Source organism: Oncorhynchus gorbuscha, linkage group LG19 (assembly GCF_021184085.1).
Source record: "Oncorhynchus gorbuscha isolate QuinsamMale2020 ecotype Even-year linkage group LG19, OgorEven_v1.0, whole genome shotgun sequence".
NCBI lineage: Eukaryota > Metazoa > Chordata > Actinopteri > Salmoniformes > Salmonidae > Oncorhynchus > Oncorhynchus gorbuscha.
In genome coordinates, this window is record NC_060191.1 from 55,025,973 (window position 1) to 55,314,330 (window position 288,358).

Below are 288,358 nucleotides of genomic sequence, written 5' to 3' on the forward strand. Positions count from 1 at the left end.
CAGGGTTTCTGAAAGAAAGGCTGCGTAGTATGCGACCAATCGTCTGATTGGCCCTCTCTGCTTGACCGTTAGACTGGGGATGAAACCCGGAAGAGAGACTGACGGACGCACCAATCAAACGACAGAACTCCCTCCAAAACTGTGACGTGAATTGCGGACCTCTGTCTGAAACGGCGTCTAACGGGAGGCCATGAATTCTGAATACATTCTCGATAATGATTTGTGCCGTCTCCTTAGCGGAAGGAAGTTTAGCGAGGGGAATGAAATGTGCCGCCTTAGAGAACCTATCGACAACCGTAAGAATCACAGTCTTCCCCGCAGACAAAGGCAGACCGGTAATGAAGTCTAGGGCGATGTGAGACCATGGTCGAGAAGGAATGGGGAGCGGTCTGAGACGACCGGCAGGAGGAGAGTTACCCGACTTAGTCTGCGCGCAGTCCGAACAAGCAGCCACGAAACGGCGCGTGTCACGCTCCTGAGTCGGCCACCAAAAGCGCTGGCGAATAGACGCAAGAGTGCCTCGAACACCGGGATGACCAGCTAACTTGGCAGAGTGAGCCCACTGAAGAACAGCCAGACGAGTGGAAACAGGAACGAAAAGGAGGTTACTAGGACAAGCGCGCGGCGACGCAGTGTGCGTGAGTGCTTGCTTAACCTGTCTTTCAATTCCCCAGACTGTTAACCCGACAACACGCCCATAAGGAAGAATCCCTCGGGATCAGTAGAAGCCACAGAAGAACTAAACAGACGGGATAAGGCATCAGGCTTGGTGTTCTTGCTACCCGGACGGTAAGAAATCACAAACTCGAAACGAGCGAAAAACAACGCCCAACGAGCTTGACGGGCATTAAGTCGTTTGGCAGAACGGATGTACTCAAGGTTCTTATGGTCTGTCCAAACGACAAAAGGAACGGTCGCCCCCTCCAACCACTGTCGCCATTCGCCTAGGGCTAAGCGGATGGCGAGCAGTTCACGGTTACCCACATCATAGTTGCGCTCAGATGGCGACAGGCGATGAGAAAAATAAGCGCAAGGATGAACCTTATCGTCAGACTGGAAGCGCTGGGATAGAATGGCTCCCACGCCTACCTCTGAAGCGTCAACCTCGACAATGAATTGTCTAGTGACGTCAGGAGTAACGAGGATAGGAGCGGACGTAAAACGTTCTTTTAGAAGATCAAAAGCTCCCTGGGCGGAACCGGACCACTTAAAACACGTCTTGACAGAAGTAAGAGCTGTGAGAGGGGCAGCAACTTGACCGAAATTACGAATGAAACGCCGATAGAAATTAGCGAAACCTAAAAAGCGCTGCAACTCGACACGTGACCTTGGAACGGGCCAATCACTGACAGCTTGGACCTTAGCGGAATCCATCTGAATGCCTTCAGCGGAAATAACGGAACCGAGAAAAGTAACGGAGGAGACATGAAAAGAGCACTTCTCAGCCTTTACGTAGAGACAATTCTCTAAAAGGCGCTGTAGAACACGTCGAACGTGCTGAACATGAATCTCGAGTGACGGAGAAAAAATCAGGATATCGTCAAGATAGACAAAAACAAAGATGTTCAGCATGTCTCTCAGAACATCATTAAATAATGCCTGAAAAACAGCTGGCGCATTGGCGAGACCAAACGGCAGAACCCGGTACTCAAAATGCCCTAACGGAGTGTTAAACGCCGTTTTCCACTCGTCCCCCTCTCTGATGCGCACGAGATGGTAAGCGTTACGAAGGTCCAACTTAGTAAAGCACCTGGCTCCCTGCAGAATCTCGAAGGCTGATGACATAAGGGGAAGCGGATAACGATTCTTAACCGTTATGTCATTCAGCCCTCGATAATCCACGCAGGGGCGCAGAGTACCGTCCTTCTTCTTAACAAAAAGAACCCCGCCCCGGCCGGAGAGGAAGAAGGCACTATGGTACCGGCGTCAAGAGACACAGACAAATAATCCTCGAGAGCCTTACGTTCGGGAGCCGACAGAGAGTATAGTCTACCCCGAGGAGGAGTGGTCCCCGGGAGGAGATCAATACTACAATCATACGACCGGTGAGGAGGAAGGGAGTTGGCTCGGGACCGACTGAAGACCGTGCGCAGATCATGATATTCCTCCGGCACTCCTGTCAAATCGTCAGGTTCCTCCTGAGAAGTAGGGACAGAAGAAACGGGAGGGATGGCAGACATTAAACACTTCACATGACAAGAAACGTTCCAGGATAGGATAGAATTACTAGACCAATTAATAGAAGGATTATGACATACTAGCCAGGGATGACCCAAAACAACAGGTGTAAACGGTGAACGAAAAATCAAAAAAGAAATAGTCTCACTGTGGTTACCAGATACTGTGAGGGTTAAAGGTAGTGTCTCAAATCTGATACTGGGAAGATGACTACCATCTAAGGCGAACATGGGCGTAGGCTTCTCTAACTCTCTGAAAGGAATGTCATGTTTCCGAACCCATGCTTCGTCCATGAAACAACCCTCAGCCCCAGAGTCTATCAAGGCACTACATGTAGCACCCGAACCGGTCCAGCGTAGATGGACCGACAAAGTAGTACAGGATTTTGATGGAGAGACTTGAGTAGTTGCGCTCACCTGTAGCCCTCCGCTTACAGATGAGCTCTGGCTTTTACTGGACATGAATTAACAAAATGTCCAACAACTCCGCAATAGAGGCACAGGCGGTTGGTGATCCTCCGTTCCCTCTCCTTAGTCGAGATGCGAATCCCTCCCAGCTGCATGGGCTCAGTCTCTGAGCCAGAGGAGGGAGATGGTTGCGATGCGGAGCAGGGAAACACCGTTGATGCGAGCTCTCTTCCACGAACCCGGTGACGAAGATCTACCCGTCGTTCTATGCGGATGGCGAGAGCAATCAAAGAGTCCACATCTGAAGGAACCTCCCGGGAGAGAATCTCATCCTTAACCACTGCGTGGAGTCCCTCCAGAAAACGAGCGAGCAGCGCCGGCTCGTTCCACTCACTAGAGGCAGCAAGAGTGCGAAACTCAATAGAATAATCCGTTATGGACCGTTCACCTTGGCATAGGGAAGCCAGGGCCCTAGAAGCCTCCCTACCAAAAACTGAACGGTCAAAAACCCGAATCATCTCCTCTTTAAAGTTCTGGTACTTGTTAGAGCAATCAGCCCTTGCCTCCCAGATAGCTGTGCCCCATTCTCGAGCCCGGCCAGTAAGGAGTGAAATGACGTAAGCAACCCGAGCTCTCTCTCTAGAGTATGTGTTGGGTTGGAGAGAGAACACAATCTCACACTGCGTGAGAAAGGAGCGGCACTCAGTGGGCTGCCCGGAGTAGCAAGGTGGGTTATTAACCCTAGGTTCTGGAGGCTCGGCAGGCCAGGAAGTAACAGGTGGCACGAGACGAAGACTCTGGAACTGTCCAGAGAGGTCGGAAACCTGAGCGGCCAGGTTCTCCACGGCATGGCGAGCAGCAGACAATTCCTGCTCGTGTCTGCCGAGCATGGCTCCTTGGATCTCGACGGCAGTGTAACGAGCGTCTGAAGTCGCTGGGTCCATTCCTTGGTCGGTTCCTTCTGTCATGCAGGTGAAAGAGGACCCAAAAGCGACTTGGCGAAAACAGAGTCTTTAATCCAGTAAAGTAAATACAATCAAAAAACACAACTTTCACTCGAAACGACGAGGACAAACTGGAGACTCGATCTTGAACAGCAGGTGAACAGCAGGTTGCCTCGGGAAGGCACTTGAACCAGACAGACTCAGACACCTGCTCACCACGCAGCATCTGAGGAAAACACGACACGACAGGGCGATACACAAACACAGCACGGTGAATTCTAGACAAGGAACCGACAGGGCAGAAACGAATAACAAGGAGAGAAATAGGGACTCTAATCAGGGAAAAGGATCGGGAACAGGTGTGGGAAGACTAAATGATGATTAGGGGAATAGGAACAGCTGGGAGCAGGAACGGAACGATAGAGAGAAGAGAGAGCGAGAGAGTGAGAGAGGGAGGGGGAGAGAGAGGGATAGAAAGAGGGAAAGAACCTAATAAGACCAGCAGAGGGAAACGAATAGAATGGGAAGCACAGGGACAAGACAAGATAATAAATGACAAAACATGACATTTTCAGCGTCCATATAGCCAGGCATTGATTTTTTAAATGGTTGAGGGCAATTCCACAGTAACGGAATTATGCTAAGACTCCAGATTTTTCACTTTAAAATGTATGTAAATTCAACATTGAAAAGTTAAACAAACCATACAACTCTTTGCACAAGGACCTCTAACCATTTCTAGTGAAGATTTTACAAAACACATCTACTTGAAGAACCGTGCAGATGCAAAATTTGGTAACAAAATAACAGCTTGATCCAAGATCCATATGCTGTCAATATGAACACCCCCACCTATACCTTCCTTTGCATTGTGATGAATATTATTTGCACAGAACCTCGCATGCAACCTAATTAATCTATATGCTCTCCTCACGGCAAGACAAACACATTTGCAAGGATGCCAGGCATGATGAATAAGCAGTGACTCAAATTATAGATGCCATTAAATTATTAGATGTGACCAGTGATGTAGCGACAGAGATATTCTGGTGGAGATATAGAGGAGAGAAGGGAGGTGAGAGTGGGGTTGAGCCCTCCTGACTTTACAGACAAGCTAAGAGTGAGAGAGCCTTAACTTTGATTACACATCTAACCACATGAGATATTTGAATGACTGCTCACCCACTCATGCATAAAGAAAAACACTGTTTGGAAATAAAAATGGGCATGGACAGACAAAAGCAATTGTCGATTTGCAGAAGAATTTGTATTATTCTGACCTCTGATTTCTGTTTAAGCTATAACAGACAGAGTTTGCCTTTATTGTGCATAGGATGCAAATAAGCTATACATATTCATATCAGTGTTAAAGCCGAAGATATGCATTACATTTCTCCTGACCGATTCCATGCCAGAATGGCCCGAAAATATTTTTTATATCACATATTTTTCTGGCAATTCTCACATAAAAACTTAATTCGGAGTTATGGTCCTAAAAATTATTTTTATATTTATATCACAAATACTTTTTTTTTTTAAATTGGACCATTTTAGGCCCTTTTTAGACCTATACATGCCTCCTGTAAGACTCTATGATCCGTGAAGTGTACATGGTATAGACAACATTTTGGTGTTATTGTATCAAATCAAATTTTTTGTCACATCCGCAAAAAACTAAATATGTAGACCTTACAGTGAAATGCTTACTTACATGCCCTTAATGAGCAATGCAGTTTTAGAAAAAATACCCCCCCCAAAAATAAATAAAAGCAACAAATAATTAAAGCTCAGCAGTAAAATAACAATAGCGAGGCTATATACAGGGGGTACCGTTACAGAGTCAGACTTGAGTTTCCCTTTAAGAAAGCAAACTGTCTCTAATTAATATCCTACATCTGTAGCTAATGCTGGTGATACTGTAGCTCAGTGGTTTCACTATCAGACATTACCACTTTGCATTGTGCTGATATTTCTATGGCATTGCGTTGGAATCCAACTCTGTTATGGGCAACCCCATTTTTACAGCAGATGATGTGGTGTCCTTGTTAATAAATGCGTTGTGCCTATAATGGCAAATCTGTTTTGGAGATTTATAGATACGATTGCCTGCTCAAACGTTTTTCTTCAGACTTTAACTGACATTCTACAAATGTCTGTCATTACCTTTTATTGCTTGTGTTGTTATTTTACACAGTTACCTCTATTTCTTTCTGCTTCTGCTGCAATGTGTCAAAACTACCTGAACAAATACGCTTGTAACCTTTTTAAGTGGCTTTGGACAGATCACCGATCCAGTCAAAATAACTGGACCGCTGGATTTTGATATGCTATCCCCCTAGGAGGCTCAGCATAACATGCAGATACTGGAGTTCAGGCAGACAGGCACTATGGCTAGTGAGCAATAACTTTCCAAACAACAGGCAGGAAAAAAATAGAAAAACAAGCACTGAATGAATACTCTTAGCATGTGAGACTGTTGCTGCTTTCGTGGTATTGAGCCAACCAATCCCTAATTGAAGTTCCAGGGGAAACCGGGTGCCGTTGATTTTCTTCCCTGTTTCATTACAGCCGATCCCTTTCAATAAACAATGGTGGAGGGGGCCATGGGTTCAATAGACCATGCACTCCTAATGCCGCCCGTTACAGATAAATCAACTTAAGTCAAAGCCAGACTGAGGATTTTGGCCTCTGTTGTGCAAATGATGGCTGGTCTCCTGTATAAGATTTTTTTGAAATATTACTGCCACTATTTCTGCTTTGATAAATCGAGTGACACAATGGGGGGCCTTCGAGAGTTGGATACATCTGACTGTGAATACTAACAGTAAAAATGAGGAAGGTCTTTGATAAGTGAACACAGACAGTCAGTCATATTTTATAGCTGTATCTGTCCGCAGATGTTGGTATTAATTATCATAATCCATGATGCAACATTTTCCTTCAGGTGTTCATTATTGTTATGGTATAACTGCAGTGTTCACAGAGCCTTTGAATGTCTGAACATGAGACCAAATAATGAATTTGTGATTGGATGTAATTTAGTTGGGATGATAGAAGAGGAGATTGCTTTGGCCATGTCTTTGATGTTACCCAGCTATGCATGACCAATGTGCCTGGCTGGTGCTCCAGTCAGGATAGGCCAAGGAGAGAAGATCCTGTTATAGGAGCCAAGCAGGTATTACCCCCTGATAGATGTGGGATAAGTGTCAGGTGCCTGCTATGCCAAAGTGCTAGATTGGTGGAGGAAGGAAATTACTTTCCTTTCTGGCCTGAGTCTCCCTTTGTACCTTGGTCCCAAGGGCAAGTGGTGACAGGAATGTGAAATGGAGAAAGTCAACTCCAGCTCAATGGCACCACCTTCCCTACCTCCATCTATTCCTCCCTCTGTCCCAGACTCCACTCCTCTGATTACCTCGAGGGCCATTTGATCACATCATCTCCCTCCGTCTGTACTATCTCCAAGTTTTTCTCTTTCCCTGTATTGAGCCTGTCCCTCAATGTCTCCATACCTGTCTTCACCCCAAGACAACCGTGTTTGTGTGGACACACGTGTGCATTTGTTTGTTTGTCTGTGGGTGTCCAAGGATGTGTCTCATTGTGAACACTCTTATAGTGCAATACCAGTACCCTCATCGCTCATTGTGAACACTCCAGTACCCTTATCACATCTGTAGAAGGTCATAGACAGAAATCAAAAAACACAATGGTTCCAGAGACTCTGCTTATTGGTATGCAACACTAAAACTGTCAAGTTGTGTTCACTCAAACCGTTCACTCTGTTATCAGCAGTCACTCAATGGTGGCACTACTGTCACATTTTGGGAGCTGCAAAATCACTGGAAGTCGACAACACAAAAAGCTTCAGTGTTTATTCATTGTGATTTTTTTCTCCTTCTCCGTCCATTCAAAACAGAAGTGTTTGCCTCAAAGGCATCAGCATTGAGAAGTCTCATGTTCCTGCTGTCCCTCACTCCCTTTTTGTACTTTGCATTCACAGACAGACTGAGGAAGTGGAGTCTGTTATACCCTGCACAAATATTGAAAAGTGTTATTGTAGATTTTTAAATGTAATGATTTGCATACCCTTGGTTGGATATATGACAGCGCCCTCCTGAATTATTGGCACCCTAGGTAAATACGTGACTGACCGGCTTGATTAGGTCTTTTGCAGCAAAATTTGAAATTGTGTTGTTTACTTTAGATAAAAGTAGACTCAGAGCTAGAAAATGGTATAGCATGTAATACATTGGAGGAACCATGGGAAAGTTGTTCTGCTTAGAAAGTTGATACTTTTGAGAAAATGGCCCTTGAATGTTTTGGTAAATCTACTGGAGAGCTATTCTTTGTCTACGCCCATTCAGCATTGTTCACACCCTCTTAAGCCTTAGCTCCACTCATCTCTTTAAGGATTCACATGTGAGGCCAGTGCGAACCAGAGCGAGCACTGTAGTGTACTGAACAACCAAAGATTTCAGGACAAAAGCCTGGTTTATACTACGTGACATCATGAACATTCTATTGTCATCCAACATCAAACTTGTCATTCTCGTTATGAAAAAACATCAACAAAAAAATGACAGGCTGCGTGACATCAGCAGCCCGGTGGTCCAAAATAGCATAACTAGTGTATTTTTACACCAATACATCCATCCGTTTAAAAAGGGATTTAGCCTATGTCAATCTAGAAAATCAGGCAACTAAATGCAAGTTTCTAAACAATATTTCTAGAAAGCTGACGTTTAATTTAGCTGATTAGCCAGTTCAAATGATGACCATATCATATAGCTGACAATGTCTTAAATTTAGCTAATTTGTATTCATTATTACAGGAAAATAATCTCACAACAAGACCATTATTTATAAATTCATTGTGAGCTAATTACAGAAAATAGGTTACGGTTGTGTGTGTGACGAAATAAAAACAAGGCATCCTACCAGAAGAATTTTAGAACTTGGACACTGTCTCATTGGCCTAACGTTATATTCTAATTTGACTTTGGTGCAGATCATGTTGTTCTTCACATTACCATGTCTGGTAAACACACACTGTATCAAATAAAATCAACGTTTATTTGTTACATGCACAGGAAACAGAAGGTGTAAACAATACAATGAAATTGTTAATTGCATAGTGGAGTCTTTAGTTTAGACATCTAGCTAGCTAAACAATGAACCATAATCCAAACTCATATTGTTAATACACTGCATTAAGCTGCTGGTAGCTAAAACTAAACGACTATGTTCAATGTTAGCTAGCTAGCTAGCTCTGCGATACAAATAATATTATGTGTCATGATGTTGCCCTCTTTGGGTACAGCAAGCCCCACCCCCTCTCCCTGTCTCCTACACACAGGCTGCTGTGGTCAGAGAGAGGTCGTAATTTACTGGCCACAGTATAGAGAGAGGGAATTTTCATAGAGATCAAAATAATTTATTTCCACTTCACAGAACTTGAGGTCCGAACAACATGTTCTGGAGAAGGTATAAAATATCGGTGAAGAATCCAGCTATGGACTGGTCCATTTGTTACAATTTGATGAAACTCATGGGAGACAAATAAGGCCACATTACCATAACGCTGTTTATATAATAGCCTCAGATATGAGGTTTACAAGTAATTATTGTATAAGAGGAATGAGTGAGGATGATACTGTTTGTAAAATTGTGTAATGTGATTTTGGACTGTTTAATGAAGGAGACTTCAATTCCTTTTTGAGTTTAACTAAATCAGAGGACCGCCCATGAGCCCAATTAGGGTCGGGCATCCTGGTACAGGCCCTTTTCTGAAACTCCCGAATAAAACCCACACTTTGAGAATTTCTCAACAGACCATGTTTCTTACCATTACGAGTGGAAAAAGGTTGCAGACAAGCTTACCTCGATAACGAGAGGGTCAAGGTATGAGACCAGAATACTGAATCTTTTAACCATCCCACGTGGTTAAACTCTTAGACTATCAATACCAACATAATAAGAACAAGTCTTTGATATTAATTACTAGTCTGCAGCTAGGAATTCGGTATCATTGAACCGGAAGACCGACAACCGCCGAAACATCTATCCATAACGACATGAATGAATGTCACTCTGAACTATCCATTCTAACCATGACAGAGAGAGAGAGAGGACTGGCACTCTCCAACAGAAACAAACTTTTCAACAGACTCCAACGACACACTGAGCATAAATACACTGCTCAAAAAAATAAAGGGAACACTTAAACAACACAATGTAACTCCAAGTCAGTCACACGTCTGTGAAATCAAACTGTCCACTTAGGGAGCAACACTGATTGACAATAAATTTCACATGCTGTTGTGCAAATGGAATAGAAAACAGGTGGAAATTATTGTCAATTATGTGGTGACCACAGACCACTTCCAAGTCCCTATGCTTCCTGGCTGATGTTTTGGTCACTTTTGAATGCTGGCGGTGCTTTCAACCTTGTGGTAGCATGAGACTGAGTCTACAAACCACTCAGGTAGTGCAGCTCATCCAGGATGGCACATCAATGCGAGCTGTGGCAAGAAGGTTTGCTGTGTCTGTCAGCGTAGTGTCCATAGCATGGAGGCGCTACCAGGAGACAGGCCAGTACATCAGGAGATGTGGAGGAGGCCATAGGAGGGCAACAACCCAGCAGCAGGACCGCTACCACATTTGTGCAAGGAGGAGCAGGAGGAGCACTGCCAGAGCCCTGCAAAATGACCTCCAGCAGGCCACAAATGTGCATGTGTCTGCTCAAACGGTCAGAAACAGACTTCATGAGTGTGGTATGAGGGCCCGATGTCCACAGGTGGGGGTTGTGCTTACAGAAAATTCGCCACTGGCGCCCTGTGCTCTTCTCAGATGAAAGCAGGTTCACACGGAGTACATGTGACAGACGTGACAGAGTCTGGAGACGCCGTGGAGAATGTTCTGCTGCCTGCAACATCCTCCAGGCATTTCTTTGGGGGGCCGCACAGCCCTCCATGTGCTTGCCAGAGGTAGCCTGACTGCCATTAGGTACCAAGATGAGATCCTCAGACCCCTTGTGAGACCATATGCTGTTGCGGTTGGCCCTGGGTTCCTCCTAATGCAAGACAATTCTAGACCTCATGTGGCTGGAGTGTGTCAGCAGTTCCTGCAAGAGGAAGGCATTGATGCTATGGACTGGCCCACCCGTTCCCCAGACCAGAATCTAGTAGAGCACAATCTGGGACATCATGTCTTGCTCCATCAACCAACTTTAGTCCAGGTCTGGGAGGAGATCCCTCAGGAGACCATCCGCCACCTCATCAGGAGCATGCCCAGGCATTGTAGGGAGGTCATACAGGCACGTGGAGGCCACACACACTACTGAGCCTCATTTTAACTTGTTTTAAGGACATTACATCAAAGTTGGATCAGCCTGTAGTGTGGTTTTCCACTTTAATTTTGACTCCAAATCCAGACTTCCAGATTGATCCATTTCCATTGATCATTTTTGTTTGATTTTGTTGTCAGCACATTCAACTATGTAAAGAAAAAAGTATTTAATAAGAATATTTCATTCATTCAGATCTAGGATGTGTTATTTTAGTGTTTCCTTTATTTTTTTGAGCAGTGTACATTTCATTTTGTTAAGTATTTCTAAGGGTGTCAATAATTTCTTAATCACATTTTTTTAACCATTTTTACTCAATTAAAATATTACATTCATATTATATGTTCAGGGTAAGATCAAGCTGATAAACAAGAATTACAATTTTTTTCAAAGCCTATTTTGTTCATACTTACCTAGGGTGCCAATCATTCAGTAGGGCACTTACAAACAGAGCATAGAGGCATGCGGGCCTGGATCCACTAGGGGGAAAAGAGGACTTGAGTTTAAACTTATGCCCCCTCAGTTTTAGTTTTATGATCCTACATAGAAATAGCAAAAAAGTTCAAATGATTGAGTGATAGTTTGGTGCAACATCTGTATCTCTGGTAAGCTGTGTCAGTATAATGGACAGAGCTCACCATGGTATGTGTTGGGGAGCTATGGAAAGCTCCTGGGGTGGTTAGGTATTACCCCTTTGGGTTTCCATAAAAGGTGGGGAAAAATGCTTCTCATCTGTGGTTGGATAAGTGAATATGATAATTCTAATATTTGATGTAGATTTATAATGGTGGGGCCAAGTTAACAGATAAAGCTGCTTCACTAAAATCTGCCTCACACCCCACCACTACAGAGTTTAGTTGGCTTCTTAGCTAACTGTAAAAATAGTTTGTGTTATTAGCCTTAGCCTATTTAGAGAGCTTCAACAAAGTACCCAAACAAAGCGAAAAGGAGGAGAGTAATTAGCAGCAGCATCATCCAACATGGCCGCCTCCAAGCCCAGCAGTGATGATGCTCCAGCTAGCAGTTTCAGGATAATAGCTCCACAGCCCCCTCCACCTCCGACTGTTCCTGATGATCTTGGAACAGAGGAGCCAGCCCAGGTTGGCCTAGAATCCTACCCTACCCTAGTTTTTTTCCCAACAAACATTAATTTAATAGCAACTGTTTCATAGGAAGAGAGTGAATTCAATGTAATTCCAATGCAAGAACCGAAATGATGCCCCTGGATATAGCTACATACAGTGCATTCGGAAAGACTCCTTGACTTTTTCCACATTTTGTTACATTACAGCCTTATTCTAAAATCAATCTACCACAAAATACCATCATGACAAAGAGAAAACAGGTTTTTAGAAATGTTATCAAATGTATTACAAATAAAAAAAACAGATACCTTATTTACACAGGTTTTCAGACCCTTTGCTATGACTCAAAATTGAGCTCCGGTGGATCCTGTTTCCATTGATTATCCTTGATATATTTCTACAACTTGATTGGAGTGCACCTGTGGTAAATTTGATTTATTGGACACGTGTCTATATAAGGTCCCACAGTTGACAGTGCATGTCAGAGCAAAATCCAAGCCATGAGGTCGACGGAATTCTCCGTAGAGCTCTGAGACTGGATTATGTTGAGGTACAGATCTGGGGAAGGGTACCATTTCTGCAGCATTGAAGATCCCGAAGAACACAGTGGCCTCCATCATTCTTAAACAGAAGGAGTTTTGAACCACCAAGACTCTTCCTAGAGCTGGCCGCCCAGACAAACTGAGCAGTTGGGGGAGAATGGCCTCGGTTAGAGAGGTGACCAATAACCCGACCGTTCCTCTGTGAAGATGGAAGAACCTTCTAGAAGGACAACCATCTCCACAGCTCTCCACCAATCAGGCCTTTATGATAGAGTGGCCAGACAGAAGTCACTCCTCACTAAAAGACACATGACAGCCCGCTTGGAGTTTTCAAAAAGGCACCTTTAGACTCTCAGACCACAAGAAACAAGATTCCTGGCACCATACCTATGGTGGAGTATGGTGGTGGCAGCATAATGTTGTGGGAATGTTATCCAGCTACAGGGAGGGGAGACTAGTCAGGATCGAGGCAAAGATGAATGGAGAAAAGTACAGAGAGATCCTTGATGAAAACCTGCTCCAGAGTACTCAGGACCTCAGACTGGGGCGAAGGTTCACATGAGTGACCCAGCCAGAACCCAGACTTGAACCCGATCGAACATCTCTGGAGAGACCTAAAAGAAGCTGTGCAGCGATGCTCCCCATCCAACCTGACAGAGCTTGAGAGGATCTGCAGATAAGAATGGAAGAAACTACCCAAGTACAGGTGTGCCAAGCTTGTAATGACATACCCAAGAGGACACAAGGCTGTATTCTCTGCTAAAGGTGCTTCAACAAAGTACTGAGTAAAGGGTCTGAATACTTATGTAAATGTGACATAAGTATACAGTATATATACAGACGTACTCAAATTTGTTGGTACCCTTACAGCTCATTGAAATAATGCTTCATTCCTCCTGAAAAGGGAAACAACTAAACACTTTTTTATCATGTATACTTGCATGCCTTTGGTATGTCATAGAATGAAACAAAGAAGCTGTGAAAAGAGATACATTTTTGCGTATTCTACAAAGATATTCTGAAATGGCCTGGACACATTATTTGGTACCTCTTAGAAAATATAATACATATTTGGATTATAGTGATATTTCAAACTATTTAGTTTCTGTAATTAGTATCACACGTCTTCAATCTTGTAATCAGTCAACTAGCCTATATAAATGGAGAAAAGTAGTCACTGCAGTGTTTGGTATCATTGTGTGCACCACCCTGAACATGGACCAAAGAAAGCAAAGAAGAGACTTGTCTGAGGAGATCAGAAAGAAAATAATATGCAAGCATGGTAAAGATAAAGGCTACAAAAACTTCTCCTAGCAGCTTGATTTTCCTGTGATAACAGTTGCAAATGTTATTAAGAAGTTTAAGGTCCATGGAACTGTAGCCAACCTCCCTGGGCGCTGCCACAAGACGAACATCGACCCCAGATTGGTAGAAAAAGAACTAAGGATAACTGCCAAAGAGATACAAGCTGAACTCCACGGTGAAGGTACGTCAGTTTCTGATCACACCATCCATCGCTTTTTGAGTGAAAGTGGGCTCCATGGAAGAAGACCCAGGAGGACTCACTTTTTAATTATTATTTGAAAAAAATGTTTTACCCCCTTTTCTCCCCAATTGTTAGTAGTTCCTATCTTGTCTCATCGTTACAACTCCCGTACAGAGAGTTGGAGAGACGAAGGTCGAAAGCCATGCATCCTCCGAAACCACAACCCAACCAGGCTGCACTGCTTCTTAACACTGCGCGCATCCAACCTGGAAGCCAGCCGCACTAATGTGTCGGAGGAAACACTGTGCACCTGGCAACCTGGTTAGCCTGCACTGCGCCCAGCCCGCCACAGGAGTCGCTACAAGGATATCCCTACCGGCCAAACCCTCCCTAACCCGGACGACACTAGGCCAATTGTGCGTCGCCCCACGGACCTCCCGGTCACGGCCGGCTGCGACAGAGACTGGGCGTGAACCCAGAGTCTCTGGTGGCAGTGCTCTAGACCACTGCACCACCCGGGAGTCCAGGACTCCACTTTTGGAAGAAAAACATAAAAAAGACAGATGGAATTTGCTAAAATGCCTATTGACAAGTCACAATCCTTCTGGGAGAATGTCTTTCAGACAGATTAGTTAAAACTGGAGCTTTTTGGCAAGTCACATCAGCTCAATGTCCGGAGACAAAAACATGAAGCTTTCAAAGAAAATAACACCATACCTACAATGAAAGATGGAGGAAGCTCGGTTATGTTTTGGAGCTGCTTTGCAGTGCTCGGCACAGGGTGCCTTGAGTCTGTGCAGGGCAAAATGAAATCTCAAGACTATCCTGGCATTCTGGAGCGAAACGTACTGCCCAGTGTCAGAAAGCTCTGTCTCAGTCGCAGGTCATGGGTACTCCAACAGGATAATGACCCAAAACACACAGCTAAAAGCACCCAAGAATGGATAAGAACAAAACATTGGACTATTCTGAAGTGGCCTTCTATGAGTCCTGATCTGAATCCTATCAAGCATCTATTGAAAGAGCTGAAACTTGCAGTCTGGAGAAGACACCCATCAAACATGAGACAGCTGGAGCAGTTTTCTCAGGAAGAGTATGCCAAACTACCTGTTAACAGATGCAGAAGTCCCATTGAGAGCTACAGAAAACATTTGATTGCAGTGATTGCCTCTAACCGTTGTGCAACAAAATATTATGTTAAGGGTACCATCATTTTTGTCCATTTCATTTGCATTTGTTTTATTATTTACAAGAGTATGTTGAATAAAAAAATCTAAGCAAAGTCTATTAAATATGATAAAAACAATGGTGGATGCCAATTACTTTTGTCAGTTTCAAGTTATTTCAGAGAAAATTGTGCATTCTTCATTTTTTGTGTGAGTGGTACCAACAAATGTGTGCCCACCTGCATATTTATATTTATACGTGTCAGTATGGGGTATTGTTGTCACGCCCTGACCATAGAGAGCCCTTGGTTCTCTATGTTGTTAAGGTCAGAGCGTGACTAGGGGGGGTATTCTAGTTTTCATATTTCTAGGTTGGTGTGCTTGGTATGGTTCCCAATTAGAGGCAGCTGGTTATCATTGTCTCTATTTGGGGATCATATTTAGGTAGCCTTTTTTCCACCTGTGTTTTGTGTGATATTGTGTGAGTTAGTGCATGTTGCACCTCTGTACTCACGGTTCGTTGTTTGTTTCGTTCATTCTTTATTGTTTTGTTGCGTGGGTCACTTACTTTAAATACATAAGATGTGGAACCCAGATCACACTGCACGTTGGTCTGAGTATGCTTCCAACGAACGTGACAATTGTGTGTAGATTGATGAGGGAAAAAGCTATTTAATCAATTTTAGAATAAGGCTGTAATGTAACAATGTGGAAAATATCAAGGGGTCTGAATACTTCCTGAATGCACTGTATCGGTATGTTTCATCATAGAAGTAGATACAGGTACGTTCTATTCTGTTTTTCTTGGTAGGCTATTGGTTTTCATGGTTGTAGATGGAACTGTACGTATTTGAAACATGTTCATGGTATTCTGCTTAATTGATTGTGTGGGTAGAATTTTTGTTCAGTATTTTAGTTTTTTTCTATGAATATCTCGGCTACTACTTTCATTAGGTTTAAATTATTTTGGTAAGCCAGCTGTGTGTACGGTTTCGTCGGCTGTTTGTAATAGGAGAATTACCCAACCTATTTTATAGCCTATATGCATTAACAAAACCGCCCCGCTTTAGTGTGTAGGGCGCTGTCTATTGTGCTGGTACAGCGCCGGTTTCATGCCAACCTGTCACTTCAAAAGCACTCAATCAATGGTGTCAGCATTTTAACTTTATGTTTATTGTGGAATGTCGTATATTGAGATATTAGCAGAATTCAATATAATTCAAATGCAAGAACCTCCCAAAATTGTATCCCCCCACTGTTGGCAACTGCCCCTTTAGTCACTTTATCCTCTCGTCGGGTCTGGAGGTATGTGGATCCTTGTGGAATTCATTTAAGGGAGGATGTTAAAGAAACTCATGTCTCTGAGAGTAGCTGGAAGGCTTCTTTATGTAGAAGCAAGTGCTCAATTACTTTTTACGTTAATCATTCTGACTGAATAAAACAGAATTTTGGATAACAGTAAAATGAGTAGAATATTGAAGCTCCATTTCTCTCTTATTCAGGTAACAATTTGTTTTCCATTCTCCAGTGGTTTGCCACAAGAACACCAACATATCAGAGCTATCACATAAAGTCATCCACCACCACCAGCCTTCTATTTCAAAACCACTCAGAAGCGAGCTGGTTTGTGCAGCAGCACTTTGCAGGGTTTTGTTTCTACATTACTGGCCATTAGAAACGCTGTGTCAGACTAAAGCTTCAGCTGTCCCTGTCACTATCACTGGCTCCAAGGTGAGGGTGACACTTGCTTGCATGCTGCCCGCCTTGTCGTACTACTGCATCCCCACTCTCTCGTGAGGCGTGACGATACTGTACTGTAGCAGGTCTCCCTCGCATCTTCAAAGGAGCTCACTAAGTCAACATCCTTTGCTTTTTCCTTCCATTTTCCATTAGTCCACCCCCTTCTCCACTCCTCCCTTGACATCCACATCCCCTTTATCCTCTACATCCCCTATTCACTGTGCCTGTCTCCTTCTCTCCTCCTCCTGGGTCTAAATAGAAAGTGACAACTCTTCCAGTTTACGTAAAAAATGTATGATTAATGTTTCATTAATCATGGATTTTTAAAACATTCAAGTCCGCTGGGCTTTCTTTCTATCCTTAAATAAAATAACACATGAGCCAAGTGCTCCAGAGCATGGAGACACATTGCTTTTTCCATGCCAGTCTTTCTTACCAGTCAAATAATGGTCATTGTTTATGGCACCCCTGCACTCAAAGCCACTTTCCCTTTAAGACTAAGGAAATCCAATGACCCCCAGTGTTTCATGTGTTATCTAAATGTCATATCTTGTCTTGCCAAGAACTACAGGGATTAAGCAATACACAGCTTGGGTCTTGTAAGTATTTGAAGGACTAGAGACACTATTCAATCAAATAGGTATTACAGGATTGACTGACTCAGTAACAACGGCTATGTTAAGGTTATAGCAATATTATAACAAGGTTTTCCCATTACTTATATCAAAATATATATATGATTGTTATGTGCTTGAATTTACGTAGTATAGCACCATAACCAAGTGCTGTATATGAAAACATACATCTGTGTAAACCCAAGCAACCAAATAACTACAGTAGGCAATACTGTTCCAGAATATGGGACATAGTACAGAGAGGGAAGTACATTTTAAACCCAGTATCTCATCACAGGCCAAATGTCTGCTCATCATTCTATCGATACATCATCCCAGGGCATTGTGCTGCAAGAAAATGACTTTCACACTCTCTGCAAGGAATAGCCTTTATAACTGATGGCCTGCCTCAAAGTGGAGGATCAAAAGATCATTGCCTCACATCTTATTTTCAGTAAACAAGCAAGTATGACCTTTCGGTTAACAATGCTCTCACAACATCTAGGGGGAAAACTTTGATACATTTCTGTGGTACAAGTAGTATCGGATTGAAAATGTTCCTCCGTATTTTCATCTGCTGGAAAAAGATGTGTTTCCTATAATGCATTGAAATGATCTCATCGAGGTAACATATACATTTATGGCTGTATATGGGAGATGGCACTAAAAATGAGGATCAAGTACATTGGCTCAACTGTCTGAAGTCAATGACCTGTGCCCTGATTTTGAGAATTATAGGCCCCAACAGAGTATGCCAACTCCATAATTAACTGTCCAGAACAGGGTGACTTTAAAGGTTATATTTAAAATGTACGCACTGAATGTGATTAATGCATAGTCCTTTGGTCTACAAAGTGTCTGCAATCTTTTTATTCTGTGTAAAAATATTAAAGAGGTCATAAAACCTCATAGCCTACCCTAATAAATTAGGAAACTGTCTCCCAATCTGATATATTAATAGCAAACCTTTACATAATTTGGGTACATTTAATTACATGTAATCAGATGAAATACATACTCACAGTATATAATATAAATATGAGGTAAAGAGTGATGGGTGTTCAGAAGGTATTTTGTAGAGATACACCTCGCTGCCTCACACAGTATCTTGGCAACGCGATGCACTTGTTCTGCTGTTTCACAAATCTTGTTTCCAGGTTAGACCTCAGTAGACATTTCTATTCATAATTTTCCAAGGACTTCCCAAATGACAGCCAATCCGAGGAGGCATTGGATGGAGAGAGCTATAAAACCAGTGTGTGGCAGGCAGGCAGCACCGACATGCGATCCGATGCAGAACAGGACCATTCATTTATTTCTCTCTTACTTGGGATCGATACAATTTGCAGAGGGAGTCAATCTTTTAGAATCGAGCGCCATTGATTACGACTTCTGTATCAGCAGCCTATTGCTGTAATGAGAACATTCCCCTTGTACTGTATGTTGCAGCAGGGGATTCTCCATGCACTAGCCCTGCAATAAAGACACCCATAGGGTGGGAAGAGAATCCATAAGCACGCTCTGATAAGACAATATGGCCATGATAATTATTGATTTTTTTCTCCCGCTCTCTGCATTCTAGCAGGTATATGTGGATGATGGCTCTTATTAGCTTTAATTTGAAGTTGTGAAAATCTATTTTTATTCAGTGTACTGTAGGCTCATATATAAGAACAAAACAACCTCTGGCACAGATCAACCAAAAGTTTGATAAAAAAAAGTAATTCCGGTACTTGTATCTTATACTCTCTTCAGCTGAGTTTGTGGGGCCCAATATAAACGTATGAACATGAAAAATAATAGGGGGCAGAAAAAGAGGCTAAACTCTGGCGCCCAAACACTGTGCATCCCCTGGAGCTGTTGTCAGTGGACAGACTAGGGTCCCCCAGCTACATCATAATTCACACGGACACAAATGACCTGAGGGCCCAACGGGAAAGGGTGCCAAAAAAAAGCTTCTTACACATTCCCCAACTCACAATCTCCACCCTGTTACCACAAAAATACTTTCACCCTGCTCCCATAGAGCGGGTGAAAACAAGCCTCAAAACTTATTGTCTACTGTTCCTGGCCCACCACTCCACCCTGGACTTGCACAGCCTTTACGACCAGGTCCACCTCTACAAGGCAGAAATCACAACTTTTGCCAGGACACCACCAACCGTAGCCCCAGCACCACACACTGGAGCAACAGAGCAATGGACACCACGACTAGACCACCGAAACACCCTCCCATACTTGCAAGACCCCCTCCAGAAGGACCTGCACCGAGAGAACCCATGCCAAGAGGACCCCCGGACCACAGCATCACTAGCCACACCCCAACCAGCTAAGACCACCCCAAGCAAACCCTGGCCACACCCTATAGAGGCCCCCCCATATCAGACCTATGCCCCTTCTTCCCACCCAATGCCCTCCGCCCTGCGGCAAGGACCTCAGAATGACAACTGGACATATGCCCAGACCGTGAACAGAGTGACAGGCCCAACCACTACTATTACACCTGCCCATCCTGCGACATAAGAGGTATGTATCACATACTCAACACTTGTATAATTTATTTTTTATTTAACCTTTATTTAACTAGGCTAGTCAGTAAAGAACAAATTCTTATTTACAATGACGGCCTACCCCGACCAAACCCTAACCCGGACGACGCTGGGTAAATTGTGCAGTGTCCTATGCTGTGCTCACACCTACTGTGTTGGTCCAGTCCTAAACCACACAAAAACAACACTAGACACAATGGAACACAAAGCTTTTATTATCATCCTGGAATATACAAGGTCTGAGGTCATCTGCCTTTGGCATAAAGAGCAGGAACCCAGACTTCATCAAAGAAAATGGAAAACAGACATTGTCATTCTGCAAGAAACATGGTATAAATCAGACGGACCCACTGGTTGCCCTCTAGGCTACAGAGAGCTGGTAGTCCCATCCACCAAACTACCAGGTGTGAAACAGGGACTCAGAGGGTATGCTAATTTGATATAGAGCAGAACTAACCCACTCTATTAAATTAGTCAAAACAGGAACATGTTACATCTGGCTAGAAATGAATAAGGAAATTATCTCAACCAAAAAAAATATCTTCATGTGTACTACCTATATACCCCCAATAGAATCCTCATACTTTAACGATGACAGCTTCTCCATCCTAGAGGGGAAGAACAACAATTTCCAGGCTCAGTGTCATGTTTTGTCTTATATTGTCTTGTCATTTTGCTTTTCCCTCTGTTCGTTTTCCCCCTGCTGGTCTTTTTAGGTTCGTTCCCCTTTTTCTCTCTCCCTTCCTCTCTCTCTTCTCTCTATCGTTCCGTTCCTGCTCCCAGCTGTTCCTATTCCCCTAATCAATCATTTAGTCTTCCCACACCTGTTCCCTATCTTTTTCCCTGATTAGAGTCCCTATTTCTCCCCTTGTTTTCCGTTTCTGCCCTGTCGGATCCTTGTCTTTTGTTCACCGTGCTGTGTCTGTGTATCGCCCTGTCGTGTCGTGTTTCCCTCAGATGCTGCGTGGTGAGCAGGTGTCTGAGTCTGCTACGTTCAAGTGCCTTCCCGAGGCAACCTGCAGTTCATGATCGAGTCTCCAGTCTGTTCTCGTCATTACGAGTGGAATTGTGCTTTATGATTGTATATTTACTTTACTGGATTAAAGACTCTGTTTTCGCCAAGTCGCTTTTGGGTCCTCATTCACCTGCATAACAGAAGGATCCGACCAAAGAATGGACCCAGCGACTACAGACGCTCGTAACACTGCCGTCGAGATCCAAGGAGCCATGCTCGGCAGACACGAGCAGGAATTGTCTGCTGCTCGCCATGCCGTGGAGAACCTGGCCGCTCAGGTTTCCGACCTCTCTGGACAGTTCCAGAGTCTTCGTCTCGTGCCACCTGTTACTTCCTGGCCTGCCGAGCCTCCGGAACCTAGGGTTAATAACCCACCTTGCTACTCCGGGCAGCCCACGGAGTGCCGCTCCTTTCTCACCCAGTGTGATATTGTGTTCTCTCTCCAACCCAACACATACTCTAGAGAGAGCTCGGGTTGCTTACGTCATTTCACTCCTTACTGGCCGGGCTCGAGAGTGGGGCACAGCTATCTGGGAGGCAAGGGCTGATTGCTCTAACAATTACCAGAACTTTAAAGAGGAGATGATTCGGGTTTTTGACCGTTCAGTTTTTGGTAGGGAGGCTTCTAGGGCCCTGGCTTCCCTATGCCAAGGTGATCGATCCATAACGGATTACTCTATTGAGTTTCGCACTCTTGCTGCCTCTAGTGAGTGGAACGAGCCGGCGCTGCTCGCTCGTTTTCTGGAGGGACTCCACGCAGTGTTTAAAGATGAGATTCTCTCCCGGGAGGTTCCTTTAAGTGTGGACTCTTTGATTGCTCTCGCCATCCGCATAGAACGACGGGTAGATCTTCGTCACCAGGCTCGTGGTAGAGAGCTCGCGTCAACGGTGTTTCCCTGCTCCGCATCGCAACCATCTCCCTCCTCTGGCTCAGAGACTGAGCCCATGCAGCTGGGAGGTATTCGCATCTCGACTAAGGAGAAGGAACGGAGGATCACCAACCGCCTGTGCCTCTATTGCGGACTTGCTGGACATTTTGCTAATTCATGTCCAGTAAAAGCCAGAGCTCATCAGTAAGCGGAGGGCTACTGGTGAGCGCTACTACTCAGGTCTCTCCATCTAGATCCTGTACTACTTTGTCGGTCCATCTACGCTGGACCGGTTCGGGTGCTACATGCAGTGCCTTGATAGACTCTGGGGCTGAGGGTTGTTTCATGGACGAAGCATGGGCTCGGAAACATGACATTCCTTTCAGAGAGTTAGACAAGCCTACGCCCATGTTCGCCTTAGATGGTAGTCATCTTCCCAGTATCAGATTTGAGACACTACCTTTAACCCTCACAGTATCTGGTAACCACAGTGAGACTATTTCTTTTTTGATTTTTTGTTCACCTTTTACACCTGTTGTTTTGGGTCATCCCTGGCTAGTATGTCATAATCCTTCTATTAATTGGTCTAGTAATTCTATCCTATCCTGGAACGTTTCTTGTCATGTGAAGTGTTTAATGTCTGCCATCCCTCCCGTTTCTTCTGTCCCCACTTCTCAGGAGGAACCTGGCGATTTGACAGGAGTGCCGGAGGAATATCATGATCTGTGCACGGTCTTCAGTCGGTCCCGAGCCAACTCCCTTCCTCCTCACCGGTCGTATGATTGTAGTATTGATCTCCTTCCGGGGACCACTCCTCCTCGGGGTAGACTATACTCTCTGTCGGCTCCCGAACGTAAGGCTCTCAAGGATTATTTGTCTGTGTCTCTTGACGCCGGTACCATAGTGCCTTCTTCCTCTCCGGCCGGGGCGGGGTTTTTTTTTGTTAAGAAGAAGGACGGTACTCTGCGCCCCTGCGTGGATTATCGAGGGCTGAATGACATAACGGTTAAGAATCGTTATCCGCTTCCCCTTATGTCATCAGCCTTCGAGATTCTGCAGGGAGCCAGGTGCTTTACTAAGTTGGACCTTCGTAACGCTTACCATCTCGTGCGCATCAGAGAGGGGACGAGTGGAAAACGGCGTTTAACACTCCGTTAGGGCATTTTGAGTACCGGGTTCTGCCGTTTGGTCTCGCCAATGCGCCAGCTGTTTTTCAGGCATTAGTTAATGATGTTCTGAGAGACATGCTGAACATCTTTGTTTTTGTCTATCTTGACGATATCCTGATTTTTTCACCGTCACTCGAGATTCATGTTCAGCACGTTCGACGTGTTCTACAGCGCCTTTTAGAGAATTGTCTCTACGTAAAGGCTGAGAAGTGCTCTTTTCATGTCTCCTCCGTTACTTTTCTCGGTTCCGTTATTTCCGCTGAAGGCATTCAGATGGATTCCGCTAAGGTCCAAGCTGTCAGTGATTGGCCCGTTCCAAGGTCACGTGTCGAGTTGCAGCGCTTTCTAGGTTTCGCTAATTTCTATCGGCGTTTCATTCGTAATTTCGGTCAAGTTGCTGCCCCTCTCACAGCTCTTCTGTCAAGACGTGTTTTAAGTGGTCCGGTTCCGCCCAGGGAGCTTTTGATCTTCTAAAAGAACGTTTTACGTCCGCTCCTATCCTCGTTACTCCTGACGTCACTAGACAATTCATTGTCGAGGTTGACGCTTCAGAGGTAGGCGTGGGAGCCATTCTATCCCAGCGCTTCCAGTCTGACGATAAGGTTCATCCTTGCGCTTATTTTTCTCATCGCCTGTCGCCATCTGAACGCAACTATGATGTGGGTAACCGCGAACTGCTCGCCATCCGCTTAGCCCTAGGCGAATGGCGACAGTGGTTGGAGGGGGCGACCGTTCCTTTTGTCGTTTGGACAGACCATAAGAACCTTGAGTACATCCGTTCTGCCAAACGACTTAATGCTCGTCAAGCTCGTTGGGCGTTGTTTTTCGCTCGTTTCGAGTTTGATTTCTTACCGTCCGGGTAGCAAGAACACCAAGCCTGATGCCTTATCCCGTCTTTTTAGTTCTTCTGTGGCTTCTACTGATCCCGAGGGGATTCTTCCTTATGGGCGTGTTGTCGGGTTGACAGTCTGGGGAATTGAAAGACAGGTTAAGCAAGCACTCACGCACACTGCGTCGCCGCGCGCTTGTCCTAGTAACCTTCTTTTCGTTCCTGTTTCCACTCGTTTGGCTGTTCTTCAGTGGGCTCACTCTGCCAAGTTAGCTGGTCATCCCGGTGTTCGAGGCACTCTTGCGTCTATTCGCCAGCGTTTTTGGTGGCCGACTCAGGAGCGTGACACGCGCCGTTTCGTGGCTGCTTGTTCGGACTGCGCGCAGACTAAGTCAGGTAACTCTCCTCCTGCCGGTCGTCTCAGACCGCTCCCCATTCCTTCTCGACCATGGTCTCACATCGCCCTAGACTTCATTACCGGTCTGCCTTTGTCTGCGGGGAAGACTGTGATTCTTACGGTTGTCGATAGGTTCTCTAAGGCGGCACATTTCATTCCCCTCGCTAAACTTCCTTCCGCTAAGGAGACGGCACAAATCATCATCGAGAATGTGGTCAGAATTCATGGCCTCCCGTTAGACGCCGTTTCAGACAGAGGTCCGCAATTCACGTCACAGTTTTGGAGGGAGTTCTGTCGTTTGATTGGTGCGTCCGTCAGTCTCTCTTCCGGGTTTCATCCCCAGTCTAACGGTCAAGCAGAGAGGGCCAATCAGACGATTGGTCGCATACTATGCAGCCTTTCTTTCAGAAACCCTGCGTCTTGGGCAGAACAGCTCCCCTGGGCAGAATACGCTCACAACTCGCTTCCTTCGTCTGCTACCGGGTTATATCCGTTTCAGAGTAGTCTGGGTTACCAGCCTCCTCTGTTCTCATCCCAGCTTGCCGAGTCCAGCGTTCCCTCCGCTCAAGCGTTTGTCCAACGTTGTGAGCGCACCTGGAGGAGGGTGAGGTCTGCACTTTGCCGTTACAAGGCACAGACTGTGAGAGCCGCCAATAAACGTAGGATTAAGAGTCCAAGGTATTGTTGCGGCCAGAGAGTGTGGCTTTCCACTCGCAACCTTCCTCTTACGACAGCTTCTCGTAAGTTGACTCCGCGGTTCATTGGTCCGTTCAGTGTCTCCCAGGTCGTCAATCCTGTCGCTGTGCGACTGCTTCTTCCGCGACATCTTCGTCGCGTCCATCCTGTCTTCCATGTCTCCTGTGTCAAGCCCTTTCTTCGCACCCCCGTTCGTCTTCCCTCCCCCCCTCCCGTCCTTGTCGAGAGCACACCTATTTACAAGGTACGTAGGATCATGGACATGCGTTCTCGGGGACGGGGTCACCAATACTTAGTGGATTGGGAGGGTTACGGTCCTGAGGAGAGGAGTTGGGTTCCGTCTCGGGACGTGCTGGACCGTTCACTTATTGATGATTTCCTCCGTTGCCGCCAGGATTCCTCCTCGAGTGCGCCAGGAGGCGCTCGGTGAGTGGGGGGGTACTGTCATGTTTTGTCTTATATTGTCTTGTCATTTTGCTTTTCCCTCTGTTCGTTTTCCCCCTGCTGGTCTTTTTAGGTTCGTTCCCCTTTTTCTCTCTCCCTTCCTCTCTCTCTTCTCTCTATCGTTCCGTTCCTGCTCCCAGCTGTTCCTATTCCCCTAATCAATCATTTAGTCTTCCCACACCTGTTCCCTATTTCTCCCCTTGTTTTCCGTTTCTGCCCTGTCAGATCCTTGTCTTTTGTTCACCGTGCTGTGTCTGTGTATCGCCCTGTCGTGTCGTGTTTCCCTCAGATGCTGCGTGGTGAGCAGGTGTCTGAGTCTGCTACGTTCAAGTGCCTTCCCGAGGCAACCTGCAGTTCATGATCGAGTCTCCAGTCTGTTCTCGTCATTACGAGTGGAATTGTGCTTTATGATTGTATATTTACTTTACTGGATTAAAGACTCTGTTTTCGCCAAGTCGCTTTTGGGTCCTCATTCACCTGCATAACACTCAGTTGCGTGTACTAGTCTGTGGCGACCTAAATGCCAGAACTGGACAAGAACCCGACACCCTCAGCACACAGGGGGACTAAGACCTACCTGGAGGTGACAGCATCCCCCCCATAAGCCTCCCTAGACACAAATATGACAACATAACCAACAAAAACAGGTCACTATTCATGCAGCTCTGTCGGACGCTGGGAATGTAGATAGTCAATGGTAGGCTTCAAGGGGACTCCTATGGTAGGTATACCTATAGCTCGTCTCTTGCCAGTAGTACTATAGACTACTTTATCAATGACCTCTACCCACAGTCCCTTAGAGTGTCCACTGACACCCCACAGATCACAGCAAAATCACACTACTTGAACAGAGCTATGTTCAATCAGGTAGCATCAAAGCCAAAGGAACATAATACTCTTAAGATTTGCTATAGATGGGAAAGAAAATAGTGTGGATATCTACCAATGAACAATTAGGAAACAACAAATTAATTCATTTCCTGGACATAAGGTTTCACTGTAATAGTGAAGGTGTACACTTGGCAGTAGAAAACCTAAACAGTATATTTGACCTCTCAGCTTCCCTATAAAATCAAACCATGTCAAGCAGACAACCTAAAATTAACAACAATGACAAATGGTTTGATGAAGAATGCAAAAACCTAAGAAAGAAATTGAGAAACATATCCAACCAAAAACATAGAGACCCAGAAACCTGAGCATGCACTATGGTGAATCACTAAAACAGAACAGAAATACACTATGGAAAAAGAAGGAACAGCTCAATGTAATTGAAGAATCCATGGAATCTAACCACTTTTGGGAAAATTGGAAAACTCTAAACAAACAACAACACGAAGAGTTATCTATCAAAAACGGAGATGTATGGATAAACCAATTACCCAATCTTTTTGTCTCTATAACAAAGAACAAGCAGCAAACAAAAATACATGATCAAATACAAAGATCAACTATTAAATGCAAGCACAAACCACTGGATTCTCCAATTACACTGAATGAACTACAGAACAAAACACAAACCCTCCAACCCAAAAAGGCATATGTGATTGATTGTATCCTAAATTAAATGAGAAATATACAGACCACAAATTCCAATTTGCTATACTTAAACACTTTAACATCATCCTCAGCTCTGCCATCTTCCCAAGTATTTGGCACCAAGGACTGATCACCCCATCCACAAAACTGGAGACAAATTTGACTCCAATAACTACCAGGGGATATGCATCAACAGCAACCTTGGGGAAATCCTCTGCATTATCATTAACAGCAGATTCGTGCATTTCCTCAGCGAAAACAATGTAATGAGTAAATATCAAATTGGCTTTATACCAAACTACCGTACGACAGACCATGTATTCACCTTGCACTCCCCAATTGACAAACAAACAAACCAAAACAAAGAAAAAGTCTTCTCATGCTTTGTTGATTTTTAAAAAGCTTCAATTTGGCAGGAGAGTCGGCCATGCAAATTCATGGAAAGTGGTGTTGGGGGTAAAAACATACAACATAATAAAATCCATGTACACAAACAACAAGTGTGTGGTTAAAATTGGCAAAAAACAAGCACATTTCTTTCCACATGGCCGGGGGTGAGACAGGGATGCAGCTTAAGCCCCACCCTCTTCAACGTACAGTGGGGAGAACAAGTATTTGATACACTGCTGATTTTGCAGGTTTTCCTACTTACAAAGCATGTAGAGGTCTGTCATTTTTATAATAGGTACACTTCAACTGTGAGAGATGGAATCTAAAACAAAAATCTAGAAAATCACATTGTATGATTTCTAAGTAATGATTTTGCATTTTATTGCATGACATAAGTATTTGAAACATCAGAAAAGCAGACCTTAATATTTGGTACAGGAACCTTTGTTTGCAATTACAGAGAGCATATGTTTCCTATAGTTCTTGACCAGGTTTGCACACACTGCAGCAGGGATTTTGGCCCACTCCTCCAAACAGACCTCCTACAGATCCTTCAGGTTTCGGGGCTATTGCTGGGCAATACAGACTTTCATCTCCCTCCATAGATTTTCTATTGGGTTCAGGTCTGGAGACTGGCTATGACAATCCAGGACATTGAATTGCTTCTTACAGAGCCACTCCTTAGTTGCCCTGGCTGTGTATTTTGTTTCGTTGTCATGCTGGAAGACCCAGCCACGACCCATTTTCAATGCTCTTGCTGAGGGAAGGAGGTTGTTGGGCAAGATGTCATGATACATGGCCACATCCATCCTCCCCTCAATACGGTGCAGTCGTCCTGTCCCCTTTGCAGAAAAGCATCCCCAAAGAATGATGTTTCCACCTCCATGCTTCACGGTAGGGATGGTGTTCTTCCTTCTTCTTCCTCCAAACATGGCGAGGGGAGATCAGACCACATCAGACCACATGACCTTCTCCCATTCCTCCTCTGGATCATCCAGATGGCCATTGGCAAACTTCAGATGGACCTGGACATGCGCTGGCTTGAGCAGGGGGACCTTACGTGTGCTGCAGGATTTGAATCCATGACTGCGTAGTGTGTTACTAATGGTTTTCTTTGAGACTGTGGTCCCAGCTCTCTTCAGGTCATTGACCAGGTCCTGCAGTGTAGTTCTGGGCTGATCCCTCACCTTCCTCATGATCATTGATGCCCCACAAGGTGAGATCTTGCATGGAGCCCCAGACCGAGGGTGATTGACTGTCATCTTGAACTTCCTCCATTTTCTAATAATTGCGCCAACAGTTGTTGCCTTCTCACCAAACTGCTTGCCTATTGTCCTGTAGCCCATCCCAGTGTTGTGCAGGTCTACAATTCTATCCCTGATGTCCTTACACAGCTCTCTGGTCTTGACCATTGTGGAGAGGTTGGAGTCTGTTTGATTGAGTGTGTGGACAGGTGTCTTTTATACAGGTAACAAGTTCAAACAGATGCTGTTAAGAAGTTAATACAGGTAATGAGTGGGGAAGAGGAGGGCTTCTTAAAGAAAAACTAACAGGTCTGTGAGAGCCGGAATTCTTACTGGTTGGTAGGTGATCAAATACTTATGTCATGCAATAAAATGCAAATTAATTACTTAAAAATCATACAATGTGATTCTATGGATTTTTTTTAGATTCTGTCTTTCACAGTTGAAGTGTACCTATGATAAAAATGACAGACCTCTACATGCTTTGTAAGTAGGAAACTCTGCAAAATCGGCAGTGTATCAAATACTTGTTCTCTCCACTGTATATACCAACAAATTGGCAAGGGCACTAGAACAGTCTGCAGCACCTGGCCTCACTCTACTAGAATCTGACGTAAAATGTCTACTGTTTGCTGATGATCTGGTGCTTCTGTCTCCAACCAAGGAGGGCCTGCTGCAGCACCTACATCTTCTGCACAGATTAAGTCAGACCTGGGTCCTGACAGTAAATCTCAGTAAGACAAAAATAATGGTGTTCCAAAAAGGTCCATTTGCCAGGACCATGAATGCAAATTCTATCTAGACACCTTTGCCTTAAACACAAAAATGATTCTTACCTTGGCCTAAATATCAGCGCCACAGGTAACTTCAACAAAGCTGTGAACGATCTGAGAGACAAGTCAACATGCTATCAAAAGGAACATAAAATTTGACATACCAATTAGGATCTGGCTAAAAATACTTGAATCAGTTATAGAACCCGCTGCCCTTTATGTTTGTGCGGTCTGGGGTCCACTCACCAACAAAGAATTCACACAATGGGACAAACAACAAATTGAGACTGCAAGAAGAGTTCTGCTAAAATATCTTCAGTGTAAAACGTAGAACACCAAATAATGCATAAAGAGCAGAAAACGTAGAACACAAACAGACCCCACAGAGCCCCAGGACAGAAACACAATTAGATCCAACCAAATCATGAGAAAACAACAAGATAATTACGTGACACATTGGAAAGAATTGACTAGAATGCTATTTGGCCCAAAAAGAGAGTACACAGTGGCAGAATACATGACCACTGTGACTGAACCAAAATTAAGGAAATGTTTTACTATGTACAGACTCAGTGAGCATAACTTTGGTATTGAGGAAGGTCAGCTGAAGGCAGACTTGGCTCTCAAGAGAAGACAGGCTATGGGCACACTGCCCACAAAATGAGGTGGAAACTGAGATGCACTTCCTAACCTCCTGCCAAATGTATGACCGTATTAGAGTCACATATTTACCTCAGATTACACAGACCCACAAATAATTTGAAAACAAATCCAGTTTTGAAAAACTCATATCTATTGGGTGAAAAACCAGTGTGCAATCACAGCAGCAAGATTTGTGACTTGTTGCCACAAGAAAAGGGCAACCAGTGGAGAACAAACACCATTGTAAATACCAACTATATTTAAGTTTATTTATTTGTTCTTTTATATATAGACATGATATTACACTTGAAATGTCTTTATTATTTTGGAACTTTTGTGAGTGTGTTAATTTTTGGTTGTTCATTTCACTTTTGTTTATGATGTATTTCACTTTCTTTTGCAATGTTTCCGATGCCAATACAGCACTTTCACTTTCTTTTGCAATGTTTCCGATGCCAATACAGCCCTTTCACTTTCTTTTGCAATGTTTCCGATGCCAATACAGCCCTTTCACTTTCTTTTGCAATGTTTCCGATGCCAATACAGCCCTTTCACTTTCTTTTGCAATGTTTCCGATGCCAATACAACCCTTTCACTTTCTTTTGCAATGTTTCCGATGCCAATACAGCCCTTTCACTTTCTTTTGCAATGTTTCCGATGCCAATACAGCCCTTTCACTTTCTTTTGCAATGTTTCCGATGCCAATACAGCCCTTTCACTTTCTTTTGCAATGTTTCCGATGCCAATACAGCCCTTTCACTTTCTTTCGCAATGTTTCCGATGCCAATACAGCCCTTTCACTTTCTTTCGCAATGTTTCCGATGCCAATACAGCCCTTTCACTTTCTTTCGCAATGTTTCCGATGCCAATACAGCCCTTTCACTTTCTTTCGCAATGTTTCCGATGCCAATACAGCCCTTTCACTTTCTTTCGCAATGTTTCCGATGCCAATACAGCCCTTTCACTTTCTTTCGCAATGTTTCATGCCAATACAGCCCTTTCACTTTCTTTTGCAATGTTTCCGATGCCAATACAGCCCTTTCACTTTCTTTTGCAATGTTTCCGATGCCAATACAGCCCTTTCACTTTCTTTTGCAATGTTTCCGATGCCAATACAGCCCTTTCACTTTCTTTTGCAATGTTTCCGATGCCAATACAGCCCTTTCACTTTCTTTTGCAATGTTTCCGATGCCAATACAGCCCTTTCACTTTCTTTTGCAATGTTTCCGATGCCAATACAGCCCTTTCACTTTCTTTTGCAATGTTTCCGATGCCAATACAGCCCTTTCACTTTCTTTCGCAATGTTTCCGATGCCAATACAGCCCTTTCACTTTCTTTCGCAATGTTTCCGATGCCAATACAGCCCTTTCACTTTCTTTCGCAATGTTTCCGATGCCAATACAGCCCTTTCACTTTCTTTCGCAATGTTTCCGATGCCAATACAGCCCTTTCACTTTCTTTTGCAATGTTTCCGATGCCAATACAGCCCTTTCACTTTCTTTTGCAATGTTTCCGATGCCAATACAGCCCTTTCACTTTCTTTTGCAATGTTTCCGATGCCAATACAGCCCTTTCACTTTCTTTTGCAATGTTTCCGATGCCAATACAGCCCTTTCACTTTCTTTTGCAATGTTTCCAATGCCAATACAGCCCCTTAAATTGAAATAGAGAGAGAAGAGAGAGTGAGAATGGGACACTAACACCTTTTGATGAATTTGGCTCTGCATTTTCCCCTTCGCTCTGCTCTCTGATAGATTTCCCCCCTGTGGCTTCTGAGATCCATCCCCTCATAATGAGAAGCAGATAGAGCATCGCATTTGGTGCACATTATCGTTATGCATATTGGCATTCGAAAAAGCAGCCTCATCAATTGCTTACAAAGCAGCAAACTGTTGGTTGGGGACAAACTGAGTCGTGGATTGTGCATGGAAATGCATGGTTGATTTAAAGTAATTCACTGTGTATTGAAATGACTCTGCTTCACAGATCCCAGCAGTCTGTCCATATAACATCAACAGCTATTATTAGCTAGACAGCTGTAATGATTGCCAATGTTACCAAGCACCAATGCAATTGGGAATCAATAACTGGTTCAAAAGCCCTACTCTAACAAATATATATCTGCTTCCGAATAACTTAATATGGTTTGAGAAGTTCTCTCCCAGAAACATACTGGTTTACCCAATGTATTTGAAGGGAATCTGTGAAGCATTTGTAAGTGTTTTAAGCAGATGTCATTTGGTTGGAGAATAGGCCTCTAAGCACTCATATCAAACTGGGATACAAGAGAGAGCAGCAACAAACAGTCTGGGCTAGGCTGATGGGACCATGTACAGCTGTTAACTGGAGTTTAATGATGAAAGTATTTCCTGTAAGAGAGCAGCATTTTATGTACCACGGCTGCATCCACACATACTATAGGTGTTCGAATGAGGAACAAAATAACAATAGGTCAGAACAGTAGAACACGTACATTGAGTTCTCGCTCAGTACATAGTTTAATGACTGACTGAGTTGAGTGTTTTTACATTAAGTTTCAGCTACAAACAGAACATGCAGCTGTTTTATGTATGCTAAAGAAGTGATTTGCAACGACTCTTTGCAGGTATATTGATTCATAAAGAAGAGCCTGTAAGATAGAATGTTCAGAAGCCTTTAGTCCTCTGATCATGACATGATCTACTGAATAACTTCAACTGATCTGGAAATCTGAGCAGTTATGATTTGATTCAGCACAGTACAATGATAAGGATTCATTAGTCTTTCTGTACTGCAAGAATTACTGTATAAATTACTATATAAATATATTTGAATATCACTCCTAATGGCATGGCAATGTTTCTTCCCATCTGAATGGCACTTAATTATATTTTTTGTGTAAATGTTTTCCTCTTTCCTGTTTTCCTCACTCTCGCTTACTCATAATTCCTTAGTGTCTCTCTGATAATTGGAAAAGCAAGGGCATGTCAGCTTGTGAGCATTCAAGGAGGACGTCAGAAGACCAAATTATGACAAAGTTGCCTCAACAAATGAAATTCTACCGCTCTCTTCCACAGTGAAGCTTTCTAATTTTCCCATAATCACGAGTGCATTACTACAATGCAAACGTGATTTATACACTAATCAAAAATAGAAAAAGTGTTGGTACTATTGTAAAGTTTTGGCCCCATGTCTCATGGCTCAAATAAAAGATCCCAGAAATGTTCCAGATGCACAGAAAGCATATTTCTCTCAGATTCTGTCCACACATTTGTTTACATCCCTGATTGTGTAAAGTTTAGCCTTTGTCAAGATAATCCATCCACCTCAAGTGTTGAGGGAGTGTGCAATTGACTGCAGGAATGCCCACCAGAGATGTTGCCTGAGAATTCAATGCTCATTTATCTACCATAAGCCACCTCCAACGTCATTTTAGAGAATTTGGCATTACGCCCAACCAGCCTCACAACCGCAAACCATGTGTAAACACTCCAGCCCAGGTTCTTCACATCCAACTTTTTCACCTGTGCGATCGTCTGAGGTGAGTGGGCACGGGATGTGGAGGAGTATTTCAGTCTACAATAAAGCCCTTGTGTGGGGAAACACTCATTCTGATTGGCTGGGCCTGTCTCCCAAGTGGGTGGGCCTATGCCCTCCCAGGCCCACATACGGCTGCGCCCCTTCCCAGTCGTGAATTTTTAACCTAATGAATTTATTTAAATTGACTGATTTCCTTATATGAACTGCAACCGAGCAATATTCTTTGAAATTGTTGCATGCTGTATTTATATTTTTGTTCAGTATATATTGTGACTGACCGAATCACCTAGGTAAAAAATGAAAGGTTTTGCCCTGGTCACCACCGCAGAAAATACATGGAATTCATTAAGTGCTAGTGAATTAACTATGAAAATCATCCCAGAAACAATATTTAAACATCATCACCACTACAGAGTAGATAGAAATGTATACAGTGCAGTGAGGCACACATTCAAAATGGAGTATGCATATTGATAACCTCTTCTCAAGATTGTCCTGCATAAATTATCCAGTAAATGATCCCTCTTTTGTTTTCCAGAAGACGCATAGCAATTCTGTTGATTTGTTTGGATCAATCTCATCTCCATCCATAGGCCATCCAAATCACCATAACTGGGGTTCCAGACCTACATTCATGATTTCAAGTCTTCTATAGAGTAGGACTTAAAAGAATAGCGTCTTGTTTACCAAGCCTTCAAGTTGAATCAATGGTAATACACTCAGTGGACAAACAAACCAGCAACTTGTACAACTACTGTATTCATCAAGAAAACAAGCAAACGAACAAACAAACACACAAAAAAAAAACTTATAGATGTACTGGCCCAATATGTAATGCTCCTGACCGTCTCTGAGGTAAACGGGAAAAAAGAACATGTTGTTTTGTCTCTAGGGATGATATAGTGTCCTAGGCTAAAAATAGTGAGGCTTTGTTGACATTGACCTGTCGTATTAATGATGGATGTTTTGTTGACAGGTCAATACCATTAGGCCTCTTGAGTTTATATAGTGCTCCCCCTCTCTGTCAAACCAACTCACAGGTGATGCATCCGTCTAACATCTTATTTGATGGAACGGAATCCCTTTACTTCAAGTTATTTTCTTTTACAATGAGAAAATGGGGGCCTACAGGAGAAAGGTTGGACATTGGAACTGAAAATGATGTCTCACTCTATAGTGCCATTACCTCCTTTTCTCTATTTGATGTACATACTGTACAGCACTGTAAGTCCCAGACCATGTCATCCTATGCCCTGAAGTAAGTCCTCTTCTAATGAATACCTTCTTGCTTTATAACTCATTAACAAGGACCCCTGTCCCAACTGGCTCTTGGTCAAATTAGTCACCTTCTCATTTTGTGAGATGATGTCAATGCTATTAATAAGGGATCCCGAGTGGCACAGTGGTCTAAGGCACTACATCTCAGTTCTAAAGGTGTCAATACAGACCCTGGTTCAATTCCAGGCTGCATCACAACGGGCTGTGATTGGGAGTCCCATAGTGAGGCTGTCACGATCATCGTAAGGAGTGGACCAAAATGCAGCATGGTATGGTTCTATCCTTTTAATTAGGAAGAGAAAACTCAAATCACAAAAACAATAAAGCAAATAAACGAAACGTGAAGCAACATGCAGTGCAGAAAGCAACTACATACAAATATAGTCAAGATCCATCAAATCACCAGATAACCCACCCTAAATCACACCCCGACCCAACCAACATAGAGAATAAACAGCTCTTTATGGTCAGGGCGTGACAGCTGCTCACAATTGGCCCAGAGTCATCCGGGTTAGGGTTTAGCCAGGGTAGGCCGTTACTGACTTGCCCAGTTAAATAAAATTAAATAACAAAGTTATTTATGAGTGGACAGATTTAAATTGTACCCTGTATCAATTCAATTCAGAGAGAGACACATTTGCCACCATTCTAGTGCAGGATGGATACTGATGAGGAAGGTACAGTACATTAATTAAGTTAATGGTTTCAAAGGAACTTTTTCAATTATCTTGAAAGTATTCATTCTGTCTTTCTTCCTCACTAAATGTCAAAGTAAAGCCATTAAAAGTCAGATATGACCATTCTACTCAGGTAAGGATACTAAGATAGGGTACATTTAAATATAGCCCATGTTTCAATTTGTGGTCTACAAATGGAAAGGCAGGTTGACCTCTGGGCATATTCACTGAGTATACTAAACATTATGAACACCTACCTAATATTGAGTTGCCCCCCCTCCCCATAGTAGCCTGGAACCTTCTACGATACCCTGTTCAAAGGCATTTAAATATGATTTATTTCTCATTCACCCTCTGACAGGCACACATACACAATCTATGTCTCAATTGTACCTTAGCTTAAAGAATGATTTTTAAGTCGTCTCCCTTTCATCTACTTGAAGCAAATTTAAGTGACATAAATAAGGATCATAGCTTTCACCTGGATTCACCTGGTCAGTCTATGTCATGGAAAGAGAATGTGTTCTTAATGCTTTGTACAGTCAGTGTAGAAGGAGCACTGAGTCAGACATATTTGCCTTCCTAGGACACAATTCAAACATATTGTACAACCTACAACCAGATGTTGGTAACATTTCTCTGTCCTGCAGAATAATCAGAAATGAAAAAATATGCAGACCATTTGTATCCTGTATTTGACTGTATGCGATACTGATTGACCAATTATACAAGAATGTAATGACTGATGAAATAAACAAAACAAACATCATCAGTCGTCAGTCATATCAGACATTATTGCACATGCTCCTGTAGAAACCGCCACAGTCATGCACTGGTAGTGTGTCTAATGTACAAGTTCATTCCAGTGATTTAAATGACTCACAGAAAGGGAAGGGGAGGGATATCAAAACAACTAATCCTGGACTTATATCCAAAGTATAGTGACCCGCGAAACCTGCGGCGTTGACATATTGACTGATGCATGAGTCAGAATCCGATAATAACTCTCCCTCCCTATTCACCCCCCTCAGCCCCTCATTCTGTGAAGTGAGAGAGGAAGGCCACCGCTGCATCTCCATACCAGGAGAGGACTTAGCTGTAGTACTTTTCTTGTTCTTATATTGTTCTGTTTTTTTAATGAAAACAAAATGTGGTGAAAAGTATAACATGGTTAGAAAGTTATAATATGTTTAATTTATGTGTATATGTGTTTATTCGATAAGGTACTGTATAAGATTACTACAGTTATCGTCATAGTTTCTTCCAAAGTTTATATTTCTGATCATGTAAAAATGGCACCAATATAAACTGTTATGTACTATAAAGTGACAATAATATTGCCTATATTCTCAGATTTACAAAATGTAACTAAGAAATGTAAATACTTTGAATCCTCATGTGGCCAGTTTAAGTATATGGTGAAGATTGGGCTGCTTGTTTTAAGCATAAAATGCACAAATGCATTTTCAGCCATATCTGTACATGGAGCCTGATTTGTCTTTTAAATGTAAAATGGATGTAATGATCCCAGGTTGCACATTTGGTGGATAATGCTATGCAGCATATTTTTACATATCCTCTATAACAGATTTATGTCTGTATTCAACACCTTTACAGTCCCTCTTATTATATTATAGGCAATTTTCACCATACAGCTCCATACAAAATGATTAGAGCTGCACATTTGTTTTATTGCATAGTAAAAACCACTTGTTTCTACTGTAGGAGAATGAGACTCACGTTGCTATGTCATTTGAATCAGATCTCATTGCTCATGAATCCATATTTATTTTGACATTTCCAGTGCAGTAGGGAAGTTATACAAAATATATGGTTGTTCTTATTATCAAATCATTGTACCTAAAATGTATAGTGTATATTGTTAGGGAAATTATACCTTGGGTTTAACACTAGTATGTCTGCTTCCCTGCTTTTTCTGTGTATCACATGCAATAATACGGTGTGGGAATCTATACATTCAGGGTGCCAATTAAAACGCAAAGGAATGCCAATAGGATTCTTTGTTTGACACATTGCTCCACACGGTGATTGAAAGGATAGAAAGTCTGCCTCCAAGACATGGGAAAATGTTTTTTTTTTTGGGTCCAGCCAACAGAATGACAACCAGCCCAGGACCCAGGCCCTGACAATGGATGCATTGTGCTCTGTCTGGCTTCCAGCATTGGACTGTAGGCTCTGCCAATTTGGTCAGGACTGATAGAAAGTTGCTTTGTCTATCAGGATTAGCTAGCCAGGCTAGTCAAGCAAGCCGCCAATGGCTGGACCAAACAACAGAGACCTCTTGTGTAGCTGCAGTCATGCACTTTCATTCATTTTTCAGGCCTCATCTATTCTTTGTCTGCCCGTCTCTGTCTGCTAGTTAGGCTACTTAGAATGTAGCAGTGCCAGAACTGCTGTAAGGTGTTGAGTTCGGTTGGACAATCTAGCTAATCAAAGGCTACAATCACAAAGATCAAGTCAGGATCTATTCATCCTAATCAGACAGGTTTTTTGCATGGATGATACATTGGAGATAATATAAGACAAGTACTGGAAACAATAGAACACTCTGGAATATCTGGGAAACCAGGCCTGGTATTCATAGCTAACTTTGAAAAAGCCTTTGATAAAGTATGACTGGAGTTTATATATAAATGCCTGGAATATTCACGTTTTTATTTTGAACAATCTCTTGTAAAAATGGTATAGTAAGCCTAGGAGTAAATAGTAAATAATGGCTACTTTTCAGAAAGAGTAAAACAAGGTTGTCCGCTATAGGCATATCTATGTATTATTGTAATCGAAATATGAGCTGTTAAAAAATCTGATTCAATAATAATATTAATGCATTCAAAATCCAGGGCTTAAAAACAAAGGTTTCATTGTATGCTGATGATTCATGTTTTCTATTAAATCCACAATTAGAACCCCTCCACAGCCTCATAGAGTATCTAGGTACTTGTTTTTAACCTCTCAGGATTAAAACCAAATTATGATGTGTACTATATTACGTATTGGAACAGTGACATTTTTACTTTTACATTACTGTGCAGTTTACCAATAAAATGGTCTGATGGGGATGTGGACATACTTGGTATACATATCCCTAAAGAAAGAAATGATCTCACTCCCATACATTTTAATTAAAAGTTAGCAAAAATAGATAAGATCTTGCTACCATGGAAAGGAAAATACCAGTCAATTTGTGAAAAAAATCACCCTGATTAACTCTTTAGTCATATCACAGTTGACCTACTTGATATTGGTCTTGCCTACACCTAGCAACCTGTATTTGTCTATTATTTCAGCAAAAAAAATATTTAATTTGATTTGGAATGGCAAGCCAGACAAAATTTAAAGGACCTATTTATATCATGAATATGTGATAACATGCGTCTTGGTGAGAGGTGTAGGAGAGCAGGGATGTCTGAGAAGCGTGTTTAATAATATAGTCCACCAATACGAAACGGCACAGACAAAAATCCCAAAATTACGCTCTCGAATACTCAGAAACTCGTGCAAACACACGGAGGAACAAACACAGTTCCGACACTTTACATACACGTGCGTAATAGCGAAAAAACAACAAACATCAAATACTATCGAGCGCAATACACACAAGTCTTATCCTGCACGAATTACGGCAGGTAACAGGTGCCCTATATACACACAGAAATCAAAGCAATTGAAAACCAGGTGTGAAAAGGAACACAGACAAAACAACCAGAAAAAGAAAAAGGGATCGGTAGCGACAAGTAGACCGGCGACGCCGAACGCCGAGCGCCGCCCGAACAGGGGGAGGAGTCGGTAGAGGTCGTGACAGAATATGATTTCGGAAGAGGTAAGTAGTAGGAGGAAAAAGTAAGGAACTTGTCAGCCCTGCATTAAAGACCAAAATTGTTTAAAAAGAATTGTGATAAAAAAAAATATATACCATTTTAATATATGGACAAAAAAATTGACAGCTATGACATAAAGATTGCAAAATAGTTGTGAAGATATTTCCCAGTGGGTCAGAAGTTTACATACAATAAATTGACTGTGCCTTCAAACAGCTTGGAAAATTCCAGAAAATGATGTCATGGCTTCAGAAGCTTCCGATAAGTTAATTGACATAATTTGAGTCAATTGGAGGTGTACCTGTGGATGTATTTTAAGGCCTACCTTCAAACTCAGTGCCTCGTTGCTTGACATCATGGGAAATTCAAACGAAATCAGCCTTCAGAAAAAAAATGTAGACCTCCACAAATCTGGTTAATCCTTGGGAGCATTTTCCAAAAGCCTGAAGGTACCATGTTCATCTCTACAAACAATAGTACGTAAGCATAAACACCATGGGACCACACAGCCATTATACCTCTCAGGAAGGACACGCGTTCTGTCTCCTAGAGATGAATGTCATTTGGTGCGAAAAGTGCAAAACAATCCCAGAACAACAGTAAAAGGACCTTGTGAAGATGCTGGAGGAAACAAGTACAAAAGTATCTAAATCCACAGTAAAACAGTCAAATGAGTCCTATATCGACGTAACCTGAAAGGCCGCTCAGCAAGGAGAAGCCACTGCTCCAAAACCACCATAAAAAAGTCAGACTACGGTTTGCAACTGCAAATGGGGACAAAGATTGTACTTTTTGGTGAAGTGTCCTCTGGTCTGATGAAACAAAAATAGAACTGTTTGGCCATAATGACCATCGTTATGTTTGGAGGAAAAAGGGGGAGGCTTGCAAGCCGAAGAACACCATCCCAACCGTGAAGCACAGGGGTGGCAGTATCATGTTGTGGGGATGCTTTGCTGCAGGAGAGACTGGTGCACTTCACAAAATAGATGGCATCATGAGGCAGGAAAATTATGTGGATATATTGAAGCAACATCAGTCAGGAAGTTAAAGCTTGGTCGCAAATGGGCCTTCCAAATGGGCAAAGATCCCAAGCGTACTTCCAAAGTTGTGGCAAAATAGCTTAAGGACAACAAAGTCAAGGTATTGGAGTGGCCATCACAAAGCCCCAACCTCAATCCTATAGACAATGTGTGTGCAGAACTGAAAAAGTGTGTGCGAGCAAGGAGGCCTACAAACTACAGACTCAGTTACACCAGCTCTGTCAGGAAGAATGGGCCAAAATTCACCCAACTTATTGTGGGAAGCTTGTGGAAGGCTATCTGAAACTTTTGACCCAAGTTAAACAATTTAAAGGCAATGCTACCAAATACTAATTGAGTGTATGTTAACTTCTGACCCACTGGGAATGTGTTGAAATAAATTAAAGCTGAAATAAATCTATGCTCTCTACTATTATTCTGACATTTCACATTCTTAAAATAAAGTGGTGATCCTAAATGACCGTGGAGTATTAGGTGCTAAATCTGAAAATGACAACACTATTTCAATCCAGTCCATTTCAATTCAGCCAAATAAATTGTGGCACCTGATATTGTACTGCATTAAATCCTTAGGAAATGATGCTTCCTCAAAATTCTTCCTGGAACTAATCAGTTCTAATCACTATGATTGCACTCAGCAGAAAATTAATCTAACTCTCATTTAAAGCAGCTGCCAGTTATTTAAGGAGTGACTTCCTAGCTCTCTCTAGGCGATGGTTAATTAAAATGGAAAGGGAAGGGGGTGTATAAGGATATGCAGTCGGTAATTCAGATCAACTTAATATACCACATTTTCTTTATCGTAGATTTTGAAAGTATATTAATAACCTTATCAAATAACTGTACTGATATGAGTGATTAGTAAAGGTGCTTGGATAAATTTACAGCATCACAACCTTCAATTCAGTTCCTGGGTCACAGAGTGGATAGTGCAAGTTACCATTTATACTGTATTTTAAATGAAAGACATACTCTAGCTTAAGTACTGGAAGTGCAACAATGGCCTTCCTGACTTGATCTTAATATATATATATATATATATATATTTTTTTTTTTTTTTGGGGGGGTAGATTAGCTTTAATATTTGGGATACATTGAAGCTTCCATCAATGTAATTGTTTGCATACTTTCCAAGCCCCCATATAATTTTGGGGGTAAATATACATACATACATACATACATACATACATACATACATACATACATACATACATACATACATACATACATACATACATACATACATACATACATACATACATACATACATACATACATACATACATACATACATACATACATACATACATACATACATACATACATACATACATACACACATAAAGGAAGTTTACTTACACCTAAATCAAACAAATTTAATCTCAGTTTTTCACAATTCCTGAATTTAATCCTAGTAAAACATCCCTGTTTTAGGTCAGAATACCCCTAATGGTATTTTATCAACTTTTTTTTTTGTCCACAGTTTTGCTATGGTCAGCGAAGGAAAACCAGCTGTCCAGATCAAATATACTCGACTATCAGGTGCATGTATTTAATTGAGAATTATTTTAGTGTAAAGGAGTTAAAGTGAACTGCACTGTGGGGAATTTCTCCAAAGTTATTAGACCGCAGACAGTACACATCCTCTGATAATGAACTTGGTGAATCATGTGGTTGGTTGCGTGGGGCATCTCATTTTAAGTATTTTAGATTTTAGTAATTTAGATCGACTTACAGGAGCAATTAGGGTTAAGCACCTTGCTCAAGGGCACATTGGCAGACTTTTCACCTAGACAGCTCAGGGATTCGAACCAGCGACCTTTCGGTTACTGGCCCATCGCCTGCCTCCCTGCATGCATCTGTCTTATCATAGGTATCAGAGGAAGAAAACAAAACCAATAATCAAATCCACATCCTACAGTCAGTGGCGACCCGTCATTCAGGGCAGGTGGGGCAGAGCCCTACCGGTTTTGAGCCCCACAGTTTTGGGGGGAGGGGGGGATTTCCTGTTTTGCATGTTATTTTGGCATTAATACATGCCACATATCAGTTTGCAAACAATGTAAAAAAAACTGAGCTGCATGTCACTGAGCCGCATACAAACATTTTTTATTTAAAAAAAAGAGATTTCACCTTTATTTAACCAGGTAGGTCATTTGAGAACAAATTTACAACTGCGACCGGGCCAAGATAAAGCAAAGCAGTGCGACACAAACAACAACAAAGAGTTACACATGGAATAAACAAACATACAGTCAATAACACAATATAAAGTCTATATACAGTGTGTGCAAATGAGGTAAGATAAGGGAGGTAAGGCAACATATAGGCCATAGTGGAAAAAATTATTTGCAATTTAGCAATTAAACATTGTGTGACAGATGTGCAGAAGATGAATGCTTAAAGTAGAGATACTGGGGTGCAAAGGAGCAAAAAAATACATAACAGTATGGGGATGAGGTAGTTGAATGGGCTATTTACAGATGGGCTATGTACTGGTGCAATGATCTGTGAGCTGCTCTGACAGCTGGTGCTTGGTGATGAATATGAAGCAAGGGCCAGCCAACGAGAGCATGCAGGTTGCAGTGGTGGGTAGCATATGGGGCTTTGGTGACAAAACAGATGGCACTGTGATAGACTGCATCCAATTTGCTGAGTCGACTGTTGGAGGCAATTTTGTAAATGACATCACCAAAGTCAAGGATCGGTAGGATAGTTAGATTTACAAGGGTATGTTTGGCAGAATGAGTGAAGGATGCTTTGTTGCAAAATAGGAAGCCAAATCTAGATTTAATTTTGGATTGGAGATGCTTAATCTGAGTCTGGAAGGAGAGTTTACAATCTAACCAGACACCTAGGTATTTGTAGTTGTCCACACATTCTAAGTCAGAACCGTCCAAAGTAGTGATGCTGGAAGGGCTGGCAGGTGCGGGCAACAATCGGTTGAAGAGCATGTATTTAGTTTTACTTGGAGGCCAAGGAAGGAGAGTTGTAATGGCATTGAAGCTCATCTGGAGGTTAGTTTAACACAGTGTCCAAAGACGGGCCAGAAGAATACAGAATGGTGTCGTCTGCATAGAGATGGATCAGAGAATCACCAGCAGCAAGAGCGACATCATGGATGTACACGGAGAAAAAAGTCGGCCAGAGAATTGAACCCTGTGGCACCCCCATAGAGACTGCCAGAGGTCCGGACAACAGGCCAGCCGATTTGACACAATGACCTCTGTCTGAGAAGTAGTTGGTGAACCAGGCGAGGCAGTCATTTGAGAAAACAAGGCTGTTGAATCTGCTGATAAGATTGTAGTGATTGACAGAGTCGAAAGCCTTGGCCAGGTCGATGAATACAGCTGCACAGTATTGTCTCTTATCGATGGTGATATCGTTTAGGACCTTGAACGTGGCTGAGGTGCACTCATGACCAGCTCGGAAACCAGATTGCATAGTGGAGAATGTATGGTGGGATTCCAAATGGTCGGTGATCTGTTTGTTTACTTGGCTTTCGAAGACCTTAGAAAGGCAGGGTAGGATAGATATCGCTCTGTAACAGTTTGGGTCTAGAGTGTCTCCCCTTTGAAGAGGTTGATGACTGTGGCAGCTTTCCAATCTTTGGGGATCTCAGGCGATACGAAATTGAGTTTGAACATTCTAGTAATAGGCGTTGATACAATTGCAGTGGATAATTATAGAAAGAGAGGGTCCAGATTGTCTAGCCCGGCTGATTTGTAGGGGTCCAGATTTTGCAGCTCTTTCAGAACATTGGCTATCTGGATTTGGGTGAAGGAGAAATGGGGGAGGTTTGGGCAAGTAGCTGAGGGGAGTGCAGGCCTGTTGACCCGGGTAGGGTTGGCCGGGTGGAAAGCATGGCCAGCCGTGGAAAAATGCTTGTTGAAATTCTAAATTATCGGGGATATATTGATGGTGACAGTGTTTCCAAGGTTCAGTGCAGTGGGCAGCTGGGAGGAGAGGCTCTTATTCTCCATGGACTTTACAGTGTCCCAGCACTTTTTGCAGTTTGTGCTAAAGGATGCAAATTTCTGTTTGTGTATATTGGTTCCTAACTTCCCTGAAAAGTTGCATATCGTGGGGGCTATTCGATGCTAATGCAGTATGCCACAAGATGTTTTTGTGCTGGCCAGGGGCAGTCAGTTCTGGGGTGAACCAAGGGCCATATCTGTTCCTGGTTCTACATTTTTTGAATGGGGCAGGCTTATTTAAGATGGTGAGGAAAGCACTATTAAAGAATAACCAGCCATCCTCTACTGACGGAATAAGGTCAGTATCCTTCCAGGATAACCGCTCGCTGAAGTGTTTTAGGGAGAGTTTGACAGTGATGAGGGCTGGTCGTTTGACCGCAGACCCATTAGGGACACAGGCAATGAGGCAGTGATCACTGAGATCCTGGTTGAAGACAACAGTGGTGTACTTGGAGGACACGTTGGTTAGGATAATATCTATGAGGGTGCCCATGGTTATTCGCATTCACAGGTAGTATCACATTTTCACTTCATTTCATTACAGTACAACGGCTTGATTTGTTTGATCGTAGCTAGCTACATAGCTAGCTACATAGCCGTCTTTGTATCAAAGATAATTGTGTAGTCTAGAGCGATTTTCTAGGTTAGCTAGCCAGCCATTGTCGTTCTTTTAACGCAACGTAACGTAAACAACACTGCTAGCTAGCCAGCTAGCCCCCGAATAGCAACACTGCAGAAACTATTACACTCAACGGAACGACTTGATTAGTGTAGTGTCAACAATGCACCCACTGCCAGCTAGCCTACTTCAGCAGTACTGTATCATTTTAATCATTTTAGTCAATAAGATTCTTGCTACGTAGCTTAACTTTCTGAACATTCGAGACGTGTAGTCCACTTGTCATTCCAATCTCCTTTGCATTAGCGTAGCCTCTTCTGTAGCCTGTCAACTATGTGTCTGTTTATCCCTGTTCTCTCCTCTCTGCACAGACCATACAAACGCTCCACACCGCGTGGCCGCGGCCACCCTACTCTGGTGGTCCCAGCGCGCACGACCCACGTGGAGTTCCAGGTCTCCGGTAGCCTCTGGAACTGCCAATCTGCGGTCAACAAGGCAGAGTTCATCTCAGCCTATGCCTCCCTCCAGTCCCTCGACTTCTTGGCACTGACAGAAACATGGATCACCACAGACAACACTGCTACTCCTACTGCTCTCTCTTCGTCCGCCCATGTGTTCTCGCACACCCCGAGAGCTTCTGGTCAGCGGGGTGGTGGCACCGGGATCCTCATCTCTCCCAAGTGGTCATTCTCTCTTTCTCCCCTTACCCATCTGTCTATCGCCTCCTTTGAATTCCATGCTGTCACAGTTACCAGCCCTTTCAAGCTTAACATCCTTATCATTTATCGCCCTCCAGGTTCCCTCGGAGAGTTCATCGATGAGCTTGATGCCTTGATAAGCTCCTTTCCTGAGGACGGCTCACCTCTCACAGTTCTGGGCGACTTTAACCTCCCCACGTCTACCTTTGACTCTTTCCTCTCTGCCTCCTTCTTTCCACTCCTCTCCTCTTTTGACCTCACCCTCTCACCTTCCCCCCCTACTCACAAGGCAGGCAATACGCTCGACCTCATCTTTACTAGATGCTGTTCTTCCACTAACCTCATTGCAACTCCCCTCCAAGTCTCCGACCACTACCTTGTATCCTTTTCCCTCTCACTCTCATCCAACACCTCCCACACTGCCCCTACTCGGATGGTATCGCGCCGTCCCAACCTTCGCTCTCTCTCCCCCGCTACTCTCTCCTCTTCCATCCTATCATCTCCTCCCTCCACTCAAACCTTCTCCAACCTATCTCCTGATTCTGCCTCCTCAACCCTCCTCTCCTCCCTCTCTGCATCCTTTGACTCTCTATGTCCCCTATCCTCCAGGCCGGCTCGGTCCTCCCCTCCCGCTCCGTGGCTCGATGACTCATTGCGAGCTCACAGAACAGGGCTCCGGGCAGCCGAGCGGAAATGGAGGAAAACTCGCCTCCCTGCGGACCTGGCATCCTTTCACTCCCTCCTCTCTACATTTTCCTCCTCTGTCTCTGCTGCTAAAGCCACTTTCTACCACGCTAAATTCCAAGCATCTGCCTCTAACCCTAGGAAGCTCTTTGCCACCTTCTCCTCCCTCCTGAATCCTCCTCCCCCTCCGCCCCCTCCTCCCTCTCTGCAGATGACTTCGTCAACCATTTTGAAAAGAAGGTCGATGACATCCGATCCTCGTTTGCTAAGTCAAACGACACCGCTGGTTTTGCTCACACTGCCCTACCCTGTGCTCTGACCTCTTTCTCCCCTCTCTCTCCAGATGAAATCTCGCGTCTTGTGACGGCCGGCCGCCCAACAACCTGCCCGCTTGACCCTATCCCCTCCTCTCTTCTCCAGACCATTTCCGGAGACCTTCTCCCTTACCTCACCTCGCTCATCAACTCATCCCTGACCGCTGGCTACGTCCCTTCCGTCTTCAAGAGAGCGAGAGTTGCACCCCTTCTGAAAAAACCTACACTCGATCCCTCCGATGTCAACAATTACAGACCAGTATCCCTTCTTTCTTTTCTCTCCAAAACTCTTGAACGTGCCGTCCTTGGCCAGCTCTCCCGCTATCTCTCTCTGAATGACCTACTTGATCCAAATCAGTCAGGTTTCAAGACTAGTCATTCAACTGAGACTGCTCTCCTCTGTATCACGGAGGCGCTCCGCACTGCTAAAGCTAATTCTCTCTCCTCTGCTCTCATCCTTCTAGATCTATCGGCTGCCTTCGATACTGTGAACCATCAGATCCTCCTCTCCACCCTCTCCGACTTGGGCATTTCCGGCGCGGCCCACGCTTGGATTGCGTCCTACCTGACAGGCCGCTCCTACCAGGTGGCGTGGCGAGAATCTGTCTCCTCACCACGCGCTCTCACCACTGGTGTCCCCCAGGGCTCTGTTCTTGGCCCTCTCCTATTCTCGCTATACACCAAGTCACTTGGCTCTGTCATAACCTCACATGGTCTCTCCTATCATTGCTATGCAGACGACACACAATTAATCTTCTCCTTTCCCCCTTCTGACGACCAGGTGGCGAATCGCATCTCTGCATGTCTGGCAGACATATCAGTGTGGATGACGGATCACCACCTCAAGCTGAACCTCGGCAAGACGGAGCTGCTCTTCCTCCCGGGGAAGGACTGCCCGTTCCATGATCTCGCCATCACGGTTGACAACTCCATTGTGTCCTCCTCCCAGAGCGCCAAGAACCTTGGCGTGATCCTGGACAACACCCTGTCGTTCTCAACCAACATCAAGGCGGTGGCCCGTTCCTGTAGGTTCATGCTCTACAACATCCGCAGAGTACGACCCTGCCTCACACAGGAAGCGGCGCAGGTCCTAATCCAGGCACTTGTCATCTCCCGTCTGGATTACTGCAACTCGCTGTTGGCTGGGCTCCCTGCCTGTGCCATTAAACCCCTTCAACTCATCCAGAACGCCGCAGCCCGTCTGGTGTTCAACCTTCCCAAGTTCTCTCACGTCACCCCGCTCCTCCGTTCTCTCCACTGGCTTCCAGTTGAAGCTCGCATCCGCTACAAGACCATGGTGCTTGCCTACGGAGCTGTGAGGGGAACGGCACCTCAGTACCTCCAGGCTCTGATCAGGCCCTACACCCAAACAAGGGCACTGCGTTCATCCACCTCTGGCCTGCTCGCCTCCCTACCACTGAGGAAGTACAGCTCCCGCTCAGCCCAGTCAAAACTGTTCGCTGCGCTGGCCCCCCAACGGTGGAACAAACTCCCTCACGACGCCAGGACAGCGGAGTCAATCACCACCTTCCGGAGACACCTGAAACCCCACCTCTTTAAAGAATACCTAGGATAGGATAAGTAATCCCTCTCACCCCCCCCTTTAAGATTTAGATGCACTATTGTAAAGTGACTGTTCCACTGGATGTCATAAGGTGAATGCACCAATTTGTAAGTCGCTCTGGATAAGAGCGTCTGCTAAATGACTTAAATGTAAATGTTACGGATTTGGGGTTGTACCTGGTAAATTCATTGGTAATTTGTGTGAAATTGAGGGCATCTAGCTTGGATTATAGGATGGCTGGGGTATTAAGCATGTCCAAGTTTAGGTAGTTTAGGTAGTTAGTTTAGTCACCTAATAGTACGAGCTCTGACGATAGATGGGGGGAAATCAATTCGCATATGGTGTCCAGGACACAGCCGGGTGCAGAAGGTGTCCTATAGCAAGCGGCAACGGTGAGAGACTTGTTTCTGGAAAGGTGAATTAAAAAAAAAGTAGAAACTCAAATTGTTTGTGTACATACCTGGTTAGAATGACAGAACTCTGCAGTAGATTGCAACTCCACCCCCTTTGGCAGTTCTATCATGTTGGAAAATGTTATAGTTAGGGATGGAAATTTCAGGGGTTTTGGTGGCCTTCCTAAGCCAGGATTAATTTACATTACATTTAAGTCATTTAGCAGACGCTCTTAGAAAATAACAGATCCATACCACATTGGGTGAGACGGGTTTCAGGAGAGGATGTTGGAGTTGAGGTTTAAAAGATATTTAAAAAATATATACAAAATTTACTCGTAAAAAAAGATATATACACGGGACACGACAAGATGAAGACATAGATGCCTGACTGCTACGCCATCTTAGATCTAGTAAGTTGTTTTCTTGAGTAAGACGGTTCCAAAATGCATGTGTTTCAGCCTAGCTCAGTGCTTTCTGTGGTGGTGGGGCAGAGCAAGAAAATTCAAGCCCCTTGAATGCTGCCATAGAGTTACATAATTGGCCACAGAAAAAAATGACATCAAATCACATTATATATACAGTGGCTTTGTTTGGACTGATCATGTCAACATCATAGCTAGCATTATTCATCATGAATCAAGTCAGCAATCTACTGGAAAATCCTTTTTAATCCTTGTCATATGAAGATAAATGATAGAATAAGCATATTGGTGGTCATCGGACATTGGACATAAACATTACACAACCAGTTGGAAATCGCAAATTCAACAATAAATGGTTTGGAAGGAATCAATGTCACTAACTGCAAGCATTGCCAAGCAATCATTAGCCTGCTATTCACTGGATTGGCTATGTGGTCCCAAGTCTAAGATTAAGTGTCTATTTTCCTAGTTTAAAATGAAACCCTTTACATGGGTCATGCTGTCAATAAAGAATGATTTTTGCCACGCTCAAACCAACTGTTAACTCGGACCTGAAAAATCTGACAATAGTGAGTTCAAGACAACAAGGGAACACAACGGAAAAATTAGCTACGACTGGGAAAGTACGTTTTGAACTTTCATCCAACTCGTAAATTTGGAGCTTGGGACTCATTTTAGAGCTATGACCTGAAGATTACTGACGTCAACATGATTCAACCTTTTTTCTTTCTTTGAGTTCCCAGTTGTCTTAAAAGCACAATAAATCTAGAGAATGCCAGACTTTGATGACAAATTTTGCCCACGTAGGACCGTGGCACCACCTTCCTGTTCAAGTGTGCACAGCACAACAAGGTGAGTCCAAAAATGTCTTGTATGCTGCTGTATAAATGATGTAATACGCCAGGGAGATATGTATACTGTAGCTAAGAAAGTCATACCATTCATCAAATTTTGTAAGAGCTATCATGTCTGCTCAAATGCCCCCTTAATATATCCTACGGTTCTGACTTGCTGTACAGGGAAAACATTGTAAGAACGGCCCATGTTCTGAATTCTGTTGCTGTACATTTCAAAAGTAATAAACAAATAGTTAAATTGACTACCTCTGTCCGAGCTCGCTCATTAATGTGTTACTTGAAATTACGGATTGCCTCTTATCCACTTGTGCTATAGTTTGTACATCGCAATTTTCAGTAGAAACCACATTTATTTAAGCAAGTGAGCCATATTAGCTATGCTATCAGCTTTTTTAAAAGGCAGTGAATGAGGCTGAATGAACTGTTTCACTGCCAGACAAGGCACCGCTGATAGCCAGGTGTAGCATTGGTAAGGTGTTGGTGTTATGCTGGTGAATGAGGACCCAAAAGCGACTTAACAGAAACAGAGTCTTTATTCCAGTCTATAACAAAAACGATATTCCTGGATATAATCTCAGGTAAAGTCAAACAGGAAAACTGAAATCCTCTAGGCAGTAGAGGGGAACAACTGGATACGCGACCACAGACTGCAGGTCGCTTCGGGAAGGCGCAGGCCGTAGCTGATATAGATACCTGCTCACACGCAGCATCTGAAGAAGGCAGAAACACGACAGGGCGGAACAAGGACACAGAACAGCAAACATCAAACAAGGATCCGACAAGGACAGAAGCGGAAAACAGAGGGAGAAATAGGGACTCTAATCAGAGGGCAAAATAGGGGACAGGTGTGAAAGAGTAAATGAGGTAGTTAGGAGAATGAGGAACAGCTGGGAGCAGGAACGGAACGATAGAGAGAGAGAGCGAGAGAGGGAGAGAGGGAGGGGGAGAGAGAGGGATAGAAAGAGGGAAAGAACCTAATAAGACCAGCAGAGGGAAACGAATAGAAGGGGAAGCACAGGGACAATACATGATAATCAATGACAAAACATGACAGTACCCCCCCACTCACCGAGCGCCTCCTGGTGCACTCGAGGAGGAACCCTGGCGGCAACGGAGGAAATCATCAATCAACGAACGGTCCAGCACGTCCCGAGATGGAACCCAACTCCTCTCCTCAGGACCGTAACCCTCCCAATCCACTAAGTACTGGTGACCACGTCCCCGAGAACGCATGTCCATGATCTTCCGTACCTTGTGAATAGGTGCGCCCTCGACAAGGACGGGGGGGGAGGGAAGACGAACGGGGGCGCGAAGAAAAGGCTTGACACAGGAGACATGGAAGACAGGGTGGACGCGACGAAGATGTCGCGGAAGAAGCAGTCGCACAGCGACAGAATTGACGACCTGAGAGACACGGAACGGACCAATGAACCGCGGAGTCAACTTGCGAGAAGCTGTCGTAAGGGGAAGGTTACGAGTGGAAAGCCACACTCTCTGACCGCGACAATACCTAGGACTCTTAATCCTACGTTTATTGGCGGCTCTCACAGTCTGCGCCCTGTAATGGCAAAGTGCAGACCTGACCCTCCTCCAGGTGCGCTCACAACGTTGGACAAAAGCCTGAGCGGAGGGAACGCTGGACTCGGCGAGCTGGGACGAGAACAGAGGAGGCTGGTACCCAAGACTACTCTGAAACGGAGATAGCCCGGTAGCAGACGAAGGAAGCGAGTTGTGAGCGTATTCTGCCCAGGGGAGCTGTTCTGCCCAAGACGCAGGGTTTCGAAAAGAAAGGCTGCGTAATATGTGACCAATCGTCTGATTGGCCCTTTCTGCTTGACCGTTAGACTGGGGATGAAAACCGGAAGAGAGACTGACAGAAGCACCAATCAAACGACAGAACTCCCTCCAAAACTGTGACGTGAATTGCGGGCCTCTGTCTGAAACGGCGTGTAACGGAAGGCCATGAATTCTGAACACATTCTCAATGATGATTTGTGCCGTCTCCTTAGCGGAAGGAAGCTTAGCGAGGGGAATGAAATGTGCCGCCTTAGAGAACCTATCGACAACCGTAAGAATCACAGTCTTCCCCGCAGACGAAGGCAGACCGGTAATAAAGTCTAAGGCGATGTGAGACCATGGTCGAGAAGGAATGGGAAGCGGTCTGAGACGACCGGCAGGAGGAGAGTTACCTGACTTAGTCTGCGCGCAGTCCGAACAAGCAGCCACGAAACGGCGCGTGTCACGCTCCTGAGTAGGCCACCAAAACCGCTGGCGAATAGAAGCAAGTGTACCCCGAACGCCGGGGTGGCCAGCTAACTTGGCAGAGTGAGCCCACTGAAGAACAGTCAGACGAGTAGAGACAGGAACGAAAAGAAGGTTACTAGGACAAGCGCGCGGCGACGCAGTGTGAGTGAGTGCTTGCTTTACCTGTCTCTCAATTCCCCAGACAGTCAACCCGACAACACGCCCTTCAGGGAGAATCCCCTCGGGGTCGGTAGAAGCCACAGAAGAACTAAAGAGACGGGATAAGGCATCAGGCTTGGTGTTCTTATTTCCCGGGCAATAAGAAATCACGAACTCGAAACGAGCGAAAAACAACGCCCAACGAGCTTGACGTGCATTGAGTCGTTTGGCAGAACGGATGTACTCAAGGTTCTTATGGTCAGTCCAAACAACAAAAGGAACGGTCGCCCCCTCCAACCACTGTCGCCATTCGCCTAGGGCTAAGCGGATGGCGAGCAGTTCGCGGTTACCCACATCATAGTTGCGTTCCGATGGCGACAGGCGATGAGAAAAATAAGCGCAAGGATGGACCTTATCGTCAGAATGGAAGCGCTGGGACAGAATGGCTCCCACGCCCACCTCTGAAGCGTCAACCTCGACAATGAATTGTTTAGTGACGTCAGGAGTAACAAGGATAGGAGCGGATGTAAAACACTTCTTGAGGAGATCAAAAGCTCCCTGGGCGGAACCGGACCACTTAAAGCACGTCTTGACAGAAGTAAGAGCTGTGAGAGGGGCAGCCACTTGACCGAAATTACGAATGAAACGCCGATAGAAATTAGCGAAACCGAGAAAGCGCTGCAACTCGACACGTGACTTAGGAACGGGCCAATCGCTGACAGCCTGGACCTTAGCGGGATCCATCTGAATGCCTTCAGCGGAAATAACAGAACCGAGAAATGTGACAGAGGAGACATGAAAGGCGCACTTCTCAGCCTTCACGTAGAGACAATTCTCTAAAAGGCGCTGGAGTACACGTCGAACGTGCTGAACATGAATCTCGAGTGACGGTGAAAAAATCAGGATATCGTCAAGGTAAACGAAAACAAAGATGTTCAGCATGTCTCTCAGTACATCATTAACTAATGCCTGAAAGACAGCTGGAGCATTAGCGAGACCGAACGGCAGAACCCGGTATTCAAAATGCCCTAACGGAGTGTTAAACGCCGTTTTCCACTCGTCCCCCTCTCTGATGCGCACGAGATGGTAAGCGTTACGAAGGTCCAACTTAGTAAAGAACCTGGCTCCCTGCAGAATCTCGAAGGCTGATGACATAAGGGGAAGCGGATAACGATTCTTAACCGTTATGTCATTCAGCCCTCGAAAATCCACGCAGGGGCGCAGAGTACCGTCCTTCTTCTTAACAAAAAAAAACCCCGCTCCGGCGGGAGAGGAAGAAGGCACCACGGTACCGGCGTCGAGAGAAACAGACAGATAATCCTCGAGAGCCTTACGTTCGGGAGCCGACAGAGAGTATAGTCTACCCCGAGGGGGAGTGGTCCCCGGAAGGAGATCAATACAACAATCATACGACCGGTGAGGAGGAAGGGAGTTGGCTCTGGACCGACTGAAGACCGTGCGCATATCATGATATTCCTCCGGCACTCCTGTCAAATCACCAGGTTCCTCCTGAGAAGAGGGGACAGAAGAAACAGGAGGGATAGCAGACATTAAACACTTCACATGACAAGAAACATTCCAAGATAGGATAGAATTACTAGACCAATTAATAGAAGGATTATGACATACTAGCCAGGGATGACCCAAAACAACAGGTGTAAAAGGTGAACGAAAAATCAAAAAGGAAATGGTCTCACTGTGGTTACCAGATACTGTGAGGGTTAAAGGTAGTGTCTCACATCTGATACTGGGGAGAAGACTACCATCTAAGGCGAACATGGGCGTGGGCTCCCCTAACTGTCTGAGAGGAATGTCATGTTTCCGAGCCCATGCTTCGTCCATAAAACAACCCTCAGCCCCAGAGTCTATCAAGGCACTGCAGGAAGCAGCCGAACCGGTCCAGCGTAGATGGACCGACAAGGTAGTACAGGATCTTGATGGAGAGACCTGAGTAGTAGCGCTCACCAGTAGCCCTCCGCTTACTGATGAGCTCTGGCTTTTACTGGACATGAAATGGCAAAATGTCCTGCAGAACCGCAATAGAGGCAAAGGCGGTTGGTGATTCTCCGTTCCCTCTCCTTAGTCGAGATGCGAATACCTCCCAGCTGCATGGGCTCAGTCTTTGAGCCGGTGGGAGGAGATGGTTGAGATGCGGAGAGGGGGAACACCGTTAACGCGAGCTCTCTTCCACGAGCTCGGTGACGAAGATCTACCCGTCGTTCTATGCGGATGGCGAGTGCAATCAAAGAGTCCACGCTGGAAGGAACCTCCCGGGAGAGAATCTCATCTTTAACCTCAGCGTGGAGTCCCTCCAGAAAACGAGCGAGCAACGCCGGCTCGTTCCAGTCACTGGAGGCAGCAAGAGTGCGAAACTCTATAGAGTAATCCGTTATGGATCGATCACCTTGACATAGGGAAGCCAGGGCCCTGGAAGCCTCCTTCCCAAAAACTGAACGATCAAAAACCCGTATCATCTCCTCTTTAAAGTTCTGATAAACGTTAGTACACTCAGCCCTTGCCTCCCAGATAGCTGTGCCCCACTCCCGAGCCCGACCAGTAAGGAGTGATATGACGTAGGCGATCCGAGCTCTCTCTCTTGAGTATGTGTTGGGCTGGAGAGAGAACACAATATCACACTGGGTGAGAAAGGAGCGGCACTCAGTGGGCTGCCCAGAGTAACATGGTGGGTTATTAACCCTAGGTTCCGGAGACTCGGAAGACCAGGAAGTAGCTGGTGGCACGAGACAAAGACTCTGAAACTGTCCTGAGAGGTCGGAGACCTGAGCGGCCAGGGTCTCAACGGCATGACGAGCAGCAGACAATTCCTGCTCGTGTCTGCCGAGCATTGCTCCCTGGATCTCGACGGCAGTGTTGCGAGAATCCGTAGTCGCTGGGTCCATTCTTGGTCGGATCCTTCTGTTATGCTGGTGAATGAGGACCCAAAAGCGACTTAACAGAAACAGAGTCTTTATTCCAGTCTATAACAAAAACGATATTCCTGGATATAATCTCAGGTAAAGTCAATCAGGAAAACTGAAATCCTCTAGGCAGTAGAGGGGAACAACTGGATACGCGACCACAGACTGCAGGTCGCTTCGGGAAGGCGCAGGCCGTAGCTGATATAGATACCTGCTCACACGCAGCATCTGAAGAAGGCAGAAACACGACAGGGCGGAACAAGGACACAGAACAGCAAACATCAAACAAGGATCCGACAAGGACAGAAGCGGAAAACAGAGGGAGAAATAGGGACTCTAATCAGAGGGCAAAATAGGGGACAGGTGTGAAAGAGTAAATGAGGTAGTTAGGAGAATGAGGAACAGCTGGGAGCAGGAACGGAACGATAGAGAGAGAGAGAGCGAGAGAGGGAGAGAGGGAGGGGGAGAGAGAGGGATAGAAAGAGGGAAAGAACCTAATAAGACCAGCAGAGGGAAACGAATAGAAGGGGAAGCACAGGGACAAGACATGATAATCAATGACAAAACATGACAGTTGGGACTGCTGTTGGGACTTTATGTAGGTCCTAACACGGAACCCAAACTGGCTGCGCGCGTGCGGCATCGTGCATACATTTATTTTGTCCCCCTACACAATACGCAATCACGACACACAGGTTAAAATATCAAAACAAACTCTGAACCAATTACATTAATTTGGGGACAGGTTGAAAAGTATTTAACATGCATGGCAATTTAGCTAGTTAGCTTGCAGTTGCTAGCTAATTTGTCCTATTTAGCTATCTTTCTGTTACTAGCTAATTTGTCCTGGGATATAAACATTGAGTTGTTATTTTACCTGAAATGCACAATGTCCTCTACTCCGACAACTAATCCACACATAAAACGGTCAACCGAATCATTTCTTGTCATCTCTCCTCCTTCCAGGCCTTTTCATCTTTGAACTTATATGGTGATTGGCATCTACATTTTTACCACGACAACGGGCAAAACATTTTGTCTTTCAGTCACCCACGTGGGTATAACCAATGAGGAGATGGCACGTGGGTACCTGCTTCTATAAACCAATGAGGAGAATGGAGAGGCAGGACTTGCAGCACGATCTGCGTCAGAAATAGAAAGGAGTTCTATTTTAGCCCTCGCAGACACTCATTGGCGCCCTCGAGCAGTGTGTGTGCAATAATTGAATAACATGGATTTCTACATTCATTTTGCGACGCTCACACACGCGACGTGGCCTGTCTGGTCAGCATGTACTGTAACTGTTTGTGGGCACCGTTTTTTGTCACCATTTTTGAGCAATTAATGTTTTGTTTAGTATTTTGTTGTGTAGTGGCATTTTTTCCCCCACAAAGATGTAAACTCAGCAAAAAAGAAACGTCCTCTCACTGTCAACTGGGTTTATTTTCAGCAAATTTAACATGTGTAAATATTTGTATGACCATAGCAAGATTCAACAACTGAGACATAAACTGAATGGCCCTAGCCCTCACCCTCCGATCCAACGTGCTTAATGGGATTGAGATTCGGGCTCTTCGCTGGCCATGGCAGAACACTGACATTCTAGTCTTGCAGGAAATCATGCACAGAATGAGCATTATGACTGGTGACATTGTCATGCTAGAGGCTCATGTCAAGGAAGGGTATCACATGAGGGAGGAGGATGTCTTGCCTGTAACGCACAGCGTTGAGATTGCCTGCAAAGACAACAAGCTCAGTCCAATGATGCTGTGACTCACCGCCCCAGACCATGACGGACCCTCCACCTCCGAATTGATCCCATTCCAGAGTACAGGCCTCGGTGAAAAGCCCATTCCTTCGATGGTAAATGCAAATCCGACCATCCCCCCTGGTGAGACATCTCCCCGATTCGTCAGGGAAGTACACTTTTTGCCAGTCCTGTCTGGGCTAACAATGGTGGGTTTGTGCCCATAGGCGACGTTTTTGCCAGTGAAGTCTGGTGAGGACCTACCTTACAACAGGCCTACAAGCCCTCAGTCCAGCATCTTTCAGCCTATTGTGGATCGTCTGAGCACTGATGGAGGGATTGTGCGTTCCTGGTGTAATTCAGGCCGTTGTTGTTGCCATCCTGTACCTGTCCCACAGGTGTGATGTTTGGATGTACCAATCCTGTGCAGGTGTTGTTACAAGTGGTCTGCCACTGCGAGGACGATCAGCTGTCTGTCCTGTCTGACTGTAGCGCGGTCTTAGGCGTCTCACAGTACTGACATTGCAATTTATTGCCCTGGCCACATCTGCCGTCCTCATGCCTCCTTACAGTATGCCTAAGGCATGTTCACACAGATGAGCAGGCACCATGGCCATCTTTCTTTTGGTGTTTTTCAGAGTCAGTAGAAAGGCCTCTTTAGTGTCCTAAGTTTTCATAACTGTGACCTTAATTGCCTACCATCTGTAAGCTGTTAATGTCTTAACAACCAGGTTCATGTTCACTAATTGTTTACGGTTCATTGAACAAGTGTGGGAAATAGTGTTTAAACCCTTTACAATGAAGATCTGTGAAGTTATTTGGATGTTTACGAATTATCTTTGAAAGACAGGGTCCTGAGAAAGGGGCGTTTCTTTTTTGCTGAGTTTACATACTAAAATCGCCACTGCATACAGTCATGCTTCAAATTACATTTAGCAAGTCAATATGAAAATTAGGAAGTTGAATATTGAACATTGCATGCATACCATTTTCTTGAATCTTAATCAGAAGGACAAATAAACAAGACATGCATTACATGATTTAGAAATCAAAGATTACAACTATAAATATGGTTCCTGCACCAAGGCTTTTTTAGAGGACAACATCCACATAGTCAGTGCATATTTCCAGTTTCAACCGAACAATAATTAGCTGGGAGGAATGTATCTCTTGTATCAGAGGCCCTATAGATACAGTGAGGGAAAAAAGTATTTGATCCCCTGCTGATTTTGTACGTTTGCCCACTGACAAAGAAATGATCAGTCTATAATTTTAATGGTAGGTTTATTTGAACAGTGAGAGACAGAATAACAACAACAAAAATCCAGAAAAATTAATGTCAAATAAGTTATAAATTGATTTGCATTTTAATGAGAGAAATAAGTATTTGACCCTTCTGCAAAACATGACTTAGTACTTGGTGGCAAAACCCTTGTTGGCAATCACAGGGGTCAGACGTTTCTTGTAGTTGGCCACCAGGTTTGCACACATCTCAGGAGGGACTTTGTCCCACTCCTCTTTGCAGATCTTCTTTCGAGGCTGACGTTTGGCAACTCGAACCTTCAGCTCCCTCCACAGATTTTCTATGGGATTAAGGTCTGGAGACTGGCTAGGCCACTCCAGGACCTTAATGTGATTCTTCTTGAGCCACTCCTTTGTTGCCTTGGTCGTGTGTTTTGGGTCATTGTCATGCTGGAATACCCATTCCACAACACATTTTCAATGCCCTGGCTGAGGAAAAGGAGGTTCTCGCCCAAGATTTGGTGGTGGCCCCGTCTATCATCCCTTTGATGCAGTGAAGTTGTCCTGTACCCTTAGCAGAAAAACACCCCCAAAGCATAATGTGTCCACCTCCATGTTTGACGGTGTGATGGTGTTCTTGGGGTCATAGGCAGCATTCCTCCTTTTCCAAACACGGCAAGTTGAGTTGATGCCAAAGAGCTCCATTTTGATCTCATCTGACCACAACACTTTCACCCAGTTGTCCACTGAATCATTCAGATGTTCATTGGCAAACTTCAGACAGGCATGTATATGTGCTTTCTTGAGCAGGGGGATGTTGTTTGCACTGCAGGATTTCAGTCCTTCACGGCGTAGTGTGTTACCAATTGTTTTCTTGGTGACTATGGTCCCAGCTGCCTTGAGATCATTGACAAGACTCTCCCGTGTAGTTCTGGGCTGATTCCTCACCGTTCTCATGATCATTGCAACTCCACGAGGTGAGATCTTGCATGGAGCCCCAGGCCGAGGGAGATTGACAGTTCTTTTGTGTTTCTTCCATTTGCGAATAATTGCACCAACTGTTGTCACCTTCTCACCAAGCTGCTTGGCAATGGTCTTGTAGCCCATTCCAGCCTTGTGTAGGTCTAAAATCTTGTCCCGGACTTCCTTGGAGAGCTCTTTGGTCTTGGCCATGGTGGAGAGTTAGGAATCTGATTGATTGATTGCTTCTGTGGACAGGTGTCTTTTATACAGGTAACAAACTGAGATTAGGAGCACTCCCTTTAAGTGTGTGCTCCGAATCTCAGCTCGTTACCTGTATAAAAGACACCTGGGAGCCAGAAATGTTTCTGATTGAGAGGGGGTCAAATACTTATTTCTCTCATTAAAATGCAAATCAATTTATAACATTTTTGACATGCGTTTATCTGGATTTTTGTTGTTGTTATTCTGTCACTCACTATTCAAATAAACCTACAATTAATATTATAGACGGATCATTTCTTTGTCAGTGGGCAAATGTACAAAATCAACAGGGGATCAAATACTTTTTTCTCTCACTGTATTACTTTGATCTGCTGTGTATTGAGTGATTACATTCAGAAAATCGTATGCACACAGAAATGCCACTGAGGAGAAAGAGGACGAAGGAATGAAATTAAATGGAGATAATTATGCATATTTTCTGAGGCTGCTTGTGCATTTATACAGTTGATACTGAAAACACTTATGAATCATGGCGAATTAAACACTCCGGGTCACTGAGGAGCAAGTGCATTCCGAACCGAGTAAAATCTGTCCCAGGCAACAACCTCTAAGAAAGAGCCAATGATCCAAGTGCTGAATAAAGCTGAAAGTTAAGAGGGAAAACACATTTAGTTATTTAAGGATTGTTTTGTCTTCAGGCACTCTGAAACAAAACAGTGGGAAATGTTAGCTAAAATGCATAAAATTGTCATTAATAATTAAAGGAACAGTCCACCCAAAAACTATCTTTGGTATTTGTTTCATTAGTCCATTGTTGACTTAGTTCCAAAATGTTTTGCTTGTTAGCAATCAGGTTTTCAAGACAGCAGCATCATATGATGATTTCTGTATTTTGAAAAAGATGATTACTGAGAAGCAAAACATTTTGGGACAATGCTAACAATGGACTAAAAGGCTAACTTTATAGGCCTACTAATGACCTTGATACACATAAGGCAAGGGAACCAGTACACTAGTTGCCTGCTCTTGCATTTTCATAGGTGTCTTTGTATCATCCCACTGGGAACACACTGGTTGAATCAACATTGATTCCATGTCATTTCAAAGAAATTACCTTGAACCAACGTTGAATAGACATTAAATTGACGTCTGTGCCAAGTGGGATATTTCTTGCTTTTTTTCTTGCGTGTTTAAAAATATGACCAATGGAAATGTTTCTCTTCTGAATACAATTATTTATTGGGGATTAATTGTCTTTGTTTTGCTGCAGTGTGTATCCAGCAGAGCATTTGGGGATGAGTGCATGCCTTGTGGTGCCTCAATAAATGAGTAACAAGAAGACAAATCAAATCAAATCAAATTTGATTTGTCACAAATGTTATTTGCCAAATTCAACAGGTATAGATAGACCTTACTATGAAATGCTTACTTACAAGCCCTTAACCAACAAAGCAGTTAAAAAAAATAGAGTTAAGAAAATATTTACTAAATAAGCAAAAGTAAAAATGCAAATGGAAAAATAAATAACACAATAAAATAACAATATTGAGGCTATGTACAGGGGGTACTGGTATCGAGTCAATGTGCGGGGGTACAGGTTAGTCAAGGTATACTCCATACTGTAACCAACTGGGGGCCATGCCTCAGAATATATGTAATAAACCATACATTCATGTTCCATTTATGACATCATATATACTGCCTTTTCATTTCGCTCCAAATGTCTTATAACTTGGGCACCAATGGACGGGACCATTTAGTTGTTATTTAGGTCACACGTTCCATTGGTCACAAAGCATATGATTTAGGGGAGTGCAGAATAAGAGCAGCTAGGATGCGTGTCACTGTGACTCTTTATCAAACAGGACTCAATAGTCTGGGGAGAAAGATTTGTACTCATGAATTCTACACTATTGATTTTTGCTAATACTATAGTTGGCTATTGATATTCTCACCGGTGGAACATATAGGACACCCTGCATTGGGTCAAGTGAAGGCATATCGGCCTGAGTGGAAACCTGAACACTGTAGTATTGAGTTTGGTCTCTGAGGGTTATGACCGTGTGTGTGTGTGTGTGTGTGTGTGTGTGTGTGTGTGTGTGTGTGTGTGTGTGTGTGTGTGTGTGTGTGTGTGTGTGTGTGTGTGTGTGTGTGTGTGTGTGTGTGTGTGTGTGTGTGTGTGTGTGTGTGTGTGTGTGTGTGTGTGTGTGTGTGTGTGTGTGTGTGTGTGTGTGTGTGTGTCTGTGTGTGTGTGTGTGTGAAAACAAAGCTGTGGGTGTGTGTGTGTTTGCTCCTCCATACGCATGCATTCATGTGTGAAGAGGCTTGAGAGATTAATGGATTATTGGTATTAGTTAGGAGGCTTTGATTGAAGATGGATCCTCAATAACGAAGAAAAGTGTTTATGAACAAATACAGGAGGCTGAGGTAACTACTCAGACCTTATTTCATTATCTATTTTTTGTTGTTACCTTTGGTCAGATTTAGTGTGCACAGCAATTTAGGTCCAAGTTGACCCTCTAATTTCTCGTGCCCTTGTTAGTTACCAATCTGTCTCAGCAGCTCGTCCAGTGAAGGTGTGCCATTAGCACATTCTCCCAGAGGTGGCAGTGTGAAATCAGCCGGAACATTCACCTGTGAAGCTGTGAAAACAATAGACGGGTGCCTGGCTCGGCAGTTTGTGTTGAGAAACGGGGGTACAAACAACAAACTTTCAAAGACAAATGTGAGAGGCTGTGTTAAATTTAATTGAACATCACTCTCTGTTTTCTCAGTCTGGGTATTCTGGGTAACCTGGTCATCCTCAAAATAATACTAGAATCTCCCTCCATCCACTATGGATATTCCATCCATTCTAGTATTCCATGCTGTTCGGCATATTTCTTGTGGCGTGGGATATTGATAATAGAATGCATGCATGCAGGGGTCATAAGGGCATTATTTGGGGAACTTGTTCAGTGCAACAATAGTGTATTGATAGAAAAATCATAGGTTCAACAAAATAATGATTCAATACACAACATATGAACCGTCCAAAGAGCAAATCTAAAAAGTAATTGAAGACATCATTCTTACAAGAACGTCTGGATGAGTATTTGAGTAGGAATTCCAAGCAAAAATCCAACGAAATCAATATGATCCATTGATTAGACACAACATAACTATTTTAACTATTATTTGTGTAATATGGATCGGAGTAAAGAGGCCTGAAATCCATCTTTTTAGCAAACAATGCTAGGCACCTATAAGTTGGAATGGACACCCCTCCATCCACATACTGTACATACTGCAGACACCTACTGTACAGTACCTGCAGCCTTAAAGACCTACTGCATAATAGTTTCATTTCATTTGTACTTTTATGCTTTATGGTAACGCATGTTACAGTATGCTGGCCTCAGATGGCGCACTTGTGTCTGATAAAGAAATTTGCACAGAATCCAAATGTATTTCACAGAATCCAAATGTATTTCACAGAATCCAAATGTATTTCACAGAATCCAAATGTATTTCACAGAATCCACATGTATTTCACAGAATCCAAATGTATTTCACAGAATCCACATGTATTTCACAGAATCCAAATGTATTTCACAGAATCCACATGTATTTCTCGTCAAGGAGTTTGCACCAAGTGCTAATAATTTGTTAGTTAGCTACAGTATCTCTGGCAAATATAATAGGATATTGGCTCTACTGGATTTCTGTCTTTGCTGCTCCTTTTCTTCTGAAAGTTAGTGAGCAAGATGTATTGTGCCCTCTTAACATCTCTCTCCATCCCTCTCTCCTACCATTCCTCTCTCCTACCAGATGTATTGTGCCCTCTTAACATCTCTCTCCATCCCTCTCTCCTACCATTCCTCTCTCCTACCATCCCATTCTCCTACCCATCTCTCTCCTACCAGATGTATTGTGCCCTCTTAACATCTCTCTCCATCCCTCTCTCCTACCATTCCTCTCTCCTACCGTCCCTCTCTCCTACCAGATGTATTGTGCCCTCTTAACATCTCTCTCCATTCCTCTCTCCTACCATTCCTCTCTCCTACCATCCCATTCTCCTACCCATCTCTCTCCTACCATCCTTCTCTCCTAGCGTCCCTCTCTCCTACCAGATGTATTGTGCCCTCTTAACATCTCTCTCCATCCCTCTCTCCTACCATTCCTCTCTCCTACCATCCCATTCTCCTACCCATCTCTCTCCTACCATCCTTCTCTCCTACCGTCCCTCTCTCCTACCAGATGTATTGTGCCCTCTTAACATCTCTCTCCATTCCTCTCTCCTACCATTCCTCTCTCCTACCATCCCATTCTCCTATCCATCTCTCTCCTACCATCCTTCTCTCCTACCGTCCCTCTCTCCTAACAGATGTATTGTGCTCTCTTAACATCTCTCTCTCCATCCTTATCTCCTACCATTCCTCTCTCCTACCATCCCATTCTCCTATCCATCTCTCTCCTACCATCCTTCTCTCCTACCGTCCCTCTCTCCTACCAGATGTATTGTGCCCTCTTAACATCTCTCTCCATCCCTCTCTCCTACCATTCCTCTCTCCTACCATCCCATTCTCCTACCCATCTCTCTCCTACCATCCTTCTCTCCTACCGTCCCTCTCTCCTAACAGATGTATTGTGCTCTCTTAACATCTCTCTCTCCATCCTTATCTCCTACCATCCCTCACTCCTACCCATCTCTCCCTCCCACCGTCCCTCTCTCCTACCATCCCTCTCTCATACCCATCCCTCTCTCCTACCTCTCTCCTACCATCCTTCTCTCCTCCCCATCCCTCTCTCCTACCATCCTTCTCTATTACACATCTCTCTCCTATCATCCTTCTCCCTACCCATCACTCTCTCCTACCATCCTTCTCTATTACACATCTCTCTCCTATCATCCTTCTCCCTACCCATTCCTCTCTCCTACCATTCCTCTCTCCTACCATCCCATTCTCCTACCCATCTCTCTCCTACCATCCTTCTCTCCTACCGTCCCTCTCTCCTACCAGATGTATTGTGCCCTCTTAACATCTCTCTCCATTCCTCTCTCCTACCATTCCTCTCTCCTACCATCCCATTCTCCTATCCATCTCTCTCCTACCATCCTTCTCTCCTACCGTCCCTCTCTCCTAACAGATGTATTGTGCTCTCTTAACATCTCTCTCTCCATCCTTATCTCCTACCATTCCTCTCTCCTACCATCCCATTCTCCTATCCATCTCTCTCCTACCATCCTTCTCTCCTACCGTCCCTCTCTCCTACCAGATGTATTGTGCCCTCTTAACATCTCTCTCCATCCCTCTCTCCTACCATTCCTCTCTCCTACCATCCCATTCTCCTACCCATCTCTCTCCTACCATCCTTCTCTCCCTACCGTCCCTCTCTCCTAACAGATGTATTGTGCTCTCTTAACATCTCTCTCTCCATCCTTATCTCCTACCATCCCTCACTCCTACCCATCTCTCCCTCCCACCGTCCCTCTCTCCTACCATCCCTCTCTCATACCCATCCCTCTCTCCTACCTCTCTCCTACCATCCTTCTCTCCTCCCCATCCCTCTCTCCTACCATCCTTCTCTATTACACATCTCTCTCCTATCATCCTTCTCCCTACCCATCACTCTCTCCTACCATCCTTCTCTCCTACCATCCCTCTCTCCTACCCATCCCTCTCTCCAACCATCCTTCTCTCCTTCCATCCTTCTCTCTCTCCTACCATCCTTCTCTCCTACCCATCACTCTCTCCTACCATCTCTCTCTCATACCCATTACTCCTCCTACTCATTTCTCCCTCTCCCAGTTTCAGTGACATGCCTTGTTACTTGAACAGACTACCAGTGTGCTCTGTGTCAATTGGGCCAGCTCTGGGGACGCGGTGAGCAACCCTTAATCTCCAAGAAACAGAAGTGTCCCATCGCCTCCTCGGGGGGCTTTTGTGGGAACAGAGGGAGGGTGTAAACCAGGAGGGGGCCAGCAGGTTCTCTTCTATTACAAACCAAGAATCGGACAAAAAAAAAAAACTGCACACACACACAAACATGAACGCAGAAAAATGCAGGAAGGCGCGCACACACACAAACACGTGCAGGATTACACAAAGGCACATACACACTCACATGCGCAAACAAACTCACACCCACACACACAGTCACAGTCACACACCCCCAACACACACACACACACACACACACACACACACACACACACACACACACACACACACACACACACACACACACACACACACACACACACACACACACACACACACACACACACACACACACACACACACACACACACACACACACACACACACACACACACACACACACACACAGTCAGCCATTCTGGGTTCCCAGTGCTGAGGATGGTGGCGATTTATGATTTCTGTATTAATTAACATACCTGTCCCGCTCCCTCAGGGCAGATTTCCCCTTCCCTTAAAGTTAAATATCTTTTTTCCCTTTTCAGATCGCTCTCTCTCCTCAGTTAAAAGCAGAACACAGGCCTGAGCTGGACCTACATAATGTCCTTTCAAAAATAAACACTCTCTCTTTGTTTCCTAATCTCTCCTCTCACTGCCGTCATGTCTTTCATCTGCCAGGAATACGCTCCTCATTTCACAGGGATGATAGAAATGTATCAGCGGAGCTGAGCAGGTGACTGAGTGTACTTGACCTGCTGCAGCCTAGCTGCATGGGCTCTATTCTGTTGGCGTTGTTCCACTTGGAGAGCTCCAATTGAGCTGGCAACTATCTGTAGTGAGTTCCTTAAAGGTATGAATTACCCACAACTTTTGAATTAAAACCTGACTGCAGGTCATCTAAGGTATAATATCCACTCCAGCCTGTCAGTGTGCCCACTCATGGACTTGTTGTGGCACTTGATACACAAGTCTGCTTGATCAGGACCAGGTCTTTTATTACCCAGCGTATACCTCCCCTTCTCCCGGGCGCCATCTGGCAGCGGTGGCTCTGCTTACACCATCACTTTCTCCGGTTAAATGTTTTTAATGGGATTCTGGGACCTGGGTGACATGGTCGCCACAAAGCCCCACCAACATCAGTGCTTCGCAGAGCCAGTAACATAATGAATATATCAAACATGTCTGCCAAGCTCCAACGGGAGACGGTGACAGCACTCTCAGGAACCCTCTATTTAGAGGGCCCACAAAACCCTCCACAAATAGCAGTGACTTTCAATGGGAAGGTGAAAATATGGAGGGAATTGAGCCTTTCTATGGTCGGTGTGTGCAGAGAGGTGATACAAGAATAATGGCTGAAAAATAAAGTTAATGGTATTCCTGCAGGTTTGTAGTCCAGGGGGACAATAATGAATATTAAACGTCTACTCTCCCTATTCTTTTTATGAGCACATTCTTTATGAATTATTAGGGCCATGCAGTAATTTGGCAGACCATTCACTCTGCAGAGCACTCCCTGCATGGCCCTGTAAATCCATTCTATTTTTACCCTGACCTCTCCCTCCTCCCCCTTGCCCAACACACATTTGCGCCAACCCTAACTTTGTAGTGGATGTGGGAATTTTCATTAGTGCTCGTTCTGACCTCTCTTTCATCTACTGTTTTTCTATTAGGCATCAAAAAAGTTCTGGATGAATCAGTCCGTTGCTTTATCTGTAGGATTTTTTTTCGTCTTTTCTGAGCGGTTTGATCCTCTCTGTGACAGGTGGACCAGGCAGGGTGGACTAGGCAGGGTGGACCAGGCAGAGTGGACCAGGCAGGGTAGACCAGGCAGGGTGGACCAGGCAGGGTGGACCAGGCAGGGTGGACCAGGCAGGGTGGACCAGGCAGAGTGGACCAGGCAGGGTAGATCAGGCAGGGTAGACCAGGCAGGGTGGACCAGGCAGGGTGGACCAGGCAGGGTGGACCAGGCAGGGTAGACCAGGCAGGGTAGACCAGGCAGGGTGGACTAGGCAGGGTGGACCAGGCAGAGTGGACCAGGCAGGGTAGACCAGGCAGGGTAGACCAGGCAGGGTGGACCAGGCAGGGTGGACCAGGCAGGGTGGACCAGGCAGGGTAGACCAGGCAGAGTGGACCAGGCAGGGTAGATCAGGCAGGGTAGACCAGGCAGGGTGGACCAGGCAGGGTGGACCAGGCAGGGTGGACCAGGCAGGGTAGACCAGGCAGGGTAGACCAGGCAGGGTGGACTAGGCAGGGTGGACCAGGCAGAGTGGACCAGGCAGGGTAGACCAGGCAGGGTAGACCAGGCAGGGTGGACCAGGCAGGGTGGACCAGGCAGGGTGGACCAGGCAGGGTAGACCAGGCAGGGTAGACCAGGCAGGGTGGACCAGGCAGGGTGGACCAGGCAGGGTAGACCAGGCAGGGTAGACCAGGCAGGGTGGACCAGGCAGGGTAGACCAGGCAGGGTGGACCAGGCAGGGTGGACCAGGCAGGGTGGACCAGGCAGGGTAGACCAGGCAGGGTAGACCAGGCACTCACTGGGTGGAAAAGTTTTCTTTGTGTGATTTTAACACCCGGGTTATAGCCCAGTCTTAGGCCAGTTCAGCTCTATTTCTGTAGAGGTGCACCTCGAAAGGCATAGGTTGCCCTATTTCTCACTCTATTTGGAAGGTTCTTGTACTGTCACCGGAAGCATGACACAAATGTAGACTTCATACTTTTGTTCGATGTGGAGGATATTGTCTCGATTCAGTTGCCTCTATTTTTATTTCCATGCCATGCGCCATCATTTTGGAAATAGCAACACATGTCAACATACAAACCTGCACTCTTAGAACAGATGTGTTAAAACCAACACGTTGTGTTGCACATCCATGTGTCTAGTTAGACACATGTTGTGTTACTTTTAACACAATCACCCTGTTGGCTCATTTAACAGATGATTTGTGTTAATTTTCCAACACATTATGTAAAAGTAACACAACAAGACTTCTTCCCCTGGCCCCACTGTTGTAACACAGGACACAGACAGACTATGTACAGGGAACACAACTAATCATCTTTTTTCAACATACACATAAATGGTCTAGATTAAGCACAAAATGTCCATGGGATTAGAAACAAACAAACGTTAAAGAAAGTTTCATATTTCACCGGATGGAGACACAAATTGTAAGCAGTTCAGTTCAGACAAACTAACATTTATTTTCCACACACTTCTTTCCCCCTTTTCTTGCTTCCCCACACAACATATTTCCACAAACATTCTGAAGTTAGGTCATCCATTGGAAATGACAGGCGTCCGTAATGATATGCACGCCTCCTAGTCCAGTGGGATCTATCCCAGATATGCTGGCCATGGCTGCAGTGAGGAGGGAGTGTTCTGTTTGTCCATATTAACTTCTCAGGACCAGAGGATGGGGCCGGCATCATCAGCATTCCTCCTCTGATCCAGGCTACTGCATTAGCTTAGAAACATCAGTTGGGGGAAAGAGAGGGAGAAAATGCTGTGATCTGCATAAAACCACAAACAAGCAGCCTGCTCACACACTTCCCTCAATTACTGCAGCTCTTGGAACACAAGCAGTTTATTCAAATGGCTGAACCATCAGAAACCTCAAAGAAGAACAATTTCAGGATGGTCTCCAGAGTTTACAGATTAGGTAGAATGTTGTTATTATGTTGTATTTGTTATAGAGTCCTCAGTGTATCAGAGAGAGGCTAAATAAATAAGTGCATGTATAACTCTTTGATAGTTTAATACAATATGTTGGTCTATTTTCCAAACGCTCATAGATTTATAGTTTACTTGCTGAAATTGAAACTTTATGGATATATGTTTTTTTATGGAAGTTATCCATTGACACATGGACCAACTCTTGGGCTTTTCAAGGTCATATCGAGCATTCCAAGAATCTGATTATGAAGTATTAGCTTTCTCACCCTTATATTCAAGTTAGCATAATAGAAGTGAGAGCTTTTCTCAAAAGTAATGCCGTGGGCAAACACTCACCCAGAGACAAAGTCAGAGCAGGGAAATTAAGGTGAGGTGCTTCATTGAAATTATAATATTATTCATGCAAATAAATGACTGAACCTCCAAACCCGCCCTTGTTGACATGAGTGGATATGCGGCGATGTAGGTAAAAAGAGAGTTTTAGAAAGAGGGCAGTGAATTAGTATGAGTGTACTGAAATGTACCAACTGTTTGACTACTGCTGTTGCAGTAGTACATGTACTTCATCATACGAAATAAAACCTAGACTGATCAAAAATATATTTTACTGAGTTCCAGTTTATATAAATAAATTAGCCAATTGAATTCAATTCATTAGGTCCTAATCTATGGACTTCACATGATTGGGCATACAGATTTGGTCATAGATACCTTAAAAAAACATTGAGATGTTGTAACGTGTGTCGTCCTCATCTGAGGAGTATGAAGGATCGGAGGACTAATGCGCCACGTGGTACGTGTTCATGATGATATTTATTAAACTCAGAACACTAAAACAAAAAAAACAAAGAGAATTACACGAAATGAAACAGTCCTGTCTGGTGAAGACACAAAACAGAAAACAATCACCCACACCACACCGGAGGGAAAAGGCTACCTAAGTATGATTCTCAATCAGAGACAACGAACGACACCTGCCTCTGATTGTGAACCATACCAGGCCAAACACGAAACCACAACATAGAAAAACGAACATAGACTACCTACCCAACTCACACCCTGACCATACTAAAACAAAGACATAACAAAAAAACTAAGGTCAGAACGTGACAGTACCCCCACCACAAAGGTGCGGACTCCGGCTGCAAAACCTGAACCTATAGGGGAGGGTCTGGGTGGGCGTCTGTCCACGGTGGCGGCTCTTGCGCGGGACGTGGACCCCACTCCACCGTAGTCTTTGCCCGCTTCTTTCCCCGCCTCAGTGGCGCCTTTAGAGCGGCGACCCTCGCCGCCGACCTCGGACCCTAGCAGCGGTTCCCAAATGGATGGGAGATTCCGGCAGCACCGGACAGGCGGGAGACTCCGGTAGCGCCGGCATTAAGGGCGACTCCGACAGCTCCTGACTGACAGACGGCTCTGGCAGCTACATACTAAAACAAAGACATAACAAAAAAAATAAGGACAGAACGTGACAGATGTGGATCAGAAAATAAGTGGGTATCTTTTGTGACCACCATTTGCCTCAAGCAGATTATCTCCTTCATAAAGAATTGATCAGGCTGTTGGTTGTGGCCTGTGGAATGCTCTCCCACTCCTCCTTAATAGCTGGATAGGATAGGAACTGGCAGGAACTGAAACACGCTGTCGTACACATCGATCCAGAGCCTCCCAAACATGCTCAATGTCTGACATGTCTGGTGTTTCGGCAAGCCATGGAAGAACTGGCACATTTTCAGCTTCCAGGAGTTGTGTACAGATCCTTGCAACATGGGGCTGTGCATTATCACGCTGAAACATGCAGATGAATGGCACGACAATGGGCCTCAGGAATTTATCTCTGTGCATTCAAATTGCCATCGATAAAATGCAATTGTGTTCATTGTCCGTAGGTTATGCCTGCCCATATCATAACCCCTCTGCCGCCATGGGGCACTCTTTTCACATTGTTGACGTCAGCAAACCACTCGTCCACATGACGCCATCTGCCTGGTACAGTTGCCATTAGCCATTGCGCTTATATTTTTTGTTCAGTGTAGATATTCCAATATCAAATATTATTTGATTCTAAAAGTGAAGCTATCTCTGGACACTGTCAACAGCTTAACAATGGCCATGTGACATGAACAGCAGTCCAATGCTCAAGGCCTATGATGTCAGAAGTGACCTTGCAGTCTGATGTGTCTGTCTGAAATGGATAGTCACCGCAAGCTGCTGCATAAATATAACACTTTTTTAATGACGGTTTTCAAAAACATTATTTTCAGCTAATGATCTATTTACTTTCTCTATAGCCTGTGTTTCTTTCATGTTTAATGATGAAGTCTTTGGTATGTCGGCACCGACACAAGATAATTAGTAAATTCCTGTACTTTTGTACAGTTGTAAAATCTTAATTTGAGCCAGTTTGCTACAGCAGGAAAATAGTCCTGCATCAACAGGAAATTATTATATTTATTTAAACTAATGAACATTTTTATAGGGATTGATAAATGTTTGCAATGGAAAGTTCTCCTGCAACAGGGTGATCAAATTAAGACCCTACATCTGTATGGGGAGATTCATTCATTTGGAAAGAAATTCATTGCACAACAGATTCAAAAAGTGTAATCAAAAGGAAAATGGTCTATTAAATTCCTTAGCTTTCTCAGGTCCTTGAATATGTCAACTATGGCACTTTTTCCAATTACGCTATGATGTTTTTTTGTGCTATTGATTTTCAAACACACCTTACATTAAAACATACAATGCCAATGTCATGGGTAACAATGGGCCGATTCAGACTTGTATGTCTCTCCTACACATGCCTTTCCAACACAGTTCTCAGTTGTTGGCATTTAGACTTAAAATATGCAGGTCTGTAATGGGCTTGGCAGGCGTGGTTCCATTGTTCGTACTGAATACATTTAAGCCACTGAAAACCCTCCCACTTGCTTGCCAACAGATCTTCTCATGGAGTTTTCAGTACATCTAAAGCCAACCCTTTAAATTTGGTGTACCTTTAGACATTTCTCGACAGACTCACTACAATATATGATGAGAACAGTTCAGAATATTAGCGATCAATTAAAGAAAGCCACGTAAATGCATGCATATTCGTCTACTTTTCATAACCAATTGGTAGATTTAAAAATACTCAGACCTTGAATATTATTTAGGGTTAGGAACGTATTTATTAATAATATAAAAACAGTTTGCAAAGCCTTTGCAACCTAAATATATTGGTGAATAAAAAATACAGGGGTATAAAGAAGCCATATTCAATTGTTCAATCCATGAAATATTGGAAGGTGAGAAAAGTACAATAGGGGTTGAACAGTAGTTTTATAAATCTACCCTAATAAGCCTCACTAATCTTGGAACTGTGATGACAACGGTGCAGTCGTCGTGAACCGTGTGCCAGGCTCCAGGTTTAAACTGTTATGTATGGCCTGCTTTCCATAATGATTCAAATAGGCTACACGTCCCAAATTATTGCACAACTTGCAATACATTAGCCTAATATGATCCACCATTGCTAGCAATCCTCCGGGTCAAAAACAGAGGAAAGAAAGGTCAGCTATCGATGTAATGGAACGTGCAAAATGTAACAAAACTAACACTAGTGACAATTATAAATGTATGTGGGTATAACTGACAGTTGCTACCAGTAATGGCTAATATTTTACACAATACACATTTTTTAAATACAATGAAAAGTCTGGGCATACAGTAAAATTAAAACATTCTACAATTCATAAATCAACTCGGTAGGTTTGGCATTATACTGTCATGGCTAAAGTGTATAGCTTGGGTCTCCAAATTTCATCCCTGCAAGGATGTAAGGCCAGCATTTCATAAATGTCACTGTGGAAAATGGGATATGTTGGCATGCTTCAGTTTGCTGCTATATGACTGGTTTCACATTTGTCTCCAGCGATCATAAGGTAAAATAGATCAAACACAATTGTAATTTATATTTACAATCACCTTATCCAAATGGCTTACTCATTTGCCTAGCTCTTATCAATAGCTCTTATCAGTTTATAAATTACAGCGCATGGAGACTCTTTCGGGAAAAATTAATTACATGTTATTCCACTTGGAAACGACAGCTTGCACAACTTTATTCATTGTTTCATTCAAGGTCAGAAATCAAATCCAATTTTATTGGTCACATACATACACACGGTTAGCAGATGTTAATGCGAGTGTAGCGAGTGCTTATGCTTCTAGTTCCAACTATGCAGTAATATCTAACAAGTAATCTAACAAATTCACAAGTACTTTATTATACACACAAATACCTACAAACGTAAAGGGATGAATAAGAATATGTACATATAAATATATGGATGTGCGAATGCGTGCAGCATAGGCAAGATGCAATAGATGGTGTAGAATACAGTATGTACATATGAGATGAGTAATGTAGGATATGTAAACATTATTAAAGTGACGTTATTTAAAGTGACTAGTGATAACTTTACTTTATTTAAGTGAGATTTGAGATTTGAGTCTGTATGGTGGCAGCAGCCTCTCTATGTAAGTGATAGCTGTTTAACAGTCTGATGGTCTTGAGATAGAAGCTGCTTTTCAGTTTCTCGGTCCCAGCTTTGATGCACCTGTACTGACCTCGCCTTCTGGATGATAGCGGGGTGAACAGGCAGTGGCTCGGGTGGTTGTTGTCCTTGATGATCATTTTGGGCTTCCTCTGACATTGGGTGCCGTAGGTGTCCTGGAGGGCAGGTAGTTTGCGTCCGGTGATGTGTTGTGCAGACCGCACTGCCCTCTGGAGGCGCTGTTGCGCCTTCTTCAACACGCTGTCTGTGTGGGTGGACCATTTCAGTTTGTCCGTGATGTGTACACTGAGGAACTTAAAATGTTCCACTACTGTCCCGTCGATGTGGATGGTCATTGGTGAACAGGAAGTACATGAGAGGACTGAGAACACACCCTTGTGGGGCTCAACTGTTGAGGATCAGCAGGGTGGAGATGTTGTTTCCTACCTTCACCACATGGGGGTGCCCCATCAGAACTTCCACGACCCAGTTGCACAGGGCGGGGTCGAGACCCAGGGTCTCAAACTTAATTTTATTTGACCTTCATTTAACTAGGCAAGTCAATTAGGCAAACAAATTCTTATTTTCAATAACAGCCTAGGAACAGTGGGTTAACTGCCTTGTTCAGGGGCAGAATGACAGATTTTTACCTTGTCAGCTCAGGGACTCGACATTGCAACCTTTCGGTTATTAGTCCAACGCTCTAACCACTAGGCTACCTGCCACCCCAATGATGAGTTTGGAGGGTACTATGGTGTTAAATGCTGAGCTGTAGTCAATGAACAGCAATCTTGCATAGGTATTCCTCTTGTCCAGATGGGATAGGGCAGTGTGCAGTGTGATAGCGATTGCATCGTCAGTGGACCTATTGAGACGGTAAGCAAATTGGAGTGGGTTTAGGATATTAGGTATGGTGGAAGTGATATGGTCCTTGACTAGTCTCTCAAAGCACTTCATGATGACAGAAGTGAGTGCAATGGGGCGAAAGTCATTTAGTTAAGTTACCTTTCTCGGGAACAGGAACAATGGTGGCCATCTTGAAGCATGTGGGGGCAACAGATTGGGATAGGGATTGGTTGAATATTCTTATTGGCTCGGCCTGTCACCCCGGTGAATGGGCCTGGCTCCCAAGTGGGTGGGCCAATGGCTGCGCCCCTGCACAGTCATGTGAAATCCGTAGGGAAGGGCCTAATGAATTTATTTCATTTGACTGATTTCATTATATGAACTTTAACTCAGTACAATCTTTACATTGTGGTATGTTGCATGTATATGTTTATTCAGTTTCAAAAGATAGCCATAAAAACATATGTACAGTGGGAAGTTTACATAAACTCAGGTTGGAGTCATGAAAACTTGTTTTTCAACTACTCCACACATTTCTTGTTAACAAACTATAGTTTTGGCAAGTCAGTAATCTACTTTGTGCATCACACAACAATTGTTTACAGACAGTTATTTCACTTATAATTCACTGTATCACAATTCTAGTGGATCAGAAGTTTACATACATTAAGTTGTCTGTGCCTTTAAACAGCTTGGAAAATTCCAGAAAATGATGTTATGCCTTTAGCAGCTTCTGATAGGCTAACTGACATCATTTAAATCATTTGGAGGTGTACCTTTGGATGTATTTCAAGGCCTACCTTCAGAATCAGTGCCTCTTTGCTTGACATCATGGGAAAATCAAAAGAAATCAGCCAAGACCTCAGAAAAAAAAGTCTGCTTCATCCTTGGGAGAAATTTCCAATCGCCTGAAGGTACCCCGTTCATCTGTACAAACAATAGTATGCAAGTATTAACACCTTGGGACCACACTGCCGTCATACCGCTCAGGAAAAAGCCTAGAGATTAATGTAGCTTGGTGGTAAAAGTGAAAATCAATCCCAGAACAACAGCAAAGGACCTTGTGAAGATGCTGGAGGAAATATGTACAAAAGTATCTATATCCACAGTAAAACAAGTCCTATATCGACATAACCTGAAAGGCCGCTAAGCAAGAAGCCACTGCTCCAAAACCACCATAAAAAAAGCCAGACTACGGTTTGCAACTGCACATGGGGACAAAGATGGTACTTTTTGTAGAAATGTCCTCTGGTGTGATGAAACAAATATAGAACTGCTTGGAGGAAAAAGGGGGAGGCTTGCAAGCCAAAGAGCACATCCCAACCTTGAAGCACGGGGGTGGCAGCATCAGGTTGTGGGGGTGCTTTTCTTCAGGAGGGACTGGTGCACTTCACAAAATAGATGGCACCATGAGAAGGAAAATTATGTGTATTTACTGATGCAACATCTCAAGACATCAGTCAGGAAGTTAAAGCTTGTTTGCAGATGGGTCTTCCAAATGGACAATGACCCCAAGCATACTTCCAAAGTTGTGGCAAAATGGCTTAAGGATAACAAAGTCAAGGTATTGGAGTGGCCATCACAAATCCCTGACCTCAATCCTATAGAAAATGTCTGCGTGGAACTGACAAAGCGTGTGCGAGCAAGGAGGCCTACAAACTACAGACTCAGTTACACCAGCTCTGTCAGGAGGAAGCTTGTGGAAGGCTACCCGAAACGTTTAACCCAAGTTAAACAATTTAAAGGCAATGCTATCAAATACTAATTGAGTGTATGTCAACTTCTGACCCACTGGGAATGTGATGAAAGAAATAAAAGCTCAAATAAATCATTCTCTCTACTATTATTCTGACATTTCACATTCTTAAAAGAAAGTGGTGATCCTAACTGACCTAAGACAGATAATTTTTACTCGGATTAAATGTCAGGATTTGTGAAAAACTGAGTTTAAATGTATTTGGCTAAGGTGTATGTAAACTTCCAACTTCAACTGTATTTGTATTTGTCTCCGTTTCAGAACCCATGGATGGATTTAAAAACACTCCCATTTTACACTTAATTTTTCATGGAATAATCATGAATCCTAATTCATTGAAAAATAGGGTTGGAGAGTGTTTACAAACAAACAAGAAAAGGTGGTTTGATTAATTCTGTTCATTAATGGTAATGTTGGAAGTAGTGTATACTATACATTATAATATGGAGAATAGTATACAACACTATAATATAATAAATATACTCTTATTGCCTGCACTGATCATGGAACTGTGCGATGACAAGTGCAGAGTCTAACTTCAAACTATCGATTTGCGTTCCATAATTATTTAATCAGCCAACATGTTTCGATACATTTTTACTACAATTTATATTTGGCCTTCATTAAATAGTACCCATTATTAATTGACCCTCAACCAAAAGGAAGTGACATAAAACCAAGTCACTGTGTGGGCATTCCACAGTGTGGAAAGGACAAAGTGGCCTAAAAAAGAGATCGTTCTATTTCCATGGCGCTCTGAGCTGTAACGATTGTTTGAGTGTCTTTTTGAAGATACCGTCTTTGCTGATAGGTGCTGACATACTCAAAATATAAATAGTTAAGTGCACATTAATATGGACAGTTGAATTACTATGGTAGTCTAAAGCTTTAACAATTATGGAGAAATTAGCATCAGAACAGAAATTGGGATAATATACCCCCCCTGCACTACGAGTCAAGAATAGTTTGGGGCAAAATCTCAATCTTTGCGAAAAGAAGATTCTTACACAGTGCTCACATATGAAGAGAAGGAATACGGATGAACAATTTCAATGGAACATATGCGTGCATACACTGAACGTTAAATGGTAATCACAACACATTTTGTTATTTAGAGACACACTTCATTTTGTGCCTTTTCAATACTGCTTTTTATTTTAAAAAGTCAGTTCAGTGCTTTACCACGGATCACTACCGTTCCACTCTGTCCAGTTATTCAAATGTCAAAGAACTGCAATACACTGTACACGAATGTGGGGCAGCCTTAACTGATTGTAATGAAATTGAAGCCCCCATGAAGAATGTAGTAGCGCGGAGTAAAAGGACATTTATGCAATATGAGTGTAATTAAGCTGTGAGTGCCATATGTCCAGAGTCTCTTCATGGCCTAAGTGGGACAGCCATGTCCTCCACTGTCTTGTCTGTTAAACAGACAGTAATCGACCCTATCACAACCATCTATCCCTAACCATCCAACCCCGCATCATACAACACATACTGTGCAAGTCGTACAGCTCCATTTCAAACTGCAAACTAGTTAATCAGTGCTGATCTCTTGAAAGAGTTCTACTCTTCTACTAGGTGGAATGCTATTGGATATGGAAGGTAATGTGGAAAGCTGTCTGCTGCCATTGCAGGGCTAGTGCTGCTGACTATGAGATAGGGCCCAAAGGAGTGTGCGGGGAGGTAGATGGGATGGGGAGCACCACAGAAGGCTTATTGATAGATGGGTGGAGGAGTGCCAGGAGACGATGGGTTGGTAATTACCTGTGTGCCTCTGATTCAGGGGCATTAGAGCTGATGAGGATTATGAAGAGGGGGGTGGCTCTGCAGGAGATGAGTAGTGTGGAGACACCGTTCAGGCAGTCAATCTCATGATGTGAGAGATACAGTATATGAGAGCGGAACCAACTGCTTGATATAGTCAGAGAGGGAAGGATGAGATGGCGGAGGACCTATGTGACACTGTCAGAGAGCCCAGGGAGATGAGGAGATTGAGTCAGTCAGGGAAAGAAGCAGGTAGAGAAGATGAGAGAGAGAGAGAGAGAGAGAGAGAGAGAGAGAGAGAGAGAGAGAGAGAGAGAGAGAGAGAGAGAGAGAGAGAGAGAGAGAGAGAGAGAGAGAGAGAGAGAGAGAGAGAGAGAGAGAGAGAGAAAGGGATAGAGAGAGAGAAAGGAGAATGGTGTGCATTTCATGTGTTAATAATAATATAAATCAAACTCCTAACACATTATTCATATCCAATCTGATATTAAACAACGATATTGTTTAACATACTTTATCACCTTCTGTTGTCTATGTTGGAGTTGATTTTCATATACAATCACAATTGTGATTGGTTTCATGTTCAATCACAGGTATGGGATTGGTTTTCATGCCTCACTGTTTTTGTTTGTTATGCTTTTTCTTTGCTTCTCAGCATGAAACAAGCCTATTTCACCACTCTCCCTCTCCCTTTTAACAAGCCTATTTCACCACTCTTTCCCCCCTCCCTTTTAACAAGCCTATTTCACCACTCTTTCCCCCCTCCCTTTTAACAAGCCTATTTCACCACTCTTTCCCCCCTCCCTTTTAACAAGCCTATTTCCCCACTCTCCCTCTCCCTTTTAACAAGCCTATTTCACCACTCTTTCCCCCTCCCTTTTAACAAGCCTATTTCACCACTCTTTCCCCCTCCCTTTTAACAAGCCTATTTCACCACTCTTTCCCCCTCCCTTTTAACAAGCCTATTTCCCCACTCTTTCCCCCTCCCTTTTAACAAGCCTATTTCACCACTCTTTCCCCCTCCCTTTTAACAAGCCTATTTCACCACTCTTTCCCCCTCCCTTTTAACAAACCTATTTCACCACTCTTTCCCCCTCCATTTTAACAAGCCTATTTCACCACACTCTTTCCCCCTCCCTTTTAACAAGCCTATTTCCCCACTCTTTCCCCCTCCCTTTTAACAAGCCTATTTCACCACTCTTTCCCCCTCCCTTTTAACAAGCCTATTTCCCCACTCTTTCCCCCTCCCTTTTAACAAGCCTATTTCACCACTCTTTCCCCCTCCCTGTTAACAAGCCTATTTCCCCACTCTTTCCCCCTCCCTTTTAACAAGCCTATTTCACCACTCCCCCCTTTTAACAAGCCCCCCTTTATGTTGTTTCATTAAATTCCATATCAGGCACAGACATCTGGAAGCTACAATTCCAGTGTGGAATCGTCATTCTCCTATATTCAGTCAACAACCCATCATCTGAATGGTGTGTGTTATCTATGATGTGTATAGTCCTGCATAGATGAAATCGCTTAAAGGCTTTCTGACTCATTTGCCTGTAACAGATGGGCTGGTGGCTGCTTGGGTCAAGCTCACTGCCTAAAATATGAACCCTAGGAAAGACTCAGATTCACTCTGAAACCATCTGGGGGGGGGGGGGTAAATGCAATGGCTCCCATAAGATTCTAGGAAGCTATTACCCTCTCAGCATTCTGTGTCGACGCTGCACTATTTAAATGCCTTAGAGTCTAGCAATGATAGCGGTTTGCAAGGTCTTTCAGGTTTTTATGGCATATAGATGCACTCTTTTGGCCATTGATTTCAGATCTTGGATTCCTTCCGGTTGAAGATTATGTTATAAATCCCTTGGTACTTTAAGTGTTTGGCTCAAGGTGTCCCAACAGTGTCAACGTAAAGGACTTAGGGGGAGCATCACAACTCACTGTTACAATCTGTCTCAACTGGCACTTAACTGTTGATGTGTTGATTGTACAGGTAGAAAATAAGATTCCATTTTTATTGAGTCAGATGTTTTCGTAACAGCAAGCTCTTCCTTGGTTGATGATATGTCTCTGGTTACCAGTGTCTGATGCAAAATCCATTCCGTTTAGGTCAAACTCATCAAGTCCCCCTGAGCCAGTAATGGGTTAAAGATTGATGTGATGGCAAGTTTAGAGGGAATGTAAGCACAGTTAATAATTAATGCTGGTGCACTCTGTCAAATATGCCCTGGTGCAGGCCAAAGGGCCTGCTATAGTACAGTACATAAGAGGTTAGAGCACACTACATTCCGAGATGAGGCATCCTAAATCAGAATCAGAATCATAAAACACGGGACGAGATGTTAAAAACTGTCCATTGTGCCAATAGATGGAATGCACTCAGATGAGATTTGCCGTGATGTTGACAGAGTGGCATGGGAGGTTTATTTCTTAGACTGGGTTAAGATGTCAATTTTGGGGCACATCCTCAGTAGTGTGCCTTCGAATCAGTGGGTGTTTTGGCCTTTCATCACTAAACACCCTCATCAAAGGTGGCCAGCTAAAGGGTGATCAAGCCTTAGCTTGTGTCCCATGCCCAATTAAGATTTCCCATGGGACTATGCAAGGCAGGGGCATACTCTTCCCAAAGCCAGCCCTACAGCTGACCGCATACCTCATATGCCCTCCTCAAGATGGAGGGTTCTTAATTGGGTTCTCAGGTGTGGGTGGGGGTTCATGAAGTTATAGCCCAGCAAGGGTCCTTCCGTTTGATCCAGATCCACTGGCTGCCTCTTTCAGCTGCTTGAGAAACTGCTCTGACAACCTGATGGTGGAAGAAGCCACGAATCCTCTGCATCCCACTTCAACTGGCCAGACTTTTGCATTCCAGCCACGCTGAGTTGCGTCTGCTGCCAACTCTGTGTAGCGCAGTTTCGTACGCTCGTAGTCCTCTTCAACAGAGTTTTCCCACATGACTGTGAGCTCCATGATGTACACAGCCGTTCGTGGTAGAAGCAATCTCAGGTGGAAAAATTAGTTGCTGGCCAATATCGACAAGCATCTTCCAGTCCAGGGCCATGGATAGGTGTCCAGTTTCTGGCTTCGTAGGAAGATGCTTGGGCCTTTTCTGTCCCTCCCGGATGAATGTTGTTGTTTTGATGGGATTGCTTGTTTTTGGAGGTAATGAATTGGTTGCACTCCTCTTGTTCTCAAATGCTGCAGCCAGACTCTTGAGGACCTGATTGTGCCTCCAGGTGTAGAGGCCTTGTGAGAGGCTGGTCTTGCAACCTGTCACTATATGCCTGAGAGTCGATGGAGCTGAGCGGAGGGGGCAGGTTGGGTCCTCACCATACTGCTGATGTAGGTTTTTTTGGTGATGGAAGCACATCATAAACAGCTCTTATGATGAAGCTGATGTTGCTTGCCTCCATTGGCAAAAGCTCACTCCAGTTGATCTTTCTCCTCTCCAGGCCTTCCCACCGCACCAATTGCCCTTGTTTAGCAAGAGAGACAGCCTTTGCACTTCTTGCAGTCTCCTCCTGTCTGCGCACCTCCTCGACCACCTGCGTTCAGATGTTGTTGCCTTATGGAACGTTGGTTTGCTTGCTGCCAGGCCAAAGCCTCCTCTTCGATGGTGGATATTCCCCACAATGTCTTGGTGTCTCAGGGCTGATGTTGCTTACTGCACAGCCTTGGATGATGTCCATTTCCGTACAGTTTGTAGGGGAGCCTTGCTAATGGTCTGGTCTTTGGAGTCCTTTAATGTCATTTGAAGTCTTACTTTAGAGCACTTGTACTCCTCCGTTAGACTTGTAAGAGGCAGTTCAAGAGGTAGTTCAGCCATTTCTTCACGTATGAGGTAATGGTTCGCTCCATCTTCTCCACTGTTGTTATTGGGACCTCATAGACTGTGATTGGCCACATTATCCGGGGGAGAAGTCCAAACTGTAGGCATCAAAGCTTGAGCTTCCCAGGCAGTAGGGCCTTGTTGATGTTCTCAAGACCATCGGTGATATCCTGCCTTACTTGTTGCACTTGATCTTTATCCCGGAGGCTTTCATTGTACCATCTACCCAGGCTCTTGACGGGTTGCTCAGACACCGTTGGTATCGGGTCATCTCCAATGCAGAACCTCACATCTTTAAGCTGTCCCTTGACTATGGAGATGCTTTGAGATTTGCTTGTCTTGATATTCATCCGGGCCCACTTGATAGTATCCTGCAGTTTTGCAAGTAGCCGCATGGTGCATACTGCAGTGGTGGTCAGTGCAGTCATGTCATCCATGTATGCTCGGATAGGTGGGAGACGGAGCCCTTCCTTATTTCTCTCACCGCCGACCACCCATCTCAATGCCCTGATGATGACTTCCATGGTCATAGTGAAGGCCAGAGGTGAAATTGTACAGCCTGGCATTATGCCTACTTCAAAGCGTTGCCATGTTGTTGTGAAGTGAGGTGTTGTGAAACATAATTGCAGGTCTTGGAAATAGGCCTTTACCAGTGTAGTGATGGGTTCTGGTACGTGGAAAATGTTGAAGGATTCCCATAGGAGTTCATGGGGAACTGAGCCAAAGGCATTGGCCAGGTCGAGGAAGATGACATAGAGATCTCTCTTGTCCTTCTTAGCTGTTTGGATCTGGTGCCAAATCATACTAGTATGTTCCAGGCAACCAGAGAAACCAGGGATTCCTGCTTTCTATACAGATGTATCAATGTACATTTTACTTTCCAGGTAAGTGGACAGCCTCTGTGCTATTATACTGAAAAAGATCTTCCCTTCGACGTTGAGAAGTCGGAATTGACTGATGTCTGTCGCATCCTTCTCTTTCGGGATTAGCACACCACAAGCCCTTTGCCATGCCTTTGGTATTATTTCCTTTTGCCACACTATCCTCATGAGCCTCCAAAGAAAGCGTAGAACATCCAGGGCGTTCTTGTAGAGCTTGTATGGTACTCCATTAGGCCCAGGAGCTGAGGCCGCTCTTGCTCGTCGGACAATGCTCTCTACTTCTTTCTATTTTGGAGGGTCAGTGTCCAGATTGAATTCTGGTGGTTGAATAGGTGGGATGTCATGTGGGATGATTATCTGCTCATGCCTTTTTGTGTCCTGGTGAACCTTTTCCAGACGTTCTTCCAGTTCTGGCTTTGGAGTTTTTAGGATTACGCACTTTTCCTTTGCGAAGTGGTCTTTGACAAACTTAAAGTTTTTTTAATTATAAAACTGTGTTCTTGAGAGTTCCTTCTTCCTACGAAGTTTCCTTAAGTTTTCCACTCTTCGCAAGGTTGCCAGCCGACATTTGATGTCTGCTTGGAGTAGCATGAGACCTTCTCTCTCTGCATCAGAGGCCTTCTTCCACTGCTTTCTTAGCTGCCTTCTCTCTCTGACAAGTAGCTCAATCTCTTGCTGCCTCCTAGATTTGGCTGGCGCTGGTGGTTTCTTGCCACTTCTCCTTTTGTTTACTCCAAAGCACTCTTCTCCGTAGTGGTAGATAATGTCTCCCATCCTTTCAAGCTTTTTCTCTGCTGTTCCAAAATTTTTGTCAAGTCGTTGTTGATTGTTTCCCACTCTCTCTTTTCAACAGCTTTGGGCCACTTCACACTCGGTCTGTGCCCTTTGATCTTTTCCTCTTTTAGAGGTCTCTGTGGTTGGGTTAGTTTATCCACCGGCATTTCTGTGCTGATGCTCTGCGAACTTTGGTTTGCGTCCTGTCGCTGTGCTTCATTCGACTGGCTGCTTCGTAAGAAGTACTGGTCATTGCGAGGTCCCTGTCTCTGCTCTCCCAAGCACCTTTTACTCCCTTGATGGATCTTTAACCCCCTTGCCGATGTTACTCTCTCCCAACCACAGCTGCACAGCTGAAGTGTGAGTCCTGCTGCTGTTATGGTTGTCTCATGTGCTGTGTTCCTACTTGTAGTTGTTTCCGTTCCTGGGTCCGTAGCCGTGTGATCAGTCGTTGAGCCATCTTGCACCCCAGCTCTCGCAGGCTCTAGGGGTATGTTCCTTTGTTGACTTTCAGTAGCACTTACCGTGTGTCTGCAACATACTGAAGCAGCGTCGGAGACTGCTAACATGGGTAGCTAGCCCATGACAGCCCCAGTGGGGTCTATTCCCTCCGGTCAGCTGTCTCTCCAAGCTGTCACACAGACCTTCCTATGTTGTCAGCTGTCCTTTCACAGCAGTCACTGGACTGGTCCAGATAATCAGAATCATAAAACACGGGACGGTAAGCACTCATATGAGATTTGCCGTGACGTTGACAGAGTGGCATGGGAGGTTTATTTTTTAGACTGGGTTAAGATGTCAATTTTGGGACACATCCTCTGTAGTGTGCCTTCAAATCAGTGAGTGTTTCGGCCTTTAAAGCCTCTTTGGGATAGGCGGGACGCAAATGTCTCAACTGGCCAATTGCCAGGGAAAATGCAGAGTGCCAGATTCAAATAAAATACTATAAAATTCAAACTTTCATTAAATCACACATGTAAGATACTCAATAACAGCTATACTCATTGTGAATCCAGCCAACATGTCAGATTTTAAAAATGCTTTTCGGCGAAAGCATAAGAAGCTATTATCTGACAATAGCTACAGCTGACCGCATACCTCACTGTTACGATCATACATCCCTTTGTTTCACAAGCTTGACTAATGACATTGACGTAACACCCGACCACTGGCATGATGCTTACCTCACTCTCAAGTGTTCACATATCTTGCTGCAAGCCGCTGGTTTGAGTCTGTCAGAGGGAGTTTTCAGTAGAACCAAATCCAAGAGCACAACATCAACACATTCTCTCGGTCTGCACTGTGATACGAACCACCTTGACAACTGAACCTGCCAATAAAAGTAAATTACTTAGTTATATGAACTGCCCTTCATTTAAAAAATTATGTTAAACTTTTTCAAAAAACTAGAGATTGCTTCAGCTACCGCTTTCTATATCACATCTGTATTCAAAACTCTCCAATCCATAAGATTGCAATTCACTGACTCATGTACAGTATATTTTATTTCAAAACTCCAATCAATTTACTTGATGGTAGAAATGGACAGTTAAATGAAAGCATACCTTTTTCACCAAAAGAATGTCTCAACTCATTCATTAGAATAATAAGCTACAGCAAAGGTGCTGTAAGGTACGTCGAACTCCCTCTGAATTTGATAACAGCAAATTCTATGTTATTGCAATTATCCATCTCCCAAGGACCCTGTAGTATACTATTTTCATCTGACTGAAACGTGTATGTCCATGAACACAATGCAAATACATTTGAACCCAATCTAATCAAATGCATCACAATAATACCTCTTTTTACTTTCAGCGCTATCTTGCTTATTTTAGTTCCCTTTAAGCTCTCATATTATTTGTCAAAAGCTCCAGTTGCTTTAATTGGCTTTGCTGCCCTGCATCTCGATGACTTATCGATTCATGCCTGGAGCTTCCACTCGAGCTAATCATTTAGCAATTCAAATTTGAGGCAGAAGGCAGCATCTTAAGAGGGTGCTGCGTTTCTGAGCACGTCTCCCGGCGCTGCAGGCACAGGAGCCTGGAGGTTTGAAGTACCTTCAGCTGGTGGGAAGTGTTGTCTTAGCACCGGGTCCCAGGAACGAGCACAGAGAAAATAACCATCGGAGACCTCCGATTCCCACAAGTTGGAACTCATTGCCCCCAACACCCTCGAAGGTGAGCTCTCAGGGAGCAGGCCTTGTCTCAGGCCAACCCCACAGAGTACTCTATTTCCAGATCTACTGGCCCATATGATGGGTTTTTCCACATCAGTGGGCACAGTCACAAATATAGCAATGAGAAAGGTGGGGGCAGCAGTATTGGTGGGTGGAGGAGATATGATGCGGTCGGTGGTGGTAGAGTATCGTGGAAGAGTGAGTCACCCTCTTGGCAAAGACTCTCCATCTGGTCAGATAGTTGAGTTGCACACTACACGGAAACCCTTCACATAGGATAAATCTCAATGCTGTACAGCAACAAAGAGTAGACCAGAAAAATAACTTTTTCAGCCATGCTTGTTGTCTCACCAGCGGTATGGGGAAGACCATATAAAGGAACCATTTGAACACCCATTCACACCTACCCTGAGTTATCCATTTCATCCAGGTGAAAATGTAAGCTCTGTGTGACTAGAGGGGTGTCCCTGTTTTCCCAGAAGACAGCAGGAGAATAAAGCCTCACAACTACAGCAGACATCATGCCTTTGGTGTGAAACTACTGTCCTTCGGCACTATTTTTGTTCAATTGGGGCTACATTTCTCCACAGACCTTTGGCTAAATAGGACATTTTGTGTTGAGTGAAGTCTTATTTGAGGTCATAAGGGTGTGCTGTCCCGCCATTGGAGAAGAATAGAATGACATGACCCCAATTTTGTCCAAATAAATTAAAAAGATCCATGGTATTATTAGGAGGTGGATTCAGAGAAGAAATAGGCTTGGTATTTCCGGAACATCAGGCTGTATCACAACCGGCCGTGATTGGGAGTCCCATAGGGCGGCGCACAATTGGCGCAGAGTCGTTTGGGTTTGGCCGGTGTAGGCCGTCATTGTAAATAAGAATTTGTTCTAAACTGACTTGCCTAGTTAAATAAAGGTAAAATAACAAACACAAAACAATGGTTACATGGAGTGGAATCCAGTACCTAGTCAGTAAGTGATGTATATGTTATCTACAGAACAAGTGGACAGTAGCTTCTGTGCTAATATACTGTATGTTATCAACAGTCAAATTAGTTGACAGTAAAGAATGCTGAATCCTGATATACAACCACTATTTGTTCAAAACAGTCAATGTAGACTCAGGAGTCATTTACTTTTCACTTACAGTGGTTGGTAGTTAAAATACTATGTCGAAACACTGGTCTCGGTTGAACAAATGAGTTTCATTGCTGCAACACCCTTCAACACTGCCTCTCAGAGCCAGAATAACTTTGTTACTGAGAACAGGGGCCTCTCCTCTCCCCCTGACTCTGTCTCTGTTGACAAACCCAGGTAATTAAACAAGTGAATATTTTTGACTTGACTCACTAGTTCTCCAGCTCTTTCTTTACTGTCCAAATGTTGACAATATTCCTTCCAAATAACGATGAAAACATGGATTTTCGAGAAGGTTTATGTGAGACTTGCAAGAGACTATGAATTCACTCAGTTTTGTTACCCATTGCTCATTTATTTCAACACACTGTCATTTTCAGTTCCGATCTACCCGGTTAAATCAGAGATGTATTGCTGTATGTGGGCAGAAAGTTAGATGCCATCCTTCATGTTCTTGTCCTTAATGTTTCTAGCCATCCCCACCACAGATTTCACTTTATTACTTCAATCCATAGTTCCATAGATCCTCCTGATATTCCTCAAAATCCATCAGACACAGTGGGAAATGAACACACTGATTATAGCCGTCTAGCTATTTTGGGCGTAATGATTTATCTGATAAACATCAAATTAATTGGTTTGAAATATTCCAGGGACATGAATCGAAGGCTGAAGTGGAGTGAAAGTAAATTAAAATCACTTGACTGGAATAAATGTTAAATTAGCTTGAAACATATTGTTTTAGCACATCCAACCTTTATGCCCTTTAGCTATGGTGAGAAGGGATTTACATTTCCTCCAAATAGAACAGGATTGTAACCACTTTTGAGGGAAAGTAAACTATGGGGGTTTGTTTCACAGTCATGTTACGATTGTTCCTGCCTCTGCTATTTTTAGCTCAACAATTCCGGTCAAAGATGTAAAATCACTTTTGGGGGATATTGCTCAAAGGAATGTTTTAACATAGTATGACATGCAAGATAAAACACATCCTGTACTACCTACAATTGTATTTAAAGAAAAACAGCTAGCGTTTAAACACCGGAAGGAAATCTGGAATAATTGAACGCTCAAATTAATTCTCTCAACCCAATTTGTCTACAGGGAAGATTTGATGTAGGTAATTACAGCAGATCAGAGTGGTTGGTTAATAGTGATTCTAAAAGCACCGACATTTCCCACAGAGAAGGAAACATTCCCACTTAATTGAAATCCTGGACATAATTATTTACTGGCTGCTGAGAAGAGAATCATTCTAGCACTTTTCTGATCAGAGATCAGTGGGCTCTAAGTACACAGCTAACGACACACTGTGATTGGGTCGTCTGGCTGGGTACATACTCATTACTGGGAACACAGCCAGGGGCAATGTCACAGGAGCTGGAGCTGTATCTGTGTGTGTGGGTGAGTGTCCGTCTGCATGCATGACCAACACATGCGAATACACAGACCCATCCCAGGTGTTCCTTCAGCAGGTTATCATGTATGAGAATGCTAATGTGGGTGGGAATATTAACGTAGCTATATAACCTCCTTGACTCTCTGCAGCTGCACCCACCATGGGATGACGTCTGAAACTATTTTACACATGTTGCAGCATACACACACCTTTACATGTTTTGAACATAGGAGATTTGAATCTAACTATTTCAGATTTGCCACTCCAGAGTAACTAAAATTGGTGCTACTTAATTACTGTAACTGTACATGCAATAGTTATTGTTCACTGGATTGCAAGTGAGGAACAAAGGGAACTACACCACCAAGACACACATATTATATCCCACATGCTAATGTCCTCTATCCTCTGCTCTCAAATTATGTAGATTATAAAGGCTGATCTCCTTGTCAAATATTTCAATATGCTTGGCTCTACACAACTCCTCTCCTTTCCCTATGCCACTAATGAATTTGCTTGTTATCACTCTACTAAGACATTGTGTTACACAAAGACATTGATATTGAATGTGACACAGAGAACATGGGGAGAACACATCTTAACTCCTAAAACCTGAACACTGATATGTTTGATATGGCTTTGGGAAATTCTGGTAGTAGTTTCTTAATTTCCGTTGATCTGAAATGACCTCTAGCGAGTGATTGATTCCAGGAGCGCTATGGTTTGCCATGCATAACTAATCTAGGAATTAGAGATGATGTGTTGCTCTTTCAAAGTCTGAGGTTATGTCAAAGAGGTAATGAGATCTTGTCAATTAATAACAAAATTACTATCAGAAGAAAATTACAGTGACACTCTTTAAATTATTTATTCAAACATTGATAGAGATTATGACTAGAAAATCATTTTGCAACTGTCTGCTCTAGGGGAGTTGTTTGTAATGCCATAGTTAACTTGTTTTACATGTTGTGGGTGTCTAGGTGTGTGTCATTGTGAAGTCTGCTGATTACTTACTTAATCCTCTTCATGTCTTGAGGCACATAAGGCATCCATAGGAGAACTCCCAGTCTGCTGCCATCTTGGTGAGGGTTCCTCAGGTCAGGCCACACTCCTTCAACTCCTTTTCTAACATTCTTCTCCATGTTACTTTTTGGGAGTCCTGGCTTTCTCTTTCCATCCAGTTTCCAGCGTAGGGCAGTCACAGAGTGTGCATCAGATGGTAGTCTGCATATAGTCTGGTGATAAGGATCCAAATCAACACTGAGACCCTACCTCTGTCCTCAATGTCCTCTAGAAATTATGCCCCACACACTCAATATAGAAACAAATGGAGTTGGGATTTAGAACATTGATGTCACGCCCTGACCTTAGAGAGCCTTTTTGTTTCTCTATTTGGTTAGGTCGGGGTGTGATTTGGGTGGGCATTCTAGTTTTTCTATTTCTTTGTTGGGTCGGGTGTGGTTCCCAATCAGAGGCAGCCGTCTATCCTCTAAAGCGGTCACTCGCTTTAAGGAGCGTGTGACCGCTCAGGCACCATGTTATGAGGTGATACGCACTGTGTCTCCAGTGCGCATTCACAGCCCGGGGCCAGCTCCTCTCACTTGCCTTGCGAAAGTGAGCATACAGCCAGGATGGGTTGTGCCGGCTCAGCGCTCCTGGTCTCCAGTACGCCTCCTCGGTCCAGGATATGCTGAGCTGGCTCTACGCACTGTGTCGCCAGTGCGCCCTCACAGCCCAGTGCTTCCTGTGCCAGCGCCCCGCACTTGCCGGGCTAAAGTGAGCATCCAGCCAGGACGCGCTGTGCCAGCTCTATGCTCCAGACTTCCAGTGTGCCTCCTCCGTCCAGGATATCCTATGCCGCCTCTACGCACTGTGTCGTGAGTGTGCCTTTACAGGCCAGTGTGTCCTGTGCCAGCGCCCCGCACTTGTCGGGCTAAAGTGAGCATCCAGCCAGGATGCGTTGTATCAGCTCTACGCTCCAGACCTCCAGTGCGCCTCCACGGTCCAGTATATCCTGTGCCAGCTCCATGCACCCGGCCTCCAGTGTGTGTCTCCAGTGATGATCCATGGCCCGAAGCCTCTAGTGATGATCCATGGCCCGGAGCTTCCAGTGACGATCCATGGCCAGGAGCCTCTGCGGTCCAGAGCCTTCAGCGACAGTCTGCAGCCTAGAGCCTCCAGCGGGGGTTCCCAGTTCGGAGCCTCCTGCGAGGGTTCCCAGTCCGGAGGCTACTGCGAGGGTTCCCAGTCTGGAGCCTCCGGCGACGATCTACGGTCTGGTTTCCCAGACTACGATCTACGGTCCGGAGTCCCCAGCGACGATTCACAGTCCGGAGCATCCGGCGACAATCCATGGTCCGGATCCTCCGGCGACAATCCACAGTCCTGTTCCACGGAAGCGGAGGGATCAGCGAGCGGAGCGGTGTCTATGTCCCAAACCGAAGCCGCCACCGAGGCTAGATGCCCACCCGGACCCTCCCCCATGGAGTCAGGTTTTGCGGCCAAAGTCCGCACCTTTGGGGGGGTACTATCATGCCCTGACCTTAGAGAGCCTTTTTATTTCTCTATTTGGTTAGGTGGGGGTGTGATTTGGGAGGGCATTCTAGTTTTTCTATTTCTTTGTTGGCCGGGCATGATTTCCAATCAGAGGCAGGTGTCTATCGTTGTCTCTGATTGGGGATCATACTTAGGCAGCCTTTTTTCCATCTTTAGTTTGTGGGACCTTGTATGTGTGTCACGCCTTGGTCATAGTATTTTGTGTTTTCGTTATATATTTGGTCAGGCCAAGGTGTGACATGGGTTTATTGTGTTGTATTTTGTTTTGGGGTTTTGTAGGCATTGGGATTGCGGCTGAGTAGGGGTGTAGCATAGGTTTGGCTGCCTGAGGCGGTTCTCAATCAGAGTCAGGTGATTCTCGTTGTCTCTGATTGGGAACCATATTTAGGTAGCCGGGGTTTCACTGTGTATTTCGTGGGTGATTGTTCCTGTCTCTGTGTTTGTATTCACAAGATAGGCTGTGTTGGTTTTCACGTTCCGTTTGTTGTTTTGTATTTATTTAGTTATTTCATGTATCGCTATTTTTTCATTAAAGTACATGAGTAACCACCACGCTGCATTTTGGATCCGACTCTCTTTCGACAAACGAACGCCGTTATAATGTGTGTAGTTGCTTTCTGCACTGCATGTAGCTTTACGTTCGTTTTTTGTATTTTGTTGTTTTTTCGGTGTCATTTAATAAAAGTAAAATATACGCCTACCATGCTGCACCTTTGTCCAATCCATCTCTAAACGATTGTGACAATTGAATGCAGTTTATATCTTTATATCATTCCAGCAGCAAGGCTGATGGGAGTGCATGAGCAACAGTAAACCATTCACTAACAACAACAAACGCCAACCGATTCTAGGAAAAAAAGACTCTAGACTTGTTTATTACTGACGTTTCAAGTCAAAGTCCATGCTTTCTATTGTTGTCCTTCTGTAAATTAGCAATGACTTGGGAGAGGTGTCTCTAATCAAAGGCAGATGTAAAATGGCTCTGGTTCCTCCCCAGGAGGGAAAGATAGCAGGGAGCGGCGTAGAGTGGTGAATCATCTTGCCAAACTGCAAAGAGAGAACTTTAAAAGGAAAAAATGACACCACATGAATCAGATGAAGGAGGGAGAAAGCTGTTGGATTGGATGGTGTTTCTCTTTGCTTAGACCAAGCTTTGATTCCCAGCGTTTTTTCCAACCTCATCTTTCCTATAGCTCCTTTGTATTCCAGCAGCAGGCTTATTTGTTACCATCCCCCAAAACAAAGCTGGCACTCGCCTCATCAATGCTGCACACAGTTTATAGGGAGAGGGAGGCCAGAGCAAGAAACCGGGGGAGAACCAAAGTGAGAGAGACAGAGAGATCAGCACAAAAGGAAAAATAACTCCAAAACCAACACCTCAAGGTTCTTCCAATCAAAGGCAGAGATTTTCAGGCGCTGCAGACAACAGATTCACAAACAATGCTCAGGTCGGAATGGTGTCACCCCTGATTGATTCTCCCAGCCTGACTGATAGGTTTGCTGTGGTAGGCATTCGCAGAGAAAATAACATGTTGAGGTGAAGGCAAAATAATGTTGGAACTTTGCATCACAGCAACACTGGTTCTGGGGCAGTGCCATTGGAGAGGAAAGCAGCGGGCACAGATATGATTTGTCAGGACATAGAATCACATGGTAACATGTGAATGTTATATCTACGATGTATTACATTTCTACTACATTTAAATTCTCCAAATGTACAATTGTCATGAACACAACTTACCATGTCATGGTAAGACCATGTGTTGAGAAATCATGATTACTAAATATTCCCCTTGAATAGTTTTCTGTGTAGACCTTTGACATCTGACATCACATACATGTAATGCATTTAGTGGCCAGAGTTAGCTGCCCCTGGTGGTGTCTTACTTAACACCTGGGGAAACAACCATGCTAAAATGGTTGATCACTCAAAAGCCTTCTGTTAGAGAAGCTTTTGTTAAGCGCATGGCCAGAGGGGAGCTGGGTAGTACAGTCAGACATCCGTTCTCTCCTGTTCTTCTCAACTCTCTTGCAAGCTGCCTATCTTCTCAAATACAGATTCCCACCCCCACATACTACATGAAAACCAAATGAAGACAGGACTAATAGGCTGTCTGGGAGCAACACTCATTTTATTTGTTCTCCTTCAAGCACTGAGTGCACCTTGTGAGAGAAGAAAACGGTCTAGCAGCTTCCCGTCAGTCTTCTATCGACACAGAGACTCAGGAACTGCTCCAGGCGCCAGCGACACATCCGGAGATTTGTATGCTACAGCCATAAGAAAGGCAGACGCCGTGGCAGACAAACATACACAATTAGGAGACAGCGGATGGTGTGGATGGCACGGATGGGGAACAGGGAACGGTAGATCTCTGGGAGGAGATGTGAGGTGTTGTCGGGGCTCATTACAGGATAGGGTGACAACGCTGGACAGTCAGGAGGGGGGTGAGGGGATTGGGGAGGAGCTGTGGGGTGGGGGCGGTGGTTGTTGGTGATGTATTCAGAGTCTCATTAGGAGAGACAGACCGGGGCACAGGGGAGCAGGGAGCACACAGTCACCAGGCCTCATTACAGACTGGCAGGGGAGAGGACCGGGCCAAGCCATGGAGTCTGCCAGGGTTACATTACTGCCAATACTCAGAAAGAACCAGGTGGAGCTAGCGTCTATGTGGTGGGACCAGAACAGCTCTCTGTACTCTGACTGGCATTCAGTGGCACTCTATGTGATCTTCCTATGTAAACATCACACAGGATGAGCTTAAACACACCACATAGTGGGGATTTCACAGCTGTTGGCATGCGGTCCTGGTTTGAAATGGGTATTGGTTGGGTGTTAGTGGGTGTCGTCGGCACATTGGCAGGAATATAGCTCCAACTCAGGATGCTGTTTGAGAAACGGCCCATCCGCCTTTATCCTGAAATTAATTTGGGTGTGATCGGTGTGTCCATGGTGACACACTGTGTACCCATACAATGGGATTGGCTGGGTGGCTAAAAGGGAGCCAATTAGGATGGGGCATCTCGACGATGGGAAGCGGGCCAATTGAGCTGGTGGAGCTGAAAATCCTGGGCAGGGAGGGAAGCTGGCAGGGTGTGGGAGCCGCAGGAGCCACAGGGAGCAAAGCGAGGCTCACGCTCGCTTTAGCCCACTCACCAACCGCACTCGGGTGTGAAGTGACACCACGCAGCTCCAGAAGAGGCCCCCTTTTGAGGACGGAAAACAATAGCCAAGTGTAAATGTGCTTTATATGTGCCTTTTACTCCATTTTCCTCACTTTCTGTTGGTTGTCTTCTGAAATATATGTAAGAGCAGCCAGGATCCGTTAATTAGTTGGAAAAGCAGTCCTGTAAAACAAAAGCACCTTGTCTCTTCCCCTCGTCTCTCCAGCAGAACCCTTGTGTGATGTTGCCTTGGATGTCTCACCTTCAGATGTATTATTCATTAGGCTTTTTCTAAGGACATGATAAGGGTCCCCGAAATAGGAAAATGCTCATTAAACTGTCATTGAGAAAGCCAGGCAGCAAATAGAAGCAAAAAAGTCAAAGAGAGCAACATTGTAACATAGAGTGAGTGAGTGAGTGAGTGAGTGAGTGAGTGAGTGAGTGAGTGAGTGAGTGAGTGAGTGAGTGAGTGAGTGAGTGAGTGAGTGAGTGAGTGAGTGAGTGAGTGAGTGAGTGAGTGAGTGAGTGAGTGAGTGAGTGAGTGAGTGAGTGAGTGAGTGAGTGAGTGAGTGAGTGATGGGGAGGAAGTATAGAGATCTATAGAGAGAAAGCAGGAGAGGAATATGCTGGCAAAGGGAGGCTTATCAACCTCTGACTCAACCTCTGCATATAAAACACTAAAGTGAAATTAAAGGAACAATTTCAGAAAACAGATCTAGAGATTAGAACCCCTTTTCTACTATGTAGAGTATTCTTTAATTAATAGAACGCAGCCCCAATGTGGGAAAAGTCTGAGCAGAGGATTAACAAAGAGACACATCTGACTGGGCATGGCTCTCCCCTTCCCTCCTCTTGGCTCTGCACCCTCCTTTAATCCATCCCTGTCTTTGGAATTCCACAATTATTCTAAATCGCCACTTTAATTAAACAGGCAGATTTATTTATTTATTTAGCTTCTTCCCTCTTTCTGCCCTCAGTGAACTAGATTCTATCAATCCCATGTGCAAAAATCACATGTGGAGGCATCAAGGTTAAGTCTATATCTTTTCACAAATCTCCAAACACAAATTGATTATGCATGTCTACCTTCTCTGCCTTCTTTGTCTCCTATGATTAATTGGAATTGGGTTATGTATGAAATGCTGTATATATAATGCGTATTACTATGTTGAAGTTGACGTGAATAGCCTTGGCGCCATACTGTATTCTGTTTTCTTTCTCCTCTCTAATAAAAATAAACATGTCTACCAAGTAGGCTACGCAGCGCAAGGTCAGTCAAAATCGCTGACTGGTGACTTAAATTAACGACAACTAATTTGCAGAGTCAGATATCGTTAGATCTCTTGGAAGGATAAGTTTAGCAGGAGGTGTGAGAAAAGGTTGACTATTGCTTTATATCCAAGTTCATGGGGTGAAGGTAAAAAGCAGATTGGACTTTGCTTCTCTCTCTCACAGGTAAAGGATTTCAAATAAAAAACGTATGGGAAGCACATGCTCAGGGTTGCTTAAAATTGATGATTGTGCTATTTTAGTGACTCATTTGTACGGTTAAACCCCAGCTTTCAACTGGATTTAGTTTTTGTTTAGTGTTCTTGAACAAACTTTTTGCACTAGTTCTTAGGCAATGCAGTATATTCTATTTAAGTGTTTCCTAGAGATGTTGCCTCATGGAATGTTTAATCAGGGTGATGAAGATAATCTCTTTTTCACATTTATGGTAACAGTGCAAAACCACATAAAATGTGACTGACCGACTCAATTCGGACTAATGTAGCAAAATTTGTGTTTTTTACATTGGATTAAAGTAGAGACTCCGAGCTAGACAATGGAATATCATACACTATAATTGAGGAATAATGGGACAGTAATTATGCTTGAAAGATGATAAACTTGTAACTTTTGGGAAAAGGCCCTTCAATGTTTTGGTACACCTACTGGAGAGCCCTTCCTTGTCTAAATGGGTGAATGGGTTTTCAGCATCGTTCACACCCTCTTAGCCTTAGCCCCCTAGCTAGCTAACATTAAGTTATCTGGCTAGCCTATTAAAATAATGACCATGTTGTATACAGTACATTCGGAAAGTATTCAGACCCCTTGACTTTTTCCACATTTTGTTTTTAGGTTTTTAGAAAATTTGGCAAATGTATTAAAAATAATTTTACATACGTTTTTAAACTGTACCATTTACACCTTCTGTACCCTGTGCATGTGACAAATAAACTTTGATTTAATTTGAAATAGTGTGTGTTTAAAAGAGACGGTAATGTGAAGAACAATGAGTACAAAGAGACCAGAATGAGACCAGAACTTGAGCTCAGGTGCATCCTTTTTCCATTGATCATCCTTGAGATGTATCTACAACTTGATTGGAGTCTAAATGTGGTAAATTTAAATTGATTGGACATGATTTGGAAAGGCACACATTGCATGTCAGAGCATAAAATAAGCCATGAGGTTGAGGGAATTGTCTGTAGAGCTCAGAGACAGGATTGTGTTGAGGCACAGATCTGAGGAAGGGAACCTTCCAGAAGGACAACCATCTCTGCAGCACAACACCAATCAGGCCTTTATGGTAGAGTGGCTAGATGGAAGACACTCCTTTGTAGAAGGCACATGACAGCCCGCTTGGAGGCACCGAAAGACTCTAAGAGCATGAGAAACAATATTTTATGTTCTGATGAAACCAAGATTGAACTATTTGGCCTTAATGCCAAGTGTCATGTCTGGAGGAAACCTGGTACCATCCCTATGGTGAAGCATAGTGATGGCAGCATCATGCTGTGGGATGTTTTTCAGCATCAGGGATTGGAAGACTAGTCAGGATTGAGGGAAAGATGAACGGAGCAAAGTACAGAGAGATCCTAGAATTAAACCTTCTCCAGAGCACTCAGGACCTCAGATCGGGCAAAGGTGAATCTTCTAACAGGACAGCAACCCTATGCACACAGCCAAGACCATGCAGAAGTTGCTTCGGGACAAGTCTTTGAATGTCCATGAGTGGCCCAGCCAGAGCCCGGACTTCAACCTTATTGAACATCTCTGGAAAGACCTGAAAATAGCTGTGCAGTGACTCTCCCAATTCAACCTAACTGAGCTTGAGCCGATCTGCAGAGAAGAATGGGAGAAACTATTTCCGTTTTTTATTTGTAATAAATTTGCCAACATTTCCAAAAACCTGTGGGGTATTGTGCATAGATTGAGTATGTCATTTCAGGTGAAAATACTATTTAACACATTTTAGAATAAGGCTGTAACGTAACAAAAATTCAAAGGGTCTGAATACTTTCTGAATGCACTGTATCTGTATCATCTTAACTTCAGCTAATGTGTATTGACTATTACTGGAAAACAAACTTACAACATAATCTTATTTACAAGTTAATTGGTGAGCTAATTACAGAAAGTAGCTTGTGTTACGAAATAAAAGCAGGGCATTCTACCGGAGGATTTTAGAATTGGACACTGTCTCATTGGCCTAACATTGTATCCTAATTTAATTTTGGCTGCAGTTCAAATTGTTCTTCACATTACCGTATCTTTTAAACACACACTACATAAAATTAAATCAATGTTTATTTGTCACATGCACAGGGTCCAGAAGGTATAAACAGGACAGTGCAATGGTTACTTGCATAGTGGTCTTTTGTTTCAGCATGTAGCTGGCTAGCTAGCTAATCATTCAACCATAATCCCAACTCATAATATTTCTACCATGCATGAATCTGCTGGTAGCTAAAACTAACCAACTAGGTCCAATATTAGCTAGCTAGCTAACATTAGGCTATAACTAGCATTGCAAATGGCTCTGAGATACAAATAATATTACCACACATATAAGACACGTAACATTAGCTATATATGTAGTGTTATTTGAATGGTTCCAAGCTCAAATATGCCAAATGTATGATTAAACTCACTGTCATTTGTGAAGTACAGCCTTTTCTGTATCGTACTATATTTAGTCTGTGGACATATCAAGTTACTGTTTTTTACACATTTCATGAATCAGGGGGTGTCCATTTTAAATAGGAGGGAATTACAGGCACTGTGGGGACTCAGATAAGCTCCCCAGAGCTGTCCCTCCTGGTGGTGATTGAGATGCAGGGGGAGTTGAAGTGGGGTCAGCCAGGAATGGAGAGCTTGGTAGAGTTTTATCAGAAAATGGAAAGGTTGATTCCAGCCCCTGAATTATACATCTCTCCCCATCAGAATCCATGTTGAGTCAAGTGCTGTGTTTCTCTGTGGGACGCTTGGGGGCTCAGGGGCTCAAGGTTGCTCTCTAAACCCAGGTGGAAGGGACTCTGGAGGCTGAGGAGAACCATTCAGATTGGTGATGATTTGATGATTGGAAGAAATGGAGCTGGGTCAGTCCAGAGAGCATTAGCTGTGCTAGACGCCTCAGGTCATGAGCTACTGTACATGTCCAAATGTAGATAATCATTTAACCTGAAGAATATCCTGAAGGGTTTAAATGGAATGGACTAGGATTCTAGAGTCCATTTACCAGTAACCTTTTCCTAGTTTCATCAGACATTTCCAATTTCACATTTTAAAGGTCTGGACTTTACCCCTATAAATTGTCATTTTAAAATGTTCACTTTGACATTACTCGAGAATGTACCTTGTATGTTTACATAAAACCTGTACCATATCTTTCTAAGATGCTTGGAAGATGGTGGCAGGTAGCCTAGCGGTTAAAAGCGTTTGGCCAGTTTTTTTTTCTTCAGTAACTGAAACGTTGCTGGTTTGAACACCTGTGTAGACTATGTGAAAAGTATACGCCCTTGAACAAGGCACTTAACCCTAATTGCTCTTGTAAGTTGCTCTGCTAAATGACTAAAATGTCCTGATATTTCATAATATGCAAACATCTTCATGCCTCAGGTCGATCTTACCAAACAACACACATTTACAGTGCGATATTGCCTCACTGACTGTATGATGACACCGTGACCCCTTTGATTCTCACAATAAACTAATGTACTGACCCTTTAGTCTGACATGCTTGGGAGAAAACACATCTGTGCATCTACAGAAAGTTAGTAATTTCTCACAAAACATTACTGCAATTGTTGTTGATAAAAGTAATTATTTTCTCCTCTCAATTTTTGCTAATAAACTGTGTATGGGCCCAATGTGATCAATCTGCACCCCACTGGGACCCCTAGCCATGGGACAACCAGCCAATTGTATTCACATGGTAGCCCACGCTGGAGTAATTGGTAAGAGTACAATTTAAAATAAATGAATCTCAATTACTCAAAATACTAACTTAAGGATCCACCCATTTCTTAAAAATTTTCACCTGAAATGACATACTCAAATCTAACTGCCTGTAGCTCAGGTCCTGAAGCAAGGATATGCATATTCTTGGTACCATTTGAATGGAAACAAGTTTGTTGAAATGTGAAAGGAATGTAGGACAATATAACACAATAGATCTGGTAAAATATATATTTTTTTGTACCATCATCTTTGAAACACAGGAGAAAGGCCATAATGTATTATTCCAGCCCAGGTGCAAAATACATTTTGGCCACTATATGGCAGCAGTGTATGTGCAAAATGAAATGCAATGAACCATTGCATTTCTGTTCAGAATTTTGTATCAAGACTGCCCAGATATGCATTTTTTTTTTAATTAATAACATTTTATGTTCAAAATTGTGCACTCTCCTCAAACATTAGCATGGTATTATTTCACTGCAATAGCTACTGTAAATTGGACAGTGCAGTTAGAATAACAAGAATTTAAGCTTTCTGCCAATATCAGATATGTCTATGTCCTGGGAAATGTTCTTATTACTTACAACCTCATGCTAGTCGCATTAGCCTACATTAGCTCAACCGTCTTGTTGAAGGGACACCAATCCTGAAGACCAATTGCCCAAAGTGAGCAACATCCACAACTTGGTTATGTTACATCTCTACTTATAGAACAGGAATAGAAAGATAGTAAAACTAAAAGGTTCAGGATGAGAGGGGATAACAATGAAAAATAGGAGAAAATAAGATTAACAAGGTTAACAAAAATTACATCCAATAGACATTCACCCTGACATTCAAAGCTGTGTAATATGGTACAGGGGAGAGAGGCACATTTAAAATATTCTCTGAATTGCAGCAGGGCGAGCCAAGATAAAATAGACGGCTAATTCAGACCTATTTTAATGCACATTCGTCACATTATCCCTCCGTTTTACTGTCAAGTAAATTAAGTTAACGAGAGTCTTTAGTTTGCATTGCAATCCTGTCTGGCATCCATCGCACTGACTAATCCACACCTCAGTAACCAGCAGACAGTGTGATTCTGGGTGTTAATTCTCTGCTCTAATTAAAAGATAATGGTTAGCATCCAGTGGTGTCAATGAGCGCATGCAAGTGCACACCTTAATCAGGAGATAATGACTGTGATTCACTGGGAGACATTAACAGAGCTACTTAAAGCCCACTCTCTATACTGGGAGCTAACTGTTCATTCGTGAGCTAAACATGTGCGTGTTCTGAAGTCTCATATGCATCTGCATGTAAACTCACAACAACACACAAATATAGCGAAATACAAATCACTAACATCTACACTCTTGCTTTTTCATATACCACAGTTGCACTGTTTTATATTTCTTCTGAATTCAAATAGGTGAACAGACAAAAAGCTCGTACTTTGAACCAAATGCTCCCTTCATATGTGCAGCATTCATTTTTTATTTCAGGAGCTGTTCGTTCTGCTATCCCAGTGTGCAAAAGTTTGAGCTGTATTTGTTTGTTTTGAAAGTGCTTTCCAAATGACTGTGCAGCAGGCCTACACCCACATGCTTGTCCAGATTCACTCAGCTGCCAGTCATAGTAACCTGTTCACCAGTTCATACCAGCAGCACTGTCTGGTGGACTTCACTCCCCAACCAATTTCAATTAGGTTAAATATACACCTGTTACTTTTCAATTTTCAACCTCAATTTCAATAAAATGTGCAAATCAATAAACAACCCGCCCTCCGGGAAATAGGAAACAATTGTATTTAATACAATGCCCCACTGGACACACACTGGTTGAAACAACGTTATTTCCACGTAATTTCAATAAAATTATGTTGAACCAATGTGGAATAGACATTGAATTGATGTCTGTGCCCAGTGGGGCTTTACTGCAACCCACTTCCTACAGTAGAAGGGGGGAATGTTTCAGCTAAGGACTGAGCTACTTTTCTCTCAAATGTTGGTAGAAGACATTATTTCCATGGCCAGGAGGGGAGGCCATTATCCGAAGGCTGCCTTTCCGTTTTTTACATTGTCACTTGAACTTTGCCGGTGAATAGGAAATTGCTTGAAAATGTCACCTGTTTTTCAGGTTTGTGTCTCGAATCAAAACGTGGACATTGGCCTGGCGCTATTTCCAACCCGTCACGGACATCAAGGCTCGCCAAAGCATTCAATAAGTCATCACACCATTTCTCCCAGCGGCTGCTTTGCTATTTTCTGTTTCTTTGATAACTCTGTCAGACAGTAAGACATACAGTGCGTTTGGGAAGTATTCAGACCCCTGTCATGAAGTTGCCTTGTTGGGTGAGGTTCATGATCCCCCCCCCCATAAATACCTTTCCCCCTTTTCTCTCCACTCTACAGTATGGACTCTTGGAATGCCCTTTGTTAACAAAGTATGGAACAATAAAAAAAGGTTGGGGAATGGAACAATATTTCCCTTTCTCAACCAGTCGAAAGTGTCCCTTAGTACGTAAAGAATATGATGTCAGATCAGTTGATGTCTGGGACATTATACAGTGCCTTGCGAAAGTATTCGGCCCCCTTGAACTTTGCGACCTTTTGCCACATTTCAGGCTTCAAACAAAGATATAAAACTGTGAAAAAAAGCTGTGATCGCAGCAAAAGGTGGCGCGACAAAGTATTAACTTAAGGGGGCTGAAGAATTTTGCACGCCCAATTTTTCAGTTTTTGATTTGTTAAAAAAGTTTGAAATATCCAATAAATGTCGTTCCACTACATGATTGTGTCCCACTTGTTGTTGATTCTTCACAAAAAAATACAGTTTTATATCTTTATGTTTGAAGCCTGAAATGTGGCAAAAGGTCGCAAAGTTCAAGGGGGCCGAATACTTTCGCAAGGCACTGTATCTGACGATAGGATGGCATAAATTGAATCTTGGAAAGTCTACACATTCTAGTAATCAGATTCACATGGAATTGCAATTTAAATATTTAAATATTAAACTATTTGTGAAAAGAAGAAATGTAATTTTAGCATCTAAATGAGAGAAATGTTTTAATAAGTAAGCTAATGCTCACTCAGTGTCCATGCCCAAGTGAACAGACATTGGTTGAGAACTATGAAACACGCCTTCTCTCCCACAAAAGACCGTTGACGGAAGTCAACTTTAGTTCCCGATGATGTGAGGACTGGTGTCCACATGTTTAAAAGGGATCATTTCAATTACAACCTAACCAAATTAACATCTACTTCCAGAAATGTTAGGACTGCTGTACTAACATTTTAAAGGGCGAATTTCAACGTGGAGGTGACAATCACCACGCTGGAATGGTGAATTTCGACTAGACCAGCCATAAAACCGCGCAAGCTGATTATGGAAACTTGGTATGAACTTTGAACGATTATTCACGAAGAAAGAATTGATACCTCCTAGACGTCGATCTATCAGCTGCAGCTGTAAATGTACGTGGCTTAGGAAAGGACAGACAATCTCAGAAAAACGACAGGGTACTTTAACGTATCCGCTGACAACACTACGACCAGAAAGATTCTTCAAAGGTCAATGGTGATCTCTGCTGGTTAAACCAGTCATCCATCTTCGACCCATCCATCGAAGCACAGCGCAGAGTAAATATATATGTCTTGCATTTTCCTCTTCCAAATTGGCTGTTATTAGAATGCATAAGATTCTGTATTGGGTGTAGCATAGCTTCTCAAGGTCCGATAGAGATTCAACTCCTTTATCCTTCAGTCTTCCCGCTCTTTCATTCAAACCCAAACCCCTTCTTTTGTGTAACCAGCTGTCATATCGGGTTAGCAGATAACCGCTCTATAAAAATGTATGTTTCCATTGTGCGCCAGGTAACTAATGGTTTAAATGTTTCACGGTTTAATTCAATCACGTAATCAATTAAACGCTAGGTAATCGATATGATAAAATAGCATGTCATATAATTTAACCATAGTCAGACACGACACTCCAGTACTTTTTTCACATTTTGTTATTTTACAGCCTTATTCGAAAATAGATTAAATCGTTTTTCCCTCATCAATCTCCATACAATACCCCATAGACATTTTTGAAATTGTAAAAAAATAAATAAACTGAAATATCACTAACATAAGTATTCAGACCCTTTACTCAGTACTTTGTTGAACCACCAGCATAAGTGCTTTGAAAGGCTGGTCATGGCTCAAATCAACACCATTATCCCAGGAACCCTATACCCACTCTAATTTGAATACCACCCCAACAGATCCACAGATGACGCAGTCTCTATTGCACTCCACACTGCCCCTTCCCACCTGGACAAACACCATAGTGCACTCAAAGCTCATCACTAAGCTAAGGACCCTGGGACTAAACACCTCCCTCTGCAACTGGAACCTGGACTTCCTGACAAGCTGTACCCAGCTGGTAAGGGTAGGTAACAACACCTCTGCCACGCTGATCCTCAACACAGGGGTCCCTCAGGGGTGCATGCTCAGCCCCCCCCCCGTACTCCCTGTTCACTCATGACTGCATGGCCAGGCATGACTCCAACACCATCATTAAGTTTGCCAACGACACAACAACAACAACGAGACAGCATATAGGGAGAAGACCTGGCCAGAGACCTGGCAGTGTGGTGCCAGGACAACAACCTCTCTCTCAACATCAAATCAAATCAAATGTTATTTGTCACATACACATGGTTAGCAGATGTTAATGTTAATAGTGTAGCGAAAGGCTTGTGCTTCTAGTTCCGACAATGCAGTAATAACCAACAAATAATCTAACTAACAATTCCAAAATGACTGTCTTATACACAGTATGAATGAGTGATGGGTCAGAGCAGCATAGGCTCTACAGTAGATGGTATCGGGTACAGTATATACATATGAGATGAGTATGTAAACAAAGTGGCATAGTTTAATAAAGTGGCTAGTGATACATGTATTACATAAGGATGCAGTAGATGATATAGAGTACAGTATATACGTATGCATATGAGATGAATAATGTAGGGTATGTAAACATTATATTAGGTAGCATTGTTTAAAGTGGCTAGTGATATATTTTACATCATTTCCCATCAATTCCCATTATTAAAGTGGCTGGAGTTGAGTCAGTGTCAGTGTGTTGGCAGCAGCCACTTAATGTTAGTGTTGGCTGTTTAACAGTCTGATGGCCTTGAGATAGAAGCTGTTTTTCAGTCTCTCGGTCTCAGCTGTGATGCACCTGCACTGACCTCGCCTTCTGGATGATAGTGGGGTGAACAGGCAGTGGCTCGGGTGGTTGTTGTCCTTGATGATCTTTATGGCCTTCCTGTAACATCGGGTGGTGTAGGTGTCCTGGAGGGCAGGTAGTTTGCCCCCGGTGATGCGTTGTGCAGACCTCACTACCCTCTGGAGAGCCTTACGGTTGTGGGCGGAGCAGTTGCCGTACCAGGCGGTGGGTGATACAGCCCGCCACGATGCTCTCGATTGTGCATCTGTAGAAGTTTGTGAGTGCTTTTGGTGACAAGCCAAATTTCTTCAGCCTCCTGAAGTTGAAGAGGCGCTGCTGCGCCTTCTTCACGATACTGTCTGTGTGAGTGGACCAATTCAGTTTGTCTGTGATGTGTATGCCGAGGAACTTAAAACTTACTACCCTCTCCACTACTGTTCCATCGATGTGGATAGGGGGATGTTACCTCTGCTGTTTCCTGAGGTCCACAATCATCTCCTTAGTTTTGTTGACGTTGAGTGTGAGGTTATTTTCCTGACACCACACTCTGAGGGCCCTCACCTCCTCCCTGTAGGCCGTCTCGTCGTTGTTGGTAATCAAGCCTACCACTGTTGTGTCGTCCGCAAAATTGATGATTGAGTTGGAGGCGTGCGTGGCCACGCAGTCGTGGGTGAACAGGGAGTACAGGAGAGGGCTCAGAACGCACCCTTGTGGGGCCCCAGTGTTGAGGATCAGCGATGTTGAGATGTTGTTGCCTACCCTCACCACCTGGGGGCAGCCCGTCAGGAAGTCCAGTACCCAGTTGCACAGGGCGGGGTTGAGACCCAGGGTCTCGAGCTTGATGACGAGCTTGGAGGGTACTATGGTGTTGAATGCCGAGCTGTAGTCGATGAACAGCATTCTCACATAGGTATTCCTCTTGTCCAGATGGGTTAGGGCAGTGTGCAGTGTGGTTGAGATTGCATCGTCTGTGGACCTATTAGGGCAGTTAGGGCAGTAAGCAAATTGGAGTGGGTCTAGGGTGTCAGGTAGGGTGGAGGTGATATGGTCCTTGACTAGTCTCTCAAAGCACTTCATAATGACGGAAGTGAGTGCTACGGGGCGGTAGACTTTAAGCTCAGTTACCTTAACTTTCTTGGGAACAGGAACAATGGTGGCCCTCTTGAAGCATGTGGGAACAGCAGACTGGTATAGGGATTGATTGAATATGTCCGTAAACACACCGGCCAGCTGGTCTGCGCATGCTCTGAGGGCCCGGCTGGGGATGCCGTCTGGGCCTCCAGCCTTGATCAAGACAAAGGAGATGATTGGATTACAGGAAAAGGATGACCGAGCACGCCCCCATTCTCATCGATGGGGCTGTAGTTGAGTAGGTTGAGAGCATCAAGTTCATTGGCGTCCACATCACCATCGAACTATCATGGTCCAAACACACTAAGACAGTTGTGAAGTGGGCACAACAACACCTAATCCCCCTCGGGAGACTGAAAATATTTGGCATGGGTCCGAAGATTCCAAGCGGGCTGTCATGTGACTTTTACTGAGGAGTGGCTTCTGTCTGGACACTCTACCTTAAAGGCCTGATTGGTGGGGTGCTGCAGAGATGGTTGTCTTTCTGTAAGTTTCTCCCATCTCCACAGAGGAACTCTGGAGCTCTGTCAGAGTGACCATCGGGTTATTGGTTACCTCCCTGACCAAGGCCCTTCTCCCCTAATTGCTCAGTTTGGCCGGGCAGTCAGTTCTAGGAAGAATCTTGGTTGTTCCAAACTTCTTCCATTTAACCTGTTAAGACTCTAGGGGCAGTATTTCATTTTTGGATAAAAAGACGTGCCCGTTTTAAGCGCAATATTTTGTCACGAAAAGATGCTCGACTATGCTTGGAATTGATAGTTTTGGAAAGAAGACACTCTGACGTTTCCAGAACTGCAAATATTTTCACTGTGAGTGCCATAGAACAAAATCTACAGGCAAAACCAAGATGTTTGAGTGACCAGGAAATCAACAGGATTTCTGGAGGCACGTTTTCCATGATCTCCTTATATGGCTGTGAATGCGACAGGAATGAACGGACACTTCCTATCGTTTCCCCCAGGTGTCTGCAGCATTGTGACGTATTTGTAGGCATATCATTGGAAGATTGACCATAAGAGCCTACAATTACCAAGTGTCCCGCACGGTGTCTGCGTGGAAATTGGTGCGCAAAAGTCAGGTACCAGTATTTTTCCATCCGAATCAGAGAAGAATGCACGCTTCCAGGAAGGCATTTCAATGAAGAGATATATGACAAAACACCTTGAGGATTGATTCAAACAACGTTTTCCATGTTTCAGTCGATATTATGGAGTTAATTCGGAAAAAAGTTTGACGTTTAGGTGACTGAATTTTCGGTTAGTTTCGGTAGCCAAATGCATAGTAACAAAACGGAACGTTGTGTCCTACACAAGCATCTTTCAGGAAAAACTGGACATCTGCTATGTAACTGAGAGTCTCCTCATTGAAACATCTGAAGTTCTTCAAAGGTAAATTATTTTATTTGATCCCTTTGCTGGTTTTTGTGAATGTTGCGTGCTAAATGCTAACGCTAAATGCTAAGCTAGCTATCACCACTCTTACACAAATTATTGATTTTCTCTGGTTCTAAAGCATATTTTGAAAATCTGAGACGACAGGATTGTTAAGAAAAGGATAAGCTTGAGGACAGGCATATTTATTTCATTTCATTTGCAATCTTCAGAAATCGCTAATGTTGCGTTATGGTAATGAGCTTGAGTCTGTAGTCACGATCCCGGATCCGGGATGGGGCGGCGAATGGGTTCCTTCAATGCTGCAGAAATGTTTTGGAACCCTTCCCCATATCCTTGCCTCAACACAATCTTGTCTCGGAGCTCTATGGACAATTCCTTTAACCTCATGTCTTGGTTTTTCACCTGACATTCAGTGTCATCTGTGGGACCTTATATAGGCAGGTGTGTGCCTTTCCAAATCATGTCCAATCAATGGAATTTACCACAGCTGGACTCCAATCAAGTTGTACTAACATCTCAAGGATGATAAAGTGAAACAGGATGCAACGGAGTTCAATTTCGTGTCTCATAGCAAATGGTCTGAATACTTGTGTAAATAAGGTATTTCTGTTTTTTACTTTACTAAAAAACTGTTTTTGCTTTGTCATTATTGGTTATTGTGTGTAGATTGATGAGGAACAATTTAAATATATATATATATTAGAATAAGGCTGTAACGTAACAAAATGTGAAAAAAGGGAAGGGGTCTGAATTCTTTCCGAACGCACTGTATTTCATACACCTTTCCCTCTGGGGTTACACGGGACAAAGGGTTTGCGGGAGAAAGGGTCTGTGGAAACAACGTCTTGTTTCAAAGGAGAAATTAACATTGTATTCATTATCTCAAGAGACAGCAGACAGACTGACCTGACCTCGAGTTAATATCTGTACTAAAGTTATTCTGAATTTAGCTTTGTTTATCTAAAGGGAGGAACTGTACTGTGTGTCATATGGCAGGTTGGATTAGTCAACATGTGTCTATTTATAATTTGATTATCGTTATTAAAATTGCTGGAAATAGCTTTTAGGTTTATGTCAGTACAGGGCAGATGGATTGGTAATGGTCACTGAATTAAATAATAACCTTGGCAAATTATACTCCAGATTCTCCAGAGAACATAGAACAGTATATGCAACCCAGTCTTGCTGAGAAAAAAAACAGTATTGCATCAGCGCTGTTAGAACATTCTGACAAGGCCATTAACTTCCACAGAGGCCCCATTAAGTCAACTGACAAACGGATGGGATATAAACAACAAATGAATGTTTCATTATGATAATTTTATCATTTCATTTATTTTCAATTACTTGTTATCTATCTCTAATTATAAACTGGGTGGTTAGAGACCAGAATGAGGACTGTCTGAATGCCATGGAAAATGAGACCTTATACCAGGGGTATGACAAAACATGTATTTTTACTGTTGTAATTATGTTGGTAACCAGTTTATAATAGTTATAAAGTTCTTTGGGGGTTTGTGGTGTATGGTCAATATACCACAACTAAGAGCTGTATCCAGACACTTCGCGTTGCGTTGTGCATAAGATCAGCCCTTAGCTGTGTTATATTGGCCATATGCCACACCCCATCAGGCCTTATTGCTGAAACATAATGCAAATGAAAACACTTATCTTTGTACTGAATATCTTAGATGGATATGTTCATTTTCATTCTACAGGTGCATGAACCTGTGTATACCTTTCATTAATGTCTTATGGAGTGTGTGTGCAATTTATAGCCATCGTGACTTTATGTCCAGGAGTGTGATGAGGAGAAATATGAGTGCATGACACGTTGAACAACTGACAGGCAAGTCCATAGGTTAGAGACTACTTACTGAGGTGAGCTTGCATAATGTAGTAATATTAGTCAGGCTAAAGGATGTGTTGGAATGCAGAGTCTGGTGCCAATCGTAAACCTGTTTGTATGTCCCACCAATAAATGATCAAATCTACGCAGAAACAGTACTTTTTTGTCTTTATTTTAATGGTTAGTCACCCTTTGAAGTGTCCGGTTTTTCAAGTCCCGCAGTCAAGAGATTCCATTTTTGTTTTAGCTGTGCTGAAGTGCGTTTGGCTACACTCTCTTTCCCTGGTGCCAATCATGTTTGGTTACAGTAGACTGAATATGTCAGCGTTGTAACCAGGTCATCAAGTAAGCCCCTGTGCTGACAGTTTGAGTACAGTCTCACAGAAATGAGGCGACATAATTACTTTTTCACTAATTAATAAAATGGTCTTATCGCAACCTTTATGGATCTAAATTAATGAGTTGTATTCATGATGGGTACCTGTGAAGCTCCGTTTACTTCCACGATCTTTAATCATGTCTCACCTTTTTTTACAAAGTTGTCATCGTTTTTTAATTGCTAGGAAACATGCAAAGGCTTATTCATCACGGACTCGTCACATAATATATTCAGACTTGGGAAAATATGTTTGAATGGTAATACACGTGTTGTAAATACTAATTTAATTTGCATTAATCTTCATTATATACACTGAGTTAATGTGAATGACCCGCTTGATTAACATGAACTTTCACTGGCATATTAATGAAATAAATATTATTCATGAGTCTTCAGCATTTGAGACAATATGTAACATGAGCTACAATGCTTTTTCTTTTCACCTCATCTTTTTCATTTATTTTCTTTCTTTGATCAAGTTTAATTGAGCAGTTAAGCAAGTTATAACTTTCTAACCTTAATAGTTCTAAATAAGCCTATTATATATTTTGTCAAACTTTTGAAATCTCAATGATCAATTTACAAGGAACGGACAGGGTTTTACTTGTACTATATTGAGATCAATTACTAGACTAATGAAAGTGGAATGGAACTTCGTGCTACAAACTGTATAGGTAGCAATATATACTAGGGGCCTTTTGAAAATGAGCTGCCTGATTGAAAGCTGTAATAACAAGTTAGCATTCAATTGGTGTAGCGATATCAGCTTAATAAAATGAAAGACAGGTATCCAAATGAGCCCTAAGATGCTTTTCTCAATGAAAATACTATTGGGTGGAGGCAATGGGGCCTTTGTTTGTATCAGATTGTATCAGTGTTGCCCACGTCAATATTATTACCTAGCTTTAATTAATTAATTTATAAAAAAAATGTACTCAGCAAGGACCGTAAACTGTATTGTTTTGTTAATTGACTCTATTGCAGTAGGCATTTAAGGCTGCAGGTATAGGTGTGGTTGGAGGCGTGTCCAACCCACACCACAGGTGTTATCTTAAGTTAGGCCCCAGGCCAATTGTTTTGAGATCATTATTTGCTACAAAGAGGAATTTCAGGAGTCTTTTCTTTATTATTCAATGCTGCTTTAGTTGAAAATAGACATTGAATTATTCAGTCTTAAATCTCTCAGTCAGGAATACTGTATTTGTCACTACTTTGTAAATCCTTTGAACATTTGAGTCTAAATCCAAATCCAAGGATATAGATATAATTCCCCCCCCCCAAAAAAAAAAATAATAATAATAATAAAGGAAATCCCAAAGCTATTTTAGATATAAAGTAAATAATCCAGCTGAAAATCTTATGGTCCAATGGAAGATGAATGATTCAATGTCTATTTGGCACTAAAGCAGTACTGAAAATGCTAGGCTCTCCAAACAATTGGCCGGTAGCCTAATTCAAGATGGCACCTTTGGTGTGGGTTAGACATGCCACCAACCAAACCAATACCTGCAACCTTAAACGCCTACTGCAGGCCTAAATACAGTGTGAAAACATAGTCTTGGCCAAGTACATACATAGACGTTTTATCATTTCATTTATTTTTTATTTAATTTCCAATATATGCTTTCATGGTAACGCATGTTGCATAGTGATTAGGGTGCCATTTCAGACACAGCTCTTGACTTGATGGAGAAACCTGTTGATTACAATAGGCTAGCAGTAATCAGTGTTAGATGGAAGGTGAAAGAGGTTTTCTCTTGCCTTTTAGAAAGTAGATTTTATCCCTTCTTTAAAGTTAGGAAAACAGGAACTAAAATGCTCCTAAATTATTTTCAGCGATGATGAAGATACTGTAGTAATTGCAACATCAATAATAGATGTGGTTACTTTTGTAATGGGCATTCAAGGATAATTGCCAGTTTCAGGGAGAGTGGCCCAATGGTTCCGTAGTACATTGAGAGAGTGTTGTTAAAGTCCATGTGGACATTGTTTTATCATACATACACTGGTGTGGGTGTATAAGGTCTAGGGTAGTGGAGACTGGTGGGAGGAGCTATATAAAGATTTTTGATCTGTTTGATACGTTCCATTAGTTCCATTCCGTCCATTACAGTGAGCTCGTCCTCCTATAGCTCATCTCACCAGCCTCCACTGGTCTAGGAGTCAATATGAATATGACCTATTGTATTTTCCACTGCCTAAAAAATGACTATAAGAATGAGCTTATTTCAGCAATTCTATGCATTTTCTGTGAGTTACAATGAATCTGCTTTCATTGCATAAGGATCAGATAATAAGTAATGAAAAAGTGAATGTTGCATTACTTTATGTCTCATAATATCATCTGTAACCTCTGCAACTTTACATTCCACCCTTCACGCTATCAGATTATGTGTTCATTTTCCCCCCATTCATAGTTCGCTCAAGGGAACATTGCTTCACTGTTTTCAATGTATTGTCACTTAAGCCTTTAACTTTAATTTATTATCCTGTTTTCCATGCCTTGAGAAATTGGTTTACAAATTTATGAAGTTGATTCTTGAATATGACATTTCTTCCAAAAGCTTATATCAAAATTGTCCACTCAGCTGAACTGTATGCTCTGATGGAGAGAAAAGTGCAATATACATTATTTTCCTCTCCTTCAGGTAAATTGGAGATTAGGGTTTGTTATTGTTATTAGTGTAGCATGTGAAGACTATTTTAACCAATATCAAGCATATTTTCACACAATTTACCTGGATGGTATTTTGAACTAGGGGTTGACGGGTCTACTTTAGGGTTTTGACAGGATTTTCCATATCAGATGTTTGTATGACAACAAATGCATTCTAATATGGTGCAGATTTCTTTAAGGAACATATGTATCTCAAAATAAGTACAGTAGAGAAGCAAACTATTTTTCTCCATATTTGAAAATGTTCAAGACAAACAGAACATAATGTTTTCTTGTCATCTTCAAATGTTCATGGATTTGTGTCAATTCCAATGCTATTAAAATCATCCAGAATTTTGACTTTGGAGGGGTTTCATCAAATCAGACCCTCCTCATAGAAATCTGTTGTGTATGACGTCTGCTTTACCTTCATGCTATTGTTTTTGCCTCAGGGGTGGGGGGGCACCTGCACTCTTTCAAATGGAAATATGTCATCCTTTCTTCTTTTTGGCTGTTTAATTTCTGTTTTGATAGTTTCCCTGCTGTACAGTCCCTAATATGCATCACATGCATTTGCTTTGAAGTGCAAATTACCAATTTATCTAGTTTGGAGTATTTTGTTTTTAAGCTTACATTTCTTGACCTCTAAATGTAAACCCTCTAAAACAGGAAACGGTTTGTAGTGCTACATGATATGATTTAATAACAACCTGACATACCTTTTCTCCTCAACCCAGGAGAAATGCCAACACAAAATATACTGAGCAAAAAATATACAACGCAACATGGAAAGTTCTCCTTATAGGAACTGTAACTGTACGATTTTAGAAATTGTTGCATTTATATTTTTGCTCAGTGTATATTTAGTCCACATCCGAGTGTGGATATGTTTCCAGCTGTGGGAGCCTACAAGGCCGAGGCACCCGTTGATCATACAAATAGTAGGTTATGAAGAGAACATGATAAAGTGTTACACAAAAAAATGTTGTAATTTCTCCAGAACATGATGGGTGAACTGACAGATCTAACTCTCGCTACAGCCATAAGGGATCTCAAATCGAAGCAGTGCCTGATGTCTGTTCCTGCTTACGCAACAACGCATATGAGTCAGATGCTCATCTATTGAACCAGAGGGAAGAACATAACTTTCTAAAGGGAGGCTCTGAGCATTTTAGATGTGTTTCAGTCCGTTTTTTCATCTCTATATTGTGGGAGTTTAATCTCATTCCAATTGACATATCCCCAGGCAGGGGTTTTCAGATAAAAACGAAACAACAGAAATTAGGACAAGAGTGAAGATAGAATGCATTTTTTCCAAGCACTGATTTTATTTTGGATGGTGTTTTTCCCTCATCTCTCTCTCACTCTGTCTCCCTCTTTCTCTCCAGACCATTTTTACAGAGATTATTTTATCTTATTTGCCTGGTTCTGGCCACGCTGGCCTTGGGGCTGAGAGGGCTTTTATGGACTAATCCCCCACAAAGCCAGTAATAACCTGTCAGTTCATCCCCAGCCACCCCTCTACCCCTCCTCTCTCTCCAATCCAAGTCTCACTTCCATCCACAGACAAAGATCCCAATCTGGGAAAGATGGCCAGAGGAGGTCGAGGCTGAGGGAGGGAGCGGCGAGGGGGTAATGTGAGGCCTTGGGCGATGCTGCTAAGTCTGAACTGAACTGAACCATGAACATATTACAGGGAATGGATAGATCTCTTTCCACAACGCATACCATTTGTATGTCTTTGCGTACAGTTTGAAGGAAGTGGAAAGAGATAGAAAAAGAGCTTCTCGCACTAACCCTTTAAACTAGGAAACCAACAGTAGTGTATTTATAGTTCACCAAATCCCTCAACGTGTATGGGCAATGATTAACAAATTTCTGCTCTTCATAATTTTTTTTAGTGAGTTCAGAATCTTAATTGTACCTCTTCCTCTAAAAGCAGAACTTTAAACAGTAGAGCGGTGTGGGGGACTATCACATCTCTCCCACACTCTCTGCTAAATCTGTTTGTAGGCAAATACTTCACCTTTACAGAATGATGTTTTTACACGTTCGAAACTACACCAACAATGCTATAGGAGGGATGTTATGCAATGATGTCAACATCAAATTCCATAATCAATTTGGATATGTTATTTTGACTGTGGGGTTGTCTATGATACTCTGAATAAACACAATCAAAATCTACATGCGCCGAATACAACCGGTGTAGGCCTTACTGGGAAATGCTTACTTACAAGCCCTTGACCAACAACTCAGAGTTTTAAAATTTGCTAAATGAATTAAAGGGAAAAATAGTAACACAATAACATAACGACAATGAGGCTATATACAAGGGTTACCAGTACCAAGTCAATGTGCAGAGGTACGGGTTAGTTGAGGTAATTGAGGCAATGTACATGTAGGTGGGGGTAAAGTGAATATGCATAGATAATAAACAGAGTAGCAGCAACGTATGTGAAGAGTGTGAAGGAATGTTTGTGTGTGTGTGTGTGTGTGTGTGTGTGTGTGTGTGTGTGTGTGTGTGTGTGTGTGTGTGTGTGTGTGTGTGTGTGTGTGTGTGTGTGTGTGTGTGTGTGTGTGTGTGTGTGTGTGTGTGTGTGTGTGTGTGTGTGTGTGTGTGTGTGTGTGTGTGTGTGTGTGTGTGTGTGTGTGTGTGTGTGTGTGTGTGTGTGTTCGTGTGTCAGTGTAGTATGTGTGAGTGTGTGGTTAGAGTCCAGTGAGTGTACATCGACTGTGCAAGAGAGTCCAATACATTGTTGCTAGATATTTCCCCTTATAACAACAAGATTTGAACATACATATTTAGTTTATTATCTATTTGATATGGCAGTTTACCAAATGAATAAAAGCCATATTTCTTTAGTAATGTAGACTTACATGATGAGGAGGTTGACTGTGATCCTTCTAGGGAAGAGTACCAAAAACAATTCTGCAGCATTGAAGGTCCCCAAGAACACAGTACCCTCCATCATTCTTAAATGGGAGAAGTTTGCAACCACCACCTAGAGCTGGCAACCCGGCCAGACTGAGCAATCTCCAAATACAGGTGTACCAAGCTTGTAGCGTCATACCCTAGAAGACTCAAGGCTGTAATCATTGCCAAAGGTGCTTCAACAAAGTACTGAGTAAAGGGTCTGAATACTTATGAAATGTAATATTTCCATTTTATTGATATATTTAATTAGCAAAAATGTCTAAAAACCTGTTTTTGCTTCCTTACTATGGGCTATTGTGTGTAGATTGATGAAAGAGAAAAACAATTTCATCAATTTTTGAATTAGGCTGTAACCTAACAAAATGTATAAAAAGTCAACGGGTCTGAATAGTTTCCGAAGGCAATGTATATGTACAACACAATATAGCCCTCGCATAGTCTGAAAATAACATTTACCACTATATATTTTTTGAACAGGGATTAACTGATGGATAAGCAGACAGCTCTGAGTGTGCAATTAGTTTTTTTATAAATAAGCCTTGTAGTAAGCCTATAGCATTGTGCTGCTATATACTTATTAAACAATATAGGAATAAAACTAAACTAAACCACAACAAAAGAGACTGCATGTTTACCACCAATGTCTTCTACAGTTCATCCCTGATTTACCAGCACCTAGCGCCCACTTTTGTAATCCCGGCCAGTCACATCTCCATACTGTACAGTTACAGTACCTACCCAGCTCGTTATTTTTACCTCCCGTACTCTCATCTCATTGGAGCCAGATGGAGGCTGGCCCGCAGCATGTGTTTTGGCAGAGCTGCACTCCTGGTTAGCCTCTGCCTCACTCACCATTGAAATGAAACCTGTCATAAGTCATCAGTGTGACTCATCTCAGGAGGGTGCGTTAACACATCATTGCCCCAGACTTTGACTGCACATTTCTGTGGAAGTTGATTGTCCATGAACAATGCAGTTCCCATCAAGAGCGTGCATGATTTTCATTCATCATCACCCGTATGGACATTCTAGAATGAAATTGTATGACGTTTATGCCTGTTTGCCTTAACTCACATTGACATCTGCATTCAGTTTGTAAATGCATGTTTTGATTAACATAAACTAAAATGTGTTGTCATATTGGTGTGTCAGCTGTGGACTTAAAAAGAGCATAAAAAAATAACATAAAAAGAGCAATGAACATGGCTAAAATTAACATTTTACCCAAACATCCTCAGCACATACTCAAAATACTGAGTCACCAACTAATACAATAAACCTCTAATCTTAGAGCTTTGTCACGAATCAGAGTAGCCACCTCATAAAAATATAAAGTATGTCAGAGTGCTGGGCTTACTATTTCTTGATATATCATATATTCCGGTTGGAGCGAGTGGTCGCATCTGCACGTCGCTCCAACGGGTAGTATAACTTTTTCATTATATTTCATTATATCACAACGGTTTGATTTGTCTTATCTTAGCAATTTCTTCTCAGCTAGCTACATAGCCGTCTTTGTATCAAAGATAATTGCGTAATTATCGTATTTCGCCGTCCTAACGTAGTCTTCACTAGCCAGCTAGCTAACGTCCACTGATTAGCTGCACTGAGAAACTATTACTATTACACTCAACTGAACGACTTGTTTAGTTTAGTGTTAGCTACCTACATAGCTGTCTTTGCTGTCTTCGTATCATCGTATCCAAGATAATTGTGTTGTTTAGGTTTAGAGTGTGTAGTCTTGAGTGATTATCTTAATTTACCGAGGTTAGCTAGCCAGCTATTTGTCGTCCTTAACGTAGGTGACTCTGCTAGCTAGCCAACTCTGCTAGCTAGCCAACAGCTAGCCAACGCTAGCGAACGTCTTCTGTATAGAACTCAACTACCCGGTCGCATTCACAGGTTGTATCACTTTTTCACTTCATTTCATTACAGTACAACGGTTTGATTTGTTTGATCGTAGCTAGCTACTTAGCTAGCTACATAGCCGTCTTTGTATCAAAGATAATTGGGTAGTCTAGAGCGATTTTCTAGGTTCGCTAGCCATCTATTGTCGTTCTTTTAACGCAACGTAACGTAAACAACACTGCTAGCTAGCCTGCTAGCCCCCGAATAGCAACACTGCAGAAACTATTACACTCAACGGAACGACTTGATTAGTGTAGTGTCAACAACGCACCCACTGCCAGCTGGCCTACTTCAGCAGTACTGTATCATTTTAATCATTTTAGTCAATAAGATTCTTGCTACGTAAGCTTAACTTTCTGAACATTCGAGACGTGTAGTCCACTTGTCATTCCAATCTCCTTTGCATTAGCGTAGCCTCTTCTGTAGCCTGTCAACTATGTGTCTGTTTATCCCTGTTCTCTCCTCTCTGCACAGACCATACAAACGCTCCACACCGCGTGGCCGCGGCCACCCTACTCTGGTGGTCCCAGCGCGCACGACCCACGTGGAGTTCCAGGTCTCCGGTAGCCTCTGGAACTGCCAATCTGCGGTCAACAAGGCAGAGTTCATCTCAGCCTATGCCTCCCTCCAGTCCCTCGACTTCTTGGCACTGACGGAAACATGGATCACCACAGACAACACTGCTACTCCTACTGCTATCTCTTCGTCCGCCCACGTGTTCTCGCACACCCCGAGAGCGTCTGGTCAGCGGGGTGGTGGCACCGGGATCCTCATCTCTCCCAAGTGGTCATTCTCTCTTTCTCCCCTTACCCATCTGTCTATCGCCTCCTTTGAATTCCATGCTGTCACAGTTACTAGCCCTTTCAAGCTTAACATCCTTATCATTTATCGCCCTCCAGGTTCCCTCGGAGAGTTCATCAATGAGCTTGATGCCTTGATAAGCTCCTTTCCTGAGGACGGCTCACCTCTCACAGTTCTGGGCGACTTTAACCTCCCCACGTCTACCTTTGACTCTTTCCTCTCTGCCTCCTTCTTTCCACTCCTCTCCTCTTTTGACCTCACCCTCTCACCTTCCCCCTACTCACAAGGCAGGCAATACGCTCGACCTCATCTTTACTAGATGCTGTTCTTCCACTAACCTCACTGCAACTCCCCTCCAAGTCTCCGACCACTGCCTTGTATCCTTTTCCCTCTCGCTCTCATCCAACACCTCCCACACTGCCCCTACTCGGATGGTATCGCGCCGTCCCAACCTTCGCTCTCTCTCCCCCGCTACTCTCTCCTCTTCCATCCTATCATCTCTTCCCTCCGCTCAAACCTTCTCCCACCTATCTCCTGATTCTGCCTCCTCAACCCTCCTCTCCTCCCTCTCTGCATCCCTTGACTCTCTATGTCCCCTATCCTCCAGGCCGGCTCGGTCCTCCCCTCCCGCTCCGCTCGGCTCCGGGCAGCCGAGCGGAAATGGAGGAAAACTCGCCTCCCTGCGGACCTGGCATCCTTTCACTCCCTCCTCTCTACATTTTCCTCCTCTGTCTCTGCTGCTAAAGCCACTTTCTACCACGCTAAATTCCAAGCATCTGCCTCTAACCCTAGGAAGCTCTTTGCCACCTTCTCCTCCCTCCTGAATCCTCCGCCCCCCCCCCTCCCTCTCTGCAGATGACTTCGTCAACCATTTTGAAAAGAAGGTCGACGACATCCGATCCTCGTTTGCTAAGTCAAACGACACCGCTGGTTCTGCTCACACTGCCCTACCCTGTGCTCTGACCTCTTTCTCCCCTCTCTCTCCAGATGAAATCTCGCGTCTTGTGACGGCCGGCCGCCCAACAACCTGCCCGCTTGACCCTATCCCCTCCTCTCTTCTCCAGACCATTTCCGGAGACCTTCTCCCTTACCTCACCTCGCTCATCAACTCATCCCTGACCGTTGGCTACGTCCCTTCCGTCTTCAAGAGAGCGAGAGTTGCACCCCTTCTGAAAAAACCTACACTCGATCCCTCCGATGTCAACAATTACAGACCAGTATCCCTTCTTTCTTTTCTCTCCAAAACTCTTGAACGTGCCGTCCTTGGCCAGCTCTCCCGCTATCTCTCTCTGAATGACCTTCTTGATCCAAATCAGTCAGGTTTCAAGACTAGTCATTCAACTGAGACTGCTCTCCTCTGTATCACGGAGGCGCTCCGCACTGCTAAAGCTAACTCTCTCTCCTCTGCTCTCATCCTTCTAGATCTATCGGCTGCCTTCGATACTGTGAACCATCAGATCCTCCTCTCCACCCTCTCCGAGTTGGGCATCTCCGGCGCGGCCCACGCTTGGATTGCGTCCTACCTGACAGGTCGCTCCTACCAGGTGGCGTGGCGAGAATCTGTCTCCTCACCACGCGCTCTCACCACTGGTGTCCCCCAGGGCTCTGTTCTTGGCCCTCTCCTATTCTCGCTATACACCAAGTCACTTGGCTCTGTCATAACCTCACATGGTCTCTCTTATCATTGCTATGCAGACGACACACAATTAATCTTCTCCTTTCCCCCTTCTGATGACCAGGTGGCGAATCGCATCTCTGCATGTCTGGCAGACATATCAGTGTGGATGACGGATCACCACCTCAAGCTGAACCTCGGCAAGACGGAGCTGCTCTTCCTCCCGGGGAAGGACTGCCCGTTCCATGATCTCGCCATCACGGTCGACAACTCCATTGTGTCCTCCTCCCAGAGCGCCAAGAACCTTGGCGTGATCCTGGACAACACCCTGTCGTTCTCAACTAACATCAAGGCGGTGGCCCGTTCCTGTAGGTTCATGCTCTACAACATCCGCAGAGTACGACCCTGCCTCACACAGGAAGCGGCGCAGGTCCTAATCCAGGCACTTGTCATCTCCCGTCTGGATTACTGCAACTCGCTGTTGGCTGGGCTCCCTGCCTGTGCCATTAAACCCCTTCAACTCATCCAGAACGCCGCAGCCCGCCTGGTGTTCAACCTTCCCAAGTTCTCTCACGTCACCCCGCTCCTCCGTTCTCTCCACTGGCTTCCAGTTGAAGCTCGCATCCGCTACAAGACCATGGTGCTTGCCTACGGAGCTGTGAGGGGAACGGCACCTCAGTACCTCCAGGCTCTGATCAGGCCCTACACCCAAACAAGGGCACTGCGTTCATCCACCTCTGGCCTGCTCGCCTCCCTACCACTGAGGAAGTACAGCTCCCGCTCAGCCCAGTCAAAACTGTTCGCTGCCCTGGCCCCCCCAATGGTGGAACAAACTCCCTCACGACGCCAGGACAGCGGAGTCAATCACCACCTTCCGGAGACACCTGAAACCCCACCTCTTTAAGGAATACCTAGGATAGGTTAAGTAATCCCTCTCACCCCACCCCCCCCCTAAGTTTTAGATGCACTATTGTTAAGTGACTGTCCCACTGGATGTCATAAGGTGAATGCACCAATTTGTAAGTCGCTCTGGATAAGAGCGTCTGCTAAATGACTTAAATGTAAATGTAAATGTAATTTCTTGATTTGGAGAGGTGGCAGAAATAAACATTGTCATATTGCAGATATCGCTTCTAAAACCGAATGTGTCGCAAAACAACTTTGAAAACCACGTAACGTGGAACAAAACAAAATATGTCTAAAAGAGATGAGGTGTTTCACACCAGACATAAAAATTCAAAGAATAAATAGCACACATGCCCACTCTAGTACAAAATAAATTACCATGTAGCTTAGCATGTTTTTTCAGAAGTTTACATATACAATATTGTTCCTGTGAGCACTGCCTTATTTTTTGGATCATTTAAAGGTATATATGTCTTGTTTGGGCTCTGGGTATAAAACACAAATACTCTTTCTGTCACGCCTTGGTCTTAGTATTTTGTGTTTTCTTTAATTATTTGTTCAGGCCAGGGTGTGACATGGGTTTATTGTGTTGTCGTATTGTTTTTTTTGTAGGCATTGGGATTGTGGTTATTTAGGGGTGTGTGTAGCTTAGGCTTGGCTACCTGAGGCGGTTCTCAATCAGAGTCAGGTGATTCTTGTTGTCTCTGATTGGGAGCCATATTTAGGTAGCCTGGGTTTCACTGTGTATTTTGTGGGTGATTGTTCCTGTCTCTGTGTTAGTTATTTCACCAGACAGGCTGTATAGGTTTTCACGTTCCGTTTGTTGTTTTGTATATTTCTAAGTTATTTCATGTATCGCTATTCTACATTAAAGAACAATGAGTAACCACCACGCTGCATTTTGGTCCGACTCTCCTTCAACAGACGAACGCCGTTATACTGTCTCTGGTGCATATAAAGAATGTATATTGTTCGATCCAATTTCCACTGCATATAACCCCCTCATCCCTAGGGATTCATGAGCATTCATTAGTGCAATGTTTATGCTGATTCTAATAAAAGGAAATAGGTAAACATATTTTAAGATGAAACAACAGTTAAGTAATGTGTGAGGAAACCACTCTCTCTGCATGTTAATTGAGCACACAGTAGTCGGTTCGTAGCTACTGATCAATAGAGTAACTTGTTAACACAATCTAAATTATTTTGTCATGTGTAAGCGTTTAGCCTTTATTTAAATAGGCAAGTCAGTTAAGAACCCCGGCTAAGCCCTAACGATGCTAGGCCAATTGTGAGCCGCCCTATGGTACTCCCAATCATGGCCGGTTGTGATACAGCCTGGAATCGAACCAGGTCTGTCAAATCAAGGTTTATTTGTCATGTGCGCCGAATACAACAACCTTACAGTGAAATGCTTACTTACAGGCTCTAACTAATAGTGCAAAAAAGGTATTAGGTGAACAATAGGTAGGTAACACCAGTAAAAATACAGGCTATATACAGTAGTGAGGCTACAAGCCCTGCCACATAAGGCGAGCGTCGGAGCATGTGTAGTATGATTCAATCTTAGCCTTTTATTGACGCTTTGCCTGATTGATGGTTCGTCGCAGGGCATAGCAGATTTTCTTGTAAGCTTCCGGGTTAGAGTCCCGAACCTTGAAAGTGGCAGCTCTACCCTTTAGCTCAGTGAGAATGTTGCCTGTAATCCATGGCTTCTGGTTGGCATTGAGATGTAGTGCCTTGCGCCACTCTGGAGCCATTACTGTTAATTTTCATATTAATGTCTGTTAAATGTTTGTTATTTCAACCTTTGGGAGTGGCATTAAACATTAGTGCGATGTTAGTAAATGCACTGTAAAAGGAAGGTTTATAAACCAAATCCTTTTTCAAACAACACATTTTACTATGATTTTGTCAGCTGTGTAGCGAGATCTTTCCATTGTTTGCCATATGTTTTAAACATTTACTTTTTGTCAAAGCAGGATGGAAAAATTATTGCCTTGAGAAAAAATGTTTGTTTTGAGGAAACACACTATGCCTTAGAGACACGTTCTTGTAATGGACTGATTATTCAACAAACACAAAAATCAACCAGGCTTGTATATGAAATCCACAACCCTAGGTAACAAGTACAACAATTCACTAACAAATGTAGTTTATGTCTACACCAATTGAGAAATGTTATGCAGGCTTATTGGGAGAAAACAATTGAGACTTCTGTGATGGTAGGGTGGGTGTAATATGTCATTTCTCTCTGCTCTTATATTTCACATTGATTGAAATCATACCATGAAAAATATTTATACTGCTGATACAACACTATGTACTGAACACACCAATTACATAACTACACTTCCTGGACTCTGCATCAGGACATGCAGGGTTCTATACATCCTCAGGGTCCACGGACGGCCAGAGCAGAGTGAGATACACTTAAGCCATGATGCAGTTCCACTCCAACTTCATTAGCATGTGTCACGCCTTGGTCATTGTATCTTGTGTTTTTGTTATATGTTTGGGTAGGCCAGGGTGTGACATGGGTTTATATGTTGTATTTCGTATTGGGGTTTGTATTAATTGGGAGTGTGTATTATTAGGGGTGTGTCTAGTTAGGCTTGGCTGCCTGAGGCGATTCCTAATTGGAGTCAGCTGATTCTCGTTGTCTCGGATTGGGAACCGTATTTAGGTAGCCTGAGTGTGAGTTGTATTTCGTGGGTGATTGTACCTGTCTCTGTGTTAGTCACCAGATAGGCTGTAATTAGTTTCACTCGTTTGTTGTTTTCTTCTTCAGTTATTTCATGTACCGCATTATCTTCATTAAAAGTCATGAGTAACCTACACGCTGCATTTCGGTCTGACTCTCTTCAAACAACAGACGAACTTCGTTACAGAATCACCCACCACCATTCACAGACCGAGCAGCGTGTGAACTGGCAGGATCTAAAGGAGGACGCTATGGACGGCAGAAGCAGGGATTATACGACGTGGGAAGAAATCGACAGGTGGGCGGCCGACCCAGAGCGAGTGCAGGAGCCCGCCTGGGATTCCCTACAGCAATGCGAAGAGGGCTATACACGTATGGAATCGAGAAGGAAAGCATTGCTATACAGAGCGAAAACCGAAGGTAACAGGGGAAAGCGCAGAGAGAGAGTGGCTGAGTCAGGAAACAGACCTGAGCCTACTCTCCCTGTTAATCGTGAAGAGCAGTTGCAATGGGAGAGACTGCATCATTTGGAGATTTGGACATGGGAGGAGGAATTAGACGGTAAAGGACCCTGGGCGCAGCCGGGAGAATATCGCAGTCCCAAGGAGGAAATAGAAGCAGCTAAAGCGGAGAGGCGCATGTATGAGGCGGCAGCACGGCGACGAGGTTGGAAACCGGAAAGTCACCCCAAAAAAATTATTGGGGGGGGGCTTAGGGAGAGTATGGCTGAGTCAGGAGATAAACCTGAGCCAACTCTCCTTGTTCATCGTGAGGAGCCAAGGAGGAGACCTGAACCAGAGCCAGTGTTAGAGATGAGTGAAGCAGAGACTGTGAAGGAGTTAATGGGGAAAGTGGAGTGGAGAGTAATGAGGGAGTTGCTAGCTTGGTGCTATAGATATAATATTCGTCCGACGGATCGTGTCGGGGATTTAATAGCACCTGAGTTAGCGCTCTATACTCAACCTGAGGTGCGTGTTAGTCAGCTGGTGAAGTTGGTGCCAGCCTCACGCACCAGGCCTCCTGTGCACATCCCTAGCCTTGCACGTCCTGTGCCTACACTGCTCTCAAGATCTCCAGTACGTCTTCACGGTCTAGCCCATCCTGTGCCACCTCCACACACCAGTCCTCCGGTAGCAGCTCCCCGCACCAGGCTTCCTGTGCGTGTCCTCGCGCCAGTACCACCAGTTCCAGCACCACGCACCAGGCCTCCAGTGCGCCTCGCCTGTTCAGCGCAGCCAGAGCCTTTCTCCTCTCCTGCGCTGCCGGAGTCTCCTGTCTGTCCAGCGCCACCAGTGCTCCCAGTCGGCCCAGCGCGTCCAGTGCGCCTCGCCTGTTCAGCGCAGCCAGAGCTTTTCTCCTCTCCTGCACTGTTGGAGTCTCCCGCCTGTTCAGCGCAGCCAGAGCCTTTCTCCTCTCCTGCGCTGCCGGAGTCTCCTGTCTGTCCAGCGCCACCAGTACTCCCAGTCGGCCCAGCGCGTCCAGTGCGCCTCGCCTGTTCAGCGCAGCCAGAGCCTTTCTCCTCTCCTGCGCTGCCGGAGTCTCCTGTCTGCCCAGCGCCGCCAGTCGGCCCAGCGTCACCAGTCTGCCAGGATCCACCAGAAGTGCCAGTCTGCCAGGATCCGCCAGAAGTGCCAGTCTGCCAAGATCTTCTAGATCGGCCAGACAACCTGAATCATCCAGGTCCACCAGCCAGCCAGGATTTACCGGAGCCTACTACCTGCCTGAGCTTCCTCTCAGTACTGAGCTTCCTCTCAGTACTAGGTTTCCTCTCTGTACTGGGCTCCCTCTCAGTACCGGGCTTCCCCTCAGTACCGGGCTGCTTCGGTCCCGGGCTGCCCCTCTGTCCCGGGCTGCCCCTCCGTCCTGGGCTGCCCCTCTGTCTTGAGATGCCCTGCGGTCCTGAGATGCCCCTCTATCCTGAGTTGCCCCTCTGTCCTGAGTTGCCCCTCTGTCCCGAGCTGCCCCTCTGTCCCGAGCTGCCCCTCTGTCCCGAGCTGCCCCTCTGTCCCGAGCTGCCCCTCAGTTATGTGGGGATCAGGGTGAGGACTATTAGGCCATGGTCGGCGGAGAAGGTGGATTATCCTAGGACGCGAAGGGGAGGAACTAGGACATTTATGGAGTGGGGTCCACGTCCCGAGCCAGAACCGCCACCATGGACAGACGCCCACCCGGACCCTCCCTATGCTCTTGAGGTGCGTCCCGGAGTCCGCACCTTAGGGGGGGGGTTCTGTCACGCCTTGGTCATTGTATCTTGTGTTTTTGTTATATGTTTGGGTAGGCCAGGGTGTGACATGGGTTTATATGTTGTATTTCGTATTGGGGTTTGTATTAATTGGGAGTGTGTATTATTAGGGGTGTGTCTAGTTAGGCTTGGCTGCCTGAGGCGATTCCTAATTGGAGTCAGCTGATTCTCGTTGTCTCGGATTGGGAACCGTATTTAGGTAGCCTGAGTGCGCGTTGTATTTCGTGGGTGATTGTACCGGTCTCTGTGTTAGTCACCAGATAGGCTGTAATTAGTTTCACTCTTTTGTTGTTTTCTTCTTCAGTTATTTCATGTACCGCATTATCTTCATTAAAAGTCATGAGTAACCTACACGCTGCATTTCGGTCTGACTCTCTTCAAACAACAGATGAACTTCGTTACAGCATGGTTAACTCATTCCATGGAGAGCAGCAGCCCTCGTCCTGCTACTGTATATATATGCTGGAGTGGAGCACTCACTAACTAGCTGAAAACTGCATTGCCTTGCCTTGAAACTTTCCACTGCAGACACTGTAGAGTAGAGAGCATGGTACTGCAGTACCTTGAAAGGCCGAGTGAATAGGATGAGAAATAAAAATAAATATATTGTTGTATTGTTAGTACATACACACAGACTAATCAAATCACATTTTATTGGTCGCATACACATATTTTGCAGATGTTATCGCGGGTGTAGCAAAATACTTGTGTTCCTAGCTCCTACGGTGCAGTAATATCTAACAATACACAACAATACACACAAATGATGGAAATGGTGTCGGGGGAGACGGCTAACGTTTTTCGGGCTCTTTATGTCATGTTTTGTCTTATATTGTCTTGTCATTTTGCTTTTCCTTCTGTTCGTTTTCCCCCTGCTGGTCTTTTTAGGTTCGTTCCCTTTTTTCTCTCTCCCTCCCTCTCTCTCTTCTCTCTATCGTTCCGTTCCTGCTCCCAGCTGTTCCTATTCCCCTAATCAATCATTTAGTCTTTCCACACCTGTTCCCTATCTTTTCCCCTGATTAGAGTCCCTATTTCTCCCCTTGTTTTCCGTTTCTGTCCTGTCGGATCCTTGTATATTGTTCACCGTGCTGTGTCTTTGTATCGCCCTGTCGTGTCGTGTTTCCCTCAGATGCTGCGTGGTGAGCAGGTGTCTGAGTCTGCTACGGTCAAGTGCCTTCCCGAGGCAACCTACAGTTTATGATCGAGTCTCCAGTCTGTTCTCGTCATAACGAGTGGAATTGTTTTTTATGCTTTATTTACCGCTCCGATTTGTCTAGGAGTATTGCATATTTCCTTTACTGGATTAAAGACTCTGTTTTCGCCAAGTCGCTTTTGGGTCCTCATTCACCTGCATAACAGAAGGATCCGACCAAAGAATGGACCCAGCGACTACAGACGCTCGTAACACTGCCGTCGAGATCCAAGGAGCCATGCTCGGCAGACACGAGCAGGAATTGTCTGCTGCTCGTCATGCCGTGGAGAACCTGGCCGCTCAGGTTTCCGACCTCTCTGGACAGTTCCAGAGTCTTCGTCTCGTGCCACCTGTTACTTCCTGGTCTGCCGAGCCTCCGGAACCTAGGGTTAATAACCCACCTTGTTACTCCGGGCAGCCCACGGAGTGCCGCTCCTTTCTCACCTAGTGTGATATTGTGTTCTCTCTCCAACCCAATACATACTCTAGAGAGAGAGCTCGGGTTGCTTACGTCATATCACTCCTTACTGGCCGGGCTCGAGAGTGGGGCACAGCTATCTGGGAGGCAAGGGCTGATTGTTCTAACAATTACCAGAACTTTAAAGAGGAGATGATTCGGGTTTTTGACCGTTCAGTTTTTGGTAGGGAGGCTTCTAGGGCCCTGGCTTCCCTATGCCAAGGTGATCGATCCATAACGGATTACTCTATAGAGTTTCGCACTCTTGCTGCCTCTAGTGACTGGAACGAGCCGGCGCTGCTCGCTCGTTTTCTGGAGGGACTCCACGCAGTGGTTAAAGATGAGATTCTCTCCCGGGAGGTTCCTTCCAGTGTGGACTCTTTGATTGCTCTCGCCATCCGCATAGAACGACGGGTAGATCTTCGTCACCAAGCTCGTGGAAGAGAGCTCGCGTCAACGGTGTTTCCCTGCTCCGCATCGCAACCATCTCCCTCCTTGGCTCAGAGACTGAGCCCATGCAGCTGGGAGGTATTCGCATCTCGACTAAGGAGAGGGAACGGAGGATCACCAACCGCCTGTGCCTCTATTGCGGACTTGCTGGACATTTTGTCAATTCATGTCCAGTAAAAGCCAGAGCTCATCAGTAAGCGGAGGGCTACTGGTGAGCGCTACTACTCAGGTCTCTCCATCTAGATCCTGTACTACTATGTCGCCAAGTCGCTTTTGGGTCCTCATTCACCTGCATAACACTTTACCAATTGTGCTATTTTGTGTATTTTTTTGCGTTGTTTATAACTTATTTTGTTCATAATGTTTCTGCCATGGTCTCTTATGACTGAAAATAGCTTCTGGATAACAGAACAGTGATTACTCACATCCAACTGGACAGCGATGTTTTCATAGATAATCGTCTTGTGTTCGTTCCTGTGTCATCTAAAGAAGAAGATGTATGTTGTTCCTTGGGAGATTCTCATTGATTGTGTTGGAGTATTTGTATTGTCAGAAATCTCTCAATAGACCTCTCAATTCGACCTTTCCGCCTTAGAGTGAAACCAAATTACTTGGTCCGCTCACATTGGTGGAGAATGCGGGCAACTAGGTGGATGAGTGACACAAGGATAAGTGAGTAAATCAAAATACTTCCAGTAGACACAGAGTAACCATTCAAGAATTATGGACAACGCCCTACTACAACAGTTGATCACGACACAGCAGACAACCATAGAACTCCTGCAACAACAGCTGAGTCAGCGAGAAGAACCTAGAGTTAAGCCAAGATCGGCTGCTCACGCCATCTTACCTCATCTCTTCAATGAGGATGATATCGAGACCTTCCTCATGACCTTCGAAAGGATGGCCACCTTGGAAGAGTGGCCGCCCACAGAATGGGTGAGCGCATTCGCCCCTCTTTTTACCGGGTTGGCCCAGGAAGCCTATTTTGACCTGGATTCCTGCGAAGCTGCGGACTATAGACGACTAAAATCAGAGATCCTGTCCCGGTAACAGATGACAGTCAGAGCCGTAAAGTTCCATCAATGGACCTATACGGCTGACCAACCCGTCCGTGCCCAGAACTTCGCACTAATATGACTGACGAAACAATGGCTGGACCCCGGAAATGGAGTAGGACATGTAATAGAGACCCTTGTAGTGGACAAGATATTGAGGGAATTACCCAGGGACTTAAAAAGGGTCATGGGGCAAGCCAACCCGTTGTCAGCAGACGACATAGCCCAGGCGGTGGAAACATACCGATCTACAGGGGAGATGTTAAAAGGTGACGAGGAGAAATGGAAGGATTCTTCAAATCCCGTACCATGAATCACCCCAGCGCGTCCGCCACCAAAACGTCCAACCCCCTCCGGAGGTGGGAGAAGTCATCCCCACACAGGAGGGTCGGTGTTATAAATGTCCGTCTCCAGACCATTATGCCCCACAATGTCCTAGCAAGGACGAGTCCATGGTCACGGAATCATCGCTACCCATCCCCAAGCATCCCGGTTCGAGAGGGCAGGATCAACACTGTTGGTTAGCAGAAATATCCCCAGCCGCAGAGATTCCGGTTCGAGTAGAAGGACAAGATGTGGTAGCCATTCTCGACTCGGGAAGTATGGTTACGTTAGTAGAGGAGCGGATGGTGACCTCCGCAAGACTTCTTTCAGACAAAGTAGCCGTGTCCTGTATCCATGGAGACACCCACTATTACCCACAGTGAACCTGTCTATTCTCACTCCGAAAGGAAGGTGTACAGTCAGGAAAGTACCCCAGCTGAAGGTGTCATTATTGATCGGCAGAGACTGTCCCCTATACAAAGAGCTTCGGAAGATGATGTTGTGCACAGGAAGAAGGGGGACAAATCCAAGCCAAAGGTAGTAGTCCTACAAGGAAACGTAGCCTCGTCCTCGTCCTCTGGAGCAGAGGAAGAAATAGCCACCCAACGTTTACGACAGATATTCCAGGAAACCACAGATGAAGGCACCTGCGAAGGGTTATACACAACGCAGGAAGGAAGGAGCAACCAGGCGCTAATGGATATATTTGAAGCCCCATCCGAGGAGAGTACCTGGAAGGGATTGTCCTCGGTCACCCCTGGAGGGGAATGGGAACAACCTCCACACCGCTCTACCGAGGTTGACCTGCCTCAGGAATTAAAGGGACAGTTCAACACATTGCAGCATAGAGACTAAGACCTAAGGGAGGCCATGAGGAAGGTGAAGGTGATCGACGGGAGGAAGGTCGACGGATCAGGTGAGCCCTCTCTTCCTTACTATGCAATCAGGCGGGGTCTCTTATATTGGGCCGTGCAACGAAGGGGGGAAAACCAGGAATTACTAATGGTGCCTAGACCATACAGGGATACAGTCCTACAGTTAGCCCATTCCCACGTCCTAGGAGGACACCTTGGAGGAGCTCATTTGCTACCTACCCAGCTAGATTTCAAGATGATAAGTGGTCATTGGGTTAAAATTCAGTCAATCAACGAAACAGCGGGCAAATCATTGGTGCACAATGATGTCATGACTTGTTGTCTTCAAATCGGTTTCTCTCAGTCAATACGTCCTGCGAAATGACCCATCACGTTCTGTGTGGGTTATTTACCTGGAATGTGTCGTCGAAAATGGAATGAGACAGAATTCACGACACAAGTGGTTCACAAAATGTTACGTGTTAGGCTATAAAAACGGATTTCATCAAACAAAAGATCATTCATTGTGTAACAGTGAGCATTGGGATTGTAAACAGACAAAGATCGTCAAAGGTAAACAATTTATTTTAATGCAGTTTGTGTTTTTGTTACACCTGTGCTCGTTGAAATATTTGTTTTTTATGGGGCTCTATGCTCAGATAATCGCATCGTGTTCTGTCGCAGTAAATCCTTTTTCAAATCTGACAGCGCAGTTGGATTAGCAAGATTCTAGGCTTTCGATACATGTGTATTTTCATGAATGTTTAATGTGACTATTTATGTAGCGATCACCGTATGTTGTGGAATTTCAGCCCGCTAGTGGGTTCCGTGCTCAGAGAGGTTAATCAGCTAGATGTTGGGCTGGTATGGTTCCCAATCAGAGACAGCTGTTTATTGTAAGTTGACGAGCGTGTGACCGTTCAGGCACCATGTTATGCGGTGATATGCACTGTGTTTTCAGTGCGCATTCACAGCCCGGTGCGCTCGGTGCCAGCTCTCCTCACTTGCCTTGCGAAAATGAGCATCCAGCCAGGATGGGATGTGCCAGCTCAGCGCTCCTGGTCTCCAGTGCGCTTCCTCGGAACAGGATATCCTGCGTCGGTTCTACGCACTGTGTCACCAATGCGCGTTCATAGCCGAGTGTGTCCTGTGCCAGCACCCCGCACTTGCTGGGCTAAAGTGAGCATCCAGCCAGGATGCGTTGTGCCAGCTCTACGCTCCAGACCTCCAGTGTGCCTCTATGGCCCAATATATCCTGTGCAGGCCATACGTACTGTGTCTCAAGTGTACCTTCACAATCCAGTGTCTCCTCCACGTACTCGCCCTGAGGTGCGTGTCACCAGCCCGGTGCCACCTGTACCGGTCCCACGCATTAGCCCTCCAGTGCGCCTCCACAGTCCAGAGCTTCCAGCGACAGTTCCCAGTCCAGAGCTTCCGGCGACAGTTTCCAGTCCAGAGCTTCCGGCGACAGTTCCCAGTCCAGAAATTCCAGGGACATTTCCCAGTCCAGAGCTTCCGGCGACAGTTCCCAGTCCAGAGCTTCCGGCGACAGTTCCCAGTCCAGAGCTTCCGGCGACAGTTCCCAGTCCAGAGCTTCCGACGACAGTACCCAGTCCAGAGCTTCTGGTGACAGTTCCCAGTCCAGAGCTTCCGGCGACGTTTTACAGTCCAGAACCCTCAAACGACGGTTCACGGTCCAGAACCTCCTGAGACGGTCTACAGTCCGGAACCTCCTGAGACGGTCTGCGGTCCGGAGCCTCCAGCGACGGTCAGCTGTCCGGATCCTCCAGCGACGGTCTGCAGTCCAGAGCCTTCAGCAGGGGTTCTCAGTCCAGAGCCTCCTGTGACGATCTACCGTCTGGTTCCTCCAGCGACGATCCACGGTCCGGTTCCTCCTGCGACAATTCCCGCACCAGAGCCGCCATGGAGGAAGGCATCATATCTGCGTGTGGAGTGGGTACTTTGCGTCGCATCGGACCAGCCCCCCGACTGTAGATGCCCACCCGGAAGAAACCTCCCCTATTGAGACAGGTTTGGGGGTGGGGGGAAGGGGGTACTGTCATGCCCTGACCATAGAGAGCTGTTTATTCTCCGTTGGTTGGGGCGTGATAGTGACTAGGTTGGGTCATCTAGGTGATTAATGGTTTATGTTGGCCTGGTATGATTCCCAATCAGAGACAGCTGTTTATCGTTGTCTCTGATTGGGGATCATATTTAGGCAGCCATTTCCTCATTGTGCTTGGTGGGATCTTGTCTACAGATAGTTGCCTATGTGCACACCAGTAGCTTCACGTTTTGTTTGGTATTTTGTTTTTGTTTCGGTGTTCATTTAATAAAGTAATATGTACGCCTATCACGCTGCCCCTTGGTCCACTCATTTCGACAAGCGTGACAGGTATAGTCATACAGTAGGCTTTGTCTCCCTCTTATTCTGAGAGGATCTACCCAGGCTTAACAGAAGAGGAAGCTGCTAACAAATGGTTTATAAAGGTCCCTTTGTGTCAACAGTCAGCTTTCAACTTCTCGTAAACTTTTGCTACAATCCTTAAGGGTAAGGTTTTGACTAATCAACGATAACTCTTGAAATATTGGAATACCTTAAAGCTCAGCTGTCTGTACCAAGTCCAACATGATAGGTTGTAGAGATAGCATACTTATGCACTGTTCATAAGTACATAATGTATGCTCTCATAAGCTGTAATTACAAGGTTAGAGGGACATTAGGTCATGCTCTGTAAATGGGTTACTGTGAATTTGACAGTAGCTTATTCGAGTATATACCTATTGTAATATAAATACAGTACCAAATCAAGTACGGTGTAATAACCCACAGTTCAATACTGTAAAATTGACTTTATTATACTGTAAAAAAGTAAATGCTATCGTAATCAGAAATAATTAATGAAATTCATTCAGTGGATGGGTTTGCAATTTACTGTAATTACAAGGGAGTGGTGCAAGCAGGTTTGCTGCTAGGTAAGTTGTTTAGACATTACAGTATATTAACAAATATTTGGTGCTTCATATCACTTTCACTTCTAGAAGCCTTAACAAAGTCTTCCAAATTTGCAGCAACTACAGATCAAATTTAAGGTTTAAGAATTACTGCTACTCCAATCTGCCTCCTATGCTAACTGATGGGGCACTTTAAAGTACTATTCTAAATACAGATATGTCTGATAAAAAAAATCTCCCACAATGCACCATAATTTACAGTATCACGTTTCAAATGCATTTTACTGTTGATAATACCCCAATTACAATATAATTTACAGTTGTCCGTTACAGTGTGGTGTCTTCCTTCTCACCTCCCCATGCTCATTAACCCTCAATGGAATACGTTTCAGGTTGTAGGTCCCTAGAGGAACTCACCTTAGAGACTCCAATACCGATGACGTGTCTTGTTACAGATGATTGACTTTTGACTAGATTAACCTATTATATGAGGAAGCATCGGCTACATCAGCCTTACTAACAAAGGAGCCTCCAGCTCTCCCCCTGTTCATCTGAGCTTCACCAGGCCTGGGGGGAGTAAAGAACTAGGCCTGACACAGCCACTTCCACCTGCTTTGCTTATGGTTTCAGCCTGATGCAATAGTATCAGTCCGGTGAGTCTCATCAGTTGAACGATATGGAATCTACCAGGCCCTCTCTGCAGATGAAAATCAAGCCTTCTATTTGGAGTCTCTCTAGGATGTGGAATATCTTCTGTGTTTTGACAAGTGGAGCCAACAGTAGACAGGCTGTGTGATCAACCAGGAAAAATAATTGTATGGTCTGTATCTATAAAGGGGCTATTAGGTTTCTAGCACTGCTTTATTGGCCCCGGTGTGCTAGCCTCTCCAGTTGCTCACATTGAGCCTGATCCGGAGGTCAGATATCGACCTTAATATTATTAATATTATTCCAGTCATTAAACTACTGAGGGCCTAGGGAGACCGTGGGGGACTGGGGGAATGGAATCCATGGCAGGGGAGACACCAGGCACCAAGGGGCTGCTTTCACGAAGCGGACAATGGCACGCAGAGGGCTGAGAAGCCAGACGGAGTGTGCTATTGATCTGGGTGGATTAGGACCCCTTGTTTGTGGGGGCATCTCCCTCAGTTGACAGATTATTACAGGCTTTTCTGGGATTTGGGCCTGGAAAAGACTCCCAGCACAATAACTGTGTATGGCAGAGACATATCTAATAAGATAAACTTCATAAGCTTAGAGGAGAAAAAAATGATTTCTGGGAAGCTTCTGGCAATGGAGGCAACCTTTTTTTTCTTCTGTCTTTTTCTTTTCCTTTTGCTCTTGTTCTCCATTCATTTAAAAATAGCAAAAGCGGGATTTACAAAACAGATTGACTCTCTTTAGTGGTTTCAGTATGCCGCAATTAATTTATGAGCTCTGACCACTAAACATTTTGTTTTGGAACCAAGTCATAAGTCATATAACCAAGTTATAAGTCATACACCAGCACTTGCCAGGCATGACTTATAACGCAATTAAGGTTCAGCTCAGTGGTGACCAATCAACTTCTCACAGTCAGAACACACAGAGTCACAGCACAGAGATTTATGAAGAGTAAACACAATTGAGGTACTTCCTTTTTAACATAAGTCCACATTGAACAAACCAAAAAAACGTAATGATTATGTAGATGGATATATTAGGCTGGGACATGAACAGAGAGTGGGAATAGGTACAGTAAATGGCTTCATCTCAGTGTAGTCAGGTCATACAAGCTCCATACTGATCAGGGGTTGGAGGGGTGGTGTGGGCTTCAAAGCTAGGGCCCTTGTCAAATCAAAAGACGAATGAAAATATTAACTCCATCAGGATCTGCCAAAATTGCTGTGGATATATGGTCTATAGTCTCTCTCTCGCTATCTTTATCTCTCCCTCTTTCTCTCTCTCGTTCTCATTCTTTCTACCCCTCTCTAATTCCTCATCAGACATCAACCTCCGCTGATGATGCCGTGAAGGACCTGATGGAGGGCATGTGTGGGATACATACAAAACAGAACAGCACTATTTCAAACAGGCGTCCAACGAGGGAGGCTGGGGTATCAAAAACAGTGCTAAATATGCATATACACTGCACAAAACTATAAATGCAACATGTAAAGTGTTGGTCCCATGTTTAATGAGCTGAAATCAAAGATCTCAAACATTTTCCAAACGCACTAAAAGCTTATTTCTCTCAAATGTTGTGCGCACATTTGTAAGTCAGCAATTCTCCTTTGCCAAGATAATCCATCCAACTGACAGGTGTGGCATATTAAACAGAGCACTTTTTGCTAGGGACAAATAAAGGCCACTCTAGAACATACAGTTTTGCCACACACCACAGATGTCTCAAGTTGAGGGATCATTGTATGATCATTGCAGTTCATTTTTCTACCATGAGGGGAAAGGGGGATACCTAGTCAGTTGTACAACTGAATGCGTCTTCTGTGTTTAACCCAATCCCTCTGAATCAGAGATGTGCAGGGGACTGTCATAATCAACATCCACAGTGCCAGAACAGTGGATTAACTGCATTGCTCAGAATGACAGATTTCTGGTTTGTCAGCTCGGGGATTCAATCCAGCAACCTTTCGGTTACTGGACCAATGCTCTAACCACTAGGCTACCTGTCGCCCATGTGCCACCGCTAACGTCGCATTAGAGAATGGCCCCACAGACAACGTGTATGGCATTGTGAGCGGGCGGATTGCTGATGTCAACATGGTGATCAGAGTGCCCCATGGTGGCATTGGATTTTTATTTATAAAAAAGAAATCACCTTTATTTAACCAGTTAGGCCAGTTAAGAACAAGTTCTCATTTACAACTGCGACCTGGCCAAAATAAAGCAAAGCAGTGCAACAAAAACAACAACACAGAGTTACACATAAACAAAACGTAGAGTCAATAGCACAAAGAAAAATCTATGTACAGTGTGTGCAAATGTAGAAGTGTAGGGAGGTAAGGCAATAAATAGGCCATGGAGGCAAAATAATTACAAGGCTATTTTGTAAATGACATTGCCGAAGTCAATGATCGTTACGATAGTCAGATTTATGAGGGTATGTTTGGCAGCATGAGTGAAAGAGGCTTTGTTGCAAAATAGGAAGTCATTTCTAAATTTAATTTGGATTGGAGATGCTTAATGTGAGTCTGGAAGGAGAATGTACAGTTTAACCAGACACCTAGGTATTTGTAGATGTCCACATATTCTAGGTCAGAACCGTCCAGAGTAGTGATGGTATTCGGCGGGAGGGTGCGAGTAGCAATCGGTTGAAGAGCATGCACTTCATTTTACTAGCATTTAAAAGCAGTTGGAGGCCACGTAAGGACTGTTGTATGCCGTTGAAGCTCGTTTGGAGGTCTGTTAGCGCATTGTCCAAAGAAGGGCCAGATGTAATACAGAATGGTGTTGTCTGCGTAAAGATGGATTAGAGAGTCACCAGCAGCAAGAACGACATCATTGATATATAGAGAGAAAATAGTCGGCCAGAGAATTGAACCCTGTGGCACTCCCATAGAAACTGCCAGAGGTCTGGACAACAGGCCCTCCGATTTGACACACTGAACTCTATCTGAGAAGAAGATGGTGAACCAGGCGAGGCAGTCATTTGAGAAGCCATTGCTATTGAGTCTGCCGATAAGAGTTCGGTGATTGACAGAGTCGAAAGTCTTAGCCAGGTTGATGAAGATGGCTGCACAGTACTGTCTTTTATCGGTTATGATATCGTTTAGGACGTTGAGCGTGGCTGAGGTGCACCCATGACCAGCTTGGAAACCAGATTGCATAGTGGAGAAGGTACGGTGGTATTTGAAATGGTCGGTATTCCGTTTGTTAACTTGGTCTTCAAAGGATGGATATAGGTCTATAACAGTTTGGGTCTAGAGTGTCTCCCCCTTTGAAGAGGGGGATGACCGCGGTAGCTTTCCAATCTTTGGGAATCTCAGATGATACGAAAGAGAGGTTGAATAGGCTAATAATAGGGGTTGCAACAATTTCGGCAGATCATTTTAGAAAGAGAGGAACCAGATTGTCTAGCCCAGCTGATTTGTAGGGATCCAGATTTTGCAGCTCTTTCCAGAACATCAGCTGTCTGAATTTGGGTGAAGGAGAAGCAGGGTGCTTGGGCAAGTTGCTGTGCTGAGATGTTGGCCGGGGTAGGGGTTGCCAGTTGGAAAGCATGGCCAGCCGTAGAAAAATGCTTATTGAACTTATCGATCATTGTAGATTTATCGGTTGTGACAGTGTTTCATATTTTCAATGCAGTGGGCAGCTGGGAGGAGGTGCTCTTATTCTCCATGGACATTACAGTGTCCCAAAACATTTTGGAATTAGTGCTACAGGAAGCAAATTTGTGTTTGAAAAAGCTAGCCTTCGCTTTCATAACTGGCTGGGTATATTGGTTCCTGACTTCCCTGAAAAGTTGAATATCGAGGGGGCTATTCGATGCTAATGCAGAACGCCACAGGATGTTTTTGTGCTGGTCCAGGGCAGTCAGGTCTCAAATCAAATCAAAGTTTATTTGTCACGTGCGCCGAATACAACAGTGAAATGCTTACTTACAGGCTCTAATCAATAGTTCAAAAAACGTATTTGGTGAACAATAGGTAAGTAAAAAAATTTAAACAAAAGTAAAAAGACAGTGAAAAATAACAGTAGCAAGGTTATATACAGCAGCGAGACAAAAAGTAGAGAGGCTTACATACAGACACCGGATAGTCGGGCTGATTGAGGTAGAATGTACATGTCGATATGGACTATTCATATATGATGAACAGAGTAGCAGTAGCGTAAAAGAGGGGTTGGCGGGTGGTGGGCAGGACACAATGCAGATAGCCTGGTTAGCCAATGTGCGGGAGCACTGGTTGGTCGGCCCAATTGAGGTAGTATGTACATGAATGTATATTTAAAGTGACTATGCATATATGATAAACAGAGAGTAGCAGCAGCATAAAAAGAGGGGTTGGGAGGAGGCACACAACGCAAATAGTCCAGGTAGCCATTTGATTACCTGTTCAGGAGTCTTATGGCTTGGGGGTTAAAACTGTTGAGAAGCCTTTTTGTCCTAGACTTGGCACTCTGGTACCGCTTGCCATGTGGTAGTAGAGAGAACAGTCTATTACTGGGGTGGCTGGGGTCTTTGATAATTTATAGGGCCGTCCTCTGACACCGTCTTGTGTAGAGGTCCTGGATAGCAGTCAGCTTAGCTCCAGTGATGTACTGGGCTGTACGCACTGCCCTCTGTAGTGCCTTGCGATTGGAGGCCAAGCAATTGCCGTACCAGGCAGTGATGCAACCAGTCACAATGCTTTCGATGTTGCAGCTGTAGAACCTATTGAGGATCTGAGCACCCATGACAAATATTTATAGTTTCCTGAGTGGGAATAGGCTTTGTCGTGCCATCTTCACTACTCTCTTGGTGTGTTTGGACCATTCTAGTTTGTTGGTGATGTGGACACCAAGGAACTTGAAGCACTCAACCCGCTCCACTTCAGCCCGTCGATGAGAATGGGGGACGTGCTCGGTCCTCCTTTTCCTGTAGTCCACAATCATCTCCTTAGTCTTGGTTATGTTGAGGGATAGGTTATTATTCTGGCACCACCCGGCCAGGTCTCTGACGTCCTCCATATAGGCTATCTCGTCATTATCGGTGATCAAGCCTAACACTGTTGTGTTGTCAGCAAACTAAATTATGGTGTTGGAGTTGTGCCAGGCCATGCAGTCGTGGGTGAACAGGGAGTACAGGAGGGGACTGAGCATGCACCCCTGGGGGTTCCATTTTTGAGGATCAGCGTGGCAGATGTATTGCTACCTACACTCACCACCTGGGGGCGGCCTGTCAGGAAGTCCAGGATCCAGTTGCAGAGGGAGGTGTTTGACTGTGATGAGAGGTGGTCGTTTGACCGCGGACCCATTACACACGCAGGCAATGAGGTAGTGATCTCTGAGATCCTGGTTGAAGACAGCAGAGGTGTATCTAGATTGCAAGTTGTTTAGGATGATATCTAAGTGGGTGCCATGGTTACGGATTTAGGGTTGTACCTGACAGGTTCCTTGATAATTTGTGTGAGATCGAGGGCATCTTGTTTAGATTGTAGGGGTGTTAAGCATGTCACAGTTTATGTCACCTAACAGTACGAACTATGAATACAGATTGGGGGCGGTCAATTCACATATGTTGTCCAGGGCACAGCTGGGGGCTGAATGGGGTCTATAACAAGCGCCAACGGTGAGAGACTTGTTTCTGGAAAGGTGGATTATTTAAAAATAGAAGCTCAAATTGTTTGGACAGAGTCCTGGATAGTATTACAGAACTCTGCCGGAATTTTGGTGGCCTTCCTAAGCCAGGATTCAGACATGGCTAGGTCATCCGAGTTGACGGAGTGTGCTAAAGCAGTGAATAAAACAAACTTAGGGGGAGGCTTCTAATGTTATCATGCATGAAACCAAGGCTTTTACAGTTACAGAAGTCAACAAATGAGAGCGCCTGGGAAATGGGAGTGATGCTGGGGGCTGCAGGGCCTGGGTTAACCTCTACATCACCAGAGGAACAGAGGAGGTGTAGGATAAGGGCACGGCTAAAGTCTATAAGAACTGGTTGTCTAGTATGTTCGGAACAGAGAGTAAAATTAGCAGATTTCTGGGCGCAGAGGAATAGATTCAAGAAAAAAATGTACAGGCAAGGGTATGGTAGGATGTGAGTACAGTGGAGGTAAACCTAGACATTGAGTGACGATGAAAGAGGTTTTGTCTTTAGAAGCACCATTTAAGCCAGGTGAGGTCACCGTATGTGTGGGGGGTGGAACAAAGGGGCTAGCTAAGGCATATTGAGCAGGGCTGGAGGCTCTACAGTGAAATAAGACAATAATCACTAACCAAAACAGCAATAGACCAGGCATATAAACATTTGGGTGAGGCATGTATAGCCGAGTGATCATAGGGTCCAGTGAGTAGCTAGGCGAGCTGGAGACATGGCGATTCAGACAGCAGGTCGGGACTAGCAGGCTAGCAGATGGGCCTCTGGGGGACGTCGCAGAGGAAGAGCCTGTTGAAACCCCCTCGGACGATTATGTCGGCAGACCAGTCATGATGGATTGGCGGGGCTCCGTGTCGGCAGTAAAGGGTTCAGGCCAATTGGCAACAGGGTTATCGTATGGGCAGACATAAGCTATGGACAATGAACACAATTGCATTTTATTGATGGCAATTTGAATGTACAGAGATACCGTGATGAGATCCTGAGGCCTATTGTCATACCATTCTTTCGTCGCCATCATCTCATGTTTCAGCATGATAATACAAGGCCCCATGTCACAAGGATCTGTACAGAATTCCTGGAAATTGAAAATGTCCCAGTTTTTCCATGGCCTGCATACTCAGACATGTCACCCATTGAGCATGTTTGGGATAGTCAGGCTTTATGTATACAGCGTGTTCCAGTTCCGGCCAATATCCAGCATCTTCTCACAGCCATTGAAGAGGAGTGTGACAACATTCCACAGGCCACAATCAACACCCTGATCAACTCTATAGGAAGGATGAGTCGCACTGCATGAGGCAAATGCTGATCCACGCCCCTACCTTTTTTATAAGGTATCTGTGACCAACAGATGCATATCTGTATTCTCAGTCATGTGAAATCCATAGATTAGGGCCTAATTTATTCATTTAAATTGATATCCTTCTATGAATTCTAACTCAGTAAAATCTTAGAAATTGCTGCATGTTACATGTATAGTTTTGTTCAGTACATAAATGGCCTGTTCAGAAATACTGTATACAAATAGCTAGTTTGTGAAGAGGATTCATCTTTCAGGGTATGTTTGAAGTGCATTTCTGTTCCCATGGATGTATTGCATTTCTGCAGCACACACCACTTTACAAAAAGTGTTTAGAATTACTTGGTTTTGGGAGATGTATCTATTCAGTTTGTCTGGTGAATTGCATATTTAGAGAACTGCGTAGGCCAGAGGCAACATCCTTCTTACAGGGTTACTGCCTCTGACTGGATCTTAATATTCTGCATGCACAATGGGACCAAATAGTTCAACAGTTCCTCTCCTGCCTTTGGAACGGCAAGTTTCAAGTATGCTTGCTGGTCAGCAAGATATAATCAAAGGGATTGAAGAATGGTGTGTGCTTTTAAAAAAAAAATTATACCTAAAGCAAATTAAATTGTTTCCGTCTTCCTTTTAACTTTATCTCATTGTTTGGTGACTTGGTTGACACCTTGAATATACGTATATATTTTTTCCAGTTTAACAATTCTCATTCTTGAAGTAGAAGTAGAAATGATTGGACAGTATTATCATTTCAATTATTGGAGTATAATGCAGTGCATTCGGAAACTATTCAGACCCCTTGACTTCTTCAAAATGTTGTTACGTTACGCCTTATTCTAAAATGGATCAAATGATTTTGTCCCTCAATCTACAAACTAAAAACAGGGTTTTAGAAATTTCACATTTATATAAGTATTCAGACCCTTTATTCAGTACTTTGTTGAAGCACCCTTGGCAGCGATTACAGCCTCAAGTCTTCTTGAGTATGACACTACAACCTTGGCACACCTGTGTCTTGACGTTGTATTGATTAATGATGCGAATTTTCGCAGCTTTTTGTTAAAAATCGCGCAACATTTCAAAGTCCTGCTACTCATGCCAGGAATATAGTATATGCATATGATAAGTATGTGTGTATAGAAAACACCCTGAAGTCTCTAAAACTGGTTAAATCGTGTCTGTGGCTATTACATAACGTGTTTAGGAGTAAAGATCCCTGGTAAAACTGATCACCAAAAACACCAAAATAATATTCATCCGCCATTCAATGTATTGTCTAAGGCGAAGGAAAATAAATGAGGATCCCTTGTAAACGCCTACAGCTTCCACACGATGTCGCCAGTACTGGCATTAAAAGTTTGCTTTATCCTTGGTTTGATGACGTTTTGGCTCTTCCGGTTTTAGTCTCTCCACAGGATGTTGTGAAAATGGAAAACATGGACAGTGATTTCAAGACTTGCTGCTATCGAATACAGATCGCCCCGTGATCAATTGTATATATTATTAACATTTATTGATTGATTTAGTAAGTTGGTTTAGAAAAGTAGTTTGAAGTGATTTGTAAAAGTTTATAGGCAACTTTTGTAATTTTAAAAAGTGACGTTGCGTCTTGGAAAAGGGCATTTTCCTGGATCAGACCGGCTTCCAGCAAATGACATTTTGGCTATACAATGACGGATTTAATCGGGACAAAGACCCAATTGTGATGTTTATGGGACATATAGGAGTGCCAACAAAGAAGCTAGTCAAATGTAATGAATGTTTTATATTTTATGTCTGCGTTTTGGGTAGCGCTGGCTACCGCTAAATCTGTTGTTTAGGTGACGTTGCGGTATTTAGGGGGGTGCATGCTATCAGATAATTGGCTAGATTCACAACGAGTGTAGCTTTAATTCAGTACCTTGCATGTGTGTTTTAATGAAAGTTTGAGTTATCAAAAACTATAGGTGGTGCTCTTGAAATTTCCACAGCGGAAGAAAGTGCCTAACAAGTTAATGTGATGACTGCTGTGCGTCAAATTATTAACGGTTTATAATTACGTGATTAATTGAATCAGGCAATTATTAACTTATTAACCTGGGGCACCATGGGAATGTTTTAGCTTATTGAGTTTCTATTTCCCAAATTAACTCAAGAAATATCAGAATATTGATTTTACAACAGTCGCTAGTTAATCAATTTCCTCTACAGTCTCATTCTGAATGTTGCATAATCCGGGCATCTGCACATACCAGAGTCTCACCAGATTAGTCCGTACCACACCAATTAAGTTGATTATTTATTTGCTGACAAGCTAAAATTAATATATTAATATAATAAATAATATTAATATAATAAATAATATTAATATATTAATATAATATAAGATACACAAGCACACAGTCTAGGCTATTGATTAGAATTTACGGATTTTCGTACAATAAAACAGGTCCATAGCAGGCCAACACAATATGACACGTGTTACACAAAATGGGGATTTCAACAGACAGAGAGAGTGCATGAGAGAAAACACACTTGGGTGCATTTCTCAGCTATGCTTATTTTAACCCTAACCTTGCCCAGGACTGCAGCTCTTATGGGTCAGAATATAATGATGTAATTACGTGTTGAAGGTCTCTGATGGGGTGTCTCTGCGTGGACCGGATTCCGACTTGTCTGATGACGGTCCGTCTTCGGTTACCTGGTATAATGTTTTCGTTATAACGTCGTCCTTTAACTTTTAATAACATAACAAAAACAACATTAATTTTCATATTCCATCTATCGTCATTACCCCCCATTGTGGCTGACGAAACCTATTGTCCCAGAGTCCATTTATTACATGTTAATGTTCTGAGACTGATTCTCCATAGTGAGGACAAAGGATGCTTTAGTCCAGGTCTGGGAGGGGATCCCTCAGGAGACCATCCGCCACCTCATCAGGAGCATGCCCAGACGTTGTAGGGTCATACAGGCACGTGGAGGCCACACACACTATTGAGCCTCATTTTGACTTGTTTTAAGGACATTACATCAAAGTTGGATCAGCCTGTTGTCAAATCAAATCAAATTTATTTATATAGCCCTTCGTACATCAGCTGATATCTCAAAGTGCTGTACAGAAACCCAGCCTAAAACCCCAAAAAGCAAGCAATGCAGGTGTAGAAGCACGGTGGCTAGGAAAAACTCCCTAGAAAGGCCAAAACCTAGGAAGAAACCAGGCTATGTGGGGTGGCCAGTCCTCTTCTGGCTGTGCCGGGTGGAAATTCTAACAGAACATGGCCAAGATGTTCAAATGTTCATAAATGACCAGCATGGTCGAATAATAGTAAGGCAGAACAGTTGAAACTGGAGCAGCAGCTTGGCCAGGTGGACAGCAATGAGTCATCATGTCAGGTCGTCCTGGGGCATGGTCCTAGGGCTCAGGTCAGTTGAAACTGGAGCAGCAGCATGGCCAGGTGGACTGGGGACAGCAATGAGTCATCATGTCAGGTAGTCCTGGGGCATGGTCCTAGGGCTCAGGTCAGTTGAAACTGGAGCAGCAGCATGGCCAGGTGGACTGGGGACAGCAAGGAGTCATCATGTCAGGTAGTCCTGGGGCATGGTCCTAGGGCTCAGGTCCTCTGAGAGAGAGAAAGAAAGAAAGAAGGAGAGAATTAGAGAACGCACACTTAGATTCACACAGGACACCGAATAGGACAGGAGACACTGTGGCCCCATCCGAGGACACCCCCGGACAGGGCCAAACAGGAAGGATATAACCCCACCCACTTTGCCAAAGCACAGCCCCCACACCACTAGAGGGATATCTTCAACCACCAACTTACCATCCTGAGACAATGCTGAGTATAGCCCACAAAGATCTCCGCCACGGCACAACCCAAGGGGGGGGCGCCAACCCAGACAGGATGACCACAACAGTGAATCAACCCATTCAGGTGACGCACCCCCTCCAGGGACGGCATGAGAGAGCCCCAGTAAGCCAGTGACTCAGCCCGTGATAGGGTTAGAGGCAGAGAATCCCAGTGGAAAGAGGGGAACCGGCCAGGCAGAGACAGCAAGGGCGGTTCGTTGCTCCAGAGCCTTTCCGTTCACCTTCCCACTCCTGGGCCAGACTACACACTCAATCATATGACCCACTGAAGAGATGAGTCTTCAGTAAAGACTTAAAGGTTGAGACCGAGTTTGCGTCTCTGACATGATTTCCTTTGTTTTGTCATTATTTAGTATAGTCAGGGAGTGAGTTGGGTGGGCAGTCTATGTTTGTTTTTCTATGTTTTGGGGTATTTCTATGTTTCGGCCTAGTATGTTTCTCAATCAGAGGCAGGTGTCATTAGTAGTCTCTGATTGAGAATCATACTTATGTAGCCTGCGTTTCACTGTGTGTTTGTGGGTGATTGTTCCTGTCTCTGTGTTTGCACCAGATAGGACGGTTTAGGTTTCGCATATTTATTGTTTTGTAGTTTTCATGTGTACATTAACGTATTAAAGGAACCATGGACACTTACCACGCCGAATATTGGTCCTCTGATCCTTTTCGCCTCTCCTCTTCGGAAGAAGACACCTGTAGTGTTGTTTTCCACTTTAATTTTGAGTGTGACTCCAAATCCAGACCTCCATTGGTTGATACATTTGATTTACATTGATAACTTTTGTGTGATTTTGTTGTCAGCACATTCAACTATATAAAGAAAAAAAGTATTTAATGAGAATGTTTCATTCATTCAGATCTAGGATGTGTTATTTTAGTGTTCACTTGATTTTTTTGAGAAGTATATATATATTGTGAGAGTCATATAAGAACGCGTTGTTTGAAACATCCAAACTAACCAGAAGTACTCTGTCACAGGAATAACACACTTCCATCAGAAGAAGCAGACAGCAGGTATATGTTGGCCCCAGTGGGGGGGGGGGGGGGGGTTAACACTGGCCTAATCTCCAGTCTGCAATACATGTAGACCCACTCCTTCCCTGGGCCATGGCCCCTTCTGCCTCTCGTGATGTCACACCATAACTCTCCAAATGTGATGCTTCCCAGAGACTTTGTCAGTGTCTTCGTTGCCTCTCGCTTTCACCCACTCCCCATGCGGCCTCATGCTCCTGCCAGTGTTGGCAGTCAGGCCCAGACCTCAACAGTCCCTCCCTCACAGAAAGTTCTCTCTCCCTCCACTAGCAGGCTGTGTCACAGCTGATAGATTCTTTGCTGTGTTTCTCGCTTTCCCCCCCTCTGCTTTTCTGTTTTAAAACCTGACATTCTGTTTACTGTAGGATTACTGCTTATGTATGTTTCAAATTTGACAGCTGCTTCATTCAACTCCCCATTCTGGAGGCACTGTGATAAAAGATATGGGATTCAAATTTTTCCCTGCCTAAATCCTTTCCAAATCTTCTATTTCTCTCTCCCTCCCCAGCATTCCTGCTTTAAGATTAGAGAGTGTTCCGGCAGCACAACTCTAGGATTTTCACGGAGGCCTGGAACATTCCTGCAGGACTGCTAATGAATGGTCTGCTCCTCTGACAGCTGTTGCTTCCACAGCAAAAGTTTCTCAATAAAGGCCCCAATCAAACCTCCTTCACTCATTCACCCTGTCTGTCTTCCTCTGGCTAGACACCACTGGCATTTAAAAAATAATCTAGGTGTCATGTAAACATGACACGGAAACAGGGTTACGATGTGGAAGATACTAATTTTGTGCAGGATCTAGGGTGTTCACTGTGTGCAGTTGAGACAGTCCTATGACGACATTACAATGTACTGACAGAGGAGTTACATGATTCGAAATGGAGTTGTCACCTAAATACCCACTTGCAAAACTCCATTCATTCACAGATTGCATGAGCAGATTAATTCAGCAGAATAGCAGGTGCATGTCTGCTGTATCTCTTCAGAGGCCTTTCAACGCTACGCACCACAATAGCAAGACTGGAATAGTAATGGAGGCTTAGACTTTCAGGACTGATGGATTAACGTGAGTGAAGAGCCAGAAATGAGCAAAAACATATCTATCATAACTTTTACATTAATAATGAGTACCATGGGTAATAGTCCATTCCCAGAACTGGCTGCAGTGGATTGCAATGAGGCTTGACCTACAACCAGGTCTCATCCTGAAATATCATCAACTAAAGAACCTGTCCCATCAAGCACACATCAATGACAAAGTGTTAATACTTTAATTTATTGTTAATGTGACATGCATTATGTTCTAAGAGTCTATTAAGTATATCTGGAGATATGATGATTGGTGGAATTCAAAAATTATGGCCTCATCATGTTTACTATCATGGCATTGTAGATTGATTAATTGCAAGGCCATGGCCCTTCATGGCTTCACTCTTTTCATCTGAGACTACGAGGACATGTAGCCTGTATCTTTGTTCTACCTCCGTTGGTTTGGTCTCTCACCCATGTCTCCATGGGTTTGATATCTTATCTCGCATACACACAGGTCTCTGTATGATCTGTCAACACGCTGCATGACTGTGTCTGGACACAGCTTCCAAACACACAGAACCATTTCCCATACAAATGAAAATATACTTTGTACAGCCTAAGCCTCTGACGAATGTCAGACATCCTCGGCAAAGTGTCATTTGGGTGATTGACAAGCATAACCCAAGGCTAACCCTTTCTTTGATGTGGAATAAAGAAATATATCGAAATCAGAAGAGAGATGCTGCATTTTCCATTCAGGACTCTGCGGTGCACGCTACTCTTATTGTGGGATTTGTGAAAGGGGTAGCAAAACTGCTTATTTTAATGTAAAAATAACACTGTATGAATATCAATTGATGCCTTTTGTCAGGCAAACATATTTCCTAATTAATGAGCTAGTTAGTTGAAATGCTTGTATTACTTATTGTTAGTGTAGGATTATATGCTGATGAGATCTCGGGGGTTTGAACTACAGACACTGACATTCAAAAGGGTATAAATAAAGCCTTCATAGAGAATTCTATGATCATCCGTGCTGAAATTGAATTCAACAAATAAAATGGTCGCCGTGGAGATTTGACATTTTTGATTATCAAATCATTGCAGTTTAAATTAATTCAGGGATAAAGAGTAGGCACGTTTTGTCATCTGTCACTTTTTAGAATAAGTGAAAGCAAAATCTTATCCAAAGTCTGAGTTTCATCCTCAAAGTTTAGCACTGTGACACAGTCATGTGTACAAGAGAAGAAGGCAAAGAAATCCCTCTGAATACAGCTCAAAGTGCTGTGGCCAATGCTCTTACAATCCATTCAAAGCATTGTACAGATTGCATTTTACATGACAAATGCAGTGCAAAGTAGACCACTAAATCTTCTCAGTGTACCCAAGATCCTGGCTGAAGGATGACAGTGTGAAACTGAATTACACAATCGGATGACAATCCATAAAATATTGAGCCTCTTAATCAGCAAAATACAACAGCTCCCTGCTGCCAATTCAGGGCTTTCGGACACCAGATGGGTGTGTACCACTGTAATATCCCTGGACCTTATCACCTTACAGCCAACCCATCATTTGTCTTACAGTATCATTCAGAAGCGGGGGCCTTGGGAAATAGATGACCACTGTCACGACTTCCGCTGAAGTCAGCCCCTCTCCTTGTTCGGGTGGTGTTCGGTGGTCGACGTCACCGGCTTTCTAGTCCCCACCGATCCATGTTTCAGTTTTGTTTTGTCTGTATTACACACACCTGGTTTCAATTCCCATATCATGTTCCTTATTTAACCCACTGGCATACATTTCTGTTCTGTCCGTTATTGTTGGTGTCTTAGTGGTTGTTGTAGGTGTTAGTTTGTATGCATTTTCCTATTTGGTATATTGCTTGGATTTTTGTGAGTAAACTCAGTTGTGTTGCTCAAACCTGTGTCCTGCGTCTGACTCCACTACATCTCTGCACCCAATCGCTGACAACCACGTGTTAGTGCTGTGCTAGATTTCTTATATTTTCCACTTTGATAGAGGGAGTATTTTGTGTAATCACCCTCTAACTTTGGGAATTAATGAGCCATCGGAAAACAGCTCCAATTGTGAGATATTTCTGAATCTCCCCCCAGTCCATATCTCAACTATAGTCAACTATAGTGATGGCATGATGTGCCAATGAATCTTTGTTATACTAAACCTTAAAAGGATACTGCTTGATCAAGGTATAATATAATTATATTAATATCTAACCGGTTGGCTTATATTGCTTTTTTAATTCACCTGATACTATATTATGTTCTGTATGGCATACTTTGGGTGTGTCCTCATTTTGCATGGTCATCAGGGAAATAAGTCTGCTGCTATTGTATAGTAATAATCAAGATATCTCCCTAAGGTTTCAGCCTACTATATTACTCACGGGCACTTTCATGGGAGAACAAATCATATTAAAAGTTTCTTGCCAGCACTAAATTAAAATATCAACCATGTGGACTTTTCACACCGACTTTAACAGCCAACACCATTTCCCTCCCTCTTGCACCTCAATAATGTTTGCTTATCCTTCTCTCCTGCCCTTCATATACAACTGGACAGGTAAAAGCACATTTCTATAGAGGCTTTGTCCATACAGCTTTTACCTGTCTTCTCAGCTCAATGCAAATGAAGGAAAAGAAGCCACTTAAGGCTATTGAAATGTTCTCTTCCTCTCCCCTCCACCCTCTCTCTCTCTGATTGACACCCTCCATCTCAGAACCCCTTCTCTCTTTCTCCTACATTTGTCTCTCATTTGAACAAAGGAGGAGATGCCTATCTGGGGGCCCATCCCGAGGGCTGGCTGAAATTGATGCCTGTGATCCAGCTGTGCTGATTTACTCCCCGGACCCACGGGGGAGTGGAGATTACACTGTGCCTCGGTTGGGGGGGGGAGAGAGAGAGAGAGAGAGAGAAAGAGAGAGAGAGGCAGAAAAACTGACAGAGAGAGAGTGACAGGGAGATGGAGAGACAGAGCGATAGAGAGACAGAACGAGAGCTATAGAGACAGAGCGAGAGAGACATAGTGAGAGAGTGAGAGAGACTACCTCACTTGCTTTGGCAATGTTAACAAATGTTTCCCATGCCAATAAAGCCCTTGAATTGAATTTAATTGAGAGAGAGAGAGAGAGAGAGAGAGAGAGAGAGAGAGAGAGAGAGAGAGAGAGAGAGAGAGAGAGAGAGAGAGAGAGAGAGAGAGAGAGAGAGAGAGAGAGAGAGAGAGAGAGAGAGAGAGAGAGAATAAGATAGAGATGGGGAGAGAGAGAGAGAATAAGATAGAGATGGGGAGAGAGAGTGAGATGGAGAGAGTATGTTAGAGGGGGAGAGGCTCTCAAGAGAAGACAAGCTATGTGCACACTGCCCACAAAATGAGGTGGAAACTAAGGTACACTTAATAACCTCCTGTCAATTGTATGACCGTATTAGAGACACATATTTCCCCCAGATTACACAGCGCTACAAAGTATTCGAAAACAAATCCAATTTTGATAAACTCCCATATCTATTGGTTGAAATACCACAGTGTGCCATCACAGCAGCAAGATTTGAGACCTTTTCCACAAGAAAAGGGCAACCAGTGATGAAAAAACATCATTGTAAATAAAAACCTATATTTATGTTGATTTATTGTCCCTTTTGTATTTTAACTATTTTACATCATTACAACACTGTATGATATGGCATTTGAAATGTCTTAACTATTTGGAGCGTTTGGGAGTGTAACGTTTACTGTAAATGTTTTATTGTTTATTTATTTTTTGTTTGTTATCTAATTCACTTGTTCTGGCAATGTAAACATATGTTTACCATGCCAATAAAGCCCCTTAAATTGAAATGTAATTGATAGAGAGAGAGATAGAGAGCGAGCGAGAGAGATGGGGATCAATGGGGAGAGAGATAGAGAGCGAGCGAGAGAGATGGGGGTCAATGGGGAGAGAGAGAGAGAGCGAGAGAGATGGGGGTCAATGGGGAGAGAGAGAGAGAGCGAGAGAGATGGGGATCAATGGGGAGAGATGGGGATCAATGGGGAGAGAGATAGAGAGAGAGAGAGAGAGAGAGAGAAGCAAGAAAAAGAGGAGTGAGATGAGAGCTGCAAGGGCTGCTTCGGATCACCATTTGCTCTGTTCTAATGGTTGGCTGTGCTGCATACAACACCCCACTGCATTACTTCTCCAGTGATCTAATAGGCCCACCGACATATGCTCCAAATGAAGGTAATGCTGTACAGTGACAGTAAGAAATATCAATCACAAAAATAAATATTGAATCAGTCAAAGATTGAAGTAGTAGCCTTGATTGTACAGGGTAAACAAATTGGACAACAAAAAGTCAGAAAGGTCAGCTATCTATCTCCCCTGTAATGGCAGAATTAATCTACAGCAGTAATCTAAACATTGATTCCAACATTACCTCAACAGAGTCATCTGTATTCACCCAGCATGGGAGCACGGTCCTAAATTTGCCCTGTCTCATTGTTGGCTCGCAGTGCCTTCATTGGCTATCAACATCAAATTGAATGTTGTGATTGATCGTGGATCATGAAGGAATGATAACAATCCATCACACTGCAACTACATCACTGTACTTGGCCTAAATAATATATTACAGTGTGTGACAGAGGAAAATTATCTTCTGACACTTAAATCTATTGTATACCAGTGGATTAAGCATCGGCTAAAATGGACTGGAAAAGACACTTTATAGAAGAGTTTTTGTAGATCACCTTCACACTTCCTCTGTACAAGTTTTCCATTGAACTTTTCTTGAAAGATTGTATAACTTTAACATAGTTAGATTCAGGACAACATGAGGAAAAATTGACATGAATTACTTATTTTATTGGATTAAAATGCCATTTATCATTTGCTATATTTATTCAGCGTTTGTTTCACAATGTGGGAAATTGAATTTATCTTCATATCTTTGAAGCTGGTGACAAGAAAAAGATTATATGTTTTGAACTTTTATTGACACTAAATCCCATATGCCATTCCTGCCAAGGCATAATCTTGGAGGATGCAAGATTTCTGAGTTTTAGTCTGCTGAGTTTCATGCACTGTATTTATAGTTGACCAAAATAAGCTGACAGTAACCTGCCTAGCCTGCCCATCTCACCTTTAACAAGATAGATGCCGGCATAGATAACATTCCTTGGAGCAAGGTCACATCACAAAGGCTCAAAACTATGTGCGGTGGTGTGTGTGTGTGTGTGTGTGTGTGTGTGTGTGTGTGTGTGTGTGTGTGTGTGTGTGTGTGTGTGTGTGTGTGTGTGTGTGTGTGTGTGTGTGTGTGTGTGTGTGTGTGTGTGTGTGTGTGTGCATTTGCCTGTGTGTGTGCCTGTGTGTATGGACGTGTGGGTGTTTGTGTATTTTTAGGGGTGGAAGGGTACATTTACATTTACATTACAGTTACATACATTTGAAGTCGGAAGTTTACATACACTGAGGTTGGAGTCATTAATACTAGTTTTTCAACCACTACACAAATAACTCGTTAACAAACTATAGTTTTGGAAAGTCGGTTAGGACATCTACTTTGTGCAAGACACAAGTAATATTTCCAGCAATTGTTTACAGACAGATTATTTCACTTATAATTCAATGTATCACAAATACAGTGTGTCAGAAGTTTACATACACTAAGTTGACTGTGCCTTTAAACAGCTTGGAAAATTCCAGAAAATGATGTCATGGCTTTAGAAGCTTCTGATAGGCTAAATGACATAATTTGAGTTATTTGGAGGTGTACCTGTGGGTGTATTTCAAGGCCTACCTTCAAACTCAGTGCTGCTTTGCTTGACATTATGGGAAAGAGGGAGACGCGTTCTGTCTCCTAGAGATGAGCGTACTTTGGTGCAAAAAGTGCAAATCAATCCCAGAACAACAGCAAAGGACCTTGTGAAGATGCTGGAGGAAACAGGCACAAAAGTATCTATATCCACAGTAAAACAAGTCCTATATCAACATAACCTGAAAGGCCGCTCAGCAAGGAAGAAGCCATTGCTCCAAAACTGCCACAAAAAAGCCAGTACGGTTTGCAACTGCAGATGGTACAAAGATTGTACTTTTCGGAGAAATGTTCTCTGGTCTGATGAAACAAAAATATAACTGTTTGGCCATAATGACCATCGTTATGTTTGGAGGAAAAAGGGGAGGCTTGCAAGCCGAAGAACACAATCCCAACGTGAAGCACGGGGGTGGCAGCATCATTTTGTGGGTGTGCTTTGCTGCAGTAGGGACTGGTGCACTTCCTAAAATAGAAGGCGTCATGAGGAGGAAAATGATGTGGATATGTTGAAGCAACATCTCAAGACGTCAGTCAGGAAGTTAAAGCTTGGTCCCAAATGTGTCTTCCAAATGGACAATGACCCCAAGCATTCTTCCAAAGTTGTGTAAAAATTGCTTAAGGACAACAAAGTCAAGGAATTGGAGTGACTATCACAAAGCCCTGACCTCAATCCTATAGAAAATGTGTGGGCAGAACTGAAAAAGCATGTGCGAGCAAGGAGGCCTACTAACCTGACTCAGTTACACCAGCTCTGTCAGGAGGAATGGGCCAAAATTCACCCAACTTATTGTGGGAAGCTTGTGGAAGGCTACCCGAAACATTTGACCCAAGTTAAACAATTGAAAGGCAATGTTACCAAATACTAATAGAGTGTATGTAAACTTCTGACCCCCTGGGAATGTGATGAAAGAAATAAAAGCTAAAATAAATCATTCTTTCTACTATTATTCTGACATTTCACATTCTTAAAATAAAGTGATGATCCTAAATGACCTAAGACAGGGAATTTTTATGAGGATTAAATTTCAGGAATTGTGAAAAACTGAGTTTAAATGTATTTGGCTAAGGTGTATGTAAACTTCAGACTTCAACTGTAAGTAGTGAGCCACTGTGGTCTTTGATAATTTGGTAAACATAGAGAGCCATGCAGTGAACTTTTGGGAGCAGCCCCTCAGTTTGTCTGTGGCTCAGAGGTCATTAAATAGGTAGCAAAAGAAACAAATTACTTGCTGTTTGCGGTCATTACGGCAAATAAAATAAAATGTTATTTGTCAAATGCTCGGCATACAGCAGGTGTAGTCTTTACCGTGTAATGCTTACTTGCGAGCCCTTTGTCCAACAGTGCAGGAGTTAAAAAAGACAAAATAGAAAAAAACTGTCCCTCCCACAGAATGAACCCGAGTATGTGTGCTTGTGGAATGAAGTGACGGCAGATAAACACTGTGGCTTTGCAATGTCCCCTGTGCATCTTGGAGATCTGAAAGCCTAGATCTGATGAGACGGGCCGTATCGAGCAGTTTGCATAGCTGCACGTTTAGGCGTGGAGTCACAAAACGTTGGTCAATATGGTTTCCACAGAAACTTGATATACAGTGCATTCGGAAAGTATTTACACCACTTCACTTTTTCCAAATGTTGTTATTTCATAACAACTTCTACTCCGAAGCCATAAGACTCCTGAACAGCTAATCAAAGGGCAGACACCTCTTTTACGCTTCTGCTACTCTCTGTTTATAATCTATGCATAGTTTAACTCTACTTACATGTACATTTTACCTCAATTACCTCAACTAACCGGTGCCCCCGCACATTGATTTTGTACCGGTACCCCCTGTGTATAGCATAGCTTGTTATTTTACTGCTGCTGATTCATTATTTGTTACTTTTATTTTCTATTTTTTACTTAAAGCATTGATGGTTAAGGGCTTGTTAGTAAGCATTTCACTGTAATGGCTACACGTGGTATTTGGCACATGTGACAAATAACATTTGATTTTATTTATTCTAAAATGGATTAAAACAATTTTTCTCATCTGGCTACACACAATACCCCAAAATCACAGAGAATTACTTTATTTATAAAATGAAATACCTTACTTACATAAGTATTCAGACACTCTGCTATGAGACTCAAAATTGATTATCCTTGATATGGTTCTACAACTTGATTGGAGTCCACCTGTGGTAAATTCAATTGATTGGACATGATTTGGAAAGGCACACACCTGTCTATTTAAGGTCCCTCAGTGCATGTCAGAGCAAAAACCAATCCATGAGGGCGAAGGAATTGTCCGTAGAGCTCCGAGACAAGATTGTGTTAGGCACAGATCTGGGGAAGGGTACCAAAAAATGTCTGCTGCCCGGCCAAACAGCATTCGGGAGAGAAGGGCCTTGGTCAGGAATGTGACCAAGAACCCGATGGTCACTCTGACAGAGCTCCAGATTTCCTCTGTGAAGATTGGAGAACCTTACAGAAGGACAACAGCACTTCACCAATTAGGCCTTTATGGTAGAGCAACCAGAAGGAAGACAATCCTTAGTAAAAAAGCACGACAGCCCTCTTGGAGTTTGCCAAAAGTAAACCTAAAGGACTTTCAGACCAGGACACCAACCTCTCCCTCAACGTGACCAAGACAAGAGATGATTGTGGACTACATGAAAAAGAGGACCGAACACTCCCCCATTCTCATCGACGGGGCTGCAGTGGAGCAGGTTGAGAGCTTCAAGTTCCTTGGTGTCCACATCACCAACAAACTAACATGGTCCAAGCATACCAAGACAGTTGTGAAGCGTGCACGACAAAACGTTTTCCTCTAAATCAAATCAAATTGTATTTGTCACATACACATGGTTAGCAGATGTTAATGCGAGTGTAGCGAAATGCTTGTGCTTCTAGTTCCGACAATGCAGTGATAACCAACAAGTAATATAACTAACAATTCCAAAACTACTGTCTTATACACAGTGTAAGGGGATAAAGAATATGTACATAAGGATATACAGGAAACTGAAAAGATTTGGCATGTGTCCTCAGATCCTCAAAAGGTTCTACAGCTGCAACATCCACAGCCTGGTATGGCAACTGCTTGGCCTCCAACCGCAACGCACTGATTTTTTACTGCTGCTCTTCAAATTACTTTTTACTTTTATCTCTTATTCTTATCCAGATTTTTTTAAACTGCACTGTTGGTTAGAGGCTCGTAAGTAAGCATTTCACTGTAAGGTCTACACCCATTTTATTCGGCGCATGTGACTAATACAATTTGATTTGATTTGGCGAAGCTGAAGGTTCACCTTCCAACAGGACAACAACCCTAAGCACACAGCCAAGACAACGCAGGAGTGGCTTTGGGACAAGTCTCTGAATGTCCTTGAGTGGCCTGGACTTGAACCCCATCGAACATGTCTGGAGCCCTGAAAATTGCTGTGCAGCGATGCTCCCCATTCAACCTGACAGAGCTTGAGAGGATCTGCAGAGAATAATGGGAGAAACTCCCCAAATACAGTTGTGCCAAGCTTGTAGCGTCATTCCCAGCTGTAATCGCTGCCAAAGGTGCTTCAACAAAGTACTAAGAGAAGAGCCTGAATACTTATGTAAATGTGATATTTCCGTTTCTTTTCAAATTATAAATCTGTTTTAGCTTTGTAATTATAGGGTGATGTATGCAGATTAATGAGAAAAACAAAACAATTGAATACATTTTAGAATAAGGCAGTAACGTAACAAAATGTGGAAAAAGTCAAGAGGTCTGAAAACTTTCCGGTTGCACTGTAGCCCTCCACCCCTTTTTTAAAATCTATCCTTCAAACAAGCACAGGTACACGCATGCACACATACAACACATTCCAGGTAGGATGCTACAGTATACATCAGTGGCTTGATGACTTTGATGGTCCAACAGAAAACCACTGGCAGTGTTGTTTTTTTATTTATTTTTATTTCACCTTTATTTCACCAGGTAGACCAGTTGAGAACAAGTTCTGCGACCTGGCCAAGATAAAGCAAAGCAGCGCGACAAAAACAACAGCACAGAATTACACATAAACAAACGTACAGTCAGTAACACAATAGAAAAAGCTATGTACAGTGTGTGCAAATTTAGAAGATTAGGGAGGTAAAAGCAATAAATAGGCCATAGAGGCGAAATAATTACATTTTAGCATTAACACCGGAGTGATAGATGTGCAGATGATTTTGTACAAGTCGAAATACTGGGATGCAAAAGAGCAAAAAGAGAAATAACAATATGGGGATGAGGTAGTTGGGTGTGCTATTTACAGATTGGCTGTGTACAGGTACAGTAATCGGTAAGCTTCTCTGACAGCTGATGCTTAAAGTTAGAGAGGGAGATATAAGACTCCAGCTTCAGTGATTTTTGCAATTCGTTCCAGTAATTGGCAGCAGAGAAGTCTAAGGAAAGGCAGTCAAAGTGTTGGCTTTGGGGATGACGAGTGAAAGATACCTGCTGCGGGGTGCTACGGGTGGGTGTTGCTATGGTAACCAGTGAGCTGAGAAAAGGTGGGGCTAAACCTAGCAATGACTTACAGATGACCTTGGGTTTGGCGATGAATATGTAGCGAGGGCTAGCCAACGAGAGCATACAGGTCGCTGTGGTGGGTAATATATTGGGCTTTGGTGACAAAACGGATGGCACAGTAATAGACTACATCCAGTTTGCTGAGTAGATTGTTGGAGGCTATTTTGTAAATGGCATTGCCGAAGTCAAGGATTGTTAGGATAGTCAGTTTTAGGAGGGTATGTTTGGCAGTATGAGTGAAGGATGCTCTGTTGCAAGCCAATTCTAGATATAATTTTGGATTGGAGATGCTTAATGTGAGTCTGGAAGGAGAGTTTACAGTCTAACCAGACACCTAGGTATTTGTAGTTGTCTACATATTCTAAGTCAGAGCCATCCAGAGTATTGATGCTAGTCGGGCGGGAGGGTGCGGGCAGCAATCGGTTGAAGAGCATGCACTTAGTTTTACTAGCATTTAAAAGCAGTTGGAGGCCACGAAAGGAGTGGTATATGGTGTTGAAGCTCATTTGGAGGTTTGATAACACAGTGTCCAAAGAAGTGTCCAGATGTATACAGAATGGTGTCTTCTGTGTAGAGGTGGATCAGAGAATCACCAGCAGCAAGAGCGACATCAGTGATGTATCAGTGATGTATACAGAGAATTTTACCCTGTGGCACCCCCATAGATACTGCCAGAAGTATGTAAAACAGGCCTCCATTTTGACACACTGAACTCTATCTGAGAAATAGTTGGTGAACCAGGCGAGGCAGTCATTAGAGAGCCAAGGCTATTGAGTCTGCCGATAAGAATGCAGTGAATGACAGAGTCGAAAGTTTTGGCCAGGTCAATGAAGACGGCTGCACAGTACTGTCTTTTACTGATGACGGTTATGATATAATTTAGGACCTTGAGCGTGGCTGAGGTGCACCCATGACCAGCTCGGAAACCAGATTGCATAGTTGATTCGAAATGGTCGGTGATCTGTTTGTTAACTTGTCTTTCAAAGATTTTAGAAAGGAAGGGCAGGATGGATATAGGTCTATAACAGTTTGGGTCTAGAGTGTCTCCCCCTTTGAAGCGGGGGATGACCGCGGCAGCTTTCCAATCTTTGGGGATCTCAGACAATACGAAAGAGAGGTTGAACAGGCTAGTAATAGGCTTTGCAACTATTTTGGCGGACCATTTTAGAAAGAGAGGGTCCAGATTTTCTAGCCCATCTAATTTGTAGGGATCCAGATTTTGCAGCTCTTTCAGAACATCTGCTGTCTGGATTTGGGTGAAGGAGAAGCGGGGGGGCTTGGGCAAGTTGTTGCAGAGCTGTTGGCCGGTGTAGGGGTAGCCAGGTGGAAAGCATGGCCAGCCATAGAAAAATGCTTATTGAAATGATCGATTATCGTATAATTTTCAATGGTGTCGTGTCTTTGGCTATGCCGGATTAAGTGATATGACATGCTATTCTTTAAAATCATAATTAATATTACCTGATTAAGCTATCATGTAAATGTAATTAACTAGAAAGTCGGGGCACCACGATAGAATGTTTTTAGAGCTGTTATCTTCTGAATAAACTCTTAAAGACCTGATAATATTTTACCCCAATAGCAGTCAATATTTAATCGTCACTTTATTCAGTCTCATCTGAAAGTTGAAAATTCTTGGTTATCTTCATGAACCCTGGCTAACAAGTTGAATCAGCAATACAAAATTTGGTTTAATTATTTATTTACTAAATACCTAAATAATCACTCAGAATTACATCTACACAGAATGGATCATACATTGATTACAAATTATGTCATAAAGGAAAAGGTCCCTAGCGGACGGAACAGATATGACAGCTGGTTACACAAAGAAGGGGGTTGGGTTTTGAATGAAAGAGGGAAAAAAAATATTTTGTCTCTATTGGGCCGTAGGCAGCTATGCTATTGTAAATACAGTATCTTATGCATTCTAAATAACCGCCGATTTGAAAAAGGAAAATGCAATAAATATTTACTCTGAGCTGCGTTTCGGTAGATTGGTCGTAGATAGACGGCCGGGTTGCCCAGCATGGATCTCTTGTCCTCTGAAGAATGTCTCGTGGTGAACTGGAAGTTGGTAGAATGGATACTCTTCTACTAGCCCATGTTTACAGCTGCTGTTGCTAACGCAATGGCTAGGAGGTATCACTTCTTTAGTGAATAAGAGTTCAAAGTTCATACCAAGTTTCCGTACTTCAAACTCATGCTATATTCTGACTGGTATAGTCGAAATTCATCCATTCAGAATGTTGATCGTCATCTTCACGTTGAAATTCGATGCTATTTTCGTTAGGCTCTTGTCGTTCAACCAGAGCTCACGCTGATGTTGGCTTAGTTCTGTAGGTGTTCTTTGTCCTTTCAACGTGGGGACCGCAAGTCCTCACATCCTTGGCGCAGAAAGTTGAATTTTCGTCAACGGGTTTATATAGTGTTGAAAGAAAGGCGTGTTTCACAGTTTACAATCAATGTCTGTTCAATTGGGCTGGACCGATGAGTGAGCAGAGTTTACTCTTATGACAAACCGTTCTCTCATTTAAGAAGCTAAAATTACATTTAATCTTTTCACAAATAGATTCAATTGCGCAACAATTCCATGTGAATCTGATAACTAGAATGTGTTGACTTTCCAAGACACAGTTTATGTCATCCTGTGATTAGTAGTAATGTCTCAGACAACACCTGATCTGAAATCATTAAGTACCAACGCATATTTTGAACTGGTTGGATTCCCGAAATATGGTTCATTTTCCCACCTTTTGATGTTACCAGACTCTTTATGTTACAAAGGCTTTACAAGAGTCAACTCTATAAAGTAGAGAGCGAAAAAAGGGGAAAGGTATTTATGGGGGTCATAAACCTCCCCCAAAAGTCCAATGTCATTACAGTGGTGACAGTGTTTCCTAGCCTCAGTGCAGTGGGCAAATGGGAGGAGGTGCTCTTATTCTCCATGGACTTTACATTGCTCGAAACGTTTTGGAATTAGTGCTACAGGATGTTTCCTTGATTGTCTTAGAAAAAAAGGAATGTCAGCCAATCTGGATCTATACATCCATGGTAATTTAATCAAAGGCACAAAAATAAATATAAATGTTCGTCAAAAGTATTTATTTTGTGCGTCTGATAAAGTGGAACTGACAACATGAAATCTTATAAAAATCTGATCATATACAACCCAAGGAAGAAAATGACAAATTTAAAAAATGTCTAAAACATTGTCCAGGACCGGAGTTTACTCAGACCGGTGTACCATAGCCAATTAGCGCTACAGTAGGCCTTTAGGCAAACAAGCCATTTGGCACACATTCCTGCCATCATTCACTTTGAACTGGACTGTGTGGTAACAGGCATTTGCAACAGCGGGACTTTGGATCATTAGAGCGCATTCGCCAAAAGCCACAAAATACACCTGAATAGATCTCAGTACCACAGGAGTAGGGCCGTGGCGATCATGACATTTTGTCAAGCCGGTGATTGTCAATCAAATAACTACTGAAAATGTAGTCTATTTCAGAAGAATTGAATAGCCGACCCTGAGTTGTCCTTACCTTAGGCCCTGATCTGGGAAAGTCATATTGCTGTGGGCTGCACCGCCCTTGTTAGTTTGATTGTACTAACGTTCCCATCCTTGGTGAAATGTCCATTTTTGTCTTCTTTTGTTTGTTGTAATGACAGCAATATTTTTTGGACTACCAAGAAATGTATTGGTGAATTATATGAATCATCCGTTGAACTGCATCCATCTCTTCTGCCAGCAATGCCTTAGTGTACATCATGGAATGTTGAGTCAAATATAACTCATTTTGGGGGGAATTTTATATTTTTTTACTGATATTATGATTGTCTGGTTGTTTCATATCTGCAAAGTAGTTAAAATGCTGTCAGTTCCACTTTAAATTACCATGGGAGCATACCAGAGTTACTGACATTCCTTTTTTTTTATATGTTCTTCTGTCCTGCACCAGATAAATTGAATGTGCATATTATTATTATTTTACTTGACTGTCTTGACACTTGCTTCACAAAAGGAAACAAGGCCTATTTGAGTTGGCTTTTTTATTGGAGTTGGCTGCTTCAAAGGCAAGGTATGCGTGTTCTTGTCTTATAACACAATGCCCTATGACGTCTTTAGTCTTTAGACGGCATACTTCCCAAGGACGGCATTTCTAAGAAGATTGAGGCACCTAGATTTGATTTAGTTTCATGCATCTAAACAAATCCAGTATTGGCATATGAAGAGAAACTCAAAGCCTTAAAGCTTCCTACTGAGAACAGGACTGGAGGGGGTTGAGAAAAGACAGAAAATCATAATGTTGTCAACCAATTTACATGCTAAACTGCATCGGTTGAATACAGACACAGGAAAGTCATGCCATTAACGAATGGTTCATGCCTTACAAGTAGTCAACAATGATATACAAAATGGTTTCTTATATAACTCCTAAAGGCAAGTATTGAGAGATGTTGAGAATAAATAAGTAGTCTTAAAACCTCAATGTTTTCCTACTGTATCCAGTAAACTCAACTTTCCAGTAAACCCAACACCATGGGGATAGTACATGTACTACCTAGTATCACATCCTTTCATGAAATATACATATTTATGTTATTTTAATTTTAAGACTGATAAGGGGTAGGGTCACACAATTCTGTGAGGAATGAATTACATAAGCAATCTCATGACCTTGAATTACTTTTCCTTGCTCTCACACACACACACGCACACATGCACACACACACACGCACACACGCACACATGCACACTATGACACAAACACACAGACAACAAATGTTCAGTGGCAAAGCAATGATAACATTAGATATAGTGATGAACTGGAGGTATCCTGCGGTGTCACAATGAGCAAGACATTAAGAGGGTTGTGAACATGTCTGCTTGCTATCACTCTCAGCGGGGTTAACATTAACTGGAAACATCCCATTTTCAGAGATACAGTATCTTCAACATAGCTTCCCTTTCCCCTGATAACTGTATGTTAGACCCCACTTAGGAGTTATTTTACGCCTGCTATGTTATGTTAGTTTGTTATCGACCAATTCACTGCATCACATATACAGTAACTCTCCAACCCTTTTCCCTGCCGAGTAATGTGCTCCTTGACATGCAGTTTAGGCCGCTTAGCTGCTCTTTAATCTGTTTGAGCCTCCCCTGGTTTATTGGGCAAAGGAAATCAAATAAACAGATGGTATTCAAACCAAAATTAGAGCACGGGTAACTCCTCCAAGCATTAAAGAATTGAATTATATCACGCTTTACTCTGCTGGATCATCTTCTCATAATGATGTAAAAACACTATAACATGATTAAGGTTTTCATCAATGCAAATGATCGTCATCTGGTATTATTGTGAAGATCAGTGACGTACGTCATAGTTTTTGTTGTTGACTAAAATCTGCAGGTGTATGTGTGTGTGCGTGCGTGTGTGTGTGTGTGTGTTTGTGCTTGTGTTTGTGAGTCTGTGATATGCACACAGGCCTATGTGCATATCACAGAAGGCTGCTGAGGGGTAGACGGCACATAATAATGGCTGGACTGGAGTGAATGAATGGTATAAAACACACGGAAACCATGTCTTTGATGAGTTTGATACCATTCCATTAATTCCGTTCCAAACATTACTATGAGGTCGTCCTCTCCAATTAAGGTGCCACCAACCTCCTGTGGTGCATATGGGTCATGATGCCTGTTTGCTGTTGTTTTGCTTATTCCCTGAGTAAATGCAAAGGGTCCCAGCTAAGCAGGCATAAGTAGATGATGATTTGAGGCACCCCTGGGATCCACTACCATACTAATCTACGTATGTTCTTAGGTGTGTCGTACAGGTGGTTCTCACGGAAACCCAGACAGGGGAATTTGGCTAATTAAGCAGAGTAAACAGCGGATAAAGCTGTGGTCCTGGAGGGATTGGTGAAGCGTAGGTCCTCAGATATACAATCCCTCTATCTCAGCAACATGCCAGTCCATTCACTTTAATGTTATTGTTGGAATTTTATTTACAGATTTTGGTAATAGAGGTTAAAGCTACTCTATAGAGTGATCCAGTCAACTGTGTTCCATGATTCCATGGTAACGTTCCATTCTTGGACTGGTGTGGGAGTTTGTTTTGTTAAGGATGCTTGTAAGGCATGCCATGCAGATGGCCCTGGCGATTAAATTAACCAACGAGTGGCGCTAATTAGGATACTGGCCACCAGTGTTCAATGGAAAAATAGATATTGGGAGAGGAATGTGTGCTTACGGTATGCATCCATTATCATTTAATTGAATGTAAATTAATCATATTCATGAAAAATGTATTCACTCGATTAAAGCAACATGTAGTTATGGTGGATAAATTGTCTAAATGCTATTTGTCAACAAGGGTTTAGGCTATATAATAGGGTGACCTTGATATTGTTGATGTATTGACACAACATAAAACAGCTCTGTAAATGTCAATACCCACCACAGAACCACCTCATCTATTTCCACTTATACAGATATCATCATGCTATTACACCAGACATATAAAATCGAACACTCAAATAAACGTCCTCGCTGCTGTTGACTTCATTATCTATGAGACAAATACAACATAGTGGTGTCGAACATGTTCTGTTGATGCCTATACTGCAATGCTGCCTCTAAGGATGAAGTGGGTGAATCAGGCTGAACCTGTCCCTGTCCCCGGCAGGCTCATGGGTCCAGGGTGACACTGAGCCCCTCTTCTCCGTCCTTATCAGGACCTCTGTGAATGTGCTCACCTGGCCGTGAAATAGAAATCATTGATGGCTCTCTCTGTCTCAACGAATAGCCCATCACTTCCTCCCTACACAGCCATTTATAGCCTTATTGAAAGACATAAAAATATGACAATTTTCTATATCATCCAGGTAAAACGTCCCATAATTAAATTAGCTCGCTCCTATTTCTTTAAACTTGGGCTGTACGTCTTTCCTCCGTTCCTCTGGACATTGATGCATTAGCTCATATTTCTGTGGTAATGAGAGGCCCATGTTCTCAGTTGAGGTGACACAGTGACCCAAATTAAAGGGAAGGGGGTTGTTTGAGGGGTGTAGCTCAGAATGGCAACTCTTCTCCAGAGCTGGAACCACTCTGTATCCGAGTTAGACCTGCGAGATTGCAATCAGCACTGATAAATAGGAAGCGGCGGCTGTTTTGGGAAGCGAGATTGTTGGCATGTAGTTGGTGTGGCAGCGGTCCAATGCAATGTGGAGGGGCTGATAACCGTAGCAGGGCTCGGGCTTCGAGGTGACCGCACTGTCGAGAAGTGAGAATTGTGGGATTACCACTGAGAAAATGCTGTGTGTGAACCATGTGGGGTGCGGCAGATGCTGCGTAACAGCATGAATACCATTTACAGTAGATTAGACATACATGGCCACAGTGGGCAAAGCCAAAGCAGTTATGAACATTTGAAAGAGGATTAGGAAGTGAATCCCTTTGCTCATTCTCTGGCTCGAGATTTCTTGGGCATAATACTTTGTTATATTTCGGTGCAGCACATTTCAATTCAAGGGACATTAAATAAGACAAGCACAGCCCTGAATTGCTTAACATGGGCAATGCGTTTATTTCCTATTGTGTATTCCAGGGCATATAATGCGGTGTTATAATGCGTGATTGTTTGAATTAGATTCACCTAGTTGGAACCCCCCCCCCAAAAAAAATGCATGTCTAACTGTCTGTGTACCCATTTTTTGTGTTGGCACCTACAATGTGATTATAGATTCATTCTTATCCCTTGTGACATTGCAAATGTGTGTCAGTTACGACACCATCTCAAATATCCCATCAGCTTTACTTACATTACTATTCAGGAGGAGAAGTTGGTGTTTCAACACTAACCTCAAATGTTGCGATCTCGTGACTGGTCGATGCCTCCTCATATTAAAGCTACACTACAGACGTGACAGAAGGACATTTCCATCCTCCTCTTTATGCTCGCAGGTTCACCTTGACAAATGTCTAAGCCACCATGAACAGTTTGCATTCTCTCCCCTCAGCTGAGCGCCGTGCAGCATTTCCTGCTCTGACAGGAGATGTTTTCCGCTTTTCCTCTTTCACTGTTCCAAAACGGGAAAGCACACACCCCCGGCTGCTTTTGTTTCACCTATCCAATTTGTCCCTGCCAATTTGGCTCAGATGGATGCCGTTTTATTATCACGCTGCAGAGACGGATTGAAAGATTTCCTTGTCGTTCATTCCATCACTTTTGTGTGTGTGGCAGCATATGCCCTGGATCTAATCAGAAACAAGACACATGCACACAGGGGGAGGAATTGGCACCATTGTGGCTGATCAGAGAGCTAGGAGAGTCCCCAGATTCCAAATTAGGATTTTCTGCCGCTTTAGACATTAGCACGGAAACATGTTTCGTATTTACACGTCTCACCTCTTGGCAAACAAGTGTTCCCTTCTCAGCCCAGACAAGGACCTCTCAGTCATTTGGTTTTATTCCCCAGAATAAACCAACAAAAGGGGATTAAAGCAGACAAACGTCACTACCTACAATCCCGTCTGCTCCCACTTAGGTCCCAACTCATTTGATCTCACTTTGGAAGTTGGCCCACGTCAAAGCCGCCAGCAATATTCCCTGTTCTTGAAAGCTAGTGAGTTGTCCTACTTGGCTACTGGTGGGCTGTGTCTCTACTCTCCACCCTCCTTCATGACTATGAAGAAGTCAATGGGCAACGTGTAGACAGCGTGGCCTCTGATAGAGGAGATAGAAGAGGGTTGTACATTTCATCACAACACAAACACCCAGGGATGGGAGAAGAGAGTCATGGGTCCCCACAGTAATCTCACATTGCATGGTAGCGATGACAGAAATGAGTTCTTCCCCAGCTGAATACTAAGACAGCTCTTTGTGTCGTTTTGATTTCCCTTCTCCTCTGTTGAAGTGGGAGGAAGAAACGCCTTTGTGTCAACCCACACAAGTTAAAAGATAGAGGGATCCGGATGCATTCACTGTGTGTGAGCTCCTTCGTGCGTGTGAACATGAGTGTGTTATCCCCTCAAACCAAATATTTTTATACTGCAACATTGCAGTTGTGAAGGATAGAAAGGGTGTTCTTTCTTCATGCCATTCATTATTAATCATTATTAGTCAAATTAAGAAGGACAGTAAGAGAAGTTTGAATCCATCTACGTCATTAGCGGTTTCTATAAAAAGGCTTATCATTGCGGTAACACAAAACTTGAATCAACTGAGTTTTCAATGACTAAACATTGTGTTATAATTACCACAGGAGAGAGTGTGATTCTGAATGAATAGTGGGGACATGTTGATCTATGTGTGCTCCTAATGGGACGATTAGTGATGCTTAATGTTTTAATTAGTTACAGCTCTCATATCACTGAAAATAGGTTAAGTAGCTTCCTGAGCTAAGAATACACCTCACTGGAGGAAGGTCAATGGGCACCTCACCTGGTTTGCGCTCCTCCAAAGTCTGACCAGAAGACCGGTCCGTCTTCCTCTTCTCCGGCGACGTTGTTTTGGGTCAGCCTCCGTGATCAGTTCAAATGCGGAAAAAGTATCCGCTTCGTTAAAGTCATATTCCTGGTCGTAGTGCTGGGCGGAATGCTGGTAAGTTGACATCGCTCTGATATACAATAGTTCTTCCCGGCTGTATGTAATAACACTAGAATCCCAATAGATTCTAGACGATTCTATGCATCCAACTTTGTGGCAACAGTTTGTTTCAGCAGGACTGTCAGGGTTTACCAGAATTGGACCCAGAAGCAGACCAGGACAAGGTGAGTATAAAGATGGTGAGTATTTATTAATCAATGAGAACGTAGAGGTAGATAGTTCCGGGTGGAGGAGCGGGCAGCGGAGGTGGGTTGATGGGAGTGGATAGGCAGATCCAATGGATAACAACACACTGGCGACGAGCAGACAGGGATAGGGTATGGGTTCCAGGTGAATGGCTGTAGACAAAACAAATGGCGGTAAGTTAAAGGCAAGCAAGACGTACAAAACAATAAAACAAAACAAAACAAACTCTATAAACTGGAGGCTGGTTCGTGGGCACAACATACTGTTCATGGCTAACGATCCAGCAGGGAATGGATGTCAGGTCAGAGCTTTTGAAGGGGAGAGGTGATGATCAGGACAGGTGTGCAGATTACTGATGGGATACAGGTGCGGGTGAACATCGATCTCCCAACAAGCTAATTCGCCCGGCAACCAGACTGTGTGCGTTCCAGGACACCAGAAACACACTCCAGGACAGAAACACAGGCAAACACAGACTCAGGAAGCGGGATTCGTGACAAGGACAATGCCCCCGTGCACAAAGCAAGATCCATACAGAAATGGTTGTCGAGTTCGGTGTGGAAAAACTTGACTGGCTTGCACAGAGCCCTGACCTCAATCCCGTTGAACACCTTTGGGATGAATTGGAATGCCGAATGCGAGCCAGGCCTAATTGCCCAACATCAGTGCCCGACCTCACTAAAACTCTTGTGGCTGAATAGAAGCAAGTCCCCACAGCAATGTTCCAACATCTAGTGGAATGCCTTCCCAGAAGAGTGGAGGCCATTATTTTACATTTACATTTAAGTCATTTAGCAGACGCTCTTATCCAGAGCGACTTACAAATTGGTGCATTCACCTTATGACATCCAGTGGAACAACCACTTTACAATAGTGCATCTAAATATTTTAAGGGGGAGGGGGGTGAGAAGGATTACTTTATCCTATCCTAGGTATTCCTTAAAGAGGTGGGGTTTCAGGTGTCTCCGGAAGGTGGTGATTGACTCCGCTGTCCAGGCGTCGTGAGGGAGTTTGTTCCACCATTGGGGAGCCAGAGCAGCGAACAGTTTTGACTGGGCTGAGCGGGAACTGTACTTCCTCAGTGGTAGGGAGGCGAGCAGGCCAGAGGTGGATGAACGCAGTGCCCTTATTTGGGTGTAGGGCCTGATCAGAGCCTGGAGGTACTGAGGTGCCGTTCCCCTCACAGCTCCGTAGGCAAGCACCATGGTCTTGTAGCGGATGCGTGCTTCAACTGGAAGCCAGTGGAGAGAGCGGAGGAGCGGGGTGACGTGAGAGAACTTGGGAAGGTTGAACACTAGACGGGCTGCGGCGTTCTGGATGAGTTGTAGGGGTTTAATGGCACAGGCAGGGAGCCCAGCCAACAGCGAGTTGCAGTAATCCAGACGGGAGATGACAAGTGCCTGGATTAGGACCTGCGCCGCTTCCTGTGTGAGGCAGGGTCGTACTCTGCGGATGTTGTAGAGCATGAACCTACAGGAACGGGCCACCGCCTTGATGTTAGTTGAGAACGACAGGGTGTTGTCCAGGATCACGCCAAGGTTCTTAGCACTCTGGGAGGAGGACACAATGGAGTTGTCAACCGTGATGGCGAGATCATGGAACGGGCAGTCCTTCCCCGGGAGGAAGAGCAGCTCCGTCTTGCCGAAGTTCAGCTTGAGGTGGTGATCCGTCATCCACACTGATATGTCTGCCAGACATGCAGAGATGCGATTCGCCACCTGGTCATCAGAAGGGGGAAAGGAGAAGATTAATTGTGTGTCGTCTGCATAGCAATGATAGGAGAGACCATGTGAGGTTATGACAGAGCCAAGTGACTTGGTGTATAGCGAGAATAGGAGAGGGCCTAGAACAGAGCCCTGGGGACACCAGTGGTGAGAGCGCGTGGTGAGGAGACAGATTCTCGCCACGCCACCTGGTAGGAGCGACCTGTCAGGTAGGACGCAATCCAAGCGTGGGCCGCGCCGGAGATGCCCAACTCAGAGAGGGTGGAGAGGAGGATCTGATGGTTCACAGTATCGAAGGCAGCCGATAGGTCTAGAAGGATGAGAGCAGAGGAGAGAGAGTTAGCTTTAGCGGTGCGGAGCGCCTCCGTGATACAGAGAAGAGCAGTCTCAGTTGAATGACTAGTCTTGAAACCTGACTGATTTGGATCAAGAAGGTCATTCTGAGAGAGATAGCGGGAGAGTTGACCAAGGACGGCATGTTCAAGAGTTTTGGAGAGAAAAGAAAGAAGGGATACTGGTCTGTAGTTGTTGACATCGAAAGGATCGAGTGTAGGTTTTTTCAGAAGGGGTGCAACTCTCGCTCTCTTGAAGACGGAAGGGACGTAGCCAGCGGTCAGGGATAAGTTGATGAGCGAGGTGAGGTAAGGGAGAAGGTCTCCGGAAATGGTCTGGAGAAGAGAGGATGGGATAGGGTCGAGCGGGCAGGTTGTTGGGCGGCCGGCCGTCACAAGACGCGAGATTTCATCTGGAGAGAGATGAATTATATTTATAGCAGCAAATGGGGACCAACTCCATATTAATGCTCATGATTTTGGAATGAGAAATTCAACAAGGAGTTGTCCACATACTTTTAGTCATATAGTGTATTTTTTTATATAGACGTCTATGTTTGTACCAAATCTGAACCAAAAATAGATGTCTGTGTTTGGGACAATTCAAGGCTGCTCCAGACCAGACCAAATCTGTACCAAACACTATGATTGGTCTATGATTGGTTGTGCTTACTGGAGTGGAGCCTATCGTTTCGACCCGCAATTAAATGTTATAAATGCCCATCCATGTGGTAGGCCAACCGTTTGTAAAATACCAAAAAAAGACGGCTGGTCCGAACAGGATATGTTGTCATTGGTCTGTGCTTACTGGGGTGTAGCCTAGAGTGTCTGTCACAATGGAACTTTATGAATGCCCACATGTGGTAGGCCTATTGTTTGTAAAACAGGCACTTGCATTGGCTCTATTAGTCCTGATTTCTGTGACTAGTGAATCAGCTACCCAACTTTAACAAGAGTTATCAAGATGCCTATTTGCAATGAGAATTAATGTGTTAACCTCTCTGTGACCCTCTACTTTTTCGAACATTCTGTTAAAAATCGCGCAACATTTCAGCACCCTGCTACTCAGGCCAGGAATATAGTATATGCATATGATTAGTATGTGTGGATAGAAAACACTCAGACGTTTATAAAACTGGTTAAATCACGGCTGTGACTATAACAGAACGTGCGTTTCATCGAAAAGTGCAAGAAAATCTGATCACTGAAGATGGAAATAAATATCCTTGCGCTACTTCCAGGAATTGTTCAAAGTGAACTGAATTACATGAGGCCAAGGTTTCAGTGCCTACAGCTTCCACACGATGTCTAGAGTCTTGTCATTTGATTCAGCTTTGATTCTTGGTCAAACCAAATCAAGGGAACCGATTCCCTCCGGTCTCCGACCGGATGTTTTGGTCGAGCTCTCTCCGTACATCTTTTCGAGACGGACAGCTATAGAATTTACATCGCCTCCTGATGAATTTTAGCGCTTATTAACGTGTACTAATACCTAAAGTTGCATTACAAAAGTATTTCGAAGTGTTTTGTGAAAGTTTATCATCGACTTTTTGAATTTAAAAAATGACGTTACGTTATGAAACGCTATTTTTTTCCGTTTATCACACAGTCTTCGTAGATCAATATCTAGGCTATATATAGACCGATTTAAACGAAAAAAAGACCCAATAGTGATTATGGGACATCTAGGAGTGCCAACAAAGAAGATGGTCAAAGGTAATGAATGTTTTATATTTTATTTGTGCGGTTTGTGTAGCGACGACTATGCTAATTATTTTGTTTACGTCCCCTGCGGGTCTTTTGGGGTGTTACATGCTATCAGATAATAGCTTCTCAAGCTTTCACTGAAAAGCATTTTAAAAATCTGACTTGTTGCCTGTATTCACAACGAGTGTAGCTTTAATTCAATACCCTGCATGTGTATTTTAATGAACGTTTGAGTTTTAACTAATACTATTAGCATTTAGCGTAGCGCATTTGCATTTCCAGAGCTCTAGATGGGATGCCTGCGTGCCAGGTAGGAGCAAGAGGTTAACACAGTGGGAAATGCAGAAGTATGCTATTTTCTTTTTCACTATGATCAGATCATGAAACATTCACAGAAACAAACTTAAAACCATTGATCATGACAATTTATGGACAGCGGTAACTCATGGACAGCGGTTGTGAGTAGCCTGATTGTCCCCTCCATATTGTCCATTTTACTTTTACCTGTCCAGTTTTTAGGATATGATGTTTGTTAACCTGTTGCGACGAGCAATCCCATACCCGGGATCCTATTTATAGCCTCAAGCTCATTAGCATAACGCAATGTTAACTATTCATGAAAATCGCAAATGAAATGAAATAAATATATTAGCTCTCAAGCTTAGCCTTTTGTTAACAACACTGTCATCTCAGATTTTCAAAATATGCTTTTGAACCATAGCTAAACAAGCATTTGTGTAAGAGTATTGATAGCCTAGCATAGCATTAAGCCTGGCATTCAGCATGCAACATTTTCACAAAGACAAGAAAAGCATTCAAATAAAATAATTTACCTTTGAAGAACTTCAGATGTTTTCAATGAGGAGACTCTCAGTTAGATAGCAAATGTTCAGTTTTTCCAAAAATATTATTTGTATAGACAAATCGCTCCGTTTTGTTCATCACGTTTGGGTAAGAAAAACCCTGAAAATTAAGTCATTACAACGCAAACGTTTTTCCAAATTAACTCCATAATATCGACAGAAACATGGCAAAAGTTGTTTAGAATCAATTCTCAAGGTGTTTTTCACATATCTATCGATGATAAATCGTTCGTGGCAGTTTGGTTTCTCCTCTGAAGAAATGGAATGCGCATGGACCTGGAGATTATGCAATAATTTCGACGCAGGACACCGGGCGGACACCTGGTAAAATGTAGTCTCTTATGGTCAATCTTCCAATGATATGCCTACAAATACGTCACAATGCTGCAGACACCTTGGGGAAACGACAGAAAGTGCAGGCTCATTCCTGGCGCATTCACAGCCATATAAGGAGACATTGGAACACAGCGCCTTCAGAATCTGGGGCAATCAGTTCTGGGGCACTCACAGATAATATCTTTGCAGTTTTGGAAACGTCAGAGTTTTTTCTTTCCAAAGCTGTCAATTACATGCATAGTCAAGCATCTTTTCGTGACAAAATATCTTGTTTATTAAAACAGGAATGTTTTTTATCCAAAAATTAAAAGAGTCCCCTTTCTTGAAGAAGTTAACATGTCAGCAAATGTATTTATTTGATTGGGCCCATTTAGGTTAGGCTGAAATGTGTCCATCTCATTACATTGTCATACATTTTATCTCCAGTCTGTAAGCTACAGGAAACGCTGCATACTCTTTCTACCATAAGCTACACTACCATCTAAAGTTTGGGGTCAGTTAGAAATGACCTTGTTTTTGAAGGAAAAGCTATTTTTTTGTCCATTAAAATAACATCAAAATCTGTAAGCTACAGAAAAGTCTGCATATCCTTGATGTGTGATGGCTGCTGATAATGGGCCTCTGTACGCCTTTGTAGATATTCCATTTAAAAAATCTGCCATTTCCAGCTACAATAGTCATTGTATTTCTGATCAATTTGATGCTTTTTTTATAGACAATAAAAATGTGCTTTTCTTTAAAAAACAAGGACATTTATAAGTGACCCCAAACTTTTGAAAGTTAGTGTACTGTATATGCTACATCAGTGGTTCTTAACCCGGGTTCGATCGAACCCCAGGGGTTTGGTGAGTCAGTCTCAGGGGTTCGGCCGAGGTCAAGACACACATTCGACTAATATGATTCGTGATGACACGCCCCGCTTGGCCATCATTGGCTGCAGGTGATCACGCTACATAATATAATAATATAATAATATAATAATATAATATATGCCATTTAGCAGACGCTTTTATCCAAAGCAACTTACAGTCATGTGTGCATACATTCTACGTATGGGTGGTCCCGGGGATCGAACCCACTACCCTGGCGTTACAAGCGCAATGCTCTACCAACTGAGCTACAGAAGGACCACACATTGCTTGGCCTATCTGTGCTGCAGGGAATTTGGTGCGCTCAGTAGTCGACTTGTGACTGTCTTGTGATTTCTTTCGTAATATTTTAATCCCTTCATACTTACTATGTCGAGCAAAAAAAGAAAGTGGTCAGACGAATATGTACAACATGGATTCACATGTATAACGGAACGTGATGGGAGTCAGCGTCATAACTGCATGATTTGCAATGCCAAGTTGAGCAATTCTAGTCTAGCACCGGCAAAACTTAGAGAACACTTCCTTAAACTGCATGGAGATGGAAAATACAAGAACACAATGCTCGCTGAATTCGATGAAAAGGCTACTCTGTCTGTTCTTGGCTTTGTACCCATCAACAAACCGATCCTCACAGCATCGTACGAAGTTGCGTACCTGATTGCAAAGCAAGGCAAACCACACACCATTGGTGAAACACTCATAAAACCAGCTGTGTTGAAGATGGCGAATATCATGCTGGGAAAAGAGGCTGAAGTTAAGTTATCCCAAATTCCTCTTTCAAATGACACCATCAGCGACAGAATAGAGGACATGAGCAAAGTAGTTGCAGATCTGATTTCAAGCCTGGCAAAATTCAGCCTTCAACTCGACGAGACCACAGACATCTCCAATCTAAGCCAGCTTGCTGTATTCGTGCGCTATGTGAAAGACGACGTGATAAAGGAAGATTTTTTATTTTGTAAGCCTCTTACAACAACAACTAAGGCAGCCGATGTGAAGAAACTTATGGATGACTTCTTCAAAGACAACAATCTTTCATGGGATATGGTTTCTGCAGTTTGTTCGGACAGAGCTCCAGTCATGCTGGGAAGAAAGTCTGGTTTTGGTGCGCTAGTGAAAGCCGATGCATCATTGTTACGCATTGTATTCTGCACAGGCATGCGTTGGCAACAAAAACTTTGTCTCAAACTGGCAGAAGTATTAAAAATTGTAGTGGAATGCGTGAACTTCGCGCGAACTAGTGCTCTGAGGCACCGCATCTTCAGTGAGCTGTGTAAAGAAATGGGCTCTGAATTCGAGGTACTTCTGTACCATTCTAATGTTCGGTGGTTATCCCGGGGACAGGTGCTGAATCGTGATTTTGCCGTGCGTGTGGAATTAGCCCTGTTTTTGCAAGAGCACCAACATTGTCATGCAGATTGCTTCAAAAAATTCTGAGTTCATTCTCATTTTAGCGTACATGGCTGATATCTTCGCAGCTCCCAATCATCTCAATCAAAAGATGCAGGGCGGGCGGTGGAGTCAACATCATCGAAGCGAAGGAAAACCTGAAGGCTTTTCAAAAAAAGCTACCGTTATGGAAACGACGAACAGAGAACGATAACTTCGCAAACTTTCCCCTGCTGGACGACTGTGTAAGTAAGATCGAAGATGTATCTGGAATCGGAGACATTTCTGTACCAGCGGAACTGAAGCAAGCAATTGCCACGCACTTAGATGAGCTTGCAAAGTCTCTCGACGGATACTTCCCTACAAGAGTCATATCCAGCATGGGTGAGACAGCCGTTCACATTTAGTGTTGAGACAACAGATGTCAATGATGAATACCTCGGTGAAATCATTGAAATTCAGCAGAGCCAGGTTCAACAGCAACTCTTCAGAACAACAACGCTTTCAACGTTTTTGTGTCAACAAATGGTAACGTACTGTTATTGCTAAGAAAGCTCTGGAGATTTTTATACCGTTTGTTACAACATATCTTTGCGAGCAATCCTTTTCGAGGATGCTGGACATAAAAATGAAGAAAAGGAACAGACTTTGTTGCGAAAATGCCATGAGAGTGGCACTTGCCAAGGTGAAGCCGCGCATTTCTGAACTGGTCTCTGAAAGGCAACAGCAGAAGTCACACTGATTTGCAGTAAATATTCATTATTATGTTTTTGTTTTTGTGTGAAAATCATGTTTTGATGATTTTGTTCTTTGAACACAGTGATGTTGATAAACGGTTCATGTTGTGCACCAGTAAAATATATACATATGTATATTTTATTTTTCCAATTAAGTAGGGTTCGGTGAATGGGCATTTGAAACTGGTGGGGTTCAGTACCTCCAACAAGGTTAAGAACCACTGTGCTACATATATATTTGAAGATTTTTGACTGAACGTTGGTGGTGCGCCACAGTGATTCGTCTCTCAAACAGCACCCTGGAGAGGAACGCTGTGAATGGACATGCAGAATATTTTGCGCCCTTGCCTTTGACAAAGTGGACACTGAACGGCGCTCACCTAAGAAGCCCATGATTAAGGGCAGAATTCTGTTAGGTTATATGTATTGTTGGAGGTGCATCTTGGTCAGTTAAGCTCGGAAAATGCCGCTGTCGTCAATCAGCCACATTAACCTGCCTAATGGGCGGGCCGTCCCTGGATATACAGACAATATTGGACAACAGTCAGAAGGGCTAAGTTGAGGGTACATACAGGACAACCTTACAGTAGAATGTAAACAGTGAACTCCTTCACTCGCTGGTGAAGAGTTTGAAGTAACATGAGAAGATCCTGCCCACAGTGCCAGAAGACACAATCGCTGTCATCGAAGCATAACGACTACACTCAAAACCACTTGTGTATATGAGTGCAAGGTGAGAGCTCTGTGAATATTACAGGGCCTTTTAATGGTCCCACACTGACAGCCGTTGGGCATTTGGCTGTGCAGTCACTCAGTGTCCTTGTAAGGAATGTTTGAGAATGAGCAACTGAACTGTTTTGTTTGAGGCACTTTCCATTTTCATCTGAATGAGTCATACAGACAATATTTCACAACACACGTCATGTTTCTTTTAAGCACATCATAGAAGTATGACATTTTCCTATCTCCCTCAGGAATAGCTCTGCTGTAAATGTTCAAAAGGATGAACTTATTGATCTGTGAGTGAGTCTGAAAAGGTCCCATGTATGTGTCATTGTTGTCAGCTCCCATATCCTGTTAAATGTTTGGAGATACATGTCAATTCTCATTTAAATCACGAGCTCCTTTTTATTTACCTTTATTTACTCTTTTACATAATATAAAAAATAAGTAAATTATCATTTTGGGCTGTCAAGGACTATAATCAGAAGCATGCTTTTGCTGAGAAGATATTTGTTTGTTTATTTTTCTGTTAGACATTTGGCTAATTGAGTGGGGCGTAATAGGGACAGGTGTACAAGTTGTGCTAAGGGAGAAAGGGAGAAAGGTTTGATAAATAAATAAATGTTGTCTGAGATTGATGTTTCTTTAAATGATGCATTCACACATGCCACTTTTGACAGATAATGTCCATACTCTCTCAGAAAATGTAAATGAAGGTGGTAGAAAATAACTTATAACTTATAATTTGAACGATGGGTAATTGAAGAGGAAAGTGGAACTTCCAGACATGCCAAGCTAAAATGATTTTGTCAGTCCACAAGATATCCTGAAATGACTAAAACTTCAATGATAAGTCAACCAGAGGGAAAGATGAAAACAGAAATATTTGTGCACTGTACAAATTAACAAATGTATTATATATATACAGTATATCACAAAAGTGAGTATACCCCTCACATTTTTGTAAATATTTGAGTATATATTTTCATGTGACAACACTGAAGAAATGACACTTTGCTACAATGTAAAGTAGTGAGTGTACAGCTTGTATAACAGTGTGAATTTTGCTGTCCCCTCAAAATAACTCAACACACAGCAATTAATGTCTAAACCACTGGCAACAAAAGTGAGTACACCCCTAAGTGAAAATGTCCAAATTGGGCCCAATTAGCCATTTTCCCTCCCTGGTGTCATGTGACTCATTAGTGTTACAAGGTCTCAGGTGTGAATGGGGAACATGTGTGTTAAATTTGGTGTCATTGCTCTCACATTCCCTCATACTGACTGGTCACTGGAAGTTCAACATGGCACCTCATGGCAAAGAACTCTCTGAGGATCTGAAAAAAATAATTGTTGCTCTACATCAGGGGTGTCAAAGTCAAATGAACGGAGGGCCAAATAAAAAATTTAGCTACAAGCCGAGGGCCGGACTGTTCGAATGTTCATTGAAAAAATTTTAAATGACGCATATAGTCTAGTGAACCTAATTGAACCTACTGAAAACCTAACAAATATATTCCAATATGATCAGATAAATAAAGCAATATTTTCTTATGGCTCTGTCAGTAATCTTTAATTTTCAACAGACACAAAAGACAAATTTCCTTTATATAAAAATCCCCATAACATGAACATTAAATGAAAGAAACCGGTATTCAAGGCACCATCAGTAGCCTATATTTTCTATTTTAGCAAAAGTGGGCTAAATTTACTTCAAAGAAAAAAACAATAATAGCAATTTTCTATCATCCACTCAACTTGGTTTTAAATGCCTTCACTGTACTGTACATATCAGAGATGACACGATCCCGACCCTGCAGCTGCAAGTTCATTGCATTCAGATGACTCGTAATGTCACACAGAAAAGCCATTTCACACAGAAACATTTTGTCTCGGAGTTGTGTTGTGTCTTTCCCTTTGCTGTCCAAGAACAGACAAATCTCCTCACGAAGCTCGAAACATCTTTGAAGCACCTTTCCCTGGCTTAGCCATCGCACCTCTGTGTGATAAGGCAAATCACCATGCTCCGTTTCTAACTCCGTCAGAAATGCCTTGAACTGGCGGTGATTCAAACCTTTGGCTCTGATAAAGTTAACTGTGCGCGTGATGATGCTCATTACATGCTCCATTTTCAAGGCTTTACCGCACAACGCTTCCTGGTGTATGATACAATGATAAGCTGTCAGCTCACCTGTCGCGTTTTCCTCTTGCATCTTTTCCAGTATCTTCCTCACCAGTCCGCTCCTGTGTCCACACATCGCAGGTGCTCCGTCGGTTGTCAAACCCACGAGTTTTTCCCAAGGCAGCTCCATCTCATTTACACATCTTGACACCTCTTCATACAAATCATGCCCCGTACTTGTGCCATGCATAGGACGTAAAGCCAAAATAAAGCCAAAAACTCCTCTGTCACGCTTAGGCTGGAGTCCACTCCGCGGATGAAAATTGACAACTGGGCAATGTCAGAAATGTCGGTGCTTTCATCCACAGCCAAGGAATATGCAATGAAATCTTTTCCCTTTTTCACAAGCTGCTCTTTTAGATTGATGGACAACTGGTCTACTCTCTCGGCAATGGTGTTTCTGCTCAGACTCACATTTAAAAAGAGTTGCCTTTTTTCTGGGCAAACTTCGTCACAAACTTTAATCATGCAGTTTTTGATGAAATCCCCTCCGTAAATGGCCGGGCTGATTTAGCGATCTCTTCTGCCAAAATAAAACTGGCCTTGACAGCAGCCTGGCCTTGTGATTTGGCTTTTTTGAACAGAGCCTGTCGAGATTTGAGGCCTCGTTTTAATTCCTCTGCCTTTTGTAGCCTTTGTTCCATGTCCATATTCTTGTTTTTGTCCGCGTGTTTCGTTTCATAATGTCGTCTCAGATTATACTCTTTCAGTACCGCCACACTTTCTCCACACAGAAGACACACAGGTTTTCCAGCTACCTCCGTGAACAAATACTCCGACTCCCACCTTGTTTGAAACCCCCGGTTCTCAGTGTCCACCTTCCGTTTTGCCATTTTTGATGGGTATCTGAAAGTTAATTTTACTGTGATGCTGACAACTGCTGTGCCAATAAATATTGAAATGAAGCAGCCTACTGCTCGGTGCGTCACCGTTGCATTGTGGGAAATGTAGTATTGGTGCGTGTAAAAGATCTGCGGGCTGCCGGCTTGCTGCGGTCTGCGGGCCGGTTCTAATAACAAATCAAGATCATCCCAGGGGCCGTAAAAAACCTTCTCACGGGCCGGATGTGGCCCGCGGGCCTTGACTCTGACATATGTGCTCTACATAAAGATGGCCTGGGCTATAAGATTGCTAAGACCCTGAAACTGAGCTGCAGCATGGTGGCCAAGACCATAACTGTATCCGTAACAAGTACAAAGACAAGTGTGTCTTGCCTACAGTCAAGCATGTTGTTGGGAGTGTCATGGTCTGGGGCTGCATGAGTGCTGCCGGCACTGGGGAGATACAGTTCATTGAGGGAACCATGAATGCCAACATGTACTGTGACATACTGAAGCAGAGCATGATCCCCTCCCTTTAGAGACTGGGCCGCAAGGGCAGTATTTCAACATGATAACGACCCCAAACACACCTCCAAGACGACCACTGCCTTGCTAAAGAAGCTGAGGGTAAAGGTGATGGACTGGCCAAGCATGTCTCCAGACCTAAACCCCATTGAGCATCTGTGGGGCATTTTGACCCCACGGGGTGAGATCTAACGTGGAGCCCCAGATCGAGGGAGATTATCAGTGTTGTATGTCTTCCATTTCCTAATAATTGCTCCCACAGTTGATTTCTTCAAACCAAGCTGCTTACCAATTGCAGATTCAGTCTTCCCAGCCTGGTGCAGGTCTACAATTTTGTTTCTGGTGTCCTTTGACAGCTCTTTGGTCTTGGCCATAGTGGAGTTTGGAATGTGACTGTTTGAGGTTGTGGACAGGTGTCTTTTATACTGATAACAAGTTCAAACAGGTGCCATTAATACAGGTAATGAGTGGAGGACAGAGGAACCTCTTAAAGAAGAAGTTACAGGTCTGTGAGAGCCAGAAATCTTGCTTGTTTGTAGGTGAACAAATACTTATTGTCCACCATAATTTGCAAATAAATTCATAAAAAATCCTACAATGTGATTTTCTGGATTTTTTTTCTAATTTTGTCTGTCATAGTTGAAGTGTACCAATGATGAAAATTACAGGCCTCTCTCATCTTTTTAAGTGGGAGAACTTGCACAATTGGTGGCTGACTAAATACTTTTTTGCCCCACTGTATACTGAGATCATGTGACACTTAAAAGTCCACCTGTGTGCAATCTAACTAATTATGTGACTTTTGAAGGTAATTGGTTGCACCAGATCTTATTTTGGGCACGAATACATATTCACTCACCACTTTTAATTATTAATTTTTTTCACCTCATCAATTTGGACTATTTTGTGTATGTCCATTACTTGAAATCCAAATAATCAATTTCAATTACAGTTTGCAATGTAACAAAATAGGAAAAACACCAAGGGGGATGAATACTTTTGCAAGGCACTGTACATGTATATATATGTCTTTCGTAGTATTGCACACACACAAAAGAATAACCTCAATAGCCTGCCTCTTTGTGGTGAATACAGCATGCATGGCAATCAATCAGGTCCAATAAGAAAAGTCCTTGCTCACAGAGACATGTACAGCAGGATCTATTAGCCTGAAAAAACTAAGCAGTGAGCAAAGGAAAGTTGCTAAATTTGCCAAGCAAAGTTTAGTGTAAATTAACTCCCTGTGGAATTCCTCCCGTGCACACTGTGCACAGAGAACAGAAGATGATTATATTTAACAATGGAAAAGTTCCTCAATGGAAGCCAGTAGTCACTGTTGCTCTCTGTTAGCGCTGCACTTTTGTTCTGCTTTGGCGCATTTGTTTTATATGTGTTATTATTGCCTGTCATTGTTACCACCATTGAACTGGGACTTCAGTTCTCTGAAAGTCACTGTTTACTCCCTGGGAGAGGAGTGGAGAGAACAGCAGGAAAGCAATGCAGATAATTGATACTCTGCTTTGCATGCCGGGGACATTGGCTTTAAGAACATTAAGGAAATGAAAGCCAGAGTCTTTGGCTCGATCAACAAATCAGCGAACAGAATGGAACAACACACCGACACGACACACTGCCATGTGTGATGAGCACAACTTGTTTGTGTCTACATCTGTAAAGTAGAGAGGTGCCTTTGTTTCTTTGCAACATTACAGGGGAAGAGGTGTTACCTATTAATGAGGTGTTGTTTTCAGTCCTGCAGCAATATAAAAATACTGTGTTTTCACTGTGGAGATAGACTGCATCCACCAATGTGTGTGTCTGTGTGTTCATTTGATTTATTCCATTCCCCTTTTCACCTGAAAAACAAAGCAGCTCAGATGTTGCAGATGTGAAAAGCAGTCATTATTTCCCCGATTCTATCAATACAAAGGCAATTAACAGGCCAATGAGACTCCTGATATAGTGCCATGTGAGTATCCCCTTAACTAGCATTATGGGTTGCTCAATGATTGGGGGAAAACAATAAAGCAGTGATTCTGGCCTTGAGTCCATTGTAGTAATGCTGTGCGTCAGTGTCCTCTATTTTCCTCTAATGGCTTCCCGGTCACATTTGAGTTCTTGTACTTTCAAGGGGCTGGAGCTCAACGCTCACTAAACCCGAGAAATAACTGAGACTTCCTGTTGTGCTGCACCATGGCTACTCTCTCCTGGAGCCTCCAGAGGAACAGATGGCCTGGCACCACCCCCTTCCCTCCAGCCTGCAGCCTGCCCAGGCCACGGCTGTCTGTCTCTTAGCATTGGACTGAGAGACCTAATCAGAGCCAAAGCCACCAAAGAAAGAAAGTGGCACACTAAAATTAGACAGACACAAACTATGGGCTCGATTCAACTGACAAACAAAGGCTCAATGAGGTTAGACTACGTGGAGTGTGGACCAACCCTGGGGATGTTCCTTCATGTGAAACAATCAAGTGCACCCAGCACGGTTTCCCTTGAGGGACAGGCTCCGTTAAAATGTGACAAAAAAAAACAAATAAACAAATGAGCTTCAGACAGTTGGTGTGAAATGCCTTTATTTTATCTGGCTTTATGTCGGCACCAGGTGAGACCTCACCAATGCTAGTTGATACTAACAATCCATCAAGGTTTTGCTTCTGACCGCAAGGTGCTACAGAGGGTAGTGTGTACTGCCCCGTACAACACTAGGGCCAAGTTCCCTCCCATCCAGGACCTCTATACCAGGTGTCAAGAGGAAAACCCTAAAAATGGTAAAAGCTTCCAGGCACCCATGTTATAAACTGTACTCTATGCTACCGCAAAGCGTCTGGACCCTGAACAGCGTTTAACCCGAAGCCATAAGACTGCTATCCTAAAAATGGCATCCTAAAAATGGTAAAAGCTTCCAGGCACCCATGTTATAAACTGTACTCTATGCTACCGCAAAGCGTCTGGACCCTGAACAGCTTTTACCCCGAAGCCATAAGACTGCTAGATCTTCAACCAAAACCTACAATTAGATATAGAGAACCTGAGTGTATATATAAAAAATGTTATTTTTTATTTAACTAACAAAGTTATGCAACACCCAATTCCCATGTTTGAAAGAGTGATTGCCCCCTTACACTCAATAAATGGCTGTGCCACCTTTAGCTGCAATGACTCCAACCAAACGGTTCCTGTAGTTGTTGATTAGTCTCACACATCGCTGTGGAGAAATTTTGGCCCAGTATTGCGTGCAGAACTGCTTTAACTCAGCAACATTTGTGGGTTTCCAAGCATGAACTGCTCGTTTCAAGTCCTGCCAAAACATCTTCATTTGGGATTAGGTCTGGACTTTGAAAAATGTGTTGCTTTTCAGCCATTTTCATGTAGACTTTATTGAGTGTTTTGAATCATTGTCTTGCTGCATGACCCAGCTGCACTTCATCTTCAGCTCACTGACGGATGGCCTGACATTATCCTGTTGAATTCTCAGATACAGAGCAGAATTCATGTTTTCTTCTATTGTGGTCCTTCTGTAGCTCAGTTGGTAGAGCATGGCGCTTGTAACCCCGGGGTAGTGGGTTCGATCCCCGGGACCACCCATACGTAGAATGTATGCACACATGACTGTAAGTCACTTTGGATAAAAGCCTCTGCTAAATGGCATATATTATTATTATTATTATTATTATTATTATATTATTAAGGCAAGCTGTCCAGGTCCTGAGGCAGCAAAGCATCCCCAAACCATCACACTACCGCCACCATGCTTGACCGTTGGTATGAGGTTCTTACTGTGAGATGTAGTGTTTGGTTTTTGCTTGGTATAATGGGACCCATGTTGTCCAAAAAGCTGACTCAAGTTTGCCAAAAAGAACCTGGAAGCACCTGGATGATCATTAAGACTCTTGGAAGAATGTTCTATGGACAGATAATTCAAAAGTATAACTTTTTGGACATACAACAGAAGGTTACCTAAGGCAAAAACTAAAGCAGGGTGGTTGTGTGTTCGAATCTCATCCAGGCCCCCAGTGTCCAGTCTGGAGAGTGAAGTCACAAGCCCTGGTCTGCCCTATGTACCGTAACTTACAATTGCCAAAAAAACAAACCAAACATTTTTAGATGGTCATTTTGGACTGTGTTTATTATGATCAAGTTTGATCCCCACAGTGAATTATTTAAAAGTTTGCTACAAATCGAGATTTTTAATTAAATAGTGATCCATTCTGACTACTACATTTGTCGTCACACAGGACCACGTGTTGACACAGACCAATCATGGGCTGACAAGATACAAGAAGGCTCCATAGACAATAAGGTTGACTCTCTCAGGTAGGATGAAAACAATTGCATCGATCATGATCCTTTGCTGGTTATGGTCACTTTCAACATGATATTTTGCAATTTTTTGGTGCCATTCAGACCCATTCAGCAATATGGCATGCATCAAGTTCAAATACTTGCGCCATCGGGACTTCTCCATAGAAATACTTGGATGACATCAACGCCATCACTATCTACTGGTTTTAATGTCTATGATTTGATCATTGACAACTTTAGCATTGTAGCTAATCAGCAACTTTGCAACTACTTACTACTTTTTAGCTACTTTGCAACTACTAAGCATGTTAGCTAACCCTTTCCCTAACTCTTTAACCTAACTCCTAATCCTAACCTTAAACCTAACATTAACCCCTAACCTTAACCCCTAGCCTATCTAACATTAGCCACCTATCTAACATTAGCCACCTAGCTAACATTAGCCACAACAAATTGGAGTTTAACATATTATACTTATTGAAATGTCTTGGCATGTTGTATGAATTGCAATTGGTAACATTTAAACAAATTGCAATTTGTAATATATATTACGAAATGGATGATGGACATCCACAAAATAATACAAACAGTACCATACGAAATGAGTGTCTTTGATTTAAATGTACTATGTTACGTCTACCCCTATGTCCAGGTTGCTCCATGATAAAGCAAAATGTAAAATATAAATTTCTGTTTGCACATGATTTTCAATAAAGTGGTCTATTCACTAGATAATGCGTCTCAGTCTACTGCATGATGGATCACGTCGATTTAAAGGACTAATGACGACTAATGATGACAAAGAAATTCATAGAAGAAGCTGGTGATCCTGATAGCATTACCACACCAATGTTCTTTGAGTGTGTAATAGAGCCACACAAATTGCTAAATATCATTACTCAAACGGATAGTTTAAACTTCAGTGTTTAGTCAAAAAATTCATAACATGTATAATCCATGCTTATTCATCATTCCTCAAACGTATAGTTTTTAACTTCAGCATTTAGAAACAACAAAAAGTGATCATCTTGTAACTTATCTGTAGCCACAGAAGGTATCTCAGTTACCTTCCCTTGCTCCATCCATGAAAGAAAATGAAGAAATAGAGATAAATAAAGAGAAGAAGAAAACAACATGTAATTAGCAGCTCTGATTATTGTTGTTAAGATGTACCTTGTGATTAGGATGCCTTAGAGCTGAATGTGTTGGTATGCTTGGGAGATGACCTCTAACGAGCTGTGGGAAGAATGCGAGTGTCAAAAGGAGGACATTCACATTTTGAATATCTGTTTGCCTAAGAAAATCCTATTTTAAAGAACAAATGCGCTCAATTTTCCAACTCTTACATGGTGCCCCATATTTGTATAATACCTTGCGGTCCACGACATTACACAAACCACGATTATTCTCAGGAATCAAATTACAACGTCAATTAACAGTAGATTAATCCTTAAAACAGTGGTCAGTCAAACACGACCACACAGTATTGATTTCTTAATAATCTTAATAGGTCTGCTCTAATGCAGCTTCTTCTGCAAATATTATAAAGATAGCCTTTGATTGGTGAAGGTTGTTAATTTATTCACACTCTTTCTAAGAACCAAGACATGACTCTCTTCAGTGGAAAAAAAGGTCATTTTAGTCACACTTTAAGAAGTTGTAGTTGTAACACTGGGAGTTTTGTTCAAGCGAAGTGGAACAAACTAGTGTGAGAAAGAAGAAAGACAAAAAATAAAGAGCTAAAGAGAGTGAATGAGAGCCATAGTGATAGAGCGAGACAGAGAGCTATAGAGACAGAGCGAGAGAGCAAGAGAGAGCTGTAGAAACAGAGGTAGAGAGACGGAGCGAGAGAACAATAGAGACAAAGGGATGGAGAGCAAGAGAGCTATAGAGACAGAATGAGAGAAAGCTATGGAGACAGAACAAGAGATAGCTAGAGGCAGAGGGAGAGAGAGCAAGAGAGCTATTGACAGAGCGAGAGAGAGCTAAAGAGACAGAGCGAGAGACAGTGAAAGAGAGCAAGACAGAATGTGAGAGAGCTATAGAGAGCGCGAGAGAGAGAGCTATACAGACAGAGCGAGAGAGTGTGATAGCGAGTGAGCAAGAGAGAGTGAGAGAGAACGAGAGAGATAGAGAAGGAGCTATAGCGGCATAGCAAGAGAAAGTGAGAGAGAGCAAGAGAGAACACGAGAGAGCTATAGAGACAGAGCGAGAGAGAGCTAAATGGAACTATAGAAATAGAGCGAGAGAGAGTGAGAGAGAGCTAGAGAGACAGAACAAGAGATAGCTAGAGGCAGAGGGAGAAAGAGCAAGAGAGCTATTGACACAGAGCGAGAGAGAGAGAGAAATATAGAGACAGCAAGAGAGAGCTATAGAGACAGAGCGAGAGCGAGTGAGAGAGAGCTGGAGTGAGAGAGAGAGAGAGAGAGAGGTATAGAGACAGTGCGAGAGAGGGCTATTTAGACAGCGAGAGAGAGCTATAGAGACAGAGCAAGAGAGCTTGAGAGAGAGCGAGAGGGAGCTATAGAGACAGCGGGAGAGAATAAGAGAGAGCTATAGAGACAGAGCGAGAGTGAACGAGAGATATAGAGACAGCAATAGAGAGAGATATAGAGACAGAGCGAGGGAGCTATAGAGACAGAGCGAGAGAGCTAAAGAGACAGAGCGAGAGAGAGCAAGAGATATAGACACAGCAATAGAGAGAGATTGAGAGAGAGTGAGAGAGATCGAGAGAGCGCTATAGAGACAGAGCGAGAGAGAGAGAGAGCAACAGGAAGCTATAAAGACAGAGAACGAGAGGTATAGAGACAGCAACAGAGAGAGATTGAGAGAGAGTGAGAGAGTGAGAGAGAGCGCTATAGATACAGAGTGAGGGAAAGCGAGTGAGAGCTATAGAGACAGAGAGAAAGAGAGCTAAAGAGACAGAGTGAGAGAGAGTGCTATAGAGACAGAGCAAGAGAGAGCTGTAAGAGACAGAGCGAGAGAGCGCTGAAGAGACAGAGTGAGAGAGAGAGAGATATAGAGACAGCAAGAGAGAGAGCTATAGATATAGAGCGAGAGAGAGCTGTAGAGACAGAGAGAGAGAGAGCGATATAGACAGCAAGAGAGAGAGAGCTATAGAGACAGAGCGAGAGAGATTGAGAGAGAGAGCCAGATAGAGCTAGAGAGACAGAGCGAAAGAGAGCAAAAGAGACAGAGCGAGAGAGAGTTATGAAGACAGAGGGAGAGAGAGTTATAGAGACATAACAAGAGAGATCAAGAGATAGCTATATAGACAGCGAAAGAGAGCTATACAGACAGTGTGAGAGAGAGATGGAGAGAGAGCTATACAGACAGAGCGAGAGAGTGTGATAGCGAGTGAGCAAGAGAGAGTGAGAGAGAACGAGAGAGATAGAGAAGGAGCTATAGCGGCATAGCAAGAGAAAGTGAGAGAGAGCAAGAGAGAACACGAGAGAGCTATAGAGACAGAGCGAGAGAGAGCTAAATGGAACTATAGAAATAGAGCGAGAGAGAGTGAGAGAGAGCTAGAGAGACAGAACAAGAGATAGCTAGAGGCAGAGGGAGAAAGAGCAAGAGAGCTATTGACACAGAGCGAGAGAGAGAGAGAAATATAGAGACAGCAAGAGAGAGCTATAGAGACAGAGCGAGAGCGAGTGAGAGAGAGCTGGAGTGAGAGAGAGAGAGAGAGAGAGGTATAGAGACAGAGCAAGAGAGCTTGAGAGAGAGCGAGAGGGAGCTATAGAGACAGCGGGAGAGAATAAGAGAGAGCTATAGAGACAGAGCGAGAGTGAACGAGAGATATAGAGACAGCAATAGAGAGAGATATAGAGACAGAGCGAGGGAGCTATAGAGACAGAGCGAGAGAGCTAAAGAGACAGAGCGAGAGAGAGCAAGAGATATAGACACAGCAATAGAGAGAGATTGAGAGAGAGTGAGAGAGATCGAGAGAGCGCTATAGAGACAGAGCGAGAGAGAGAGAGAGCAACAGGGAGCTATAAAGACAGAGAACGAGAGGTATAGAGACAGCAACAGAGAGAGATTGAGAGAGAGTGAGAGAGTGAGAGAGAGCGCTATAGATACAGAGTGAGGGAAAGCGAGTGAGAGCTATAGAGACAGAGAGAAAGAGAGCTAAAGAGACAGAGTGAGAGAGAGTGCTATAGAGACAGAGCAAGAGAGAGCTGTAAGAGACAGAGCGAGAGAGCGCTGAAGAGACAGAGTGAGAGAGAGAGAGATAGCAAGAGAGAGAGCTATAGATATAGAGCGAGAGAGAGCTGTAGAGACAGAGAGAGAGAGAGCGATATAGACAGCAAGAGAGAGAGAGCTATAGAGACAGAGCGAGAGAGATTGAGAGAGAGAGCCAGATAGAGCTAGAGAGACAGAGCGAAAGAGAGCAAAAGAGACAGAGCGAGAGAGAGTTATGAAGACAGAGGGAGAGAGAGTTATAGAGACATAACAAGAGAGATCAAGAGATAGCTATATAGACAGCGAAAGAGAGCTATACAGACAGTGTGAGAGAGAGATGGAGAGAGAGCTATAGAGACAGAGCGAGAGAGTGAGAGATAGCTATATAGACAGAGCTAGAGAGAGCAAGAGACAGCTGTACAGACAGAGCGAGAGATAGATAGCTATACAGCGAGATAGCTATAAAGGCTGAGCGAGAGAGTTTGAGAGCAAGAGAGAGAGACTTTCAGACTATAACAGACGTTCAGACCATTGAGAGAGCAGAGAGAGAAGAACACCACCAGTGACATGCCCTCCCACAAGACAAACTCCACCAGCACCACCCTCATCCCTACTCTCCCCACCCAAAAAGGCACATCCAGCACCTCTCTTCCCACCATAGTGGAGGACACACCCCAGGAGGAGAGCGACCCCCTCAGTGCAGAGCTGGCTCAGGCCCTCCTCACCACCATGGCTGCCATGAGGGATGAGTTCACCAAACTGGAGGGGGAGATGGTCCTGCTGAAGGAGACCGTGAGCAAACAGCAACCAGACAACCACACCTTCGAGGAGCTACTAACCAAGGTGAGGACAGGACAGCAGCCTTGCAACACAGCTGAAAGAGGTTCAGCAAGAGAGAGACGGACTCAAGACAGAGTTGGCTGAGTTGAGAGAGCAAAGGAGGTGAGAGAGCACCAAAAAGACAGGTAGAACAGTAATAACGATCTGACCACACTAAGAGAGGAGCTGCAGGAGAGAAAGAGAACAGAGGACAGGCTGCAGGAGTAGCTAGATCACCACTCTATGACCAGCAGAGGAGCCCAGCTCAACCACTGACAGCGGCACCGGCACAGACCAGCCACACCCCAGCTCCAACACCCACCAGCCCCCCTCTGCCCCCTCCAGTCCAGAAGAAACACTGGCTGACATCGTCCTGTTGATGGACTCAAATGGGAAGTTTGTTCAGGAGAATAAACTTTTCCCTAGACACAAAACGAGAAAGGTGTGGTGCCCAACAACGCAGAGTGCCATGTAGCTGCTTGATAAGGCCCATCTGGGGTCGCCAAGCCACATAATCATACATACCGGAAGCAACGACCTGCGTGCTCAGCAGGAGAGGGTGGCAACTTCACTACGGGGAATGATTGAGAAGGCGTCCGCAATCTTCCCCAACTCAAAAATCATGGTGTCAACCCTTCTACAGAGGAAGGACTTCCACCCTGCCACAATCCAAAGATTAAACGCCAGCCTATCCCGTGACTGTGCCCTGCGACCCAATGTACACCTGGCCCACCATCCCACCCTCGATCTGGACTGTCTCTATGACCATGTTCACCTGTACAGGGAGAGAGTCCCCATCCTTGCCAAGACTCTAAAGGACGTCGCTTTAAACCGCAGTCCGACCACTTCACCCAGGAACAGCGGAGCAATCTCTACCCCGCCAAGATCACCAAGACAACACCCCGAACCAGCACCCTGGAACCCCCAGCCACGACCACAGCACCACCAACCTCAATGCCCACCACAGCCAGTGCAGCGCAGCACAGACCATCCCAGCCCAGCTTCAGAGCCACCCAGACGAGGCCTCCCACCCCCCGGCCCCCCACTGCAGACCCACACTTGGAGGAGCCACAACCCAGCAGGCAGAGCTACGCACAGGCTGTGAGCAACTGGCCCAGCCCCCACCAACCAAATGTGTGACATTAAACAAATGCTGAGTCTACTATGCTCACATGTGATAGGCCGAGGGTCATGGTAAGATGAGCACAAGAACTCCACCATCCTCAAACTACACCCACCCAAGTGGCATGACACAAATTCTGTCTTAACCTCGCTGCGCACCGAACCCGTTAGCGGGATGAAATTCGACAACAAGATAACAGCTCTATAAATATTATTTTGTGGTGACTGACTCTCAAGTTAATTACATTTACATGATTAGCTCAATCAGGTGATATAAATTACGGAGAAATTATTTTATAGAATAGCATGTCACCTTATCCGGCATAGCTAAAGACACAACAGTACAGACTCAGTGAGCACAGTCTGACTATAGAGACCAGTCGTCACAGACAAACCTGGCTGCCCAGAGATGACAGGCTGTGCTCACTCTGCTCCAGGGGAGAGGTAGAGACAAAGCTGCACTTCCTATTACACCGTGACAAATACTCAGACCTAAGAGAATATTTATTTCCCAAAATTATAATTCAACACAAAGGATTTGAAATGATAAAAGATGCTAAAAAAATCTAATATTTATTGGGTGAAAAGCCAAAATGTGCAGAGTTGGCAGCCAAACATGTGTCCTCCTCGCACAACCTGATGGACAGCCAGTGAAAAGTGCAATGTAATGTTGATAATATTTCCCATCTTGTTTTGTTTTGTCGTTCATACCACGTCATGTGTCTTCTCAGTCATGTTGATACTGGTCTACTACCATTGCTTTAATGTATTGTTGTTCTGATTAATATTGTTGTTGTTGTTGTTACTGGTAATCCCATGTCCACTACTACTATTATTATTGCTGTTGGTCCCACCATTTATTTATAAATAAATATATATATATATATATATATTATTTTTCTATATGTATACTTTGACAATGTAAGTAATAATGAACTTGCCATGTCAATAAAGTCAATTGAAATTGTGTGAGAGATAGCTCTTGAGACAGAGCGAGAGAGAACGAGAGGGAGAGAGAACGGGAGAGAATGAGAGAGAGCTTTAGAGGTGTCACACCCTGTCCATAGTTTGCTTTGTATGTTCTATGTTTTGTTTGGTCAGGGTGTGATCTGAGTGGGCATTCTATGTCGGATGTCTTGTTTGTCTGTTTCTGTGTTTGGGCCTGATATGGTTCTCCATCAGAGGCAGGTGGTAATCATTGTCTCTGATTGGGAGCCATATTTAGGTAGCCTTTTTGGTGTTGGGTTTTGTGGATGATTGTTCCTGTCTTTGTGTTTGTTACACCAGATAGGGCTGTTTTCGGTTTTTCACGTTTATTGTTTTTGTATATTGTTCTATTTTCATCTTTATTAAAGATGTATCAAAATAACCACGCTGTGTTTTGGTCCGCCTCTCCTTCAACAGAAGAATCCCGTGACAAGAGGCAGAGCGAGAGACAGTGAAAAGAAATACATAATATATCATATTAGGGAATTGGGCAGTATCGCTGTTATGTGAAATAAGGTCCCCCCACTGCAGGTTGGTTCCAGGCAGTAAATGATACATGAAGAGGATAAAAGACGAATCAATTACGGCAGAGACAGAGAGAGAGCTATAGAGACAGAGCGAGAGAGAGCTATAGAGACAGAGTGAGAGAGAGCTATAGAGACAGAGCGAGAGGGAGTGAGAGAGCTATGGAGACAGAGCGAGTGAGAGCTAAGGTGACAGAGCGAGAGAGAACGAGAGAGAGCTATCGAGACTGATTGTGAAAGAGTGAGAGCTAGCTATAGACAGAACAAGAAACTGAGCTATAGAGACTGAGCGAGAGAGCTATAGAGACAAAGTGAGAGTGAGAGAGAGAGAGACAGCGAGAGAGAGCAAGAGAGAATGAGTGATAGCTATCGAGCCAGAGTGAGAGAGAGAGAGAGAGAGAGAGCTATAGAGACAGATTGAGAGAGAGCAAGAGATATAGAGACAGCATGAGAGCGAGCTATAGAGACAGAGCGAGAGGGAGCTATTGAGACAGGGTGAGAGAGAGCTATAGAGACAGAGCGAGAGAGAGTGAAAAGGAGCTATAGAGAGAGAGCAACAGAGAGCTATAGAGACAGAGCAAGAGACAGCGGGAGAGAGCTATAGAGACAGAGCGAGAGATCGAGAGTGCGAGAGAGACAGAGCGAGAGAGAGCTATAGAGACAGAGCGAGAGGGGGAGACAGAGAGACAGAGAGAGAGAGAGCTATGGAGACAGATCAAGACAGAGCGAGAGAGACATAGCGAGGGATACGTAGCGAGAGAGACATAGTGAGAGAGAGCTATAGAGGCAGAATGAGAGAGAGCGAGAGAGAGAAATGTATACAGAAATACATAATGTATCATATTAGGGAATTGGGCAGTATCGCTGTTGTTATGTGAAATAAGGTCCCCCCACTGCAGGTTGGTTCCAGGCAGTATAATGATACACGAAGAGGATAAAAGACTAGTCAATTACGGCAGCACATTATTAACCTAAACTAATTAAGACCTCTGGGTAATGTGGGAAATGAAACACTAGCCACGCCTTCCACAATGTGGAGTCCCATGGCTATGTCATACCGAAGCTGTCTTTGTTCTGCATGTCCCTCTCCCCGGCTCTACTGGCATCTTCCGAGCTTGTGTCTGTGTGTGTGTGTGGCCAGCAGTCTTGGCTGAGTAGTGAAGGGATAACCATGGAATGAGGACTTGCAGTCCGGGCAGCGGCAGAGAGACAGGCTCACTAATCAAACATTCTACTCTCCACAATTCTACTGCATACTGTACATAGATTTTCCTCCCGCACCAAATTGCGCTTCACACTCAAAAGGAACGACCTCCATCAACTCCATTGTGTGAGAGAAATCCACTCAGAAGTGGGTTTGGGGAATGTTCAAAGAGGACATAGGACTAATATAAACAGTGGAGGAAAAAAGGGAAACTTTACAGGCTCAGATATTGATTAACCACAAGCCAGTGCCTTGATTGATTTTGTGTGTTTTCCTCAGTGCTACCAACAACAACAGAGTGGGTTTGGAATGTAGAAACACTGTGAAAACAAAGGTCATGAGAGTTCAGTGGTCATGACCAAGTCATACTGGGGTGGCAGGGTAGCCTAGTGGTTAGAGCGTTGGACTAGTAACCGGAAGGTTGCGAGTTCAAACCCCCGAGCTGACAAGGTACAAATCTGTCGTTCTGCCCTTGAACAGGCAGTTAACACACTGTTCCCAGGCCGTCATTGAAAATAAGAATATGTTCTTAACTGACTTGCCTGGTTAAATAAAGATAAAATTTTTTAAAAAAAAAACTCTTTCTTTCTAAAATTATCTGCCGAAATTGTTGCCACCCCTATTACTAGCCTGTTCAACCTCTCTTTCGTATCGTCTGAGATTCCCAAAGATTGGAAAGCAGCTGCGGTCATCCCCCTCTTCAAAGGGGGGGACACTCTTGACCCAAACTGCTACAGACCCATGCCTTTCTAAGGTCTTCGAAAGCCAAGTCAACAAACAGATTACCGACCATTTCGAATCTCACCATACCTTCTCTGCTATGCAATCTGGTTTCAGAGCTGGTCATGGGTGCACCTCAGCCACGCTCAAGGTCCTAAACGATATCTTAACCGCCGTCGATAAGAAACATTACTGTGCAACCGTATTCATTGATCTGGCCAAGGCTTTCGACTCTGTCAACCACCACATCCTCATCGGCAAACTCGACAGCCTTGGTTTCTCAAATGATTGCCTCGCCTGGTTCACCAACTACTTCTCTGATAGAGTTCAGTGTGTCAAATCGGAGGGTCTGCTGTCCGGACCTCTGGCAGTCTCTATGGGGGTGCCACAGGGTTCAATTCTTGGACCGACTCTCTTCTCTGTATACATCAATGAGGTGTATCTTGCTGCTGGTGAGTCCCTGATCCACCTCTACGCAGACGACACCATTCTGTATACTTCCGGCCCTTCTTTGGACACTGTGTTAACAACCCTCCAGGCAAGCTTCAATGCCATACAACTCTCCTTCCATGGCCTCCAATTGCTCTTAAATAAAAGTAAAACTAAATGCATGCTCTTCAACCGATTGCTACCTGCACCTACCCGCCTGTCCAACATCACTACTCTGGACGGCTCTGACTTAGAATACGTGGACAACTACAAGTACTTAGGTGTCTGGTTAGACTGTAAACTCTCCTTCCAGACCCATATCAAACATCTCCAATCCAAAGTTAAATCTAGAATTGGCTTCCTATTTCGCAACAAAGCATCCTTCACTCATGCTGCCAAACATACCCTTGTAAAACTGACCATCCTACCAATCCTCGACTTTGGCGATGTCATTTACAAAATAGCCTCCAATACCCTACTCAACAAATTGGATGCAGTCTATCACAGTGCAATCCGTTTTGTCACCAAAGCCCCATATACTACCCACCATTGCGACCTGTACGCTCTCGTTGGCTGGCCCTCGCTTCATACTCGTCGCCAAACCCACTGGCTCCAGGTCATCTACAAGACCCTGCTAGGTAAAGTCCCCCCCTTATCTCAGCTCGCTGGTCACCATAGCATCTCCCACCTGTAGCACACGCTCCAGCAGGTATATCTCTCTAGTCACCCCCAAAACCAATTCTTTCTTTGGCCGCCTCTCCTTCCAGTTCGCTGCTGCCAATGACTGGAACGAACTACAAAAATCTCTGAAACTGGAAACACTTATCTCCCTCACTAGCTTTAAGCACCAACTGTCAAAGCATCTTACAGATTACTGCACCTGTACATAGCCCACCCATAATTTAGCCCAAACAACTCCCTCTTTCCCAACTGTATTTAATTAATTTATTTATTTTGCTCCTTTGCACCCCATTATTTTTATTTCTACTTTGCACATTCTTCCATTGCAAAACTACCATTCCAGTGTTTTACTTGCTATATTGTATTTACTTTGCCACCATGGCCTTTTTTGCCTTTACCTCCCTTCTCACCTAATTTGCTCACATTGTATATAGACTTGTTTATACTGTATTATTGACTGTATGTTTGTTTTACTCCATGTGTAACTCTGTGTCGTTGTATCTGTCGAACTGCTTTGCTTTATCTTGGCCAGGTTGCAATTGTAAATGAGAACTTGTTCTCAACTTGCCTACCTGGTTAAATAAAGGTGAAATAATAAATAAATAAAAAATATGTATATGGCCTGTTCTCAATCTAAAGTCTGAGTACCCAGATCGAGGACAATTTATGTTTTCAGACGAATAATCTATTTTCACAAATTTAGAGCCGTATTCACAACTTTAAATGGTCTTCAACAAGCTTCACTAAGCTGTGACCTTGTATAGAGATTGTTTCGAAGTCTGTGAAAACTTGTATGGTATATTGTCATTGGATAGAGTGTGGCTTGCTCTTATTGGACAGATTGTGTTGGTTAAACTCTTAGAAAAAATGTGCTATTTTAATCCTTAAACAGTCCTTTGACTGTCCCAATAGGAGAACCCTTCAAAGAACCCCTTTTGGTTACACTTTTTTTTCAGGTAGAACCCTTTTGTGTTCCATGTAAAAGTCTTTCTACAGAGAGTTCTAAATGGAACCCAAATTGATTCTACTTGAAACCAAAAAGAACCCTTTTGGAACCCTTTTTTTTCCTAAGAGTGTAGCTTCCCAAGCAAACGTTGCCTGCATGATGTCAAGTAGTAGCTGAAACATGGTGTTATGATATCTGCTAGAGTGATAACACTGCACCCCTCTGTAACATCCCAGTGAGGGAAAGGTCAACAGTATACCACTCTACAACACTTACCTGAGTAAAAATATGGTTATGATTGACTAGATAGTCCTTTCGTGTGTGTGTGTGTGTGTGTGTGTGTGTGTGTGTGTGTGTGTGTGTGTGTGTGTGTGTGTGTGTGTGTGTGTGTGTGTGTGTGTGTGTGTGTGTGTGTGTGTGTGTGTGTGTGTGTGTGTGTGTGTGTGTGTGTGTGTGTGTGTGTGTGTGTGTGTGTGTGTGTGTGTGTGTGTGTGTCCGGCCCCAAACAGTTTTTTGGGTGGTGTAAATTACATCTCCAGCATGTTATTCATGCCTTCGTCCACCCTTACTGCAGACAACACTTTCTAGACGAGATACGTTCTACATACTTTGCATATTGGGTCTGGGTTGGAGGAAGGAAACACTCAACTTGCTGTCATACAGCATGAAGTCATGAATTAAAGCATCCTGTCATGCTAATTGCGCTGCTGCACTTCAGAACTGCTTCACTAAAATTACAACTTCCTCTCCTTCTCTGTCTCCTTCTCTGTGAAAGTATCCTTCTCTGTGAATGTCTCCTTCTCTGTGAAAGTCTCCTTCTCTGTGAATGTCTCCTTCTCTGTGAAAGTCTCCTTCTCTGTGAATGTCTCCTTCTCTGTGAAAGTCTCCTTCTCTGTGAATGTCTCCTTCTCTGTGAAAGTCTCCTTCTCTGTGAATGTCTCCTTCTCTGTGAATGTCTCCTTCTCTGGAAATGTCTCCTTCTCTGTGAATGTCTCCTTCTCTGTGAATGTCTCCTTCTCTGTGAATGTCTCCTTCTCTGTGAATGTCTCCTTCTCTGTGAATGTCTCCTTCTCTGGAAATGAATGTTAACTATAACCTGTTGGGTCCAGCAGCTTCCTGGAGCAGTGTTGTAAGCCATGTACATAAGCGATGGATAGCCATCAGTGCAAACAAACGAGTTTGTATACGGTACACAAATGTAATCTGCAGACATGAGCAAGGCTTGGTCACTGAATTTGAAAAACAAAGCTAATGAGGCTAGTCGCAAATGTGATCTCTTGGTGTTACTGCTACTGATTCAGTCTCAGTGGTGATTGGTGAGGTGCTTTCCTTTTTGAAAGACGTGATGCTGCAGTCACATAGAGGGAACATGACAAACTCACAGAGCTAAGTGATGCAGATCCGTAAGTCCCCCTCTAATCAGGAGGTTCTAATGCAAATGCTGTCTCACAGGTGACCCGAATCCAGCTCGCTTTGAAGTTCTGTGTCAGTGATCTTGCTAGTCATCAATTTGTGGAGCTTATATTATTTCTAAAACTTCCTCTCTGTCCAGGGAATTGCAGCAGGCCTTTTCTCCTCTCCATGATGTGGTTATGATGCCACTGTAGGGCTAGAGAAAGTAAAGTGCTGACGTCAGCGAATGCATCTGGCATTTCCTAATCCTTCCTTAAAACTGCCCAGTTATTTACCAAGGGATGCCTCCATGTGCACCAGCGGGCTAAGATTTTCTTAGTCATTAATTATTATAGTTTTAATATGTAACACGCCAGAAGGAGCATCATTAATTAGATCATGCCAAACAATTGTTGTTGCTCAGATCATTTTCAGTGTCACGAAAGTCAAGAGAGTAGATTTTCTGAAGACACATTCAAAGCCATACTTCCAATTAAAAAATGGACAGACACGACTGTGTCAAGCTTTCAGTATGTCAACAACGATCATGACTTTTTAACAACATACAGTACTGTACATACTTCTCTGGAAGAAAACCTTTAACATTCATCACCCGTACTGATTTGAATTCTGCTACTTCGTCTGGCACTGCTTTGTCACCCTCAGGCATAGTTTACGTCAGTCAAACAGTGGCAGAATGTGAAGTCTGGACAGGCCCTCACTAGATCTTCACTAATGATAGGATTCTATGACATTACATTATCTTGATTGATTTATTCCCCAAAAACCTGTCTTTCACACAGCTATTCTTTGACTTTCCTAATGAAGTGATTTTCTATTCAGGTTGTGACCTATCCAAATGCCGTCTTTTTCATATTTCATATTGATATTTCCATGTTCAAACGTCAACTTCCAGTCCCTCTGCCTTCGATATCTACACCATATTAGTCTGAGTGGACTAATTAAAAAGGACTGCATGTGTCAACAGAAATACATCATCATGCATCAATGGATTTCACCATCGATACAGTATTTAAAGCAAGTATGAATGTGATCAGAAACACTACTGAGCAGAAACTATTGCTATTGTAATGTTTGGTTTGTTGGCATATTCTTAGGTACTAATCTGTACATTTCCAGATCGGAATTCTCCAAATTGGACTACACACCAACAGATACAGACAAAAAAAAAATTGTCAAACAAAGATCAGATCCTTACAGTACATCGTCCACTCCTCAAATGAAATCCCACTAAATTCCATAGACACATGTACTCCCACATTGCTGCTCTATAACATTCCCTTCACTAAATTGATTGTATGAAGCTGAATTATGAATAGCTAAATGATTTTTCAAACGCTCTATGAAACTTTCCAGACTTACATCTTCATGTTGTTAACTTGTGAATTAAGGACTGCCTGTGATCCAGGCCTTTACATGTGTTGAGACCGTAATACACCTAGACCAAGACATCAACGTAGCTCTGCTCTCCGATCCTAACATGGCTCAAAGTGGCTAGGATGGATTATAAGGAAAGCCCTGAGCTCTGCGTTTGTTGCTTGTGTTCTACGTATTGCTCTAAGCCTGAAGCAGCAGACACAGGATCCCACAGCAACCATGGGGATTTGACCCTGGAAAAGTGATTTCAACTACAGACGTATTGCACTAGGACAGGCAAAACTTTTCAAGACAATTTTCTGACCTGCAAAAATCCTATCGTCTCGCACTCTTGTCTGATCTCTTTGGGCATGTCGACCGGTGCAACAGGATGGTACCTTTAGTATTATTTATCTGGGTTACTAAGTTGAAACCATCCAAGTAAACAGAACCTACCAGTTTAAAGGACAGTTTCGACCATGAAACACATCTGAACTTATAAATGTACCGGTGTCCTGTTGCGAATAACCAAAATAATTAAACTTGTAATCTTACATGTTTTTAAATGTCATTCCCCTTTATTAGTTTGACTTTATTATGACATAGACTGTTCAGTAGATCCTTAATTAATCTAACCAATGTTGATAAAATTACTGGAAATACTGTTTTCCCTGTGTAATATTGAAATGAAGTGTTGGTAGCTCTATATACAACATATTATTGGGCCTCTGCCAGACTATTGATGTCTGAGATCCGTTGGGGATACAACACATCTTCTTTACCTCTCTGCCAACTGACAGGTCCTTCAGGATTACGTTTAGAGGTGGATAAGATGGGAGTAATAGTTTTATAGTAATAGTGTTACAATGTGCATTAATGCTTTAGAACGAACACTCTCTGCTGGTTGAACAGATGAGATGTGGCAGCAGACAGCCTCTGTCGTGAACAGTTAGACACGCTTCATTACTCCAACCATTCCCTCTCTGTTTATTATACAGTGATACCTGTGGACACCGCCAGGCACTGGACCATATTTCCAGTTTACATAGCTTTACTCACGGAAAGGGCATCTGTGTTTACTTGCTTGAATAGTAGTTGCACAGATTAATTCAAATTAGACAGAATATTTGAGAACTCCTTTAGTTTGTGTGCATGTAATTACTGGCTTCCCATAATGCTCTGTTAAGCCCCAATGAGAGGGTATGAGGAGAGGGGCGTGTAAGGTTCTAGTTGGTTTTCTGAACAAAAACAAATTAGTTTAATGGTATAAACCCATTTGAGTGCTTTGATCAGGAAGCAAGGAATGTAGGGATACTTTTTTCACTTCTGAATTAACATCCCTACTTTATTAAGATTCTCCAAAATTGAACCTAACAGTAAAGTAGTTCTAACGCTACTAGTCCTAAAAGCTACAGGGATTTTTAAAACGGTTTCAGAATTCTGCTTTTCTTTTTACTTCATTACGTTACAGTTTGCCTGTGGTGTTTGACTGCATAATCTAAAGGAAAGATGTGGAGATGTAAGCCTCAATTGAACCCATAGATGAGGGTGGTCGAATGAAGTGAACAACAACTTTTCAAATAATGGCTGCCCATACACTATACTCTCTTTCACAAACCATGTCTGTATTTCTAAGAATCAGCAAGTCCCATACTTCTTGCTGCTTTTTTAAAACCATTTTGTAAACAGCCCTTTTAAGCCTTGGAGTTTAAAGGCAGAGGTATACACAAGCCAACCAGAGCACCTGGGTAGACGTCAGGCGAGGAGTGTTTTGTTTTGTCAGTGCCATGTAAGATGTGCTCCACTCTCTAGATCATTCAGACTTTCATTATTAATTCAAAAGGAGAGTTTTCCTTTCATGTCCTGCCGTCTATTAGAAGAGAATAAGTTAACCATACAGGGAGGTAAACGGTCGACAGACCTTTTGCTCACTGAATTACCCAGCCCACATGCTTCTCTGGGATTGCGTGATGCCCCGCTCCTGTATATCGTCCGGCATTGCCTAATGAAGCAATTGCTCCCTGACACCTGAAGTAAGAAACAATAAGCACTCTCAATCCCACAAGGTTAATGGGATATTTTATAAAGTGAGAGTTGCACAGCCACTTTCCAGTTAATACTCTGGAAAAATATGAGGAGAAGGTAGCGGAGATACGATAGGCGGTAATCAGGGAGACATCACTAGGACTGAGGGAGGGTTGGACACAAGAACATTAAGTAGATTTTGAAATGAATTGAAATGGCGGCGCCTCACACAAGCCAAGCGTCTCTGTTTTGATGGAGGTGAGACCAATGAAAATGGCCCGCTCTACACACAAAGGCGGGAGGGGGTAAGTGGGGAGAGCAAAACCTCTCCAGAGTACCGGTGACTGTGCTCTGTGCCTTTTGCAGGAGAGGAAAATACCATCAGGTCAAAGGGTAATAAAAAAGAATAAGCTGGTTCAGTGTATCCAGAATTAATTCATTTGATCCGGAGACCTGCTGTGTATCATCTGCAACCCAGCAGCAGTAGGTGGTCAAATGACATTTACCAAAAGAAAGTATACCTAGACACACACATGCATGCACACACAGATGCACACACACACAAATATGTTCTCTTGTTTTTGACCTGAATTATATTTGCTTTGATCTAACCGTTATGAGTGCCTGAACATTTAATTATCATTATTAAAGCTTCAGCGGTGAAGATACTCATATTAAGAAATACATGTTAGCACCCCTGTGGTTGATGCGGAATTCATTCCTGTAAAAGCTTAATACATTTTCATTATAATGATGTAATTTATTTATTTATTTGTTTATTACTTTTGCATACAGAAGACGACTTAAGAGAAATGGCATTTGTGACCCATGTCATTTGAAACTATCATTTAAGCATCTACAATCACGTATGGACACATACTGTATTCATAAAGATAAGTCCAGCTCATTGAATATTGCAATTCAATATATTTGTTGAACTGACCAATGCAGTCAATGGCCAATGGGCACTAAGTACAGTGCCTGTACTCAAACCAGTTCAGAGGAGTGGGTCTAGGCCTCTAATGAATTGTGAAATTACGTTGCATAAAGCAAATAATGGGCTGAGATTGTCTTGGTGCCAAGTGCTATGAAACTGACTATAGGATGAGGAGGGTCAGGGCTACTGATCTAACTTAAAGCTAGGTGAATGAGAAGGAGACACTACCGCAGTGGGTTTGGTAGATTACCTCGCTGTAATTGTTTAAATTGAAGAACTTCCTTGAGATTTGAGATTTAATGGATGTGTGGATAGCGATGGTTGGCTTCCCTCTTCCCTAAATAGAAGGGAATCGTTAAGCAGGGTTTCAGGTGGGCAATTGGCGCATGAGAAGAGGGGTATGTGAAGCCAGCACATGATTGACATTGTAAGAAGGAATTCTGACTGACGCAGTGAAACAGGGCTCTTCTTGGAGAGATTCACTAGGATTCACCTGCTTTTCATTATTTCACTGCGCTGAAAAGTTACTGTCAAAATCCCAGAATTTCAAGTATTATACATTTAACAATACATTATAGAATGTACAGAACATGAGACAAAGTACGAGTGTCCACAATGTGGGCATATTTTGAATTGAATTGTCTTACAGCATGTTATGTTCTGTTTGATTTTAGTGAATGGGGAGTTGAGCACATTTGAAGCAGACTCATTCCTCTTGATGTAATGCTCACAGGTATGGGTATAGAATTTTTTATTTTGTTGTTCCTTCTCAGTCTTGAATGACTCCATCAATATCTGCCGTAGAGGCTGATTATGTAGCAACTAAAACAGACTCAAGTATTGTTAGCTCTTGCAAAAAAGGAAAGACACTGAACTTCTTATCACACTCAATTGTTTCTACCTGTAGATAAGGCTGTGGCGGTGCCGTGCTTTTATAACACTGTTTACTGAGATCCAAGGGCAAGTGACTCAGCTGGCTCTCTGGTAACAACTGGGCCAGCTCATCTTGTTGCGAACAGGTGGAGAGCGTTGAGGCAGAACACACTCCCTGATTCGGGTCACTGTGGTTATTTAACTTATTTTCATTTATTTTTCTCCAGTGAGACTCCAACAGTCCAACACTCAACCCTCATTTCAACGATTACGGTCCCCCTAGGCCCGTGGGTGGTGCAGATCATTTGCTTAATTTTTTGCCATTCACTTTTAGGACATGGATCAAAGAGCTGTTAAATTGCACTGACGTGGCGACTAGGAGTGACTGAGAGAGACGCATTGAGCCCTCTAGCTGAGGGAGGAGACTCTAGTTCACTAATATGTGTATGCCAGAAGAAGATGGAGCCACCTACTCATTCCAAACCAGGCCAAACTCCATTACTGACTGGATAATAGTGACATCCAAATCACATGACATCAAGGGAATATACACTACATTCGTGCACAAGTACGTTTCTTCAGTATTTTCGTATATATAGTCCCTAACATGAAGATAAAGTACTGTGTATTACAAACTCATACAAGCTTCTCTAAACCTGATCTCACTCTGGTCCAAAAACTCATTCAAACATGAGATCAGCGGTTTCTCTCCACTTTCTTTCCACAACTTTTTCTTCTTGCTAATTAAAAAAATTAGCTACATGAATCATCAACTTACCAGAGAGTATGATCATAAAAAGCACCATTCGAATGATGCAATTAGCCATACGACTCCGATGAGAGATATGCAATCAAAGTATAAAGGCAGCAGTGAGTTGGGGGAATGAAAGCAGGAGTCTTCAAAGAGCTGGAGCCCATTGAAAGCCCAGGAGAGGGAGCTGGTGCATGCTGCTGGAGGGTGGGATCAGTTGTCTTCTTAGGAGAGAAGTGACAGAGCTCCTTCTGGACTAGAGGACACAGGGAACCAATAATCAGCAGGGATTGTGTGTCTCTCTCTCTCTCTCTCTCTCTCTCTCTCTCTCTCTCTCTCTCTCTCTCTCTCTCTCTTGTCTTAAAAAGTGCAAGAAAGTAGAGGGGCCTGTGAAGTAATTAAAAGTGACAGTGTGACCTGTCACTTGAAAGAAAAGGACACTCCAAGTGCCGAGTCAACAACTAAAATGTTGATAGGACAGCGTTTTGAGATGAACCTCCATGTCAAGGGCATTTATAAAAGGAATAAACAGTTTTATAAAAGGAGGAAGTTCAAAAGAGTGGATGTCTAATAGCAGATAGGCCTTTTTTAGAGACACAGGTAATGTGCCTCTCAATCTTTAATCACACAAATGGTCTGATTTCTGCACAGGATGGCAATTTCTGAATTAGATTCCAGTCTAGGTTATTTCATAAAATGCTGTTTGTCTCCTCAACTCTGAAAGAAACACATGGTAGGAAAATGACAGGAGTCATTACAGGCAGCCACTAATGATGAGTATGATCGCCTAACTGAGAGAGGAAAAAAATGTACTATCAAGTCTATTTAGACTCTTACAAATAACAGATAATTGCTGCTGCTTTAGCACATAGGCCTAATTGTGTTTACTGTGTAAATCAAGTAGCCTATGTGGTAATTAATGTGATATTTCTCTAAGCATTAGTCTTGTGGCCTCTGTTTGTCAGAGTAAGACAAGGTGAAGAATATTGGCATTGCAGTTAATATAGAAGTGGTGCATAATAGGAGATATTAATTTATTAAAACAATGTTCTACGCTAGACTCTGGTGCCCAGAGGACTCTGATATCCTGAGGGTCAAAAGGTTGCAATGCATTTAAACTAGTGTAGTTTACCTGGAATTATGCCTCATTATGGTGTCGTAACAGCTGTGGGAAGAGTGCTTTAGCGACAGGTTAACTGGAAAGGTCACATGCACACACACAAGTGCAATCCTATTTTGAGAATAAAGCATAAGAAAGAAAAATCCCATTGATAACATAACAAGAGCTGAAAACACAACACTGACACCAAAATGTATTCCTCAACACATCTAACATCTGGCTTTTTGGAGATGTTTGCAACATCATGAATGTGTGAACAAGGTATTAGCATAATCATTCTATGGAGGAAGTGTTTCATTAACACGTCCAAAAAATGTACATGATTCAAATTATGTCTCCTATAAGCAAATAGTGAAACAAACGTATTCCTTAGTTATTACACTGACAAAAATAATACCTTATTTGTATTAGACATGTAGTTATAGCTAAACAAATAATTATAGAATCCAATCACATTTCAACAAATCCTTACTTCAAACAAATTCCTTCAAATATAACAAATCCTTACCAAACAGCCTTGGGATCACATAATATCAGTTCATTCTCAAAACAAAACATAGTTGACGTTGCATTACATGGCTTTTACAACAACACAGCCCATTACAGGCACTGTACTTAGTGCAGCATTGTCAATACAAGTGTGGTTAAAAAGTGCCTAACTTTATCTCTTATTTATGACATTTCTCTTCTAATATTCATTTTTCTTGTGTATATATATATATTTATATATATATATATTTGCATTTGAGGTTGGCAACAGAGCCTAGAACACATTAAATATTTGTTTTCAAGTTTGGATAAATGTCTTCTGGAATGTTCTGTTCCAGCGCCGATAAGCGATCCTAACAACTTGGGGCTCCAAGCTTTAATATTGAACTCTCGAAATCTCATAGCCTTCAGATGCTGGCTTCTGCTATATGAGACATCCAGCAAAATCAATGGAAAACAACTTGTTTAGGCCTGTACAGAATACTAAATGCTGCTTTCACCTTTGCTTTCACTCTGATCACACACCCGTTGTACATTAGCAAAACCCAATAGTCTTCAAGTGTAGCGGATGTTCTCTTCATAAACTATATTCCTGTCTCTGTTCCATTATGGACTTTGTAATTGTCAGACTATTAAAGGACTTTGCTATTGTCAGACTATTTAATGACTGTGCTATTGTCAGACAATTTAGCAATTCTGCTATTCTAAGACAATTTAATGACTTTGCTATTGAAGACTATTTAATGACTTTGCTATTGTCAGACTATTAAAGGACTTTGCTATTGTAAGACTATTAAAGGTCTTTACTATTGTAAGACTTATGTATGATGTATGATGCCAATAGAGCAGATGTCCACATGATAGCTAATGATGTCCAGTACATGGATCATACACAGTATCTATCTGCAACCATATTGACTATGTCACACTAGGACACATTTGCTTGCCCAGTACCCTCTTCAGTTTTGGGCTAAGAGAGAGGGAGGGGGCTTTCAAGGGAGCAGGCAAGGGATTCTGGGTCGATGATCTTAGGTAAACCAGAATCTACAGGGTGCATGATATGTTTTGACCTTCATAAAATATTGATTTACTGTTCACCTGGGAACATGCAGAGGACAAATAATAAAATAAAATGCTTTGAAGTTGTGCAGTTGTGTGTCACATTGTTTCACAAACACAGTAGCTTTTTCTTATGCAACCAATTCTTCTTAAATGCATAAAGTGGGCTGTCATATATTGATTGACAGGATCCCATGTCAATCAGAAAATATGAAAAGAGTATGAATACTGTATGAGTGGCATTCTGTTTAGAATACTGAGCAGTAGGAAAGTCTGTTGGATTCAAAGACAGTATGTTCAATTCCCCAGATACTTCCAAACACAGGGTACAATAAGTTCACAGTTATTGCTGTATTTTCAGCTTGCATACTCTGAAGTGGGCTTACTAGCTCACACATACATGAACTCACTGTGTGCTAGATTCTATTAGTCTAAATTGTAGTACATTTATGGACCTCAACACTGAAATGATTGTGGAGGAAGTCAGGAAGTGGTTAACATAATCCATGGCATGTATCTATGTTGTCTTATTTTACATAATAATAATTACAGATGAAAATGTGTACTTTAGATGATGTGTGCTTTGTTATTATTCACTACATCTGGAGAGTTTTATATAAGAAAATAATTAAGTATATTTGAAATTCAGAACAAAGAAAATAACTGTAAATCGGAACTGGTCCTTCACTCCCTCGTCGCATAAAGAGTGGGTTTTGCATTGATCAGCAAAGGTTAAGTAGAAGATGTTGATGAATCTTGAGAACTTTGATAAATGAATATTGATTTTATTTTTAAAAAATTATCCTGACAATTATAGCTGGGCTAGATAATTCCCTCTAGACGAGAGCAGAGTGCATCTATTTTTGAAGAAGCTTTAATATTGTTGAAAATAGTCCTGGGCAGCAGTCCTGTATGAATCCTTCAGAACCTTATCTCTCTTCTGAACACCCCACCAAATTATATTAGATACACAAGAGGGCTTGACGCCGTGAGCCATTGTGGAGAAAGCAATAAATAGCCTGGCAATGTCAGAGATGTCATAAATCAAAATTCAGAAATGGCTGAATGCTGTTGGACATTTTCATCTCCAATACTGTTTTATCCCGCTGAATAATGAATAAATTAGAGAGATGCAAGGCAGGGGGGGAGTGTTTGAATCTACAGTACATGTGTGTCTTTACCATTTATGTTTATGTGTATGCATACCGGCGGGTGTGTAAATGTGACCGACCGGCTCGATTCGGTGTTACGTAGCAACATTCGAAAAGGTGTTTTTTACATGGTATATCATACACTATAGTTGCGGAACAATGGGAAAGTAATTCTGCTTTGAAAGTTGACAAATTTGTCACCTCACTTTTGAGAAAATGGCCCGTGAATTTTTGCTACACCTACTGGAGAGCTCTTCTTTGTCTACACCCATTCAGCATCGTTCACACCCTCTTAAGCTTTAGCCCCACCCAGCTCTTTAACTTCTTGACGCTACCCATCCCGTTAGCGGGATAATTGTCATCAACAACCGCTGAATTGAAGAGCGCCACTTTCAAATAATATTACTAAAAATATTTATATTCATGAAATCACAAGTACAATATAGCAAAACACAGCTTGGCTCTTTGTTAATCCACCTGTCGTGTCAGATTTTGAAAATATGCTTTACAGCGAAAGCAATTGTTTGTGTAAGTTTATCGATCACTAGACAAAACATTATGAACACCTAGCATCACAGTAGCTTGGTCATGAAAATCAGAAAAGCACTTAAATGAATCGCTTACCTTTGATGATCTTCAGATGTTTTCACTCACGAGACTCCCAGTTACACAATAAATGTTCCTTTTGTTCCATAAAGATAATTTTTATATTTGTTTTGGCGCGTTGTGTTCAGAAATCCACGGGCTCGAGCGGTCATGACAATGCAGACGAAAATTCCCAAAAGTATCCGTAATGTCCACAGAAACATGTCAAGCATTTTTTATAATCAATCCTCAGGTTGTTTTAAAATATATAATCGATAATATATCACCTGGCACTGTCTCTTTTTCAGTAGGAGAGGGAGACACATTGGCTGCCCAAGCTCTGTTGCACAAGCAAAACTCATGCAAACACCTGACACGATGTTATCTTTCTCCCTAATTTTTCAAAATAAAAGCCTGAAACTATGTGTAAAGACTGTGACACCTTGAGGAAGCGATAGGCAAAGGAATCTGGTTGATATCCCTTTAAATGGAGCGAAGGCAGGCTATGGGGCATGGAGCTTTCAAAATAGAAGCCACTTCCTGGTTTGATTTTCCTCAGGTTTCGCCTGCAATATCAGTTCTGTTATACTCACAGACAATATCTTGACAGTTTTGGAAACTTTAGAGTGTTTTCTATCCTAATCTGTCAATTATATGCAAATTCTAGCATATTTGCCTGAGAAATAGGCCGTATACATTGGGAACGTTATTTTTCCAAACATAAAAATAGTGCCCCCTAGCTGGAAGAGGTTAAGAATTGACATGTGAGGCCATGTGGTAAACAACCAAAGATTTCAAGACTAAAGGCTGGTTTACGCTACGGGTGTGTTCGTTAATTTAATCTGGAGTGCCAGAGTGTGCTCTGGGTGTTCTTAAACTCAGAGCATTGTCAGATTGCCGTTCGTAAAATCAGAGCCTTTCATTCTTGGGGCGTTCAGAGCGCACACTGGATGCTCTGGCCGAGGAGTAGGGTTGATCCGAGCGTTCTTATCTAACAACAGCAGTGAAGGACACAAGCTAACTCGCTAACGTTGGCAGCTTGCTAGCTACTTCCAGACACAAATGAGAGAACAGCTTACGCTGACCATTTTATTCACCGTAGCAGAGCTTGTTAGTCTGTTTTTTGTGTTGGTGTTGGTGACTGCAACAATTGGTGCTGGCAACAATTTAAGTGCGCTTTTTGCGCTTTTTTGCCAACGTTTACTGACACCTGCCATATATTCAATGGGTGTGAGTTCATGAGAGTTAGTACATTTGTCAGTTATTCTGCACTCTGGCAAACTCAGACAAGAGTTCTCTGAAATCGGAGTAGACAGCCAGAGTGAATTTACAAGTGTCTATCGACACAACAGTTGTTGCAGTGACATCATGAACATTATATGGAAATGGTTAATTGCATAGTGTAGGCTTTTGTTTAGACATGTAGCTAGTTATCTAAACAATGAACCATAATCACAACTCATAACATTACTACCCTGCATGAATCTGTTGGCTACCCAAAATTAGGCTATAACTAACAATGCAAATGGCTCTGAGATACAAATAATATTACTACACAGATCATACACATAACTTTAGCTAGCGAGCCAGCCAGCTAACGTTAGCTTGCTAGCTAACAGTACACTAACTTGAAATGAAAACAACTTTCTGACAAAATTAGAAATGTGTAATGTTTTGAAAATGTAGCTAGCTAGACTCTCTTACCTATATACATGGATGGATACTTCTACCTCTCTGTCACTATGTGATATCTTTAGAAGAGTGCTCCATGGCAGACCAATCTACACTTATCTCTCAGCTTGTCCAGCCCACTCATTATCTGAATCAATCATGGCTAGCAGGAAGGTTGTTGGCTTTGTCTGTAGCTAAACCGACTAGGCTCGTAATTTAACAATTTTATTTGTATTTACAGATGACATACAAGTTTGTTATTTTGGCACATGAAAGTTCACATGTTCCAGAAGGCATTTCTGCAACAAAAAAAATCATTTTGATAAAAAAATAACGTTTAATAACGTTTCCTGAATCGAGTTCATGCATGCAAATGCGCTGTGTTTTAGTGTCTGTGTGCATGCGTGTGTGAGTAGGCCTATGTGTACTTAGCTTACAATGACTGTAAATGTCATGTTTTGTCATTTATTATCTTGTCTTGTCCCTGTGCTTCCCATTCTATTCGTTTCCTCTGCTGGTCTTATTAGGTTCTTCCTTTTTCCTGAATCCCTCTCTCCCCTCCCTCTCTCACTCTCTCGTCACATCGTTGTTCCTGCTCCCAGCTGTTCCTATTCCCCTAATCTATCATTTAGTCTTCCCACACCTGTTCCCGATCCTTTCCCCTGATTAGAGTCCCTATTTCTTCCTTTGTGTTCCGTTCCTGTCCTGTTTTGTGTCAGAATTCACCGTGCTGTGTTTGTGTATCGCCCTGTCGTGTCGTGTTTTCCTCAGATGCTGCGTGGTGAGCAGGTGTCTGAGTCTGTCTGGTTCAAGTGCCTTCCCGAGGCAACCTGCTGTTCACCTGCTGTTCAAGATCGAGTCTCCAGTTTGTCCTCGTCATTTCGAGTGAAAGTTGTGTTTTTTGTTTGTATTTACTTTACTGGATTTTGTTTGTATTTTTTACTGCATTGACCCTCTTTTGGTCTTTAGTCTTCCCAGTAAAAGTTCACCTGCCTGTTCCTGTCAGGCAAGTGCCAGGTGTGTATGGACAGTCCTAAACATGACCCACACTACAAAGGCTACATGTGTCACAAAGGATTCACATTTCCCACTGTCAAGACCATTTACAAATCAGGCAGACACTCTATGCGGAAGCACTGAGGAGGATCGGGATGGTTATTTCCAAATCTGTCACGCTTTCATGACAGTGTGATACTCTCCTCTGTGACTTATCTGTGGTGTCTCAGAGCCTGTCTCTGCCTTTGACGATATTTCCCAATGCCAACCCACCCCAAAATAATAATTCATTGTATTCTTATTTTGTAGCATGTCATGTCCGTGAGTAAGTGGCAATAACATGAACATTGACTATGATGATTGCAGTTTTCACTCAACTGTGGTTTATCTTCTGACTCGGGGAGCTATTCTCCGCTGTATTTCCAGCTCATTGCTTCACACTTCCCGCCTCCATCACACACATGTACACACACATGCGCATGAGCACGCTCGCACACACACACACACACACACACACACACACACACACACACACACACACACACACACACACACACACACACACACACACACACACACACACACACACACACACACACACACACACACACACACAGACACACACAGACACACACAGACACACACAGACACACACACACACACTTACATTGACAGAGTTGCTCTTCTCTGTCAAACCAGGCAGAACACTCAGAATACAGTGTGCCACACTGTACAGCATAACTCTGCCAAAGCTAAGTGGTAACAGTCATTTTCTTTCAACTGAGTGTTCAATATACTTCTGAGTTAATGTACCAAGGGTGACTTTGTCCTCTCGTTTATTACTGGATCCGCAAACAATCTATTCAATTTACACTACCGCTCAAAAGTTTGGGGTCACGTAGAAATGTCCTTGTTCTTTAACGAAAAGCACATTTTGTGTCCATTAAAATTACATCAAATTGATCAAAAATACAGTGTAGACATTGTTAATGTTGTAAATGACTATTGTAGTTGGAATCGGCAGATTTTTTTATAGAATATCTACATAGGCATACAGAGGCACATTATCAGCAACCATCACTCCTGTATTCCAACGGCACATTGTGTTAGCTAATCCAAGTTTATAATTTTCAAAGATTAATTGATCATTAGAAAACCCATCATAGCACTGAGACTGCACTTGTGAAGGTGGTAAATTACCTTTTAATGGCATCAGACCAAGGCTCTGCATCTGTCCTCGTGCTCCTAGATCTTAGTGCTGCTTTTGATACCATCGATCCCCACATTCATTTGGAGAGATTGGAAACCCAAATTGTTCTACACGGATAACTTATGGCCTAGTTTAGATCTTATCTGTCGGAAAGATATCAGCTTGCCTCTGTGAATGGTTTGTCCTCTGACAAATCAACTGTACATTTCGGTGTTCCTCAAGGTTCCGTTTTAGGACCACTATTGTTTTCACTATATATTTTACCTCTTGGGGATGTCATTCAAAACATAATGTTAACTTTCACTGCTATGTGGATGACGCACAGCTGTACATTTTAAATGAAACATGGTGAAGCCCCAAAATTGCCCTTGCTAGAAGCCTGTGTTTCAGACAAACTTTTTACTTTTAAACTCGGACAAAACAGAGATGCTTGTTCTAGGTCCCAATAAACGAAGAGCTCTTCTGTTGAATCTGACAATATTGATGGTTGTACAATCGTCTCAAATAAAACTGTGAAGGACCTCGGCGTTACTCTGGACCCTGATCTCTCTTTTGAAGAACATATCAAGACTGTTTCAAGGACAGCTTTTTTCCATCTACTTAACATTGCAAAAATCAGAAACTCTCTGTCCAAAAATGATGCAGAAAAATTAATCCCTGCTTTTGTTACTTCTAGGTTAGATTACTGCAATGCTCTACTTTCCAGCTACCCGGATAAAGTACTAAATAATCTTCAGTTAGTGCTAAATACGGCTGCTAGAATCCTGACTAGAACCAAAAAATGTGATCATATTACTCCAGTGCTAGCCTCCTTACACTGGCTTCCTGTTAAGGCAAGGACTGATTTCAAGGTTTTACTGCTAACCTACAAAAGCATAACATAGGCTTGTGCCTACCTATCTTTCTGATTTGGTCCTGCCGTACATACCTACATACACGCTACGGTCACAAGATGCAGGCCTCCTAATTGTCCCTAGAATTTCCAAACAGATGGAGGCAGGGCTTTCTCCTATAGAGCTCCATTTTTATGGAATGCTCTGCCTACCCATGTGAAAGACGCAGACTCGGTCTCAACCTTTAAGTCTTTACTGAAGACTCATCTCTTCAGTGGGTCATATGATTGAGTGTAGTCTGGCCCAGGAGTGTGAAGATGAATGGAAAGGCTCTGGAGCAAATAACCGCCCTTGCTGTCTCTGCCTGGCCGGTTCCCCTCTCTCCACCGCGATTCTCTGCCTCTAACCCTATTACATAGGCTGAGTCACTGGCTTACTGATGCGGTTTCATGCCGTCCCTGGGAGGGGTGCGTCACTTGAGTTGGTTGAGTCACTGACGTGATCTTTCTGTCTGGGTTGGCGCCCCCCCCCTCCTTGGGTTCTGCCGTGGCAGAGATCTTTGTGGGCTGTACTCGACCTAGTCTCAGGATGGTAAGTTGGTGGTTGAAGATATCCCTCTAGTGGTGTGGGGGCTGTGCTTTGGCAAAGTGTGTGGGGTTATATCCTTCCTGTTTTGCCCTGTCCGGGGGTATCATTGAATGGGACCACAGTGTCACCTGACGTCTCCTGTCTCAGCCTCCACTATTAATGCTGCAGTAGTTTATGTGTGGGGGGCTAGTGTCACGGCCGGCTGAAGGACTGGACCAAGGTGCAGCATGGTAAGCGTACATTTTCTCTTTATTAAAAATGACGCCGACAAAACAAAGAACAAAACCAAACCGTGAAGCTTTGGGCTATGTGCCTTGAACAAAGTCAAAGTTAACCTCCCACAAAACAGGTGGGGGAAAAGGGTACCTAAGTATGGTTCTCAATCAGAGACAAGAATAGACAGCTGCCTCTGAGAACCACACCCAGCCAAACACATAGAAATAGAAAATCATTGAACATAGAACATAGACTGCCCACCCAAATCAAAACCTGAATAAACCAAAATAGAGACATAAAACGCTCTCTACGGTCAGGGCATGACAGCAAGGTTCAGTTTGTTATATAAAACCTGAACCTATAGAGGAGGATCTGGGTGGGCATGTCTCCGCGGTGGGGGCTCTGGCGAAGGAAGTAGACCCCGGGCAGCTCCGGACGGGAGGGAGACCCTGGCAGCTCTGGACGGGAGGGAGCCTCTGGCAGCTCCGGACGGGAGGGAGACTCTGGCAGCTCCGGACGGGAGGGAGACTCTGGCAGCTCCGGACGGGAGGGAGGCTCTGGCAGCTCCGGACGGGAGGGAGACTCTGGCAGCTCCGGACGGGAGGGAGAGTCTGGCAGCTCCGGATGGGAGGGAGAATCTGGCAGCTCCGGACGGGAGGGAGACTCTGGCAGCTCCGGACGGGAGGGAGACTCTGGCAGCTCCGGACGGGAGGGAGACTCTGGCAGCTCCGGACGGGAAGGAGACTCTGGCAGCTCCGGACGGGAAGGAGACTCTGGCAGCTCCGGACGGGAGGGAGACTCTGGCAGCTCCGGACAGGAGGGAGACTCTGGCAGCCTCTGGCAGCTCCGGACAGGAGCTCCGCCTCGCCACCATGAGCATCACCCCATAGCACGGGGCCTGACCAGTCCCATGCTCTCAACGGTAAGTACGGGGAGTTGGCTCAGGTCTGCTTCCTGACTCTGCCACACTCCCCGTTCCTTTCTCCGGCTGCCTCTGCTCTCCTAGCTGCCACCTGTTCCCATGGAGGGAGATCCCTTCCCACCAGGATCTCCTCCCATGTGTAGACTCCCTTGCCGTCCCGAACGTCCTCCCATGTCCAGGAATCCACCTTACCATGCTGCTTGGTCTGTTGGTGGTGGGAAGTTCTGTCACGGCTGGCTTTCTCTTTATTAAAAATGACGCCGACAAAACAAAGAACAAAACCAAACCGTGAAGCTTTGGCCTATGTGCCCTGAACAAAGTCAAAGTTAACTTCCCACAAAACAGGTGGGGGAAAAGGGTACCTAAATATAGTTCTCAATCAGAGACAACGATAGACAGCTGCCTCTGATTGAGAACCACACCCGGCCAAACACATAGAAGTAGAAAATCTTAGAACATAGACTGCCCACCCAAATCAAACCCTGACCAAACCAAAATAGAGACATAAAACGCTCTCTACGGTCAGGGCGTGACAGCAAGGGTCAGTTTGTTATATTTGGAGTAGTTCTCCTGTCTTATCCGGTGTCCTGTGTGAATTTAAGTATGCTCTCTCTAATTCTCTCTTTCTCTCTTTCTCACGGGGGACCTGAGCCCTAGGACCATGCCTCAGGACTACCTGGCATGATGACTCCTTGCTGTCCCCAGTCCACCTGGCCGTGCTGCTGCTCCAGTTTCAACTGTTCTGCCTGCGGCTATGGAATCCTGACCTGTTCACCGGACGTACTACCTGTCCATTACCTGCTGTTTTCAACTCTCTAGAGACAGCAGGAGTGGTATAGACACTCTTAATGATCGGCTATGATAAGCCAACTGACATTTACTCCCGAGTTGCTGACTTGCTGCACCCTCGACAACTACTGTGATTGTTATTATTTGACCATGCTGGTCATTTATGAACATTTGAACATCTTGGCCATGTTCTGTTATAATCTCCACCCGGCACAGCCAGAAGAGGACTGGCCACCCCTCATAGCCTGGTTCCTCTCTAGGTTTCTTCCTAGGTTTTGGCCTTTCTAGGGACTTTTTCCTAGCCACCGTGCTTCTACGCCTGCATTGCTTGCTGTTTGCGATTTTAGGCTGGGTTTCTGTACAGCACATTGAGATATCAGCTGATGTACGAAGGGCTATATAAATACATTTGATTTGATTTGATGATTTTGCAATTATGTTAGCACACCTGAAAAACATTATGCTGATTAAAGATCCAATAAAACCGTCCTTCTTTAGACTTGCTGAGTCTCTGGAGCATCAGCATTTGTGGGTCCTCTTGCTCAGTTGTGCACCAGGGCCTCCCACTCCTCTTTCTATTCTGGTTAGAGCCAATGTGTGCTGTTCTGTGAAGGGAGTAATACATACCGTTGTACGAGATCTTCAGTTTCTTGGCAATTTCTCGCATGGAACAGCCTTCATTTTTCAGAACAAGAATAGACTGACAAGTTTCAGAAGAAAGTCTTTGTTTCTGGACATTTTGATCCTGTAATCTAACCCACAAATGCTGATGCTCCAGATGCTCAACTATTCTAAAGAAAGCAAGTTGTATTGCTTCTTTAATCAGTACAACAGTTTCCAGGCTTTTAAAATTCTAAACTTGGATTAGCTAACTCAACGTACCGTTGGAACACAGGAGTGATGGTTGCTGATAATGGGCGTCTGTATGTCTATGTAGATATTCCATAAAAAAGCTGCCGTTTCCAGCTACAATAGTCATTTACAACATTAAAAATGTCTACACTGTATTTCTGATCAATTTGATGTTATTTTAATCGACAAATTGTTTTGATTTTCTTTCAAAAACAAGGACATTTCTGATGATTGACCCCAACTTTTAAATAGTAGTTTAGGTTGTAGAGGCTGTTAACTCATGTAACAAATGTATGGGTTTTGTATGGGTCTCTGTATGGGATCCATTCAGAACCATGTATGTTCATGTCTGACTTTTTTCACTTGAGCGTCTCTGCATACTTGTAAATAGTGTCAGCATACACACATGATCTGATAATGACAATGGCTGTCAGGATTTGACATTGGCATCTCAGCCCATATCCTAGTGGGAGTAGCTACGTGAGGAAACGCACAAGACTAAGCAGTGTTTGACAAGAGCAGAGGGACCAGTGGTTAGACACTCAATCAAAAGGGGACAGAAGGGGTACCAAACCTCTGGGGGTCACACACAGCAGCTGTTGTCTGTCGTTTTGATGTCCCACCAACCACATATACAGTACCAGTCAAAAGTTGTGACACAGATATTCATTCAAGGGTTTTTATATATTTTTACTATTTTCTACATTGTAGAATAATATTGAAGATATCAAAACTATGAAATAACACATATGGAATCATGCGGTAACCAAACAAGTGTAAAACAAATCAAAATATATTTTCAACTTGAGATTCTTCAAAATAGCCACCCTTTACCTTGATGACAGCTTTGCACACTCTTGGCATTCCCTCAACCAGCTTCACCTGGAATGTTTTTCCAACAGCACTTGTTGGCTGCTTTTCCTTCACTCTGCGGTCCAGCTCAACCCAAACCATCTCAATTGGCTTGAGGTCGGATGATTGCGGAGGCCAGGTCACCTGATGCAGCACTCCATCACTCTCCTTCTTGGTCAAATAGCCCTTACACAGCCTGGAGGTGTGTTGGGTCATTGACCTGTTGAAAAACAAATGATAGTCCCACTAAGTGCAAACCAGAATGGATGGCATATTGCTGCAGAATGCTGTGTTGGCCATGCTGGTTATGTGTGCCTTGAATTCGAAATAAATCACTGACAGTGTCACCAGCAAAACTCCCCCACACCATCACACCTCCTCCCCCATGATTCATGGGGGGAACCACACATGTGGAGATCATCCGTTCACCTACTCTGCGTCCCCCGGCGATTGGAACCAAACATCTGAAATTTGGACTCATCAGACCAAAGGACAGCTTTTCACCGGTATCATGTCCATTGCTCGTGTTTCTTGGCCAAAGCGAATTTCTTATTATTATTGATGTCCTTTAGTAGTGGTTTCTTTGCAGCAATTCAACCATGAAGGCCTGATTCACACATTCTCCTCTGAAAAGTTGATGTTGAGATGTGGCTGTTCTTGAACTCTGTGGAGCATTAATTTGGACTGGTAACTCCTCTGCAGCAGAGGTAACTCTGGGTCTTCCTTTCCTGTGGCGGTCCTCATGAGAGCCCATTTCATCATAGCGCTTGATGGTTTTTGCGACTGTATTAACTCACCTTCATGTCTTAAAATAATGATGCACTGTCATTTCTCTTTGCTTATTTGAGCTGTTCTTGCCATAATATGGACTTTTACCAAATAGGGCTATCTTCTGTATACCACCCCTACCTTGTCACAACACAACTGATTGGCTCAAAAGCATTAAGATGGAAAGAAATTCCACAAATTAACATTCAACACACCTGTTAATTGAAATGCATTCCAGGTGACCTCATGAAGCTGTCATCAAGGCAAAGGGTGGCTACTTTCAAGAATCTCAAATATAAAATATATTTTGATTTGTTTAACACCTTTTCGGTTACTACATGATTCCATATGTGTTATTCATAGTCTTGATGTCTTCACTATTATTCTTCAATGTAGAAAATAGTGAAAATAAAGAAAAACCCTTGAATGATTAGGTGTCCAAACTTTTGACTGGTACTGTACAAGAAAACAAGCATGCACACACAGACACACACGCACGCACTCACGCACACCCACACACACACTTACACACAAACACACACAGAGAGAAGAGAGTAGCTGGTAATGAGAAACGTTCAACCATTGACTAGGATTTTGGCCAGTGAATTAGTGGACACATTCAAATGAGAGAAGAAATTAGCAGCTTGCCCCAAATGGTTGTCAAGCTGAGGATGGGGATAGCTGAGGGGTAGTTAGTGTCTGTCTGTGCTGCTCTACAAACCCATTGGATTTCTTCAAAACAAAATCAAACCTTCATTTGATACCCAAATGACCAAACCTCTCTTTTAGGTTGTAGTACAAATATATCTGAAACAGACAGCTACACATCCAAACACACTGAGCTTCTCCTCTCCTCTCTTCCCATCTTATCCTATCTCTCTCCTTTTAAACATGAATTTACCCGTCAGGAGAGAACGCTCTTTGATGTGGTGAAGTCTTTTGATGAGGTTAGATATATTTCCCAATCAAATCATAGACAAATGGAGAAAGGTAGTCCCTTCAACCAGGGAGCAGCATACTGATGGAGAAAGGTAGTCCCTTCAGCCAGGGAGCAGCATACTGATTGAGAACGGTAGTCCCTTCAACCATGGAGCAGCATACTGATAGAGAAAGGTAGTCCCTTCAACCAGGGAGCAGCATACCGATGGAGAAAGGTAGTCCCTTCAACCAGGGAGCAGCATACTGATGGAGAAAGGTAGTCACTTCAACCAGGGCGCAGCATACTGATGGAGAAAGGTAGTCACTTCAACCAGGGCGCAGCATACTGATGGAGAAAGGTAGTCCCTTCAACCAGGGAGCAGCATACTGATGGAGAAAGGTAGTCCCTTCAACCAGGGAGCAGCATACTGATGGAGAAAGGTAGTCCCTTCAACCAGGGAGCAGCATACTGATGGAGAAAGGTAGTCCCTTCAACCAGGGAGCAGCATACTGATGCAAGGAAAGTATTTTCTTCCATCGGAAAGTAAAGTGTAAATAATTTACTACACTACAACTAAGCAAACTTATGAAATAATGATATGGCTTCTGTTTATTGCAAGGCTGGGTTTTATTATTCTACCACAAATAAGAGAGACGAAAGCAGCGAGCGTCTTTAAGTGGTACATTTAAACAATTTTGTTTGCTTGTCTCGTGTCACTCAAATTGGGTATTTAAGGCTCAAGGCTTTCAGGAAATTCCCCTGTGCCAAGCAAGCGACTACTCATGAGGAATATGATCAACCCTCACACTGTACTGTTTACTCTGGACTGAGAGAAAGTACATTAGCATGGATTTGCATAAGTTAAATGTTTTTTTTCCTCTCCATTAATATTTATCTAAGACAAATTTGGCATCCATCCATATCTGGACATAAGTTTCTATATTGTCCCTGTATTCTCAACTTAATGACTTTTACCAGGTCAGTAGTGAAGTGTGGGAAGTATGTGTGTGAGGGGGAGGTGGTAGATTCAATCCCTCATGCTGAGCATTGTCAAGTAAAATTAGGGTTTGTGAGTGTCCATGTGTGATAGCTGTGTATATTTGATACAGTGCCTTGCGAAAGTATTCGGCCCCCTTGAACTTTGCGACCTTTTGCCACATTTCAGGCTTCAAACATAAAGATATAAAACTGTATATTTTGTGAAGAATCAACAACAAGTGGGACACAATCATGAAGTGGAACGACATTTATTGGATATTTCAAACTTTTTTAACAAATCAAAAACTGAAAAATTGGCCGTGCAAAATTATTCAGCCCCTTTACTTTCAGTGCAGCAAACTCTCTCCAGAAGTTCAGTGAGGATCTCTGAATGATCCAATGTTGACCTAAATGACTAATGATGCTAAATACAATCCACCTGTGTGTAATCAAGTCTCCGTATAAATGCACCTGCACTGTGATAGTCTCAAAGGTCTGTTAAAAGCGCAGAGAGCATCATGAAGAACAAGGAACACACCAGGCAGGTCCGAGATACTGTTGTGAAGAAGTTTAAAGCCGGATTTGGATACAAAAAGATTTCCCAAGCTTTAAACATCCCAAGGAGCACTGTGCAAGCGATAATATTGAAATTGAAATGGAAGGAGTATCAGACCACTGCAAATCTACCAAAAACTGGCCGTCCTGATCAGAGATGCAGCCAAGAGGCCCATGATCACTCTGGATAAACTGCAGAGATCTACAGCTGAGGTGGGAGACTCTGTCCATAGGACAACAATCAGTTGTATATTGCACAAATCTGGCCTTTATGGAAGAGTGGCAAGACGAAAGCCATTTCTTAAAGATATCCATAAAAAGTGTCATTTAAATTTTGCCACAAGCCACCTGTGAGACACACCAAACATGTGGAAGAAGGTGCTCTGGTCAGATGAAACCAAAATTGAACTTTTTGGCAACAATGCAAAACTTTATGTTTGGCGTAAAAGCAACACAGCTCATCACCCTGAACACACCATCCCCACTGTCAAACATGGTGGTGGCAGCATCATGGTTTGGGCCTGCTTTTCTTCAGCAGGGACAGGGAAGATGGTTAAAATTGATGGGAATATGGATGGAGCCAAATACAGGACCATTCTGGAAGAAAACCTGATGGAGTCTGCAAAAGACCTGAGACTGGGACGGAGATTTGTCTTCCAACAAGACAATGATCCAAAACATAAAGCAAAATCTACAATGGAATGGTTCAAAAATAAACATATCCAGGTGTTAGAATGGCCAAGTCAAAGTCCAGACCTGAATCCAATTGAGAATCTGTGGAAAGAACTGAAAACTGCTGTTCACAAATGCTCTCCATCCAACCTCACTGAGCTCGAGCTGTTTTGCAAGGAGGAATGGGAAAAAATGTCAGTCTCTCGATGTGCAAAACTGATAGAGACATACCCCAAGCGACTTACAGCTGTAATCGCAGCAAAAGGTGGCGCTACAAAGTATTAACTTAAGGGGGGTGAATAATTTTGCACGCCCAATTTTTCAGTTTTTGATTTGTTAAAAAAGTTTGAAATATCCAATAAATGTCGTTCCACTTTATTATTGTGTTGTTGATTCTTCACAAAAAAATACAATTTTATATCTTTATGTTTGAAGCCTGAAATGTGGCAAAAGGTCGCAAAGTTCAAGGGGGCCGAATACTTTCGCAAGGCACTGTATGTGTTTAAATGAGTGAGTGGGTGTGTTTCCGAATCTGTGCAGTCTACTCTACGTAGCTACCATGAGGCCTCAGAATGACAGTAAAAGGGGGGAGCTGAGCCTGGCTGTGCTGCCACAGAGCCGCGGCGGGGCTAATCTCTTTGTGAAAATGCTTATATGCCTTGAGACTCCACATTAGGAGGCCATCCTCCCCTGTCATCAGGGCTTTAATTGCCACAGCCAGGTGCAAACAGCATGTAATCTTGTTTGTCAGCTCTGGCATTTTATTTCTAATTTCGTCCCTTTGACAAGCAATTTGGGAATAGAGACGGATTTGGAAGAGCAGGCTGCTGTACACTGGAGGGGTGGAGTCTGATTTAGGGGAGAGAAAGAGAGAGCGAGAGAGGGGGGAGACATAGAAAGAGAGAGTGTGTATGAGTATGTGAGCATGCATGTGTGTGTGCGTGTATGCTCCTTTCATCACTCCTGCTCTGCCTTGTGATCTATGTATCTGCCCAGCCCCATCTTGCCCTGAGGAATCCCTGGCTCAGTGAGTGCAGAAAATGACCATCTTGTTCCTAGGCCTCATGAATAGAAAGCCCATGCTTTGGCTCATCTGGCTAGAACACTATAGGATGTGAAATTGGATCATTCCTTCGCCTGATTTTCGTGGACGTTCCCTCCAGGCTTTGTCTAAAGCTCACACAGACAAAAAAAACATCACAACAGCCAGCCAATAATAATACACAATACATATGCAGCGACAACAACATTGCATTGACAGAGGATTGGCAGGCAGTGGTGCCACATCTCCAGCATCGAGATGTGAAGCAGTTGACCGTAGCTGAGGGTTTGAATGAGGCCCCAGGTTGGAGAAGAATACCTTTGCTCCCACAATGCAACAGAGCTGGTGGCCCACAGAGTCATGGGAGCTTGGTCCTGGTCGGGCATGAGGTGCCCTCAAATCCCCTCCTATTGTCCCATTGTTGTGGCTGATAGTGTGTTTGGATACTCAGGTGCGCCTCCTCTTGTGGCTCACCACGCTCCTATGCCCTTCGGGTGCCCCCAACTCCCCGTCTTCATTTTTGCCATTGTCACATTGTTTAGCATAGGGAAGAGGTCCTTTGTGCAGAGGACCAGAAGGTATCTTCTGCTGTGCCTGTACAGAATGATGAGGGTGTTTTAGTAGCTGGAGTGCTTCCTCTGCCTTAGTATTCAAATGGAGGACACAGGCTTTTGTGAGAGCAGCCTCAGAGATAGAGGGCACGTTTAACAAATGGATCTTTCAGAGGAAACCTGAGCTGATGTAGTTTACTCCATGTGTGATGAGGAACATCCATGGAGACGAGAGCGGGAGCATGTGACAAAGAGAAGAAGAAAAGAACAGCAAGTCACCGTGGCACACTGCTCCTGCATGTCTTATGACAACCGCACGGCTTTTTCCATACAACCAGCGACTGACAGAAATTAATTTCTCAGTGTACGAAAACAAGAGGGGGGATTCAGATGGAATTGTGACAAAGAGCGCAAAAGCTCATGCTCCTGCTCACTTCACATACAGAACATGTGCTGTGTGTGTGTGTGTGTGTGTGTGTGTGTGTGTGTGTGTGTGTGTGTGTGTGTGTGTGTGTGTGTGTGTGTGTGTGTGTGTGTGTGTGTGTGTGTGTGTGTGTGTGTGTGTGTGTGTGTGTGTGTGTGTGTGTGTGTGTGTGTGTGTGTGTGTGTGTGTGTGCTCTCTCAGGGTGAAGGCAGGGTGCTTCATTTCATTTGAAAATATACTCTTCCATCTGAAAACTGTGGACTATAATAAGATTTTTAATTAAGTCCCCTGCTTTATCATGTTTTACAAAGGAGACTGGGGGTGCCATCATGAATGAATGCCATTAATTAATTGTTTTGGAAACTTTTCAGTGTGCTTGATGATAGCGCTTTAATCTGTCTGCAATTTGGGAAGAAATATGGTATTTTTAATTCTACTGAGTTTTTCATTGGCTCACATGCACCAAATCCCTGACCATACCCACAATTCCTCAATTATTGACGCTGTGGTGTTGGTTACTGTTGATTGTAGCCATGTGGCTTTTTTCTCTGGGAGTGCAGAGTAGCAGTCTGCTGTCCTATGTGCAGTGAAGCAGTCAGCACAGCTCCTTATGGAGCAGAAGCAGCATAGAGCAGAGTGCTGTTTACCCTCAGGGTAGGTAGAGCTTATCACATGACTGACTGGAGCACCAGGGACATTCTGTACCAGAGGAGGAAGAGAGATAAGGAGAAACCGGCTGAGAAGGAAGACACTCTTCCCATGAGACTGACTGTTTTGGCTTACCTGGACTACTGGGATACGGTGACTACTGGGGTCATGATGCTGTGACACATGTCTAAGGTGAACTTCTACTTCTTGGCTCTGCTTCCCAGAGAGGTGATGCAATCAAAGTCATCTTCCATTCAACATATTGTTTTTCATGTGAGACTGTCAATCTGGCCTAATGTTATGTTCAAACTCTCAGCTAAGTGTATTTACTAATTCTGGTCCAACATTCAACTCCCAAGCTCTCATAGATTGCCCAGCTATTACTTTCTACTATCTGGACCCCTCTTCTTCTCTGTCGACCACCACCTACAACTTCAGAGCAATGGACATACTTTCCTATTCCAGCTGTCCCATTTCACCCTTTAAAGCCTCCATCTTGGGTCAATTCAAAATGCATGTCTTCCCACTGAGGTCCTCCACCCAGGAGTCAAAACTTCTGAAGCTGGTTATTGATTGGTTTCTATTGAAGTCTATCGCCTCTGGCTAGAGGCAGGTATTCTATGGTCTTTTGGTTATTGTAATAATTCTTCTTCACATTCGATCAATGTTTTCTTTTGGATTCTGTCTGTCTTGCAAATGCCTTACATTTTTCAACAATGTTGTGTGTTATACGGTACATCGCTGGCAGTCAGTCAGTTTGATTAATGAGTACTATACATGGTCATCAAGTTACTGTCATTATTACAGTTTTTCTCAATTGCTAAAACACAATTTCTGAAACCTTGCTCCATTTCCTGAAAACATTAAACACAAAACCTCATCTTCAAGCACTATTTACATAACCACTGACTCCTCTTGCAAAATGAAACATTCGCCTCAAAACAGTTTTACCTGTCTTCAAAATCAAACACTGCTCTCAAATCATAAACAAAGTGATCAAAATGATATACACTCTCAAGCAGTCAGTAAACAATACACCGAAAAATAGAAAACACATTGTTCAAAACATACAATTCTCAGGGAGAAGTACGTTTTTAATCTAAAATAATATTCATATTTTTCCGTCATTGTCTTTTGATGAACGAAAACATGTTCTATCATAGTAGCTCAAAATTGATCAGAAATTACTACTCTGCTTTGCTCTTTGCAATTTTGTTTTTTGTTCTTCCTCCTCCTTGTACCCCTATTTTTACAGTACTGTACCCTGCATCTCACAAACTTATCCTTTGTCTCTTTGATACAGTAATTCTTGTTCTTTGTTGATATGAACCTGCAACCAGTCAAAATCTATTTGATTGTTGTCACTTGTGTTTACCTGTCACGCCTTGGTCTTAGTATTTTGTGTTTTCTTTAATTATTTGGTCAGGCCAGGGTGTGACATGGGTTTATGTTGTTGTATTTCGTATTGGGGTTTTTGTATTATTGGGATTGCGGCTGAGTAGGGGTGTTGTATGGGCTTGGCTGCCTGAGGCGGTTCTCAATCAGAGTCAGGTGATTCTCGTTGTCTCTGATTGGGAACCGTATTTAGGTAGCCTGGTTTCGCTTTGTATTTCGTGGGTGATTGTTCCTGTCTCTGTGTAGTGTTCACCAGATAGGCTGTAATAGGTTTCACGTTCCGTTTGTTGTTTTTGTATATGTATAAGTTATTTCATGTATCACGATCTCTTCATTAAAGACATGAGTAACCACTACGCTGCATTTCGGTCCGACTCTCTTTTGACAAACGGAGAACGCCGTTACATTACCAGTATGGATGACATGTGCATTAGAGTGCAGTATGTGTTTTGAGAATGAGAATGTGTTTAGATTTTTGCTGAGAAGTCTAAGTGAGATCTGCAAATTGTATTTTACCATGTGAAATGGTTTAAGGTATTGACAACAGACTACATAATTAGCTAAATGAGTCCAGGCAACTGAGAACTTTGTTCAGCCAGTTTTAGTGTTTTAGCAATTGAGAAAAACTGTAATGTCACCTACTTTTACCATCTGGCCCTCAGTGAGCTATGTTCCCCTTTATATTTTGATCAGTGTCTCAGCTCTTTAAAAAAAAATGTTTTATTTCACCTTCATTTAACCAGGTAGGCTAGTTGATTTACAACTGCGTCCAGGCCAAGATAAATTATAGCAGTGTGAACAGACAACAACACAGAGTTACACATGGAGTAAACAATTACATTTTTTTTATTGCTTAAGCACGATTTTCAAAACAGGGCCCGTGTTTTCAAAACACTACACACAATTAGCACAACCACACACCCAATTAGCACAACCACACAGCCAATTAGCACAACCACACACCCAATTAGCAAAACACTACAGATCCTTTGCAAAATTAAACACTCTTGTAAAAACTATGCACTTCTTTATAAAAACCACATTTTGTTACCATATGGAACACACACGTTTCACATTACTATACTCTGTTTGCACGAGTTACACTCTGCTGTGATAAACCCAAAACACTTTTAGCACTTCTACTTCCCAATGATTAGAGTAGGCTACTATCAACAAAGTACAAATATAATGTACATTCACCAAACACTACACAAGACCAATGTTGCAGACTGAAGAAACTCATTTGTTTCTCAACATGCCCAAAATGTTGACATGGAGATTCATAATACTGTAACCAAACGTCACTTTAAGTATTGTAAATTACATAACAAGTCAATAACACAGTAGAAAAAAAGGAAAAAAAATAGTCTATATACATTGTGTGCAAAAGGCATGAGGAGGTAGGTGAATGATTACAATTTAGCAGATTAACCTGTTGTTCCTACCCCCTACTTTTTCGAACATTCTGTTAAAAATCACGCAACATTTCAGCGCCCTGCTACTCATGCCAGGAATATAGTATAAGCATATGATTAGTATGTGTGGATAGAAAACACTCAGACGTTTCTAAAACTGGTTAAGTCACGGCTGTGACTATAACAGAACGTGCGTTTCATCAAAAAGTGCAGGAAAATCTGATCACTGAAAATTGGAAAATATATCAATGCGCCACTTGAATGTATTGTTGAATGGAAACCACATTACCTGGAGCAGAGATTGCAATTCCTACAGCTTCCACACGATGTCACCAGTCTTGTCAATTGCCTAGGCTTTGTTTCTTGGTCAAACGAAGAAGAGACAGCCCATTTCTTCTGGTCTCCGACCGGATATTTTGGTTGAGATTTATCCGGACATTATTTCAAGACGTAGAGCTATAGAATATACATCGCCTCGTGATCAATTTGATCGATTATTAACGTTTACTAATACCTAAAGTTGCATTACAAAAGTATTTCGAAGTGTTTTGTGAAAGTTTATCGTCGACTTTTTTAATTTTAAAAAATGACGTTGCGTTATAAAACGCTGTTTTTTTCCTTGATCACACAGTCTTCATAGATCGATATCTAGGCTATATATGGACCAATTTAATCGAAAAAAAGACCCAATAGTGATGTTTATGGGACATCTAGGAGTGCCAACAAGGAAGATGGTCAAAGGTAATGAATGTTTTATATTTTATTTCTGCATTTTGTGTAGCGCCGTCTATGCTAATTATTTTGTTTACGTCCCCTGCGGGTCTTTAGGGGTGTTGCATGCTATCAGATAATAGCTTCTCATGCTTTCGCCGAAAAGCATTTTAAAAATCTGACTTGTTGGCTGGATTCACAACGAGTGTAGCTTTAATTCAGTACCCTGCATGTGTGTTTTAATGAACGTTTGAGTTTTAACGAGTGCTATTAGCATTTAGCGTAGCGCATTTGCATTTCCAGATGTCTAGATGGGACGACCTAAGAGGTTAACACTGGAGTGATACGTGATCAGGTGGTCATGTGCAGGTTGAGATACTGGTGTGCAAAAGAGCAGAAAAGTAAATAAATATAAACAGTATGGGGATGAGGTAGGTAAATTGGGTGGGCTATTTACCGATGGACGATGTACAGCTGCAGAAATCGGTTAGCTGCTCAGATAGCAGATGTTTAAAGTTGGTGAGGAAGATAAAAGTCTCCAACTTTAGCAATTTTTGCAATTCGTTCCAGTCACTCTAGTGTCCTGGGGTCCCAGCATATCAGAAACCTCAACCAGACCAATTCTTTTGGATGGCTCGCCCTTTCATTTCTGAAGTGTACTAAGCGCATGCAGAGCAACTTTTCCTCCTTCTCCAGACGAGACTCGAGGATGGTCTGAGCATCCCTGCTATGCCGCAAAAGCGATGGGTGCATTGTCCCTGTGACATCGAAGGCCAACACATGAAACGCTTTGGTGTCAGAGTCTGGTCTGCCTTCTCCTTCAGCCTGATTCTTGATCAGGCCCTTCCTTCCTTCAGCCAAAGGGTGTGGGAGGCTGGCTGCAGTCCCACGGTGGCCAGCCTTGTCTTCATCCTGTATCCCCTTTAAGCCTGGCGTGCCGCTGAGACCACTGTTTACTTTGTGCTGCTTATTTTAGCCATCCATCCATCCATCCATGGATCCGTCCCTCCACTCGTCTGCCTGTGTGCCTGGCAGCTATGATACCCACAACTTCTGTCTGGTCTGGTTCAAAGCTCCAGCCTGAAAGTCCCATAGAGGGAGGGATAGGGTCGGGGGCTTGATGTCTGTGGAGAAAAACTGTTGGAAGGATTCTAATGAGACCAGTGGGTATGAAGGGGGAGGCTAGCATAGCTTGCGATAGAGGAGGGGACAAGGTGTAGAAGAGAATGAGAAGTCGTCACGTCATAGAAAATGAAAGTGGAGGGAAGGAAGGACCGGGAAGATAGCGAGATAGATATATGGCAGGATCCATGCAGAGCCTCGGGAGGATTCAGGCAAGAACAGACAGGATTTGGGAAAACAAAACCACACTGTGATTGAGATGAGTGGTGAAAAAACAACCAATCAAAGACTGAGGCTGTAAGTACATGGTATCATAGGCATCAGCACTCCTTTGTTCTCCCCCTACCTGGGCCCAAACAGGATGCATCCCTGGAAGAAGAATGGCTAACGTCTACTACCTCGTGGCAAGCAGCAGGTGATGTCTGCACTCACAACACCATGGGTGAATCCTGGTTCCATTAGAACACATGATTCAATTATCTGAAGTTTCTGAACATGCAAACGTCTCTAAGGTAAGCTCTATTTCCCAATCAGAAATATTAAATGTAATTTTTGAACCCCTGCTGATCTGATCATTACAAAGACAAAGATAATGTGTTGTAGTGTTGTAGTGTTATAGGTGAGAATATAGCAGTTGATTATTAGGTGACATGACAGTACTGTACACTGAGTATACCAAACATTAGGAACACCTTCCTAATATTGAGTTGCACCGCCACCCTTTTTTATTTGCCCTTAGCATGGAAAGCTTTCCACAAGTATGCTTCCCACAGTTGTGTCAAGTTGGCTGGATGTCCTTTGGGCGGTGGACCACTATTGAGGAGCACAGGAAACTCTGGAGCGTGAAAAAACTATTAACACTACAGTTGTTGACACAAACCGGTGCTCCTGGCGCCTACTACTGTACCCCCTTCAAAGGCGCTTAAATATTTTGTCTTGCTCATTCAGCCTCTGAATGGCACACATACACAATCCATGTCTAAATTGTCTCAAGGTTTAAAAATCCTTCTTTAACCTGTCTCCTCCCCTACATCTACACTGGTTGAAGTGGATTTAACAAGTGACATCAATAAGAGATCATAGCTTTCACCTCGATTCACCTGGTCAGGCTATGTCATGGAAATATAATCAGTGTATGTAAAGTTGAAGTGGGAAGTTTACATACACTTAGGTTGGAGTCATTCAAACTTCTTTAACAACCACTGCACAAATTTCTTGTTAATAACAAACTATAGTTTTGGCAAGTCGGTTAGGACATCTACCCTTATGAATGACACAAGTAATTTCTCCAACAATTGTTTACAGACAGATTATTTCACTTATAATTCAATGTATCACAATTCCAGTGGGTCAGAAGTTTGCATGCATTAAGTTGACTGTGCCTTTAAACAGCTTGGAAAATTCCAGAAAATTATGTCATGGCTTTAGAAGCTTCTGATAGGCTAATTGACATTGTTTGAGTCAATTGGATGTGTATCTGTGGATGTATTTCAAGGCCTACCTTCAAACTCAGTGCCTCTTTGCTTGACATCATGGGAAAATCTAAATAAATCAGCCAAGACCTCAGACGAAAATTGTAGACATCCACAAGTCTGGATCATCATTGGGAGCAATTTCCAAACGCCTGAAGATACCGTGTTTATCTGTACAAACAATAGTACGCGAGTGTAAACACCATGGGACCACTCATCCGTCATACCGCTCAGGAAGATGACGCGTTCTGTCTCCTAGAGATGAACGCAGTTTGGTGCGAGAAGTTCAAATCAATCCCAGAACAACAGCAAAGGACCTTGTGAAGATGCTGGAGGAAACAGGCACAAAAGTATCTATATCCATATCCACAGTAAAACAAGTCCTATATCAACATAACCTGAAAGGCCGCTCATCAAGGAAGAAGCTACTGCTCCAAAACTGCCATACAAAAGCCAGACTAAGGTTTGCAACTGCACATGGGGACAAAGATCATACATTTTGGAGAAATGTCCTCTGGTCTGATGAAACAAAAATATAGCTGTTTGGCCATAATGACCATCATTGTGTTTGGAGGAAAAAGGGGGAGGCTTGCAAGTCGCCGTGAAGCATGGGGGTGGCAGCATCATGTTGTGGGGGTGCTTTGCTGCAGGAGGGACTGGTGCACTTCACAAAATAGATGGCTTCATGGGGGTGTAAAATTATGTGGATATATTGAAGCAACATCTCAAGACATCAGTCAGGAAGTTAAAGCTTGGTCGCAAATGGGTCTTCCAAATGGACAATGACACCAAGCATACTTCCAAAGTTGTGGCAAAATGGCTTAAGGACAACAAAGTCAAGGTATTGGAGTGGCCATCACAAAGCCCTGACCTCAATTCTATAGAAATGTTGTAGGCCGAACTGAAAAAGCGTGTGCGAGCAAGGAGGCCTTACAAACCTGATTCAGTTACACCAGCTCTATCAGGAGGAATGGGCCAAAATTCACCCAAGTTATTGTGGGAAGCTTGAGGAAGGCTACCCAAAACATTTGACCGAAGTTAAACAATTTAAAGGAAATTCTACCAAATACTAATTGAGTGTATGTTAACTTCTGACCCACTGGGAATGTGACGAAATAAATAAAATCTGAAATAAATCACTCTTTATTATTATTCTGACATTTCACATTCTTAAAATAAAGTATGTATAAAGTAATGAGTATGTATACTCATTATACGGTATGTGTGGTTTATTTGTTAATACTTTGACTGAATTATGTTGTTTTGTTGTGCCTTCCACTATTTCAGTGCATTTTACCTACAGAGTGCATCAGACTCCCAAGGCCAACAGATTATGGTGTTGATTTGAGATTGTGAATTAAGCTCCTACCACATTTGCAATCAATAAACAGCAAAGCCATCAACAGGATTTTACGTCCATCCACCTCCTACTGTCAAAACGTTCTCCCAAGCTCTGAGCTCAAGCTAACTTTTGGCGGTCAGAAGAAAATGACCATTTTTGGCATGCTTATCTCGATATGCTTATCCCGGTCACTGGATCAGGAGCAGAGATCTTCAGAATCAGAAATGGATTAATGTCATGATTGTTCTCCTGCTCCCTCAGTCTGCAGTTAGTGAAGCTCAATTTGAAATCCTGGTTCTGGAACTGTCAGATAGCCAGAGGTGTGTCCATATCTGCTGCAGGCCAGTCAATGAGGCATTGATTTAGAGATCCGGGCCTTTGTCTGAGATGCCCAAGTGATCTATGGGCCTCATCGTAAAAAACTTCTTAGGGCTGAGATCCCGCTAACGGGATCGATATGACAACAGCCAGTGAAAGTGCAGGGCTCCAAATTCAAAACAACAGAAATCCCATAATTAAAATTCCTCAAACATAGAAGTATTTCACACCATTGTAAAGAAACACTTCTTGTTAATCCCACCACAATGTCCGATTTCAATTAAGCTTTACTGTGAAAGCACCACAAACGATTATGTTAGGTCAGAGCCAAGTCACTGAAAAACACAGCCATCTTTTCCAGCCAAAGAGAGGAGCCACAAAAATCAGAAATAGAGATAAAATGAATCACTAAACTTTGATGATCTTCATCAGATGACACTCATAGGACTTCATGTTACACAATACATATATGTTTTGTTCGATAAAGTTCATATTTATATCAAAATATCTCAGTATACATTGGCGCGTTATGTTCAGTAGTTCCAAAAACATCCAGTGATTTTGCAGAGAGCCACATCAATTTACAGAAAAAGATATCCGCTATATTATGCAGTCAACATTATTCAGAAATAGCATTATAAATATTCACTTACCTTTGATGATCTTCATCAGAATGCACTCCCAGGAATCCCAGTTCCACAATAAATGTTTGTTTTGTTCAATAATGTCCATCATTTATGTCCAAATAGCTACTTTTGTTAGCGCGTTTTGGAAACAAATCCAAACTCACGAGCGCGTTCCCTAGGAGCAGATGAAATGTCAAAAAGTTCTGTTACAGTCCGTAGAAACATGTCAAATGATGTATAGAATCAATCTTTATGATGTTTTTAACATACATCTTCAATAATGTTCCAACCGGAAAATTCCTTTTTCTGTAGAATTGTTATGGAACAGAGCTCGCTCTCAAGTGAACGAGCGTCACAAGCTCAGAGCATTCTGCCAGATCTCTGACTCATTCCCCTCTCATTTGGCCCCACTTCACAGTAGAAGCATCATACTAGGTTCAAAAGACTGTTGACATCTAGTGGAAGCCTTAGGACGTGCAACATGACCAATATCCCAATGTATCTTCAATAGGGAGTGAGTTGAAAAATGACCAACCTCAGATTTCCCACCATATGAGTTCTGTTATACTCACAGACCTCATTCAAACAGTTTTAGAAACTTCAAAGTATTTCCTATCAAAATATACTAATAATATGCATATATTAGCAACTGGGACAAAGTAGCAGGCAGTTTATTCTGGGCACCTTATTCATCCAAGCTACTCAATACTGCACCCAGCCATAAGAAGTTTTAAACAGGAACAGAATATCAAATAAAATACAAAGCAATTCAAATATGAAGGTATGGTTGCATGATCTGGAACTTTGGTTTTAGCACCAACTACCATATGCAATAAACTCGAACTTGATAAGCGTGTGTATTTCCTGTTTACTTTTGATGTGTTTCCTAATTTAGTACCATGATTGATTATGTTTATTCTCTGATAAGCAGAAAGGCCATATGGAGTCCGCATATTTGATGCAAATAATTATCCTCAAAGACCTTAGTTGGTTAATGAATGCAACGTGACATAGACACTGGATGTGTGTAGCAGAGACACACACCACGAATGAGCCACCATTATTCTACTTTATTATCAGCCAGGTATTGAAATGCTGCCAATTAACTACAGATTTAATTTTCACTAATTCATGGCCACTGCTTTATAGGATATACCTGGACTGCGATATGAAGTGAATGTCAAATTATATTCATAAAATACAAATATGACGAACAGCACTCAAAATTGCCTTCCAAAGGCCGTCCCTGGCTGTCAAAGTGAGACGGTTAACTAAGCCATGTTTATTCAGGTTTGTTTAGGATGTATTTTTGTGTGTATGCTTAGATGTGGATTTCATCAAGTCACAACGAAATCCAAATTAAGCCAATTGGTGCGGCACCAGCTCAAAGCATTGGCTTGTTAGTTCAACACTGGGTTAGCCAGAAACACTCCAACACTCATTATTTCGGTCCTTTGTTTATTCTGGGTCAAAAATAGACACTGTTACGTGTTTCTGAAAAATGTGTAAATAATCTGTTGGGGGGGGGGGGGGGGATCTTCTATCTCCAGCACTATTGTATCAGTTGTGTTTGTGTTCCCGGTAGTGTTGGCTGGACTCATAGAGATTAATCAGGCAAACACACAGTCCTCAGTGTGGCCTCAGGTTCTCTACTGGGACTTACTGAATTTTACAGATACCCTGCTTTCTCCATCCCTGACAAACCGTTACGGACAGGCATCATCTAGCCCTTAGATTGATGAACAGGAGTGATGTTCATTGTCTAGTAGTGTCATCATCATAGAACAATATTATTAGTTGTTCGCCACAGTCTGTGTTGTGCTCATTTGTTGACTCATTAGCAACAGAGATGCAATTTGTTGATCTTATTTCAATGGACCAGCAATAGTAACTCAGCCTTGTGTCTTCCATTATTTTCTCCCATGGGCATAGTGGTAAATGTTTCACCCCCATCCATCCATTCATCTCCTCCTTTTTGTTCGCAGCGAGGGGCTGAATGTAGATTAAAGCTACTGTACAATGAGCAGCAGTTGATTGGGAAGAACCCGGGCTTCCATGTGATGAAATGGGCTTTAAATGATATAACCTGATGGATTAAGTCCCTCTATTCCTCTTATCGCCCTCAGCCGTGCACATTAGAGTAAGTGCCTTGATCATCCATGTGCGAACCCGCTGCGGAAGGTGCAATACGCCAAGCATATTCCTAGCATCACATGAAACTCCATTTCATGGCCGGCTAACCTGATTGAAAGTAATAGTGGGGCCAGGACGTGATGAAGTGACATACCCAATAACTTTCATTACGTGTCTGTAACCTTGTCCCAACCAGCTAATTCATTTTCCTGTGGCAGTCATATGCCGTCAGTGTGGTGTGCTGCCTTGGCCAGAGAGAAACAAACCTCAATTTCACCTCCCACTGTGGTGCCTGGGAATGAAAATATAACATTGGTCATAGCTTTCTTGGTGGAGTTTTCTTCGTATGGACGATTTAGGACCAATATCGGTTTGCTTTGGAGACATGGATTTTTCTATGGTCGCTGCCTTCTCACCCTTACATAAAACCTCTCCCTCTTTCTGATGAATAGGGTTGCTCTGTCCCATTTCACTGTGATAGTCTAGCTATAAAACCAGCTCCTCTTCAAGGTCTTGATTTAGTATCCCCAAAGGATGTAAACACTATACATTAGAACTTATTCATCAAAGGGCTTGTTTTCGATAAGATTTTGTGAGTTTGAAAGAATTGGATGAATGAATAATACATCACAAGACCAGGTCCTAAGATGACTTAAAAGAAAGTAACATGTTTTCTACCAGCACTAGACTTTATGGCCATGTTAACATTTCCACTGGCATCTCCAGTATCACAGAGTGAGAAGGTTGTGCGCCTGTCCTCTGTTGAGTCTTACCTCGAATGCTTGGAATATATTATAGCTTTATTGTATTGATCATGTTACTGCAGCTATATTTTACTTTATTTTTCTTCCAAACCACAATTAAATCGGAGACTGTTACGTTTTCCACAGCACAACTCTCTCCAGCCTGGTGATCCATGCAGCCACAGACATGGAGGGCAGCATATGAGCACCACCTAGTGTTGGCTTCCCAGAGAGGACAAAGTCACTGCTCAAACAGGATTAGTGTTGGTAAATACAATTCTGGCAAACACATTTCTTCACGATAGATGCTAAAAAAAAACGGCAATTCCCCCTGGCAGCTCACCAGAAACGGCACAGAGGTCAGAGAGCTGTCTGTGTCTGACGCAGTGACAGTATTTCAAAGGTCACCGGGGGGGTTTGTGATGAAAATCCGACAGACAACCTTGATTGCAGCAGTAAGACAAATGTGTGTCTCCATGTTAGTTGACTCTTTCATAGCCATTTACATAGCTTGGGTTGCTTCATCCATTTTGGACTTGCCTCATGAGCTACGTTCAACTGTCGTACCCCATCAGAACCCAAAATATAAGCTTGTTTTATTGCAATGTTTTTAAACAAAGTAAATATAAAATACTATATAGCCTCAAAACATTGTTAAACTTTAATTTTGATATCAGTCCTTGCATCTCTGTTTATGAATTTGTTAGTGGTTACTCATTTCTTCAGCCCCATGCCTCAAGCGTTTTGCTAAAACCGGCAGGGATTACACTTTGTTATTGTTTAAACTGCTGATTGCTTCTTTAAAACAAGTGGTATTAGCACAAAACCTTTATCTGAGATGGCAATGAAAGTAGTATTCCATTAAATGCCATCGTTGTTGATTTTGGTTCTATTTTTAACATTACCCCAGGGAATATTACCAGATCAGAAATGCTGCATGTTGTCATTATGCTTATTACAGGTCTAATGTATTGTTTTGTCCTTATTGCAAAGATAACTGCATCATTAACAAAAGTTTATGTTTCCTATAATGTATGTCTGTCATCGTTGACCAAAGCCAGAGTGAGGAAGGACTGTTTTCTCCACCTTCCTAGCTCATACTCCATTCCTCTTCCTTTTATCTATTGTGTTTTCATGTTAACGCTCAAAAATGTCTACATTTGTCACGTACCAGTAGAATACCTCCAACTCAGAGTATTTCCTTAATGACAGCATTGCCTTTACGGAGCTGTGGCTCCTCTGTTTCCTCCCCTCCACTGATATCAGAATGTGAATGAGTTCATTGCCTCTCTCTGCCAGTGCCCTCGCTACCTCTTCCCAAACAGTGTCTAAACTACAGACAGCAGAGGAAAGTACAGACACCTCCACTATGGGGCTTTGTTTGGTTTCTGTGTACCTCTGAGACAGTAGCTAAAACACGCTGGTGATGAAAAAGAAATGTCCTAGATTTGGAGGGAAGGGGGCTGGGATAGACTAAGACAGACAGAATAAAGGGTATGTATGACAATGGCATTCTGCTTCAGTTGGAGTAGCTCCACTATTTTCTCCCCATCTCTTCTCTCCACATCTCCCAGCAGATGGAGATCCAGCCATGACATAGACTCATAAATCCCCTCTCTCCTCTACCCTGGTCCCAGACTAAGCGCCCAGCCTCCCCAATGGTAGTGGGCATCTGTCTGTCACTGAGCTATGCCCCCCTCTCCCTTTAATAATAAGGTTTTAATAAGGTAGGGAAGTCAGCGTGCCTCTTCATCACGCTCAGCCCCATGGTCCCGGCTAGACCACTGGGCTGTCTGCTAAGCGGCCCCTTGCAATGAGGGAGGAATGGAAGGGGGGCAGAGGGGCTTTCATGCGTTATGCTGTCCGGGGCCCGTCAACACATGGCCGTCTTTGCATTTGGTTGTCCTCAATAGGAATGGCTATCAAAGAGAGTGGCTTGATACACAGAAACAGGTGCAAGCTAGGGGAATGCAAAGAGCTGAAGCTAATTATTATGGCTGCAAGGGGATTTCAAGCCCCTGGACAGTTCCTTTTAGAGCTGTTCAGTGTGGTAGGCAAGATCAACATGGATCTGCTACTTATGCAGCTATTGTCTACTTTGGTGGTTGATTAGTGATCATAAATTCAGGCCAGATTCTTTCTCTCTTTCTTATTATTTCTATCCTTCCTCCTCTCCATCCCACTGGCTGGCGTTTTGTCCCAGAGGAGGAAGGAATGTAAACACGCTCCAGACCAGAGAGAAGGCCAACAGTTGCATGTCCAGAACATTGTGAATGGGGTGGCCAAAGTGGGACACACACCAAGTTTAGGGGGAATATAACATTTTGAAGATTTTTGTTACAAGGTTGATTTTTTCAAAGTAATTATGATGGTTCAACGCATTAAATGCTTCAGCTTAGGTTTGGAACATTTCCCTGTTCGAATAAATCATAAATACATTCCAAAAGTCTTCTTACAGTTGACGTTCAATATTAGAATTGAGCATACATCAGTAAATTCACTTGAAAGTGAATTGTACTGTGACATTTTAGGGGGGGAAGTGTTTATTTTGTACGGAACCTCCTATGCGTGCACGCGCTTGCGCATGACCGGAAATGTTTTATGGGCTTCATAGTAAAGACATGTATTATTATTACCTTTTCATGTGCCAGGAAAACAACCAGTTGTGATGTTTTAATCTGATTGTCAAACAAATCACTTCAAAAGGTAGGTTAAGTCTATTCCAAAAGAAGTCCAGCATCCGAACTCAATTTTGGTGCACTGGAAAGGGAAATCTATCACAAACACCACAGGTGTAATGACCCTCAGCCTACAAAGTGGCGTGTATTCATGGATGCCAAGGAAAGCCAGGCTTCCACAAATGTTTTGATAACTTCTCATTCGTGTCTTTCTGTGTTTGTTCGCTCTGAGGCTTTCATGATGAGATTGATGAGTCTTGCTGCTGGTGCGCGTTTTGGTCAAGATTTCCATGTGGGAGCGAAGGTCAGAGAGAGCAAGCAGTAGATCATGTACCATTGTACTGCTGCTTTGTTCACATTTCCCATTCAGCTTTCATTTTTACGACTCAAAGGTCAAATCCTTTCAGAGGGAAAGCCGCATAATGACACATAATAATCCATAATTGCCTCACATTTGAAGAAAAGAACACGGATCCTATTGGAGTTTTATTATAACTGGCAAGGAGAATAGTCTACTAAAGGACGGAGGGGAAACTGATGAGATGAGATCATGTGACGAACGGTTAGTGGTAAGATGCCAGCGATACAGACACCCCATGTAAATAGCAAGCTCATTATTCTGCCTTGGTCTGTGAACATTGTAAAAAAGGCAGAGGACTGGAGACTGAAGTCAAAAGCTCCCAGAGTAAATGACTGTAAATCAACTGCATATTCCACTCATCTACTGGGGAGAGGAGGGTGGTAGGGGAGGGTGGGTGGTAGATGTTTGTCGCTTCACAGGGTACGCAAAGGTTTTACATTTCACATCCCAAGTGCCTTTTGGATGGTTGGTGTCAGAGGCTTTTGTCTCCTCTTTATTAATGTGGTGTGGGTTGGCTGAGTCTTGGCGGTATGTTGGGGGTGGACTGGTTGTCAGCGGGCTGCCTGCTGGATGCCTGCCTCTCTGAACACTGTGCTAATTGAATTCACTAGACCTACTATCAGGGTGCCTAATGAGACAAAGTGAAAGTGAGGTCTGGGGCCTATCGACAACCCCCACCCCTACCAGCTCCCCTCCTCCATCCCTCACACACCAGGCGGTGCCTGGTGCAAAGGTTTCACTCAGATCTGCCTCAGATCTGTCAGCATTCACTCAGATCTGTCAGCATGGGGCTTGTGAAGAGGACCACAGTCAAAGGCCTGGCACACAACAGCCACCCTGGAGCTCACCTGGGAGATCATAGCCGACGTGGACTCTGGACAGGCCACTGCATGCTGCTGGAGAGGCTGAGGTGTGGAAATACTGTAGAATCAGAACAGAGCAGTCTTGTCATTAGTATTAATATCAAGCATTCGTTTTAATATCAGCATCTACAGCAGAAGCAGCCACAACAGTCATCACCAAAATCAACATAAGGAATCATTGTCAGTATCACTAGCAGTAACTACTGAAGGGGTGGAACATTTACATTTTTCACAACAAAAGTCAAAACTGATGATAAGGAAAAATCTATGTCAGTTGATATACAGTATTTGCATGTATGTAAGTAGCACAAACATTATTTTTGGAGCTTTATTGTGTGATTGCCTAGTGAGCCTAGACAGCATGAAAAGCAACGGACCAAGCCTGATGAAAGCGATCCAGCGACCGACACAAAGGAAGTGTCACGTAAAGTGTTCCTAAAATAAGAGAAACTGAACTAATTACGCTCTGTTGTTGTTTATATGTCATTTGTGCCTCCATGTTTTATTCATCAGGACGCCAGGCGGCTGTGCCATTTCTTTTTTTCCTCTATTAAATCTAATTTCAAACGGGACCGTTGAGCCATGGAAACGCATTCCGAATCCCAATGAATGTGTTTCTCCATGGTGAAGGAATAAAATATATATCTTTGTGAGAGTGAAGCTTCGGCAATGCAAATAGATTGAGAGGGCTTTCTAAATGTTACCTGACAATCACTGCCACACAGCAAGCCAGGCCATCTGAGGCCGCGGGTTAAAAAACTGGAAAGAGATGACTTGTTTTGGTACTAAGACACCTGGTTCAGAGTGCCTCCAGAGCACTAATTGCTCAAAACACTTTGATGTTTGTTGTTATTCTGAGCAGGATGCTCCACCATCTTGACAGGCCAAACTTTAAAACATGTTGAGTCCCCAATTACAGAGAAATACAGGAAAGACGGAGTATTAATTGGCAAAGTAAATCTTCTATGGCTCTGGATGGCTTCCCTTGGTCCTCACATTATCTGGTAAGCAGTTCTTATTTATCGAGTGATGCAAACCATGCTCAATAACTACCTGTAGGATCTCTCCCGGTTAATATGCCTGTCCTATTCCCTGCAGACTGTGATATGTGTACGGTATGCACCAGCTTCCCTCCGGGAATGATCAGAGTCGCTAGGGAATGACTACCTGTTCGAGCAGCACCACATCAACACCCACCATAAGCTATAGTAAAGGTTACACATGAATACTGGTAGTGTACATTTTGAAAATAAAAAGTAAGGAAAATTGCAATGTAAGGCATCTCTCCTACAGGTCTACAGAGGATAAGGTCAAACACATGGTATACATGCTCACAATAAACCAAACACACACTCTCCAGGTCTCAGAGCTCATATGAAACCTTTCTACTTTCCTCCACTGGGCTTTCATTAAGCATTTCTGAGCAGCCATCTGGCTGACTCTCAGTTGAAGGCTCTGCTCTGAGCCCAACACCTGATACTGGGATCACAAGGCCTGTCTCAGAGCCTGTCTCAGTCCAAGAGAGAGAAAGCATAAGAGAAAGATAGAGAGAACGAGACAGAGAACATGAGAGCGAGTCAGAGAGAAAGAGAGATAGCGAAAGCATGAGACAGAGAAAGAGAGAGAGAGGATGATAGAGAGAGAATTAGAGAGAGAAAGCATGAGAGAGAGAGAGAGAAAGGGATGTGGAGACTGGAGAGGGATGTGAGACTGGAGAGGGAAAGAAACAGTGAGAGAACGAGAGAGAACGAGAGAGCGAATGAGAGAGATTGAGAGAACGAGAGAGAACAAAAGAGAGAATGAGAGAGGGAACGAGAGAGAAAGAGAGAAAGAGAGATGGAGAAAGAGTGAACAAGTGAAGGAACGAGAGAGAATAAGAGAGAGAGAGAGAGCTACAGACCGAGAGAATGAGAGAGCGAATGAAAGAGAGAGAGAGAGAGAGAGAGAGAGAGAGAGAGAGAGAGAGAGAGAGAGAGAGAGAGAGAGAGAGAGAGAGAGAGAGAGAGAGAGAGAAGAGAAAGAGAAAGAGAGAGCGAATGAGAGACAAAGATGTACTCAGTAGGAGAGGATGTACTTAGAATAAGAAGTAAAGGAGAGAGGAGTGGGGCTTTAGAGTAGGGAGGATAGTGTAAAGTGCCCATTGTCTTCTTTCCATCAGGAGCTACTTCTGGGGTAAACCTAGCAAAGCATTTTCTACCTGCAAAACCCACTTTGAAGGTGGGCAAAGCGAAGCCTCTATTGTGGGCGTTGAGTGGAGCTGCACCTCAGCACAATAAATCCCCTACTCGATGCTGTGGGTGTGTACCAGGCTTTAGTCTACTCATTATCCATTTTCTCTTTCCACTTTGACAAACCAACGGGCTAAATGCGGAAAGACAGTTTCACCTTAGATACACCTGTATACCTAGTCTGAGGTGATTGGCAAGGCTCTGTGACCAATATAACTTAAGGCTTGACTTAGCATTCCTTTATTCCCAGCAGAAGTGTGTGCACAGGGGAACAGGGTAAAACAACAGTGCAGCTTTCTCACCACAGGATCCACAGGGGAACAGGGTAAAACAACAGTGCAGCTTTCTCACCACAGGATCCACAGGGGAACAGGGTAAAACAACAGTGCAGCTTTCTCACCACAGGATCCACAGGGGAACAGGGTAAAACAACAGTGCAGCTTTCTCACCACAGGATCCACAGGGGAACAGGGTAAAACAACAGTGGAGCTTTCTCACCACAGGATCCACAGGGGAACAGGGTAAAACAACAGTGCAGCTTTCTCACCACAGGATCCACAGGGGAACAGGGTAAAACAACAGTGCAGCTTTCTCACCACAGGATCCACAGGGGAACAGGGTAAAACAACAGTGCAGCTTTCTCACCACAGGATCCACAGGGGAACAGGGTAAAGCAACAGTGCAGCTTTCTCACCACAGGATCCACAGGGGAAATAACAAGCTTGATTCATCCCAAATGATCATCATAATGATGATAACCTATAATTGTTTATTTGCAGGTGTACTCTTCTGGAGAGTGGAGGGGGAAAGGAGTTAATCGTGGGAAGCGATGGAGCTGGAGAAGGGAGGATTAGAGAACGGGCCTGAGCTCCTGACTGCTGAAACATAAGAAGGATTTTGTCTGATCAAAGAGAGCACTTAATTAAGCCTGGGGAAAGGTGGTAATGGATCTGTACCACAGAACAGTCATCTGGCGGTCTACTCTCCTTGCTCATAGCACTCTGATCACATAGAGGAGCACAATCAGGTTCACGGACAAGACACACTAACACACACAAGATACACTAACACACACCATCTGAACCCATCTCTTGGGAGATTCTGAAAAAGAAAATGTTGCACTATGAGCAACAAGCCTTGAGGAAAGAGTAGGGTGATGCAAATTACAGCCACACAATGTAGGCCTATTTCTTGTACACATTAATATGTGGAAGAAAATGTTCAACCTTTATCCACAAACCTGCTCATGAAATGCCTTTTGTTATTTAATGGCTTGTCATTTTATAACAAATGAGAACACCGTTATTGAACTTGTACTTAGTTTTGTCTGCTTTCATTAATTAGGAGGAATTAACAAAAACCATTAAAAGTGTGGTTTAGTATTACCAGGATCCATTAATTAGTCTATCCTTGTGTTTTCTAAAGCACACTCAGCAATGCTAATTGGAACATAAAAGGTTTAATCAAAATAGCTCCTTTCTTTCTTGGAACACATTAAATATTTATTTTTCCTCAATGTTTACTTGTGTTCCACTCCATGATGATAAAAAACATGGTGACCTAAATGCAACAGTCGTAAAGAAGAGTAATTATATGAATCTGTAGTACTCCTCGCTGCCTAAGGACTATGAATATTGCACTGCAAAATTGACTGTCTCTTTGTATTTCAAAGTTCTCATTAAAGAACTTCACATTGCCTATTTTCTCTGTTTCTCATCTCTTGAACAAATAGGATGGCGTGGAACAAACCCCAGGCTGATCTCCCACCCGTTGGCTTCATGATTTTGCTCATATGAAATCGTAATGATGATCATTTATCAAGCAAGCCAAATCAGAGGAACACAGATGGTATTTTCTACAGTAGTTATTTAAGGAACACGTTGAATGAGTGACAACAGAAAGTTTCCCCCCAGCTCTGTGGTAACTTCTGGACCCTGTAGTAAAATTCCGTTTTACTCAGACCTCATCAACATTTTTAGTTAACTAGACAAGTCAGTTAAGAACAAATTATTATTTAAAAACCCGGACAATGCTGGGCCAATTGTGCATCGCCCTATGGGACTCCCGATCGCGGCCGGTTGTGATTACAGCCCTTTGTCAAATTGTCTGTTTTTACGCTGTGTATTTTTTTGAGCAACTGCAATCATCATTTCCCCTAAAGCCCCCTTTGGTGAGCCACTCCAAGCAGTGTCCCAACTCCCACCTCACTCTGCCCTACCGCCTCCCCTCTCCCTCGCTATCCCACCCCCACAGTCTAATTTCAGAGCTGATGACTCCCAAATTGATTACGGTCGGTGCCGATCAACCATCGGGAGGAAGGATTGCACTGAAATTTGAGCATAATAAATATGAATGTGTGTACTCTTCCCAGAGCTCTCTGTTAGGGGTAAAGTGGCTGTGCACACGTAGGCAAACAGGCACACTCCACATGTCAAGAGGACGCAAGGCCCGCTTCTAGACACGAGTTAGCAGCACAAGCCGAAACCTGTTCTGTTCTGCTGGCCTCAAGGGCATCCATATTGAGTCTGGTTGTCTTCTCCCCCACAACCCTTGGAGATAGGATCAAACAATCTCCTTCTGTCTGTTGAGAGGCCGGCACGGCTTGTTAACATCTGATTCTCACACGAACACCAGGCAGAGACACAAGCCTACAAGTTTTCATACAAACAGTATGCTGGTAGAAATGAGCAGTGACTGGGTGAAGTTGGACAAAAGCCATATCAATGGTATGGTCTTGAATGTGTCCTTGGACTCCAGGATGCTATTTGAAGGTCTTAGACACATTATTGTACTGGGACTTGCTTTACAAAGAAACAGACATGCATTGTAAATGGCTGTAATACAATATTGGTTGAATACAAATTGCATGGCTTGTGGATGGAAAATATATATCTGTGAGATGCAACTCAATATTAGGTATGTGTTCCTAATGTTTTGTACACTCACTGTATGCTCTACTTTTCTTCTGTTATTTTATTCCACAGAGGAAGCCCTATGATTTCTAGATCCTGTACTTGGTGTCCAAGGTGAAATTTACATTTACATAATCTCTCACAGATAGATATTTTCCATTTATTCCATATATTCCACTTAAATATTGTGTCTTACACATTCACCCTCTGAAACGCGCACATGCAAGACTCAATCCATGGCTCAATTGTCTCAAAGCTTAAAAATACATTTGAACCTGTCTCCTCCCCTTCATCCACACTGATTGAAGTGGATTTAACAAGTGACATCAACAAGGGATCATAGCTTTCACCTGGATAGTGCATATTTTTTACATTTATTCTACCTTCATTTAACTAGGCAAGTCACATTAAGAACAAATCCTTATTTTCAATGCTGGCCTGGAAACAGTGGGTTTTAACTGTGTTGTTCAGGGGCAGAATGACAGATTTGCACCTTGTCAGCTCAGGGATTTGATCTTACAACCTTTCGGTTACTAGTCCAACGCTCTAACTACTAGGCTACCCTGCCGCCCCATATTATGGAAAGAGCAGGTGTTCTTAATGTTTTTTACACTTAGTGTATGAAATTCACAGTGCACACAAAAAAATGTGCAGTTGCTGTTTATGACTTGTGGGTTCCACATGATTTCTTTATTCCCAAGTCACTGGATTCATTGTTCAGCGTTAGAGAGCTATACAGTTTGATAAATAGAGTTGTGACAGGGAGGATATTGAATAATTGCCCAGAGAATTTGTAAACCTGTGTACCTTATACTTATCAAGGTTGAGTAATATTTTCTGACAGTACAACCAATGTATAAAGAATACCAAATACAAACAATCGTCAAACAGTTGAATCAAGCAACAGAAAATAAAGAAAATCCTAAGCATCTTCATTTGTCACTGTTGTGATGAAAGCAAGGAGTAATTCATGCAATTCTGGAAAAGGCAATTAACTGTGGGGAAAAGCTTCGAGCAACACTAAAGCATTCAAATTGCATTCAAATGTTGTTTGTTTTTTTACCAAAATAAATAACTCCCTAAATATGTTTGGTTTAGTTTTTTACTTACAATACCTTGTCTTTTTCATTTGATTTCCAAAGTACTAACGTTTTTGGTATGCCAGTCAAAAGTTTGGACACACCCACTCATTCAAGTTTTTGTTGTTGTTTTTTAAACTATTTTCCACATTGTAGAATAATAGGGACGACATCAAAACTATGAAATAACACATACAGAATCATGTAGTAAGCATAAAAGTTTGAAACAAAACAATATATATTTTATTTGAGATTCTTCAAAGTACAGTAGCCACCCTTTGCCTTGATGACATCTTTAAATAAGGTTATAAATAATGTTTTTTCATTTAAATAATTATTGTGTCCTTCAAACATTGCTTTCGTCAAAGAATCCTCCATTTGCAGCAATTACAGCCTTGATTCTAGTTGTCAATTTGTTGAGGTAATCTGAAGACATTTCATCCCATGCTTCCTGAAGCACCTCCCACAAATTGGATTGGCTTGATGGGCACTTCTTACGTACCACATGGTCAAGCTGCTCCCACAACAGCTCCATGAGGTTGAGATCCTGTGAATGTGCTGGCCACTCCATTATAGACAGAATACCAGCTGACTGCTTCTTCAATAAATAGTTATTGCATAGTTTGGAGCTGTGATTTGGGTCATTGTCCTGTTGTAGGAGGAAATTGTCTCCAATTAAGCGCAGTGCACAGGGTATGCACAGGGTAAGCGCAGTGCACAGGGTATGACATGTCGTTGCAAAATGGAGTGATAGTCTTCCTCCTTCAAGAGCCCTTTTACCCTGTACAAATCTCCCACTTTATCACCACCAAAGCACCCCCAAATCATCACATTGCCTCCACCATGCTAGACAGGTGGCACTCCTACAGCATCTTTTCCTTTTTTCTGCGTCTCACGAATGTTCTTCTTTTTGATCATGACACCTCAACCTTAGATTCGTCTGTCATAACACTTTTTTTTCCCAATCTTCCTCTGTCCAGTTTGTGTTATTTTGCCCATCTTAATCTTTTCTTTTTATTGGCCAGTCTGAGATATGGATTTTTCTTTGCAACTCTGCCTAGAAGGCCAGCATCCCGGAGTCGCCTCTTCACAGTTGATGTTGAGACTGGTGTGTTGCGGGTACTATTTAATGAAGCTGCCAGTTGAGGAGTTATAAGGTGTCTGTTTCTTAAACTAGACACTAATGTACCTGTCCTGTTGATCAGTTGTGCACCGGGGCCTCCCACTCCTCTTTTTATTCTGGTTAGAGCCTGTTTGCTCTGTTCTGTGAAGGGAGTAGTACACAGCGTTGTACAAGATCTTCAGTTTCTTGGCAATTTCTCGCGTGAAATAGCCTTCATTTCTCAGAACAGGTATAGACTGACAAGTTTTAAAAGTTCTTTGTTTGTGGCCATTTTGAGCCTGTAATCGAACCAACAAATGCTGATGCTCCAGATATTCAACTAGTCTAAAGAAGGACAGTTTTAATCAGGACAGTTTTTAGCTGTGCTAACATAATTGCAAAAGTGTTTTCTAATGATCAATTAGCCATTTAAAATTATCAACTTGGATTAGCTAACACAACGTGCCATTGGAACACAGGAGTGAAGGTTGCTGTACACCTATGTAGATATTCCATTAAAAATCTGCCGTTTACAGCTACAATAGTCAATTACAACATTAACAATTTCTACACTGTATTTCTGATCAATTTGATGTTATTATAATGGACAAAAAATGTGCTTTTCTTTCAAAAACAAGGACATTTCTAAGTGACCCCAAACTGTTGAACAGTAGTGTATATCTAGCACCATCTCAATGGGGTTGAGGTCAGGTGATTGTGGAGACTAGGTCATCGGATGCAGCACTCCATCACTCTCCTTGGTCAAATAGCCCTTACACTGCCTGGAGGTGTGTTGTGTCATTGTCCTGTTGTAAAACAAATGACAGTCCCACTAAGCGCAATCCAGATGGGATGGTGTTTCGCTGTAGAATGCTGTGGTAGCCAATCTGGTTAAGTGTGCCTTGAATTCTAAATAAATCACAGACAGTGTCAACAGCAAAGCACCCCCACACCATCAAACCTCCTGCTCCATGCTTTAACGGAGGGAAAAACACATACAGAGATAATCCGTTCACCTACGCTGCATCTCACAGAGATGGTTGGAACCAAATAAACAGACCAAAGGACAGATTTCCACCGGTCTAATGTCCATTGCTCGTGTTTATGGCCCAAGCAAGTCTCTTCTTATTATTGGTGTCCTTTAGTAGTGGTTTCTTTACTGCAATTTGACCATTAAGGTCTGATTCACACAGTCTCCTCTGAACAGTTGATGTTGAGATGTGTTTGTTATTTGAACTCTGTCAAGCATTTATCTGGGCTGCAATTTCTGAGGCTGGTAACTCTAATGAACTTGTCCTCTTTAGCAGAGGTAACTCTGGGTCTTGCTTTCCTGTGGCTGTTCTCATGAGAGCCAGTTTCATCATAGCGCTTGATGGTTTTTGCGACAGCACTTTAAGAAACTTTCAAAGTTCTTGAAATGTTCCAGATTGACTGACCTTCAGGTCTTAAAGTAATGATGGACTGTCGTTTCTCTTATCTTATTTGAGCTGTTCTTGACAATATGGACTTGGTCTTTTACCAAATAGGGCTATCTTCTGTATATCACCCCTACCATGTTAGAATACAACTGATTAGCTCAAACGCATTAAGGCCAGGAACCACAGGCATATATTGTGATTTTGCTTCCATCTGTCAATTTTCAGACTTTGGGATATTTTCAACTATAATTTCCATACTTACATAAAATACACAAATGAATTGGCATGAATAATATATATAAATACTTTACTTGTAGAATTGTATCCAAACTACATCAACTACACCTACCATAAATCTCATTCTTGATAGCATGTTTCATGTAGAACTTAAACTGCTTCTAGCTTATTAACTCTCCATGTTGAATCATATATCATTCAAAAGCTTGTTTTCCGGAGCATATCCATACATGGCTATATCCTTTGTAGACGTAGTGCTTCGTGCAGAAAGAATAATAATTTCCTGACATCCGATTGGTTACTGGCATTTAAAGGCTCTGTCCGGCAACCTGAGTGGTTAAAGTGCCTCACGTGCCGTGCAGCTTTTCTTTGTTTCTCAACGTAAAGAGAGACAAAATGAGAAAATCTCAAAGAATATACCTACAGTATGTGAATAAAAATAGGTGATATGTTAGTAAATGTGAGAAAAGCAGTGAATGAAACTATTGCCTGATCTGCCAATTGAGGCAGTGGCAGTACAGGTAGAGGAGGAAAAGGAGGTAGCCCACAGCATCTCGTTGAAATTCTCGATGCAAATTAGTTGAGATGAAGATGACAACTAGCAGCGATTAACCAGACAGCAGCCAGCCAACAATGGCTTTTATTCCACATCTCAAATAAACCAACTTGTATATGATTTGAGTTGCCCCACTGGACTGAAAATCAACCAACCAGTGATTCTGTAATTCTGTCATGATAGAATGTACAGACTGTGAAGGTGATCGTGATGCATTTAGGAGGGGTGTGTACACTTCCTCCAGGCTACAGGAATGCTCCAGTCATTTGATAAAAATGTGAGGATGGTTCTTCTAGCCCACAAACATGTACTTATGCAGTTAAAGAAAATAAGCAAAGTCCTAGGGATTCCTTCCTTGCTTATCAGCTCATATTAGAGACATGACAGGAGAGTGACAGGAAATTAAAAGTTAGAGTAGCACATTATTGTCAAGTGACTTGCTGTGTATGAATAATATTAATTTCCTTGCTCCAGCAAATGTATTCAAAGTTAACAAAACAGAGTGACAGGAAAACATAACTATCCAATGAGACTGTCACATAGGCCTACAGTGTCATAGGGCTGTAGCCTAATGTGATTGGTGAGAAATTAGCTTTACATAAATAAATACATGCTGATATGCTAATATTTACATAGGGTAACATGCTGATATTTAGTCCTGCAGTTATCTCTGTTATGTCAACAGACATAATAAGATTCAGAGAGCTACAGTCAACGGAGAGTGCTGCAAAGATAATTAGAAGAGCATATGCAAATATAGACCCAGACATAGCAGAGATTCTGAAGGAGGATAAGGATGCCATCATAGACATTCATGTATCCTTCCATGACACATGGCACAAGAGAGAATTCCCTTCCAACTACGGGATGTGTGCAATGGTGCTGGTACGAGTGAGTCATAGAAAATTATGAAGATCCACCCTGTCACAAAAACCTTGGAGGCCATACATGTTTTAATAGAGAGGCTGCACAGAAAATGGAACCTGTATATGATAGTATGTCAAATGATAACATCCTCAAAAGAATGTAGCATGGAGGAACCCAGAATGCAAATGAATGTCTGAACTCTGTAATATGGTCGCGATGCCCCATGATCGCGATGCCCTTTTTCTTTGTGGGAAAAAAACATTGATGGAGCAGCCAGTATGGTAGTAGCAATGAGTGAGCCACTACTATAACAAATGTGATGAACAAATTATGGTTTGACAGCAGTTTGGTGACACCTGAGCGATCGGAGAGGAGATGTGAGAGCTGATGCTGCTTCAATGAGGTGAGCCAAGCGTAGGTGCAGGTCCCATGCCACAGTCAAGAAAGTAAAGTGTCACCAGCAACAACTCAAAGAGGGTCTTACATATGGGACAGGCATAACTGATAATTAATGGTCTGCACATTTCAACAGCCATGCAAAATCCTTGTACAGTGTGTGGAGGCAGGGTAGCCTAGTGGTTAGAGTGTTGGACTAGTTAACCGAAAGGTTGCAAGTTCAAAATCTGTTGTTCTGTCGTTCTGCCCCTGAACAGGCAGTTAACCCACTGTTCCTAGGCAGTCATTGAAAATAAGAATTTGTTGTTAATAAATCCTCTTCGGGCTCGGGACTATTTTTTCAACATTTTGTTAAAAATCGAGCAAAATTTCAACGTCCTGCTACTCATGCCAGGAATATAGTATATGCATGTGATTAGTATGTGTGGATAGAAAACACTCTGAAGTTTCTAAAACTGGTTAAACCATGTCTGTGACTATAACAGGACGTGTTTAACAGGCGAAACCCCAAGGAAAACTGTTCACCCAAAAAAATATTAAAAATAAATCCGCCACTTTGCTGTATTGTCTATGGCAGGGGAAAATATATACCTCTCAGTGTACAAGTCCTACAGCTTCCACACGATGTCGGCAGTCTTGTCAATTGCCTTGAAGTTGTTCCTTGGTCAAATTAAGAAGAGGCACTTCATATCATCCGGTACACGACAGGATGTTTTGGAAGAGAGAATATCGACCATGATTTCAAGACGTGGACCTATTGAATACACATCGCCCAGTGTTCAATTTGATTGATTATTAACGTTTACTAATAAATTTACATTACATTACATTTAAGTCATTTAGCAGACGCTCTTATCCAGAGCGACTTACAAATTGGTGCGTTCACCTTATGACATCCAGTGGAGCAGCCACTTTACAATAGTGCATCTAAATCTTTTTAAGGGGGGGGGGGGGTTGAGAAGGATTAAATGAACATAAAATTCTCTGGCAACAACTTTGGTGGACATTCCAGCAGTCAGCATGCCTTTTGCACACTCCCTCAAAACTTGAGACATCTGTGGAATTATGTTGTGTGACAAAACTGCACATTTTGGTGGCCTTTTATTGTGTCCAGCACATGGTGCACCTGTGTAGTGATCATGCTGTTTAATCAGCTTCTTGACAAGCCACACCTGTCAGGTGTATGGATTATCTTGGCAAAGGAGAAACTCTCACTAACCGTAAACAAACTTCTGACCCAAATTTGAGAGAATTAATCTTTTGTGCGTATGGACAATTTCTGGGATCTTCTTTTTCAGCTCATGAAACATTTCAGGGATCTTTTAATAATAATACCTAAAATTGGATTACAAAAGTAGTTTGAAGTGTTTTGTCAAAGTTTATAGGCAACTATGTTCATTTTAAAAAATGACGTTGCGTTTTGCAAAGCAGTTTTTTCCTGGATCAGACGGGCTTCATAAATGGACATTTTGGGTATACATGGACGGATTTAATCGGAAAAAAGACCCAATTGTGATGTTTATGGGACATATAGGATTGCCAACAAAGAAGCTCTTCAAAGGTAATTAATGTTTTATATTTTATTTCTGCGTTTTGTGTAGCACCGGCTATGCTAATTATTTTGTTTACGTCCCCTTCTGGTATTTCGGGGTGTTGCATGCTATCAGATAATAGCTTCTCATGCTTTCGCTGAAAAGCATTTAAAAAATATCTCTTGTTGGCTAGATTTACAATGAGTGCAGCTTTAATTCAGTACCATGCATGTGTGTTTTAATGAAAGTTTGAGTTTTAGCGAGTACTATTAGCATTTGGCGTTGCCCATGTGCATTTCGTGTTGGCTAAGTGAGACGCAGACGTCTCACCTTGCCCTAAGAGGTTCTTAACTGACTTGCCTAGTTAAATAAATAAAAAAATTGAGCAAAGTGATATGACAATTTGACCAGTATTCAAAGCATATGCTCTATTGCTTGAAACAAATGTATTTAAAATGCTAATGTATTTGTAAAAGGTAAACTACTGTTCAACACTTTGGGGTCACTTAGAAATTGTTTTTGAAAGAAAAGCACATTTTCGGTCCATTAAAATAACATCAAATTGATCAGAAATACAGTGTAGACATTGTTAACCTCTTGAAGCTAGGGGGCACTATTTTTATATTTGGAAAAATAACATTCCCTATAGTAAATGGCCTATTTCTTAGGACCAGATGCTAGAATATGCATATAATTCTGACATTATTGTCACGAATCCCGTTTCCTGAGTCTGTTTTTTGCCTATGTTCTGCCCTGGACTGTTTTTTCCGGCGTCCTGGAATGCACCCTGTCTGGTTTCCGGGCAATGTAGCCAGTTGGGAGTTCTGATTACCCACAGCTGTATCCCATCAGCTATCTGCACACCTGGTCCTGATCATCATCTGTCCTCTTCATAAGCCCAGACCTGACATCCATTCCCTGCCGGATCGTTAGCCATGAACAGTATGTTGTGCCATAGTATCAGCCTCAAGTTGGATAGAATTTGTTTTGTTGTTTTTTACGTATTGCTTGCCTTAAACTTACCTCCGTTTGTTCTGTCTTCAGTTACTCACCCGGATCATTTACCACATTCCCGCCTGGTCGTCGTCGGATTCCGCTACCCCATTGGATCCACCTATTTACTCCCATCAACTCACCACCGCTGCCCGCTACGCCACCTGGATATATCTACCCATTCACATTCACTTGTAAATAAATACTCACCTTCTTCCTACTCTCCTTGTTCTGGTCTGCTTCTGGGTTCGATTTTGAAAGAACGTGACAATTATGAAGACTATTTAGAATTTCCGTCTGCGTTGTCGTGACCACTCTTTCCTGTGGATCTCTGAACATAACGCAACAAACAAACGTCGGTATTTCGTGTATAAAAATCATCTTTATGGAACAAAAGGAACATTTGCTGTGTAACTGGGAGTCTCGTGAGTGAAAACATCCGAAGATCATCAAAGGTAACCGGTTAATTTGATTGCTTTTCTGATTTTCGTGACCAAGCTTCCTGATGCTAAGTGTACATAATGCTATGCTAGGCTATCGATAAACTTACACAATTGCTTGGATTGCTTTCACTGTAAAGCATAATTTCAAAATCTGAGACGACAGGGTGATTAAAAGGCTAAGCTGTGTTTCAAAATATTGCACTTGTGATTTCATGAATATGAATATTTTATAGTAATATTATTTGACTGTTGCGCTATGCTATTCAGTGGTTCCAGACAAAAATTATCCCACTACAGGGATTGGTAGCGTCAAGAAGTTAATGTTGTAAATGACTATTGTTCTGGAAATGGTTGACTTTTAATGGAAATTCTACATAGGCGTACAGAGGCCCATTATCAGCAACCATCACTCCTGTGTTCCAATAGCACGTTGTGTTAGCTAATCTAAGTTTATAATTTTAAAAGGATAATTGATCATTAGAAAACCTTTTTGCAATTATGTTAGCACAGCTGAAAACTGCTGTCCTGATTAAATAAGCAATAAAACATGCCTTCTTTCGACTAGTTGAGTATCTGGAGCATCAAAATGGCTAGAAATAAAACACTTTCTTCTGAAACTCATCAGTCTGTTCTTGTTCTGAAAAATTAAGGCTATTCCATGCGAGAAATTGTCAAGAAACTGAAGATCTCGTACAACGATGTGTACTACTCCCTTCACAGAACAGCCTTTTGCAATTATGCTAGCACAGCTGAAAACTGTTATCCTGATTAAAGAAGCAATAAAACACGGCAAACTGGCTCTAACCAGAATAGGAAAAGGAGTGGGTGGCCCCGGTGCACAACTGAGCAAAAGGACAAGTACATTCTCTGGGGTGGCAGGGTAGTCTAGTGGTTAGAGCGTTGGACTAGTAACCGGAAGGTTGCAAGTTCAAATCCCTGTGCAGACAAGGTACAAATCTGTTGTTCTGCCCCTGAACAGGCAGGTAACCCACTGTTCCTAGGCTGTCATTGAAAATAAGAATTTGTTCTTAACTGACTTGCCTAGTAAAATAAAAAAATTAAATAAAAATGAGAGTATCTAGTTTTGAGAAACAGATGCCTCACAAGTCCTCAACTGGCAGCTTCATTAAATAGTACCCGCAACACACCAGTCTCAACATCAACAGTGAAGAGGTGACTCCGGGATGCCAGAGTTGCAAGGAAAGAGCCATATCGCAGACTGGCCAATAAAAAGAAAAAAATAAGATGGGCGAAAGAACACACACACTGGACAGAGAAACTTTGCCTAGAAGGCCATCATCCCGGAGTCACCTCTTCACTGTTGACGTTGAAACTCGTGTTTTTGTGTGCCATTCATATAATACAATAATATATTGTATTTATGTATACTTTCAACTGGTAAAGTAAAGTTTCAGTCTGATGAGACTAAAGAAAAAACATCCCTATTAGCCTTCTTAAGAAGGAAAGAAATTCCACAAATTAACTTTTAACAAGGCACACCTGTTAATTGAAATCAATTACAGGTGACTACTTTGTGAAGCTGGTTGAGAAAATGCCAAAAGTGTGCAAAGCAGTCATCGAGGCAAAGGGTGCCTACATTGAAGAATTTCAAATGTAAAACATTTATTGATTTGTTTTTACACTTTCTTGGTTACTACATGATTCCATATGTTATTCCATAGTTTTGATATATTTACTATTATTCTACAATGTAGAATATAGTACAAATAAAGAAAAACCCTTGAATGAGTAACTTGTCCAAACTGGTATTGTATGTGTAATTTGTTTTCTTATACTCCAACACAATATTATATTACTGGAGAGAACAAAGAAGAACAGAATATAAGAAGCTGGAAACCAAGCTTCTGACACACCGATTATGGTGGACAGGTGAAGTGGACTGCAAGTGTCTAAAGAAGAAGTGTGAATAGATGACACCTCGGTGACATCTGTCAATGTATTGTTACAGTTTTCTGCATCTTCAAATTCCTTCCTGATCCATCTCTCATTCACTGAATGTGTGACCAGCTGCTGATTACACAAGGCACTCTGCTCACTCCTTGACCCCTCAGGTAAGATTTAATCAGATAAACGTGGGAAATAAATGTGAAACTTGAACTTCATGCATGTTGTATGCATGGAGACCGCAAATACAACACCTTCCCCTGTGTTTCACTTATCCTAGAGAGGATATGCTGTTATATGTGTTATCCCAAACATGCTGGTATAAAATGTTACTGTAAAGATTCATGGGACATTGGGGTGGGAGATAAGCCGCTATACTGTAGATGTACAATATACATACAGTGCCTTCAGAAAGTATTCACACCCCTTGACTTTTTCTAAATTTTGTTGTGTTACAGCCTGAATTTATAATAGATGCATGTTTTATGTTTTGTCACTGGCCTACACACAATACCCCACAAAGTCAAGGTAGAATTTTGTTTTTCAAAATGTTTAGAAATTACAAAAACATGAAAAGCTGAAATGTCCTGAGTCAATAAGTATTTAACCCCTTTGTTATGGCAAGCCTAAATACGTTCAGGAGTAAATGTGCTTAACAAGTCACATAATAGTTTCCATGGACTCACTCTGTGTGTAATATTAGTGTTTAGCATGATTTTTGAATGACTACCTCATCTATGTACCCACACATACAATTCTCTATAAAACAATATTCCAAAACAGTCATCCTGTTTGCAACAATACACAAAAGTAAAACTGCAAAAGCATTACCTTTTTGTCCTAAATAAAAAGTGTTATGTTTGGGTTAAATCCAATGCAACACATTACTGAGTACCACTCTCCATATTTTCAAACAGAGTGGAGGCTGCATCATGTTATGGCTATGCTCGTAATCGTTAGGGACTGGGAGTTTTAGGATAGAAATGTATGGAATGGAGCTAAGCACAAGCAAATTCCTATAGGAAATCCTGGTTCAGTCTGATTTCCACTAGACACTGGGAGATGAATTCACCTATCAGCAGGACAATAGCCAAAAACACAAGGCCAAATCCACACGAGTTGCTTACCGGGAAGACAGAAAATGTTCTTGAGTGGCGGAGTTACAGTTTTGACTTTAATCTGCTTGAAAATCTATGGCAAGAGTTGCAAATGGTTGTCTGGAGCTTGAATAATTTTGAAAAGAATAATGGGCAAATGTTGCACAATCCAGAGACTTACACAGAAAGACTCAAAGCTGTAATTCCTGACAAAGGTGATTCTAACATGTACTGACTCAGGGGGTTGAATGCTTATCTAATCAAGAGTGTTTTATTAAACAAATGTTCATTTTTTTTTTTACTTTGACATTAAAATATTTTGTGTAGATTGTGGACTAAAAATCTCAATTAAATCCATTTGAATACCACAAAATTTGGAAAAAGTCAAGGGGTGTGAATACTTTCTGAAGGCACAGTACATGCAGTGGATTGACGTCGTACTGTAAATGGAATGCTACAAGCTGATCTTGAGCATTCTGTAGATATTAATCCTAGAAAAAAGGGATGTCAGAGGTTAATCAGTTAACTCAAGTTAACTTATTTTAATTTTAGTGCACAATTATTTTTTTTAAAGCTGAACACATTCTCAATACACTGCAAACATCCCAAATACCTAATCAATACAGCTAAAAACAACAATGCAATGTAAAAACAAGTTTACACTGAGGTATCAGAAAGTTTGCTTTTTCAATTCATTTTTTTTCCTTCTCACCATTACTTCAGATAAAATCAAGACAGTTATGTTTTTGTAATGTTTTCGTAAGAAAAACCATAGATTACAGTTTAATTGAATGGTCTAAAAATGCTTTGATTTCTTTTCAAGTCTAAAAATGCCACTTTCGAAGATCAGAGAAATTGGATCTACTAAAATGTGCATGACGCCAACTAAGGGGATTTCATTTTCCAAATCGACAGAGAGGACAGATCACTTATTTTAATTATCAGAATGGATTAACACATTTAATGGTGTGGGTTTGGGGGACCATAACACTGTATGTAGGACACTCAGTAATCAGAGACAAAAATGTTATATGCCGGATTTAATGATGTCCTACGCCCACCTACCCTGGCTTTATTTCAATGGGATTAGTTTTATAAATAATTATCCACGCTCTAATTGTAGGCTGCCAATGACAACCAAACAGAGTCATTACTGTAAGATGGGCAGCTTTGGCTGCTGGGGGAGACGGACTGGTTCTCACCAGGACTTCTTCACCATAATAGAGTTTTCAGACATCTCATTTACCACAGTACCTAGTAAATTGGTGTATTATGAGGTATCATTAGGCATATGGGAGAAATTTGAAGGAATCTCTCAACAACTGTCAACAATCAACAAATACACCAGACAAAGTCTCTGAAACAGATAAGGTCCTCTCTCAGCTGATTTTAATCAGATGTGACCAGCAGTGGTGTAAAGTATTTAAGTAAAAATACTTTAAATGTATACTTAAGTCGTTTTGGGGGGAATCTGTACTTTACTTTGCTATTTATATTTTTCACAACTTTTACTTTTACTCCACTGCATTCTCCTAAACCAAATAATGTACTTTTTACTACTTACATTTTCCCTGACACCGAAAGCTACTCGTTACATTTTGAATGCTTAGCAGGACAGGAAAATGGTCCAATTAATGCATTTATCAAGAGAACATCCCTAGTCATCCCTACTTCCTCTGATCTGGCAGACTCACTAAACACAAATGCTTAGTTTGTAAATGATGTCTGACTGAGTCCCTGGCTATCCAAAAATAAAAAATAAACAAGAAAATTGTGCCATCTGGGTTGCTTAATATAAGGAATTTGAGTTTAAGTATTTTGAATTTAAGTATATTCAAAACCAAATACTTCTAGACTTTTAATCACTTAGTATTTTACCGGGAGACATTCACTTTTACTTTGGTACAGTTGAAGTCGGAAGTTTACATACACCTTAGCCAAATACTTTTAAACTCAGTTTTTCACAATTCCTGACATTTAATTATGGTAAAAAATTCCCTATCTTAGATCAGTTAAGATCACCACTTTATTTTAAGAACATACAATATCAGAATAATAGTAAAGAGAGAATTATTTATTTCAGATTTTATTTCTTAGATCACATTCCCAGTGGTAGCATTGGTAGCATCCATACGTGAAAATACTGCCCCCTGTCACCAATAAGTATGCTTTGGGGACCTTTAACCAAGAAGTTAAAGGTCCCGAAAGCATACACATCCTTTCTTTACTAAGTTACAGTAATGAACAACACATCTGGATTGGAGCTGTGAACACACACTTTCAATTCATACATTTGAGGTAATAAGCTTCTAGAGTTAAAGTGCATAAAACACAGGCTTTTATGATGGATGAAATCCGTCAGAATTGTAGATGGGCCAGGTGGTACATGCACATTTCCAGATATCATCAGCGGTACTACAATCAGGGCACGGCAGAGGACAGGGAGAGGTCTCAATGTTGGTTTTTATGACATTTAAATTTGCATCAGATGGCAACAAGTTCATATGGTACGGCAAATCATGCAGGAGAGACATGCATGAGGCCAACAGATAAGAACAAGGACATGGGAAGAACAGAGGGTTAAATACACAACATGTAATGATGGAAATTAAACCAGGTGTGTGGGAAGACAAGAAAAAACAAATGGAAAATGAAAGGTGGATCGGCGATTGCTAGAAGACCGGTGACGTCGACTGCCAAACGCCGCCCGAACAAGGAGAGGGACCGACTTCGGCGGAAGTCGTGACAACAGCTTTGTGGATGTTACCTGTGCTGCTGATGTTCAGGCCAAAGTATGTAAAGTTTTTGTGTGCTCTAGGGCAATGGTGTCTCGATGGAATTTGTATCTAGTAGGGTGAGACCGGGTGCTGTAGACTGTCCTAGTGCCCTTGCCAATTTGTTGGTAGATATGTTGAAGAGCATGGGGCTTAAGCTGCATCCCTGTCTCACCCCTCGGCCCTGTGGAAAGAAATTTGTGTTTTTGCCAATTGTCGTATGTTTTTTCCTCAACACCACTTTCCATCAATTTGCATGGCAGACACTCATGCAAAATTTAGTCAAAAGCTTTTTGGAAATCAACAAAGCATGAGAAGACTTTGCCTTTGTTTTGTTTTGTTTGTTTGTCAATTAGGGTGAATATGTGGTCTGCCATACAGTAATTTGGTAGAAAGCCAATTTGACATTTGCTCAGTACATTGTTTTCACTGAGGAAATGCACAAGTCTGCTGTTCATTAATGTTAATATAGAGGATTTCCCCAAGGTATTACACGGTAGTAATTGGGGTGATCAGTCCTTGGTTCCAAATATTGGGGAAGAGGCCAGAGCTGAAGATGATGTTAAAGAGTTTAAGTTTAGCCAATTGGAATTTGTGGTCTGTATAATTTATAATTTCATTTAGGATACCATCAAAACCACAGGCCTTTTTGGGTTGAAGGGTTTGTATTTTGTCCTGCATTTCATTCAAAGTAATTGGAGAATGTGTTCTGTGTGTTCTGGTAGTCTTTAATAGTTGATTCTAAGATTTGTATTTGATCATGTACTGTATATGTTTTAGCTGATTGTGCTTTGTTATAAGGCCAAAAAGAGTGGAGAAGTGGTTTCCCATACATCTCCATTTTGGATAGATAAGTTTTCATGTGCTTCTACACCTGCATTGCTTGCTGTTTGGGGTTTTAGGCTGGGTTGCTGTACAGCACTTTGAGATATCAGCTGGGCTATATAAATACATTTGATTTGATTTGTTTGTTTGTTTCGTGTTTTCCATTTTTCCCAGAAGTGGTTAGTCTATGGATTCTTCAATTACATTACAAGAGCTTATTTCTGACGTGCTGTTCCTTATTTTTCCGTAGTGTATTTCTGTATTGTTTTAGTGATTCACCATAGAGAAGGTTTATGCTCAGGTTTTCTGAGTCTCTATATTTTTGGTTGGATAGGTTTCTCAATTACTAGCTTGGGTTTTTGCATTCATCATCAAACCATTTGTCATTGTTATTAATTTTCTTAGATGGTCCGCTTGACATTTTTATATTTGATAGGCAATCTGAGAGGTCAAATATTCTGTTTAGGTTTTCTACTGCCAAGTTTACTTACACCTTCACTATTACAGTGGAATATTTTGAAATTTTCCAGAAGGAATTCAATTTGTTGTTGCCTAATTGTTTTTTGTAGATTTCCACTCTACTTTCCATCCATCTATAGCATTTCTTAATATTATTCAGTTCCTTTGGCTTTGATGCCTCTGTTTAAGTAGACTGTGATTTTGCTGTGATCTGATAGGGGTGTCAATGGGCTGACTGTGAACACTCTAAGAGACTCTGGGTTGAGGTCAATGATAAAGTAGTCAACAGTTCTACTGCCAAGATATGAGCTATACGTGTACCTACTGTAGCAGTGCCCTCGAAGCCTGCCATTGACTACGTAATACCCAGCGTCCGAACAGAGCTGCAGGATTTGTGAGCTGTCTTTGTTGGTTACGTTGTCAGAGTTGTATCAAGGGGGGCATATAAGGGAGGGAATGCTGTAACCTCCAGGTAGGTGTTTGTCCCCCTGTGTGCTGAGCAAAGGTGTGGACTCGAGTCACATGACTTGGACTCCAGTCACAAATATGATGTCTTGCAACTCGTCTTTGACTTCAACAGGTCGAGCCTTATGACTCGACCTGATTTTGCTACCCTCCCCAAGCCCAAATATAAAAAGAATGCTATTAAACAGTTGATAACAGTTGATGTGCTGCTATTAAAGTGTGCAGCACATCAACTGTTCATTTAACGGATTACAGTTTGAATCGGACAGCAGCCAATCAAATTGTGCCAGCTGTGAAAAAGTTGTGTGGCAGTGCAGATGGAGCCCTTCGAAAGATGATAACCCCAAATTATTATTTTTGGATATAAAGATGACGCTGTATCAACAAAAAATGGATTGCAACTTGCAAAACATGCGGGAAGAAAATTACAGACGGAGGCGCAACAATTTCCAACTTTGTTTGACATTTGAAGCTGCGCAAAGAACGATAATTTGTGGCTAATATAGCCGACAGTTATATATTTTATTACTTTACTGGTGTATCATGTAGGCAATTGTAACGTTAAATCAAATCCACACAGTCAGTCAGTGCGGGAACCTGATCATTGCACCCAATATTGAGCTACAACTGGCTAAGCAGTTGGAAGCCTAAATCCTGCCTGATGTTACTGCTGTTCCTAAAGCCATTGACATACATTAGCCTACTGTAACCAGAGAGAGAGAGAGAGAGAGAGAGAGAGAGAGAGAGAGAGAGAGAGAGAGAGAGAGAGGGGGTTGGTTGGTTACAAGCCTACATGGCCTGATTGCACCCCATTGCAAACCTCGATAATCGAACACTATTGGGGCGGTCTTTCTCATGGCTTCCCATGTATTTCCACAGAAATATAATGTTTATTTGGAAAGTAATATATATATATATATATATATTATAAAAAGCCATCATGATTTGTGTAAATGTAATATACTAACTATTACTGTTGTAAAAATATGAAATGGTATTACATTTGGTGAAGAGCACATTATGACTTGTTTGGGACTCGAAACTCAAAGTTTAGGACTTGAGACTTGACGGTCTTGGCTTGAGAATTGACTCGGACTTGCCTGTCTTGACTTGGGACTTGAGTGCTAAGACTTGAGACTTACTTGTGACTTGTAAAACAATGACTTGGTCCCACCTCTGGTGCTGAGGGTGTCGGGTTCTTGTCCAGTTCTGGCATTTAGGTCGCCACAGACTAGGGTAGCACACATGGGTAGCATACATGATGACATTTTTCTCATTTCTTTATTAATTTCTAGCCAGATGTAAAATGTTCCTGTTTTGACTAATTTAATAGAGTGGGTTAGGTCTGTTCTATATCAACTTAGCATACCTCCTAAGTCTCTCCCCTGTTTCACACCTGGTAGTTTGGTGGATGGGGACTACCAGATCTCTGTAACCTAGAGGGCAACCAGTGAAGTCTGGGTTCCTGCTCTTTAGGCCATAGACAGATGACCTCAGACCTTGTATATTCCAGGATGAGATAGTAAAAACTTTGTGTTCCATAGTGTCTAGTGTTGTTTTTGTGTGGATTTGTGTCGCAGGATGGGGCTTGGGCGGGTAACATAGTGGGGGTTGGGCCTGTTGCTCTGCTAACGACCTGAGCATTTGTCCTGCTGTCATGTCGAGGTCCTTGCTGGGGGGGAATGGGGTGGGCAGAAGGGGCATATGTCTAACATGGGGGAGCCTATATAGGGTGTGGCCAGGATTTTCTTGGGGGGGTCTTAGTTGGTTGGGATGTGGCTGGTGATGCTGTGGTCTCGGTGCAGGTACTTCGGGAGAGGGTCTTGCAGGTCTGGGAGGGTGTCTCGCTGGTCTGGCTGGGGTGTCCGTTGCTCTGTTGCTCCTGTGTGAGGTGCTGGGGCTACGGTTGAGGTTGACGTCCTTCAGGGTCCTGGCAAAAGTTGGGACTGCTGCCTTGTAGAGGTGGACCTGGTCATAAATGCTGTTCAAGTCCAGGGTGGAGTGGTGGGCCAAGTAGACATTAGGTTTTGAGGCACAGTCTCACGAAATGCTTGCATTCACCCTCTGTATGGTGGTAGCAGGGTGGAGATAATCATTTGTGCGGTGGTGAAAGTAGCTTTTTTAATCGCTCCCTTGAGTGCTGTGGCCACCCTTTCCAGCTAGCCCCTCAGGTCATTTGTGGCTGTGTGAATCAGTGTTTAGTATTTATTTTCGTGAATGTATGTGTCCTCAGTGGATGGGGGTTGTCAGACGGGCTATCTGGGAATTCTCTCTCTCTCTCTCTCTCTCTCTCCTATGATTGTGGGACTCACACACACACACATGCCTATGTGTAGCCCCATAGCACAAAACAGCCTTGGCGGGACATAGAAACAGCACGTAGCTTTGAAGTTATGGTCACTTAACGTATGAGTGAGTCTTCTGTCCCTGTCTTCTGTGGTGGATTGCTTCCCCCGATTAAAAATTAGTTGGGCCTAATTATTCTTGTATCTTGCTCCCACCATTGTTAGTATTATTTGTGTTTTATCTATCTTTATTTTGACAGGGAAGAAATACTGACACTAGAGTCTCTTTTAAATAAAAGAGTCCCTGCTTAAATAATTCAAACACACAACAATATACAAAATCACAAAACATATTAAGAAAGACACATTTATAAACAGAGGTCCAACTCTGAACTGACCAATTTCAGAGAGCTCTGGAAGTTGTTCCACATACAGGGCAACAAAAAAAAATCAGCTTCACCCAACTCTGTGGAGACCGAAGGGGCCTCCAGTGTTATCCAAGCCTTAGACCGGATTTGGTCATTTGTAAGTCTAAATTGAATTAATGATGACAGATACATAGGATGTTTCTGCATGAGTGCTTTGTAGATAAACACAAGAAAATGCTGCTCTCTCTTTACATACAAAGAGGCCCAAACTACTTTTTGATACAGAACACAAAGGGGAGTTTCATAACCGTCATCAGTAATCAACCTAAGGGGACAATGGAAAACAGCATTCAGTGGTCTAAGTGTAGATGCTGTTGCATGCCTATAAATAATATCCCCATAATCTAAAATAGATATTAACAAAAGTCATAGATGCTTTGTTTCTGTAAAAGAAACCTTCTTTGAACTTCTTCGCCATCTCAATGACAGATTTTTTAAATTAAAGTTTATCATCAAGCCAGATACGAAGATACTGTATTGTAGGAAGTAACTTACTCAATTTGTGTACCATTCAAACTAATTGCAAATTTCATTTAAAAATCATGCATTTTGTTTTGCTTGCATTTGGCAATAACTTTAGATTTAATAGTGACCTCTGCAGTGCTTAACAATCAGACTTAAAATGTGAAAAGGCTTGGCCAATCTATGGAGCAATGGAATACTATACTGTTTCATTTGGATACAAATTAACATGTGTATTTTTTACAGCAATACCAATGTTATTTATATAGATTGTAAACAGTAGTGACCCTAGTATAGAACCTTGAGGTCGCAAGAAAAGGAAGCCTGGGAATGGGTTGACAATTATCAAGATCATTACTATCCCCATCCTTATGGAGTGGTAGTGCAAAATATTCTTTCCACACTTTTGGAATATTCCATGATACTTAAGTTAAATAAATAATGTGTGTTACTGAGCCAGAAATGAGAGGTGCTGCATTCTTAAGCAAAGAGGGGTCCAAATTGTTAGCCCCTAATGACTTTTTGGTGTCAATAGCTAATAAGGCAGCAAGAACTTCTGTTTCTGTGAGTTGCCCAAAATAAAAACCCTGACTACCATTTCACAAGTCATGTGAGGTTGACTGCTCATCCATCATGGCAACTGGCCCAGCCTTGATTTGTAATCAAGAGGAAGTCAGAGTATAGGAGAGTACCATGGATTAGTTAGATTTTTGACACTGAGTGGCATGTTTATCAGCCAGATTGCCTAGGGTGAGAATTAAAAATAAATATTTTCACAATTATACGAGGGTCAGAGTTTTTCAATTTGGTAACTAATGCAAGCATAGGGCAGTGGTCACTGATATAATCAGCAAAAACACCACAAACCGAATACTTACGGGAATGGTTCGTCAGGATAAGGTAAATCAATGAGGAGTTTTCTAGGTTCTTTCATCTGAGTGGGTTCCATTATCAGACAAGTCAAGTTGAAGTCAAGACAGTTATTCTTAAACTGATCTGAGACACGTGTAAGCCAATCAAGAATTAGATCTCCAAACACACCAGAAAGGGTTTTAAATAATCCAAAATAATATCAACAGCCTCCGCCAAAGTAGCTGGGGGTGGTAAACCACAGCAATAAATACATGCATATTTTGACTTATGGACACTTTTATAACCAAGAGCTCACACAGTGTTGGGACAGAGATGCTAAGAAAGCATGATGCCATAAGGTAAGATCTTACATTAACAGCCATCCCTCCCCCTACTTATTTGTCTATCACATTTGAAAATGTTGTTGTCCGCAATGGCAAAGTCCTTATCCATAATGAAATTATTCAGCCAGGTCTCTGAGATAACCAAAACACCTGGTCTAGTGTCATGCACCCAGACATCCAGACAGTCTAGTTTAGACATCAGGCTTAAAACAGCAGGAGTATCCATAGTGACACAGGAGTCAATAGAACAGGATGAGCTACAATATGTTTCCTAATTGAATCCAAACTTTGAAAGCTAATTGTAGAATTCTAGTAAATGTGCAAAGGATTATTATTGAATACTACAATTACTATAATACCCCTATGCTGATGAGCACATGTAGCAAAACAATAGCTTGATATAAAACTATTAATAGTATCACGTTTGAGGTTTGACCCAGATGTAGACAACATGGGCAGGCAAACGACAGGCCAAGGCAGGCAGAGGTTAATAATCCAGAGAAGGTAAAAAGGGTCCAGAACGGCATGCAGTCTCAAGGTCAGGGCAGGCTGAACGGTCAAAACCGGGAAGAACTAGAAAACAGTAGGAGTAGGAAAACAGGCGCTGGTAGGTTTGATGAACAAAACGAACTGGCAACAGACAAACAGAGAACACAGGTATAAATACACAGTGGATAATAGGGAAGATGGGCGTCACCTGGAGGGGTGGAGACAATCGCTAAGACAGGTGAAACAGATCAGGGTGTGACAGTACGGGGAGTCTCCCCCTAGGGGTGCAACCTGGCGTCCTACCTGGGTGCATATCTGGTTGGTACGGTCACGCCTGCTCCCGCTCTTCCCCCCGGGCACTCGAGGGATCCAGGCTCCCCAGCATTACGCACTCCTGCCACCATCATTATGCACAGCTGCCTTTCCCCGTCAAGCGGATCAGCAATTATTGGACTCAATCACCGATGTCATTACCTCCCCTATATCTGTCTGTTCCTCCACTCTGTTCCCCGCTTGTCCTTGTATACCCGTGCGCTGATGCCAGTCCATGTCTTGTTTCATGTCTGTTCCTAATTAAATGTTTGACTCCCCGTACCTGCTTCTCTACTCCAGCGTAGGTCCTTACAGAATTCTGAAGCCACCAAGCAAAGCATCGAGGGAGTGCTGGCTTTCCAGTTGGTGGTGATGTCTGGTCCGGGGGCCGCCACCGATGGAACCGGGGATGCCTAAGCCAGCTCATCGGGCTGTCACGCCTTACCTGGCTCGAGAGGTTTCTTGCCCCGGTTGGCTCGGAAGGCGCCCATCCCACGTCAGGCCTCAGCCGGATCATCAGGTTTTTACGCCCAGCCGGCTCATCAGGCTCCGCCGGATAATCGGGCTCCCACGCCTCAGCGGGATCAAGAGGCCTTCATGCCTCAGCCAGATTGTCAGGCTCCTATTGCCTCAGCAGGCTCGCCAGGCTCTCACACTTCTGCCGGTTTCATCGGGAAAATAGCCGGCGAAACAGAATAGGAAATCTGCCCATTCTTACGCCTCACATGATTCGGAAGACCCATCGAGAACTTGCGAGAGGCGGAATCTCCAAAGGCCGCTACTTTCGATTTCCATGGAGAGTGATGTGCCTCCATGGCTGGTTGGCAAATTAAAGAAAAGGAATCATCCACTAAGTCATTCAGAAGCATCCTACTAACTCCATTTTCCAGCTACTGGAGTAGAAGAGAAAGGGAAAGTACATGGACGTGGATTCCCCAGTAGCTAATGTAAGATAGCTACTTGTTTGCTAAGAGTAGCCACTTCGCCTCTGTACTCCACTGCAAGCAAACAGTTGCTACATTGAATGTCCGGACACAGAGAACAACCTTCACTTCATCCTCATACTGCAGGGATTGATACAACACAGACAGAGAGGTGAGAGGGGAGGGAGGACGGATACAACACAGACAGAGAGGTGAGAGGGGGAGGGATGACTGATACAACACAGACAGAGAGGTGAGAGGGGGAGGGAGGACTGATACAACACAGACAGAGAGGTGAGAGGGGAGGGAAGTTGCTACATTGAATGTCCAGATGGTCCACATTGCCCCGGATTAGAGCAAAAGAAACACAGCTCCTGCAGCATTGAAACCATTCGTTAGCAACCTCAATTTTAAACTACAGGATAGCTAGGCTAACTGAGCTTGCATGTATCTCTTCTTGACAGGAATTTACTAAAAGTTTGCTATAAGCTACAGTGGGTTTGCAAATACTGCCCGCACCCCATCTCCTGAAACAAGCACACCCCATGAAATGGCAAACAGACAAGCAACAAACACCTGTCACATGACCAGTATGGCAAACAGAGAGAAAGTGGAGGATTCGATCACTGTATGGATCATGGCTGCACATACACCATGCAAATGGGAGATGACCAACTCACAAGTTGGTACTGTAGAAACAAGCAGTAAATTGTGGGGCAGTAAGCCAAAACACCGGTCAAGTTAAGGAGAGCAGGTAGCAGGAGCATTTTTTTCAAACACACTAATCCAATACCATTGAACAACACACCACTTTTAACTGTGATCTAGCCAAGGCTCTTTAGCTTTAAAGCTTCTTCAGAATCGGTGTCCCTTCAATAGAATGGTTGAGCTAACAAAGGCTAATGCATTTAACATGAGGTTGTAAGTAACAATAAAATTTCCCAGGACATAGACATATCTGATATTGGCAGAAAGCTTAAATTCTGGTTAATATAACTGTACTGTCCAATTTACAGTAGCTATTACAGGGAAAGAATACCATGCTATTGTTTGAGAAGAGTGCACAGTTTTGAACATGACAAGTTATTAATAAACAAAGACACATTTGGGCAGTCTTGATACAATTTTGAACACAAATGCAATGGTTCATTTGATCAGTCTAAAACATTGCACGTACACTGCTGTCATCTGGTGGTGTCAGCGCCGTGTGTATAGGTGGCAGGAAAGTCAGGCGCAGGAGAGTCGAAAGAGTGTAAATGGAGTATTTTAATAACTGTCCACAGAACATGCTCCATAACACTAAAAAGTATAGACATGAAAAACATGGGTACGAGGACCCGTCGCGCACCAATACAACAACTAAACAACACTGACAATAAAACAATCTCTGACAAAGACATGAGGGGAAACAGAGGGTTAAATACACAACAGATAATGAATGGGATTGAACACAGGTGTGTGGAAAGACAAGACAAAACCAATGGAAAATGAAAAATGGATCAATGATGGCTAGAAGACCGGTGACATCGAACGCAGAGCACCGCCCGAACAAGGAGAGGCAGCGACTTCGGTAGAAGTCGTGACAGGTTGCCAAAATCTAAATTGTAGCTGGGCTGGAATAATACATTATGGCCTTTCTCTTGCATTTCAAAGATGATGGTACAAAAACAATACAAAAGAAAGGTTGTTTTTTTCTTTGTATTATCTTTTACCAGATCAAATGTGTTATATTCTCCTACATTCCTTTCACATTTTCACAAACTTCAAAGTGTTTCCTTCCAAATGGCACCAATAATATGCATATCCTATCTTCAGGGTTTGAGTAACAGGCAGTTAGTTTTGGGTATGTCATTTTAGGCAAAACATTTTAAAAGGGGCAGACCCTTTAGAGATTTTAAGGTCAGCTAAGTCTGTGAGTTGGAAACTAAAGCAGCAGCACTCGTATAAAGGTTGAGGTGGGAAGATTTGGATTGCTCAAACCAGGCATCTTTATAATTAATCCTCTACATCGTACAAATGGCAAGTGCAATGCTGTGAGTTTGGAGCAGGGAGACGATAATTGTTCAGTCCGCTAACTGCGAGTTGAAGACCAGATCCCCCTCGGCTCATTTCTGACCTTGCATTCTACACTGAATGACAAAAAGTTTAATTGAGTACAGAAACCCCTTTCCTTGTACTTTTAACACTGTAATGTTTCTGTCAGATATATTGATGACTTTACTGTTGAAGGTATTGCCTCTGTGCCTCTGTGATTTGAGAGTAATTATTTTTAGGTTAGTATATAATTGCTTTAGCTGAATCCAGTTACATGACTATACTAAAACTGCACAATAGCACAAATGCAAATCAATTATTTCTAATATACAGTACTGTTCAGTAAACAATAGTCACAAAACTCAAACTGTGCTCCCTAAACTGTGTTGTGCAGGACAAGTGGCTCCTCCACTCAGTCCTAATGCTGGTCCAGTCCTGGTCTAAGCCTTCGGTGTACCTGCAAACCACCTTGGATAATTATGACAACGTTCCTGACACTACTCAACAAGACCAAATTATTGTTGGAAAAACTCCTTAGTGGTGGTCCACATCAGGAAGGTGCTTCAGTGTCATTACACATTGTCCTCTTAAGCCCAATGCATGTTCACATAATGTAAATCCATGAGCACTCATTTGCTCACATCTCGTAGTCCTCTATCAATGGGTCATTTCCTTGACTTCACCCCTCTCCCTCTCCCTCTCTCCCCCTCCCTCCCTCTCTCCTCCCCCATCCCCCATCCCTCTGTCTACTCTGTCCTGTCCTTCCTGTGTACTATAGATGCTGGATGAGGGCATGCTGGCCACCTCCTACTATGAGCAGGACGTGACTCCTTACAACCTGCAGCCTGAGGTGCTGGAGTCAGTTCTGAGGGTCTACACTCTGTTCAGCTGCTTCAAAAAGGACCCGCACAAGATGGAGACCTTCCTCAAGCTCTTCAAATGTCACCAGACTGACAAATACAGCTGTTTCCTTTACGAGAGAACAACTATTTCCACCCCATTCAAACCCCTAATATTATATGCACTAAACAAGACACTACCCACCCACAATGAGGCTAGCATAGAACATTTTCCTCGCTGCTTCTGGTGCCCCCGCACTTGCCTTGAACACGTAGAGAGGTCGACTGATATGACCTCTGCCTTAGGGTGTCTAACATCATCAATCAAATGTATTTATAATGCCATTTTTACATCAGCTGACGTCACAAAGTGCTATACAGAAATCCAGCCTAAAACCCCAAACAGAAAGCAATGCAGATGTAGAAGCACTGTGGCTAGGAAAAACTCCCTAGAAAGGCCGGAACCTAGGAAGAAACCTAGAGAGGAACCAGGCTATGTGGGGTGGCCAGTCCTCTTCTGGCTGTGCAGGGTGGAGATTATAACATAACATGGCCAAGATGTTCAAATGTTCATAGATGACCAGCATGGTCAGATAATAATAATCACAGTGGTTGTAGAGGGTGCAGCAGGTCAGCACTTACTCAGGAGTAAATGTCAGTTGGCTTTTCATAGCCAATCACCGAGTGTGTGCCTGGTGCATTACAGTATGTTGGCAACTGACTGCTTCCAAACATTTTCGAACATGCAACACTAAGTAGGTGTTATGGTTTGCCACTTTATTTGAAAAGCTGCATTTCATATTTTCCTTTATATTTTTTTAACATGGCAAAGTGTTGCAGGGTGAAGTCCCAAAGGGGGATTTGCATCTTGCTCTTTCAAAAAAAAGAAAAGAAATCTGCATATTTTATGATTGATTTCCATTTCCTTTGTTCTTAACTGGAGTTTGTATCCCTATCTGGTTCTGCAGTGTTTCGATTATTTCTGTGGCCCCTTGTGTATTCGGAGAGATCTTGTTCTTCTAGTCGAGCTGGCTTCACCTCTGCATTAGTGAAATGGAACACACTCAGTAGGAGACGGGAGTCAAAGAAAGCTACAGACAAAGAGAAGAGCTAAAGATATTCTGACAGGGAGAGAAGAGATAAAAATACAAGAGTATTGCAGGAGGAATGGAGAGGAGAGTAAAATAAATATATGGTTTGTTGGACAGGATATGAATTAGCATTATTTTTAGTTATGCCCATACCAGATTGGGTTTATCTCAAATTTACACAGAGGTCAGAATGAGGACTAAGTAAGGACTATTTTTAGAGTGTAAAATACCTTGATGATTAGTGTAACTGGCAAGACAAAAATAGGATACAATTTTTGTCATCAAATCAAATCAAATGTATTTATATAGCCCTTCTTATATCAGCTGATATCTCAAAGTGCTGTACAGAAATCCAGCCTAAAACCCCAAACAGCAAGCAATGCAGGTGTGGAAGCAGGGTGGCTAGGAAAAGATATCTCTGGAACTGGAAGCCAGAAAGGCCAAAACCTAAAACCCCAAACAGCAAGAAGAAACCTAGAAAAACTCCCTAGAGGAACCAGGCTATGTGGGGTGGCCAGTCCTCTTCTGGCTGTGCAGGGTGGAGATTATAACAGAACATGGCCAAAATGTTCAAATGTTCATAAATGACCAGCATGGTCAAATAATAATAATCATAGTAGTTGTCGAGGGTGCAGCAAGTCAGCACCTCAGGAGTAAATGTCAGTTGGCTTTTCATAGCCGATCATTAAGAGTATCTCTACCGCTCCTGCTATCTCTAGAGAGTTGAAAACAGCAGGTCTGGGACAGGTAGCACGTCCGGTGAACAGGTTGGGATAATCACTAAACATTTCTTGGAATCCTAGTTTTGGAATCCTACTTTTTGTCAATTTGATGGAAAATCAATTTGTCTTTATTGTTCGAAATGGAACATTGCTTGAGGGTTAGCATGAAACTGTACCATTGGTCCAATGGTAATGTATAGCAAATAGTTTAGGTATTCTTGTGCCATAGTCAAATGAAAGGACATTAACTATCAGTCAATGAAGAGTTGCAAGAAGGGAATACTCTCTGAACTGAAGGGTTGTCTTTGTGAGAATGCTTTTGGTCAAAGATATGGTTCAAAGATATGGTTCAATTAATATTTTTAGCTATGGCAGAGAAGCTATAGGAAGTATCTTGGAAGGACGACGAAATGGAAGAGAGGAAAAAACTGCCCGACAGACAGACAAAGTACAAACTTGGATTAAAAGCTCCTGTCTGCAACCCCAAGGCACTATAATAAACACATCGTCTAGAGTTTTTGTATCCTATGGCAACACTGATGGTCTGTTATTACTAGGAAAAATTGTGAGGATGAAAAGGGGTACAGTGCCAACACCCCTGCCCTATAACCCATCATTGTTTCTCCTAATATTACATCTGGTACATCTGGTTCCATAAAAATTACTCACCTTTTCTGCTGTAGGAGCTCAAAAGCTTCCCTTCCAGTAACTAGGCAATATGTCAAAATGTTCCCCTTTCTAATGAAAAATGTGTTCCTTGAAAATGGTCTCAGTTGTAAAATGATCTGTAGATAAAAAATAACATGCATTTCAATCCACAGTACCAAATTACGGATTGACTAGAAAAAGGCAAAGTATGTTTTTTGTTTATCAATAATGACAATAGTTTATGTAGCAAATTTGATATTATGTAAATGGTGTTTCATTTTATTGGTGCGTTGATATCTCTTTTGGACTACATCAGTGGTTCCCAAACCAAGAGGTTTTGTTGAAATGTTTGAGTCACTCAGATATCACATTAATCACACATTGGACTGGGTGGGAGGGAGGGGTGGGGTGTGGGGTTCCCCAATGATGGAAGGGGGGCCGAGTGAAAAGGTTTGGGAACCGTTGGGTTACATGTTTGTCCTCTCCTTCCCAACCCATTGCACCAGGTGGCAGCAGTGCTCTGTCTTCAAGGTCTTTTGATCTGAGAAGATTGCAGTTTGGTCAGTCGATTTAGTATACACTCTTTGATCTAGGCCTACATGTACACTACCATTCAAACGTTTGGGGTCTCATAGAAATGTCCTTGTTTTTGAAAAAAAGCCATTTCTTTGTCCATTAAGATAACAAGATCAAATTGATCAGAAATACAGTGTAGACATTTAATGTTGTAAATGGCAGATTTTTAATGGAATATCTGCACAGGCGTAAAGAGGCCCACTATACGCAAATCATCCCTCCTGTGTTCCAATGGCACGTGTGTTAGCTAATGCAAGTGCATCATTTTAAAAGACTAATTGATCATTAGAAAACCCTTTTGCAATTATGTTAGCAAAGCTGAAAACTGTTGTACTGATTAAAGAAGCAATAAAACTGGCCTTCTTTAGACTAATTGATTATCTGGAGCATTAGCAATTGTGGGTTCGATTGGCCAAAAACAAAGTACTTTCTTCTGAAACTCATCAGTCTATTCTTGTTCTAAGAAATGAAGGTTATTCCATGCGAGACATTGTTAAGAAACTGAGGATGTAGTACAACGCTGTGTACTACTCCCTTCACAAAACAAACTGGCTCTAACCAGAATAGAAAGAGGAGTGGGAGGCCCCAGTGCACAAGTGAGCAAGAGAACAAACACATTAGAGTGTTTAGTTTGAGAAACAGATGCCTCACATGTCCTCAATTGGCATCTTCATTAAATAGTAACCACAAAACACCAGTCTCAACGTCAACAGTGAAGAGGTGACTCCGGGATGCTGGCCTTGGCAAACTGGCTAAAGAACATCAAATTCAAGGTATTGGAGTGGCCATCACAAACCCTAACCTCAATCCTATAGAAAATGTGTGGGCAGAACTGGAAAAACGTGTGTGAGCAAGCAGGCATACAAACCTGACTCAGTTACACCAGCTCTGTCAGGAGGAATGGGCCAAAATTCACCCAACTTATTGTGGGATCCTTGTGGAAGGCTACCTGAAACGTTTGACCCAAGTTAAACAATTTAGAGGCAAAATAATAATTGAGTGTATGTAAACTTCTGACCCACTGGGAATGTGATGAAAGAAATAAAAGCTGAAATAAATCCTTCTCTCTACTATTATTCTGACACTTCACATTCTTAAAATAAAGTAGTGATCCTATCTGGGGCGGCAGGGTAGCCTAGTGGTTAGAGCGTTGGACTAGTAACCGGAAGGTTAGTTCAAACCCCCGAGCTGACAAGGTACAAATCTGTCGTTCTGCCCCTGAACAGTCAGTTAACCCACTGTTTTTAGGCCGTCATTGAAAATAAGAATTTGTTCTTAACTGACTTGCCTGGTTAAATAAATAAAAATAAGACAGGGAATCATTTACAACATTAACAATGTCTCCACCGTATTTCTGATCAATTTGATGTTATTTTAATGCACAAAAAAATGTGCTTTTCTTCCAAAAACAAAGACATTTCTAAGTGACCCCAAACTTTTGAACGGTAGTGTAACTTAAGATGCCTCTATTGAGAGCAAAATGTAAATATTTCAGTGGAATGCTGACATGTAATAGAACTGGACACGTGCTTTTGAACATTTGACACATATTTAACGCAAACATTTATCATTTAACCTACTGCTTCAGGAAGGAAGGAAAGTGAGACACAATGAGACATAAAATCATATTCAGAGGAACTAGTATGGTCCCTCTCTCTGCGTATTCGTACAATATATATATACTGCATATTTTAGAGTCAGAGGGAATTTGTCTCACAGCTTCACGTTCTCAGAGAGGCTCATGTACATGAGACGACCAGGGTTTGAGCATGCTTATGAGGAAATAATTGTATCCCTAACAGGAAAACTCCAGACTGCATCAGTGACTGGTTGTGAGTGATGGATTGACAAAATAAAGTAGAAGTACTGTCCGTCCTGCTCTCTGGAGAACGGGCCTAAATTGGGGGTCCTTATTGTTTGTTCCTGTTTACACCCAAAATCACACTAGGAAGGAGCAACACAATAAAGGAAGCAGCCAACAAAGACGGTTGTTCCTTGTCTGAGTTTCCTGCCAGTAATGCAATCCTCTACGATTGTCTTCTCATCTATAGCACCTCCACGTCAATACCACCCCAGCTCCCTTCATCACAAGATGTAAATCAGCCAGTGGTTGTCACGGCGAATCAAGTGTCAGTGTGGCGAGGGTTTTGCAGGCAGGATGTGGCGGTGGGGCCTAGTGTCAGCAATGTCAGGTTCAGCTTCCTGTGCCTTAATCACTTCAGTATGGGGGCCTAGGCTTCGGGTTGCCTGCCCTGCTCACCACCACCACCCAGGCCAGTCCACTTACAAAATGCAGGGAGCAGTAGACCAGCCCCTCACCCCCACCCGCTCCCCTGGCTTTGCATCCATAAATATTAAAGATCTGCTATAAGTGACTGGGGGAGGAGGGCGGTATGGATGATTTCACAGTCTAACTGTTATAACCCGAGGTAAGGAAATCCAGACTGCTGGGATGCAGGAGCGGAGCGGAGCAGAGAGAGAGAGAGAGAGAGACAGAGCGACAAAGAGAGAGAGAAAGTGAGAGGGGGCAGAGGAGGGATCTGTGTGAGAGAGGCAAAGATAGGGATCAAGGGAGAACATGGATTGCTGGAAGGCAGGTAGTTGGAAGAAGTTTGGAACTAGAGCTGGAGCTGGCTTGATATGGAATGAAGCCTCAGTATTCAATTGCACCTCATGTTCTGACAGCCGGGCTACAGCTCTTCACTACAAAGCCATTTCTATCACGCCACCTCAGACCAGAGGGAATGTGATTCAGGCCATGAAAGAATGACAGAGGGCTTCTTATCCTCCCACCAAGAACCCAGGACCATTGGGTCTGCAGCGCCGCGCAGAGCTGTCAGACAACACTGTGTGTGTGTGTGTGTGTGTGTGTGTGTGTGTGTGTGTGTGTGTGTGTGTGTGTGTGTGTGTGTGTGTGTGTGTGTGTGTGTGTGTGTGTGTGTGTGTGTGTGTGTGTGTGGTGAAAAGGTCCAAACCAGGAGTAAGGGGCCCATTCAGCTCTGACCCCCCCAATCCCCTCTCCCCATGTCTTCCCTGGGGGCATCTCAGGGAGGCTGCATGTACGTGTTAGTGGAGGTGAGGTCAGGAGGTCAGGGGGTCAAGCCCCTTTAACCATTCCAGTGTGTTGGGAGATGTCAACCCGAGTCCGTCAGATTGTAATAGCAGGCTAGAGTTTCACCCAGGAAAGCTGCTAGTAAGAAAGAGGAGATATGGGGACGGCTTAGAACAGAGTGAAGTCCGTGAAACATTTTGAAATCCTATATTCATCCTCTGTTAAGGCAGTGACTGAGGTTTGGTGTGACACATTGGTCAAGGAAATGATTTGAATGTAAATGACAAATCATGCATTACTGGAATGATATAATGCATGAGATGGTCAAATATCCTCTTGCTTCCATTGTTTCTTTGTTTTATCTCCAAGGCCACCTGTATGTACTGTTTACTTAGAGAGAGAAATGCCATCGGTCAACCATTCTTTTACATTACCATTGTGTACTGTGCTGTGTCATTTACAAGAAGCAGTGGGGACAACAATGGTGCAAAACAGTTTGTTGTTGTTTTTAATCGCAGGCAAACAGATGGGCATGCTGAAACGGCCCTGTGGGTGTCCCCCATTTGTGGTGAGTGCGGCGAACTGCAGGATTTACGCCACAAGGAAATGAAGCGATTACCCAGGAGGTTGCAGGGAATGGGCGATGGGCTGTGAACTCAGCGGGGTAGGGACCATCAAATCGTCCCTATGTGAAGCCCTGGCCTCTCTCCACTGTTCTGCTGGTCAACCATCTTACCCTGCACTACATTCCCATGCCACAAATAGAAGAAGGGAGGAAAGAAACCGAAATAATTATAGATGTACTCTGAGTTACTGTCAGGAAGTCTCACAAACCTCTAGCAAAGGCTAACTCGAGCAAGTGTCACTAACTCGAGAAAGTTTGTCATTTTAGGAAGCATATACAGTGGTAACACAAACGGGTGTCAAAGGTTACTGGAGAGTAGTGGTCCATTATCTACTCAGCGCCACTGAATGGACAGATTCACTTATTTCATCCCCTTTTTCAGAAGCAACAGCTACTCTTCCTTGGGTCCACACAAAACGTGAGGAGTGTCAAAACACTGATAGACAAGGACAGTCACAAACATTACATTTACAATGATATGCAAATGATGAAACAAAATAAATATGCTATTGTAACTTAAGCCTTTGTATTAACCTTTGTCCATTTAGAGTCTTACATCCCGAAACCCTCTCATGAATGAACAAACTAGTACGTGTGTGTATTTCTGTAAGACTGTTCACCTTTTTCTATATGGTACCAGTGCAGGTTAAACAATGCTAGCTGGTTTAAACCAGGCAGCCTCTGTCACATCCTCTTACCATTGCCATGGATATATAAAAAAACAAACACAAAAAACATGTTACACTACTGTGTCTAAACCAAACGGCCTGGAACAAACGTTCTCACTTAGGGAAAGAAAACAAAAAAAAGGACAGATGCCAAAAGAAGCTGAGCTTAAATCAATGCAATTTCCTCCCCTCACTTCTCTGGCCAGAGGAAACCTTTGGAGTTTTCCAGCCTTTTTTCCTCCTTCCATAAATTGCAATGCATATAGTGGGACTGAGGTAGCAGGTGGGGGCTGAAAGGGTGGCAGGGGGGCGGAGGGGGATATATTTGTCTGTCTGCCAGGATGCTCTGTGTTTTTCTTAGATCAGGGCACAAGCGTAAAAATCTAGTGCATTTCCCCCACTTCAGGAAGCTCTGCTGCCATAACTTCAAATACAATAATTTCCTTTTTGGAAAGAGGGAGGATTATCCCACTTTCATTTATTTATGTACTTATTTATTTCTGCCTTGAAAGAAAAGCATTGGAGAAAAGGGGGATAGATGGTTGGACCTCAAGCCTGTGATCCTAAAAGAGTTTTGATAGGTGTGTTGCTGAATTTAGTTATGGTTCAGGGATTAAACCTGGCTGACTCTGTCCCTGGTGAGGCGCCATGGAGGTGGGATGGTTGGGATGGGACAGCCGAGCCTCTGAAGAAAACAATAACACTGGGAGCTGTCAATACAGTGAACAACACAACACACTGAACATCTACGGTATGCAAAGAACCGCGACCCTTTATTTCAAATGGGTGGATTGTGTGCTTCAACTTTGACAATGTATTGCTTTTTTCGAATAAAAAATGTAGTTGATAGGGACATCAAATAGAGAATGTCATTTAAAAACATAATACTATGAATGGGAATATGTGCTCTCATAATACTGAAAATGCTAAGAAAAGGAAAGAGGAACCACAAAAAGGTTATGTAGGTTGTTTTATAATCAGTGAATGGAATAGTAATCATTGGGTCTCCAATGGTCTTCTGAATAGCATCTCAGTCTGTTGACTGGTTTTCAGGGTAAGACAACACTTTGAACACATTGCAATGCTTTCAGCAAGAATGAGTGGCAGAAAATGTCATGATATTATGTCCTCTCGATTTGACTGGGTGTCCAGTGGGAAGGCCTGTCTGTGTAGCCACTCTCATTCATTTAAGCTCGTGAACGTTTTGAATTATATCTTGTATACTTGTTGTGGTTTCCCTGCTCTAACCCCAAATTGGTGGCTTCCTCACATCTCCCCCACAGCTGACCAGCCTTGTCTCTGCGGTCTCAACCCCTCCGAGTAGACCATGGTGCTCACTCCCACATGCTGTTGGTTTGCAGCACATACAATAGACACACTGCCTTAGCAAACCTGAAGGGTCTGTGGGACGAGGGCTTTTGTCGGCCAAAACCAGCAACTCCATACATCCCAGTGTTGGTCTAGTCTAGCCCAGTGTAGAAGTGGAGGTTGGGGTGGTGCAGGGTAGTTAGCATTCATCCCCATGGGATGCTCCAGACGTGTTTCCATCAACAGTGGGAATGTGAAGGCAGGGTGGGAGTTCTGCTCCCCTCAGACTCAGATTATAAATACAGACATTACGTCAGTGGCGTGGTGTGTCGCGGAGGTGGCGGAGATGGGGGAGAGGTGAACCGGGGAGAGAGGCCTTGTCTGGGCAGGGTTTTTCATTTGAATTATTAGGATACCCATTTTCTAATACCAATGGCGACAGCTAGTCTTACTGGGGTCCGACATACATTTACCCCAGTAAGACTAGCTGTCGCCTTTGGTATCAACAAATGGGTATCCTAAAAATTCAAATGAAAAACCCTGGACATACATTTAAAAACATGAACATGTAGTGTGCGTGTGCATCTATCAGTTACACATACATGTCAGTACATACACACAGTATTGGGAGAGGCATTGTGCTGTGAGTTGTTGCTGTATGTGTTTTTTAAAACCAGGTTTACTGTTCACTTGCACTATATAAGATGGAAGGGAGCTCCATGCACTCATGACTCTGTATAGTACTGTGCATTTCCTTTAATTTGTTCTGGACCTGGGGACTGTGAAAAGAACCCTGGTGGCATGTCTGGTGGGGTAAGTGTATGTGTCAGAGCTGTGTGTAAGTTGACTATGCAAATAGTTTGGCATTTCCAACACATTAATATTTCGTATAAAAACAAGAAGTGGTGCAGTCAGTCTTTCCTCAACTCTTAGCCAAGAGAGACTGACATGCATATTATTCATATTAGCCCCCGATTACAATGAAGAGCAAGACATGTCATTCTGTTCTGGGCCAGCTGCAGCTTAACTCAGTCTTTCTTTGCAGCACTTGACCATGTGACTGGACAATAATCAAAATAAGATCAAACTAGAGCCAGCAGGACTTGCTTTGTGGAGTGTGGTGTCAAAAAAAGCAGAGCATCTCTTTATTACGGCCAGACCTCTCCCCATCTGTACAACCATTGAATCTATATGTTTTGACCATGACAGTTTACAATCTTAGGTAACACCAAGTCATTTAGTCTCCTCAACTTGTTCAACAACACCCATTCATTACCAGATTCAGCTGAGGTCTACAACTTAGGGAATGCGGGTACCTAATACAATGATCTTAGTTTTAGAGATGTTCAGGAACAGTGTATTACTGGCCACCCACTCCAAAACAGACTGCAAACTCTTTGTTAAACAATTTAAAGGCAATGCTATCAAATACTAATTGAGTGTATGTAAACTTCTGACCCACTGGGAATGTGATAAAATCAAATAAAGCTGAAATAAATAATTCCTTCTAATATTACTCTGACATTTCACATTCTTAAAATAAAGTGGTGATCCCAACTGACCTAAGACAGGGATTTTTGCTGGGATTAAATGTCAGGAATTGTGAAAAACTGAGTTTAAATGTATTTGACTAAGGTGAATGTAAACTTCCGACTTAACTGTACGTCTAGAACTGAGAAGCAGCACCCACCCTCAGAGCCACCCAGAACAGGCAGACTTTTTCAATAGCTGTGTTGAAGACTGCATGTTGAAACGGAACCTGTTATCTAGTAAATGAAATCCACTTGGTATGTGGAGATAATAGTATACTATGCAGCAAGGACATAGACAATAAAATAAGAAATGAAATAGTTTGTTTCTGAGTATTTTGGGAATGATTTGTGTGCCAGTGGATTAGAATAGTGTCTGGGTCCGGGATTCACTAAAGCCTCTCTGCTCTCCTGTCCTCTCAATCCTTTTTTATTCCTACTGCTTCCTCTCTGCCTATTGTTCATGCGGTGTGGTGTGGACGCAGCTTCCTGGATTCCCGCTCAGCGAGGCGAAGGCCGAGGCTCCGACTCCCTGCCAAGACACCTTATCTAGACCTGGCAGCCTGAAAACAGGATGGGAGAGGACAGAGGGGCTGGCTGCATGGGGAGGGCTGGCTGCATGGGGAGACGGGGCTGTAGGGGATAAGGCTACAGGAGAGAGGCATGGTGGTCTGCCCTTTAACACCGGGGGGGGGGGGGGTCTGATGACATTGAGTCTGGAGGATCTCTCTCTCTCTTCTCTGTCTCTCTCTCTCTCTGAGTGAGATCTCAGCTCATCTTCAGCCAGCTGCAGCCCCCTGGTCCTGGAGACTCAGAACAGGGCAGCACGGCTGGTCCTTAATTGTACACAGAGAGTTAACTAATAATATGCATGTAAATCTCTAATGGCTGAAAGTGGAGGAGAGATTGATCTCATCACTACTGTTTTTTGTATTTTGTAAGAAGTGTTGACATGCTGAATGCACCGAGGTGTTTCTTTAGCCTACTAGCACACAGCTCGGACACCCATATATACCCCACAAGACATGCCACCAAAAGTATTTTCACAATCCCCATGTCCAGAACAGACTATGGGAGGAACAGAGTACTACATAGAGCCATAGCTACATAGAACTCTATTCCACATCAGGTAACTGATGCAAGTGTAACAGTTGTTAAAGTACTATGTGAATTTCACCAGGTTCATATATTAATATGTCGTGTTGATTCGTTAATATGCATGCCTGCATCCTGGGAGTAGGGGAGTGTGTACTTACGTGTTGCCCTGCATGCTTGTGCTCAAATCATTTTGATGCACTATGAGAGGTAGTCTCGCTTTTTCTGCCTCCAGAAAAGTTGGATTCTTTTAAGTACAATGTCATACACACAGTGTTTTGTTCATGAATAATGATGTATATTTAGAGGTTACTCATAAGTGGATGGTATTGTTAAGATGTTGTACTTTTTACGATAATATCAAAATTCTGAATTCAACATGTGGATAATAGCTAGCTAAGGTATTAGCAGGTGTGAACGATGTGTGAACGTATGTGTGAACGATGGCTAGCTCCTCGAACGATCCCAGTCCCTTGTATTGTGCATCTGTTGTAGAAAGAGGCGATGATTCTCAGAACATATGTGGCTTTACAAATGTTTTATTTCCTTTTGGATGCAGATGCAGGATGCAGAGAGTGAGTTCTGCTTGATTAAAACTACCTGGTCTCCAAAGTCCACGTCTATAGTCGCAATCAACCACACACAACGCAGAGTTGCAGCGGTGCAGTATAGCACCGGTTACACAAGCAGGAGAATCAGATTTTAAAAAACAGATCAAATCAAAGTTTATTTGTCAAGTGCGCCGAATACAACAGGCTCTAACCAAAAGTGCAAAAAAAGGTATTAGGTGAACAATAGGTAGGTAAAGTAATAAAACAACAGTAAAAAGACAGGTGATATACAGTAGCGAGGATATAAATGTAGCGAGGCTACATACAGACACCGGTTAGTCAGGCTGATTGAGGTAGTATGTACATGTAGATATGGTTAAAGTGACTATGCATATATGATGAACAGAGAGTAGCAGTAGCGTAAAAGGGGGTTGGCGGGTAGCTATGCAGATAGCCCGGTTATCTGCATAACGTGTGAGAGCACTGATTGGTCGGCCCAATTGACACACAATGTAAATAATCCGGGTAGCCATTAGATTACCTGTTCAAGAGTTTTATGGCTTGGGGGTAAAAACTGTTGAGAAGCCTTTTTGTCCTAGACTTGGCACTCCGGTACCGCTTGCCATGCGGCAGTAGAGAGAACAGTCTATGACTGGAGTGGCTGGGGTCTTTGACAATTTGTCGGGCCTACCTCTATTACCGCCTGGTGTAGAGGTCCTGGGTGGCAGGCATTTTAGCCCCAGTGACGTACTGGGATGTACAAACTACCCTCTGTAGTGCCTTGCGGTCAGAGGCCGAGCAATTGCCATACCAGAAAGTGATGGAACCAGTCAGGACTCTCTCAATGTTGCAGCTAGAGAACCTTTTGAGGTTCTCAGGACCCATGCAAAATCATGTTATTTTCCTCAGGGGGAATAGGCTTTGTCGTACCCTCTTCACGACTGTCTTGGTGTGTTTGGACCATTCTAGTTTGTTGTTGATGTGGACACCAAGGAACTTGAAGCTCTCAACCGTCTCCACTACAGTCCCATCGATGAGAATGGGGGCATGCTCGGTCCTCCTTTTCCTGTAGTCCACAATCATCTTCTTAGTCTTGATCATGTTGAGGGATAGGTTGTTATTCTGGCACCACCCGACCAGGTCGCTGACCTCCTCCCTATAGGCTGTCTCGTCGTTGTCGGTGATCAGGGCTACCACTGTTGTGTCGTCTGCAATTAATGATGGTTTTGGAGTCGTGCCATGGCCATGCAGTCGTGGGTGAACAGGGAGTACAGGAGGGGACTGAGCACGCACCCCTGGGGAGCTCCAGTGTTGAGGCTCAGCGTGGCAGATGTGTTGCTACCTACCATCACCAGGATCCAGTTGCAGAGGGAGGTGTTTAGTCCCATGATCCTTAGCTTAGTGATGAGCTTTAAGGGTACTATGGTGTTGAACGCTGAGATATAGTCAATGAATAGCATTCACACAAGTGCTCCTTTTTTCCAGGTGGGAAAAGGCAGTGTGGAGTGCAATAAAGATTGCATCATCTGTGGATCTGCTTGGGCGGTATGCAAATTGGGGTGGGTCTATGGTTTCTGGGATAATGGTGTTGATGTGAGCCATGGCTAGGGACGTGAGTGCCACGGGTCTGTAGTCATTTAGGCAGGTTACCTTTGTGTTCTTGGGCACAGGGACTATGATGATCTGCTCGAAACATGTTGGTATTACAGACTAAATCAGGGACATGTTGAAAATGTCAGTGAAGACACCTGCCAGTTCGTCAGCACATGCCTGGAGCACACGTCCTGGTAATCCGCCTGGACCCGCAGCCTTGTGTATGTTGACCTGTTTAAAGGTCTTACTCAAATCGGCTATGGAGAGTGTGATCACACAGTCATCTGGAACAGCTTATGCTCTCATGCATGCCTCAGTGTTGCTTGCCTCGAAGCGAGAATAGAGGTGGTTTAGCTCTTCTGGTAGGCTCGTGTCACTGAGCAGCTCGCGGCTGTGCCTCCCTTTGTAGCCTGAAATAATTTGCTATCCCTGCCACGTAAGACGAGCATCGGAGTCCGTGTAGTATGATTCAATCTTAGCCGTGTATCGACGCTTTGCCTGTTTGATGATTCATCGCAGGGCATAGCAGGATTTCTTGTAAGCTTCCGGGTTAGAGTCCGGCACCTTGAAAGCGGCGGCTCTACCCTTTAGCTCTGTGTGAATGTTGCTCCATGGCTTCTGGTTGGGGTATGTACGCACAGTCACTGCGGGGACGGCATCCTTGATGCACTTATTGATAAAGCCAGTGACTGATGTGTTGTACTCCTTAATTCCATCTGAAGAATCCCGGAACATATTCCAGTCTGTGATAGCAAAACAGTCCTGTAGTGTAGCATCTGATTCATCTGATTTTATAGACCTAGTCCCTGGTGCCTCCTGCTTCAATTTATGCTTGTAAGCAGGAATCAGGAGGATAGAGTTGTGGTCGGAATTACCAAATGGAGGGCGAGGGAGAGCTTTGTACACGTCTCTGTGTGTGGAGTAAGGTGATCTTGAATTTTTTTCCCTCTGGTTGCACATTTAACATGTTGATGGAAATTTGGTAGAACTGATTTAAGATACACATTATGGAACAGCAGAGACTGTGAAGAGACACACATAAACATGATAAGACACGGACTCTACACACATGGATATTGTATTGTAGATATGTGGTAGTAGAGTAGTGGCCTGAGGGAACACACTTAATGTATTGTGTAAAGTGTTATGAAATGTAACGTCAAGTAATATTTTAAAATTGTACATAACTGCCTTAATGTTGCTGAACCCCAGGAAGAGTAGCTGCTGCCTTGGCAGGAACTAATAGGGATTGTTAATTAAATAAATAATAAAGAAAGGTCCAAGGCCAGCCATACCAGCGAGCCAAACACAGGCCTTTACAAGGCAGCCGTCTCATTAAAAGGACATAATAAACACGGCTGTTGTTTGTTGGTCTGTGATATTGGTCACCACCTCTTTTCGAGGCCCAGTCATTGTTGTTTTTATTTTGGTTCTCACCTCTCACTTTGATATCAAATCTATTTGATGAGTGAATGAGATGTTGGCCTACTGTTGTTCAAAGTTCACTCTCTCTCTTCAAGATCAAGCTAATTTGATGTTATGTGTGAAGCTATCTTGTCACAATGAACACCCAGAAAGAGAAAGGCAGGGATAGCGGATTTCTAGATGGTTTGGGGACAAGCAGTCAAAGTGAAAGAAGATTGGCACATGTTAAATCAAAAGTAGTGAAAATTCATAGCCCCCTGAGCCCTTGGGTTTAGACTTCGGGATGAAAATATGTGAGTTGTCCTTCAGGTTGGCATTTTAACAATTACTTGGTTCATGTATTTTTCAGCATGATCTGTTTCAGGAGCAATCAGTCATTTATTATTTTCAGGTATTTGATGTATAACTTCAGATATCATGTGTATTTGGCAGAGACACCTATCCAGAGCAATTTTGTCAGTGCCATCAACTAAAGTAGGTGAAACAGCCACATATATCACATTTTTTTCCTAAATTCTCAGCTGAGGCAAATTAACTCACTTTGCCAATTGCAAATTTAAAAATAATTACAGTGACATTACTTTGAAACACACAATGATCTAGGCTACACTACACGGTGAACATTCCCCATGATTTTAGTTATGGATTGAAAGAAGAAGAAGTATGTTTATTAAATTGGCACATCAATTGATCTTGCCTTTTACGTAATCAGAGGGTAATTATGACCTGTGTGTTGCTGACTGACTAAAGCCGTAACTATACTTTGAGCCAGAGGGAGCACACAATAAGAAGCCTTGAGAGTGAGACATCAAACCCCTCCACAGGAGGTCCTCATCCTATATCCAAATTTTCTATATCACCTGCCTCTGGACTACATGGAGCAACTCCCCAGGAAATTGCCTAACTACAAAATTAAGTTCATACTTTTGTTGCGGCTGTTAGGCAGGCGTGCGTTTTGGAAGGACGATGCAGCACAGGATAGCCTGGGGAGTTTACTTTACCAGTGATTCGGGGACACTTGTAACCAATTAAAGATGAGAGGTCTGCCAGAGTTCCTGTCTTTCCTCTCCCCATGTACAGTTTTAAATCTTGTTTCCCTCTCTACCTTACTATTTTTTTGCTGTGCAGGTAGGGTAGCTTCCTTCCACCTTTTTCTGTCTGAAGAAGATGGTGCAGGGAGGGGAGGGGTGGTGGGTTGGAGGTTGAGATATACTAACCCCTGGCTGCTCCCTTGTATCCTGCTGTTTCCACACACACACACACACACACACACACACACACACACACACACACACACACACACACACACACACACACACACACACACACACACACACACACACACACACACACACACACACACACACTTTGTAGAACATGGCCCAGCCTCTTACAGTAGGAGAACCCCAGGGCAGGGGCAGCAGGCCTGTGTTGAGGCCAGAGTCTCTCTGTGTCCACAAGCACTTGCACTGTATATAATACTACCATCAGGTGATATTCTGAAAGAACAGGAAAACAAACCAAGTTGCAATTTCTCAATGATATGAGTAAAAGATGAGCGAAACAATACAAAGAAAGAGAGTGTGGAGGGATTTAAACATTGTCAGGTTAACAGGATGAGCGCTTAGCACCTAAGTCCACTGCATTTCACACTAGCAGGTTTGCTGATGGACCACAACCCCTCTGCGAGTGCTGTGTGAAGAAGGGGAAAATCGCAATTAGCATCCCCATGTATGTGTACAACCTGTGGGGATGACATGCAAGTACCACCACCTACCACTAGATGGCAGGCAAGCCCTGCACATTTCTACTTGTAGATCGCTAGGGCATAAGCAATAGCATTCAACCAGGAAGATGTATTAAATGGGGAGGTATGAAATACAAGGAATGCATATGATTAGGGTTAGTATTTGTGAAGCCTTCTTGATTTTTTTATTTGATGGAATATGCAGTCGGTTGATGTAGGCAAAGTATGTGCACATGACTTCTCAATGACTTCTCCAGGTGTGTGTGTGTGTGTGTGTGTGTGTGTGTCTCTTTCTGCCAGACTGTTTTTGCAGAGCCATCTTTGAGGGTTATCAAAAGCTTAATTAGATATTTAACAGGCTACCAATTCCCATCAAGTACTTTGTCCTTAATGCTCTGATCCAAAGAGAGGAGGGAAGGAGCCCAACGTGACATTACTCTTCTAGAGTTGAGAACATGGAGTCCCTCAGTGCACCTGCCTGTTCCATGATGTCTCCAGGGTTATGTGTAACTTGGGGGAGAAGCACTATCCCAGCATATTTGATTGCATTGACTAAGAGCTTCATTGTGCTTTAAAAAAGTGTTGTACTTTGTAATGACCTCTTAGATAGACAAAGATACCGGCATTTCTGCTGGGGTGGCAGGTAGCCTAGTGGTTAGAGTGTTGGGCCAGTAACTTAAAGGTTGCTGGATTGAATCCCTGAGCTGACAAGGTACAGTTTGTTGTTCTGCCCCTGAACAAGGCAGTAAACCCATTGTTCCCTGGTAGGCTGCCGTTGTAAGTAAGTTTTTGTTCTTAAATAAAGGTTACATTTCATTTTTAAAAGAATAGTCTTATTTGGACATCATTCTCGAGGGTCCTTGTTCGTTTCATTCTTAGAAAGCATCTCTCAGCAGGCCTTGTGCAAACACTGGCCTCTTGTTTAGGGCAGGGTGTGTTCTCTCAGACCACTCCCTGGGTCTAATTACCACAGAGTTCTTTCCAAATTGCAATTACAGATAAACAGAGTGGGTGATGGGGACGGCCGATTGTGGAGGCCGAATGGGCATTATCTGGCATCAGCCTAATTGTTACAAACAATCTGCCCAGTTTTCTTTACCCTCCCCTCTGCTGTGATTGTGTAGTGCGTACTACAGGGGCAAACTGTTTATGAGCCAGCTCATTTGGGAGCACTTTGAAGTCAGCGCCCAGCCTTTCAGAAGCATTTTTTCAACAGCCTAGCTGCGTTCTGGGATCCTTTTTTAAACAGTTGTTTTTGTTGGAGTCAGACGATAAACAGTCATTTGGAAGTTGTTTTTGATTCGTCATCGGAGATGGAGGGAATGCTAAGAGCATGACATACACTTAACTTTTGATGTCATGTTCCCAAGACACCGAAAGCACATTTTTATGTTTCAATCTGTTTTCCTTTATCCTGATTTTGTTGTATCTTCAGGGATTGCTGCGTCTGTGTCATTCACAGAGCCAATGTGTTCTCCCTTTCACTCTCACACTGTTCCATTCAAGGCACATGTGCAGCAGTATGAAACATGCTACATGTGACGTGTGGTTTTCTCAGGGTGTCACTGGTGAACAGATGCTTGGACTGTCGGAAACCCCAGACAGCGGTTTGGTCTCTACATCATGTTGTGAAGGAAGGAGAGAGGGCGTTAAGGTAGAGAGAGAGCGTTAAGGTAGAGAGAGAGCGTTAAGAGTAGAGAGAGAGCGTTAAGGTAGAGAGAGCGTTAAGAGAGAGAGAGAGCGTTAAGGTAGAGAGAGAGCGTTAAGAGAGAGAGAGAGCGTTAAGGTAGAGAGAGAGAGAGAGAGAGAGAGAGAGCGTTAAGAGAGAGAGCGAGAGAGAGAGCGAGAGAGCGAGAGAGAGAGCGTTAAGAGAGAGCTGGGAGTGTTTCACAAAGGGGGGGGGGTGAAACCAGGAAACTGTGGCCTAGTCTTTCCCTCGTTCTCTCTATTCTTTAGTCACAGTGAAGAATAATCATCAGACCCTCCTGCATGGGGAGAACAGGAAATGACACAATCCGAAGAGGAAGTGCTGCATGATGACCAGTAGCTAGCCAATTCGGGAGGGGGGTGAGTGAGGGGGTTTGTTTGTCTTGGCCTAACCCAGGGCCTAGCTACGCCACTGTTTCAGCAGTTTGGAGGAAGGAAACAGCTGGATAGGGGAGGCAGCTAGGGGCAACAGTCTCCAGACAGCCGTTGGCTTGCTACAGTTTGAGTGAACATCAATCAAAAGCACAAGGTCAGACCAGACCTCTGCTATATTTAACCACAGCATGTTAGCACATTTACACGAACATACTGTCACTGTCTCAGAACAGAACAGTAGCCTAAACTCGCACACACCTTGAGGAGCAGGAATAATGGAATTAAAGCTATCCAGGTGGTGTTCTCAGACAGGCATAGTTTGCATGATTGTTTTTTTTAAGTAAATGTATGATTAAATTAGAGGTAAAGTTAAAAGTTGTTAATGAAAGCTTATAACTTCCCAGTCAACTGTGCCACCGAGCCGCCCACATCATCACAAGCAGGCCAAATGGGTGGGTTGCTTCTCTGTGGCTTTCTACTGTAACGGAGTTCCTCATTTGTAGAAAGAGAGTCGGACCGAAATGCAGCATGGTGGTTACTCATGACTTTAATGAAAAAAGCGACACATGAAATAAATATACAAATACAAAACAACAAACGGAACGAGAAACCTAATTACAGCCTATCTGGTGAAACTACACAGAGACAGGAACAATCACCCACGAAATACACAGAGAAACCCCGGCTACCTAAATATGGTTCCCAATCAGAGACAACGAGAATCACCTGACTCTGATTGAGAACGCCTCAGGCAGCCGAGCCTATACAACACCCCTACTCAGCCGCAATCCCAAATACTACAAACCCCAATACGAAAATACAATACTGATCCAAATCAGTCAGGTTTCAAGACTAGTCATTCAACTGAGACTGCTCTCGCCTCAGGCAGCCGAGCCTATACAACACCCCTACTCAGCCGCAATCCCAAATACTACAAACCCCAATACGAAAATACAATATATAAACCCATGTCACACCCTGGCCTGACCAAATATATAGCGAAAACACAAAATACAATGACCAAGGCGTGACATCTACCAGCCAAGCCTAGCTACATCTATGCCATTTGGTAATGAACAACACATCACAATGTATAGATGGAAAACAAAATGCCACGTTTATATTGTGTGCATTTCTGTGTGTGTGTATTGGGTGCATGCTGGTGGCAGGGAAGTCAGGCGCAGGAGAGTGAACTTGGTATAAACGGAGCAGTTTAATAAACATTCAAAAACTCCGGAAACCAACATATACAAAATAAAATAAGCGGATGCAAACCTGTCACGCACCAGAACATAACTAGCACCAATACATACAACAAACAATCACTGACATGGACATGAGGGGAAACAGAGGGATAAATACACAACATGTAATTGATGGGATTGGAACCAGGTGTGATGGAAGGCAAGACAAAACCAATGGAAAATGAAAAATGGATCAGTGATGCCTAGAAGGTCGGTGACGCTGACCGCCGAACACCACCAAAACAAGGAGAGTCTTCGGTGGACGTCGTGACAGTGTGTGTGTGTGTATGTTTGTGTGAAAGCGGGAGAAAGAAAAAGAGAATAGAATGCTGACCAGACCTGTCAGTTGTGTTGAACCTAGGCTGTGCTGTGACTGACTGTGGTCCAGAGGGGAGGCTGAGCAGGTAAGAAGAGAAGGCCCTCTGGGATAGGGTTAGGGTTATTGGGGGAACCCTGGGTGCCCCAGTGAAAGATGCCGTCAGCTCCACATCCATGACCTCAGCGTATTATTCCTTCTAAATCTCTACATAAGGCAGCGCAATAAGACAGACTTCACAAAAACAAAAGCCTGTCCCAGGGGATGTCCTTGAGGCCCCCTTATGCTGAGAAAGGTTATTAATAAGAACGGTGTAATCTGTGGCACATTTTAATAATCATCTGATAGTAATTAGAAGCAGCTGGTTTTGGTATTTATAGGATGATATTACATTTCATTGAATCTGTCACCCAGCTGCAGAGAGTACATCTGGCAACCGGACTGCTCTGCCTTGGATGCAGCCTCTCTCCTCTTCCTCGCTCTCTCTCTCTCTCTTCCGCCCTCTCTCTTCTCTTGTTCTGCTCAGCTGTTTTTCATTTTTAAATGCTACAAAAAAGTCCCTTTTTGGATGGATAATAAAATGGCAATGTTGCACTACTTGGCTTCTAAAGAAACAACGTGAGGACTGGAAATTATCTTCACTTGTAAAGTCACCCTGGATAAGAGTGTCAGACAAATGAAGGTATGCTACTATGTTTAAACAGATGATAATATTAACTACTGATCCTAAAGTGTCACAACAGCGCGGCCTAATATCACAAGCTAAAACTAATATATCTGTATACTTTCACATTGTCAAACAGCCTTCTGTCTCAAATCATGTCGTACCCTGAATACAATGAGACATGATCAAATGTCTATTTTTTTTATTTGTGGGAATACTTGAGAAGAGATTTCAAAAAACTAAAATCCCACAAAAATATAATGTTAGAATAATAATGAAGACACCACAACTATGAAATAACACATATGGAATCATGTAGTAACCAAAAAAAGTGTTAAAAAAAATCAAATTATATTTTATATTTGAGATTCTTCAAAGTAGCCATCCTTTGCCTTGGTGACAGCTTTGCACACTCTTTGCATTCTCTCAAGCAGCCATGACCACAACCCCATCGAACACAGTTGGGATGAATTGGAACACAGACTGCGAGCCCGGCATAGTCTCCCAACATCAGAGCCCGACCTCACTAATGTTCTTGTAGCTCAATGGAAGCAAGTCCCCGCAGCAATGTTCCAACATCTAGTGGAAAGCCTTCCCAGAAGAGTGAAGGCTGTTGTAGCAGCAATGGGGGACCATCTCCATGATTTTGGAATGAGATGTTCGACGAGCAGGTATCCACATACTTTTGGTCTTGGAGTGTATTTGTGTCCCTATCATAAATCACGGTCAGTGCAGAGGTTCAGATCTGGCTACAGACTTGTGGCTCTCACGATATGTTGGATTGCATTTCTTTAAAAAAAAAATCGGACTTAATGTTCTCATCCCTTGGGCTATAAACAAGGACGCAAAGACAAACATGTAAAAGCTGTT